The 288,358-nt window shown below is 38.4% G+C and overlaps 1 protein-coding gene across 1 annotated transcript; it reads left to right on the top strand.

The window, feature by feature from the left end:
- The first annotated feature begins 126,916 nt into the window (after positions 1-126,916).
- TUSC3 (tumor suppressor candidate 3) lies at positions 126,917-270,022 on the top strand. Its single transcript, XM_070948257.1, has 10 exons — positions 126,917-127,030; positions 171,866-172,035; positions 196,064-196,181; positions 198,563-198,703; positions 200,617-200,757; positions 206,664-206,753; positions 245,199-245,262; positions 261,244-261,318; positions 262,949-263,039; positions 269,703-270,022. The coding sequence occupies exons 1-10, from the start codon at positions 126,932-126,934 to the stop codon at positions 269,716-269,718; spliced, it is 1,005 nt and encodes a 334-aa protein (XP_070804358.1). The 5' UTR covers positions 126,917-126,931; the 3' UTR covers positions 269,719-270,022.
- The last annotated feature ends 18,336 nt before the right edge of the window (positions 270,023-288,358 follow it).

Raw genomic sequence — 288,358 nt, 5'->3', positions numbered from 1 at the left:
CCTAAACTGGGAGAGTGACTCCAACAGGAAGAATATCAGAGTCTCAGTCAGGGGTGAAATGCTCCCGGTTCAGACCAGATCGCCTGATCCGGTAGCGATCGTGGTGGGTGGTTCGGAGAACCAATAGCAAAAATCCCTGCTTCCCCCCCCCCCCCATGCCCAGCTGAGCCGCATGATCATCAGAGGCTTTTTTAACTTTTAAAAGCATTTTTTCTGCAACCTCTTCAGCTGAAGAGATTGTAGAGGAAAAAAATGCCTTTAAAAGCTTCTGATGATCCCAGCTGAGTTGCCTGATCGTCAGAAGCTTTTAAAAGCATTTTTTTCTGCAACCTCTTAAGGTTGTAGAAAAAATGCTTTTAAAAGTAAAAAAAAAAGGTGGCCATGCCCACCCAATCACATTACCCCACCGCCACCAAGCCACACCCATAGAACCTGTAGTAACAAATTTTACATTTCACCACTGGACTCAATCCAAAAAAGTGCAGTTCTGGGAACAGCCAAGATCCGGTGTAAAACCCTCAAACTCCCAGGCTTCTAGTACAGAACCAGAGATGGAGGAAAACACAGACCACCTCTAAGGAAAAGGATTTTTTTAAAAAAAAAATGTAGGTAGGAGTTTAGGCAAAATGAAAATGACCTCCATATATTATAACATCCTGGTCATTTGGGGCAAATATAAAATTACCACTAGGATGAGTAAGCCAAAGCTTTTGTATTTATATCTCTGGGGATAACAACATAGTTGGCATTGCAGAAATTGCGTGTCCAGGGTCTCACAGAATGAATTTATTCCTTAAAGAATAGTTGATATCTTATAAGGTTTATGAAATTTGGTGCATTTAAAAGAATCATTCCATGGCACCCAATCCCCAATCAAGACAATTCCTTTGTTTTATCCCAGTAAAAATAACCCCAGGAGTTAGGATAAGAGCATAACACTCTCAAAATCAATTGTTCAGAAGAAGCATTGCAAGATCATGTTGTTCCAATTTTATTTATTTCTTTATTAAGGCCCACTAACCACAGTTGAACTGTGATGAATTTTGATGGAAGTGAAACTTCCACTTCATGAGATAGAAATAAATGTGATACGTAATGACACTTTCAAATCAAACTTCTAAATTTTAGTCACTCAATATGCCAAAGATGACATCTTTAAAAACTATGCCAAATAAAATCGAACACAGCAGATAAGGACAATTAAAAAAATAACTGGCTAAAATCAAGTGTGGCAGTGAAACAATTAAGAGGATGGTAATTAGATGGGGGAAAATCTTTGTGGTTTCCTCCTTCCCTTGGTGTCCTAACACATGTATAGTTTGCTTGCTGGTTAAACCAGGAGTCGTTACAAATAATCTGAAAAATAATTGAATTGGGAAAGACTTTTAGGGATAAATCCTGTGATCCTAGCTTTCATCTGAAGATGGTTTTTGGTGCTTGGCCTCCCGTGTTGTGTAGGCTTTTCAGATGAGATGTTTTCAAAAAAAGGATTAGTACCTTGTTGAAGGAAATCAAAATTCAACATTAATTGTGATGATGCAGTTTGTCTTCTGACAGTTCCAGTAGCAGAAGCACCTAGAAGACCATCAAAGGAAAACAAAAATAACCATATTTTTTGGAGTATAAGACACACCTTAGTTTTTGGGGAAGAAAATATGGGGGGAAAAATCTGCCTACCAGTATTCATCTGGCTAGTCCTTAGCATGGTCAGCTTCAGCACATTAGTTCACTCACTGGTCTTGAGGTTGGGGCTGGTTGGGGCTATGCTTCTAAAGCACAGCTGATTGTCAGAGAGAGCAGCAATTAGAAAAGCAGGGGAAGATTGCTTTGCTCATGTTAGGGCTGAAAAACAGCTTCAAAAGCACAGCTGATCCTCGGAGGAAGCTCCAGTGACTAAAGCAGGCAAAGAGCAGAAGGGGTAAAAGAAGCAGCAGCTGTTCTGGGTAGCCATTTTGGGCACCGTGCAGATGCACCCAAATTTTCAGCCTCTTTTAGGAGGGAAAAAAGTGTGCCTTATACTCCAAAAAATATGGTAAGTGAAGCAACACAATAGTTTTCTTCCACTCTATAAAAGGATTATGCTGCTTCACAAAATAACTTTGAATTGGTCCTTCACTCATAGAATCTTCAAATCAAAAGAGCCCTTTGAAGCTGGGCACAGTGATGATTTTTAAGAAACCAGAGGTGGGATAGCGACATGCAATGTTAGGGTCACTGCATGTTTATTGTTACTAAAATGCTATGCTCATCACCGTGTGGACTTTGATTTAAACAGGTAACTTTTCTACAGCATCTCCACCAAGAGTTTGTGTGTAAGCATCACTAGAAAGTGAGTTTGTGGGCAGAAAGTTTTCTAAAAAGAAGTTCCCTAATAGAGCTCTTCCTGAAGAAAAATAACATTGATTCTGTTAACCCTGAGAATGATTTTATTTGAAATATGTTGAGATTTGTATGTATAAGAATGTTTTTTTTTTTCGTAAGAATGGGCCTTTTAGCTAAGCTTGGCTGAAGGCATTTATCAATTTCTATTTTCTTGCACTTCTCTACCATTCTCTTTTATTTGGTCTCCCATGGCTAATTTTTCATTCATTTAAGACAGAGAAAAATATTACAAGCTGAACTAAGTTAAATAATACAAGATGGAGAAGAGTGGGGAAAATTCAGGTTTTTCTTTTAAATGGCTTTGAGTGGTTGCTAATTCAATAAACCAAGATGGGTTTTCCTCCCTTTTCCCGCTTCCTTTTCCACTGTGCTATCTCTTACCATTCTGGGTAAGTCATTTTTTCCCCATTTGACTTTCTTGATCATTTTATAAATTACTATAAACAATTGTCATGTTCAGCACTTTTTGACTTTTGTTCCCCTTAACAATATGAAATACACTCTCATCTACAAATGGATTAATTATTTCAAACATTCTCTGTTTTTCACTCTAAATCCCTGTAGAGTAGTTTCCAAAGTGACACAGACACTCTTCCTCAGATCTTTTGAGATCTTTTGATATCTAAGTGGCATAATACAAAAGGAAAAGAAACAAGAAAGGAAACCTCAGCTTCAGCCTTTAAAGTTATGGCTCTTACGTAACAAGAAACAGAATACAGTACAAGACTATTTTATTTATTTATTTTATTTTATTTATTTATTTTGTCAAACATGTATAACAGGTATAAGTATAAACATGGACATGGACATGAACATAGGAAATGAGTACAAATAAATGGGGACAATAGGACAGGGACGGTAGGCATGCTGGTACGCTAATGCACACCCCCTTTACTGACCTCTTAGGAATGGGGTAAGGTCCATGGTAGACAATTTAAGGTTGAAGCTGTGGGGGTTTGAGGATGTAACAACGGAGTCAGGTAGAGCATTCCAGGCGTTGACCACTCTGTTGCTGAAATTGTATTTTCTGCAATCGAGTTTGGAACAGTTTACCTTGAGTTTGTATTTATTGTTTGCCCTAGTATTGTTGAGGCTTAAGCTGAAATAGTCGTTGACAGGTAGGACGTAATAGCAGACAATTTTGTGTACTATGCTTAGATCAGACCATAGGTGGCATAGTTCCAGGTTGTCCAGGCCCAAAATTTTGAGCCTGGTGGCATAAGGGATTCTATTGTGAGCAGAGGAGTGGAATACTCTTCTCGTGAAATACTTCTGGGCCCGCTCAATCGTATTAATGTCCAATATACAGTGTGGATTCCAGGCAGAAGAGCTGTATTCGAGAACTGGTCTGGCAAAAGTTTTGTTTGCCCTAGTTAGCGGTACAATGTTAACAGAGAAGAAGCTTCACAAAATTAAGTTAACAACTCTTAATGCCTTTTTGGCAATGCTGTTACAGTGAGCTCTGGGGCTTAGATCATTTGAGATGAGTACTCCTAGGTCCTTGACAGAGTGGGGGTCATCTATGAGGTCCTATCTACCCAGCTTGTATTTGGTGTTCTGATTTTTATTGCCAATGTGTAATACTACAAATGCCGGGGGGGGGATGGAAGTCCAGAAACAACAATCATTTAAAACAAGACACCAAAGAAGGGATTTATCACCAGCACTAATCTTGGGGCTGATGAGAGTTAAATTTTAAAAGGTCATTTAAATAGGGTCAGGAAGGATGAGGCCTGTTTGAATCGCAGAAGGTAGAGGATGGAATGGTGTTCCAGAAGTACCATGACAGGGAAGGTTAGATAAAAATTAGCAACATCATTACTGAAAGCAAACTTTCAGGAAATAGAAGGTTAAATTAGTATTCATTCCAAGAGGCCTGTCAATGAAACTTTGCCTGAGGTCAAATTCAGTGCATATTATCAGGGGCATGGAAAAGAAAGCCAAAAGATTTATAAGAAATATGTCAACATTTTTCAAGTACTCAGTGATAGCAGTGGGTGTGAAAGGCACTGGGGCAATAATCACAATTTCCTTGAAGGAAGAATAGCAGTTTTGTGGTTGAATACTTATTAAAGCCAGTTAGAAGCACCTGAAAAAAAAATCTCCTCAGCCATTTCAGAAATAACTCAAGCAGGATTAAAATCTTTAGGAGGAAATGTCATTTTTTAAAATTTCCCAGTATGCAGGAAAAACAAGCAAGGTCACACCATGAGTCAGAACTGAAGATGTAGTTTACAACTGCCATCCAATAATGGGAGATATTTTTTCCACTTGCTTATAAAGAAGGAATGGGAATGCATTCAATTACACAATGCAAAGCAGAATTCATTTTATGTTTTCTAAGTAGTAGTTCCCAAAGCAATTATGAAGAAACTTAACACAACATATTTATATATAATCCATTGCATATCATTTTGCCTTTAAAACTTTTGAAGAGTAAGGCAGAAAAAGAAAAGAAAGACTACCTCTATCACCAATCCATCTAAGAAAAATGTATCATATTCAAAAATAGGAAGCACTACATACCCCTCTGTGCTAAACACGGATTGTAAATCTAAGATACGAATAAACATTTGTATGTTAGATCGGAAAGCAATATATTTTACTTAGCAGCAGCAATAGCACTTAGACTTATACCATTTCACAGTGCTTTACAGTCCTCTCTTGTATATCATGTGTGAATGTATGCATGTATGTATGTTAAGGTGGGCTTCACTTTAGTCAAGGTAATGGGATTGTACCTCTAAAATTCTGTCCACATTTCGTATAGGAAGATAAGTTGTATTTCTAATAAACCTCTATAAAATTAAAATGTCTTCTTATTTGCCGTTAGACGATTGTTTTCATTCTGGATGGACTATAACAAGAATACTGTTCATCCTGTTCCATGTTTTGCCATAAAGAAATCATAGAACCAGCTGACAAAGATGCTCATTTTGTATCCTGAAACTTACTGAAAATGGTTGTATTCACTAGAGATTATTGATGCCCTCAAAATACATAAAGAGACAAAGGTGCTGTCATTTTTCCATCTGTTATAACAGATGCCTGCATAATGGAGCCCTATTAATAGAGAAGAAAGAAGATTTGCATTAGGCTACAATTTATTGGAAGTTTCGACAGGTGAACACATGCAACAGGTGACAAGTGTTTCAAGTGTGAGCTGTATTTAAATGTTCTTTAAATGGCTCTCTGATAGGCTATTGGGTCAGACTCCTAATTTTATTGTCTCATTCGGCCATCATGAAACTTCTCCCCCCTCCCCAAGTAAATTGAGTCAGTCAGACTGACATTGGCAAAAATCCAATGATTTACTTGCTAATCTGAGTTTTGCCAAATTGGGTCAAAGGCATTTCTGCTCTTTTTGCAGGCCCACTCAAACCCCAGGAAAAGAAAGCAGGGTGCACTGGGGATGCTGTTGAAGCAGCAGGAAAAGCATTTGCTCTCTTTGCTTTTCTTAAACAATAGAGGTACAATCAAAGACATTTGGTTATATGCTGTTTGCTACCAATTGGAATAATGCTATTCTATGGGATGCAACAAGTAATGCTACTTCAGGCATTTTTTGGGGGATTTCTCCTGGGCATTTGCACAGGTGTGCCTGCAAGGCACCGTTCTTCATCTTGTGAACAGCATCTATAAGGCAAAGTCCCTGTATCATGTACCTTAGAGTTCCCCCGCAGTGCACAAAAATATTTTTCTTCCTGGCTTTATTAGGAACATTTTAGGGACAAAAAAAAGGGGTCCCTTACATTTTTAGAAATAGATTGTTCCAGGCAGCAGCATCTTACGTGGCTGGAGTTCAAGACCTCCTTATCCATCCCATATGCAGAGAACAAAGAAGCTAGAAGAATGCATTTATATGCTGTCACATTAACGAATCACCTATTCATTGGAACATCTTGCAGTGTAAATATCAAAAAGGACTTTCAAGATTCTTCTGGTGTGGAGTATTTTCTTTGATGAAGCAGGTGTCATTAATCTCAAATGTTGCAGCAAGTGGTAATCGCCTCCTGCCGCCCCGTGTGCCTGCTGGCTGTGTGGGTGGATGCCTGCTGTCTTGTTTATCTATTTGGAAGATAGTCCCACAGAACAGTGCTTTTAAAATAATACCTCTCTTCTAGCTAGTTGTTTACTTGGAGGTGAATCTTCTTATTGTTGCAAATTGCTTCTGGCATCTGCTCTGAATCAAACTGCCTGTCTTTCCAGTCCCCCCCACCTTTCTTTTTTATAAACAGCCCTATATCCAGGCCTGTCAGGATCAAACCACTTTATTTCCAATGATCAAGAAGTGACCCATCCCAGTACTATTTATACCAGGGGTCCAAACTAGGCAGCTTTAAGACTTGTGGACTTCAACTCCCAAAATTCTGGGAGTTGAAGTCCATAAGTCGTAAAGCTGCCAAGTTTGAAGACCTCTGATTTATACTGACAGAACTTGAAGACTACTTTGTTCTTCTGATGCAAAGGCCTTCCGTTAGCTTTAATTCCAGAGCAGCTGATGTGGTGTTCCTCATAAGCTCTGGCTGTAACCAGCATCATGTCACATCATTTCAATCTCCACCAATGAAACATTAGGCCCAATTTTGCTTCATGGATGTGACATATTTGCTTAAATGAGAGAAATGAGGGCTGTACATTGCAGAGTCCAAACTGCTGAACATTTTAAAGACTTTTGGGGGTTGGAAGCAGTTTAACATAATTTAACTTTAAGGTAATTTAGAAAGAAAATCATAAGCCTAATTCTATGGGGTTTTGACAAACAATGCAAAGACTTGCTTTCTGGAGAAGACTAATTTTGGGGAAAGGTAGAAGGAGGGAGAAGAAGAGGATGATCAACAGCAAAGTGAATGGACTTTACAGTGGCAATGAATGTATTGTTGGAAGACCTGAAGAATCAGGTTAGGGATAGATTATCATGGAGAAAATCTATCTATATAGCCAACAATGACTTAATGGCATGTAATCAATCAAGCCTCTATAGCAGGAGTGTCAAACTCACATCATCATGGTGATGTTACGTGACATATCGTGACTCCCCCCCCTTTGCTAAACCAGCCGTGGCCATGACCAGCATGTGATGTATCTGGCTCAAGGGCCTGCTCTATAGAGAGGAGGAAAGGGGAAGGTTGAGGAGTGAAATGGATACATTTCTTCAAGATGTTGATTATTGAAATTAACAACTCCTGCCCCTCCCCCCAAAAAAGAAAATGGGATCCTGTACTCTCTGTAGGAATTCTAGGTGCTCAAAAAGCTATAAAGTGGATATTGGGGCTGTTCTATGTGCACATGGTTGAAGGTTCTTCTAGAAGCTGTCTGCAAGATAATACAAGAGCATCTTTTACTTTGGCAATATTATTTTACCTGCCTGTAGATTGATTGATTGATTGATTGATTTGTTTGTTTGTTTGTTTGTCAAACATATACAAGATAGCAGGTATGAATATGAACATGGACATGAATGAAGGAAATGAATATAAATAAATGGGGACAGTAGGACAGGAACGGTAGGCACGCTGGTGCGCTTATGCATGCCCCCTTTACTGACCTCTTAGAAATGGTTTAATGGATCCCTGCACAAATGGATAGCCGTGTTCCTGTCAAATAGGGAACAAGTAGTCAAAATAGGAAGGGCCCTATCAAATCTGGCACCAGTTAACAGTGGTGTCCCCCAAGGCAGCGTTCTAGGACACACACTCTTTCTGCTTTACATCAATGACCTATGCGATCATATTAAAAGCAGCTGTGTCCTCTTCGCTGATGATGTAAAATTATTTAACACTATTGACAATGCTGCTGTGCTACAAAGCGACCTTGACCATGTCAGAATGGTCCCACATTTGGCAACTCCAAATCTCAACTAATAAATGTTCTGTCCTACAAATTGGCAATAAAAATCAGAACACCAATACAATTTGGGCGGAAATGACCTTGTAGACGACCCTCACTCTGTCAAGGACCTAAGAGAACTCATCTCAAATGATCTAGGCCCTAGAGCTCACTGTAACAGCATTGCCAAAAGGCATTAAGAATTGTTAACCAAATTTTGCGAAGCTTCTTATCCGGTAACATTGTATTGCTAACTAAGGCATACAAAAGCTTTGCCAGACCAATTCTCAAATACAGTTCATCTGCCTGGAATCCAACTGTATACCAGACATTAATATGATTAAGCAGGTCGAGAGGTATTTTACGAGAAGAGTACTCCACTCCTCTGCTCACAATAGAATCCCTTATGCCACCAGGCTTGAAATTTTGGGCTTGGACAATCTGGAACTACGCCGCTTATGGTCTGATCTAAGCATAGTACACAAAATTGTCTGCTACAACATCTTACCTTTCAACAACTTCTTCAGCTTCAACCTCAATAATACATGGGCAAACAATCAATACAAACTTAAGGTAAACCATTCCAAACTCGATTGCAGAAAATACAACTTCACCAACAGGGTGGTCAACGCCTGGAATGCTCTACCTGACTCCGTTGTTACATCCTCAAACCCTCACAGCTTCAACCTTAAATTGTCTACCATGGACCTCACCCCATTCCTAAGAGATCTGTAAGGGGCCGTGCATAAGCACACCAGCATGCCTACCATCCCTGTTCTACTGTCCCCATTTATTTGTACTCATTTCCTATGTTCATGTCCATGTTTATACTTATACCTGTTATCTTATACATGTTTGACTAAATAAATAAAAATAAATAAATAAAATAGTCTTGTACTGTATACCAGTGGTCCCCAACCTTTTTATCGCCGCGGCCCGCTGAGCGCGCGCAGGGGTGGGGCCGCGGCCCGCTGAGCGCGTGCAGGGGTGGGGCCGCGGCCCGCTGAGCGCGCGCAGGGGTGGGGCCGCGGCCCGCTGAGCGCGCGCAGGGGTGGGGCCACGGCCCAGGAGCCTTTGCGCAGGCCCATTGCGCACGGCCCAGGAGCCTGAGCCTTTGCGCAGGCCCATTGCGCACGGCCCAGGAGCCTTTGTGCTGAAGCGTTCCTGTCCCCCGGCCGCTGCGCGGCCCCGGTGCCAGGTACTTCACGGCCCGGCACCGGTCCGCGGACCGGGGGTTGGGGACCACTGCTGTATACTGTTTCTTGTTAGGTAAGAGCCATAACTTTAAAGGCTGGAGTTGGGATTTCCTTTCTTGTATTATGCCATTTAAATATCAAAAGATCTCAAAAGACCTGAGGAAGAGTGTCTTCCTCAGTAAATGCTATTAAATGTATTGTCACAAGATGTAAGTTCCAAATAAAGCTCCTTTTTGCAATTAACTGATGGTGATTTTGTCAATGCCAATGGTGTTCATGTGGTTTTCCAGATGTTTTAGGATTGCAGTCAAAGCACCTAACATGATTGGTACTATTTTTGCTTTCTTTTGCCATCATCTTGAAGAGAAGGACCCAGGGTAGCAGTGTTCCAATATTTGAGGGGCTGCCACAGAGAAGAAGGGGTCAAGCTATTTTCCAAGGCATCTGCAGGTCAGGCAAGGAATAATGGATGGAAACTGATCAAGGAGAGATTCAAGCTAGAAATAAGAAGAAATTTTCTGACAGTGAGAACAATCGACCAGTGGAACAGCTTGCCTTCGGAAGTTGTGGGAGCTTCATCACTGGAGGCTTTTGAGAAGAGAGTGGACTGCCATTTGTCAGAAATGGTGAGGGTCTCCTAGGCAGGAGGTTGGACTAAATGACCTAAGGTCCCTTCCATCTCTGTTAATCTGTATCATTCTAGAGATGTGATAGCTCAGTGGTTTAACACTGGACATGTCTCTGCTCCAGCAGTTCAATTCCTAGCACCAGGATGAATTCCCATCACTCATCTCAGCCTCATTCTGTCTAACAGTTCAAAAGCATATTCTCTGCAGGTAGATAAATAGGAACCACTTCAGTGGGAAGTGAGGGGGCCTTGGATACTGCTGCAGGAAGAGCAGCTCATCTGGTTGAAAATTTATAAAAGTTTAATTGGCCATTCCCCTTTTCTGTAGACTGACCCATGCTATTATAAAATCCATTCTAGGAGATGAGAAATTCCCATTGATAAGCATCATCCATAAAATCCATAAAAAATTGCCATCCCCAAATTGTATTCTTTGTCTCCAATGATAGTTCAATCATTATTATATATCACTTTGTGCTAATGAAATGACTCTTTAAATATGAACAATTGAGATTTCCCCTGTTTAAACTCTATAGATTCCTTTCTCTGTAGGAACACTATCACTTCCATATTTTTTAAAAACAAGATTAAGAACTACCAATTTAATAAATTATTAAATAAATGTAATTAAATTAATAAATCTAATAATTAATAAATTATTTAATATTAAATAAATGTTATATTTAATTTTTAATTTTAATTTTTAATATTTTATTTAATTTTCAACACTAGTCATAAGAAGAAGCAAAAGATCAACCTCAAAGTATTATTTCAACATTAACCAGAAGAGAGAGCAAAAAAAGCCACAGAAACACAGAAGGAAGGGACGCAGAGACTACAATATTGAAAATATTGCTTTAAAAAAATTACAAAAATATTTAAAACCAATTTTTTTTTAAACAGTGAAAAATCCTTAAATATTCTTAAACAAAAATTTTAAATTTAATATTTTTAAAAGAAAGAAGGGACCTAAAGGCTACACAATTTAAAAAAAAAACTGCTAAAAATAAGATACTGTCTTGGAACTAAAACATAGATAAGAAAAAAGGACTAACACTGTTGCTATTTGAAAAATATTGTCCTGTATATATTCATGCCAATTTATACTGTACCAAACATAAACTAAATGAAATTAGAACAAAAATATAGAACCATATGAGGCAAATATTGCTACTCTGAGACTCAGCCAATAATATGAGAAACTCCATCTAAAGAAGACTGTATCCAAACTGAACATAATAAGGAACAAACAACTACTAGAAAAAACTATCTTTTAGAGATGGATCTATGGCAGCACGTCATTCATTAAAAAAATGGAGAACAATGTTTCTGCTATCCAGTCCAGCCCAGCCCAGCCCCACTGGAACTGATCAATGAATTTCATATCCTTCCCCTGGAAGATAACATGAAGATATCTAGAAGAGGACATCATTAAGTTTTCCAATGACAGGAAGAAAAGTAGCTCAGACTTCCTTAAGGAAAAAAAGATGTGTTGTTGATAGGATACTCACTTCTAAGAGGAACAAAATAAGCAATTTGTAGACCAGATAAATTAATCAAGGAAAGTATGTTGTTACCCAGAAGCAAAGATCAAAGATATGACTGAGAGATGTACCAAAATATTCAAGCCCACTGATTATTATCACTTTCTTCTCCTTCACGTGGGAATGAATGATCCAAAAAAGAGCTTGAAAGCAATCAAAAGACTATGCTACTCATGAAAGCAAAGAGTTAAGAGTACAGATGATGTTCACATCTATACTTTGAATGAAAGGTCAACAACCAATGAGAGAATAGAAGATTTTAGAGGTAAACCACTGTTTGGTGCAGATGAGAGTACTTTGGATTCCTAGATCATAGTCTACAATACTCACATGAAGGGCTTCTGGCAGAAATAGGCTATAGTTCACAAGAATGAGACCAATCTTTAGGGCCTAGCCTCAAGCAAAAACTCCAAGGCAACCAATCAGATTATGAAAAAGGGAGCGGTGAAAGGAAGGGGTACATAGATATAAAACAGCAGATGTAAAAAACAATGCAATATCAGCCATAACAGGCTCGTATACCTATACCCAAAGTAAGAGGAACAAATAGGATGAACTTGAACTTCCCTACTACATGAGGGAAGGTACAATATTGTTGCCATTACTAAAACTTGATGGGATGGAATGCATGATTGGAACATACTGCTGGAAGGATATAAATTGTTCAAAAGAAACAGATTCAACAAAAGACGAGGGGGAATTGCACTATATATAAGGAATCATTACAACTCTACAAATATACATGATACTAAGAATGAAATATTATTGAATCCATTTGGGTGAATATTAGAGGAGAAAGAAATAATATTGCTATAGGTTACTCAACTAAATGAAGAAAATATATGAATCTTTTGCTAATCAGCTAAATAGGGTTTGAAGAAAAAACACTACTGTAATAATGGGGGTCTTTAACTACCCTGACATCAACTGGGAGATAAAATCTGAAGCAAGTGGGAGATCAAACAGATTCCTGACCTGCCTAGCTGACAACATTGTTACCCAAAAGGTGGAGGAAGGAATTAGAGAGTCAGCTGTACTGAATTTAATTCTTACTAATAGGGATGATATGATTGAAGAGATGGAAGTGGAAACTTTGGAGGAAAGTGATCATGTCACACTAGAATTTAACATAATGCAGGTACAGGTAACTGAAAAAAGGCAAAGTAATGTTTTGGACTTTAAGAATCTTGGCTAAAACAAGCTAAGAAAGAATTTCTATTCTCTGGATAGAAATCCTAGAGGGATTCAGTTCAGGATGCTTGGGAAACTCTGAAAAACAAGATAATAAAAGCCCAAACAAAAACAATATTACAGAGAAAGAAAAACAAGACACCCTAGATGAAACCAGTGTGGTTGCATAAAGAACTCATTGAGAATCTGAGGGATAAAAAAGTCAAATATAAAAAAAGGAAAGCAGGGCAAATAACTAGAATACCAGCAAATCTGCAAGGACAGGACCAGGAAATCTATGGCTCAGAACGAACTTGCAACAAATGCCAAAAATACCCCCCCCCAAAAAAAAAGGTTTCTTTCATTATGTAAGGAATAAGGTCAAGGAAATGACCACTAATGGTCCACTAATGGGAAAAGATGGTAAGAAAGTGACAGGCAACAGGAGAAAATAGAACTGCTTAACTCCTTCTTTGCATCTGTCTTTATGCAAAAGGAAAACATAGCCCGCCATGGGACACAAGGCAGGAATGGAGGTCAATATATGCAAGCAATTGCTAAGAGAACACCCAACAACTCCAGATGAGTTCAGATCACCAGGACCAGATGGTCTGTATCCCAGGATTCTGAAAGAGCTGCCAGTTGTGATTTTGAAACCACTGAACAAAATCTTCCAGAGCTTCTGGAGCATGGAGGAATTGCCAGAGGATTGGAAAAGAGCTGGTATGGTTCCAGTCTTCAAAAGGGGAGTGGGGTGGTGAGGTGGATCCATGAAACTACAGATCAATAAGTTCTGGAAAAGATAATCAAATAGCAGAATTGTAATCACCAAGAAAGGCAATTGCAATCAGCAAGAAAGGAAATTACTAGAAGCCAGTATGGATTTGTTAAAAACAGATCATACCAGACAAATCTTATTGCCTTCTTTGATAAAGTGATTAAATTAGTGGATCAGAGAAATGCTGTGGATATAGTATACGTGGACTTCAGTAAGATATTTGATAAAGTAGATTACAGCCTAGATCTTGTATGATAGAACAATGTGGGATAGACAGTACCACCACCAGATGGATTCTCATGTGGCTCTTCAACTGCAGTCTGCAAGTAATCCTCAATGGAATTACATATATATGAACAGAGTGGGGTACCTCAAGGTTCTGTAATGTACTGAGGCCAGTACTCTTCAACTTCTTCATAAATTATCTAGATGAGGAAATAGAAGGGGAGCTCATCAAATTTGCAGATAACACCAAGCTGGGAGACTTGCTAACACTTTGGAAGATAGACTCTAGATTTAGAAGAATGTTAACAGACTTGATTATTGGGATCTGTAAGAGGGATCTAGGTTTCCTAATGGACAACCACTTAAATATGAACCTCAGTGTGCTGCAGCTGCTAAAAAAGTCAATGCAGTCCTAGGCTGCATCAACAAAAGATAGCATCAAAATATGAAAAGTTATAATAATATCACTTTACTGCATTAGTGAGGCCACACTTGGAATACTATGTCTAGTGGGGTCACCAAGATGCTGTGATCCTAGAACAGGGCTGTCAAACTCAAGGCCCACAGACCAGATCCGGCCTGTGGGGTGCTTAGATCAGGCCCATGGGGCTTCCCTGGAAACAGCGAAGGACCGGCCCACAGTGCCTCTGCCAGCAAAAATGGAGCTCGGGAGAGCTGCACTGTGACAGCCTCCTGCAACCCTCTGCCAGCGAAAACGGAGCTCGGGAGGGCACTCCCAAGCTCTGTTTTTGCTGGCAGAGTGCTTGGGCCACCACAGATGCCCCCAACACAGGGGTGAAATGCTCCCGGTTCGGACCAGATCACCTGATCCGGTAGCGATGGCAGCGGGTGGTTCGGAGAACCGGTAGCAAAAATCCCTGTGCCCCCCCCCCCCACCATGCCCAGCTGAGCCGCACGATCATTAGAGGCTTTTTTAAAAAAACTTTTAAAAGCATTTTTTCTACAACTTCTTCCGCCGAAAAAATGCTTTTAAAAGTAAAAAAAAAGCCTCTGATGATCGCAAGGCTCAGCTTTGATCCTCAGAGGCTTTTCAAAGCATTTTTTTCTGCAACCTCTTCCAGGGAAGAAGTGGTTAAAAAAATGCCTTGAAAAGGCTCTGACGATCAGCCAACTCAGCTGGGATCATCAGAGAGACTTTTAAAACATTTTTTTCTGCAGCCTCTTCAGCGGAAGAGGTGGTTTAAAAAATGCTTTGAAAAGGCTCTGATGATCCCAGCTGTGTTGCCTTATCGGCAGAGGCTTTTCAAAACATTTTTTTGTATTTGCAGAAAAAATGCTTTGAAAAGTTTAAAAAAAAAGTTGGTCACGCCCACCCAATCACATTACCCCACCACCAAGCCACACCCACATAATCGGTAGTAACAAATTTTACGTTTCACCTCTGCCCCAACATGAGTGATACTGAGATGGCCACACCCATCCAGGCCACACACACACACACACCCCAAAGTCAAACACAACCCTGATGTAGCCCTCAATGAAATTGAGTTTGATACCCCTGCCCTAGAAAGAGTGAAGAGAACAGCAACAAAGATGATAAGAGAGCTGGAGGCTAAATGGTTAAGGGAACTAGAATGGTTAAGCAAACTAGATATGTCTAGCCTGACAAAGATTAGGATTAGGGGTGACATGATAGCTGTCTTCTGGTATTTAAGGGCTCTTAGAGAGCAGCTGAGGCCAGGCAAGAAGCAATGGGTATGAAGCTTGTCAAAGAGAGATCCAGCTTGGTACTAAGGAGAAATTTCCTGACAGTGAGAAGAATTAATCAATGGAATAGTTTACTTCCCAGAGTTCTAGGTGCTCCATCGCTGGACATTTACAAGACAAACTGGACAACCATTTGTTTGGGATGATATAAAGTTTCCTGATTTGGGTAGTAGGTTGGACTAGAAGGCCCCCAAGGTCCCTTCCAGCCCTATGATTCTATTTTATATTTTTTTACTTACTTGTTTCACTCATAAGCTTTAAATTCCTAAATACGGTAACATTTCCTTTGATGTTTATAGATTCTAATGTGATTGCGTCTTTTAATTCATAGGTCCAAGGGACCTGACTTTTAGTATACCCTACCTCTCTCTCTTTCTTCCAGTCTCTAATAAAAATGTAATATTTAAATTACATGTAATTAGTACAATTATGCCCATTAATCAAAAGTAATATTTTATGATTGTATACAAAAGGAGTTTTGACAAATTAATATTAATATCTTGATACACTGGGTGTGAAGTAAGGAACAGTTTTTAAAAAGACTTTTAACATAATTACACCTTGATCTTTTTTTCTTGCATATCAAGAGGGACAAGAATTTTTGCCTACTCAGTTCCTGTACTTGACTTCATTCTTTTGTTCATCAGTTAAAAACCATGATATTGTGAATTCCACACGGAAGCTAACACTGAGCAAGAAATAGGAGGAGATAGGACCTCATAAATTTTCATGTAGATTTCAGTTAAATTTAGATGAGCTGGACCTTGATCTTCTGCCCCAAAGTTGTGCCTATTTCAAAAGTGATTAAACTATCAGAACTATCCTTTCAGTCACTATTCTTCACCATTCCAAACTTATTGGACTTCTATAGCTTTGTAGTGCAAATTAAAGATTGCCTCTTCCTTGGAGCATCTCATCCTGTGTAGCATTCCCCAAAGCAACTATTAAAAGGTCCATAACGCCGGTGTTAATGAAAGAAACAAGAAAGGAAATCAATATCATTACAGCATTCCATACAGCATACCAAACAGCAATCTGATAGAAGAAAATGGTCTATTTTCCAAGATGCCCAAACAACAAATTTATTTGGTTGGGTCAAATATGTTTATTTATGGGGTTTGGTTTTCTTAATTTTATTCATAGACTTATGTTGACCAGTGTCTCAAGAGTGTACTTTTAATTAAGTTGGCAGGGGATGGGGATGAGGTGGAGGAAAAGAACTTGCCTTGGATTTGGCATCAGAAATCCATAGAGTGATATTATGGTCAATGACAATTGCCACATGTTTCCAGAATTGTCCTATAGAATATAGCTATGAAATACAGTTGCTTTTCTGACAGAGCTAACAAAAAATATTATTGGCTAAAAGCAAACTAAGTATTTGACTGATAAAATACTAGGATTTAAAATAGTCATATAGATTATATGGAAGAAGAAATAACTCAAGTGCACCTTGTTTATTTTCTTGAAAGGATTTACATGCTGCCCTGAAAACACTCACAGTTGATGACAACATAGCAGTCATTCATTTAATTTTTCCCACCTCCAATATGCCATGAAATAATTTTGATTTGCATACATATCAGTGCCAATGACTATTTTTCACTATCTAGGCAAGTTATTGCTTCAGAGTGGTGTGTTATTTTACTATATCTTGAATAATTCACTTCCCCTAAAAATGTTTAATAAAGTCAGTTTTGGAGGAAAGATGTTCGGGCAGTTTTTTTGGCAACGTTTTTGGAAATAGTTTGCTATTGCCTCCTTCCTAGGGCTGAGAGAGGGTGCAGAGCGTGAAGTCTCCCAGCTAGCTGCATGACTAAGGTAGGACTAGAAGTAATAAATTAATTTTTTTAAATAGTTTCCCACCCCATGGATAATCTATGTCTTCCTCAATCTTTGGTCCTCTTCAGTCTGGGGTCCTCTACCTCACAGTATCTTAGTTATTCCTAGCACTGTTCTCTACTGGACGGAGAGCTCTGATATTCTCCCTGGCTCTGTTGGAGCCACTCTTCCAGTTTAGGAGTCACAGCTCTGAGAACTCATACCAGCACTGGGACCATTTTGACCTTTACTCTCCATATCCTTTCTTGTTCTTCCTGCAGGCCCTGGTACATCTCCAACTATTCATAATCCTTCTTCCTGACATTGCTGTCACTTGAAACCACTACATCTATCACCACGGCTATCTTCTTGTCCATGTCTACTACCACAATGTCTGCTTGATTTCCCAATATCTGTATGACCTTCTGGCTATGGAACTCCCAGAGGATCTTACCTCTGTTATTCTCCATGACCTTCTATGAAATTTCCCTTTTGGACTTGGGAGGGTCTAGCCCATACACTGTACAGATGATGGCAATGGCTAGAGTGGAGAGTTGAAGAAACAGACAGAGGGGCCAATTCTGGCAGCACAAGACCAAGCCTTAACAACAAATAAAACCAGAATTGAGAAGTTAGCAATAGATAGCTGCCTCTGCAAAGAAGCAGAAGAAACAGTGAACCACCTACTTACAGTAGTTGCTGCAAGAAGATAACACAGACTGACTACAAACAATGCCATGATAGAGTAGCAACAATGGTACAATAGTACACTTGTAGGGCCATAACATAGACAAATAATAAAATGAAGATTATTAAAGTGGTCTGGGACTTTAGAATTTAAACAGACTAGTACCTGCCACGTAACATTTCAGACTTAAGATAAGAAAGACAAACAAATATGGATAGTGAACATGACAATACTTGGAAACACCAAGTGAAAAGAATGATTAAAAAAAAATCACAAAATACAAAGCCCTGCAAATAGAAGAAGGACAATTGTGGCCAAAGAAAGCAAAACTAATCGGGTAGCAATAGGGTCCTTGGGTGCAACTTGAAAATGTGTAGAGCATGACTTGAACACCATTGCCATTGCCAAAATCACCATCCATTGCAAAAGCATATGCTCTGCAACAATACTTTTAATATTATTAAACAATAACATCTGCCTAAACCATGTTCTTAGGAAGAACTTAGAAGATGGACAAAAATTCCAAATCCAGTTCTGGTTGACAGTACAACCAACCATATAATAGTATCAGTTGATATAAGCTTTCCTTTTCTAATTCTTGGCCTCATTTAAATCCATTGCTTGTGGTGAAAGAAAAGGTAATTCTGGTGGGATGATTTCCTGCTCAGAAAGATCCTTCAGAAATCACAACATACAGTGTTAGGGAGCTAATATAGTATCTAATGCCTTTACAAATCACATAGAAAATGTAAAGATTTTTTGAACTTGGAGCTTTCCTGTATTATTTGATTGTCCTACATTCAATTCTTCCAGTTTGCTCTTCCCTCTCTGATTTGCCTAATCCTGATTCATTCTTTGATCCTGTTTTTTGGCTCCTGTTTTGACCTTTTTTTTTTTTTTAGTACTGTAGCTCTAGGAATGGGTTTTTCCCATAGGCTCTACAAGAAATAGCTTCTCTCCTGGAAGAAAGTAATTTCATTGAACATAGTAAAGAGTTCATCTAAATTCTGAAGTGCTCCTTGATATATGACTTCCAAACCATCTGAAATGTTAAGGATAAACTTATTTTAAAATGGGTTGAGGAAATGAACTCAGAGTGGATGTTTAAGAATAGAGAATATATGAAAATTTATCAAATTTTGTTGATACCAAGTGAGCAGGATATCATGCAACAACTGGACTTTGTCTATTTAGACACATACATATTTAGAAAACATTGCTAAATAGTCCAATCTTAAATCACCCTTCAAATATGAATTTTAATATTCAGATATGAATTCAAATATGAACTCTGTTAAACATAATTAAAATATGTATAGCCAATACAGTATAATATATATCGCAAATATCAATCCAAGGGATTTATCTTAGTTAGGAGCATTATATTGCAGTCCCAAGATGCAACTCAATTTTGAAGGCTTGGAATTTTATGAAGTAAAATTGCAATGTATTTAAGCAATTGTGATTAATAAAACACCAACTTACTGTATTAACCAGACATACTGTAAGTCACATGTAGGTTTGCAGTATTATAATGTAAATCAGAAATATTTTGTAGGAAGAGATCTGCATTAGTCTGTGGTGGTAAAACATCAGCAATCTGTTGGCATCAAATGTTATGCCTATTTATAACATCTGTTAGTTGGAAAAGGTTCTATCAGATTCCTGATTTTGTGGAATAGTTTATAATCAAATCTCCCCCTTGGAAATTAACATCTTTCAAAGACGGATTATAATACAAAACATACTTTGAATACTGGCACAATGTAGACTATTCATTTGAAGTATCCTTTTGAGCTGAGTCATCCAATCATTTAATTGATTTGATGTGTCAGACTGAATGGTAAATTGAATGGGATACATGATGGACATTTGTGCATGTAGACTCACACACTTCGATCAAACTGATACTTCTAACTAAATCAGGATGATGATTCAAACTGATGTTTTGAGTCAGATTAACTCTGACAATCACAATTTCAAATCAGGTCCTGGCTGATTCATATAACTATCACAAAATTGTCTAGGGTTCTGTAAGGGAAAACATTTCTGTATCTGAGTTGCCTGTTCATTTTAATTAGTCTTTGCTGGCTGTAGGTGAAGAAGATTAAGACAAGAACTGAAGCAAATTTGTGGAAGTGGTTTTCAGAATCTAACTCACTCAGCTTTGCAAGTGGTCCATTCCCTGTTTGTCAAAGGTAAAGGCGGTAAGGAACATTGACTTTTTAAGGAAGGAAGTATTCAGTGGTCATTATACTTGTGCAAACTCAGAATAACTTCAATTGCCACAAAATCAATAACAATCTTAACCACTGCAAACAGAAATCTCATAAAAAGGTGTTGTTGTTTCCTCAAATAATTGCCAGTGAAAGAACAATTTCATAAACTGAAAATAGAAAATGCTTTCTAAAAGAAGGTTCAAATGGCCATGAGTGTAGCTACCAAGGACCTCTGGAAAATTAATTTGAGCAGTGACTTGAGAAAAGTAGACTTGCCTAGGGGTTGGGGGTCAAAATAGGCAAGATGGTGGTTGCAGTATAATGATCAAAGTCAGGGGTGAAATGTTCCCGGTTTGGACTGGATCGCCTGATCCGGTAGCGATGGAGGAGGGTGGTTCGGAGAACTGGTAGCAAAAATCCCTGCCCCCACCCCCATGCCCAGCTGAGCTGCACAAACATCAGAGGCTTTTTTTTTTTTTACTTTTAAAAGCATTTTTTCTACAACCTCTCCGGCCGAAAAAATGCTTTAAAAAAAAAAGCCTCTGGTGATCGCGCGGCTCAGCTGGGATCATCAAAGATCCCAGCTGAGTTGCCTGATTGTCAGAGGCATTTAAAAGAAAAAAAGCCTCTGCCGATCAGGCAACTCAGCTGGGATCGTCAGAGCCTTTTGGGATTCGCCAAAGAGGTTGTAGAAAAAAAATGCTTTTAAAAGTTAAAAAAAAAAAATTGGCCACGCCCACCCAGTCACATTACCCCCCCCACCAAGCCACGCCCACAGAATTGGTAGTAACAAATTTTAGAGTTCACTACTGATCAAAGTCCTGTTCCTTTTTACATGCATTGACATTGCAAACATATACAAAGAAACAGGGTTTCGATTCAATACCACACCACCACTGTGACAAAACTCTCCTTCCCTGCAGAAACTGGTGGGTGGATTCATTTCCATTATCCGTGAATTTTTTAATCTTTTTTTCTGATACATAACTAGGAATTCTCTATGAACAGAGAGAGAGAGAGACATATTCATAGACCTGTACACATATACAAATATGTTATTAATACATACTTTCATTCAGTAATCAGTAAAGCTGAACTAGACAACTGCACTTGGTAGAACTTTTATTTTTGAGTGTACACATGAACATACATTTCCTATGGGATTTCTATGGAGAACATTTTTAAATTCTGGGTCATATTCCTTAAATAAAGTAATATACAGTCACAAATTTAACATGCAGCAAAACACTGATTTAATTCTTAACCAACCAGGGATTGTGACACCCAGATACTCCAATGTTTCCCCTCTTAATAGTCAATCAGCATTCCATTCAGCCATGTTTAATTTTAATACTTTTTACTTCTTAATTCTTTCTTCAAAAGTTATTCCTGCACATTTATACAAGTCTGAATGAGAGGCAGGTAATAGACTATCATTTGTAACAGCCTACTTCTGAAAAACATATGTGAACATTTCTCTTGTGAATGAAATAAACTAGAATGTTTCTTATTTTAAATTTTCTCTGTTCAGTTTCATTAGTTCATGGATACAGGGGAAATTGGTGGCAATTAGGAAAATCAACAAGAAGGGTTATTGCCAAAACAGGACTTTCATTCTTCTTTTGGTAGTTTTGTAAACATATTACATTATCAACCCTGGATCAGAACTCAGGCCATTCTTAACAATGTATAAAGGAAGGCCATTCTCCAGATGTGCACATTCATAAGGTTCCATATCTTTTATCTGGAAAGTCATGTGCAGTTTGGTGTAATGGTTAAAGTACCAGGCTAGAAACTGAGACTGTGAATTCTAGTGCCAATGTAGTCCCAAAGCCAGCTGTGTGACCTTGGGTCAGCAATTCTCATCCAGCCTTAGGAGGGAGGCAGTGGCAAACTCATTCTTAATACATCGTCAAGAAAACTGCAGGAACTAGTCTAGGGAGTTGCCGGCAGTAAAAACAACAATTGATTTTGTTCTGTCCTTGCTACACATTACACTGTGTGCAGCTTGACATGCAGCTAAAGCCACCTATCCTCAAATAAAACAGACCTTGTGTGTAGATCTGGATGTTTTTATTAAAGAAACAGGATTGGTGAAACTGGGAAAAATAGAAATGCATACAATAAGAACCCAAATACAAAATAAGTAGTGTTGAATTGCTGGTGAGCATAACAATTAACAAATATAAATATCTGTAAACCTAAATCTCATTAACTCTGCTATATGTATGGGATATGGATTTTTGTCCTTAGGTGAATGTGTGCCACCAATTAGGTTGGATTCTTCCTGATGCTTCTCTTTCCTCTGAATGTTAAAGGAAATGGAATATGGCTTCCCAGGATGCACTTGTTTTTGGAGTGAGGGTTAATGGGTCAATGCCCCTTAAAAGGCTGGGTCAGCTACCAAACAATACAGATTGTTATTTGGCCTTGGCCAGTAGATGGGGCCAGAGAAAAACAACAGTATATACACCAATTATATGCTGGGGGCATGACAAATTTGAAAGCACTGTATACACACAAGCACATTTAACAATCATAATGGTGGAGAAAAAGTTTGATTGTTTAGGAATTCTGGGAACAGTTGAGCTGTTCTAACTTTTGACCAGTTAGAACAGGTCCAAAACTATGGCCCATTTTTGACCTGTTTTAGTCCACAGGTAAAAACCGAACCATAGTTGCCCATCCCTGTCCTAACTGGAGGTTTTCAAATTGAGTTTTTCAGAGACTGAGAAGAATTATAGGACTAGATGACATAAAGGTTTCTTCCAATGCATATATTCTATGATACTATGAGCTGAGTTCAATTTTTCATGCAGCCTTTATAAGAAAACAAAAGGTGTATTTTCCACACAGCAAAAAAAAAAAAAAGGGGGGGGGGTGAGGGCAATTAATTCCATTCTTCTTTGAAGCAGAGGAAAGACTGAATATGAAAACAGTAAAAAATTTGTTTTGTGATATCCTGTTTCTCAATGGAAATAGACCGCAGAGGACAATATAAATTTCCATGTAGATTCAGCTCGTATTGCTTAAAACCAAGTAAAAATGTTCTTTTTAAGATTTTCCACTAAATTGTGGAAAGTTACAGAAAGTTGAAAGTCAGGGAGACTATGAGTGTTTGAAGAAATGAATTATACAATGAAATGCTATCTACCTTATACTAAATAAGTTCCAAAACCACCACTGTCCTGATATTAGAGTTTTTTGACATTTCCTTCTCCCTTTGAAAAAATGTCTTATATCACATTCTCTTTTATCAAAGATCATGATAATGGACAGAAAAAATATGAAAATTATACAATAAGTTAAAATATTGTGGACAGCATAATTGTGTGTGTACATTTTTCTGTTTGTACACATTTAAAATGCGGTGGTTTGGCGAGTAATTCCTAAATTGTAATTTAATTATTAGTTAATCATTTTATTTTTCAAAATAAAATTTCAGATGTTGATGTTTACTTCTAAACTGTTGTCATTCCTGTGGTTATAGAACTGAACCTTTCTGAAAAGTACATTATTTCTGTTTAATATACAACAATTTGGCATGACAAGATATTAGATATAAATACAGATTAACAGAGGAAACCTATTTGTGTATCAATGCCATCATTTTAAAACTGATGTAACAGTCATAGCTTTTGAAAAGCAAAGAGAATAAAAGGATAATTTCAATCAAAAGAAGATTTTTTCCCTTGATAAAATAAAATAAAAATTATTTCCCCAACTTGAAAGTTGAATCTGTTTCTGATAAAATCAATGTAAACAATTTATAATCATTCTGATGGAGTTGTAAATAATGTACAGAGGCCCAAATAATTTTGGTCACTCAGTGGGCTTCTGTATTAATTGTTAACAAGAAACAAATCTCTTGTGTTTGATGAAACTGCGAAATAATGTCTCTTTATATGAAAATACTTCCAGGTTCTGTCTCATCTTAAAAAATTTCTGGAAATCATTTATTTATTTGAAATATTAGTGATATACTCTGCTTTTTAGCCACAAAGTTCAATTATAACAAGACACTCACTCACTCACTCACACACACACACATCTCTTTATATCTCTCAAGTATATAGTTCCAAAACACATAATAGTAAAAGGAAGTTACTGGAAGGGGAAAAGAAATAATAATGAACTATTGGGTATTTTGGGAGATGCTTCTGAGTAGGTGCGTCAAGGGTATGATTCATTCTAAGGTGGCTTCCTATGCCAATTTTCCTCTACAATCGCCTTACTATTTTTGAAAAGAATATGATTGTCTAAGTGGGTGAGCAGATAATTATTTCCTGGTTTGGCAAATATCCAAATGTGCATTGTGATTGTTAAGAGAAAGAAGACACTCCTCAGCATTTTAATCCTATCCATAAACCTTTTTTTAAAAAAAAACCCTGCAAGACAATTCAGAAGTGCGGCTTCCCTGAAAAAGATTGCAGCAGGCAAGCAAGAAGTCCCTGTCTTAGCCAGGCTGATGCAGAGAAAGCAGCTCCATTTTGCTGTACATCAAAGAGACAGGAAGATCCACCATCTTGATTCTTGTCTGATGTACTGTATATAATAAGCCTCCTTTCCTCAAGCATTGTTTCTCAATATTACTGCCTGGGGAATTCTGGGAGTTGAAGTCCATACCTTTTTAAATTGCTGAGACTGAGAAACATTTTTCTATGTAATGAAAACAGTTGGAGAATCCACTCCATGTATGAAGAAAACCTTTTACACATTTCTCACTTTTCCCAAGTAGATATGCTCTTTCTGTTGCTGGAGTGCCAGCATGGAATGGGCAGCAGCAGCAACCATGTGGTGAGGAACAAGATGAAAGATATGGGATCAAATGTTAACTCCTTTGTACCACAGACACATACAAAAGGGGCAAACCTTGATTATGATGTCACCATTGTCAACTTGTCTATTTTTACTCTTTCCCTGCAGTTGTCATTGGTGAATGGGATCTTGGAATGAACAGACCTTATTCTGATGCATTGGGGTTCAATATTCCTGCCCAAATAATTTTGTACATTGTGGAATAAATAAATGTGCATTGTGGAAGGACTCACCAAATCCTTAATAACTGAAAAAGCCCTAAACCTGTGTCTTTAATTATGTTGAACAGTCTTTTCAACTTGATATTCCGGCTCGGAATTCTTGGAAATATAACTCAAAACATATGGAAGGAATAAAGTTGAGAAAGAGAAATTACATCAGTCTGCGGAGAATTTGATTGGGAAGTTCAGACTGTGCAAGTTCGCATTAATGTGAGAGCCAAAAGACTGCCTGTCCATCACCATATACAGTGTTACTAAATCAATGTTACTCTGCTTTCTTTCAGTTTAGGAGCAAGGATAACACGCCTATGGCTATATCCTCCCTTCCAGAGGTATTTCTTTTCTTCATTTGCTACCTGGACAAAAGCCAGGAGCAACTTGTATTTTCTAAGCTGTCTGTATACTAGGATTCAGACTGGAGAGAAAGCCCTTGAGAAAGCTAGGTTTCTGAAGATATACTGAAATATCAATTTGTGAGACTTTTCTTATTTAACTCCAGCTATAACTTTCAGTGATGCCTGGGTCATTTTTGTAGATGTGCCCACACAAATAAACACCCCTGACTAAAACAGGTTGCCCCAGATCCCCAGTCGGTTTGAGATCTAAAAGAACTGGGTTTTGTGTCCCTCTTATTCCACATGGCACCTACATTAATTGTTCTCTCTTTCTTTATCTCTGATTTCCCATTTCTTTTTTTTAATCTCCTGGCTCTGCTATTGATGGCTTTTCTACATCTTCCCATGCAGCCATTGTGGCAGTACTGAGTTGACAGAAGGCATTTGTCTGAGCTCAGAACATCTGCAATGATGCTAATTCCAGATGTCCCAGTTTGCCATTAACCCACTTTATCTTAAGTATCAGGCAGAATGGGGCCAGATAATACATCAATTAAAGGTACTTGCTGATATCACTATAAAAATCATAACTAAAATAATAAATTCACAAATTAAAAATACTTGAGACAAAAATGAAGTTCACAGTTAAGATGACCCCATGTTTACTAAAGATAGTTGAGAAAATATCCACTTGTACAATTACTAGGCCTACAGGAAGAAGATTGTCCTAAGTGACTTGTGAAGCAACAACCCGAGGCTGTCATTGAAGATTTTTCATTTCTGATGTAGAAAAAGTCTTTATACATTGAAATAGGAAAGACCTATTATACTTTTGAGTTGTTTTTAGCTGTGTGAGCTAAATTAATACAAAGCAAGGCAGTTCTGGATGGATTTCATAAGAGAAACATACAGTGAAAATCTTTTCCTTCTTATTTTTCATGACATGAATTCTAATTTTCCTCCCATAATATGTGAGCTTGAGATCTTTGTATGAGTGATAGCAGCCCATAAAAACAGGCAGAGAATATAACTTGTTTTGGAAGTTTATTTCATTTTATTTTAGAGGTTTATAACTTATCCAGAAAAGAGAAGCATATTGATTAAATGATAATACTACATTTTAAAACATTTCTATATATCTTTTATGTTCCTTTCTAGAGACTATATATTTTTAAAAAATGATTTTCATAGTGGATAGAGGCTTATTGTAAAAATGTCAATCAATTAGTTTTTTCTTACCTTAACATTTTAAAATGGAATATTTATGGACTGTATCATATCTACAGTAAGTACATACTGGAGACAGGAATTATTAACACATACATTAATAAGCTTTTTGTCCAAGATGATTTTTCTTCTTGGGATGCAAATTTCACACGAGATATTTCCATTTCTGTATCTGAAGTCTCTAAACCAAGGTTTCAAATCTAATCACCATGAGTAGGTGCAAAAGTTCATCCCACTTGCAGAAGATGCACAAGATCTTTTTCAGGAATTGGACCACATCCCAGAATGGAGGTTGGCAAAGAGGGCTTGCAGTGAAAGAGGGCTTGCTGAGTGAAAGACAGCAATGTGGTATTCTGGCCAGCAATGCTGTGGGAGAGCTGAAACAACAGTGTTAAGTGTGGGTCCAGAGGTAGCAGATCTTAGCTAGTTTAAAATGCTGAAAATAACAGAGCTAAAATAGAATTAGAAGAATCGCAAAAGCAATTTTCCTTGGTTTAATTTCTGTAAGGCTTTGTTGTCTAAATTATTTTGAGTGCCTCTGATTTGATGGCCATTTTTTTCATCACTAAATAAATCACTTTCACCCTTTCCCATCATGGATTTTTAAAAATAAATTTTATTTAAAGTTTTACAAAGAATATAAAAACTAAAACATGAACTAACAAAAAGAAAAAGCACAAAAGAAAAATATTGCAAAAGTTCAAAAGAAGAAAAAAAAAGAAAGAAGAACCTTTTAATTTCATTGCAGCAAATCTGAGTACAATTACAAAATTATATCTTACTCTATGATTACAAAAAAAGCCCACTCTTTTCTATTATACATTTTAAATCAAAAGTAGCAAATCATAAGTGAATTTTGACATTTATGCAAAAAGTCTATAAGGGGTTTTCAATCAGCCATAAATGTTGATATTGTTTTCTCACTAAGGAAAGAAGTACCACCATTTGCAACATGCTGAGATTTTGAAGCAAAAGATCAAGGCCGAAACTTAAGGAAGAAGACAAATTTAGAAGGAATTGCCTTAAGCTTTACTGTCCCATCTTTGTTTTGATTTTTTCCAATCCAAATTATATTTTGTACTATCTTGTCCAAATCTGAACCAACTCTAGTCAAAATTATATATAGCCATACTTAAATTTCTGTAAATTTATCAATGCAACTAAGGCCAATAGAGTTCAAGAGCAATGATTGTTTTATTAATTTAGGAGAAAAAAAGATATCCATAATTGGATACTGTGTTTAAAGTGGCAACTTTCTTAATTATTCGCTATTTATTCATTTATTCATTCATTCATTTATTTATTTATTTATTTATTTATTTATTTTTATTTTTATTTTATGAGAAGAGTCCTCCATTCCTCTACCCACAATAAAATATCTTATGCCACCAGATTCCAAATTTTGGGCTTAGATAACTTAGAACTGCGTCGACTTCAGTCTGACCTAAGCGTAGTAAAGTAAATAAAATTATCTGCCACAATGTCCTACCTGTCAATGACTACTTCAGCTTCAATCACAACAATACATGAGCAAAGAATAGATACAAACTCAAGGTAAACCATTCCAAACTCGATTGCAGAAAATATGATTTCAGTAAGAGAGTGGTCAATGCCTGGAATGCACTACCTGACTCTGTAGTTTCTTCCCCAAACCCCCAAAACTTTAACCTTAAACTGTCTACTGTTGACTTCACCCCATTCCTAAGAGGTCTGTAAGGAGTGTGAGTAAGTGCAACAGCATGCCTACCTATCCTAATATTCCTTTTTAATTACTCTTTTCATGTATTCAAATTATGTTTATACTTTTACCTGTTATCTTATATATGCTTGACAAATAAAACTTATGACTTATAAATACCTGAATATAGTAGAATACTAATGAAGTGATAATATGGTAGATAGATATTCTACAAATCAAAGCTTTCCATGTGTACTGGTCTTCATGTCCCAGAATTCTCTTCCAGTATCTCAACAGGAGATTCATTTAATCTTTAATTTGAACAGGTCCTAAAGGTACAATGCAGAATTCCATGATTAAGTTTCCTCATTCTATTTGCTGGGGGTGAGTGAAGATAAAATTTCACAGCAGCCATGAACATAGTGAATATGTTTAAGACTGTAGTATGGAGGAAGGGCATGTTAGAACTGAAATTTCTGTACTGATAAACAATTGCTTGTCCTGCTAGATGCAAATATTAAGTACTTTAAAAAGAGTAAACTGCATATTTACTGGAGCAAAATTTTCATGTTATACCCCATGTATATTCAGACAAAAAGTATATTTGATAAATTTCTGAACTGAACTGAACAAAAGTATATTTGATAAATTTCTGGAACTGCTATATATTTGAAGGAAGAGCCTGGCAGTACAGTGAAGGATTGCCTACTTCACTGTTTCATTGTCTAATTAAATTCTGACAGCATGAGCAGATCTTAGTTCAAACATCTCCAAATCCTTGACCAAATTAGATGACCAAGATTTTACACACTCTCTTTTACCCACTTTCTTTTACACACTTTCTATCCAGAAATCAATAGTTCTGCTGCCTTAGGAATGGTAATATCTCATAGATAGATAGATAGATAGATAGATAGATAGATAGATAGATAGATAGATAATAAAGCCAACTGTACAATGCTATATATTTCATGTGGAATACTCTGCTCTTGAAATACACTATCAAATAGGTGACGATGACAATGCTGCATTCTGTTGGAAATGCTCAGTGGTGGGTTTCAAAACTTTTTACTACCGGTTCTGTGGGTGTGGCTTGGTGGGCGTGGCATGGTGAGTGTGGCAGGGGAAGGATACTATAAAATCTCCATTCCCAGCCCACTCCAGGGAAAGGATACTGTAAAATCTCCATTCCATCCCCAATCCAGGGGAAGGTTACTGCAAAATCCCCATTTTCTCCCGATCAGCTGGAACTTGGGAGGCAGAGAATAGATGGGGGCGGGGCCAGTCAGAATTTTTACTACCGGTTCTTCAAACTACTCAAAATTTCCACTACTGGTTCTCCAGAACTGGTCAGAACCTGCTGAAACCCACCTCTGCTCATATTTTCTTTCTACCTAAACTATTAAAATTATTAAATATGTACTAGTATAATTGAAGTAAACATTATTCATAATGTATACCATATCCAGTTAATCCCCAAGCAAGTTAACAGTTTGCATACAAATTTAAGTCATCACCAATACAGTCGGGATGTCTTGCGGCAGCTTTACCTATTTCGAGTGACATTTACATCCCTTAGTACAGGGCAGATGTGTCAGTTTTATATATGAAATGTTATATCTGTAAAAATATATCCCACCTCCCCTATTCCTTCACATTCAAATCTATTGAAGGACTGAACAAAAGGCTACATTAGCATTTAGCTCCAGAGAAAGCAACTCCTCCCAAAAATGTAAGGTTGGAAGAGAAAAAAAGGAGGGACACCTTCAATAACATAACATTATAAAATAGAAAGGAATCATTCTGATTGGGGAATCAGTGCTGCGTGGTGGATTATTTCACTGAACATTTCCCTTTCCATGTTCTGCACTACCACTATAAGAATTGACAATATAGTAATTGCCATCTGATTCAGGAATGCATACATAAGCCTTCTTCTGCAAGCAGACTTTTGATTGCCCAGCATTCTACTATTAGTTTCACTTTCTAGGCACAGTAAGGTCATGGATTGTTGTTATCGTTCAGAATTGTTTTTCTACAGATTCACCTTGACAATGAACAGGGTTATTATTTATCAAAAGAGGGAACAACTCTTTCCCAGATGGTGACCACTCTATTTTTGAATGCCATGTCAAGGACTGCACTGAAGAAAGTGAGTTCAGGCAAGTTAAAGAAGTGAGAAGAGTCAGGGTAACAGTGAAAATGGAATTCAAATGAGTTTGCTTCAAGGGGATTACTATTTCCTGAATTAAATGCAATTAATATGTCAATTTACCATATAAACTGCATTTTTCATTTTCTATTAAAAATTAATAGAACATTTAGAGCTATACTGTGGCTTCTGTACACTACATATAATATATTGTTTGGGATATTAGATGGTGAGTTCCTGATTTATTAATTCATGACGATGTGCTTTGCCATGTTGACCTAGATCTGATAATTACTATACTATAGGGTCAATTGTCCACCAGGGATAGTTACTTCATATAGTCTATTTCTGAGACCTGTGTTTACATATTTACGTATTTATATATAATCTGGACATTGAGATGAGCAATGGGCTGAAATAAAATATTTAGATAGGTTACCACCACCACACCAAAGGATATATGCAAATTATGGAAAAATATACATAAAGTAAGCAAAGTTTGTATAAGTCTTCATTCTTGATGTCTTAATATTTATTATGTTGTCCTGACAACAGTATTGAATTTGTTTGTCATTCTTTTATTCTAGGACTTTTAAAAATTTCCCAGCTATCCATTTAGTAATCATGTTAATTCTGCTTAGAGTTTTTTTCAGGTCAGCCAAGGCAGCCAGCTGCTACTACTTACTTTGGCAAATTTGGTGGAATAGATTCTCAAAGAGCAAGGATAGTTCAATAAAAAGAAACCCAAAGTAATGCATGAATGCAAGGAATTGTAACTTGATGGAGTTCAAATTGAGGTAATAGATCAAGAAAGAGGTCATGTTGGGAGATTGAAGAAAACAGACTATGTTGTTTCTGGTGGGGTAAAACACAAAGTAAATTTTATAGATTTTTAGCCACATTTAAACTATAATCCTATAATGTTTTTGCAAGTCTGTAATAAAGCCTCAACTGCTGAGTGTCTTTCAAATATGTGAATCAAGTTCCAGAATTTTCAACAGTCATTAGGCTGACAGAGAAACTTTTAGTGTTAGAGTCTTCACTTCTGGAGAACACCTAGGTTGAAAGGCTGGTGAAAATACATTTGTAATATCACATAGACTTCTAGATATTGCATCTGGAAGGATGGTGTAGAATTAGAAAAAGAAAGAGGCTATCAAAATGACCGAGAAACCATTTCAAAATGAAGGAAAGTGCTTGAAGCTTTTTAGCTTAGGAAAAGCAAGCACACAGGTAGGAACCTAATATTTATAAAATTATGCAAGGTGTTAAGAAAATGGATGGGTAAATGGTTGATTGTACGAGTACCATCAAGTCAGTTTTAAGTAATAGCAATAGTATAAATGCGCCTTCTTCAGGATGATTCATCTCCAACCTGGTTATTCAGGTCTTCCAATGGTGCACCCATCACACCGTAATTGAATTCATCCAACTTGCTGCTTGTTGTCCTCTTCTTGTCTTTTTTCTGCCTTTCCCAGCATTATAAACTTTTCAAGAAAATCTTCACATAATATGTCCCAAATACTCTACGTTAATTTGAACCTTATCATTTATGCCTTAAATAAGAGCTATGGGTTGATTTGTTCAATGATGCATTTGCTTGTTTCCTTGATTATCTATCATATTCTTAGGAGTCTTTTCTAATTCCAAACTTCAAAATGATCAATGCTCTTTCTATGCTGCTGCTTCAAAGTTCAATTTTTGCTTTCACATGGTATCATAACACAAACTTTTTTCTGCATGATTCTGATTTTTGAAGATAAAAACACATCACAACATCTGAATATCTTTTCCAAAGCTTTTATTCCTACTTAACCAATTGCTAGTTTGTGACATATTTCCTGATTGCTGGGGTTTTTTTTACTATTGATGGCTGACAAAGCAGAAACTACCCACCATTCTATGGCTGATTGCTCTACCTGTTGTCATTGGCGTGGTCTTCTTTATATTTTTTGTCAATCTATTTTTGACTATGATCTTCTGCTTCAGCTTCTAGATTATTTACATTCAGTACAGTACAGAGTTTTAATGTCTTTTCCTCAGTTTTAATCCCTGTCTTCTCCCAATGCAGCTTCCTTCAATATACTATATATTCAATGTATAGGTTGAATAATTAAGGAAAGGGTGTATGCTATGTTCCGTATCTCTTGTTGCTTCCTTTTCTATGTTCAAATTTTGCCTGAAGATAAGGAGATGCTCTGATGTTCCCAAAAGAGAATTGATAGGGAACATTTTTTTATCTTCTCTAGCAGCAAGAACCATCAAATGAATCTGAAATCTATTAAATACAAGATGGATCAAAGAGAAGACTTAATAAATGTCAACATGGACAAAATCTCACTGCCCTAAGATAAATAATGGTCAAAGAACTGAACAGATCTGAAAGAGATTTGACATATGCCTAAAAGATGTGCTACTCAAAGCCTTGTATATTATCTCTAGAGTAGAAGATCTCTACATGCCAGCTGGTAGGAGAGTAGGAAAGTGTCCCTGCACTAATGTCCTATTTAGAACTGGAATATATTTTGGAAATAAAATTCATTGGAATGAATATAGCGGAAACAAATTTCTGGAATTGCTTCTGGTAGCACTTTTTTGATCAATCATGGAACATTATTTTTAGATAAGTTAAAGAAAAACCATCATTAATTTAAATGTAACAATGTGTAAGTTAGATAAAAAGTCCATTGCCTACTTCTTTTGTAATTTATCTGAATTTCTAAAATGATATACAGGAAGGATAGGGTTTTGTTTTTTGTTTATAAATAACATTCAATGGTGATTTCACCCTCCTGGGTATCTTTCCAGACTTCATTGCTTAAATAGTGTCAAATGTTTCCTGCCTAGTCAAAATGAAGATTTGGAAGATTGCTGCCATTTAAAAATCAAAAACATCCATCTTCTCAAAATATATTTTTACATTTATTCCGCATAAATCTATATATATAAAAGCGAAAACCACTCACACATTAATCACAAAATCTCCAGAACTGTAAAGCCTACAAATTTGAAATTTGCGATGTATGTTCCTCTTGGCTTGTAGGTGCTCACTTAGAAAGGATTTTTTAAAATGACCATCAAAGCATTAGTATTTCCTATATTATTATTAACACACTCTGATGCTAAGGAGTTCTACTCCCACTCCCCACCTCAAAAGAAATCTGTTCCAAATGCAAAACACAAGCAGAGGAGAGGAGTTTCACTTTCAGTTTTACTTTCACAGCAGCAAGCAGCTTTACTACAGAACAGTTGAGCTAAGCCATGCCCAGCCTCCTTCCTGTCTTGCTCACACAGCAAATACTGTTTGAGTTTCCAAACACCCCTCAACTCTCTTACACACTGACAGGATGCTAACCAAATGAATACCGATGGATGCTGCGGGCTGGGACATTCTGCTCTCACTCACCTTCTGTTCCAACTGCCAGTTGCATTATATTAACACACTCTAATGCTATGGAGTTACACATTCTACATTAAGTTTCGGGCTGTAAGTGTCAATTTATCAAGCCCGAGCACATAGTTTTGTAGCAAAGCACAGGCGTCCAGCTAGTATGAATAATATTCTGCAGGCATATAATTAATAGATATGTTATAAAATTAGGTATTGATTCATTAAATATGCAAGCAAGACATAGAAAGAACCTAGCTAACTTTTGAAACGAAATAAGCAAGCTCTATGTAAGGCATCACCTGCAAAACCTGCAGCCTGGATGGTACAGGTTAATTTAAAGAAGTTGCTGGAAAGGGGCTGTGGTTATTTGCTATAAGTGCCTTATTCTTCACCACAATAGGGAAAAAACCCATGCTGATAGTCTGCAAGGGATTCTCTATGTTGCCTTTATTGATTTAAAGGCAGTCTTTGATTTGATCCCCAGACAGACTTTGGGAGAAATTGGCTACTTCTTTTCTTGACTGACATCTTTTGCTGCTGATTATGAAACTGCACAGAAACAATGTAATGCAGTTTTGTTATTGTCCTTCCAAGAAACATTTACTTTATAATTCATACTTATAAAGAGGTGAAAGAGGTTGGATTTTTGTGCCTTTTAATTTTCATATTAATTTGCTGGCTCCAACTCTGACAAACATCTGAGTTTCACCTCTCTGTGTTACACTATTGAGCTGTTTCCATTCTTTTATACTCTGACAATGCAGCAATCATCTCCCTAAAGTAAGAGGGCTTGAGATCCACCTTGCTTTTACCAATTATCGTATTTAGAAGCAGTTTGTCCTTCATTTTAACGAAGCTAAGGTCGTTTACTGCCTCCCCACCCCCCACCCCAAAAAAATCATTCCTGGAAAATGTTCAGCTTTTGCATTAATCAAATTAAGGTATTCAAAGATTTATGGAGGTGTTCATAGTGATGTCGGGAAAATGAAATGAGCAAGATGACATTGCAATGCCAGCTCTACCCTTTAGATAAGCACACACAAAATGCATATACAAAAGGGACAGGCATTGTATCATGATGCCATGGTGCTCACTTCTTCATAGCATTCCCTCTTTCGACACCACACTCCATGAATATTTGGGCAAATCCATCCAAGCTTTAGCAACATGGAATCCTAAACAAAGGGATGTCTCTGCTGAGGACCATCAATTTTCCAATGCACTTGTCTCTTTGACAACCATGATAATAGCAGTGACCTTGTTTTTTTGCCACAGTAAAAATAAAAATCAAAGCTAAATTAATTAGCCATCTGCTATATGGCACACAGGTTTGTCAATACTGTGACTTAAGCTGTATAGTTGCAGTCTAATGTAAAGTTTTAAGAGCACTGCTGTTAGTTTCTTAGTGGTTCTCTCCTGAAATTATAATCTAGTTTAATTTCTGTAGAAATTTATATTAAGATTTCTGGTTAGAAAAACTGAATTAAATCCCTTTGGTTGTTGTTGTTCTTATTGTTGTTTTTGTTGTTTGGCAGCATCTGACTACCTTGATCCTGTAAGACAATATACAGTACTTCCATGGAAGATAGGTATTATCACAGGTCAATTATTCCTTGAATTGATAGGAAAGGGAAAAAGTAAATGATAATTTGTTTCAGAATAAGCAAACTTTGATATTGTATGACATGGGTCTTTGGAGAGACCATTTTCCGGCCTAACCAATAGCACATATATATCTTACATTACAACTTTTATCCTTGCCCACTACAAAGTTTTCCCATCAATGTTGTGAAAAGAAATATTTTACCACTCCCCAGTAGAGGAAATAGAAATAGTTTATAATAATAGCTTCACTGCTATCATTTCTATATAATGTGATAAACTGACCAAATAATGCCTTTCTTATTCATTTTCATGCCAGCTCAGAGTCACAACATTTCTTGCAATTGTCATCACTTTCAGATTCTTAGGCAGTTAGCAATCTTAGAAACTTTGATATTTTCCATGTATGGAAAATCTGCCTATATTGTACAGATTATCTACAGTAATTTTGGGTTTGATGTGGTCTTGACAAAAATTAAATATTTTAATCATTTGAAGTAAATACAGAATAGCCTTTTCAAGCAGCAGATTAAATGCTATCCAATATGCTACAGAGTACATTTTTTAAAAAAATCCCCATCTCTCTAAGATTTTGACCCTATAATGCTATTGATCTTGAAACGGTGGATCATATTTTATTGTATTAAGAATTTTATAAATCTTTAGCCTGATGCTGCTTGGCCTAGTTTAAAATCAAAACCAAGAAGAAATACTTATGTTAAAAATTTGCTTGCAGATCAAAATCCTAAAATTACAGAAGCAACAGATAGATTTTTAACTACCCAAAAACAAGGTCTTTAGTAACACATCAATAAGTTGGGGTTTAAACGGCTTTATGTAACACTTATCAAAAATTTACTTGTTAAATTGTTTTATCTAATGCTATTTTATGTAATATTTATCAAATATTTACTTGTTAAATTGTTTTATCTAATGCTTTTTTTTTGTAATATTTATCAAATATTTTATTTGTTAAATTGTTTTATCTAATGCCAAATTTTAGATATTTGTAAGTGACTAAGATGCTGAGCTTGTCGATCAAAAGGTCGGCAGTTCAACGGTTCGAATCCCTAGTGCCGCGTAACAGGGTGAGCTCTCGTTACTTGTCCCAGCTTCTGCCAACCTAGCAATTCGAAAGCACATAAAAAATACAAGTAGAAAAATAGGGACTACCTTTGGTGGGAAGGTAACAGTGTTCCAGGCACCTCTGGTGTTTAGTCATGCCGGCCACATGACCATGGAGATGTTTTTGGACAGTGCTGTCTCTTCAGCTTTGAAACTGAGATGAGCACTGCCCCCTAGAATCGGAAATGACTAGCACATATGTGTGAGGGAAACCTTTACCTTTACCTTTATTTAAGCCTTTTCACTATAAATAAATAAATACATGTATTACCTGATGCTTAATCGCCATATTTATGGACTAATGCTATAATGCTAAAGAATATTGTCCAGTTCATTTGGAGAAAATTATATCCCAAACTGAATTATCTGACTTAAAGCTAATATGTAAGCATTAAGAAATATGCAGGGATCTCATCTGCTAATAAATTGCCAACTTACTGTATGTGAAAAGGTTTGCTAACTTGCAGGCCTATTCCATTACTTATTATTTAGCTTTCATATTCAGTTCATTTCATGCTACTATTTATGTCCAACACAACTCTTTTACTTCTCTTTGGTAATAAATTATATTCAGTTGAAAGGGTGTTACTTCTAAGCAACAGAGCCTATAGCATTGCAATCTGAGTTTTACTACAGTATTAGCTAAACTGATATTTATTACAGATAGTAAGTTTATAATAAACTATATAAAGACTTCTCAAACTATCTCCAAAACATAAAACATTGATTTGCCAAATAAGATGGAACTGTATAAAGTTCATTCTTCTTTTTGCAGCAGTGTCCAGCACTAATCATCTAAAACCTTTCAGTAAATGATTTAAGATTTATTTGTTCTTAATATCTGGCACAATGAGATAACCTGCTTCTGAACACGAAGTCAAACACTCTTCATAGCTGTTTTCCCATGCATGAAAAATCTAAAGTTCCTTATGCTTCAATAGGTTCTAAATTTTCAGAATATAATTTAGCATCACATCCACATCTTTAACCCTTATTTCTTTTCCTAACCTCTTGTTAATAACCTTTGGTTATTAATTCTGTTAATGAATTGCTTTGATTCCTTTAGCCTATCTTGACTAACAGGAAGAAAAAAACCTGATGCACAATTGATTTGTCATGTTCCCAGTATCGGGGGTATCAAGAGGATACCCCCGACGAGGATAGCCAGAATGTTCAAGAACAAATTGGAAAAGGGCTGGAAGTGCCATCAGATCCCAGGATCCTATTACCATATGTGGTGGACATGTGTAGAAGCAAGAAGATTTTGGACTAAGATACACACATGGTTGGAAAAAATGACAAACAGACATATTGAGTTTAAACCAGAGATATTTTTATTAGGGATCTTACCAGAGACATTTAACAAAGAACTACAATATTTGATAGTGAACATATTAACAGCAGCTAGAATTGTATTTGCAAAAAACTGAAAAGGAGAGAAGATGATTACTGATGAAGAAATTATTAGGAAAATGTTGGACTGTGCTGAAATGAGTAGATTGACATTTGAAATAAGAAAACAGGACGATAAACAATATTATTTGATATGGGAACTATTTTATCAATGGATAGATAATAAAGCATGGAGATGAAATATTATATATGAGTTGAAATTTGGATAAAATGGTTAAGCACTTGTTTTTTTTTTTCTGACAGAGATAAGAATATCTGTCATATAATGAGAGTTTGAAAATTTTGAGAGCGCAAAATGATTTTCACCGATCAAAATACTGTCTGTAAGCGTTTGGAAAGTTGATGTTTTTATGTTTAAAAAATAAAAAACTTTTTGAAAAAAAAAAGAGGAACATATTAACATTTCCCTACATCATTCATAAAACCAAATTCTATCAAATATAAACAAGACCCATTAATGGGACATTAATGTTAATGTCCCTTCTGATACATTGCACTTCTAAAATACAAAGGATGAATCTCCATTGACTGTGCACTATCAAGATCAAAGAGAACTTTACAAGAAATTATCAACAAGGACATAAAGAACAGGAAAAGACATAGAGTAAAATCAAAAATTTTACAAGATTCAAAGAACGAGTTGGTCTTATTCTTTCAAATTTTAAATGGTATCCTAAAACAAACTGTTGTCATAGACAACAAAATGTACAAAATTTTTCATACAGTAGAATGTCATTATCGGACGGAGTTGACCTACCTAATGAATTGCAGATATAATTATGTTAGAGAGACACAAAGAAGGATAAAGATGTAAAAGGACTCATTTTTAGACAAAGTTTGATAAGAGCATGGTATTCTCTTGTAAAAAGGGTGTAAAAAGCCCAGCAATTTTACCTCTAGTTTCTCCCTCAAATACTTTTCACATCAAAAGCAATTACTGCAAGAAAAGTGTAATAATGTATGTAGAAATGATTCATTCAGGCTCTATGAATAGATTAAAAACACAGCAAGAACTACTCATTGAAGGCCAGAAGATATCATGGTTGATGTACTTAGAAACTGCTGGAAGTATAAAACTGAATTTCAAGAAAGAAGGATGGATTAAGAATAAAGACAAAATTTGAAATGCTCTTACAAAACCAACATCTATTAGGATTCATATAAAATCTTTTACTTAGATATGATGAAGAGCTAGTACAAAGAAAAAACGCTACGATAAAATGGATGCAAAATATTAAAGAAGCAGATACAGCACATCAATGGGAATAATTATGGATTAATTTATATTTTTTTCACCAAGTTATAACTTAAAAGAAAATTGATGCAAAATATCCTATAGGTGATATACAACTCCATCAATAATATCTAAAATGGACAAATAATTAAGTAATAAATGATGGAAATGCCATGAAACAGTGAACACATTTTATTGCATGTGATGGATATGAAATTTAAATTTGAAATGAAACCACAACTCTTTTTACTAGATATAATTTTAGAAAAAATAATAAGAAACATTATAATTTAGTGAGAAATATGCTTACAGCAGTAAGAATAAATTTTGCTCAATCGTGGAAGTAAAATATAATCCCTGACTGAGGATTTAAACTTGAAGACAAGAGAAAAAATAAGTATATATACATATGCAAATAATTTTTAATCCTGGTGACTGCCAAGATTAGTAGTCCTCTTGTATAAACAGAATACAAGTTTAATCAAATTTAAGCAAGAATACATACAATCTATCATGTAGAATGATAAATATAATCACTAGCAATATGGCTTTTAAGGAGACTTACATGTCGACAACATGGTAAATAATCAAATGTACAAAAAGGGGGAAGTTAGGAAATTAATTTATTTTTTTAATTTGCTAATTTTAATTATTGTTAAATAGATTTTGCCAATCATATTTTTTCCTTTTATTAATATGCCAAAGTATGTGTGTATATGTGTTGTGTGTATCTATGTGTGTGTATTTATGCATCATCATCATCATAATTTTAGGCATTGTCTATCCACTGCAGGATGAAGGCCTCTTCCGCATGTTTCTAATACATAGGATCCTTCTTTTGCCAATTATAAAAATGTGTGTGTGTGTGTTTGTGTGTGTGTGTGTGTGTGTGTGTTTATAACGTGTGTATTTATAATATACATAAATAATGAAGACTTCAGTTCCTAAACAAGAAGCTGACAATTTTATTGTACAAATACTTTTAATGTAATCTGCAGCAGTTTCTCTTTTTTTCTAATGTTATATTCAATTTTGTATGTATATTCAATTTTATGCCTGTATTATCAATATTCTAAACTGCAATTAATACTGATAGAATATCTCTTCTCATTTCTTTTTTCCAAAACTCTAAATTAACTAAACAATAGAATGTCAACAAGGCCACACTTAGTTCTAAATGTAAAAATTTAAGGAACCTTATGCTTATTAACATTATCATTTTAAAATGAAAGTTAATATTAAAACTTTATTTGTAAAGGTTGTTACTTAAATTACCAGTTAATAATTTCTAGAGAGCATCTTATAAATTCTATTGTACTCAAATAATACAACATATACTTGTATTCCATAAAAGTTCAATAAAACAGTATTTTCAAAATTGCACATATTTAATTATTATTAAAGCCAATGGGATTTTTTAAATAGTGCTATAAGTCTTTGTAAATTTCAGCAATAAACAAAACAAAATGCAATAAATAATCTTATATTAGTTTATAGAATGTAATAATTCCTAAATCTGTCAGATCTAGTGCCTCATTTAATATTATTGATCCATTATTTTTGTACAGAAAAACGATACTAACTTACATGATATTACATAAACTTTGGAAGATGTTGACTGTTTAAAAACCTTTTAGGTTTTAGCTCTGCTACCATAAAATTAATATTATAAAGCCAAGCACAGAATTGGGGAAACAAAACTAATTTACCATATCTGTATTATATATGTAGGCACCAAAGAACGATCTAATTAAGCATTGTAGGAAATAGAAAATTATGCAAATTAATTCTATCTAATAGACTGTTCATTCATCAATTTCTCTTTTATCTTTATTCCCTTCCAGCATCCCATCAAATCTTTTGCTTGTCTCTTACTGGCCAATTTGAGATGATTTATTCTTTTCTCATGAAGGACACTGTGACTGTGCCTCTGAGATTCTTATCTAAGTAGAAAAACTGTGAATCAACAGACATTTTAAAAACATCTGGTGAAGTTTGTAATTGCTTTGGATCACGAAGAGTTTTAAAATTACAAGCACTTCAAGATTAGGCTGTGTTTTTGGATCTCTGAATTTTCAGAAAAATCAGCAGTTAATATACTTCTTTGAAGTTCTTCAGAGGCAAAAAATGCTGACTCAGCTGGCCTGGCTGCAGGTCCATTTTGATATAATTCACTCAAAGGAGAAGAATAAAGAATGGGAGGTGAATTTCTTTGCTGACAGGGCTTGGGACACAAAGAGCTGCAAGTTAAAAAGAAATTATAAATAAAGTTTTATGCTTTCCAATTGTTTCATGAAACTTAAGTCTACGTTATCAGAAAGACTCCAAAAGTGAGGTGATGGAGTAGATTAGTCAAACATTATGAGAGAACTGGCATTTTTATTTTTCCTAAAGCTTATTCAGTTCAAGTTATAATATAAATCTAAGATTACAGAGACATTAAAGATCACTTAATAATGTTTTTAAGCATAGAAATCAGAGAGGCCTTCCTTCTCCCTTAAAGGGACATATAAACCATTGTTTAATATAAACCTAATTCTTATACTATGTGTTAAATGGAAAACTAAGACCAGAACTACAAATAAAAGCTGACCCCAATGCTATTTCAGATTTCAAAATAGAAATCAGTACAGCACAAACATGATCTTGATTTTATCCTAAAGATGGTAAAAATATTTATCTTAGCTTAACCAAACACTCTGTCTGAACTGTAGCATTAGCATGAAGAAAATCTATCAATATGATTGCTAAGAGTTGACAAGGACTTGATGATACATAATCAATCAATCAACCCAGTTGCAAGGTGTTTTTTCTGATATAAATATCAATTAACCACACAATATTCACTGTAACATGATCTAGGATTGCCATTCACCCTAGAAATCTAATCCTTGTGCTAGTTCTTTTATTGAATAGCCCGGAGGCCTTTTCAAAAAAAAAGAAAAAGATAAAGATAAAACAAACAGTTACAGAAATAACAGTCTAAAATATATGATATATGACATTTAAAATTTAACAATATCGAAGAAATCTAATCCTAATTCCAGAACCTAACTCTAATTTCACATTCACATCAATAGTATTTTCCCCCACCATTTCCTGACCAAAACACCATTCACATTATAAAAAATTATAGGAAACTAATATTCTACAGAATTTTAGCTACAGATCATCCCAAAGATGTTTTTTCAGGAGGCAACCGGACTTTCTTATTTTTTCTTTTGAAGACATTTTGCTTCTCATCCAAGAAGCTCTTCAGTTCTGACAGGATAGTGGGGAATGGAAAGATTTGGGATGAACACCCAATTTGGGATGAACACCTTTGAATGGATAGGAATGGATTTCCAGAGGAAAAATTGCAGACTACAGGAACCAGGAGCACTACTCAATGACCTTCTAAAAGGATGCAAATGACCAGCTGTCTGCAAGGAATAAAAATCCTTCCATTCTCCTACTATCCTGTCAGAGCTGAAGAAGCTTTTTGGATGAGCAGTGAAATGTCTTCAAAAGAAAAAAACAAGGAAGTCCAGTTGCTTCCTGAAAAAGCACTTTTGGAACAACCATGACCTGGATGACTGAGAATCTCTAGATTTTTAGTACAGATGTCAAAAATGTCAAGTTCTAATTAATTTTATGCACATACCAGAAGCACTTTTTTCCTAGCTCTATTACCTATTTACATAAATCTGGCCATTGCAACAATTAGAGACCACCACTATCATAAAAAAAAAAACCTTAGGCTGTCAATCACATCACACGGTCTCAAGAAAACCTAACTATAGCCTTAATGTCGCTCAATTGCAAATAGAAATATTATTATAAATATTAGCTGAATTTCTTTCCTATCAGTATGCCTGAAACATACAATTCTCACCTTTGCATCAACTGAAGATGGTTGCTAAAAATTAAAAAGAAAATTCAGGCTGCCCCTCATATTTAATTTAAGAATGGATCTAAGGAATCCTAATCTGAACCCTAATTCAACCAGATGGCCATAATTCAACCATTTTGGGCCATAACCCAAAATGTTATTCCAGTAACTGGCCTTTGAGACAACTAGTTGCTGATATTGTCATGCAGGAAAGGAAAATCCAAAGTGGCAAAGACCAAATTATAGTAGAACATGGAATGTTCCATAGAAATACTAGAATAGGAAAGCTGAACATAATTAAAGATAAAATTAATTGACTGCATGTTGACATTTTAGGCATCAGCAAATTAAAATGGATTGGAACTGGACATTCAGTCCAATTATACTTTTCATCTGATCATACTATTTACTATTCAGGACATGAAAAACAAAGAGGAAACAGTGCTGATTTAATGGATAGGGAAGATACAGCAATAATTGTCAATCAATTTAAAATAAATTTTATTTATGGTCCAAAATCAAACAAGGACTGTATTTGGCTACAAAGCAATCAATGATTGAATAATATCAGATTTTTAAGAATCCTTTAATATAGCAATTATCCAAGTTTATGCTCTAATCACTGATACAGAAAAGAGGATTAAGTATTATGGTCAAATTCAATTTGAAATCAAAGGAATATGCAAGCAAGTTGTATGTCTCTTAGTTGAACACCAAAATACCAAACCTGAAAATATTGAAGAAAATGTAAGTGGATGTCAGGGGATAGGAATTAAAATAAAACAGGATGAGTTATCAGTTTTTGCCAATCCAATCATCCTTTCATTGCTAGCGCAGTGTTGAAACATCCAAAATAAGACCCATATGCATGAAGTCATCAGAGGGAGTATATAGCAATCAAATTGATTATATTATTGATAGAAAGAAGTGGAAGAGCTCAATTATAACAGCAAAGACACAGCCAGGAGCTAACTGTGAAATAAATCATGAACTGCTTATCTGCAAAGTTCAATTTAAGCTAAAACAATGAAATCCTATCAGTTTCCATGATATGATCTTGTCCATATATCCACCATTTTCAAGGAAAACATCATTTTGATATTATGAACTTAATTGATAGAAAGTCAGGAGAACCTGGAATGAAATCCAATAAATTGTTAAGAATGCCTCCTTCCTTGATAATATTTTTTTCATTGTTATTTTCTCTCTAAAAGGTAATAATGGCCTTTTGTAACTGGAGTTTGTCAGTCTGATCTCAAGGAAAGTTTTAGAGGCTGCAAATTGGGGGCTACAGAATCTCCCAATTCTGGCAGACAGGGTAAAGTTCGAGGTGTCCAAAAGATTTTTTTTCTTAAAACTTTTTTTTGGGTGGGCGGAAATTCTAGTTCTTTTGCCAATATTCTAGAAGTGAGATAAAACTACAAATCTGAAGTGAATGAACAAGAGAAAGGAAATTACGTTATTATGTGCAGGGATAGAAACATATACAGTACATATGACTTTTTTTTTTCTGAATGTGTTTTTTTCAACAAGCTCACTTTCCAACCAGATGCACTGCATTCAACAAGGCCAACATGCAGAACCTTAATCTGGAAAACATGGTACTTCCTTGTCCTAAAAACTCCAAGGTAAACTTGATCTATTACAAATTCAGATTCAAATCTTTATTGTCAGTGCACAACATGTGCAATGAGATTGGTTGAGATCCCTCAGTGCACCCCCACAAGACAATACAACTCACAGTGAAGACAGAAAATCCCTAACCCAATAAATCATGTTAGCACCCGGTCCTATTTCACCAGTGTGAACGTGTTACACATTGCGCTGGCCCTGCAGTCCATCATACTATATAGTTATTTCTCATTCAGGAGTCTGACAGCCCACGGATAAAAACTGTTCTTCAGCCTGTTTGTACGGCTGGCTATACTTCTATAGCTCCTTCCTGATGGTAGGAGGGTAAAGAAGTGATGACCAGGATGAGAGTCATCCCTGAGAATTTTCCTCACTCCTTTAAGGCAGCGAGCCCTAGTGATCTCATCTAGTGATATCAGGGGACAGCCCACAATGTTTTGTGCTGTGCTCACCACCCTCTGTAATGTTTTTCTATCTGCGGCTGTCAGACTGGCATGCCATACCGTGATGCAATAAGTGAGGACACTTTCTATTGTGGACGAGTAAAAGGAGGTCATCAGTTGTTGTTCCACCCTATTTTTATGCAAGACCCTAAGAAAATGGAGTCTCTGTTGGGCCTTCCTGGCCATCTGGATCGTGTTGTTTTTCCAGGTGAGGTCTTTGCTGAGATAGACTCCCAGGAATTTAAACGAGAAAACTCTCTCTACACAGCCCCCCTCAATATAAAAAACTGATCAGACAGAAGAAACATGCAGCCTGGTGGAATTTTATTTTCATTTCATTTAACTGTCTCTGGGTTGATGGCTGCTGTGATGTCATTTGGCCAATAGCAACAACAGAGTTCCAAGATAATTTGAGAGAAAGTGTCATGAGTGTAGTTCCTTGATTTAAATTTTTTTGCTAACTTTCCCTCCCCCACTTCAAGAAAGTCATTACAAAATTGTCAGGCTCCCCTACAAGATCAACAAGTGATTACTGTCAATGAACATACTGATGGAATCATCCTTCTTTAGGAATTTTACAATACATTTTCTCTCCCAGTCCTGAGTTCTTAAACTAAGAGTTTATTGGAGTCACAGGGAAAGTAATCTGCCACCTTGTCATATGCAACCACTGAATTTATCAACATGCAACAAATATACTGAAATGCAATTTTCTTCCCAGTCATTATTTATATTCCTTTCTTGACTTCCAGGTCATTGCTCTTCCTATTTCTTGTCAAACGGTAATCACTTGCCGTGTCCTGTAGAAACTAAGGTAAGGAAGATATATTATTTTTAAAAGGTAACATCTCATCTTTTCTCTCTTTGTAATGAACTCCAAACTGAGCCTGCTAAAATCATCCATTGTAAAAATGTTATGCACTCTGTATCTGGTTGCCAGTTATGATAAATACCTATCAATGGCTTCAGTGCAACATAAATTTATTTAAGGGCCACCTCTTAATGAAAGGTTTTTTTAAAAAAAAAATATAAGTTTTCCTGCCAAATATGATAAATTGCCTCTGTCTGAAAAGCAAAAAAACATTGTGCTCTAATAAATGTATGTAAGTATTGGAGGATGACTGAAACTCTGTTTCATATCAGGGTCATACAATAGTTATATATATTTTGATCAGATGTGGTTCATTGATGTATCTATTTTTGTCTATAGCTCAAAGGTGTTCTTATTTTTTTTATCTTTGTAATTTATACAAAGTAATTCTATAACCATCCTGAATATAGCTTTCCTCTAACAGCTTTCCCATAAATATACACCATTCATCAATGTATACTGTCATGATACAATTTTTGCAAATCATTACTATTTTTTGCAAACTGCTCCATAAAAATAATAGATGTCAGGAGCATGTATTATCTGCTGCCAGTTGCATTTCAGTGACATTTTACAGGTACTTTTGATCCTGGATATGTCCTTTTTGGAGTGAGGGAACCCCCTCTAACATGCTGCTGAAATCCATTTCACAATAGTTATGAATCCCTAGTTTTTTGCCACTTTCAGGATGGAAACAACACATTTATATAAGCTCCAGAATAGAATAGTGCATCCTTATAGGTACCAACAGAAAATGTGTGCTTCAGGGCATATACGGTACATAAGAGATCAAAAGTATCCTGTTCTAAAGGTGTTTTCTGTTTCAAACACATTTTATTTTTCTCTTCATCCTGCTTAAGACTGAATGCAGGACTATTATCCTTCTCTAATATTATCCTTCTCCAATGTCATACAGAAGAAACATGTATGTTTGGGTATTTTAGCCTGAGTTTAAAGTTTAAAATTCCCTTTGCATGCCTGGAATTTTGAAGTGGTGAGTTATTCTCAGCATTAACTCGTTGTTGAGTTAATGTTCCATTTTACCATTGAGAAAATGCAGATAATTGTTCAGCAATAAATATGTAAACAAGATGCTGTGAAATTTAGAATCACAGACTAACAGAGTTGGAAAGGACCTTGGGGTCTTCTAGTCCAACACCTGCTCAAATAGGAGACCCTATACCATTTTGGACAATTGGCTGTCCAATCTCTTCTTAAAAACCTCCAGTGATGGAGCACCCAGAACTTCTGAAGGCAAGCAGTTCCACTGATTAATTGTTTTAATTGTCAGGAAATTTGTCCTTAGTTGTAGGTTGGTTCTCTCCTTTATTAGTTTCCATCCGTTGCTTTTTGTCCTGTTTTTTGGTGCTTGGGAAAATACCTCCTCCCCTCTTCTTTGTAACAGCCTCAAAGATATTGGAAGACTCCTATCATGTCACCCCTAGTTTTTTTCTTCATTAGACTAGCCATATTCCTGCAACTGTTTTAGCCCCCAGTCCCCTAATCATCTTTGTTGCTTTTGTCTGCACTCTTTCTACAGCACCAACATCTTTTTTATATCCTGGTAACCAAAACTGGACACAGTATTCTAAATGTGGTCCTACCAGTATGCTCCACAGAGAGGGTCTCCTCAGGGTGCCGTCAGTGAGACAGTGTCGACTGGCGACCCCCAGGGAAAGAGCCTTCTCTGTGAGGGCACCTGCCCTCTGGAATGAGCTGCCCCCGGAGATTCGTCGGATTTCCGACCTCCGTACCTTCTGCCGCGCCCTTAAAATGCTATTATTCCATCAAGCAAGGCTGGCCTAAAATATTATTTTAATGGGTTACTGTATTTTAGACAATCAGCCAAACTATTTAATAATTTTAAATTGTTTTTAACTTTTGTTTTGTTGGTTTTATCTTGGCTGTACACCGCCCTGAGTCCCTTTGGAAGAAGGCGGTATAAAAATTTAATAAAACTAAACTAAGCTAAACTAAACTACCAAAGTAGTATAAAATGGTACTAGCACTTCACGTTACCTTGATTATCTTGATTAAATACATTACCCTTCTCTTCATCTAAGAAATTTACAGGTTTTAAAACACATTAAGTTAGACCAGTGTTTCTCAACCTTGGCTACTTTAAGATGGGTGGCCAACTGCCAGAATACCCCAGCCAGCCATGCTGGCTGGAGAACTCTGGGAGTTGAAATCCACCCATCTTAAAGTTGCCTAGATTGAGAAATACTGCATTAGATTCAGGCTTTATTGGCAACATTCTCCCTGCTGCTCATATTTATGAATACGTATGCTTATTTTAATTATTCCAATATAGATTAGCAATTTTACAGCCACATTTTAATTCATGCAGTTCTCAAAGATGATTCCAGGGTCAATTCATAGGAGAGGAAAAAAAATGGGGAAAAATGAATGTTTCTCAAAACTATCCAATCAATATGCCTATGGACTTGACAGACTGTTATGCAAAGGAAGTTATGCCTTTACCTCTTGCCTAAGGGTGAGAATTTTGTTGCATTTAAAGATGCTGCTCCTGTGAAGGCTTTTCATTGCATTCAAAGATGCTGCTCCTGTGAGGGCTTTGAAATGCTTGGCTGCATTTACAATTATACAGGATGAGCATAGTGGAAAAGGGCTCAACAGATCCTGGTCTCCAGATCACATCATTAGAGAAAAGCAGCTGCCAAATAGTCCTGGTTCATTCAAAACTGCAGTATTATTTCCTTAGCTACATGTGGAATAGAAAACACGTCCCTTTTTTCTTCTTCTAAACCATTTTACCAACAATCTCCTCAAGGAAGAATAAAAAATATTTGGCAAGTTTGGAAACTTCCAGAAAACCGTAATGACATTTCTCATCTCCTGCTTCATATCTCTACAGTTTCATAGTATAAATTGAAGAGAACCTTCTTTGTATACTCCTGTTATCTTTAACAATTGCACCTTATCTTTAGTCTGATTTTAGAACTATTCTTATTCCTTATCAGAATGCCGGAAGAGAGCTTCAGCTTACAACATTTACCCATTCAGTTGAGATGGCATCTCTATAACATACAAAATAATACCGTATTTTCCGGCATATAAGATGACTTTTTAACACAGGAAAATCATCTCAAAAGTCGGGGGTTGTTTTATACGCCGGGTACCCGGATCTGAGTTGCTGGCGCTGACCGATGATGCTACGGGAGCACCGACAACATTGACAGAAAGCTGTGCCGATCTCGTCAAGGATGCATGCCGCTCAATGCTGGACCCAGCTGGTTGCTGCATGGAGCTTCCCCCACCGTCCCAGGCATTCAGGTGGGTATTACCCACGCTCCGACTTCCCCAGACCCCCAGTGATGGCGAGCCCCAGCTGAGACTGGGGGAAGCTCTGCGCAGCAACCAGCTGGGTCCAGCATTGAGCAGCATGCAGCCTTGACGAGATCAGCACAGCTTCCCGAATCTGAGTTGCTGGCACTGACTGATGACGCTACGGGAGCGCCAACAACATTGACAGAAAGCTGTGCCGATCTCGTCAAGACTGAATGCTGCTGAATGCTGGACCCAGCTGGTTGCTGAGCTGAGCTTCCCCTGCCATCCAGGCATCCAGGTGGATATTACCAATGCTCTGACTTCCCCAGACAGGTGGGGCTCACCATCACTGGGGGTCAGCTGGGGAAGTCGGAGCATCGGTAATATCCACCTGGATGCCTGGGACGGCGGGGGAAGCTCCACGTAGCAACCAGCTGGGTCCAGCATTCAGCAGCATGCAGCCTTGACTAGATCGGCACAGCTTCCCGAATCTGAGTTGCTGGTGCTGACTGATGATGCTACGGGAGCGCCAACAACATTGACGGAAAGCTGTGCCGATCTCGTCAAGGCTGCATGCCGCTGAATGCTGGACCCAGCTGGTTGCTGCCCGGAGCTTCCCCCAGTCCCAGCTAGGGCTCGTCATCACTGGGGGTCAGCTGGGGAAGTCGGAGCGTGGGTAATAATAATAGTAATAATAATAATAATAATAATAATAATAATAATAATAATAATAATAATAACAACAATTTTATTTCTATACCGCCCTTCTCCTGAAGGACTCAGGGCAGTGTACAGCCTATTTAAAAATACAAGACAAAACAACGATTTAAAATTTAAAATGATTAAATAAATTTGGCTCAATTTAAAACCCCAGAAATTTAAAATATCTCAATTTAAAATTATTATGTTGATAGCCCGGCCTGGCGGAACAACAGGGTCTTCAGTGCACAGAGAAACACCAGGAGGTCGGAGATCTTACGTATTTCCAGGGGCAGTTCATTCCACAGGGCTGGGGCTCCCACAGAAAAGGCCCTCCCCCTGGGTGTCGCCAGCCGACATAACTTGGCCGATGGCACCCTGAGGAGACCCTCTCTGTGGGAGCGGACTGGCTGGTGGGAGGCTATTGGTGGCAGAAGACGGTCTCGAAGGTACCCAGGTCCTATGCCATGGAGCGCTTTAAAGGTGGTAACCAACATCTTGAATCGCACCCGGAAGACCACTGGGAGCCAGTGCAGCTCGCGCAGGAGGGGTGTCACATGGGCACAATGAGTTGCGCCCATAACCACCTGCGCGGCTGCATTCTGGACCAGTTGGAGCCTCCGAGTGCTCTTCAAGGGGAGCCCCATGTAGAGAGCATTACAATAGTCCAACCGGGAGGTAACAAGGGCATGAGTGACCGTGTGCAGGGTGTCTCGGTCCAGAAAGGGCTGCAACTGGCGAATCAGGTGAACCTGATAAAAGGCCCCCCTGGTCACGGCCGTCATACCCACCTGGATGCCTGGGACGGTGGGGGAAGCTCCACGCAGCAACCAGCTGGCTCCAGCATTGAGCGGCATGCAGTCTTGACGAGATCGGCACAGCTTCCTGTCAATGTTGTCGGCGCTCCCGTAGCATCATCGGTCAGTGCCAGCAACTCAGATTCATGAAGCTGTGCCGATCTCGTCAAGGCTGCATGGGTGACAGGACATGGGTGACAGGAAAAAAACCTGGTACAAAATAGCCCTCTTGCCACTACACGTAGCGTAGCCCATTACATTGACAGGCAGATGTACAGCCTGGCTCATAGGTATCTCTACAGTACAGCAACAGTACATACAGTACAGCAACAGTACATACAGTACAGCAACAGTACATACAGTACAGTATACAAATAGCTAACAGTCAAGACCCCATCATGGCTCCACCAGCAAGAAGAAAGAAATATGAAGCCAGTTTTAAACTTAAAGTTGTAAACTTTGCCATGGAACATAATAACTGTGCTGGTGCAAGACAATATGGAGTAACAGAAAAGATGGTTCGGGACTGGAAAGCAAATGTAAAAGCATTAAAGAGTATGCCAAGGGGTAAGTGTGCATTAAGAAGAGGCACCCCACATTGGCCAGAACTCGAAAAACATGTAGCAGACATGGTGAATGAGCATCGCCAAACGGTTATGTAGTGACACGAAATAAAATACGTTTGTTTGCACTTCAGTGGGCCAAATCTAACCCAGATCACAGCAACAGATTTAAGACCACTGTATCCTGGTGTACTAGATTCTTGGAAAGGCATAATTTGGTACTGAGACAAAAATTGCACAAAAATTACCTGCAGATCGTGATGCCAAAGTAAATAGTTTCCATCGATACATAATACAACAGCGCAATAAACATGGCTATGCATCAAGTAGCATCGGAAATATGGATGAAACTCCAATGAATTTTGATATGATTGGAAATAAAACTGTCCATCCAAAAGGTGAAAAAACAATTTTAATTAAAACAACAGGACATGAGAAGTCCAGTTTTACAGTGGTACTAGCATGCACAGCTGATGGCTCCAAACTGAGACCAATGATTATTTTTAAAAGAAAAACAATGCCTAAACTCAAGTTCCCTGTTGGTTGTTTTGTACATGTGAATGAAAAAGGCTGGATGGATGAAGAAGGGGTAAAGCTATGGCTTGATAATGTATGGAGCAGGCGACCAGGTGGACTTATTCAAAAACGTAGTCTACTGGTGTGGGATATGTTCAGGGCTCATTTAACTCCCAGCACCAAGCAAAGGCTTGCAAGAATAAACACAGATGTGGCAGTTATTCCTGCAGGATTGACATCATTGGTACAGCCACTGGATGTGTGCCTAAACAAGCCATTTAAAGATCGCATTCGAGAACAGTGGATGGTTAGCGGTGAAAAGTCATTCACAAAAGGAGGAAACATGCGTGCTCCACAGTTGGATGTTTTGTGCAAGTTTGTCATAAAAGCCTGGAATGATATTGATGCAGAAACAGTAATCAAGTCTTTCAAGAAGTGTGGCATATCAAATTCATTAGATGGTATGGAGGACGATACTTGTGGCAAGATGAAGAGGAAGCCGAAGTTGAGACCACACCATCTGATACGGAATTAGATCCATACGATGACTGCCTTATAAATGTATCACAAGATGTCATTGATGTACTTATGATATCAGATGACGAACAGGAGGATTTTGAAGGCTTTTAAAGGGAAACTGTCACGCCAGCAAAACTTGTAAAAATAGCTTGCAGTTATGATGGGTGTTGCTGACTCGCCAGGGACTTGCCTGGCACTGGCTCTCTATTGTTTGTTATCTTCCTCCTATCATCATCAGTTCCAGTTTGGTTGACAGCTTAGAAAACAAACAGCATGGCAGCTCCCATGGGTTTATTGTCTTATCCTTCCTTTCAGCTTTAGAGTGAATTAGGAAAAGTTTAATCCAATTGCACTGTTTTATGTTTACATGTTTGATGACAAACAGCCTTATGTTTATAAGTGACAGTTTTCCTGCTAAGTACCTGCATGTCATAAGCATTTGAATTAAAATTACCATATTGAAATCAAATCTGATGTTTTTTCATTTTTATTTGGTGTGCGTTGGAAGAGGGGTAGTCTTATACGGCGAGTATAGCCCAAACCCTATATTTTAACAGGAAAAGTAGGGGGTCATCTTATACGCCCAGTCATCTTATACGCCAGAAAATACGGTATGCATTTTTAATCCTGAATGTGAAACCTTACAATGTTTAGTGTAAGGCTCTGTTAAGGCACAGAGTTGATCTAGAACTTGTAGTGGGGAGGATCTTGACCCCAGCTCTGACCCCAGGTTGTGGGTTAACACTTGGTTACTGGTAAGTGTTGTTAAGTTCTTTGTTGAGACAACATTTTCTAGAGTTAATTTGGTCTGAAAGAATACCAACCTGCATGGCTAATTAGAAGCTGCACAACAACACATTTTATGTTTGAATTAATATCTACATCTTGACCAAAAATATTTGCCTGATCCAATCTTGTCTTCCTTGACCAGAATTTATGCCCTTAACTTGACTTCATTGTATCCAATGAATATTCCAAAATGAAACATCAATAGAATAGGCCAACATATGGAATTATATTTGAAAGAGTTGTGAGAAGATGGCATGCAAAAGGTATGTTTTTCTATAGGGCTCTAGACTGAAGACCTTTTATTTTGTTTAATTTTTCTGTAATTAAGATATACTAATTGTCAACACAAGACTCCATAGAAAAAATAAATATTGAATTTGCAGCTCACCAGAAAATGAACGAATAAACTGAAGAAAAAGATAATTCCAATAAATAATAGAAAGTGTATCTTTAATTTCTGACCAAACCACATGGGAGCTGCTTCTGAATTTTCCATATTCTTATATTCTAAGTGATCTTACTTTATCTGGGATAGAGATTAATACTAAACCAGCATGCAAGTATTAAATCTTTTCTAGACAAATATAGTCAATTGGATTTGGAAAATTCATGAGCTAAATGTTCAGGATTTGGTGAGAATATATATATTTGGGCCAAGAAGGAAAAATTGAATTTATTGCCATGGGAGAAAAAAATAAAACTCCAATGCAATCTCAGCTAGACAGAAGAAAATATCAAAAAGGAAAATTAACCAAAATATAGATAAGGAATGTTCTCAGGCTTCCAAGGTTCCCCTTCACTTCTCATATATATTCTTTATTTACTTTGCTCAAAAGGCTTCTCCCCCCCACTTTCAATAATATCAAGTACACCATCTGTTTTTATATTTCCTCCTTAGATTTTTACCCTCGAGCTTCAGAATGGATGTATAAAGGATTTGGTCTGTTCTGGATGTACATGCATTTAAGTAACTTTGTCTTCATCTTAGATTATAATAACTTTTGTTTTCCTCAGAAATAGCTGGGACAAAACCTTAGATTGGGCTTTCATTCCTCTTCTCCCAACACTCCAAATTTCTCTCCTTTAAAATGTTATGGTTTCGTACAAATAAAATAGAAAAGGCTCTAGGCTGATTCAGTAGCATTGATGATTGGTAGGTTAAACCAATAAGGATTCCAGTAAAAGTTGGGACCTGAAATCTTTCTTGGATAAAAAGAAAAAAAAAAAGGTTTTCTTAACTCTTTTTTCTGATAAGTTATTGGCTCTTGGCTCAGTTCAACCCCTGAAATATTTTTTGATACTTAACGTTTTGTTTCAAAAGCTTCAATTTTACTGCTTTTGCTGTTGCTAAAATATATCTGGACAGATATAAGGTTATTATTTTAAGTTGCTTCCCTTGAAATATGTATAGTTCTTTTATTTTGGTGAGGTCTGTGGCAGAGGTGGGTTCTACTTACCTTTACTACCAGTTCGCAATGGGGCCGCGCGTGTGCTCTTCTGATGGCGCTCATTCTGATGATATCAGGGTCGGTGGGTGGAGCCTCCCTCTGGTTTTACTACCGGTTCTATAGAATCGATCTGAACCGGGGGCAACCCACCACTGGTCTGTGGTTTGTTTATTGTAATATCTTCTATATCTGATTACATAGAATAATAACTGCAAATCTACATGCAATGTAAATTCAGAATAATATAGGTTTTGCAGACTTTGGGGCAGATGGGCAATTGTGCCAGGGTCTATATGCCAGGGTCCCCAAACGATTCAAACTGCACATGCGTGTGTCAGCCTGCCACTTGCACAAGGGCTGTATGCATGTGTGTGTGCATGCTGGCCTCCCACTTGCACAGTCCAGTTTCCCTCTCCCCACTCCACACCATGGCTGCCAAGCTGCAAAAGTTGGGGACTGCTATTGTATGCCATCAGAATCTCCACTTCCATATTTGCTTAGTCCAGCCTGAAGAATTCTTCGTATTCCTCCCTCCCTCTCTCCCTCCCTCCCTCTCTCTCTCTCTCTTTCTCTCCTTATAATGGCATTAAGTCATCAGGCTACAAAGTAAGACACTGTGAATTCTACTTCTTATTTATTTTATTTATTATTAAATGTATATGCCACTTTAGGCACACACCATTCACTTTCTTTCAGCCCTAGGAAGGAGACAACAGCAAACCATTTCTGAAAAACCTTGTCAAGAAAATGACAGGGACTTGTCCAAGTAGTCTCTGAGATTCTGATACAATTCATTGGGGGGAAAGATGAAGAATCTAGTTGCTTTTCAGTAACAAATAAAGTTGAGCTTCATTTGAAATAAAATGCTGGCACCTGGTTTTTGATAGTTGCTGTCCTTTTCTGAAAAGTAGCAGAATCAGAGTATACTGAGCAAAAGCTGTTTATTTTCTTTAAAGAGGAACATAAGTAGGAAGGTAATGAGCAAAAACCTTTTTAGCAGCTGGTACTGACATAACCTGAAGCAAGAAATAACTCTTAACATCCAAAGCTCAAACATTGCAAGGTAAATGTTCTAAGTTGTGCTTCCCTTATGAGTATGAAATTTTTAACCACCTGAACTTTATGGCCTTTTGTCAATAAAAGAAATCTATTGGTGTAAATTTGATTGCTTTTATAGGATAGAACGAGGCCTGCTGTGACCTCTTGATACCTTGATACCTCTTGATACATTGGATACCTTGCAAACTTGTATTATTTTGTGCATGCATGGTCCAATTCAATGCAATTTAGCCTCAATTAACTGCTCCCAGTTGATATGTGTGCCTGGGTTCTCACTTTGTTTTTAGTTAGTTAGTTAGTTAGTTAGTTAGTTAGTTCTCAAAATACTCACATATGCAAAAAAGAAAGAGAGAGAGAGTGTGTCACTAAAAACCCTTTGAAAAAAAGAGAAATTTCGTATGAGATGCCCACTTTCAGAACCAGTTTAATCTCAAGCAAAGTGATAAGATCCTAAGAATGTTATGAAAACATCATATTTTGCCCCAGAGGGAAGGATTTAGAGATGCAAATAATTGACTTAACTTTAAACTTGCACCTGTATTTTTATACTGATCTGAACAAATTTGCCTGGAACACAACAGCTCTTTATGTAGGAGAAAGCAATTTTAATATGACACAGAGTCTTCCATGAGTCAAAAGGCAGCCAGAATGGGAATAAAAATTAACTATTAAACAAAAAAAAAAAAATGCTGTTGAGGCCAGTGAGCCAATTTGGCCTAGTAGTTAAAGCACTGGGCTAGAAACCAGGAGACTTGATGAGTTCTTGTCCCACTTTAGGTCTGAAGCCATCTGGATGTCCTTGAGGCAGTCATTCTCTCTCATCTCAACTCAGTCCTAGAGTGGTTGTTGGTGGGTGGTGGATAGGAGGAAGAAGGAGGAGGAGGTCTATTAACCACCTTGGGTTATTTATAAAAACAATAAAGGTGATAAATGAATGAATGAATAAATAAATAAATAATCCTCTAAAGAAACAGCGCCATCTTGAAGTTTTCTATCTGAAAGAAAAACCCATAATTGCAATCCTCATAGTCAATGTTTAGATTCACTGAATCTCACCTAGACCTTATCTTGGCCAATTAGGACTCAGCAGAACATTATTAGGAATTTGGAAATGGAATTTATTTTCCTGCCCTGTTTCTTGCTTATCACTTTTACTCAGATAACAAAAAATTGATTAAAAGCAGATTGAACTTGCTTTTAAGGTCCAATTAAGAATTAAATCAAAACAAAGAAGGGACCACATTATAAAGAGTTCATTTTTTTCCACTATGAATTATATCAAATGGTTAGTATATTTCTGTTATATAAGCAGAAGAAAATTACAAATGTGTTTCAAATGTTATGTTATGTTATTGTCTGTTTTGGAAGACAATTTTCTTTTTGCTTCTAAACTGCCACATATTTTAGCTGGGGAGTTGGGAGGGGGTTGTTGTTGGAGCGGTAGAAAGTGAGTCATAACAACATTCCGTACTCAAGGACTTTTGCCTGACTTTTGCCTGTGTCTGATGGAGACTGCCTGAAGATTGTATCTGGTGGAGTGTGAAGAATTGATTGGACAATGTGATGAACTTGTGGGTGTGGGGCAGGGCTGTGAACTCTTAGCTGGGTGGGGGAAACCTCGAAGCTTTCAGATTCGGGTTTTCCCAGATGTGCCAACATGACATCTCTAATAAATTGGAACTTTGAGGAACCTCAGGCCTCAGAGCTTTATTTTGTTGGGGGTGTTCCTTGGAACCCTGACACAGACTTTACAGTCTACATGGAAAGTAGTGAAGATTACTGGAAGGGTACACATAGAAGCAATAGGACATCCCTGGCTTTCCCTTCCTTCTCTGTTTCTTTGACTTGCTGAGATTTAGTATTCAGACTAATAAGGAACAAAAATGGGTCATTTGATGGATCCCTTGCAAAAAAGAGAATGATATGAAAAATAAACAGTTGTTCACTCTGCACTGTAAGGATGTTTAGTGAGCCCTAAGTGGAACTTTTTATAAAGTACAATTCAATACATATCTGCTCAGATGTAAATTCCGGTGAATTTGGTTGGCTTGATGGGTATAAAATTGCATCTTCCATCTGTATGCAATTTATAATTTATTACAATTGTCTTCCAGTTTAACTGTTTTGTTTAAAAGAAGTTTCTAATTTTTCTCATGTGAATGTTTTTCCTGTATATGTATTGTTAACAGGACAGGATAATACAGATGAAAATTCCAAATGATGTTTAAAGACTTCCAGTCTAACAAATTCATCAGAAAACTTTGCTTTTGTGCTTTCTTCCTCCAGTGGGAACTAGATCAGACCAGATCTCTGCTGCCATTCTATCCGTATAAATTTGGGTCTCCTGTGGCAAAATCAAGGGTACCAAATGGAGAGAATATATAGATTGTGGACTCATTAGTTTGGTTTGGGTAGTCTCAATATACACAATTCTCTTCTTTCAGTTTGATGGCTTTAAATAACATTACTTTAGACTCAGCTCATATAGAATAGGTGGGCGGAAACCCTGAACAAGTCAGTTGTGGTCCAGAGACTTGCACATTCTTCTCTGGCAATGATACATACATACAAGAATAAAATGATACATTAAGGCTAAACTAAATATGATGTTAAACATCCATTTGCCACTAAATAACAGTTAAAAGTGCATATTTAGCTTTCAGACTTTCGGCATTCTGTGCTCTATGAGAGCTTCCTGGTTTCCTTGCTCTCCATCATCAACATGCAAAGAGAAGAGGAGAAATGCAGAAAGCTGCCTCTCTAAATCTGCTCACATGACCTCAGCAGAAAAGTTATCACCATATTCTGTTTCAATTGAAGTAGGCAGATTCTTGTGCAGAGACTGGATACAAACTTTTAATATCAAGTGACTAAAGATGTGGAAGCTGCCATATATACCTCTATCTTTCTCAGCCATCTTAAAGTAACACATTATCCCGATGCTGAATATTTTCGCTATTCAAGCCTGACTTTTATGGAGCTCAAACATCTTTCTTATCTCATCTCAAAAAGTCTCTCATTTCTCATTCTGCATTGTACTTAAGGTTTCTTTTTTTTCTAGTAGTCCTAGACAAACTGGGTTAGATTGCCACTGTTGTATTTTATGTTAAAGTTCTGAAAACCAGTCTAAATGAAATGGGATACGTACAATGTTAAATAATGGCAATTACAGGAAAGCCACACAATTGCTTACTGTTCAAATTATTTAACTATTTACTTTCTTACCATGATTACCAGTGGTGGGATTCAAAATTTTTTACTACCAGTTCTATGGGCGGGGCTTGGTGGGTGTGGCATGGCTTAGTGGGCATGGCTTGGTGGGTGTGGCAGGGGAAGGATACTGTAAAATCTCCATTCCCTCCCCACTCCAGGGAAAGGTTACTGCAAAATCCACATTTCCTCCCAATCAGCTGGGACTCGGGAGGCAGAAAATAGATGGGGCAGGGACAGTCAGAGGTGGTATTTACTGGTTCTGTGAACTACTCAAGATTTTCACTACTGGTTCTCCAGAACTGGTCAGGACCTGCTGAATAACACCTTTGATGATTACCACAGAAATAGAATATATCAGGAGTGGACAGTCTAAGGTTCTGAATCTATACGTGATTCTGAAAATGAGAAATGCACATAAACTTTAATGCATATATCTTCAAACAAATCTTTTCCTAAACTTGTGTTCATAATAAGACCCTCCTTATTTTGTATTGTCACACCAACCTATTCTAAGACATCCAGCCTTGGACATGAAAATTTTCCTTATCCCACATTCAAATACATGTAGCCCTTGTTTAGTGATTGTCTTGTACAGTGGCCATCTGCTGTGATGTGACAATGATAATTTGCAATCAAGCTTCACATTTACAATCTTTGCAAGTTTGTAAAGCAAAAGAACAAGGAAAGAAAATCATAAGCCTAGTGACCCCTTCACTGAACAATCAAATTGCCAGTCCCAATTTTGGTCGACAAACAATACCTGTATAAAGCTCTAAAGGATTCTTTTCAGTAGCAATATGGTACAATTTTCAAGGGTCAAATGAATGCCTGTTGTAATCACATACTGACACACTGAAGTCCAAGTGTCTTTCATCAATTCTGGCTTGATTCCCTATTCTTCATTTTCATTGTACCACTTTTTTATCTTCTGCCACATAAAAATGGTGTTTTGAACCATTCTCTTGTTTTTCACTTGGCGTTATAACTGCTGATATTGCTGGGTTTTTGGATTCTGTCCCCATAAATACTGAAGAAACAGAAACCTGTACATTTATGTCCATGGCTATATTTCGACTTTCAGGCTACTGAACAGTCAGAGCTAAATGATGTTCACAATGTTAGTCCAAGACAATGGCATACATCATGGTTCCTTGGACTTTGTAGCCTTGGATAAGGGAAAAAAAAATACAGTTGTTTCATTTAATGCCCTTTTGTGGGTGCTCCAATCCCATGATTGTGTCACTGAAAATCAGCAGTAAAATCTCAAATGTCCAGCAATGCATCTTTATTTTATTTTTTTTAAATGCAGGAGACTCCTGGGAAGCACACAACTCACTACTCTATCCCACCTGAAATTTTGCCAGCTAAATCCAATTTTTTGTTGCTGAAGAGCATCATTCACAGCAGCAGAAAGCGTTGCTTAAGAAAGAATAGAGGTGATTTCTCTCCCATTTCCATTCCTTCCCTTAGTGACATTCCAACATATTTACATGGCCTCAAAAGTTGGAACTACCCCTGGCCTGCACATTATCATGATGGGTCTTTGCAGCACTCTCAAGTTAGTGTAGCTTTATATTCTCGTTGTGTTTTATAAGTGTTAGTATTACTTATATCATTTTATAGTTTGTTGTCTTTTTCATTGTAAAATTTAATTGTAATTTTAAATGAATCTTTTGTGTTTTAATATGTGTACTCTATAATTTTATCTTAATAATTCTATATTTACCTTATTTTAGTATATCAATATGACTTTTTTATTTTTATTTCTATTTTAATGTAATGGTTATGTTATTAGTTATATGCGGGTTTATGACCAAAATAAAACTGACTGATTGAAAGTTGGAGTATTGGGCATGATCTGGCATACATTGCTTTTTCCTGAATAAAAGAAGTATCTACAATCAGCTAATTGTGCATTCAGTTTTCTACTCAAAAGCACAGTCATTTCACTAGGTATTAAAATTTCACTATGAATCATTGAACTTTGATAGTACAATAACTGTGAAACAGCATGTATGACTCCTTTTTCCTTGTTTTAATGTGGATCTCATGATAATTTTCTCAAACTCATTGTTTTTCCAGGACAATTAACTGTAAGAGCCTTCATGTAAAAGCTGCATGTGGCTTCTCCAGAAAACCCTAGCAGATGCTTTGTATAACCCAATTAAATTCATGTGCATTACATGAAGTTATTAATTATACAATCTGGTGGCATAATATGACACAATCTCTCACATCAGCTGACAGGGAATTCAATAAACTGGGCAAGGGAAACTTGCAATTGTTTCAGTACATACTACTTGTCTTCAGATACAAGGAATAATCTAAACTAAACCATTTTCCATGAAGCTGCGTTAAATATCCCTTCTCTCTTGAGGGTGGAGACAGCAGCCAGACGTGGGTTGTGCTCATTGGACAGAGGTTGGACTGAGCCTGTAAAATCTTCTTAAATTCTGCCCCCTGTTGCTAGGGCTCCCAGCTTTTTGCTCAGTCATCAGACTGGACAGTTGTGTGGAAAGTGTGCTCTATCTGCTTATTGCATTAGAGTTAATTTTCTCTATCTGATTATTCAGTTTTTTTGACTTTGGATTCTCTATTGACTATTCTCTAGCCTACTGTGACTACCGACACCAGCAAGTTCAGCTGGGGGGGCTCACTGTGGGACTCAATTCGTGCAGGGGACTTGGTTCACCATGGAAGCGGCCCACAGCATAACATAAATTGGCTGGAGCTGCGGGCGATTTACCTGGCTCTCCAGGCCTTTCAACTTCTGGTGACTGGCGAGCACATGTTGGTACTGACCGACAACACCTCGGCCAAGGCACACGTCAATTGCCAGGGCGGTACCAGGTCACTCTCGCTGATGCGGGAAGCAAAGAGACTAGGTCTTTGGGCAGAGATGCATCTGGCCTCCTTAAAGGCGGACCATATCTCGGGCATCTCGAACGTGACAGCAGACTGGCTGAGCCGCCAACGAATAGACCACGGAGAATGGAGCCTCCATCCGTTCCTATTCCAGAGGATAACGGCACACTTCGGGACTCCGCGAGTAGACCTGTTCGCTTCCCATCAGAACAACAAGTTACCTCGTTTCTTCTCCTGTTTCCCTGCCCTTCTGGCAGAAGCTGTGGATGCCCTACGCTCCCCTTGACCACAAGGCCTGCTGTACGCATTTCCACCGATTTCCCTCATTCCGAGGGTAATTCGGAAACTATTGTTGGAACGTGCAGAGGTCATTCTGGTGGCGCCTCATTGGCCGAGGAGGTCATGGTTTGCGGACCTCATGCATCTGTCAGTGTCTCCTCCTTGGAGGATTCCATGTCCCCCAGATTGCCTCAGCCAAGGGGCGATTGTACACCCGGAGCCTCAGTGACTTCAGCTGACCGCTTGGCGGTTGAGTGGGAAGCATTACAGCGGGACCACATGCCGTCCAAAGTGATTCGTACCATCCAGGCTTCCCAGCGGTCGTCAACAGAACGACTTTATTCAGCTACCTGGCGGACCTTTTCCTCTTGGTGTGAAACCCAAGGGTTGTCTCCCCTGGTTTCTACAGTCTGGTCTGGACAAAGGGCTGTCTCCGAACACCCTCCAGAGACAGGTGGCAGCAATTTCTTCCATCCTGACGTATAATTCGATTCATTCGTTGTCTCAACAACCTCTGATTCGGCGCTTTCTCCGAGGAGCGACTAATATCTGTCCACCTGTACTGCATCGTTTTCCCTCTTGGGATCTTTCCCTGGTACTGGATTCTCTTACGGGGTCACCTTACGAGCCTCTGAATTTGGTCAGCTTGCGCCTGTTGTCTGGCAAGGTGGCCTTTTTGGTTGCAATTACGTCGGCGCGTCGAATTTCGGAACTAGCAGCATTATCCATTAGGGATAATTTGTGTGTGTTTCATGGAGATCGGGTGGTCCTCAGATTGGACCCTACATTTGTAACTAAGATTAACTCTCCCTTTCATCATTTACAGGAACTGGTTCTACCAGATTTCTATCCCTGTCCTTCCGGTCCAGTAGAGAGCCAATTGCACATGTTGGATGTCCGCCGGGCGCTTAACCTCTACCTCTAGAGGACTGCTGATATTCGGCGGACAGAATCACTGTTTGTTTCATTTCTACCGTCTTCCTTAGGACAAAGAGTGACTTCTTCCACGGTGGGGCATTGGATCCGAACGACGATTACAACAGCATATGAGCTTCAGTCATTGCCTCCTCCTTCTTCTGTCACAGCCCACTCTACCAGAAGTGCTGCGACCACGGCGGCTTGGGCTTCGAAGGCTTCCTTGGTTGAGATCTGTAGGGCAGCAACTTGGACATCTCCTTCCCCCTTTATTAGACACTATAAACTTGATTAATTCGCCTCTGCAGAGGCTGACTTTGGGAGGAGAGTGTTGCGGGGTGTTGAGGCCCGGGGGCTTTCTTCTGCCCAGACTGTTCCCGCCCGTGAAATGGGACAGTGATCTTTGGTATGTCCCACGTCTGGCTGCTGTCTCCACCCTCAAGGGAGAAGGGGTGTTGGTCCTACCTGATACACCCCTTCTCGTTGAGTGGAGACAGCAGCCAGCCCCACCCTTGTCCTTCAGTCTGGTCATTAAGGTTATGGTCTTATTTCGATTGTTGTTTTCTGTTTATTTCCACACACCAAGTCTGTTTTTTTCTCCTTCAACAAAAGCTGGGAGCCCTAGCAACAGGGGGCGGAATTTAAGAAGATTTTACAGGCTCAGTCCAACCTCTGTCCAATGAGCACAACCCACATCTAGCTGCTGTCTCCACTCAATGAGAAGGGGCGTATCAGGTAGGACCAACGCCCCATCTCATTTTTCTTGTCATTCTCCCAAAGTGTTTTACACTTTAACTTCACTGTAGTGTTTAGGAGTCTCTTGTTTTCTCCCAGTTTTGATTACTATGTAACTTCTGCATGAAATTCTAAATATTATTTGCTCTAGAATGTGGATCAGAAGATTTTTTTTTTTTGTAATTTTCATTTATATTATTTTGTCATGACTTGCTTTTAGATTTCTTTTTGACTAGGCATTGTAGAAATAGGATGCTGAGAAAGCCTTTGTGGTCTTGTCCAGCAAGATTTTTATTATGGACTTTTGCTTTTACAAATGTTCACAACTGAATTAAATATAAATCCATACTCAGAGAATGACATTTGCTATAAGTATATTCAGACATCTTTATATACAGTATGTTGGCTATGGATGCAAACATTGTAATTCTGTACTATAGCACTGCACTGCCAACCATAGAAACAACTACTTTTCTAACTATTCCCTTTTTATTTGAATCAGAGAATTTATGAAGAATCCCTCGAACTCACCTTGAGTAAAAAGAAATAGAAATAGAGCCTTGGTAGTACAGGGGTTTAAGGCACCCTGTTATTAAGCTGGTTATTAAGACCAGCTGCCTGCAATTACTGCAGGGTTCGAATCTCGCCAAGGCTCAAGGTTGACTCAGCCTTCCATCCTTTCTAAGGTAGGTGAAATGAGGACCCAGTTTGTGGGGGCAATAAGCTGACTTTGTATAAATAAACAAAAGGATGAAGGCTATTGCTGAGCACATTGTAAGCCGCCCTGAGTCTTCGGAGAAGGGCGGCATATAAATCAAATAAAAAAAAAAACAGTGGTTTTCATTCAACGTTATTCCTTCTCCTTCTCCTTCTCCTTCTCCTTCTCCTTCTCCTTCTCCTTCTCCTTCTCCTTCTCCTTTGTCTTTGCCTTCTCCGGAGGTCTTACTTCTTCCATTCTTTGTACTAAGGAGCCACCAACAATGAAATAGACTATTGAAATAGTCTTTTTTTTTTTTAATGTACTTGCAAGCAAAGTCATCAACTGATGCCCACCTAAATTGTGAATTGTGCTTTCAAAAGTTAAGTGGGAGAACAGCAGCCCTGAAAATAAACTATCTCACAAATTGTTATTGCTTATAGCCTGTGCTATATAATCACAGGATGAGTATAGATCGGAAGAAAAAAATCGTAAAATATGTCTTAATTTTTATGTTATCCATACAAAGTAATATACTAGGAAGACCAGGAAATTGACTTAAACAGTTTTAATTGGAAGAAAAGATTCAAATTAAAATACAGCTGATGACAGTAGCAATGAAAACAAAGAAAAGAAAAACTTATGATACACATGCTTCTGAATTAGCACATTTTCTCTTGGCTTTTCTTTTTCTTTCTTTCTTAAACAGTTTCCCTTCCACAGATTTCAATCAAAAGGAAATGATGGCCATCGTCATCATGTTCTTACCCTTTCCATTCCTCTTTTACTTAAAAAAAATACTTTAATACAACAAATTAAGAAAAATATGATACATGTGATAACCATGTGTTACAACATTATTTTTTAAATAAGAAAAATGGGAGTGGAAATTCTGAAATTTATATTATAAACAGAAAAACACCAAACTTCGACCAAATTGCTCCTGGCCTCTTTGTCAAAGAAAATGAAAAATAAATAAAAATAAATAAAAACGTACTTAAAATATTGACAAACATAGATCAGTAACTGACTGAAGTAAAATATACATTTAAGTTACATTATGGAGTATATCTGTTTGCACTAACAAAAATATATAGCTAATGTACGGCATGTATTGCTAATATAGTCAAGAGCCAGTAGCATAGTCTGAATCATATTAATAATCCTATGAATTTCAGTCCAACTATAAATAGTAGGACATTACCCAAATCAAGAGAGTTATATGTCTAATTTGGGAAGGAAGCACAGCTGAACACTTTTCTGAATCTTCAGACAGTTGATATGTTTTCCTCTGTCCTCAGGATGGTAAAATATAGCAACCTCCAGATGCAGTAAAAAAAAAGATAGTAACAATATAGAGATCTATATGAAATATAAATTTTAGCACAGTCTTTTCTTAGAAAGAAGAAATAGGTTCTTAAAATAATCTTAAGGAACCTCCACAAAGTCAATATCTTCTAGATATGTCCCAGAGTAAGAAATCCTAAGGTACTTTCCCCAATAATCCCTTTGACCTGATTCCAAACCATAGTAAGATAGCTCTTCTTCCTGATTGTGTAACATGTCATATTTCTGCAAGAAATAAAATTAGTGCTTGAATGCTTCACTGTCACTGATAAGACCCAAGAGGAAGTCTTACTTAAAATGATGAAAAAGATCCAGTTGTGATTAATCAATTCACAGGATAATAGAATGAGAAGGGGGAGCTGAAATATGCATATATTTTTCCAGGATCTTCTGAGTCTTTGTGAAGCAACAATTGCTAACTCTGCTGTTATGAGAGCTGTCTAGGTTAATATTTCTAAAAGACATCCATAATCTTAAAAGGTCATTGCTTTGTTTACAAGTCTTTGGCTTTTATGAGGAAGTGATGATTAGACTGAATTGCAAAAGAGACCCCTGAGAGATAACTTCTGAGTTGCAAGGATCTAGTGGGGAAATGAAGCTGCCTATTCAGATTCTTTTCCAAGGTCAAGATTATCAGACACCATGATACATCTATTTACACACATAACAAAATGATTTGGCTTTAAAAAAATAGTATCCTTTTTCCAGTATATTAAAACTGGAATTGCAAACAGTATGCAAAGAAACTTTAGAAGGCCTCTCCTTCTCCTTTCCCTATTATGAGTTTATTATTTTTACTAATATAACTTTCACTTCTCCAACACTGAAAAATTAAATTTAGAAAATGTTTATTATTGTGCCAAAATGAATTATCTCTCCAAGTAAATGTTACAGTTTAAACATCATTGTTTTAGGTCTACCCGGCACACTTAGAATTCTCATCTCTGCTCTGGTCTGAGTAAATTGGAAGTTAACAGGCATGAAATCATTGGGGCCCATTTTAAAGCACTTTTTTGGACCTCAAGTGCTGTGAGGTTTGGGTGTATATTTGAAACAGGGGTCCTATACTCCTTCTAACATCAGAGTTGTCCTCTTCCCCGGATGTAAACTAATGCCCAAACTGACAGCCTTTGGACCATCTGCTTTTTCTAGGAGTCAGAGAGTTCATTAAAGAGCATGCCTAATTCTAGCTCCTATTTTCAAATGAAATGGTATGGGAATTGAAGAAAATGAATATTCTGCTTACTCTGTGAATAGCCCAGCAGGCACTTGGGGGCTATATTTTAGTTCAATTTCCTATCAAATAGAGAATTCAATGGATCAGTTGTCATTAAAAGCAAGCTGAGCAAGCTGCTGCCTTATTATCTTCTTTTTGCTCAGCTAAAACCACAATACAACTTTTGCTGACATGTCTTTTTCATTTACTTATAACTATGTTATTTACAATTAGCTTTCCTTGATCATTACTCCTTATAATATGTCTATATATGTGTATCAGGAATTCTGACCTTTCATATTTCTCTCATCTATCTATCTATCTATCTATCTATCTATCTATCTATCTATCTATCTAATCATATATCCATCCATCCATCATCACAGCATTACTTTTTCCAAGGTTCTTTTGAGACCTTAAATTGTATTTTGGATCTTATTGTGATATATTTTCTTCCTTCATGGATTAATAATGTCTAGAAATGTATTGGTCAGTTGAAAAGTTGACCGTAACCATTTCCTAATACACATTGGCTAGGGCTATAGAAAAAATCTTCACATTTAACACCTGAGGAAGTAATTATATTGTTTATTGTATTAAAATATCTAAAAAATATATTTTTAAAAATAATCCTGTTGACTGTAATGAAGTTTTGTCTTTGGTAAGAATTGCCAATGAGATACTATAATCTCAAAGATTATATAAAATAGCAAAGTCTTCTTTGGAAATATATTTTTAATCATCATTGGCTTCTGACTTCTCTCCCATAGCTGCCATAACTTTTTTACAGGACAATAAAACAATATCTTATAAAATTAACTGTATTATAATTATACATAATTAAATGTAATTGTATAATTAATTCTTATTAATCAATTGTTAGTGCCATTAGTGCCTATTTTTTTCTTGTATACTCATGCTCAATGTTAGCCCTTTTACATAAGTGACAAGTACAAAATGTGATGAAACAAAAATAGCTTCTGATGTGTGTTCTTATTGTTGTCATGATATCCATCCAGGCCTTATGTTTGCAAGGAAATATGTCACACATGGTTTGCATTGTGCTATTGCAATTCATCTTTTATTGTCTGCCTACTTTGTAGATGTGTATGTGTTGCTACCATTTAGATGTATGTTTTTTGTTTTTTAGATGTATAGATAATGATTGAAAAAAGCATTAAAAGGCAAAAAAGAGAAGGAACATATTTGAAGAACTTTATGTAAGATTTTTTTTTTCTTCCATTCAGTTGGGTCTGATTCTTGGAAACTGCCTGGACAAGTTCCTGCAGTTTCCTTGGCAAGATTTTTCAGAAATGATTTCCCATTGCCTCTTTCCTAGGGTTGAGAAAAAGTGACTAGCCCAAGTCACCCAGCTGACTTCAGGCCTAAAGCAAGACTAGAACTTACAGTCACCTGCTTTCTAATCTGATGCCTGAACCACTGTACCATAATGGCCCTCAATATGTAAAATAACTATTTAAAAATCCAATACATTTAGCAAAGAAAACTGCAGATATCATTACAAAAGTTCTCAGTAATGACACTTTTATTCCAGAATGTTCTCCTTAAATTTGTTGGCAACCTAAAGTAAACTTTTTATGTTAAAATATACTATAAAATTACTGACTTTATGAATTTGTTATTTTCTATATCATATTTAAATGTCTGTAAAGTAATATCTAAAATAGTGGATATAGCAAAATGCAAACATATTAAAAAGGAGGTTCTTTTTAAAAATGTATTATGTGTATCAACTCCATTCTTTTATCTATTTCTCTCTTTGTTATAGTATTTGGAGCTCTCCTCTTCTTCTTCTTTTTATTAGTAATAACAGTCTGCAGTTCATGTTCCTAGTCTGGGACATGTAAAGGTCAATGTGAGAAAGAAGAGAAATATTAAAAAGTTAGTGCTGAATTGAGGAGTACTGGATGTTGCGGGTACTTGCAGAAAAGAACAAAATGAGTAGCTAGGAAAATGAGTATTAATTAGAATACTGTGTGATCTTATTCATATCTGCTATGAATCAAATAATGAAACTGACTTGCAACTCTGAATATTTCAGCTTTTGTTGGGAATTAATGATATGGCTAAGAAATATAAATGACCCAATGTAACTTGATATCTTCAGTATTCAATTGTGTTCTTCAGTGAGTTGAAAACATGATAAATTGCCAAATTTTAAGAAAATTCCCAAGTTTGCTGAGAGGAAATTATTCAACTTTACAGGTCTGCTAGTCCTTGGAAAAGTTACTTTAACTGAACATCTCAGCTCCATTATGAATTCATATGATTGCCCTAAGTAGGGCAGCCTTTCAGGTTCATTTTTCCCCTAGTGGGAATGAGAATGATAATTACAAATATGTATTGCTTCAGTCTGGGCCCTGAAAAAAAAAATTGTATGCATCCCAATGATTTCTGAAATGTCAATGGACAGTTTAGATTCATACTGGGTTTACTGTTGAGGAAATCTGATTCAGCTATCCCCAGAATCCACCTGCTATAATTTATGAATTCTCCCCAACTTACAACTATTTGTTTACCACCCATTCAAGGTTAAAGTGACACTGTAAAAATGAGTTATGACCGGTCCTCATGCTTATGATTATTATAGCATTCCCATAGTCATGTAATCAAAATTAGTTCAGATGAAAACTGACATGTATTTATTTATTTATTTATTTATTTATTTATTTATTTATTTATTTATTTATTTATTTATTTTATTTTATTTTATTTTATTTTGTCGCATTTCTATGCTGCCCAACTCCCAAGGGACTCTGGGCAGCTTACAACAGAGAATAAAACAATGCAACAATATCCCATACAAAAGTTAAAAGAAGACATTAAAACATTAAAACATTAAAACATTAAAACGTTAAAACACATACACTCCAATTTGTGGCCGGGTCTCGCAAGATCACTATAACGAGATCAACGGCCCCAGGCCTGCCGGAAGAGCCAGGTCTTCACCGCTTTCTGGATAGCCAATAGGGTGGGGGCGGTCCGGACTTCAGGAGGTAATTGGTTCCAAAGAGCCGGGCAGCCACAGAGAAGGCCCTCCCACATGGGCCCGCCAGCCGACATTGTTTAGCTGACGGGACCCAGAGGAGACCGACTCTGTGGGATCTTACTTGTCACTGGGAGCTATGTGGTAGAAGGCGGTCTCGAAGATAGCCTGGTCCTGAGCCATGTAGGGCTTTAAAGGTAATAACCAACACCTTGAATTGCACCCGGAGATCAATAGGGAGCCAGTGCAGCTCGCAGAGAATTGGTGTAATGTGGGTGTATCTAGGCGCACTATAACTTGTGCAGCTGCATTCTGGACCAACTGTAGTCTCCGAACACTTTTCAAGGGTAGCCCCATGTAGAGTGTGTTGCAATAGTCCAACCGTGAGGTAACAAGAGCATGAATGACTGTGAAGAGAGCCTCCTGATCCAAGTAGGGTCGCAATTGGTGCACCAGACGAACCTATGCAAAGGTCCCCAAGCTACAACTGTCAGATGTGGTTCCAATCTCAGCTGTGAGTCTAGAAGGACATTCAAATTATGAGCCCATTCTGAGGGGGGCACTTTCTCTCCCCCCAGAACCAAGGATGGACAATCGACATAGTCTTTAGGGGGCAATACCCAGAGCCATTTGGTCTTGTCTGGGTTAAGTCTGAGCCTGTTGACTCCCATCCAGATCCTCACAGCCTCCAGGCACCGGCACATCACATCTATCGCCTCACTGAACTGATGAGGGGGGAGATATACAGATGGGTATCATCAGCATATTGCTGATATCCCACCCTGTGTCATCGGATGATTTCACCCAGTGGTTTCATGTAGATGTTAAATAGGAGGGGAGAAAGGACCAGGCCCTGAGGCACCCTGCAGACAAGGGGCCTAGGGGCGACCTCTGTCATCCTACCAGCACCAACTGTGATCGACCAGAGATAGGAAGTGAACCACCGCAACACGGTGCCTCCCACTCCCAGCTCTCTTAGTCGCCCCAGAAGGATACCCTGGTCGATGGTATCGAAAGCCGCTGAGAGGTCAAGTAGCACCAAGATAGAGGAATGACCCCTGTCTCGGGCTCGCCAGAAATCATCCATCAGCCTAACCAAGGCAGTTTCCGTGCTGTAGCCAGGTCTGAATCCAGACTGAAAAGGGTCCATTTACAATGGTTGCAGCATCCCAAGGTCACATGATTACCATTTTCAACCTTCTCAGCCAGCTTCCAACAAGCAAAGTCAATGGGAAAACCAGGATTAGCTTAATAACTGCATGAGTCACTTAGCAACTCAATGATGTGTTAACCATGGCAAAATAAATGTCATAAAATAGGGCATGATTCACTTAACAACTGCCTTGCTTAGCAATGGAAATTCTGATCCCAGTTGTGATTGTAGGTTAAGCTAAGTTACCTATATATGAATCCGAACCATAATGTTAATACATATTTGTCCTGTTTAACAAAATCTTTGTATGTACTTTAATATATTTGAAAAAAATTGCTGCCCTCTCAAGAAGGAAACTCAAAAGTGCTAATAGCCCACAAAAACTTGTAGAACAAAGAATAAGATGAATTATAAATGCAACAATTTTCCATTCAAAACAGTAAGTTAATCAACAGTAGAGAATTCATTAATAGCATATTAACAATGAGCAAACTTAATTATGTTAAGTCTATGAACAACAATGACTAAGTGCAAATCACCACCAGTTCTTTTATTCCAGTATTTCACTTAGGCACAGACAACATGGTTTTTAAATCAATCATTTCAAAGACTGCTATTTCTTCCTTACTTTTCTTCTTTATTTAATCAAGATGTAAAGAAAAAGTCAACGAGTATGAAGCCTATGTACTAGTAGGCATTTTATGTTCGAGTTTTACAACATATTGTTCTACCTTCTTTTGACAGTAGGTTGTGGTTCAGACATTAAATCTGTTATTGTTGCTCAACGCTATTATTCCTTGCACAGAATCTTATTTTTAAATATTCATTCGTACTCACAATTCAAGAAGTTATTGCACTTAAGGGGAGATCTGAAATGGTAACATGATCTCCTATTTTCTCTGCTGTTGCAGTGTTATTCTGTGGCTGGTATCTCATTTATGTACTTGCACCATTAACCATAAATTATAAAGCCCATATGCCCTTTCAAAGTTCATCATTTTTTTCATACAGAGTTGAAATGCTCCCCAGAGATCATGCAAGCCAATTCAGTCTGGTCTAATATCAGCAATTACAACTCTATATCTGTAGAAGATGCAGATTCTCAGGGTGGAGTCAAAAGAGGAATCACTCTGGAGTCATTATGTTCCCACAAGTGATTCAAGTTGAGCCCCCCCTTTCCCCCCATGTCTGTTAGTTTTTATCTAGCACCAATTTAGTGCTGATCACTAGTTGACTAGATCTTTGTGTTTAGGCACGAGCAATAAATCTTAACTAGAACTTAATATGTGGTCCTGATTCTTCATACCTGACAATATCTGAGTCTAGAGCAGTGTTTCTCAAACGTGCTGAATGGGAAATTCTGAGAGTAAAAGTCCACACACCTTAAAGGTGACAAGCTTGATAAACACTGGACTATAGTGTTTCAAAATGAGCAATTATAAATTCTTTATTACCATTTGCTTCTAAGGAAAATATCAACATTCCAGTTTTCTAATGTGAAAATATAGATGCTGGAATACAGACTCTGAATTTCAAAATAAGGATTGGTACTTTTTTTCCCCCATTTCTACTCTGCAAAATGCCAAAGTGCTGCATGAATGTTTTTCTTCAGGAAAATGCCAGAATTATTAGGACATAGAGCCCTAACCACTTGCTGTTTGACAGGGCAAATTAATTTTTCTCACACTGTCCTACATAAATATCTTGTCCTTGCATGGAAGGTTACTTATTTTATTGTGCCCTTCACTGACACCGTATTTTTCCCTTGAGAAATTTAGCACACAGTTGCCCTAACCAAGCTGGCAGTATGGATCCTTGCAAAAAAAAAAAAAAAATCTACAGCAATAAATACTTCATGAAAAAGAAAACCAGAGAATTTTACTCAAGAAACAGCTCCTGAAGACATCTTTGAAGAACAGGAATGCCCAGTTCAATCTGAACAATACTCCTCCTTGTTCTTTAGTATAGAACTTCATTAATGTTGGTGTAAAATAGACAGCTATTTCATTGTATAAAATGAAATAGCTGTCTATATTCAAAAGTTGGGTTTTTGTAGGAGTCTGTATAATTATGAGGATCTATACAAAGGCAGCATTGCTTAGGTTAATGTTTTCTAGCCTTGGTTAAATTTCAGTTGTGTGTTTTTAAATTCCAGCATTGTCCCACTTGCATGGCCATTACTGACAATGCTAAAAATTGAAGTTAAGATATCTGGAAGTTACTGGTAGTTTGCATGTGAGGCACTGATTTACACAGAATAATAGAAGAGTTGGGAGGAACCTTGGAAGTCTTCTATCCTACTCGCTGCTCATCATTTCAGACAAATGGTTGTCCAACCTTTTCTTGAAGATCTCCAGTGATAGAGCACCTACAACTTCTGAAGGCAAGAGTTCCAATGATTAATTGTTCTAGTTATCAGGAAATTTCTCCTTATTTCCACAGTTCTCCCCTTGATTAGTTCCCATCCATTTATTAGAAATAATAATTTATTTATTACAATAATGTATAATTATTAATAATTTATAAATTAAGTTATTACAAATTACCATCATTGGGAAGTGGTATTGGGATTTTTATTTTTTATTTTTTGCTTTTTTCTCTTATTCATAGAATTGGCAAGGAAAGCTACACAAAATAGCATCAACCCATTACTGCACAAAACATATGTGCCATATTTAATTAATTGAAAAGAAAGCTGAAGATTGAAACTATGATGAAAGGATGTGCAAACTGGGAGCTAAAGATTTTGATACATTGTGCTTTATAAGAAAGGTAGCATATACGTGCTAAGTTCAACACTGCAAATAATATGAATAAGGTAAATTAGGAAAGCATTGGGAAGGGAACAGTTCTTCATTCTTAATATTGTACAACTGGATATGGGATTCAGAAATGATATGATCATGTTTTTTTTTACCTAAACATGTCAAACCAACTAAAATCCACAAAGAATGTATGGATGTCTATATTTTAACATGATTGGTTGTAAGGCACAATATTATTTAAAAGGAATGAGGAATATATTGTAATAACACACATTTTTTATTTATTTATTTATTTATTTTCAATTTATATACCGCCCTTCTCCCTGAGGACTCAGGGCGGTGCACAGCCAGAATTAAAAACATGAAATACAAATATTAAAAACAATTAAAATCTATATAAATTTGGCCCAAAATTTAAAAAACCACAAACCAATTAAACATTTAAAAATTTAAAAAATTTCTTCCTAAGCAAGCCCGGCTTGCTGGAAAAAGTGGGTTTTAAGGGCACGGCGGAAGGCACTGAGGTCTTGGATTCTCTTATCTCTGGGGGCAGCTGATTTCAGAGGGTAGGTGCCCCCACAGAGAAGGCTCTCCCCCTGTGGGTCACCAGCCTACATTGTGTGGCTGATGGCACCCTGAGGAGGCCCTCTCTGTGGGAGCGCACGGGTCGCTGGGAGGTCGTCGATAGCAGCAGGCGGTCTCGAAGATAGCTAGGCCCTATGCCATGGAGCGCTTTAAAGGTGATAACCAACACCTTGAAGCGCACTGGAAGACCACCGGGAGCCAGTGCAGCTCGCGCAGGAGCGGTGTTACATGGGAGCGCCATGCTGCTCCCATCACTACCCGCGCTGCTGCGTTCTGGACCAGCTGGAGCCTCCGGGTGCCCCTCAAGGGGAGCCCCATGTAGAGAGCATTGCAGTAGTCAAGGCGAGAGGTGACGAGGGCGTGAGTGACTGTGCACAGGGAATCCCGATCAAGAAAGGGCCACAACTGGCGAATCAGGCGAACCTGATAAAAGGTCCCCCTGGTTACAGCCATCAGATGTTCCTCCAAGGACAGCTGCATATCCAGGAGGACTCCCAGATTGCGAGCCCTTTCTGTGGGAGCCAAGGACTCGCCCCCAATAGTCAGTGATGGAGTCAACTGACTATATCGGGATGCCGGGAGCCACAGCCACTCAGTCTTGGAAGGGTTGAGCTTGAGCCTGTTCCTCCCTATCCAGATCCGCACAGCCTCCAGGCACTGAGACATCACTTCAAGGGCATCGTTGGGGTGGCCTGGGGTGGAGATGTACAGCTGGGTGTCATCAGCGTACTGATGGTATCTCACCCCGAAGCCACGGATGATCTCGCCCAGCGGCTTCACATAAATGTTGAACAGAAGGGGCGAGAGGACCGATCCCTGTGGCACTCCTCAGATGAGAGGCCTCTAGGTCGACCTCTGCCTCCCTTCCAATACAAACTGCGACCGGTCGGAGAGAAAGGAGGAGAACCACCGCAATACGGTGCCTCCCACCCCCAACTCTTCCAACCGGTGCAGCATGATACCATGGTCGATGGTATCAAAAGCCGCTGAGAGGTCTAACAGGACCAGAACAGAGGAGCAACCCCTGTCCCGAGCCCTCCAGAGATCATCAACCAATGCAACCAATGCCGTTTCCGTGCTGTGCCCAGACCTGAAACCCGACTGGAATGGATCTAGATAAGATGTTTTGTCCAGGAATTGTGGGAACTGTCGTGTTTCCACACTCTCAACAACCTTCGCCATAAAGCGAAGGTTGGAGACAGGATGATATTTGGCCAATATTGCCGGATCCAGGGACGGCTTCTTGAGGAGAGGCCTCACCACTGTCTCTTTCAAGGCTGCGGGGAAGTAACCCTCACTCAACGAAGCATTGATAACACCCTGGAGCCAGCCTCGTGTAACCTCCCGGGAAGCCAGTACCAACCAGGAGGGACACGGGTCCAGTAAACATGTGGCCGTACTAAGTCTCCCCAAAATCCTGTCCACATCATCGGGAGTCACAGCATCAAACTCTTCCCAGATAACATTCTCAAGACTATTCCTCGTCACCCTGCCCTGATCTACCCAGTCAGAGTCCAAATCCCCCCGGATCTGAGCGATTTTGTCATACAGGTATTGTCCGAAATCCTCCGCCCTGCCTTCCAGGGTATCCTCCCGCACTCCTGGATGGAGCAGGGAGCGGGTCACCCTAAACAGGGCGGCCGGACAATTCCCTGATGATGCAATAGAGGCGGAAAAGTAATTTATTTATTTATTTATTTATTTATTTATTTATTTATTTATTTATTTATTTATTTATTTATTTATTTATTTTATTTTATTAAATTTGTATACCGCCCTACTCCCGAAGGACTCAGGGCGGTGAACAGCCATAAAATAAAACATATAAATACAAAATTTAAAATAGAGATAAAACAAATTAAATAAATTTGGTTGAACCATTTTAAAACCCCAATTTAAAACCAAATTTAAAATTCCCATTTAAAAAGAGGAAAAGTTTAGGTCAGGCCAGCTTGATGGAATAGGAACGTCTTAAGCGCGCAGCAGAAGGTACGCAGATCCGGAATCCTCCGTATCTCGGGGGGGAGCTCGTTCCAGATTGTAGGTGCCCCCACAGAGAAGGCTCTCCCCCTGGGGGCTGCCAGTCGACATTGTTTGGCCGACGGCACCCAGAGGAGCCCCTCTCTATGGGAGCGTACTGGTCGGTGGGAGGCTATTGGTGGTAGCAGGCGGTCCCGCAAATAGCCAGGTCCTAAGCCATGGAGCGCTCTGAAGGTGATAACCAAAACCTTGAAGCGCACTCGGAAGACCACCGGGAGCCAGTGCAGCTTGCGCAGGAGAGGCGTTACATGGGAGCGCCACATCGCTCCCATCACCACCCGCGCGGCCGCACTCTGCGCCAGTTGGAGCCTCTGAGTGCTCCTCAAGGGGAGCCCCATGTAGAGAGCGTTACAATAGTCCAGACGGGAGGTGACGAGGGCATGAGTGACCGTGCATAACGAGTCCCGATCCAGAAAGGGATGCAACTGGCGAATCAGGCAGACCTGATGAAAAATCCTCCCGGTCACGGCCGTCAAGTGCTCTTCTAAAGACAGCCATGAATCCAGGAGGACACCCAAGTTGCGAGCCCTTTCCGTGGGGGCCAATGCTTCGCCCCCAATAGTCAGCGATGGCACCAGCTGACTATATCGGGACGTCGGAAACCACAGCCACTCGGTCTTGGATGGGTTGAGCCTGAGCCTGTTTCTCCCCATCCAGATCCGTACGGCCTCCAGGCACTGGGACATCACTTCAAGGGCATCGTTGGGGTGGTCTGGGGTGGAGATGTACAGCTGGGTGTCGTCAGCGTACTGATGGTACTCCACCCCGAAGCCACGGATGATCTCGCCCAGCGGCTTCACATAAATGTTGAACAAAAGGGGCGAGAGGACCGATCCTTGTGGCACCCCACATATAAGGGGCCTTGGGGTTGACCTCTGCCCCCCTGTCAACACAGACTGCGACCGGTCGGAGAGAAAGGAGGAGAACCACCGTAATACGGTGCCTCCCACCCCCAACTCTTCCAACCGGTGCAGCATGATACCATGGTCGATGGTATCAAAAGCCGCTGAGAGATCTAATAGGACCAGGACAGAGGAACAACCTCTGTCCCGAGCCCTCCAGAGATCATCCACCAACGCGACCAATGCCGTTTCCGTGCTGTACCCAGGCCTGAAACCCGACTGAAACGGATCTAGATACGTCGTTTCATCAAGGTACTGGGGAAACTGTCGTGCCACCACACTCTCAACAACCTTTGCCACAAAGCGAAGGTTGGAGACTGGACGATAATTAGCCAATATTGCTGGGTCCATGGAAGGCTTCTTGAGGAGAGGTCTCACCACCGCCTCTTTCAAGGCGGCGGGAAAGACACCCTCGCCCAATGAAGCATTTATAATCCCCTGGAGCCAGCCTCGCGTCACCTCCCGGGAAGCCAGTACTAACCAGGAGGGGCACGGGTCCAACAAACATGTGGTCGCATTCAGTCTACCCAGAATCCTGTCCACATCCTCAGGGGTCACAGAATCAAACTCATCCCAGATAACATTCTCAGGACCTGCCTCCGTCATCCCCGCTGGATCTACTCAGTTGGAGTCCAGATCTTCCCGAATCTGAGTGATTTTGTCATACAGATACTGAACAAAATCCTCGGCTCTTCCCTCCAAGGGGTCCTCCCTCACTTCCTGGTGGAGCAGGGAGCGGGTCACCCTAAACAGGGTGGCCAGGCGGTTATCTGATGACGCAATAAGATAAGTGCATTTCGCTGCTTCTATCGCCACTAGGTAATTCTTAATATGAGATCTTACCAGTGTCCAGTCAGATTCAGTATGACTGGCCCTCCAACTACTCTCTAGGTGTCTTTTCCGGTGCTTCATCTCCTCAGCTCCTCAGTAAACCAAGGAGCCGGGTGAGATCGGCGCCGGGTCAGAGGCCACAAAGGCACAACTCGATCCAGAGCTCCAGCGGCCGCCCTATCCCAGGCGGCCACTAGGTCTCCAGTCGAGGCGTGAGCCAGGACCTCAGGGATTGGCCCAAGCTCCATCTGGAACCTATGAACTCCCAAGCCACCTCAGACGTCTCACCCACGGACAGCAGGTTGAAATCCCCCATGACCATAAGTCTGGGGGTATCAACCGCCACCGCGGCGATAACGTTGAGTAGCTCGGGCAGGGAGCCAGGTACGTGATCAGCAAACCCATCTGAACCCCATGACCCCATTTCACAAGGAGGGTCTCACAACCGGCCGTCTGAGGAACAGTGGCCTCCCTCGGCCTAAAACCTTCTCTAATAATAACCACTACTCCCCCTCCCCTCCCCTGTGACCTTGGCTGATGGAATGCATGGAAGCCTGGTGGGCACATTTCTACCAGAGGGACCCCTCCCTCCAGGCCCAACCAGGTCTCCGTAATACCCGCCCAATCCCAGGCGGCTACCAGGTCCTCAGCCGAGTCATGTGCTAGATCCTCAGGAAATGGCCCAAGCTCCATCTGGAACCTATCAGGATCCATCAGGCGCCTGGGGCGGACCCATCCAGAGCTCCAGCAAATGCCCTATCCCAGGCGGCCACTAGGTCTCCAGTCGAGGCGTGAGCCAGGACCTCAGGGATTGGCCCAAGCTCCATCTGGAACCTATCAGGTTCCATCAGGTGCCTGGGGTGGTACCATCTTATCGGTTCCGCCTCCCTGCGGCGGGGTGTAGCGGTTCGAAGGTCCAGGCGAAGGAGCGAGTGATCTGACCATGACAAGGGTTCCATGTCTATATCCCCTATAATAAGATCACTCAACCACTGGCCAGAGAAAAAAAGTCAAGTCCAGAGTGTGTCCCCCCCTGTGGGTGGGGCCATGAACTAGCTGGGTCAGGTCCATGGCCGTCATGGAAGCCATGAACTCCCGAGCCATCTCAGACTTTTCACCGATGGACGGCAAGTTGAAATCACCCATGACCATAAGCCTGGGTGTATCAACTGCCACCATGGCTATCACGTCGAGAAGCTTGGGCAGGGCCATTGCCGTGCGGCAGGGAGCCAGGTACGCAAGCAACAAGCCCATCTGAACCCCATGACCCCATCTCACAAAGAGGGATTCACATCCGGCAATCTGTGGCACAGTGGTCTCCTTCGGACCAAGACCTTCGTTAATAATAACTGCCACCCCCCCGCCCCTCCCCTGAGCTCAATCACATACATGATTGAATACTGATTTTCAATATGCTTTGCTTCAGTAAATATACTTGACTTTGCATTTAGCAATAAATAGAATGATCATTGAACTGAACTGAATGGGAAACATATTCTGTCCACTTTATTATATTGCAAGAAAGCTGATCACTGTATTTCTACTTTGGTCAAATAGTGTTTATTTTTATGTAACTACAGGCTTCTTCTCTTTTATTTTTTTTACTTTTGAGATATTTAGGAATTAAGTAAATGAAAAAGCATGACTATTATTTCCAATTGGCCTCTCCAAGTTGAATTAAAGAGCTACATAGAACTTTCAGATCTTTGAATGAACTTGTGAAGACCACAAATAGTACCAATTAACCCCAAATGCTTGTTCATTTTGTTCCTAAAGCCCTACCATATGTTTTTTTATTACACAGAAATAGTACACAAAGAGACAAAGGATATATCTATCTGGTCGATCCGTAATAATATTGATCTGCATTTTCAACGTAGTAGTGATCTATAGGTGAGAGGTTTTGACATCTTAGCATACTAAGAAATTCTATAAAGTAATCATTTTTCAAATTTATGCCTTGCTGGCACAGCAGACTAAAGTGCTGTTAAGTAACACCAGCTGCCTGCAATTACTGCAAGTTCAAATCTCACCAGGCTCAAGGTTGACTCAGCCTTCCATCCTTTAGAGGTAGGTAAAATGAGGACCCGGATTGTGGGGGCAATAAGCTGACTTTGAATAAAAAAGAATACCGCTTGGGGATTGGAGGCAAAAGCCCTACTAAGCAGGTATATACAAAAGTATGAACGCTATTGCTTAATGCATTGTAAGCCGCCCTGAGTGTCCGGAGAAGGGCGGCATATAAATCAAACCAATAAATAAATAAATAAATAAATAAATAAATAAATAAATAAATAAATAAATTTCTGAATACAAGAATATGACCAAAATAATCACAAAGTATATGCATCATTGATGACTGTACACTTTTGTATATATACAGTATTCTGATAAATTCAGGTGTGCTTCTTCAGAAACATGAAATGGTGTCTAGTAGGGATCCTCCATATTTTTCATATGATTTGGAAGATATATTTAGTACCTGTCTGTCAAGCCAAATCTTTATTATAGTAATCGACCAACATAGCATCTGTTTTTTGACCCATTAAAGCAGCCACATCTTTTATCATATATATCCAATTTCTCTAGAGATTCTTCCAAAGAAAGTTTTGTAACTAATAGTAATTATAGAAATGATATGGTTCCACAGAGCACTTTGAGATGAATTTTGTAACAAGTCACGTAATCCCATTGAAGTAGTGAGGCACTGTGTATACAAGACTTAGTGTGCTTTTCTGAAGACATTCCCAGGTTTTTGTGCATATTGGCCCATGGATGTTACTCTGGCAATGCTTGCAAATTACAAAAGTTGTAAATGCACACGTCTTTGGGGTTGTCCTAAGAAAATCCCTCAAGCACTAAGAGCTTGTGAAAGATGTGGTCATGTATCTTTGACAAAGAATAGTTTGCTTGCACAAATGCACTTAGCAAACATATCACGGCATACTTCATATAGCCCTACAATACAATTCTAGCATTATATTCAATGTGCTGTTGACCAGTATGATAATAAATTGCATTGGTCAGCCTTCCTTTCTTTTTGGATATGAAAACCATGAATTTGCTTTCTACTCAAAACCAGGAATGTTCCAAGTGGACTTGTTTCTTGATCCAAAGGATAAATGTACACAATAATTGTAAGCAAGCATAAAAGAGCAAAACATTCTGTCTTTTCAAGTTTCTTTTCTCACGGTGAGAATTTTTACATTACTTGTATCTAGTTGAATCATTACTTTGTTATGTGCTATTGAAAATTATGTCATAATCCATTCTAGGAAGCCACAGCTATGGCTGGATAAGCATGTCTTAATTAAATCTTCTTCCATTTGCTCCTTGGCCAGTGAGAAATAAATGGATCTTCAATTAACCTACTCTTTTTTTTCAGAATTTGAACACACACACACACACACACATGTATATATGTGTGTGTGTGTGTGTGTGTGTGTGTGTGTATCTATATATATCTATATATCTATATCTATATATCTATATATCTATATATCTATATATCTATATATCTATATATCTATATATCTATATCTATATCTATATCTATATCTATATCTATATCTATATCTATATCTATATCTATATCTATATCTATCTATCTATCTATCTATCTATCTATCTATCTATCTATCTATATGTTTTATTTTCTTTTCGTAGGTCTTTATGTGTATTTCTCTTTAGCCAGGTTCTTCCTATGTAAACCAAGATTTTTCTGCAGCCCTAGTTCAGTGAAATCCCAATCCATAGTTTCTAGGCTTTTTTTTTCTTTTTTTCCAGCAGCCAGCAAGCTCCCTGCTGCCTTAGTCTCCTTAGTCTCCCAATGGGCAGCAGGGAGCTTGCTGGCTGCTGGAAAAACAGCTGTGATTGCTACTAGAAGCACGAAGCCGAAGACACCAGCCTGAAGATGACGAATGAGACTTTGTCGAAACGTCACCAAGACACTTCCAATTTTACGCAGGAGAAAACCCGAATAACCAAAGACCTACACACACACACACACACACACACACACACACGTATGCAAGTCTTGACATATTCGGGTCTTTTCCCGTGTAAGATTGAGAGTATCTTGGCGACGTTTCAACGAGGTCCCACTTGTCATCTTCAGGCTGGTGTCTTCGGCTTCATGCTTGTGCGAGCAAAGCGTGATCGGAGATGCCGTCTCTATGAAGATGACAAGTGGGACGTCGTTGAAACATCGCCAAGATAGTCTCAATCTTACATGGGAAAAGACCCGAATATGCCACACACATACATATACATACATGCATACACACACACACAAACACACACACATACATATACAGACAGACAGACAGACACACACACACAAAAACATATATACCAGATTTTTCAGGCTATAAGACGCACTGGTGTATAAGACGCACCAAGATTTCAAAGAGGTAAGCAAGAAAAAAAAAGTTTTTGCCCTCCCCGGCCCTCAGAAGCACTCTGCAGGCTTCCCAAACTCTCTGTGCATCCCATTTCTTTCAAAAACGGGGCATGCGGAGGGTTTGGGGGGCCTGCATACTGCTCCTGGGGGCTGGGGAGGACAAAAATGTGACACATGGGAGGTTTTGGAGGCCAAAAATGGGTCTGTTTTTTGCAAAAATGGGGACTTTTTGCCCTCCTCAGCCTCCAGGAGCACTCTGAGGCCTCCCAAACCCTCTGCGCACCCCGTTTTTGTGAAAAATGGGCCATTTTCACCCATTTTTTGCCAAAACGGGCGTTTTGTCTTCCCCAGCCCACAGGAGCACTGCAGGCTTCCCAAAGCCTCTGTGCATCCTGTTTTTGTGAAAAACAGTTCCATTTTTCACAAAAATGGGACACGCTGGGCGGGGCTTCAGGAGGCCAACAATGGCTGTATTCGGTGTATAAGATGCACCAACATTTCCACCCTTTTTAGGGGGGGGGGAAAGTGTGTCTTATACTCTGAAAAGTACAACATATATAGAGAGAGAGGGGGAGAGGAGGGAGGGAGGGAGGGGGGAGAGAGAGAGAGAGAGAGAGAGAGAGAGAGAGAGAGAGAGAATGAGAGAGAGAGAGAGAGAGAGAGCATAAGCTGGGCTATTTTTAACAAAATAAAGTAAGTCATAGAATATCAGCATATATATGTGTGTGTGTGTAGGGGCTCCCATGATGTCTGTTATAGATGTCTGTTAAATATTTATTTGAACCATCATATTTCTATTTGCTATGTTGTCTCATATAATTAATCTTCTTAAAGCAATATCATTGGGTTCCACTCTACAGCCATTTGTATAACTATGTTTGGTGACAACACAGAAGTGGTCTATCCTTGATTTCTCCTAATAGCTTGAATAAGACACTTTCACAATCTATTTTGTTATTAAGGGCCATAAAATATTGACTAGTACCTACAAAGACATATAACTGCTAATACAGAAGTGCTGTATGTTTCAATAATTAGGTACTTTATAAGCCTTTCTCCATGTTTTAGTTAAAGATAAGAAGGCAATTTTTTCTTTTGCTTAGAATATTGCAAAGAGAGGAATCAAAAGAGAAAATGCAATGGCAAAATTGTATAAAATATTAAAGAGCATGTGTCAAAACGCTTGAAATAGTAACTCTGTAATTTAGATCTTCATCTGATTGGCAGAAATGTGTACTAATTAACTGTGAAATTGAGTGGCAGAGGATCCAAAATGAAATACTTCAAACACAATGGGCTCCTTGACTTCAGAAGAGGTGAACATTGAAAGGACACAAAGTTGCTACTTCAATTCATTATTGAAAGTACACCAAAATGGTAGAAGATTATAAACTGCTATAATGAAAAGTTAGTTATCTATATTTTAATATTTAATAGGATAAAGACACTATTAAAAGTTGTTTCACAAAATTAAATACTGTAGATGATATAAAGACATATGGTTACCACAGTTTAACTGATAATAAGAGCAGAACACAATTCATTTTGCAGTTATCATTTAGATAAAAATCATCAATGGCTAAAAATTAGATTTAGATAAATTCACTTTTATATGAATATTGATATGAGGGTACTGTATGTTTATTAGCTCTGCCTCCTGCTTAGACAACGCTATCTCTACCAAGCTTATAAAACTCTACCCTAGCCTATTGAGGACCTCTAACAATACACTTGTAGTGAGTAAGTACCATGAGAATTCTGTAATACAGAAATCTTCCTATAAACAAGTGGAAAGAAAAGATCATGGTTAAATGCTACAGTAAATACTTTGCATTTAATTATTGAAGTTCCCAATTCATTGTTCTCATCTTTGAGTAGGTGTGAGCTGAGAAAGAGGAATATGAATCCTCTATTGCTTGTCAATGCAACAACATAAGATGACCAATGAACCAGCAAAATGCATAGTCTCATTAATTTCTCAAATAATTTATGTGCTATTGAAAATGAAAAGATTCTAAATCAACATGACCTTCAATAGTACTCTCTAACCTGTTTCCCATAAAACATGTAAGTAATGCAACATCCAGAATCCTAGGAATACTAATTTGGACAAAAGTATTCCATTGTGACTAACACTAACAATATGAAACTTTACATCTTGCTTAATTATTATCCTATTTTTGTTTGCTTCCAATTCCTTTCTTAATGATTTCTTTGTATCAATTTTTTTAGATTATAAAATCTAAAAATTCCCCTTGGCAGAATTCCATCTCATAGTTGTTCTTTCATTCACAGTTGATGTGTCTGCTTTGATTTATGGTAGACTGCAGGATACAAAGATGTGGTGAAGCCTTATCTCTTTCATATTGTATGCTTTTGATCAAATTAATTTGGTTTCCAACTTTTAGTTTGACCAAACCAAGTTGATTTTTTTCATCTCCAAGGCAAGAGCATGCCCCTGAGACTTTTGAACACAAGGCACAGTTGAGCACATTTTTTGCTTCAAGTTATCCATTTCAGAGCATACACAATGCTAAAGCTTTTATGGAAAGTCCAAAAGGAATAGCTGAGACATCCACTTGATTTGTCCTCTGCCTTGTCCTATGATATTGTGTAATGTACCTGATTGTACTGAAGTAATACTTCTACATTTGTAATGCGCTGTAAAAATTAAAACACTCAGTCCTATCTTTAAGATTAGTGACAGGAACTGATGTCATCTTAAGGTTCTCCTTGGGAAGATTTGATTAACTGGGGAGCTGATTCTTGTTGTTTATGAAGGAATGTCTGAAGAGAAAATATTTTCCCCCAATAGTTTATCATTCATGCTGTATATTCTATCAGTTACTTTATGTTTCTTGGAATTCTGCTAGATTTCCATGAACTATCAATATTTTGTTAAAAACAGCCCAGCTTCACACAAGTTTCATCTTTCCCATCTTTGCTTTTTCACATTATTGAAACATTCATCCACTCCACATTTTTATACATATGTACAGTATATAAACATATTTAGAAAAATATATTTGAACCTGATGTTGATAGTAGCCTCTATTGTATAACCTCTATCATCCTTCAATAGACTTCAATATTTCAAAATCTTGTCAAGGGTTTCTGAATGATTTTATGTATGTGTGAGTTTTTATCACTTTTCCACAGCACTCTATTTCTGTTACCTGTTCCTTCTATTAGAAAGGGGGAAAAATTACATTTTTATTTAAAGTATGCATTTCTCTGAGCATTGAATGGAAGATGTTTCTGATAAGATTTAAAAGCATAATTCACACAACTCAAGATTCCTTATATAAGCTGGGTGTCAGGGTTCCAAGTAACATCCCCAACCAAAAAAGACTTCAAGGCAGGCGGTACCTCAAAGTTCCATTTTATTAGAGATGTCATATTGGCACATCTGGGAAAATTTGAATCTGAAAGCTCCTGGATTTTCCCCACCCAAAGGAAAGTCCAAGTCCCTTCCCCTGCACCCACATGTCCATCATATAGTCCAATCAATCCACCATCCCAACTGGAGATGCCTCCCAGTCATTCCACTCCAGGTGCAGGCTGAATGTCCTTGACTCTCAGAGAAAAGAATGTTGTTATGGCTAAATACTTCTAGCAACTCCATGCAAATCCCCCTCCCAGTTTCCCACAGGACTAAGTGTAGCAGCCCTGAAGACCCAAAAGAAAAGATGGCCTCCAGGGCTGACACTAGGCTTTTTGGTTGTTCAGCAGAATGCAAAATGAATCTCATGTCTTAGTAAACTCAGACAAACTGAGTTCTATATGTCTAATATGGGTCTCCTTCATAATCTCCTTCATAATGAGGCATATGGGGACATATATGTCTCTAATAGACATACAATTTCATAGTCAAATGTGAGAGTCAGTGGTTTAAAATATTAGGCAGTCCATATGCATCCAGTCTTTAAGGTTTGCATATACACCTATGAAGTTGTTCGTGAAAATATTTTCTGAACAAATTGGCAGTGTGGAATACTAATATTTTGAGATGATGCGCAAATTTTAGAAAAGCAAGGACCCCTAAACAGGAGGAAGAGGAGGAATGTCAAACCTACCAGAGTGATTAAAACTATGCATCATTGCTTTACCAAAAATTTAGGTTGGTACTATGATAACATACGTGGAAAAAGTAGAATTTTGATAAATAAATGAGCATCAGCACAATGGTTAAAGGATATACATAGTTTTAAAATTGAATAATATTGTTATTTTATTACATTTAGTTTACCTGCTCAAACATTAAAAGACCTTTGACCTCAAAAATAATCTGCATTTCCTAGTCTGTTCATGTTCTGTTCATATATTTTGGATCCATCTGTGTATAGCATACATATAGGATTGTCTACAGTTTGAGATTCTATTTTTAAAGATAAATCTGAATGCTTTAGACTGAATGTTCAGATCATATTCTCTGGAAAAAGAGACCTCTTGGCAAACGGCATTATGTGAATTTATATCAGGGGTGTGTCAAACTGGTGGCCCCTGGGCCGGATGCGTCCCGTGCAGGCCACACCCACCCCAGCTCTGCAAAGGGGAAAAACATTGCAGAACATCACGTGATGGCAATGTGATGCAGCAAGTTTGACACCCGTGATTTATATGGTGCCTATAATTATGCTTATTATGTTAGAATCATAGAAGTAAGACCCACTGCATTAATGGATGTAGCTGAACTTCACTAAAGGATGTAGTCCCCATTTTTGTATTGATTACTGTGTGTAAATAAATATTCTAATACTAAATTAGATAGTCTTCTGCAGGGTAGCAAAGTTCTTCTGTAGAGGTTGAGAAGAACCTTATAAAAAGTGTGATCCAGTAAAGTCTGCTACAGCTTCAGAATCTGTCAAAGCCTACATACATTGTTACATGTCATTAAGGACATGTATTAGTGTTAAGTCCTTTATAATATTTTTGAGTCTTAATGTGACTCAAATTGAATTCTTATCCTAAGACTCAAAGTTCTTTTTAAAAAGACATTTATAATCCTTCATAAGATTATTCACAAATAAACCTACTGCATTCTGTAGTATTTGTACTTAAGATAGCACCCATTACAATTACATTTAATTATTGTAGCAATGAATAGTTTTTGTTTCGGTACATTAATGTCCCTTCACTAGAAGCATATTCAAATAGATTCTATTATTTACAGCTAAAGCTATTATTATTATGGGTTGCCCACAGATCTTAGCTCTATTGGTGGAAATTGTTAAAACAGAAAGAAGGCTCAGAAGGTGTTATTCCCTTCTATGTATTGAGTGTATGCATGAAAAAAGCATATTTTCACATTTTCCTTTAAACTTTCTCCTTCACTGAAGTTAGTAATCATCTCTCTTAAGAGGGAGTTATTTTAATGCATTCTTCATGTAGCAGCTAAGAATGTGAAGTTGGCTTGCATTTTTTAAAATACATTCAGACTGGAGGCAAAACCATTCTTAATCTAATCTGTATGACATGGTCAAAGAAGACTATACAAATAGAACAGTGCGGGTTTCAATTTTTTTTACTACCGGTTCTGTGGGTGTGGCTTGGGTAGGCGTGGCATAGCTTGGTAGGCATGGCATGGCTTGGTGGGTGAGGCAGGGGAAGGATACTGTAAAATTTCCATTCCCACCCCACTCCAGTGGAAGGATACTGTAAATCTCCATTCCCTTCCCACTCCAGGGGAAGGTTACTGCAAACTCCCCATTTCCTCCCGATCAGCTGGGAGTCAAGAAGCAGAGAATAGATGGGGAGGGGCCAGTCAGAGATGGTATTTACCGGTTCTCCGAACTACTCAAAATTTCTGCTACTGGTTCTCTAGAACTGGTCAGAACCTGCTGAAGCCCACCTTTGAAATGGAATACAATGGCTTATATAGTCTGAGAGTTTGCTTCTTCTTGTAGATGACAAACGTCATAATTCTTTCCCTCTCTTTTGTTCAAATCAATCGGCTAAAAAATGTATCTCCAAATCCTTTATCAGGCCTAAGGAATAGTTGTTGAGCCTGGTGGTCCTCAAAGCCTTATTCATTTATTTACTTAATTAATATTCTACCTTTCTATTGCGCCCTTAGTCATAATTCCCAGAGACTTCCAGAAATTGTTTCTAAATTGCAATATTTAATGTGACAGAAGGAGAAAATGATTAAATGCATGACTGTAATCATATCAAGGATTATGCATTTTAATTAAAATCAAATTTAGCTTATGACTTAACCCCACCTGGGACATTGCAGCCCCAGCCATCAATGAAAGGCTATAGATGACCCTGAGTTTGGAGAATGTTGTACACATTCTTGACATTTTGGGGATAACTGTCTATACTGAATGCTGTGCCATAAATTTGCTATATGGAGATTGAATGCAGGCTAAAAATTGCCAGTTTACCTAGGTCATTAGGGAACTAAAGTACAAGGGCATAAGAGTGCAGGCACAAAAGTATGCCTACAAAAGACCATAATCTGAGACACCCTGAATCTGATGGGCAAGTCTATATAAAGGGATCACTTACGCCTCCAAGATTTTAACTGAGCTCCCAAACCAATTAGGAGATCATAGACTACAGAATTAACACATCTATGTTCTTATTGGTATAGTTACTATATTGCAATTTTTGAAAATACCTGAAAAACATTCCAATAAAGCTTAATCATTCAGTCTGGGTAGCTTCAAAGCATAGTCATATTTTTGATATGCAACATTTCACCTTCTAAATTGACCTAAGAACTAAATTGAGCCTAATGTCATCTTGGAAACATGCAGACTGACACTGAATTCAAAATCATACCTTAATTTCAAATTGAAGTACCATTTAACATAGAGTGTATCTGTACACTAGAATCATTTTTGCTCCCCATCAATAGCACTTCTATTTTGTTTTGGTGAGGCTTCAGTTTGTCATTCAGCACACATTACATTTTCCAGGCACTATCTACAGAGTGATGATCTTACTGTTACATTATCTGTTATGTCCCGTTTCCTATTTTAGACATGGACAAACTGATATATTCTTATAGTCTATTCTTGGTTTTAACCCACAGAAACTATAACACTGAAAGCCAGAATTCTATAAAATCTCAGGCTACATTACCTGGTCAGTATCTTTCTTTATTGAAGACTTTAAAGACTCCTTTAAAAAAAGCAAGGGTCTAGAAAAAGTCTAGAATGGAGAAATAAAATAATGAATATACAAATTCTTTGTACTTTGAGAATCATATCATTTCTTAGATGTCCTACTGTTCTTTTCCCATCTTTCCTCTCTAATATTCCTTAAGGCAAACCATTGTGAGTTTTGCCACTGTTGTTCTATCAGATTCTGTCGATGGGTTGGCAGAGATCCCATTGGAACAAGTTCATCATACATTTTGACATAGGCATAGCATCATTGGTTGTCCCAGAATATGTAACATTGTTTTGATCAAATTTCAAAGGTATCTACTTTAATATGGGTGGTGCAGTGGCTCAGCATTTAAGACTCTGGGTTGACAGGATGAGCTCCCATCCTTGCTCTAGCTCCTGCCAACATAGCAGTTCAAAAGCATGCAAATATGAGTAGTTAAATACATACCACTTCAGTGGGAAGGTTACAGTGCTCCATCTGTCATGCTGGCCACATGATTACAGAAATGTCTGCGGACATCGCTGGCTCAATAACCTTGAAACGGAGATGAGCCTGGAGAAGGCAACGACTAGTAGAGTAAAACCCACAGGGACTCCTTTACCCTTTTTACCTACTTTAATATTTAAAATACTATAAAGGCAGTATATGCATTCATTATGCATTCATTATGTCTGTCAATGTGTATATTATTGAGAACTTTAAAATAGTTTTTCAAAAAAATTTCTCAAAATAATTCTTTGCATTGAATAGTATAACATAGAATTGCCATGTCACTCATTTTTAAACCAAAAAAGAATTTTTACATGCTTTATTTAGCAATGCTTTATATCTATCTTAAACACTGCTTCATTTACTACCAGGGTTTTCATCACTATTCATCAATTTTATTGTGTATAGTTTTATATATACAACACTATATAAATCCACTAATTATTTAAGCCCTGAATTCCATAACCATGAGAGATATTTTAAAGCTCTATCACCTTCATAATATATTTTGGGTGAATATGTCAGTTTAACCTAGGGTACAAAAAAAGAAATACAGAGAGTGAAAGAAAATGAAACTGAGATTAGGAGAGAAAGTAAGCAACATTAAGGCAGTTCAACAGAAGGCTGGTTTAACAAGAACAACTACACTGATACATATTTATATCTTCCTTTTTAAAACAAATAGGAAAATAGCAAATTTATTTAGGGCTAAATAGTACCTGGCAGGGTCAGTCATACATGAAGAATGAGATAGATAAGAAAGTTGTTGCCAAACAAATGCAAAACTTTCAGCAACTTTTGAAATTTAAATGTAATTTGGGACTACAATTCCCAGCATTCCTAGCAGTGGTTGGTTGCTACCAGTTCACCCCGGTTTGGGCAAACTGGTAGTAGCAGTGGCGGGAGGTCCGCCCACCCGCCTGGATGTCATCAAATACGCTCTGCCCCTTAGTTTTTCCAAAGCATTCTTTCTCTGTGAAAAAGGCTTACACTTCAAGAGCTGCAGTGGTGCAGAGTGCAGTATTGCAGGCTACTTCTGCTGATCACCGGCTGCCAGCAGTTTGGCAGTTCGAATCTCACCAGGCTCAAGGTTGACTCAGCCTTCCATCTTTCCGAGGTGGGTAAAATGAGGACCCATATTGTTGGGGGCAACATGCTGACTCTGTAAACTGCTTAGAGAGGGCTATAAAGCACTGTGAAGCAGTATATAAATCTAAGTGCTACCACTATTGCTATTCTTTCCCTCCTCAGAAACCCATTTTAGGTACCCTTGCCAGGTGTCCACTATTTGAGCGGACAGTCCGCTTTTTTCACATTATGTTCACTATTTTTTTCACAAAATAGTGGACATTTTTTTTATTCAAAAGCTTTATGATGAAATGGTACGTAATCTAAAGCTGTACAGTCTAAGAGAATAAGGATAGGAGAATCGCGTTTTGTCTTTTTTTTCATAAGTTAGAATGAGACAAAGATCGAATATCCATTGAACTCGATTCTCCGAAAAAATTAATGATGAGATTAAAATAAAAATATATTATAAAATTATGTACAGTTCACATTTTTAAAATGTATTGTAGCTTGTGTCGACTGACCTAAAATGGCGTCGAGTGATGAGAGTGACAGCGGTGAGATTTCAAATTCTTTAAAACAAAAGAGAGGAGTGTGCAAATACACCAAAGACTGGGAAGCTACTTTTGCATGGATTACCAACAACGAAACCGACAGAACAAATACGACGGCCTACTGTAAATTGTGTCAGAAATCGTTCACAATTGAATATAATGGTATAAAAGCTGTCACACAGCATGCAAGCACAAAAAATCATTTAGATAAGGAGAAAATAGCTTCCAGCAACAAGCGAATCAATTCGTTTTTCATTGTTAAAGACTCCTCTTTCAGTGAGAAAGTGACTGTAGCTGAAATGGCTGAAACTTACCATGGGATCAAACACCATATTTCTTTCCTGGCTCAAGATTGCGGTATTAAGTTAATGAAGCAAATTTCTGATGATTCAGAAATTGTAAAAAAGATGTCTTGTGGAAGAACCAAATCATCAGCTATTGTCAATGAGGTTTTATATCCTTTTTCTATTGAGTTGGTTCTCAATGATCTTAAAACTAGAATTCCATTTTCTCTCTCCACCGACGCATCAAACAAGGGAAATCACAAAATGTATCGCGTTGTTGCACAATACTTTACTTGTGAAGAAGGACTGTGTGTGAAAATTTTAGACTTTTATGAGGATTCTTTCGAAGATTCTACATCAATAAAAAATCAGCTGTGTCGAGTTCTTAGTGATAACGAATTGGAAATAAATAATGTTTCAGCTTACTCAGCAGATAATGCATCGGTCAATTATGGAATGAACAAATCTGTTTACCAAAAATTATTGCTGGAAAATGACAATATTGTAGCTGCTCATTGCAATAATCACATTTTACACAACAGCGCAAAAAATGCATTAAAGCAGTTATCTTTTGATATCAAAAATGTAGTGCTGAAGGTTTTTGCCGAATTTTCGAATTCTGCGAAGAAACGAGAAGAGTTGAAATCATTTTTTGAGTTTTGCGAGTCAGAATTCCATGAAGTTTTGCGCCATGTTCCAACACGTTGGTTAAGTTTGTTTAAAGCGGTCGAAAGACTTCTTTTAAACTGGATACCTCTAAAATCGTATTTTATTTCTCTTGGATCTGATGAGTGCCATAAGGTTATCTGGAACCTTATTTCGGATCAGGAAAATGAACTTGCAAAGGACGATGAACCAACAATTTGAGAATTGTATTTACATTTCACGCACTTCTTCATGTCAATAATGCAAGACACCCTACTGAATCTGGAAAGCAAGAAAATTCTTGCATGTGATCTTCACATTATCATGAGTAAGCTGCGTGATTCTTTGCAAAAAAAATATGATGAGCAGTTTTTTGGAATGAAAGTTTTATTTGCCTTACGTAAAAAACATTTGCCTGAGAATGCCGTGCAAAAGTTCAAGAAAGAAGTCATCAACGTGTATCAAAGAGCCATTGCGTACCTAGAAAAGTGGTATAATTTCACCAATTCAGTATATGAGATGCTAAGTTGTTTTACTCTAATTGATCGCAATAATCCTCCAACTTTAGAAGAAATGACAAATATCTGGTTATTATCACCATGGCGAGAAGAACTTCCACCCAACACTCTCTTTGATGAAATTTCTGCCTTAGAAGAAGTTTATGTTCATCTGCAGGGCGATTCATCCCTTGATAAGTGGACGTACTTTTTCAAGAAAGAGCCAGCTCCGAGTTTACTGAAACTGTTCCAGTATTGTGCATCAATTCTGGTATCAAATGCAAACGTTGAACGAATTTTCAGCGTCATGGGAAATTTGTGGACTGACGAACGTAACCGACTGCTTGTACCATCAGTTCCAAGTGAACTTTGTATATTTTTTAATATTTCTCAACGTTGTACTGAAATTAAAGAATTATTCCTTAAACACAAAGAATTGATCAAAGCTGCGCAGTCAAATAAAAAATACACACCACAGCAAAGTAAAATGTAATTTAATATTTTACATATTATTATAATATATTTGATGTTTTGAATTTTAAGTAAAGTTTTGAAGTGATTATTTTAATACATGTTAAAATGTTTGTAAGAAAATATATAATTTAGTTATAAATTTTATTTTTATTTTTTACTACTTAACCCCCCCACCACCACTTGTCTGCTATTTTTTGGAAGCAGACCTGGCAATCCTAATTTTAGGTGTACCTTTCAGGCATCAAGTATGAAACTATTCACGCTTCCCTCCCCAAATGAAAGTTATGCCTAGAAGACTGGCATTTTTCTTTGGCCACATTCTCATTTAATTCTGTCCACTGGAAGACAAACATAATTCAAAATGAACTAGGAAAGGGTTAGAGAACAGATCAGAGAGAATTTTATTTGTTCATTGCTATAAAATTTCTATTATCTTTTTAAAGTTATACTTCAATAATTATCTTTCAGGTAAATCTCATATAGTAAATGAAATGTGGAATTTGAGCATTTACCTTTCCAGCCAGAGGTGGTATTTGCCAGTTCTCCGAAGTACTCAAAATTTCTGCTACTGGTTCTCCAGAACCTGTCAAAACCTGCTGAGTAGCACCCCTGGTGGAGATATAAATAAACAGGAAGCAAACCCAACTCCATTCTAGATGTTGTTTAGTCTGGTAATACAATGTATGCAACCATACAACCAAGCTCAAAGAGCACCAAGGACTCCACAAAGTTAAATTAAGATGATTCTAGAACTAAAATGACTGGGCATACCAAGGACAACCCAACAAATTAATGGGATTAAAGTTAGCTCCAATTTTCAAACCTTTGAAATGTTTTCTGTTCCTCTCCCATTTCTACTCCCATTTCACCATGCAGTGAAGTTTTACATGATCCAACCCTAAATAATGATATCAGCACTAATGAAAAAAAAAAAAAGTAAATTTTGGAGGGGATATTTGGATTCTTCTAAATAAATCCTCATTTTCTTTAATGGTAGAATTTCTTTCAACTTTGAGATGTCCACAGTTGTGTTTTTTTTTATTTTATCCTTTCCATTTTTTTTTAATTTTTAATCCTAATTTGATTTCATCAGTTTTCTGGGAAGGTTTTAGATATCCATATAATGTGGTACAATCTTTAGAGGTGGGTAGGTGAGAGAAAGAATTTTTAGTTTTTCCTATATTTTGTTGATAAAGTGTCCAGGCAGTAGAGGAGCTTTTGCAGAAAGAACAACAATATCTTTTGAAGCACCTTTTTCCACATTTATTTATTTTTCTAGTACTCGCAGCATCCATTTGTAGAATAGCAATTTTTCTAATAGGAAAATAATTGAATATTATATTGTTCTATGACTCACACAATGATAGAACTATAATTCAATAAACCTTGGTCAAAAACTAACAGTAAACATTTACATTTACATTTACATTTACATTTACAATATTGATACTTGGACATATAGTCAAGATCCAGGTCTAGAGTACAAGGAAAAGTGTTGACATAGAAGGCAGCAAGTATTGCTAAATCTCAGATAGAAATTGAGTTGTCCAAATGTCAATGCTTAATTTCAAAGAACAAAACAGTTTCTTGCAGTTTGTCAAAAACATTGTTTTAGCATTTGAATAAATCCAGGTATCATTTCAACCCACAAATTTCTGATTTCAATGCAAGCAGAGCTGAGTTGCTTAGATTTGGAATTAAATTATTTTCATTTATTTTTGCCACAAAACCAGTATTACCAAGACTATGCACATTCAATCTTTAAAAAAAATGTTTTAAAAAGTTAATGTTAAAATAGAAGTTAAGAAATAAAATATCCATTACCTAGTGGGAACATCAAACACTGAGCAGTCAACTTTAGAATATAGCAAACTCTAGGACAACATTTGGCAACCAAATATACTGTACATATATGAAAGAGAACTTTGAAAGAGCCAGCATGTGGTCTTCCCTCCCTGTTATTTTTGCCCCGATGGCTTTAAAGGAGCACTATTCTATGTCTATGCATCAGTGACAAAAGGAAAATGTTTGTGGCAACCGAGTGTGAATGTGTGTTGGAAAAAGATTCTTGTGTGAGAGACAGCAGACAAGAGGTATTTGCAGTTGAGAAAGTGAAGGAGCCATCAGGACAAGGTGCAGTTTACCAATGCCAGATGGTGAAGTAGGAGTGGGCACAAAACCAATAACAGAAGTGCTAAAGGGGAAAATGGAATACACAAATGTCTCTGCTCCAAGAAAGATACTAACTGCCTACAGCCAGCTGGCCAGTGGTAAAGCACCTTTCTGCCCCAATACAGCTAAAAGACTGTGCACAGCCAAATCTTTAGCAGCAGTTTGAAGCTGCAAGTAACATTACTGTCAACTAGCTGCAAGTTACCTAAATGGTGGCTAAAATTATTACAACTGAAGCAAGAAGAATTGTTTATAGGACTCTTTAAATTAGATACATATGTAGGCATAGACACATAAGTAGAATAGGTTTAATGTGATAAATTCATAAATGTGTTAAACTTTTAGTGAAGTCAGACTCTTTTTGTAACACAAAGAGAACAGGAATATGTTTATCGGTGGTCTAGAGAACCCTCACATCAGGGTGAAATTCTTCAGGTTCTGACAGGTTCTGGAGAACCGGTAGCGGAAATTTTGAATAGTTCAGAGAACCGGCAAATACCACCTCTGGCTGGCCCCAGAGTGGGGTGGAAATGGAGATTTTGCAGTATCCTTTCCCTGCCACGCCCACCAAGCCACACCACGTCCACCAAGCCACACCCATAGAACCAGTAGTAAAAAAATTTGAATTTCACCACTGTCCCCCATCCTTTTCATCCTTTTGATGTATGTTAATAGATAAAATATGAAGTCATTGGTGAGTCCAAGGTTTCAGCTAGAACTGAGACAAATACTGAATAAAAGCTACTAAACTGTCAGGAAAATAGCCCACTAGGAGGAGACTTACTTTCACAGATGCCTTTCCAAAGGTCTAAAATTATTCATTTTTATGCTTTTTTGAAGGCCTAAATGCTCTTGTAAACTCGCTAGATGTGTCCTTGTTTCAAAATCCAGAATTTGCAGGGGGGAGGGGCAGAAATAAATCTTAACAAGCTGCAGATTTTGACCCTGAATCCTCGGGTTTTCTCTTGCCTTGATGTTTTTCTTTATCACCTCCTGATTGGAATAGGGGTCATTTGAAAAGGACAGGACATACTTACTTAAAATCATGACTTTAGAGCAGTGGTGAAATCCAAATTTTTTTATTATCGGCTCTGTGGACATGGCTTCGTGGGTGTGGTGTGGCTTGGTGAGCATGTCAGGGGAAGGATACTGCAAAATCCCCATTTCCTCCCCACTCCTGGGGGAAGGATATCGCAAAATCTCCATTCCCACCCCACTCTGGGGCCAGTCAGAGATGGTATTTGCCAGTTCTCCGAACTACTCGAAATTTCCACTACCAGTTCTCCAAACTGTTCTAAGTTTCTGCTACCAGTTCTCTAGAACCTGTCAGAACCTGCTGAATTTCACCCTGCTTTAGAATATAGGTATTGAATCTAGATCAGTGATTCCTTGACTCAATTACCCATTTTCCTAGTCTCAAACAATGTCGTGACCCCCACACAAAAAAAGAGACTGTTGTTTTATGCAAGTATCTTGGCAGTGACAGTCCCAAACTGAATCCCTGCCTTATAAACAAGCAATTACAAATTATTCCATTAACTCCAGCAAATGCCCACATTGAAGTTTAAGAATTACTGATACAGACTGCAAAATCAGGTGACCAGTAGATCCCACTTTGTTTTTTTATGTCCTTTTGGGACCTTCTAGTAGCTGTTGAAACCCACATTTAGCATCTTCAGAAGATGAATTTTATAGATCATAATAGCACAATAGATTTAGAGCTGGTAGCCAGATAGATTCTACAGGCAGTACAAAGTGGAGTAAAATTTTGACATAATTTATGGGTTACCCTTATGCCTTCTTCAGAAGCAATGTGTTACTCTCATTAATTTCTGGGCTTATTTTAATTACAGGGCAAAAGCTGAAACCCCATGAAAAAACTGTTGACAGCATCTGGAAGTTTTAAGGTGAAGATTAGCAATGTCATAATATGTTGTTGTTGTTGTTAGTTGCGAAGTCGTGTCTGACCCATGGACAACTTTCCTCCAGGCCTTCCTGTCCTCTACCATCCTCTGGAATCATAATATAGGCAGGCTATAAGGTTTTTTTTTTTTTATGATGGGTGAGAGTATTATCCTTGTTGCCCTTGTGCCCTTGTTGTGCCCTTGTGTATCAATGACTAAAGTGGTATTAGTGGAAGGGACTTGTTGTTGGATCAGGCGCAGGAACAGAAGACGTGACCAGCTCGATACATTTAATAACTTTACTAGTTACAAAAGTAGCAAGACAAGACTGCTGGTGCGCTGCCGGAGCTCTCCTTATATTCGCTCCCGGCAGACGCACCGCCCCTTGACAGGGATTCAAATCTCCCGCCTGATGGCTAGCAGCCAATCAGGGCGGATGTCCTTATAAGGACATAACACTCCTCCCCCCTTAGTCCGAACTGTCAATCTCGTCCACAAAAGTCACGTAATCGCGCAGGTACGTAGGACGCCTCGGCACCCTAGCTGACCTGCGCAGTCTCACTTCTTCTCCGTCTCTGGCCTGGATGGACGGGGCTCCTTCATCTCCTGGTTCCCTCTCCGGAACCGGGCTCGGTTCGGCTGTCGAGTGAGCGGGATCACCCCCAGCGCCTCCGGCCGGACCGCAGACCTTGGATGGCTGGTTCTGTTGGTCTTCCTCCTGGCCTGTGGATCTATCGCCTCGTCTCGGTTGCTCGGTTCCGACCCGGGAAGAGCGTCTGAGTCTCGGTAAGTCTGTCGCTTGCTCCTCCCTGGTCTCCCGGGCGCTGTGGTTCGGTCGCGGTCCGGCCTGCTGCCAGTTGGGTGGTGGTTCCGCTCGGTGCCCTCGGGTCCGGTCCGCCGGCTGTGGGTGGTGCTGGTTGTCGTTGTGCTGTCCGACCTCGCAGGGGTGACGTTGGTCCCCTCGGTTGGGCTGGTGTTGGTCTACCCCGTCTGGTTGGTGGTGGTCGACCTGGTCGGGACGTTGTTGCGGGACTACCTCTGCGGAGCGGCGGAGGTCTCCCCTGCCGGGGTGGTGTAGGTCTCCCTGGCCGGGTTGTTGTTGGCTTTCCCTTCCCCCCTAGTCCCTGGTCTACCGTCGGGTGGTGCCTGGGGTCATCCGGGTCGGGTTGTTGTTTCCTGGCTGTCTTCTGCGATGGGCGGGGGTCCCTCTCGCCGGGGAGTCGTGTGCCACCCTCACCCATGGGTAGTGGGTTGCCCGTCTTGGCTGGGTCCCGGTCTACTCGCCTGGAACTGCGGTCTCCTTGGCTGGGCTGGCATCGGCTGCCGTCACTGGTGGGGTGCGCTGCTCCTTCTCTGGGCAGGTCCCGGTCTACTTGCGGGCTGGGTTGGTAGTCCCTGGCCCTGTTGTGCCGGGTGCCCACCTGGCTGGGTTGGTGTTGCCATCCCCTGTGCGGTTGGCCCCGGTCTACCTCGCTGGACTGCCGACGTGACAGTACCTGGTAGTGTGCCGGGCCGACCTTGTCGGGATGGCGTTGCTCTGCCTCGCAGGGGTGTGGTAGGCCTACCTCGTCTGGGTGTGGTAGGTTTACCTCGCCGGGGTGTTGGAGGCCTACCTCGTCTGGGTGTTGTAGGCCTCCCTCGTCAGGCTGGTTTTCGTGTGCTCCCCCCCACCTTTTCCGGAGTTGGTCGATGTGACGTCTACAGACCTGTCCATCTTCCAACTCGACGGTGTAGGATTTGGGGCCGGTTGTGCTGGCAATCTTCCCCTTCAGCCACTTAGGAGAGCCGTTGAAATTCAGCGCGAAAACTGAATCTCCGTTGCTGAAGGCGCGAAGCGGGCGGCTGGCGGTTGCGGTCACTTCCGGGCTGTATTGGGGGTGCAGCCGGTCCAAGGGTGACCTCAACCTTCTGCCCATCAGCATTTCGGCCGGGCTCTTGTGGGTGGTGGCATGTGGCGTGATGTGCTGGGTGAGGAGGAAGCTGTCTATGCGTTCTTGCCAGTCTCCTGGGCCCATCTTGGTGAGGGCTTCTTTGGTCAGTCTGACCATGCGTTCAGCTTGTCCGTTTCCGGCCGGCCTGTAAGGGGCGGACAGGGCGTGGCGGATGCCCAGTCCTGCCAGGAAGGACTCCATGGCCAGGGATGTGAGCTGGGGGCCATTGTCCGAGACCAGCACGTCCGGTAGTCCATGTGTGGCGAACAGACGGCGCAAGGCTTGGATCGTCGCTTCTGTTGTGGTAGATGCCATGGGTACCACCTCGAGCCACTTGGAGAAGGCATCTACCACGATGAGGAGGTGTCGCCCCTGCCTCGGACCCGCGAAGTCGATGTGGATCCTCGACCAGGGGTTGCTGGGGGTCTCCCACTTTGCGACTTCGGATTGCGGCGGTGCTGGGCGAACTTCTTGGCACGGGTCACATCTGGAGACCCATTGCTCAATGTCTTTGTCCATGGAGGGCCACCAGACGTAACTCCGTGCCAGGGCCTTCATGCGGACGATGCCCGGATGCCCTTTGTGCAGAGTCTCTAACGTCCGCCGTTGCAGAGTGCTTGGGATCAGCACCCTGTCTCCCCATAGCAGACAGCCCTTTATGGTGGACAGCTCCTTCTGTTTCCTGGCAAACGGGCTGAACTTTTCCTCTGGCTTTTCCGATGGCCACCCTCTGAGGATCCAGGACTTCACTTGGCGGAGTGTGGGGTCCTTTTGGGTGTGAACGGCCACATCTGCGGATGACACCGGACAGCTGGCGTCGTCATCAATATGGAATAGGTGGAGCGTGGGGGCTGGGTCTTCGACTGGATTTTTCGACGGGCATCTGCTGAGCGCATCGGCGTTTCCTATGGCTGTGCCTGGCTGGTGCACGAGCCGGTAGGAGTAGCCGGCTAGGAAGATGGCCCATCTCGTCATCCGTGGAGACATGAAGGTCGGGGTGGGTTGGTCGCCTGCAAGGAGTCCCAGGAGTGGCTTGTGGTCGGTGACTATGGTGAAGCGTCTTCCGTAGAGGTATTCGTGGAAGCACTTCACTCCAGCCACGATGGCCAGGGCTTCTTTGTCCAGCTGACTGTAGTTCCGTTCTGCGCCGGACATGGTCTTTGAGAAGTAGGCAATAGGGGCTTCCGTGCCGTTGGGCAGTTCGTGGCTGAGGACTGCCCCCACCCCATACGGCGACGCATCATAGGTCAGCTTGATGGGCAGCGTCTCACTGTATTGAATGAGGACGCTTTTGGACGTCAATAGTCCCTTGATGGCCCGGAACGCTGCTTCCTCTTCCTGGCCCCACTTCCAGGAAGCCGATTTCCCCAGCAGGCGGTGGAGTGGCTCAGCAACTGTGGCTTTCTGTTTTAAGAAAATGGCGTAGAAGTTGAGCAACCCAAGGAAAGCCTGAAGCTCCGTTTTGTTTTTTGGGCTTGGAGCTTCATGGATTGCTTCCACTTTTGATTTGGTGGGGTGGATGCCACTGCTATCAATGAGATAGCCCAGGAACTCGACTTCCTGTACTCCTATGATGCACTTGTCCCGTCTGACCCTCAAGCCCTTGGCCTTGAATCGCTGCAGGACAAGCCTGAGCCTTTCAAGGAGTTGAGCTCTTGAGTCACCGGAGATGAGCACATCGTCGAAGTAAGGCACCACCCCTGGAACGCCTTGGAGAAGGCGTTCCATCATAGATTGGAAGATGCCGGGGGCAGCGCTGACTCCAAATTGGAGGCGGTTACATTTGAATGCCCCCCTGTGCGTGACAATTGTTTGTGCCTCCGCCGTTTTTTCATCCACTGGCAGTTGCTGGTAAGCCTGGGCCAGGTCCAGTTTCGCGAAAATTGAGCCAGACCCCAGGGAATGCAGCAGGTGTTGCACCACTGGGACTGGGTATGTGCTTTGTGCCAACGCCTTGTTGATGGTACAATGGTAGTCGGCGCAGATGTGCACAGACCCATCATGCTTCAGTGGGGTCACAATGGGGGTCTCCCATGAGGCATGATCGATCGGTTCCAGGACGCCCTGGGCGATCAGCTTATCCAGCTGTTCGTCTACTTTAGGCCGCAGGGCAAACGGAACTCGGCAGGGCTTAAGCCTAATTGGGGTGATTCCCTTATCCAGATTAAAAGAGATTGGCCTCCCCACAAATCTCCCCAGCTTACCATCGAAGACTTCCTTGAACTCTTCGATGATGGTGTCGAGTTTGTCCCTGTGGATTTCGTGGATGCCCTCGATGGAAAGCCCCAGCGGCTTAAACCACTCCACACCTAACAGGTTCGGTCGGCTGTGCTCCACGATGGTGATGGGCAGCTCTCCGTTGAACTCATTGTACTTGATGTGGATGGTGGCTCTGCCCAGGATTCCAATGGGGTTTCCGTTGAAGTCCACAAGCCTCAACTTTGGGGTTTTCAGCTGGGCCTTTTTGTAGGATGGCTTCAGCTGCTTTAGGTGCTGCCAGTCCATGATGGAGTAGGTGGATCCAGAGTCTACCTCCATCTTGCACGGTGACCCCTCTGCCAGCAGCGTTACGTGGAATTTGGTGGTCCCCTCGTCGCTTGTGTGAGCGATGGTGGTCTGGTGCACCGTTCTATTTCGGGGATAGTCCTCCTCCCCGCGCCGGGACTGGTTTGAGGACCGTTTGGATGTCCTCTGGTTGTCTTTGCGATTCTCCCGGAATCGTGGTCTGGGCGGTTCCGGGGCTGGATCGGTGGCTCTGCAGGCCTCTGCGATGTGCCCCCTCTTCAGGCATCGGCGGCAGGTCGCGTCCCTCCATCTGCAGGTCGCCCTGGGGTGGTCGCCTCTGCAGCTGCTGCATCGTTCTCCCCGGTCGCCATGCTGTGGGTTTTCCCGCCTGGGGGGGCGGGAGACCTTGTGGACGGCCATTTCCTCATCTGACTCGGATTGAGTGGTTGCCTCGTCTGATGAGGTCAGGCCCGACTTGTGGATCTTATGGATCCCTCTTGCCTTTATCATCGCGGCGGCTGCTTGCTCGGATGTTTCGGCTGCTGTCGCCTCGTCGAGGACGTCTTTGAGCGGGATCCTCTTTCGGCTGAGGAATTTCTTCTGCAGCCCCACATCTCTCATTCCAAAAACAACGCGATCTCGGATGGCATTATACACGTTGTCGAACTCGCAGTTGGCAGCGATTTGGCGAAGCGCTGCCACGAATTCCTTGATGGATTCACCTTCCCGCTGGTTTCTTTGCTGGAAGGTGAACCTGTTTGCGATGGGGGTGCCTGTAGGTGCATAGTGCTCCTGTAGGACTTCCTGCAGGTCATTCCAGGACATCTCCTCAATGTCCCTGGGTGCCACGAGGTCAATCGCCATCTCTAGGACGTCCGATCCGCAATGAGCCAGGAAGAGGGCTCTTTTCCGCTCATCGTCGAGGTTCTGGTAGCCATTACCTCGCAGGAACTGTCGGAATCGGACCATGTATGACCTCCACTTCTCCCGGGATGGGTCGAACGGGTTCAGCGTGGTCATCGGGGCTTGCGGGGTAGCCATTCTGGAAGTCGCTGTGGTGTAGTGACTTCAGCTCGGTGGGCGATCGTGCCGTGAGTCTTTCTCAGGTTCTCTTCTCTTAGTCCTTCGTCGCCAGTGTTGGATCAGGCGCAGGAACAGAAGACGTGACCAGCTCGATACATTTAATAACTTTACTAGTTACAAAAGTAGCAAGACAAGACTGCTGGCGCGCTGCCGGAGCTCTCCTTATATTCGCTCCCGGCAGACGCACCGCCCCTTGACAGGGATTCAAATCTCCCGCCCGATGGCTAGCAGCCAATCAGGGCGGATGTCCTTATAAGGACATAACACTTGTCTTGATGTTCCCCTTTACTTTTATATAAAAAAGGCTTTTTATAACCAGCAAAATGTGATTATTTTTCAAAGGACAGACTAATACAAATTTAAAAAAGAGGAGACAAGAAAATGAGACAATACTCTCTCAGTGATTTTTGCCATAAATATGCTTCTTTTGTTCTTCATTGGCCAATTATGTGTTCTTTCCATATTAACTGAAAAATGAAAGTAGCTCAAAAAGGATTATTTAATTACAGAGAGCCTTATTACTTCTTTATTAAACTCAGCCTGTCAGAGTGCTGCAATGTGTATGGCTACAAAGAGCTTCAAGTTTACATTCTCAATTCATCTCTTCTCAATTTTTCCACAAGGTCTCCCCCTCACGTTGTTACCCTCCAGATATGTTGGAACTACAATTCTAGCACTTTCCAGTGGATGTTTAGAGGCCACCAATTTGGAGGAAAACTAATTCAAAATAAAGAAATTAAATTTGAGCTTTGACCTTTAAAACTTCCTTTAACAAGCAAAGAAAGGTCTGAAATGTTTAGCCCTGCCAGAAATGGAACAGAGAGGGAATTTGATTTAGTGGGAAATTACAAGTTCTAGGCCCACTTTAGGCTCAAAGCCAGCTAGATGACCATAGCCCTAAAAAAAAGAAGCAATGGCAAATTGCAGGTAGTTCTCGATTTATGGTCTTACCAACCATTTGAAGTCACAATAGAAACTCCCCCTCCAAAAAAAGTTACTTATGACATGGTTTTGAAATTCTGAAATCACACCCCTCCCCAAGATTGAACACATTTTGAGCAATCAACAACTTACCCACATTTATGTGTGTTTGCAATGCCCTGACTATCTTGTGACTGCAATTTACAACTTCCTGGAAACTGACAAGAAAAACAACCCATTCTGGTTTCTGGCAAAAAAAAACAACCCATAGTGAACAATGTGTTTGCTTCATAACTGCAGTGTTTTCTTTTTTTTTTTTTATTGCAAAAGTTTTACAATTACATTTTCACCCCTTTTTTCACCCCCCCACCACCCTCCCCAAACTTCCCATCCTCCCTAACCCTCCCTAACCCTCCCCCCCCAGACTTCCCTATTACATACTCATAACTAATAACACTAATAAATAAACCTGAACCCATCCCTCCCCCTATATAATTTTTCCTCTTTGTCTCTTTACGTTAAAATATTTCTAATACATTATTTTCAAATAAAAGCTATTTGATACTTTCTAGTTTGGTATTTGTTCTGAACATATTCTATCCACCTTTTCCATTCCCATTCATAAGTCTCTTGTGAACAATCTTTTAAATACGCTGAAATCTTCGCCATCTCTGCAAAACTGGCCATCTTCAAAGTCCATTCCTCGATAGTAGGCAAAGCTTCATTCTTCCAGTATTTACCTATCAACAATCTTGCTGCTGTTATCATATACAATATTAGTTTTATTTCACCCCGTGTAAAACCCTTAACTATACCCAATAAAAACAATTGTGGAGAAAATTGAATTTTTTTCTTCAAAACATTCTGCATGACCCACCAAATTTTTATCCAAAAAGCCTTAACTTTCCTACAGGTCCACCATACATGATAATACGTAGCATCCAAACATTCGCATCTCCAACATTTTGGCTGAACATTAGGGTACATACATGACAACTTTTTAGGATCTAAATGCCATCTATAAAACATTTTATAAAAATTTTCTCTCAGGTTTTGCGACTGTGTAAATTTAACATTCTGAACCCAAATTTTTTCCCAAGTTTCCAGCATCACTGGTTCTTCAAAATTCTGTGCCCACTTAATCATACAATCTTTAACTAATTCCATTTCTGAATCTCTTTCTAACAAAACATTATAAAGCCTTTTAATATGCATTGGACCTTTCTCTCTTATATGTCTAACCAATTCTTCCTCATGCAACATAATACCAGTTTTTTGGTCCTCTTTCCATCTCATTTGTAATTGATTATATTGTAACCAGGTTAAATTAATCCCTTCGTCCAACAGTGTCTGCAATGTCTTCAGCTGCCATCTGCCCGCATCTGTAAAAAGAACCTCTTTATATAAAAACCCCCCGAGTGACATTATATTTGTATTCCACAAGGTATGACCAAGATCCAGCCATAGCGGTATTTTATAATCCCATTTGAGTCGGTGCTTCTTCCAAACTTTCATCAAGGAGTCTCTAAGTATATGACTTTTAAATACTTTATCCGCTTTATTTTCATAGAATAAGTAAGCATGCCATCCAAATTCAAGATCAAAACTTTCTGCATTCAATATTCCAGCCTTTTTATTTCCAAACCAGTCACTTGTTAAAGTTAAAGCTGCTGCATCATAATATAACTGTAGGTTTGGGAGTTTAAGGCCTCCTCTTTCTGGAACATCTTGCATAATTTTCAATTTCACTCTCGGCTTTCTCTCGTTCCAGACAAACTTATTCACACCAGACTGCCAGACTTTCAGTTGTTTGTCACTTTTAAGCACCGGAATCATTTGGAACAAAAACAGAAATCTTGGCAAAATATTCATCTTAACTGCTGCTATTCTTCCAAGTAAAGACAGTTGCAGCTTTTTCCAAGTCTCCATATCTTTCTGAACCTCTCGCCACAACACCTCATAATTATTTTGAAACAATTTCATATTTGATTCTGCAACCTGAATTCCAAGATATTTTACCTTAGGTACAATTTCAAAACCTGCCCTCCTTTCAAGCTCGTGTTTACGATCTTGTGTCATATTCTTAACTATCATTTTAGTCTTTTTTGAGTTCAGTTTAAAACCTGAAACTCTACCATAGTCTTGTATAATGTCGTTCATCAGGATTATTGATTCCATTGGTTGTGATAGGGTAACAACCAGATCATCTGCAAATGCCTTTATTCTATAATCCTCTTGCCTTATCACTATACCTTTCAAAATTTTTGAGTCCCGTATTGTATTTAGCAAGACTTCCAATGTTAATATAAATAAAAGTGGGGACAACGGACATCCCTGTCTTGTTCCTTTTTCAATTTTAAACTCTGTCGTCAAACTTCCATTAATAATAATCTGTGCTTTTTGCTCTTGATAAATTGCTGAGATCGACTGTATAAATTGGTCCCCAAAGCCCATCTTTTTTAAAGTCTTTAGTAGAAAGTTCCAATCCACTCTATCAAAGGCTTTCTCCGCATCCAAAAAAACCAGCACTGCAGAAATCTGTTTATTCTTATCAAGATATTCCAATAAGTCTATTACTTGCCTTACATTATCCTTCATATATCTGCCCTCAATAAATCCCGCTTGGTCCTCATGAATTACTTTTTGGATTACTGGCATCAACCTGTTGGCTAATACCTTCGCATAAATTTTATAGTCTGTGTTCAAAAGAGATATTGGTCTGTAGTTCTCTGGTTTTTTAGGACCAACTTGTTCCTTTGGTATCAGAGATATATAAGCAGTTGTCCAAGATGGGGGTATTTTACCCCCTTGTTGAATATTGCAAAATAAGTCTCTAAGTTGTTCCACCATTTCAGCTTGTAAAGTTTTGTAATACACTGCAGTCAAACCATCCGTGCCAGGAGCTTTGGCTGTTTTTAACTGCTTAATTGCTGCTATTATCTCCTCCTCTGTTATAGGATAATTCATTCTTTCCTTTTGTTGATCAGTAATTTTTGTAACTCTCTTATCCTTTAAATATTTTTCTATAAGTCCATTCTGCACCTCTTCTTTGGCATATAATTTAGTATAATAATCCACAAAAGCTTCTTTAATTAATTTTTGTTGAAAAATTTCTTTCCCTCCAATGTTAATACTATCAATAGTCCATATACTTTGTTTTTTCCTCAGTGTGTAAGCCAACCATCTGCCCGGTTTATTGGCATTGCAAAATGTATTATGCTTCGCGTATTGTAAACTTGTTGCAACTTGTTCCGCCATAAGCATTTGAAATTGGTCTTTCAAAAGTTTTATAGCACTTCGTATTCTTTCATCTGTTGGGTTTTTAATAAGTAATTGTTCCTTATTCTTTATTTCCATTTCCAACTCAGATCTTTTCTTTTGTCGGAACAGTCTATGTTTAGAATTCATGTAGATAAGTACCCCTCTCATATAAGCTTTACTAGCGTCCCAAACAATTTCAATTGGGGTACCTTTATTCAAATTTATCTCAAAAAATTCTTTCAAATGCTTTTTAAGTTCTATTGTATTTTTTTCATATCTAAACAAATTCTCATTTAATCTCCAAGAACGTCTCTCAACCTTATCCATCTCAATTTCTATCCATACAGGGCTATGGTCAGTCAAAGTTCTTGGAAAAATCTTTGTTCTTTTTGTCTTAATAAGTAGATCATTTGACAACAGGATAAAATCAATCCTAGAAAAGGATCTATGTCTATCGGAAAAGAAAGTGTAATCCAATTCATTTGGATTATGTATTCTCCAAACATCTTTTAGTTCCATATCTTCTTTCAAATCAAAAAAAGTCTGCGGTAGTCTAATTCTAGACTTTGCCAAGCTCTTTTTGTCTAATTTAGAATCAATTACTCCATTCCAATCTCCCATAAATAAAATAGATCTATAGTCCCATTGCACTATTTTAGTATGTAACATCTTGTAAAAACAATCCTGTTGTTGGTTGGGAGCATAAATTCCAATCAAAAGAATTTGACCATTTGCTGTAAGCAATTCAATTGCTACAAACCTACCATCTTGATCTACTTCTATAACTTTTGCTGTTAATTTTTTATTTACATAAATAACCACACCATTCTTTTTCTGCGAAGTTGAAGATATATAATGTACTCCTAATTTTGAATTTATCAGATATTTCTGATCTTGAGTTGTAATATGCGTTTCTTGTAAACATATTATATCATTATTAAATTGTTTCAAATATGTAAATAGTTTCTTCCTTTTCTGTGCTGAATTCAACCCATTGACATTCCAAGATAAACACTTAAGGGTCATCGGCCTGTTTCTGGAGCGCAGAGCAAAATATTTGAAGTTCATCCAAGAGCTTCGATCTTGCTCCTCCCATAGCTCCACTCTCTTGTGGGGTACTCTTTGCTGCCTTCTTGTCTTGTCTTTCCTGTTGTTGTTGTTGCTTTTGTTTAAGTAATTTGGATTGAGCTCTAGTTATACGTTGATCTTTAACTTCAGTCAACTGAATCAAATCCAAAATTGGAGAAGAATCCAGCAAGGGCTCACTCAGAAAACCTCCTTCTGCACCTTGCACATTTTCTAATTCCTGCTTAGGCTGTTCTTCCAATTGCCTCTCTTCACTCTCCTTAATCTCCAAAACTGTAGATGTACGTGGAGATGGTGTTCTTTCCTTAAGAATAGTACTATAAAAATGTTGTGCCTTCTCCACAGTATTCAATCGATATCCTTCTCCCTTATATCTAAAAATTATCCCAGCTGGCGCGTCCCACCGGAAGGGTATCTGTAAGTCTTTCAATTCCTTAACAAGAAAACCAAATTCTTTTCTAGCTTTCAGCATTTTAGGAGGTAATTCTTTAAAAATTACAAGTCGTGAGCCCCCCACTTGTACAGAGGTGTGAAAAGATTTTTGGAGGATTTCATTTCTAATTTCTCTCTCAGTAAAATATATGACCACATCTCTAGGCAGTTGTCTTTGTCTGGCCACCCAAGAGTTCACTCTGTAAATTTTATCTATTTTGTGAAATACCAGATCAGGGTTAACTTGTAAGATCTTAGCCAAGGCTTCAGAGCAAACTTGTCTCAAGTCCTGTCTCTCCTCCTCTCGAATTCCCCGAAGCCGTATGGCAAATTCCATCGCCCGGAATTGTATCATGACAATCTCATCTTCAATTCTCTGCATTTTATTATCAGCTTCTTCAATTTTATAGTCATTATCTTTCATCCTAACATTAACTTCTAATTTGAGTTCTTCAACTTTAAAATCAACTTTCCCAATAAAATTTGCCAGGCCAGACGCCACTTCTGATATTTTTTTGGTCACCATATTTTGATTCTGCTTCACCATATCTTTAACTTCATTAATTTCCTGCAGAAATTCCTCATGTGATTTTTGAAGTTTATGATCTATTTCCTGTTGAGATTCTTGAAATTTTTCATCCAAAGTTTTAGAAATAAAGTCTTTTAAATCTCCCACATCAATTTCTTTTTTCTGAGTTTGTAACTGTTGAGCAGGGGGAAGTTGCGTTTGATGTTTATGTGTGGGGGATCCCCCCCCTGATGCCTTCCCTTCCTGCTTCTTTGAAGCCATTGTGCCACGTAAGCTAATTTTTCTAAAGAGGGAAGTTCTTTTTCCTTTCCCTCTTCCACAAAAGCTTCTAAAAAAGTCCCCCAGATTTAATCAAGTGAAGCTGAAGTAAAACAAAGTCAAATTTTAGAAAAAAATTTTTTTTCTTTAGATAGAGCAACTTTGTAGCAGCTTTATAACTTTGTAACAAAGCAGGAAGGCTTCACAAATCCACTTTCATTAGCTCGTTAACTCAAATGCTGGGCGCCATTTTTTTTCAAATCACTTTCACTCACTCACTTTCTCTTTTAAATTAGAAAGTCAACAAAGCACTGATACTTGCAGTTTTCAAGTTTCTGGATTCAAGTTGATATTTCCGTTGTTTGTTAAAATTAGTTCCTTTCGCTTTAAGAGTTTGCTGCTGCCGGCTTGTTCTGCTAATTAGCAGAAACGTCCCACGCCGCCCGGAGTTTCAGCAGGTTGGAAGGGAGCCACGCCTGTTTCCTCCCCAGAAACAGTTCCCTGGGGGGTTACAGGGGCTCAACCTGTACCCTGCTATCTCTTCTCCTTCAATCTTCAAGATTTTGGAGTTTTCGAGCCGCTCCTCGATCGCGGGGCGGCTCTACAGGCGGCGGGGCTGGCGGTCTTTAAAGAAACACCGCCGTCGCCGAGGCTCGCAAACCGGAAGTCGCCATAACTGCAGTGTTTTCTTAATGACCCCAGCAAAGAAGATCATAAAATAAAGTCCGTTCCAGTCTACCATTATATTCTATTTTCCTTATTTACCACTATAGCCTCTAGCCCTGGGATTCCTTGGTGATCTTCCACATAAGGAGTAACAACTTCCTGCTTAGCTGCAGAGTCCAGCTTACAGATCCCTATTTGAAAACATGCTATATCCATGAATAAACTAATAGTATGATAGCACTACACCTTTATTATAGTTCTAAATGCTGCAGAATCTTTCTGGCTCACACAAAAGCAGGGGGTGGGGGGAAGATCCATACTGAATGCTTTAATGAATAGCACAGAAATTCTGTATTTCTTCTGAATCATCTTCCAAGGATATCCATACTAGTGCTCAACTGTTCAGTGAATGATTTTTGATTAGTACACATGCATCCCCTGAGGGAAAAACTAATTCACTAATCTCTGGCTTTATGTTAAATAGTACAGTAATGCTTTATCACTACATTGTTCTCATGTTCCTTAGATTGCTTGATGCTTTTAATGATGCCTTCAACTAATTATTTTTATTTATTTATTTATTTATTTATTTATTTATTTATTTATTTATTTATTTATTTATATTTATGTGGCCACCCACTCACTGTCAGTGACTCTGGGTGGCTTACAAACAATAAAAACCCAATATAAAACAATCCCCACATACCCCTTGTGACAACCCACAACCAAACGAGCCACTTGATAGGTTCCATACCACTTCGGGCTCCCTAGGCCCATTAGCAGGTCTTCAGGGCCTTATGAAAGAGTGGGGACCAGCCTAATCTCTTCAGGGATGATATTCCAAAGGCGGGAACCACCAAAGAGAAGGCCTTTTTTTCTGGGTTTCACCAGTTATACCTCCTTAGAATCAGCAACATTTCTTGCCTCCCTGCTCTAATGAGTCAAGTAGATGTAACTGGGAAGAGATGGTCCCACAGATAACCCATCCCAAGCCATGAAGGATTTTAAAGATGACAACCAACACCTTGAATTGTACCTGGAAGCAAATCAACAGTTAATGCTCTCCCACAGGAGAGATGAAACATGTGCACACCTGGGTCTGCACAAAACCATGCAGGCTACTGCATTTCGAACTAATTTGAACTTCTGGATGCTTTTCAAGGGCAGTTCCATGAAGAGCACATTAGGGCATGAGTGACTGTGAGCAGGGGTTGTTGATCTGGGAAAGCGTGTAACTGGCCCTTCTGGCCATGACTGCGACCTGCACCTCAAGAAGGAGTCGTGGGCCAGAGGACCCCCAGATTATGCACTGGGTCTGTTTAGGGCAATGCCATCCTTTCCAAGGTGGCAATTCTCCATGGACTAAAGAACCCCAAGTATAATTAAGTGAGAGCTGCCTTAAAATATTTCCTGTCTTAAAATATTTCCTTAAAATAGGTGGCAAACACAGAATTTTTGTATTCACATAACAAATATTGCCAGCTTAACAAGACGCTTTACTATGTATTTGCCCTCCAAAAGCTGCCCTTGTCAAAATAAAAGAGGGTTTACTATTCATGACTAAAACTGGCCAAAGAAAGGGCTGATTGTGAATTAGAGCTAGTGGTTAGCAAAATCTAATGAAGAGACTTGGATATGTCTTTCATTCCAATGTCTGAATCAGTTATGACTCAAATATTTCTGTGCCATCAAACTGATCCAATGCCGCAATAACCATAGCTGATGGGTGGCCATACAAAGAGATGGCTAATTTAAGATTAGAATTGATATTCCTTTCAGAAAGGAACATGGCATTTTAATCTATCAGATTGAATGAAGGGACTCCTTTGTCCATTAATAGTTTCACTGAAACAAATTGCTTCATAATGTTTCAGCACATTTTATTTATTTTTTATTCAATCTCTATAGCTATACACTTTAAATGAGACTTTGGATGGTGAACAATGTACTGTAATACAGAATTAAATAAATATGGCAGTTGAGAACAAATGTTATCATGACTGTCAATATAGCTAGGAAACAGGGCCCTTCACAAACTCAGAGCCCCATGTCTGGGCACAAAGCAAAGTGTCCTATGCCTTAGAAAAGGTCCACAGTTGTCCTCAACTCTAAAGGGACAATGTTGCAGAAGGCAGAGGTTATGGCAGAGAAGGTAGGCCTCCTAGTCTCACCAGCCAACATTCCTTGCAGGCCCAGCCTCCAAGATCAAATTGGACAGGTAGAAACCACTGGGAAAAGACCCTCAGGTGACCCAGTCCTAAACCATTTGTTGTTTTATGGGTTTCGAAGAACTGAATCCAATTTATCCATTTCCCTTCCAGATGTTCTATTTTTCTCATACAATCAGTCTGGGTTTGTTTGCTGCCCATCTCACCTAGAGGCAATTCTGGGCAATTACAAACTTTAAAAGCAATAAAACATTGAACAATTCACCATCAGCCAATTGCAAAAGGCAGTTTTACTTGGAACAGTTTACATCCTGCAACAATATCTGTACCACCATCAAACATCCACATCTGCCTATCACAGGTCCTTGGGCAAGACTCTATAGGTTCCATAATAATAATTTACAATTAAAAACATGGGGTGCAAGGAAGCAGAATACACAAGGGGTGTGTCTTGTCTTAATCCATTTCCTTATTGTTATGCAGTTTTCATGGTATGAACACATCAATACACATATGTTTGGTGTTTGTGTGTATAAATTGTATGTGTGTATGTGTTTATGTGCATGTGCACAAACGTTTGTGTGTGTATACATACATACATATACTTTGTGCTACTTATTTGTGAAAGCACTAATGGGCAGGTATGAAAAAGTCATGATCCACTGACCGATAACTAAAACAGTGGAACCTTTTGCTTCTTTGATATAATAATCAACCCACCAACCTAGACAATCTTAGCTGATCTTGAAAAGTTAAGCAGGATGAGATTTGGTTAACACTGGACAGAATACAATCAGAATTGTAGCTAGAGGGGAAAGTCATGAAACATTCCAGGATACAGCATTACAAACCACTTAAATATTGTTGTTAAGACAACCGCATGGATATGTCCAAGAATTCACCCAAATTCAAGCCCAACTTGGGGGCAAGCCCAACTTGCCAATTTGGTAATCGTAGGTGTTCAGTGACATGGACTTATCCTTATCCTTATTAGGTTATCTGAGGACACAAAATAAAAAGTCTTGTGGCTGCATACTATTTGTGACTGAACATTTTGTATCCTTGACTACACAAAACAGAAGCTAAACAACAAAATGTAAGACTTTCATTATCTAATGAATTGCAATTGTTTAGTTCTATCTGGACAATCTTGTCAGTTGTTTAATAGCTCACCCACGTGTCAACCTGAACTAGATAAAGAAGGAATGAATTTGATTTTAAGAACTGCTTAGGCTTCCAACTGATACCGCTAGAAAATTAGCTCTTATCTGGAGTTAGGCAGTGAAATAATAAGATGTGATAACTGACTGTCTAGATATAAAATCAGCTTCATGTCTGCACATCCTGCTCAAGTCAAGGGAAAAAAAAACCCAGTGCCATTTGGTTCATCAGGATTTATGGCACATGAGTTTCTTGCTTGATGGAAATTCTGTTTGTCTCTATACACAAAGGAGACAGATGTGCCACATTAATAAGTGATCTGTGGTGCTGTTAACATCAGTTTGCCTAGAAACAGTTAGCCGCTGCATACTAATCCCACTAAAAGAAAAGATACATATGTTTGGATAGCCTTCTGAAACAGCTGCATTGCCACCTGTCTCAGTTTGATGAGGACGTTTTCTACACTTTATGGCTGTCACCTCAAATCTTGCATCAGATAGCTGTAGGGTTGAAACAATGGCATTTCTCATTTTTATTATCAGCAGTGCCCATGGAATGAAACCACAAAGACATTGCCCTAAAATTGTTTTTCTTATGTTTGTGTTATTTCATCTCTATGAACATCATAATTTTTGTTTTTACACTTAATGTTTTGCAATATTCTGGCCGGACAGAAGTATTTCTGTAAACTTATAAAGAGATTTTTGATTCCATATGAGCCATAAACCACTTGTGAAAGGCCTAGTTCCTTTGTTTGCTCTTACACATTTTTCTATTTATCTGAAGTCTTACAACTGCATGTGACTCTTGGCTCCTCTTTGCAACTCTTCAGTCTCCTTCCAACCATGTCACTCAAGTTTAGTAACACAAGAGCTGAAAACCAATGGTATTTGGGACAAGAAACATACTCACAGTTATATTATAAAACACTAAATATGTTTCCCATTACGTAAAAATATTCCAAAGGGAGGAAAAATCTGACAAAAACAAAAACAAAAACTGGTCTTTCCTACATATGAGATGTGGTCCTGCCTATTTTGTTTTACTATTTTGTTTCACTATACCCAAGTTAAATGTAGATTTTGGGCACCAAATGGCTGGCTACATTTGGTTTTAAGATCACCTGTCACTCTAAACCAAGGTCTTCAAACTTGGCTGCTTTAAAACTTGTGGACTTCAACTCCCAGAATTCTCCAGCCAGATATTCTGGGAGTTGAAGTCCACAAGTCTTAAAGCGGCCAAGTTTGAAGTCCTCTGCTCTAAACCCTAAAATCCTCATCAGCTTTGATCATTTCATTAGCCAGCAAAGCTGGCTGGGGAACTCTGGGAGTTGAACTCCACAAATCTTAAAGTTGCCTAGGTTGGGGAAAGAGCCAAGAGCTAGAGCATTTGATTCATAATGATTCAACACATTATGCATTTCTAGAAAATAGATTAACAATTCATGATGTGAGAAGTATATTGTGTAGTAACCTGCCAATGAGTCCTAATACAAACTAAAAGTTTTGAATTTCTAATGTTGGGAATGGCATACAGTGTTTGAGCTTGTGCATTTCTCCTGAGCCCCTGAACTGACTCTCTCAACCAGGAGACCTTCAGATCTGTTAAGACTTCAAATTTCATTCCAACCTAGCTCAAGAAAACCATTTGAAGCAGTTTCACTTACATGGGAACAAGATGCTATAATTTTACCATCCTGCTGAAAGATCAACAAAAGAAAAAAATAAGATACAAAATAATCCTACAAAAATGTTTCAACCAACACTATCAAAATTCTTTGGGGATGCATGAGAAGTAAAAGTAAAGTTCTTTATGTGTCTAAAGTACCCCACTGAATCATGTGAAATCTATTTCCAAGTCCATCCTATTAGAAGTAGCTGGTGATTTTACTAAATCTTGTTTTTAACAGAAGTAATTTTATATTTTTGATCCAAATGTTGGTGACCACTCTATCCTAAGGTCATTTATCTAAGGTATCTATTATTGTTGACTGTGTGAATATGGCTGGTAGTACCAGAAGACTATCTTCACATTAACCTACAGCAGCTCTATTGTCAGCCATGCTGATCAGGAATTATTTGGAACAGCAGTCAAGCACATCTAGAGGGTGCAAAGTTGAAGAATACTGATACGGCATTTGCATAATCTCTTTCAATTATAACACATGTGATATAAACTTTTAAGGTGATCTTTCTATCTGATGCAGGAACAAAGATAACCTTGCCTTCATGCTTCAATGCACTGTCTGTAGCTCTGTCTGAAAATGGAGAACTGCACAAACAATACTACTGATCTTATGTCAGTGAATGGAATGAAATACAGATAATTAGTCTAACCTTTCCAACTATTTTGAATGTAGCCATCATCAAAGGAAAAATAAGGCAAGAAGTAGTGAAGGGAAAAGGCAGAAAGGAGATCTAGCAGCAGCAAAAGACTAAACTCAGCAATGATTGGGTCTTGAATTAGTTCTATTGTTGCATTACTCCACTGGATGGACAATTGGATTACTTCTTCTTACCACCAGTCTATCAAACACTACCATCATAGAAACATGCTGGCTCAAGTAAGAATGGGTTGACTACAGAGGTAAAAGATAGGGATCTGCTGTGACATGATCAGCATCACTGAACAAACTCAGCTAGGATTGGTCTTTTTTAGTAAAAAACAAACATATTGTGTTCAAAGGTGAATTGTGTATCTGACCCTGAATCTACTCTAAATTCATATCTGGGGATTGCTTAACCCATCCCCTGTGGCCTGTGCCAAAGAATACCACAGTCTGAGCCACTTGCTGATCAGTGCATAAGTACAATTAAGTGCAACTTTTTCATTCCTTTAGAGTTTAGTGTTTCTCAACCTTGGCAACTTTAAGATGTATGGACTTCATCTTCCAGACTTCCACAGCTAGCATGGGGACACTTGTGAAATCCACACATGTTAAAGTTGCCAAAGTTGAAAAACATTGCTTTTCACTGAGAATTCAGTATAATTAGGGGTGGGGTGGGACACAAGCATATTGGCAAGGGCACTTATGGATTGTGAATTAAGAGCTGTAACTGATTGTTACAGAGGGAGAATTTTCAATTTTCCCTGACAGTCTGTACCTGAATAGTTCTTCCACAGTTTTCTCAAAAATGCCTTTATTCTGCTAATGACATTGTAGTTCCTACTGCATCTTGGCTTCAGCTCAGATTTTCAGAAGGACAGATTATCTATCTGTCTGTCTGTCTGTCTATCTATCTATCTATCTATCTATCTATCTATCTATCTATCTATCTACCTACCTACCTACCTACCTACCTACCTACCTACCTACCTACCTACCTTAGCCTAGACTAGACTAGCCTAGCCTAGCCTAGCCTTCCTTCCTTCCTTCCTTCCTTCCTTCCTTCCTTCCTTCCTTTCTTCCATCCATCCATCTATCCACTATCTATTGTACCTATAATCTCAATATTTTTTATGTTTCTTTAGACATGTGGAAGTGTCTAAGCAGCACATAGCAGCATTTCTTAGCTGTATTTATAAACTTAATGTTATTGCTATTATGTTTTTTTGCATTTGTCCAAGCACTTTAAATTTTAGTTATTCTTTTAGTATGTAGATTAGACTATTGGTACAGTGGGAGGATTGTATTGAATGTAAATGTTGTTGATCAGTGACCAAAATAAATGATGATGCTCTAGTTAACAAGTGCAAAATATTAACATTGCAATGATTATAAAAAACAAACTCATCCAGTAGAACATCCTAGTAATTCATTCATCATAGAAGATCATATTATAGCCAAAAAACATAACACCATATATCATTATAATTTACCTTCATATATTCTGGGTAGCACTAATTACTCATGTCTTCTATCTTCTATATATTGAAAAAGCCATATTTTTCAGATTTTTTTTAATATTAGAAATGAAGGTGTAGACATTATTCCTGACATGAAAGCAAATATTCTGATAAGAATTGATATCTTGTTCTCTAACTCAGTTTTTTTATAAATCCTCTAAATTTGTATACAAACTCTAAACTAGACTCTAATTTTAATTTTTGAGAAAGGTTCCATCAGAAACCATCATTCATAGTTTAATGTAAAGCCTACCTACATACATAACTGAGATACCTATGTGTAAGCAACTCTGTATATTCCCTTTCTTTTGTTTAATTATTTTTTGTTAATTAATCCTTCTCTCTCTCTCTCTCTCTCTCTCTCTCTCTCTCTCTCTCTCACTGAATGTCAAAATATAGTAGTATAGTTGAAAAATTATTTTTTAACCATGAACCTTACATCCTTACAATAGAGTATGACAGTCTCCCCATGGAGGTTGGTCTTGCATTTTTTCCCCTTAAACCAGGGTTTCAAAAGCTGATTTGAAAATTTTCTTTGTACTGGATTGTGCAATAATTGGTCCTCCAATAATTGGTGTGTCCTCCAATAATTGGTTGGTAAATGTTTAAAACATCGTTATTTAGCATAGCTTTCTCTGTTGTGCTTGGTAGATTTCATAATCTCACTTTTTACTCACTGTTGGACTGGTCCAAAACCTCATTATTTCTGTTTACCTGTTGGCATTTCCAGTAAAATTTCCAGAAATGCAACAAAGTTTTGTTGATAGCTATTATTTAAATACCTGAGTCTTATCTGGTTATGAATATTGAAGTTTTCCTTCCTTCCTTCTTTCCTTCTCACTCACTGACTTCCTCCCTCCCTTCCATGAGAAATCACATGACTGCAACTATGCTTGCCATCTTCAGCTTTCCTTTGCTTCACAGATCTGCAACGGTTGTAAATACTGGTACTGGTTGCTTATTTTTTCATCACTGTATGAGATGGTTGTCCTAGCTATTTTTGATATTGGAGAAATACATTCTTTTAACCTAAAGATTTTTCCCCCTGGTTATTATGTTGCATCTTATTCCAGTAATTTTCAGCTTTATTTTTCTTTCAATATAATAAACTGGCAAGCTCTGCTGAAAGTTAATCTGTTGCTTTGGTTATTTGTAATATGATTCTTGATTTTCCTTTCACTTTCCTTTCACTTCGCTTTCTAGTGCAAGTGCATATATTTTGTTTTTATTTTGTTCACTCCAAGAGCCCACCTACAGTTCTTATCTGATCTTTAAAAACTGCCTTCATTTAATATAATTTTATGGCTACAGCTTTCAAAATGCCTATTGAAGAAATAAGGGACAGCCCTTAGGCAAATCATCAACATGGAGCTGATTCAGTGCTTCTCTTAATTTGTAAATAGTAGCAGTATGTCTGAGTTGTTTAAATGGCATTTATGCCCCATTTCATGGACTGATGCATGATTTCCATGTGCAATTAATGCTAGTCTTAGAAGATGACACACTGCACAGCAGTCTGAACCAGGAACTTTTACACTCCCTCCAAGCTGAATAGGGACTGATATTGTCAATTTTCCTACTAAATTAAATAGAAATGAAAATAGACAGTATTGGCCACACAGTTCAGTGATGTCAGCTTTACAAGTGAAGGTATGCTGTTAGAACAATTTATTTCGCTGCTGTGAGTGAACAGCAGCAGATGGAGTGAGGTGCGCAAGTGTTACAGATTTGTGAAATTTGCCAGACAAGACTTTGTGGCGGCAGGAATCACAGCACTCAATGGCTTTCACTAAAAGAAGTTATATATTTCTGAAAGCTGCATTAAAAAGGGGAGAATCATTTTTTTAAAAATCCACATTTCAAATTGCTTCCTAACCTGTTTCACTTCTTGGAAGCTTGAGTTAACATTCCATTAAAACACTTGGAAACTCAGAAGATGTCTGATTTTTATTTTTTATTTTTTGACAATTCTAGTGGATTCCTTATTATTTTCTGAAAACAATGCAAAAGAAACTCAGAAGAATAGTATTAACGGGCAAATGAAAGAGTCTATTACATGTTGAGTTCTTTCCCATTGTCATGTTAACCTGCACTGTTTTTGGCCACAAGTGAGCAATATTGATCCAAAATTAGATGCCCTAAAATCCAAGTGCTAATGTTTTTTCAGTAATGAGGCCAGTAAATGGCATTGTCTTTCAATGTTTCATGTTGAACTATTTAAGAAAAATGATTTGATTACCTTCCCACTAAGCATCACATAGTGTGAAAACAACCATATATTGCTCTCCTGAATCTGTACTGGGGAGGGGTTGTCTCAGGAATGAAATCTAGCAGGTTCCAACAGGTTCTGGAGAACCGGTAGCGGAAATTTTGAGTAGTTCAGAAAACCAGCAAATACCACCTCTGGCTGGCCCGGGGGGTTGTGGGATTGAAGATTTTGAAATATCCTTCCTCCAGGAGTGGAGAAGGAATGGGGATTTTGCAGTATCCTTCCCCTGGAGTGGGGTGGGAATGGAGATTTTGCAGTATCCTTTCCCTGGAGTGGGGTGGGAATGGAGATTTTGCAGTATCCTTCCCCTGCCATGCTCACCAAGCCACGCCCACCGAGCCATGCCACACTCACCAAGCCATGTCCACAGAACCAGTAGTTAAAAAATTTGGATTTCACCACTGGGTTGTCTGGAATGGAGAAATTAGGTATATGACAGATTGCACTAGTGTCAGAACCCTAGATCTGTTTTTTTTTTTAAATACAAAATGAGCAGTAACTTATATCTAAAATACCAATAGATTGCTCACAAACATCTTATGGCTGCAGGATCAAACAAGAGGGAATCCTCCAGTTTCATCCTACATTTCTTCAGCTTGTGTTTGACTTATCGGTTGAGCAGTTTTTAAACCAGAGATATAGCACTATTCCTAAAGGCTGCTCGACCCACATTTAGGAATAGGCTAACTGAGAAGTCACAGGTATAGTGGAGAAACTGCAAGAAACATTAAGCAGCTGACAGAATTTCTTTGCTTGAACATGTACAGTATAGAATAAGAACCAAAAAATACCATATTGTAATATACGGGTCTGATACTCTTTCAAAAGACTTCTGACCCATGCATAAAAACAGGTCACGCGCCCTTTCAAAGAGTGTTAACTTCATCTGTATAAAGGACATGTGTAATGACTGACCGGCAGTTCCAAAGCACAGGTCAAATATTGAATTGGCAGTAACCTTTATGAAAACAATGTGTCCCATTTCTTCAGAAATATGAATCAAAGTGGCTGTGGAATGCAATGTCCAATAACCAGAGGGGAGAAATGACCGCCCATAATATCGAAAGTCATCAACAGAAGTTGGGCAGATCCCAGACCTTGATTGTTGGCATGAAATGTCATAGGTTGTGGCCGCAGTCAAAATGGTGTTGGGACATAAGAGAAAACACTATTTTAAAACTCAATCGCCTCTGAGAGCTTGCACTACACTTTGTTAGCAGGATACTCTCATGCTATGGTTTGAGAGATAGGAAGATGAATCTATAATTCAATACAATAAACTGGTCAATACATCACACTATGTAATAACACAGATGGGTTAGTAATGATAAGAACTGTGGATAGCTGGGCTCAATTCCCATGACCCACATAGGCAATGTGATATCTTTTTGTGATACCATCAATTGCTTGAAATATCAGATGTTGCTGCTCATCTAAAGAACACTGAATAAACATTCTAAAATACTCTCCGTTTTGTATATAAAGCCAGAAGTCCAATCAATATTGTGTTTAGATTGGAACAATCAACAGAGAAATTCTAGGCCTCAGAGATATATGTACTCAGATGAAAGTTTTGTTTCCAGCTTTATTGACAAGGAATTCAGTAGAATCACTATGTTTCTGATAGCTGCCAAACTGAGTCTTTTTGGTTCAGTGCCTTGATGACAGTTTGTTGCCAAGTAAGACGAGCTTTCAGGATTGGTAGAAAACAAGGATGGTGAAATCTGATTTTGCTTTCCATTACTTTGTCAAACATTTGCTCATTTAGGTATGATTTACTGTGATTAATATTCCTATTACAAAACTGGTGCTTAAGTACAAACCCAGATGTAATTTTTCTTCCAACCTATTTCTTCATTTCATTTATTTGTCATTCCAGAAGATCTGATATTATGAATCATTCAGAATGAAAAATTATGTCACTTGTAACTTAATGTTGTTCTCTTACTATGTTCTAAATATGGATCTGTGGTGCAGGGTTATGAAACTCAGAAGTGCCTCAATAGTTAGCAATCTAAAAGATGATTTAAAGAATGGATTATGGTTAAATAGATGTTGAGCAACTGCTACTGCACTTATAATTTCTGAAATAACAGATTGCATTAAAAGTGGGGGGGGGGTTTGAAACAATAATGGTTTTTAAACTTTTTACCTCTTATTAATTTAAACTGAAACCTACCATGGGAGATTTATCGGGTAGCATAATCCAGGCCCTAGCAAGGCTGCTGATATTGGAAGACTTTGCAGAAACTTATTAAGTCCTTAAGCAGTATTTGCAGATTCGGTTATAGCTGATGAAATCTAATTTTTAGCTACTTAGAAGAGCAATAATCTGAAGTCTGTAGACTTAAGCATTAAGTCTTGGAGCATTCCAGTCCCAGCAAAGCCAGTGTGAATATTTTAATCGTGAAGAAAATGCTTTGAACAGCATTGTTCTGTGGGATACAAGTGATGGTATTCCATAAACTTTGTTAAAAGCATATATCATCCTCAGACTATAGGGCCGTTTTTGCTGGCGGTCCAAATTCAATGAAATAAACTCTTCAAAGCTTCAGGACCTCTTGACGAAGAGGGACATATAAGATATAGATTGACAGTTAAGGATTTATTCTCTTCCTCTTTTTGCTTATCGCTTTGCCTCCTATTTTGCTCTAAGAGATTGCTTATTTGAGTCACTTCCTTCTGCCTTTCTTCTCAGGCACATACTGTAGGACTTTTCTGGATTGTGAGGCCCTGTGCTCAGTCACTCATGCCCTGGTCATCTTCTGCTTGGATTACTGTCCTGTGCTCTACATGGGCTACCCTTGAAGAATATTTTAAAGCTTCAATTGGTTCAGAATGCAGCAGCATGGACAGTTTTGGAGGCACCTAGGTGGCATATATAACACCACTGTTATGTGAGCTGCACTGGCTGCCGATTTGCTTCTGGGTTTAATTCAAGATGTTGGTTACTAGGTAACTTTAAAGTCCTTTATGGCTTGGATCCAGGATATCTGTGGAATCATCTTTCTCCAATGGGATTGCCCCTTCCCTCAATTGCATTGTCAGAAGGGGCCTACTACAGATCCTATCAACCAAGGAATTTTGGCTGGTGGGATCCAGGAGAAGAACTTTTTCTGCCATGGCTCCTGCCCTTGGAACATCTTGCCACAGGAGGCAAGATCTACTTCTTGTCTTTTAGCCATCAGGAAAAACTTTAAACCGGGCTACCACAGGGTCCTGAAGACAAAGCTTTGGCTGGAGATGGTTGGTGTAGTAACAGAGAAGGGCACCCTGGTGCAGTAGTAGAGATGGTACCACCATCTTTTCCCTCCAAATCCTTGTTTTTAAGCTTATTTTAATTTTTGTAATTTTTATCAGTTTTATATTTATAATTGTAAAGTATTTATGGGTTTTATCTTGTAATCTACTCAGAGTTGCTTTGAACTGTGATATGGATGGTAAATAAATTTGATAAATAAAATAAATAAAGCACTTTTTGATTCCCGACTTGCACTTGTGTCAGAAGAACCAGGGCACTTCCGGGTTGAAAGGATTACTTCCTGACAGGACATAACTATCAGTGCAAGGCTTTGCCTACACATGTAATAAATTTCCTTTTTTGTTCTATAACCTGCTTTACTATTCATTTCTGAGATTAGATTCTCAGAAAGAGAATATGCACAGAGAGAATACATCGGCTTCCAACAGATATTCAGCAGTGTTTTCTCAATGTTTGGATTATTCTAAGTGCTGTGATTGGACTGTTATTATGTAGACTGTGATTTGCTTCCCTTCCCCGTTCCCCAGCTATTTCTAGCCCCAGCCAGCTAGTACAGCAGGAGTGACTGGTTCCATTTTGTTGCACTGCCTGAGGCTGTTTGGGCCTCATTTAAACATTTCCTATTTAAGTACATATTTTGTGGAAGGTCGTCCTATTGCAAGACTTGCTTGGGTTGAGATATGGCTCTATATGCTCTTATAGATGATTCTGGATAGAATCATTTTCAAACATGCTTGTTCTCAATTGCTTAGTACCATGATGGCGAACCTATGGCATGGGTACCACAGGTGGCACATAGACCCATATCAGTGGGCACGTGAGCATTGTGTAGCTCAGCTCCAGCAGATTTTTGGGCCTTCCGGTTCCACTGGAAGTTGGGAAATGGGCTGCTTCCCGCTTCCGGAGGGCCTCCGGAATTGGTGGGGAAGGCCGTTTTCGCCCTCTAGAAGGCCTCTGAAGCTTGGAGAGAGTGAAAAATGGGCCCACTGAGCCCACTGGGCCATCGCATGTTAAAAGCGGGAGGGAGATGTGCGCACATGTGTGGGGCGCATTGAATTACGGGTGTGGGCACGCATGTGGGTGAACTCCTCGCGCTCCCCCCGCTTTTGGCATTTGACGGCAAAAAGGTTAGCCATTACTGGCCTAGTAGATCAAGGACAATTTCTTAGAGCAGCTCTTTGTTTCCCATGTTGCTCCCAGTTGCAACTTCAGAAATTTCAGAACTGAAATTTGTTGATCGACAATGGCCAGGAGTGTCAAACTTGGGGCCCGTGCCCTGGATCTGTCACACACTGGCCACGCCCATCCCGGTTTAGCAAAGGGGAAAAAAGGGGAAGGGGAAAAAAGTTGTAATACATCACATGACAACATGTCACCATGAGTGTGACACCCCTGGGGTAGGCTAATGTTCAGCCTAGATTATAACCACTTTATTATACTTTGCTTCTTGTCCTTCCTATCCATATGGGGAAGAGAGGCCTCACTGATTGGTTCCTGGCTGGATCAGTCTACTGGTGGTTCCTTCTCTTTTTTGGAACTGTTCTCTTTTCATTAGTCCTTCTGTTTCCTTTGTCTCCCAGGTGTTTGCACGCATGGATGTTTTCAACACCAGTTCCTACATTATTTTCTTTGACATTAACACCTACCATTTCTTTTTTCTATTATGGTACCATCATTGCTCTCATGCCAAGTTCTGTTGTTTCTTCCATTCCTGTAAGACCACAAAAACTTTGAGCAGGGACAAACTAACAATTCAGTCCCATAAAACAAGTAGGAAGAGGAAGGAAATCCTTGTAGAACTGTTGGCAGGAGGTGGGAAAGCAAGAACAACATGTTTCATCCAACCTGGACAGAAAATGAAAGGGTGCCTACCTGATGATATGAACAAAGAATTCAACACAAGCTTCTGGAGCTGAAGATAGCTCACTCACTTAATGGGGCCCTTGGTGGATCAACTGCAAGATTTTTTTTTTAAAAAAAGCAACTCCTGATCAGTAATAATATCCCAGCAGATGAAATGTAGGCATAGAACACCACCAGCTACTGGAGGGAAGATGCTGTGCCAAAACTGAAGATACTACTAGAATAGATGAAAGTACCGGAAACCATCTGCTCTGAAAGGCTTATGAGAGCTTGGGTCATAAAACAGTTTTGAATTGAAGATGAATTAAAGATTGTGTATAGAATGTATTTGCAATGGGCTGGAAATAGGAGGAATTGCTGTCCTTTGTTCCTGCCCTCAGGAAGTGGGGAATGGGCCACCTTGGTAATGTGCTGAGCAGAAAGAGCAGTTCTCCCATAAGTCTTAATAAAATCCTTTGCTACAACAAAGTTAAACTTGATGGTTATCTTGCATGCATTTTGTTTCTGTATTGTGTTTCTTTTTGGAGTCATGCAGTCATTTGTCAAATTAGAAAGTGTGCATGTCTTTATTAAATTTCTATCTTACTGATGAACTGACTGTGGGCAACGTATAATAAAGAGTTAAAAGTGCTAAAAATTAAAATTAGAAAAATTGAATAGAGAAGTTAAAAGTATTTAATTGCATCCGCTTTACAGCAGTGTTTGATCTTTTTTTCTGATGCAAGTTTTGTCATGGATATGTTCTACAAAACTTTCTTGACAATATTGTTGATGATACAATCAGAGAGTGGATCAGTCCAGCTTCTTTTAGCTATTGTACTCTATTTGAGGCTCATCCCTCCATTGTAATCACTGGGCTTTTTCCTCCAAAGCTATTTTGACTTGAACTGCAGAAAAAACTGGATACCTGGTTTTCAAACATGCATCTGTCATTGTAGTATCTGGACAATGCACTATGCTGGCATTATGTAAATGGATCTTGTAAGATTAACCTGGGCGATTTCATATTTGTGTTCGATCTATGTGGGTTCCCTGGTGACTACATATGGAACTTTGCAATATTTCTTGTCTGTACTAACCAGTCTCGTATTTTATCTCTATCATAATATTCAGCAGTCAGAGAAGAAGTCAACAGTGTGGAATCCCTCTCCAGATTTTAAAACATGGAAACACAAGTTTTCCTAATCCTTGTTCAAGTCAATTTATCGCCCTCTTATTATTATCCCTTTTACTTATTTTAGCCTAAACCTATGAGCTATAGTCTAATTTATTTAGGTCGTATCCTCAGCAAATTCTGTTCAGGCCAATCCATTTTCTTCCCGGGGAAACAAAACAGCTGCACCAAATTCCGAACTGAGAAACGCTTCCAATTCCGGACTTAAAACCACGGTTGCTATTCCCGCATCCTCTCGTAATACAGATAAGTAAATAAGAAGCTCTTCTCTCTTGAAGGGAGAAAGAAAGGCGTGCTTTAGGGAGAACGAGAGGAGACTACATTTCCCAGAACGCTTTGCCCAGGAGCTTGCTTTTGGATTGGCCACTGCGGGCAATTCGGGCCGGGAAAGTGGCGTGGATAACGGCCGCTAGCAGGTAGACGGGAGATATTGAAGGGCGCTGTTGGGAAGCCATGGCATCGCTACGGCTCTTAAGGCTGCACCTGTCTGCGGGGAGCTGCCTCCTCTTCCTCCTTTGTTTCCAGTTCGGGGGAAGCCAAAAGAAGAAGGAGGTAGACCCCCTTCACCTGCCCCATCTTTCCTTCTTCCCCGGGAGCACCGATAAGAATGGGCAATTCTGCCCCCCCCCGCCCTTCCCTCCACGCTGCTGGCGCTCCCTTGTTTTATTTTAGTGCATCGCTGCTTTCCTTCTCGTTCCCACTTATGCCGTTCTGATTGCTCGCTTTCCTTCCTCTCTCCGTGCGCGTTCGGTATTTTGACGAGCGTCCTTCTGTTCAGAATTGGTTCGCAGCCATTTCACACGCAGCCCCGATTTTTCCTTTCGGCAACCTCGGAGATGGCCATCTCACGGGCTGCCTTCCGAGTAAATTGTCCCTGGGGACCGTGCATCGGTAGCCATTCTTCTAACTGTAGGTGCAGAAGTGCAGCGTGGTAGAAACAATGGGTCCCTTCAGGCCTGGCCTTCAAGATGTAAATCAGGTGGAGACACAGCCTAGCTGTGAACTAATCCATCCATCCATAAACTGGAGCTCAGGGACTCAGCACGGTTCTGTTTTTATTTTCCAAAACATTACAATAAATCAATAAACAAAGCTTATCTTCTTTGATCGCACACTCTGTTCTGTCATAACTTCCAAAGTAAATAAGATAAATTATTCTGGGGGCCTGGATTCCTCAGGGGAGGACTCTGTTCCCTTGAGCAAGTATTTGGGAATAAGATAAATGAATTTGATATCAAAGATGGTAACTTTTATACAGGAGAAAAGGGGATCCTTTTTCTGGGGAAAAACTCCCTCCCCCCCCTCATATTTTTTTCTTATTGCATTTTGCTGATATTTTGAAACTTTCTGTAATATTTAAATCTATCTGAAGCTGATTTTCTAAAAAATAGAATTTGCTATTGGTTGTTGTGCTTTTACAAGTCTTGATTAAAATTAAGGTATTCCTCTAGCAAAGAGGAAAGGACTAGCTGAAAGGGCAAGGAAATGGAAATGAGACAACCTGAGTGGAGGCAGGACCACATTGATAAAAGGAATATATAATACATCACTAGGATGCCTTAGGCTTTTTTCATTGTGGGTAGAATAAATTACATTTTAGTCATTGTTTTAATATTGGTTATGAATTCTAACCAATTTTCATGTAATGTTTTCATTGTAAGATGTAAATGTAAAGTTCTGAAACTCTGAAAAATAAGTTCATAGGTGTGGGAAAATGGGGAACATCAAACTGGAGATTAAAAAAAAAACTATGAAAGGCAAACTAGAAGCAAAGGAAGGAACACAAAAGTGAAATTTAAGACAGAGAACATTAAAGAGCATATGAAGAGAAGAAGAAACCAGTAGGTATATTCTTTTTTTCCCTGCAAGTACAAGGTCAGTTTTTTTTGGATCAAACAAGTGTTGATCCATTGATTAAGGCAGGAATTGATTGATCAGCTTGTCGCCCACACCTGATATACTTTGGGGTTGAACTAATTATCCTTCCATAAATTAGATCACTATGGACTCAACATGCTATTCTATTTTCTAAATCATTTGAAGATTAAAACATATATAAAAGGTTAACCTCTTTGATCACACTCTGTTCCATCAAAACTTCTGAAGTAAAGAAAATAAATTATTCAATGTCCTGAATTTTTCAGTGTGCGTATGGTGTGTGTGTGTGTGTGTGTGTGTGTGTGTGTGAGAGAGAGAGAGAGAGAGAGAGTCTGTATGTAATAAAGAACTTTTTGAGATATTAGAACTATATATTCATTTGGTTATTTTTAAACAAACTTTATAAACCATGAAATTTGTTCTTGTGTTTGGAAAATACAACCTTCTTCTTTGTTTTAATTCTTAGCTTCCTGCTTTTATTTTTGTTACTAATATATGCTATTTCAGAGATGTGCCATATGTTGGGGAAAACGAAGCAGTCCTAATATTATGAGGTGGATTATTTGGTAGATTCTTTTCTGTGTGGTAAGGAGGAATAGAAAAAATAAAACGTTTATGAAATTGAAGTCAGTAGACCTGAAAAATGTAATAAGATGCATAAATCCTATTTAATACTTTCACTGAACTTAGGTGATATCATTTTAAATAACCAGCAGTCTAGTTACCTGTGACAATGTAGGTATTCTGACACCTACTTCTAGTTTGGTTACAAAGAATAGGAGAAACAGCAATGAAACTCTTTCTTCTGTTGTTAGGCATTTTCTAAATAGCAAAATATTTGTATATTGAAGCTGTGATAGCTCCAGTATTATCTCTTGAAGAGTTACAATACCTTAGAGACGGTAAGTCCACAACATATACATCTTTCTAGACTCTGGCTGACCAGGTGGAAGCCATGACAATATGGGTTTTTGTTTAGCTCCAGTTAATGTTCTAGCTGTTTTTGCATTACCGATTTTTAGGAATGAATTATGCTATGAATCACTGCATATGTTTTGATTTGGGTAGGTACAAATCTAGGAAATGAATAATAACAAAGTTATGTTATTATATCAATGCTGATAAACCAAATTGTGTTTGAAGGAAACAAATCGGTAGTAAGAGAAGGTAGCAGACAGATCATATGAACACATTTCATTTTAGTGGACAGAAAAGAATTTTTTCTGTCCTCCTTTACAATCCAGATACTAAACACTGAATCCACTTCTGAGCTCCCTAAGTCCAATGGTGGTATCTTAAAACCCCTGATTTCCTGCCTTAATTACAGATTTCAAGTGCGAGATTGTGACTATAGAGCATATGAGGTGAAAAAAATAGCATCTCATTTTTTGTTACTGGACCTAGAAATGTATTTGAAAATCTACCATTGCTCCCTCTTTGGCCATTAGTTACGGAGACTTGATTGGCCTTCAAAAGCTTTGGAACTTTTCCTGGTTTTGCAGGTGGTTGGGCCAGTTTAATTCCTTAGGGATCATGGGGCAAACTGCATCTGCTTCTGGATTCTGTCATGCCAAATTCTATATTTTGATGTGTTGATCTAACCTCCTTTAGTGTCAGGGTCAGTGCTTGTTTGCAAATTGCAATTGCAATTTCTCATTGCAAGAGGGGACATTGCATTACAAGAAAACAAGCCCGAATATCTTTTCTGAAAACTTTGTGTTTGTTTCTTTCATGTCAAGGCATAGGGTAGTTCTGACATTCCATTCTTTGGACTGAAATGCATTAAATGGAAGATGAAATAGCAAAGACTGATGAGCTCCAGGTGAGATAATAATAGCTGCCATTCTTTGTCATGAACTTTGACACAACTGTTCTTAATGGAACATTTGTAATAATAATCTGATTGTTGGAATGTTTTGGCATAATTCTTTTTATAGGTGACAGCAGAATTGGAGTGATGGAGATAATATTTGGTTCTTTGTGACAATTGTTATTAAACAGTTTTCTTGAAAAAGCCTATACAGTCAACAGAATATGGTCAAAGAGATACTATGAAAAGTTAGGTGTGGCTGATAAACTGAAATGTCTCATTATCATTTATCAAGCATGTACATTTTGCTTTGAATAATATCTGTGAGTTCCAGATATTAGTAAGAAAGAAGTTGTGGATCCTACAACTGCACAATAAAGGTTAGTATGTCTTAAACATCAGTGGTATAAGATACATTCCTATAAATCCTTTTTGAGTATTATATTTTATTTAATCATATTTTAGATCAATATTGTGCATTTCTTCCAAGTGCTAAAAGTAGCATATATAAATAACATTGCCTCCTGCCTTTATTATTATAAAGATAATCTATTCAGTAGATTTTGCTGAGTTTGCATAGTTTGGGGTATACGTGAACTTGGCTTTCCCTGGTCTTACCAGTTAAAACTCCACTATCTTTAAATCAGCATTTCTCAATCTTCGGAACTTTTAAGATGTGTGAACTTTTAACTCCCAGACTTCTCCAATCAGTTTGTTTAAAATTGCCACTGGCAACCGAATGAAGTAAGCCAACAATTCCCAGACTATTTATTGGAATATATTTTAAGTCTGAAATGTACCTACAAACTGCAAGCCGCCATATTGGATGCATTTATTGCTCTGTAATCCTGGGAGAAGAGAAACTTTGTGCATTCATGCCAGATTGATAATATACTGAAAGAGGAAGAAAGAAAACATCGGTTGCACCAACTCCAGCAATTTGATATATTTCAGGGGAATGTCTAAAGCATTGCCACTATATAGGAAGGGATAAATAGAGGGAAGGGATAAAATTTCAAGAGGATTAGTGTGCATTCCATAATGAGACACATAGTTTTTATTTCTGAAGGAGGGATCGGAAATTTTCTTTTTAAAAAATTCTGCAGAAAGTACTAATCTAGAAAAAAAGCTCTGCATTTCAGATACCAGCAAACCCAGTTTTAAAATTTTGCAGTGAGAAACTATCTTCCTCCATCTTGTCTGCATCAGTTCTGCTGATATTTGTTTGGTTCTCCCTCCCCATTTGTTTATTTATATTACGGAATAAGGAAAATACTGCTATCCCCTATCTAGTTCATGGAACCCATTTCATGCTGTGCAAAGTATGGTAACTCTAAAACTCTTGGTCATCGGTTTTATTTTAAAATGATAAGAGTGAAGCAATCTATTAAATACATCAAAAACAATGTTACCCTCGATGTAGTATATGTGAATACGAAAACTATGCTTGCTTATATTTTATGCTTTTTAAAATGAAAGTCATGTATAAAGCCATGAAAGACCTTTTTAAATAGTAATTTTATTAAAAATTAAAACTCAAATGATAAACTAATACAAACTAAACAAAAATAAAAAATAAAAAGTGCAGAAAAGAAAATAGAAAAGAAATGAAAGAAAAAGAAAACTATATACATAAGTATATGTGGGTATATATATAATATATATTTCCCACATATACTTATATTATCATAAGAATAAACAATTTTAATAACTTATCATCTCTTAAAATACAACGATCTTTTCTTCCCATATTCCATCTCCCATCTATAACCAAATCTTTAAAAACTTTATCATTTCAGACCTGATTAGTAAAAGTTTATTTAGTTTACCAGCTTAACAACATACCTGTTTTAACCTTGATTCAGTGAACCAACTCCGTATTCTTTCCTTCTATTTTTATCAGTCTTGATATTTAGTACCTTCAAATAATATCCCAAAACTTGATTTCTTCTCATTTTTTCTTTGTCCCTTCTCACAAAATTCTTCAAAGTTTTAAGAAGCTTTTTTGGAAAGGAAGATTATCCAGGTTGATTTGTTGATTTGTTATTTGTAATTCCCTTTTAATTATTAAGACATCATTCAGTTTATGGCGGGTTTAAAACTTTGGGAGATGAGGAAGTGGCCTCTTGCTCAAATCATGATTGACACCTACAAAAGGGTTTTCGGTTCACATATCTTCTCTCCTAATCACTTTCAGAAATCGCTTGTTATTTGTGTTTCAGCTAGTAGGAACCTTTGGATCAACAAATTTTATAGCATTGGGTGGGTTTCCTCAATCTTTAGTGAAATAGATTTTAAATCTAATTTTTCTGGAATAAACTACAAAAGGGTAATTAAAACCCTTTAATTACAATCAAATTTTACAATCAAATTTTACAAATTTTACATCAAATTAAAATCAAATTTTAATTTGATTTTAAAAAGTTACATATAGACTAAGTTTCCAGATGTATTTGAAATAAGATTTTGGAATTAATTATAAGAATCTTTCCATGGGAAAATACTTTTGTTTTGAATTCTGTAACAAAAGCCTGAAAGAATGGGATTTGTAGGTTGTACACTTCAGGGAACTAGAAGTAACTAAAAATTATTGTTAAATAACATGAACGCTTACATTTGACATACAAATAGAATGGAGCAAAATATTTTAACATTCAGTATATTGAAGGATATTTTTGAACAATGTTCCCAGACATTAATTTAAAATGTCTGTACTTTCTCTGTACTTTCTCTGTAAAGAGACTGTGTTTAAAAGATGAGGAACAAGTTTTAGTGGACTTGAGACTGATCTGAAAATGGATTTAAAATTAATTTATAAGATTTAACGAGTAATGTGGAAGAGACAGAACATATAAAAGACATTGAACCTACAGAAGACTGAGATTAATGGTTTAGTGTAGTAAAACAAGGGAAAGGATTTTTTTACTTCTTAACCACACATTTAAACCCTTGTTTGTGCTACTTTTTATCTTAGTAGCTAAAGAAATTGGTAAATATAATCTGGCTGATATTTGTTCACCTTTCTTTTTGTTGCTAACTTATTTCGTATACAATATTGCATTTAAATATACCCAGGGCTCACATGAAAGAGAAAGGCATTTTAATGAACATTATTAAAAATGTTAAATAAAACCCATGTGGGGTGTCTGTACATGTTTTTATATTATTATAGCACATAATATATGGGGGGAGGCATGACTCAGTGGTTAAAGATGCTAAACGTAGCTGGAAAGCTGACAGCTAGGGTTCAAGATCCGAGTGCTGCATGACAGGGTGAGCTCCCATTACATGCTCCTGCCTATTTAGCAGTTAAAAAGCATGCAAATGCAAGTAGGTAAATAATTACCACTTTGATGGGAAGGTAACAGTGTTCCGTGCATCTTTGTCATTTAGTCATGCTGGCCACATGACCACAGAAGGGTCTTTGGACAACGCCGGCTCCCTCAACTAAGAAAGTCAGACACGAAAAAAGGGTGGATAGAGCATTTAAGAGTCATATACTGAGAAATGCTTTATTGCGTGTCTGGAAGAAATATCAATATAAGTTAAATGAAAAAATACCTATATGGACAGCACCCAGGCACGCAATAGAGCAGTGGTCCCCAACCCCCGGTCCGCGGACCGGTGCCGGGCCGTGGAGTACCTGGCACCGGGCCGCGTAGCGGCCAGGGGACAGGAACGCTGCAGCGCAAAGGCTCCTGGGCCGTGCGCAATGGGATTGCGCAAAGGCTCCTGGGCCGTGCGCAATGGGCCTGCGCAAAGGCTCCTGGGCCGTGCGCAATGGGCCTGCGCAAAGGCTCCTGGGCCGTGCGCAATGGGCCTGCGCAAAGGCTCCTGGGCCGTGCGCAATGGGCCTGCGCAAAGGCTCCTGGGCCGTGCGCAATGGGCCTGCGCAAAGGCTCCTGGGCCGTGCGCAATGGGCCTGCGCAAAGGCTCCTGGGCCGTGCGCAATGGGCCTGCGCAAAGGCTCCTGGGCCGTGCGCAATGGGCCTGCGCAAAGGCTCCTGGGCCGTGGCCCCACCCCTGCGCGCGCTCAGCGGGCCGCGGCGATAAAAAGGTTGGGGACCACTGCAATAGAGAATACGAGTATAGAAAGTAGACAGGATGTAATTACGTATAAAGATATTCTTATTATGGAGGGAGGTATATTAAAATTAAAATCTGTGAATGTGTTGAAAGAGGAGAAAATAATTCAAACATAGTTTCAATATGTACAATTACAAGCCAGATGGAGAAAAGACCAGAAAACTGGTGTTATACAAAGTGATGAAAATTTAATTAAACAAATTAGAGACCAAAGCCCAATGCATATAAAAAAATTGTATAATATATTGATAGAGATGGACTCGGAAACAGAGCTAGTTAAGGACTGTATGATAAAATGGGCGCAGAATTTTGAACAGCCAATAATGATGGAAACGTGGGAGAAAATATGGGTAATAAATGTGAAATTTACTAAAGCGCAAAATTTAAGGGAGAACTTTTATAAAATGTTTTATAGATGGCATCTAGATCCAAAAAAGTTATCTCGTATGTATCCGAATGTACAACCAAAATGTTGGAGATGTAATTGTGTGGATGCTACTTATTTTCACATTTGGTGGACATGTAAAAAGGTTAAAGCGTTTTGGATTAAAATCTGGTGGATTTTACAAAATATTCTTAAAAAGAGGTTGAAATTTACACCACAGCTGTTTCTTTTGGGTATAGTTACGGATTGTACAGTTATAGAGACCAAATTGATTTTGAATTTAATAACTGCAGCAAGACTGTTGGTGGCACAATATTGGAAGAAGCAAGATTTACCTACAATCCAAGAGTGGACAATGAAAGTTATAAATCTAGCGGAAATATGTAAACTTTTTGTAAATCTTTTCAATAAAAAAAAATAATAATAATAAAAAAGAAAGTCAGACACGACTGGACAGGGAAACTATTGCCTTTATATAATATATTCTTTTATTCTGGATTCTTAAAGATGAAGGTAATGTATATGACACTCCCTTTTCCATGTGTACAATAACAACCATGTGTTGATTTTACTAAAATAATTCTGCAACCTTCCATGGCTGGGGGTGAGTTTAAAACTGAGTAGCAGTTGTCTTAGTCTAGCAATTCTACTTGTATATCCTTGCATACAACTATATTTCTAGCAGTTTCAGAAATGATTTCTTTTAGAAGAGGATGAATGTATCTCCTTTTGCTTTTTCCATTGGTATTCTGGCAATCAAGGATATAAAGCATCATATACATATAATCTAATTTTCTGCCAATATGATGCTCTGTACCCTTGACTGCGATGCCAAGTGAAATTTTTTACCATGTGAAAATTCTTTGGAAAAAAATAATCCTACTGTCCTTTTAGGTATAAAGCAGTGGTGAAATCCTACGGATTCATACCAGTTTGGGCGAACTGGTAGTGATAAAAAAAATAAAAAAAGTGGTAAAAAAAATAACTTTATATTATAAAGTACTATCTAGTATGCATAGTAGCAGCAGAGGTCAATGTAAATATTTAGCAGATGACATATACATTTTGAGGATTCCATTAACAACCCAGATCCCATGTTTGGGGAAAATAGTGGTGATGTTCAAACTTTATGCAATGCCAGCATAGTATTTGGGAGCCAAGAGGGTAGATTCCTCTGGGGAAGGTGCTATTATAGAAAAGGCCCACTTCCTAATCCTCCCAGATGACATTTCTGCTAGGACATTCTGCTGGATCTGAAGAGAGGAAGTCCCATTAATAATAGAGTCCCTTGTTCACAGTTTTAATATAAATACTGTGCCTAAATAAAAGAATAAAATCTTTATAAATACTATAGGATAAAAGTATGTATCAACTTAACTCTGCAGCAATTTTATTATATTTATTATGTTCTTAGTACCAGATCTCACTTAATATGAAGTCTAAATTTAAACTGTATAGCCACCCCTTTCTCTCAAAATGTTATTTGGCTACTATCCAGCATAAAATTAAGCATATTTAAGATGATGGAAGTATGCTTAACTTTGTATTGTAGCTATGTTTCTATAGTTACATATTATTTTTCAATAGGCCTCTGATCAATATAAAATTGCAATGCAGTTGGAATCAGTATGAATTGCTTTGTGTCAAACATGCTGAAAACTTCTGAAACCAATGAAATTTGGCTTAATTGTCTATAAATGTTCAAGCAATAATTAAGTTCCAATTTTCAGGAAAACTATTTACTTTTTCTTTTCATTATAGAAGGATGGTAATTCTATGCTAGCCAAATATCAGGATAAGTCTCATAACATTTTTTCAAAGTAATACATAAAATATAATATTTGTGAACTGCAATTCATTTTATTATATGCATGGAATAGCTAAACATATATAAGATTTTTAATTGGCATGCTTGGGGAGAGGGGGTAATTGGGGAAATACACTATCAATATCAGTAGACAATTGCAGTATGTTAAAATTCCATTGTGTTTGTTAAGGCTTTCTGAGATAGTTTGAAACTCTTTGATATGTGATTTCCAATTTGACTCTACTATGCTGGTGTAGTTAGATTATTCTGAAATAGTTACCATTTAAATAGATCTGTATTTAAATGCCCTAAAGTACTCTGCTATTACTGTTTGAAGTCCTGAGACACAAATTTGTGTCTATTTCTATTCCTCTGGTTTCTTTATCTAATATAAAATCCAGAGCAGTATTGCTGGCAAATGATGCCATATATCACATTAGATTGAGGAAGAGCATGTGAAGGCATCACTAACTTTGGGTATAAGGTTGTTTGGGCCAATGATTGTGATATTGGTATAAATGTTGGGGCAAATCTGGATTTATTGCAAGATATGGGTTCCCATGTTGGCATAATTGTTCTGTTGTTTCATGTTTTTGTGACAATCTGCTTTGGGTTGAGTGGTTGTTTTATGTAAGTATGGGACTATAGCCAATACCTGAGAAAGTGTGATGTCATTGTCCAGTATGGCTTTTTAATGGTGTATTTTGATGCCTTGAGCTATAAACTGACAATCAAGTGGTGTTTTGTTATTCTGTTTTTGTGCTCTGTCTTTGTGTCCTAGAAATTTATCTGGCTCTGTTGATTTGTGTGTTGATCTTGTTGAGTGGATCATTCAGTCTCTTGAATGTCAGATTTAATTCTGTTAGGTAAACATCTCTGCAAACTGGGTGAGAACAACTTGGTTGTATTGTGGAGCCTGGCAATAAATGTTAAATTCGGTGATGTGTTCTGGATGGAAATTGGAAGCATGGAGGTATGCATGAAAATCTGTTATTTTGCTCCATAACATGGTGTTTATACGTTTATTGTGTAATTTTACTGTAACATCAAACTTGTTCTGTATACAGGTTGAAGCTGAGGTTGATGGTGGAATGGAAGTTATTGGTTAACTAGTTTGGTTATCTTTTCTTGGGGCCTTGGACAGTACCTTGTTTTATCCTGCTGAGATTGTTGAAAAGGGAATTTTTTATTTAATTAATCATTGTGGTTTCAGCGTTTTGGTGAAAGCATTCAAAATAAAAATCTAATTCCACTTGGGGACATTTATTTATTTGGTATTCAGTGTGAACTGCAGCGACATATTCTCCCAGTATGTATTGTGTTGATAATGGCTATGTATTTCTTTCTTGTCTTGAAAGTATTCCTTAAATCTGAAGTATTTCAAGGTTAGCTTAGAGTTGCATATTTTATATGGGCTTAGTGGGGCAAAAGGATAAACCTTATGTAAGAATTGACTCTTCTTCACAGTCAGCATCGTGGATCACAGCTGCAGTGTGCAAGTATCTGGTTGAAGTATCGCTGGCTAGCAAATATATATTGGGTTCACACCTAGTGGTAAGCTGTAAAGTGGTTTGCTTGATTTTAAGTTTGCTATTTTGTTTTTTAACATCATAAATATTATGTAAACTTATCTAATTATGGTTTATATAAAAGGTTTCAATAAGGAAAAAAAGGTTAAGCAAGCCTGAAAATTACAAAACCAAGAACAGGTGCAAACAAGTGAATTCATTCTAAAGAAAAGAACAGGTAATCCAGGAAAGAAATGAAGAAGAAAAGAAATATTAGAATGTGAAAATGAAATATTTTTTTAAAAAAAAACATAGTTATTTTTGAATCAACAACTGTTACAGCAGCTTTCTATTTTTTTCCAGTAAACCTTATCCCTAGTTCTTGGATCTGTTTTTGAAATTGCCCCAATTGTTAATTTCTGCCGGTGTAATAAAATCTAGATGTTTATTCTACAAATTTCAGTTAAGCAAGCTATGGCTTAATGCAATGAGTGAATTTTGGATGTGGACCTGAGACTTAGAATTGCTTTTTTTTTTTTAAAAGAAAGGATGGTTGCTATCATTGATAGATGGATAGTCTTATTAGGCAATTCTATAAAGGATATTTTAGATGCCTTGTGGCGATTAACTCCCATAATCATCTCTCTTCATAATTTGTTGGTTAGTTTGGCGGTCAATTGCCCCTTTATGGTTTTAGCTTTATTACTGTTTTGTCTCCCATAGGCTACCTAGGAGCTATGCTTTGTTTTTCTTTCTGTTTTAAGTTCAGCCATAAATAAAACCTTTCTTTTTGCTTTTTTCTCCTGCTTCTCCCAAGATAGCTGATGTATCATTTCCACTTATGTTCATGTGTCTTGGGGCAAATAACATCTGCAGCACCTTTGCTTCCATTGGCAAGTATTCCTGATCTCTAAAAAGAAAGTGATGTGGTAATTTTGTTGATGGATCACTGGGGAAATCGATGTAAGAGCAAAGAAGAGATGATATAGCAGACAGTTGATGGAACATGCAAGTTTTAATAAAGAAGAACAGTACTAATAACAGATGTAATGTAGTGACAAAAACTGTGATGTTTAAATCTGGATATTCATCCTACCTCAGTCTTGAATTTCCTATCTTGATCAAAATATTGCTTCAGTTTCTAAAGAATAAAAAAGTAAGGGTTATGTTAGAAATTGTGGTTATGATTTTTAAGGTAATGTTTGGAAGATGTTGAATGATTCAGGAGCAACATACTGTAGATACTGCCTATTGTTCTCATTACTATCAATAACTTACTATTTTTGGATGTGGGCTAATTAGATGATGAACTCCAAATGGAAGATTGAACCTGGATCTCTATATTAGAGCCATTTGGAGGAAAATAAGACTAGGTATTGTTTGTTGTGGCTGTTTGGAGAAAGCTGCTATGTATAGTCCTTGGGGGAAAGAAGATATGAGCAAAATGGAGCAAATCTATATATAAAAGTGAAATACCACTATGCATCATCACAAAATCTCCAGAACCGTAAAGCCGTAAACTTGAAATTTGCCAAATATGTTCCTCTTGGCTTCTAGATGCTCTAAGAAAGGATTTTTCGAAATGACCATCAGGGCATTAGTATTTCCTATAGTATTATTAACATGCTCCGATGCTAAGGAGTTCTACTCCCCCTCCCCACCTGAAAAGAAATCTGTTCCAAATGCAAACCACATGCAGAGGAGAGGAGTTTCAGTTTCATTTTCACAGCAGCAAGCAGGGGATAGGATAGGGGAGGCTTCTATGAGGCAAGCCTGAGGGAGAGAAGGGGGATAGGATAAGATAGGCTTCTGCGGGGCAAGGCTGAAGGAGAGAAGGGGATAGGATAGGGGAGGCTTCTCTGGAGCAAAGCTGAGGGAGAGAAGGGGATAGGATAGGGGAGGCTTCTGCAGGGCAAGGCTGAGGGAGAGAAGGGGATACGATAGGGGAGACTTCTCTGGAGCAAGGCTGAGGGAGAGAAGGGGATAGTATAGGATAGGTTTCTGTGGGCAAGGCTGAGGGAGAGAAGGGGAATAGGATAAGCTTCTGTGGGGCAAGGCTGAGGGAGAGAAGGGGAGAGGAGAGATCGATCATAACTACTCATTAATTTTCAAGCTGTAAGTGTCGATTTATCAAGCCCGATCACATAGTTTCATAGCGGAGCACGGGTATTCAGCTAGTACAGAAATAAAAATCAGCAGGAAGTCTCACCATAGGATCAGAAAGAATAAAAATGTAAGAATCACATCAATCAATCTAATCTTCCTACAGGACACTAAACAGAGAATTGTCTGTACAGCTTTCCAAAAACCCAATAAGAAAGTGCAAGGTGAGGAAAAAGGAATATGGGGTAAATGAAATGAATACTAGAGAAAAGATGAAATTGTGTTATTAATGAAGTAATTTTAAACTATATGGATGTGTGATTAATGTAACAATTGGAATACTTTTAATTAATGAAGGGGATTGTAATAACTGGAATATTCTTAATTACATATTTGGAATTTAACTAAAGAAAAGAAAGCTATTGGATTATGAATTAATTAGATATATTTAATTGGTTTTTATAAATATGTTGACAAGAGAATTTAAGGAAATAATTGGGAATTGGATTATGTTGTATGAATTTAAATTTAGGGGTATTGGATTAAATTGATAATTGATTTTTTATTGAATATTCTTAATTAATGAAATTATGATAAATGGATTATTTTTAAAATAATAGATAAGAATATAAATAATTGATGAAGTAATAGAATGGTAATAATGAATTATTTAAGTCAATATGAAGATATGGCAAAATGTAGGGATGTTTAAGAATTGAAATAAGACTCAGAAACAAGAAGTTTAATATATGACATTGTAGTAGTTGGAATATCTGGGTTAAGATATATACTTAATTGGTTTCTACTAATATGTTGAATTGTATTATTTGGAATAGTTGATAAAAGTATCATTTGTGATTAGAATAAGAGAATTTAAGGAAATAATTGTGTATTGTACTTTGTTGTGTGAATTTAAATTTAGGGGTTCAAATTTTAGGAAGGGAAAAGAAAAATTGAATTATATCAAGATGAGAAGTAAGATGAAGGGTAATATTGGTTTCTTAAAATTAGAGAGAATAATTGCTATGATAAAAATTGAACATATAAAATTGTGTTAAAGATGAACAAAAATCTGTACAAATTTAAGACCGGGCCAATATTCTGCTCAGAAAAGATGTATGTTTGTGTGTTTAAAAAATAAAAAAAATCTTTACCAAAAAAAAAAAGAAAGCGCAAGGTGCAAGGTATTCTAAAGTGTGTGGTCATCACATAGAATAATTTTTTTCTCTTGGTCTGTTGATCTCCTTCAGAAATGGATTCCTAAATATTCTCTCCTGGAAGCATGCATGGAATGAATGGAGTCACTTTGGATGATTCCGTTCCCATTAAATTGAATGTCTATGGAGAATCTCAATTATCCAAAAAGGTGCTTTTCCAAAAGGCAAGTGGATTTTTTTTCTTTTTTCCTTGAAAATATTTCTCTTCTCATCCAAGAATAGCAATAGTAATAGCACTTAGACTTATATACTGCTTCCCAGTGCTTTACAGCCCTCTCTAAGTGCTTTACAGAGTCAGCATATTGCCCCCAGCAATCTGGTTCCTCATTTTACCGACCTTGGAAGGATAGAAGTCTGAGTCAATCTTGAGCCTGGTGAGACTTGAACTGCAAAATTGCAGGCAGCTGTTAGTCAGCAGAAGTAGTCTGCAGTACTGCATTTTAACCACTGTACCACTTCGGCCAAGAAATTTAGAACTGAAGAAGCATCCTGAACCAGAAGCAAAATGTTTTCAAGGAAAAAAATCAAGTAGGAGCCTTGATAGCTCAACAGACAAAAGCACTGTAATTTAACACCAGCTGTCTGCAATTAAAGTAAGATCGAATCTCGCCAGGCTCAAGGTTGACTCAGCCTTCCATCCTTTCTAAGGTAGGTAAATTGAGGACCCAGTTTATGGGGGCAATAAGCTGACTTTGTATAAATATACAAAAGTATGAAGGCTATTGCTTAACGCATTGTAAGCCGCCCTGAGTCTCCGGAGAAGGGTGGCATATAAATCAAATTAAAAAAAAAAAAAAGTAAGTCCACCTGCCTTTTGAAAAAGCACCTTGGTGCACATTGAATTGAACATTTTTCAAAATATATATTTATGTTCTTTCAGGGAAAACAAGGGCTAAAATCAGGTGAAATGCTCCCGGTTTGGACCGGTAGCGATGGAGGCGGGTGGTTCGGAGAACTGGTAGCAAAAATCCCTCCCCACCCCGATGCCCAGCTGAGCCGCGCAATCATCAGAGACTTTTTATTTTATTTTTAAAAGCATTTTTTTCTACAACCTCTTAGGCCGAAAAAATGCTTTTAAAAGTAAAAAAAAAGCCTCTGCCGATCATGCAAGTCAGCTGGGATTCTCAGAGGCTTAAAAAAAAAAAAAAGAAAAGCCTCTGCCGATCAGGCAAGTTAGCTGGGATCGTCAGTGGCTTTTAAAAGCATTTTTTAACATCCTCTTAGGCTGAAGAGGATGTAGAAAAAATGGTTTTAAAAGTAAAAAAAAAAAAGTTGGCCACGCCCACTCAGTCATATTACCCCACCACCACCAAGCCACGCCCACAGAACCTGTAGTAACAAATTTTATATTTCACCACTAGCTAAAATACAATAATTTATGTAAACTTTTGCCAACTAGAGGATAGTTTCTGTTTTGGGTGGTTCTAAAATGCCTGTTTTAGAACTATGTCTTGGAAAATTTCAGGAACAAACTTTTTTGTATCATTTGCAATAAATTAAATGCAGCGCCTAGAGCAATTCAAGATCCCTTCTGTAATTAGATTGTCTTAAACTTTTGTTCCCATCCCAGATGTCTTTTGTTGGCAGCCCAGCTTCCAACAGTTCAGCAAGTTAATTGATCTTTTCTACTGAACTGTGCTGCAAGTACTTATCCAACACTTCCTGAATAACCCCATGGAAAATCCAGATTGTTTTATCTACTATTATGGTTGCAATAAGCAAGTATTGTTAAATTGAACTGGATTTTTCTGTCATAAGAAAGCTATGTGTGTGTTGCTTGTAAGCCAACTTTAAAAATGGTTTGTTGTTTTCAACTTACTAATGCAAAGCATCCTAGTGCCTATCAGAGTTGTTGTATTGCTACCATCAGTTCCAGCCAAACAGAAGGTAATGGGAATTGTAGTGCATCAAATCAGAAAGGTGCCAGAAGGCCGATGCAGTTTGAAACGGGAGTTTTTTATAGTATGGCGCTATCTAAATGGAAGGCAGCTACAGATTCCAGTTCTTATGTATATCAGCCTCAAGCTCTTTGTCTCCAAAGCATTTCAGCCTGGATTAGAGTTTTTCTTCATCTTTGGCATTACAATAGTTTCTACAGCTTCCACTTGAGCAGCACCTAGATAGCCTTGAAGGAGAAATTCAAGGGCGGCTACATAAAATCTGAGGAGAGAGTAAGAAGAAAACTCGGAAACTTATCCTGCCTTGATTTTCTGTGATATAAGGTGGGGGGAATTTCTGTTGTGCTTTTAGGATTATGCTGTTATACCTTTTAGCAATAAAATATCTTGAATATTTGTCTTGAGTTATTGGGCTGCCTGACACCTTCTGAAAAAATTTCATACTGTCTTCTTTCTTTTTGATTTTTACTATTTCACAGGTGAAATTTCATAACAAAACAAAACAATTATGAAAAGTTTGATAGATCTTTTTAAAAATCAGGTGGAATTAACAAAGCTGCCATAAACAGCTATGAGCTTCTGTCCTTCCTGTAATGATATTTTCTAATCTGTATTTCATCATTATTAGTCTCATTTAGGCTAGGAGAAGAGAAATCCTAGGAAGATTTCCCTTGCTAAAAAAAAGTTTGACATGCAAACTAGTTTTAAAAAATGGAATTGTGAGTCCAACCTTCAATGGGTCTCATTCTTTAGAAGCAGTCAAGCAGCCCTGGAGCCCAAGACATATGGCCAAGGAGAGCAACAAGTTATGATTGGAGAAGAGGGGGCATTCCCACCAGAATGCACAGGAGCTTATTGGAGCACAGAAAACAGAATATAAATGCACTGTTTCTTTAAAAAAAATTACAATTGTAAACCAAGGTAGGAATCAAATATAGAGAAACCCGAGATTATGGAGAAGAAAAGATAGTGAATAATTACATACAGTAAAGGTCAAGTAAGGGGGGAAAATAATGGCTGATAGGACTATAAGGGAGCTGTGACATCACCTGCCTTTATCGTAAGGTTATAGTAACAGAATTTTGGTGGTCTGAAAGCATGTCTCACCTCCCTTCCTTTATGTCCAAGAGCCCATCCTTTCTGAGATGCTTTCCCCAGCCCATTCTCTGTAAGATGAGATTCCTTTTGCCTTTCTGTGGTCTAGCCTGTGACTCTTCCTCCTGTCCCCAAGTTTATTTCACAGCCCATTTTACAATTTGATTTAGGGACATACCTGCACTTTCTTTTTGATTCAAACATTTACTGACGTTCCCAAAATGGATTTTTTTTTTATTTAACTCAGGGTCCATGAACATCTTTCTGGATTTCCTATGCTCTCATTGATTCTTTGCTCCATTTTTCCATTTATGAAATGCCTTGTCCTCATTTCCTAAATATTATGTCTGCTTCTTGTATCAATTTCTTATTTGTGATTAGCTGTCAGCTGTTTCTTTTACTGTTTGGTACCAACCTAGATGCAAATTATGAAAAGGCATGAAAATAGGTCAAATGGGGGGGGGGATCCTTATTCTGCTGAAGCAAAACAACACTTTGTGTTTTTGACATAGTTCTTATGGTTAAGTGGAGCTTCAAAGCATAAGGCACCCTAATTTTTATACTGAAAAATTGAAAGAGTTTATAGTGGGATTTTATTGTGAAATTGCCCTTCTAGTAGAAATAGGAATGGGATTGAAATAAGTAAAACTGTAAGCAGTGACACTTAGAAAGTGTACATGCATTTTGGACCAACTGCTGTTTGGAAATATGAAAAGGCTGAAAAAATAAATACAGATAGGAAAAACTCCCCTTATCCTCTTTAGGTGGCTAGCTTTCTAGCTTAATGTATTCGCTCACCACTGCCTGACTGGTTTAAATGTTACAAATCCTGGGGACTTGTTTTGAAGTTACCCAGCATTCAATTTCATTTCATATACAGTGCATGTGGTTGTCATAAACAGTAGCATTTCAACTAGACAACTCGTTGGGTTGTTTACTTGAACTACTAGAATATCCAATGAATTTTATCCAGTCCTATTGATAAGATCCTCAACATTCCTCCTAAAATCCATTACTCAACTCTGGGATTCTGTTTTCTTATCTTTGAAAGAAGGGCAGAATAGAGGCATCATAAAATACAGGTAGTCCTTGGCTTACAACTACAATTGAACCCAAATTTTTCTTGCTAGTGAAACATTTGTTAAGTGAGTTTGCTCCATTTTACCACCTTTCTTGCTACAGTAGTTAAGTGAACCACTGTAGTTGTTAAATTAATCAAACTGTTGTTAAGTGAATCTGGTTTCCCCATTGATTTTGCTTTTAAAGAAGGTCATAAAAGGGGATCACATGATCCCCGGGACACTACAACCATCATAAATATGAGTCAGTTGCCAAGCATCTGAATTTTGATCACACGACCATGGAGGATGCAGCAATGGTCATAATCATGAAAACTTTTCAATGCCATTGTAACTTTGAATGGCCACTAAACGAGCTGTTCTAAATCAAGGACTACCAGTAATGGAAGAGCTGAATTCTGAATTACCTGAAAAATATTTAAATATTTCATGTGCCTCCCACCCACAGACTGGGTGTCTGTGTTGCAAAGACTTTCCAATCAAAACTTGAAGAATACATGATCAAACTATTCCATTTTAGGCCAGAAATATTGAAAGACTGATCTTCCACAAACATATAACATTGTTCAGTTGTGACTGACAGGTAATATTCCAAACAAAGGACTTAAGCTTTAACGGCTTCTCTTATTGCAGACTTCTCGTGGTGCTCCATAACAGTCTAAGTTTGGCACCCTGAAGCATTTTCCTCTATGGGGTGCGTTATTCAAAATTCATTTCAGTGAGCCATCCAATTTTTTAGTTTTCAAACTTGCCTAGGATTATTTGCAAGGAAGAAAGGAGGATCAATTAAGTGTCTAAGAGAAAAATGTGACCACCCACTGTTTAATGTAATTGGAGTGTTTCTTCCTCCCTTTGGCCACCTATAAAGAGGTTCATGAGCACACATCTAAACAATGGGTGGGAACAGCATTGCTTTGTACTGTTGTTACAAAAGCCTTAAGAAAAACCCTGCTGAAACAGATAAACAACTGTCCCATCCAGCACTCACGGTCATGCAGTGACCAGCTGGTGCATTTAGAAAGGCTATAAACATGGGCAGAAGGTTGACAGCCTTCCTTCATTATTGTTCTCTATCAGCAAATATTTTAGGCATGGCACCGTATTTTGGAGGAGGAAATAGCCATCAACCCTAATAGCCATTGTTTTCTCCCTTTCAATAGCTATCTAATTTAGTGACTCTCCCCATATTCAGGTCTTGATAAAGTGTTTTCAGCGGTGCCTGTGATATAGTAAAACATACTGGACTGAATGAAAATGTGACTTTGTCATAGTGGAATGTGCTTCCAGTTGTGAAGTAGGTTGTTCAGTTTCTATCCTTTTCTCATTTACTGGAACCTTGTTTTGCCTTACCATGTTTTGATCAAAACATAATTTCCAGTGCTTAGAAGCAGCTTTTCTTTATATGCAGTGCTTCCAAGCACAGAAAAGCAAATGTTTTCATCAGCACATTTGGATTTTGAAAGTGAATTATGGGCACAATCACAAAATGGCTGGTTTGGGCAAATACATACCTGTCATCCGGTCTGTGGACTGCGAGTTTGACACCTGATATAGAGGCTTCTGGAGACTTTGGACAATCCTAAAGAATGTAAGCTTATAACTTTTGGTTCAGTTGGATTTTATTTCATGTTCAAAACGTAGAGTTTGACTTTCTCTCATATCAAATCTGCATGGAGAGCTAAAACATTTGGCTAAAAGGAACTTAATACAGGGTTCTTTCATGCAGAGCACATGCTTGCTCTGCTGATGGAGAATAAATTATAACTTTGTTAGCTGAAACAGCATTTTTTAGCAATTAAAGTGCTATATGATGTTTTTTTCATCCCTTTGAAATTAAATGAGCAACTTTCATATGCAAAATTGTCTTGGGAAACTATTATTTTCCAAAACTGTATGATGCTAAACCCCTTCTGTGATATGCACTGATTTATTTTGTAACTACTGTACATAAATTCTGAAACTATGGAGTGTTGACAACGAATGGTTTACAACTAAAATGAGGATTTCTAAGCAACTTAGAGAAATATAGAAAAAAAAATTCCAAGCAACAGATCCATAATTGTCTTTAAAATGTTTGGCATTTTTCTTCCAGAAACTTCATTAATTTATTCAACGTTTCCCAGTTTATCTGAAATAAATAGCAATTGCATTGAAGTGAACTGTAACGTATGTAAAATACCATTTTGTGTCTGTAGGGAACGTGTTTTCTGTTGCAATTTAATCCTACATTAATTTATCCTCTATGTGCAATCTCATAAGTAACCTGAAGGTCATGAAAAATCTTACGACTTTTTAATATTTTTTTTCTGTTGGAAAAGGTTCTACCAGATTCCTTCTGATTTTTTTTTGTATTCATAGACTAACAGAGTTCTCCCTGTACAGTGTTTACAATTCTTGTAGGTATATCAAAAAATTAAGGTTTACATTTTTAATTTCTTTTCCACTTTCACTTTACCCAGATTAGACAGTTTAGAAATTGTCAGTATTCTTGTTAGAATATAAAACAGTTCCTTTTCAAAAAGGGCTTTTTTTTGTTTTTTGTTATAATCCTGTTAAATTTTGTGTCTGAGCAAGCCTAATTCTGTAGGAAATACCCATTTAGTTTGTTTCCAAATTGTGCGTTATGGTATAGTAGGTTTAGTTAGCAATCTCTGACTTCTATAGCATACAGCACAAGGCCTTTAGTAAAACCCAAAGGATTGTGGAAGTGAAGTAGAACATCAAAAACTTTTGGAGAACAGTTTGTTCAAATCCTTCTTTGTGGGAGCTCAGGATTTTCAATGCATTATGCTCTTCTTATCACAGATTTTGCAAAAAGAAAAATGCACTGTCTGCATTCTATTTTACAGATGATGTTGTCATGGACAAGATGGATAACTAGGACATAGGATTGTGTTTATTTTAAACTTTTTTTTTCTAAATAGTGGTTTTTGAATGAAGAGATAGCAAAAGGATAAAGAACTTAGTCCACAGTCTGCCGTTCATGTTTTCAGATAATTGTTCATCAAAATATACTCTTCTGAAATGAAGAACTCTGTAGGAAGATCTCTGCAAACATATAAACCTTTCCTCTCCACTTTATTATGTTGGCTGCCTGACCAGTAGCAATTATAAGTTTGCATCCCAAAAGTAGTAATTGGGTATTTAAAGTCTGCTGGTCATTACAGTTAAATGTAACCATATTAGAACCAGCTGTTGAAAATAAAACCAAACTTCTTAATTTATAAAGAAATTGTACTAATAAGAATGTAGCAGCAAACAGATGTTATGTTAAAAGATTAATTCTTTATTCTAAAGCATAACTGATTTTTTTTTAATTGTGAATGGAAAGAGAGCTGAATCCTTCATTATAATTATTGCAACACAGTCTCTGTGGTATTACAGAAAATGGATACACAGAAACAAAAAATATTGTCAGCAATTCTTGAAAATGCAGAGAAAAGTTAAAATGTTCCTTGATGCATCCTAGTCTTTATTTAATTGGATGGACTTTCAAATATAGATTTTGCATCTCACCAAGATGCAATTTGTCAGAGACTTGAGCCATGCTCTTTATTTTGAAGTTGACTTTCTCCTCATGAGTAGTTTTCATGACCCAGCTACAGAAAATCAGCAAGATAGCAATAACACTTAGACTTATATACGGCTCCGTAGTACTTTACATTACTCCCTGAGCAGTTTACAAATGTCAGCATATTGCCCCCAACAATCTGGGACCTCATTTTACTGACCTTGGAAGGATAGAAAGCTGAGTCAACCTTGAGCCAGTCAGGGTCGAACTCCTGGCTAGGGGCAGAGTTAGCCTGCAATACTGCATTGTAACCTCTGCTCTACCACGGCTCATAACAAGATGTTTCAAGTGCTCAGAAAATGTTCCACTTACACCTAGTGCTACTCTATAGTTGATGTTCAGCAGTTGTCCATTTCAGGATAGTAGATTGCTTGGGGATGTCTGAGATTTCTGAAAGACAAGTGACATTAAAACAGTAATAACAGGAAAGCTCTATGCTTTAAAAAAAAGAAAAACAATGGACTGCTATAAAGCAAGTCATTTACATATGTTAAGTATTTCAGAAAATTGTCTTCATCTTTGGCTTATGAGAGATCTGTAATGAGACCAGAATAGTATCAGAATACTAGTAAATGATATAAGCAGCTAGCAACTTAATTAATCATTAATCAACATTTGCTCCAGTCAACTGATTGAAGGAAAAAGAGATCATGTTTTCTGTTGCATTGTTGGACTACCACCCATGAATACAGGCAGCCCCCAGGTTAAGAATATCCAACTTAAAGGCAACCCCTAGATATGAACAGGGCTACCTGTTATAAAATGACAGATTGCTAACCCATTACAGTACTCTTTCCTCAAGTTAACAAAGCACTGAAACTGTGTTGCTTTCATGAGTGTCACAACATAGTGTGTGTATTTTTAATACATAGGTAGCCTATTTTCAGCAGTTTGTGAAAGCATTGCGTTGCTTCAGCAGTTTGTCAGCTTGAGGAAGCAGTTTGTCGGCCTTTTTAGTCAGATCACTTTCCCTTCAGGAAACACTAACCCTTCAGGACGATGAGAGATTGAATTCAAGTACGTTTTCCTTGAATTGGGTTGTCCTTGCTGGACATTTGTCGCCTCTTAATTCAGTTTTGAGGAATAAAACTTAACGTTGTAACAAGTTTGTTTTTGTTGTTTCTCATCCTTGATATGCAAAAGTAGAGGTCCAGTAACCTTATTGAGACTTAAATACAAATTTGGGTTAAAGACAGAGTTAAGGAACAGAACTCATTCTTAAATGGGGGACTGCCTGTACTCTTGTTTCCGTATGTGGGAAAGAATATATTAATGGTAGATTTCATTATAGAGTATGTATGAGCTTTAGAATAATCCGTTTATATGTAGGTGTTTAATGAAAGAAGATAGATTCATGCAGAAGCCAATATCTCTTGTCAAATTGTGTTAACATCACATTGAACCCAATGGTTTGGAACTTTAGCAGTTAAGTTCTGAATGCATTTTACATTAATGATCATGCCTTTTATGCATTTATATGATGAAGTGTGTCTGTTTCTTATGTTGTCATTTTTGCATGCATACCTCATAGGCAATTTACAAATGAAAAGTACTGCTTTTATACTTAGAACTGATTTGCTGTTGGATTCCTATATGTAACTCTGACTTTTATAGAGCAAGGAGAGAAAAATAAGTAATTTTAGCAGATATTTTAAATCAATAGGTTACACATTCATGTTATGTTAATTTTTTGCCATTGCAAAAATTCTCTCATCTAGAGCTGAGAGAAAGTGACTGGCCAAAGTTCACCCAGCACCTTCATATCGGAATAGAACTCACATTCTAATTGTTCAGATAGGCCTCAACTTACAGTCATTCGGCTGTTCTGTTTCGGAGGTGCTGAAAAAAATAAGGACCAGTCCTTGTAGTTATAACCATCACAGCACCTGACAGTCACATGATCAAAATTCAGTGCTTGGCAACTGACATGTATTACAAAATTGCAGCATTCCAGGGTCACATGATCACTATATGTGAGCTTCCCAGCTGGCTTTCATTGAGCAAAATCAGTGGGGGGAAGCCAGATTTATTTTAACAACCATGTGATTCGCTTAACAACCATGGCAAAAGGATGACTCCCTTAGCAACAGCCATGCTTAACTTTTTTGCTTAGCAATGAAAATTCTGGTCACAATTGTAGTAAGTCGAGGACTACCTGTATATGTATTAAATTATAAATGTTAAATGATAGATATGTTTATAATTTCATAAGAATAGGAAAGTATATAAAAGTTACTTGTTTGCTTTCTATAAAAAAATATGGACAAGACAATAATTGAAAACACATCATGATTCAGTATACATATGGAAAAGTATAGTACAGAGGTGGTATTCAGCAGGTTCTGATGAGTTCTGGAGAATCGGTAGCGGAAATTTTGAGTAGTTCAGAGAGCCAGTAAATACCACCTAGATGGCCCCGCCCCCATCTATTCTCGGCTTCCCGAGTCCCAGCTGATTGGGAGGAAATGGAGATTTTGCAGTAACCTTCCCCTGGAGTGGGGAGGGAATGGAGATTTTACAGTATCCTTCCCCTGCTATGCCCACCAAGCCACGCCCACCAAGCCACGCCCACCAAACCAGTAGTAAAAATTTTTGAATCCCTCCATTGTAAGTACCCGGTTAAATAGAATTCTTTCAAAACATCACAGAATTAAAAAAAAAATGACTAATTTTTAACTTAATAAATGTGAAGGCTGTGTTTAGAAAAATGATTAAAGCTTGTTTTACAATAGTTGTACAAATATTCCAATTTTTCAAAAGTTCCAAACTAGAATTTTCCAGTATGCAACTAAAGGTTTTAAAGGTATAAACGTCATGCAGTTCTCTGTGGAAAGGATGCATATTGGCATAGGGATTGTTTGGAGCTGTGGCATGTGCCTCACTTGTCTAAGCTAGAGGAGTGTTTGTACAATCATTTGTAGAGAATGATTGTACATAGAGAAATCATTTAGCCAGCCCTTAGCTTCTTTCTTAAAATTCTGGGTTTTTGGAGGGTTTTTTTGTATTTGATTCTCTCACTTAAAATCAAGCACAACAAAAATCTGTTTCCTTCTCAGGATATTTCATAAGCAAAGTATGAAAGAGCTGGTATTCCTGTATTTAGAGAGCATAGCGGTGGCAGTGTGCTTGCTCTCTCTCTCTCTCTCTCTCTCTCTCTCTCTCTCTCTCTCTCTCTCTCTCTCTCTCTCCCTCCCTCTCCCTCTCCCTCTCCCTCTCCCTCTCCCTCTCCCCCCCCCCTCTCTCTCTCTCCCTCCCTCCCTCCCCCCTCTCTCTCTCCCCCTTTCCTCTCCCCCTGTGTGTGTGTGTTTGTAACAGAGAAAGATACATATCTTCCTTGTAAACTGTACCTTATCAAAGCCATTCATCCATCAGTTCACTTTTATGCAATATTTTTTCACCTATACTATGCTGTTTTCTAGTAATGCCCTATAATTTATAGTAGTTTAATTTTCTCATCTTCATATATAATCTTTTCTCATATATAATCTTTGCTGCTTTGCTCTGTACTCTCTTCTTGAGTACAGAGCAGCACACCTTGTCTTTACTATATTAGTGTTACACTTAGCTGAACATCTTGTTACCTCCATTTTACTTTGCTTCTTAATATTGACTAGCATGTCTCTTAATAAGGTATTAATTAAGGTATTAAAGGTATTAAAATAAGGTATTAATCCAGGCTACCACCCTGGACGACATCTTCGAATCTTCGAAGTTGCATAACATTCTCAGAGACTCTTTCCATCCTGCTTACAATCTTTTGGGACTGTTGCCTTCTGGCAGAAGATACAGAACAATTAAAACTTGGATCACACGTTTTCTGAATAGTTTTTATCCCAGAGCTATAATTACACTCAACAATGAACTAAAGGGCCACCATCAATGAGCTGTTGGACAGTATTAGTTGGTCTGTTGTATGGATGTTTTGGTGGTTTAGGGGTGGGGAATTGTGGTGGGTGGGAGTGTGTTTGGGGATTATTATGTGTGTTGGACCTGGTCTTTGGGTGTTAAGTGAATTTCGTTGTATGGGTATACTGTGTATACACGTACAATGACAATAAAGTTATTTATTTATTAATGCACACAAAAATGAATTAATGAATTCAGGTTCTTTATAGAACAAGCTGCTAAGATAGGGTGGCCAATAAAAAGTACATGTTGACCTTCCTTGAGCTAGCTGTGGTTAATTATCAAAGCAATTTCAAGAATAGGTTTTTGAGAACAGTTGATTAAAAAACAATAAAGTAAAGAATATGCTGCCCTTCATTTCTTGGGATAGAAAAGTGTGCATATTGGTTCAATAAATGTTATTATAAATAAATCCTTTCCTTCTAGTAGTAATTTTGTGTAGAGACTCATAGTAGGCCCACTGATAAACAAGAAAATGATTAAACATTTTGAACTTGGGAAACATATACATAAAGCTACAGCAATGAAAGGAGAAAATTCTTCAAACAGCCCAAAGAGAAATATATGTGCCCAATAAATACAGAAATAGAACATTGGGGGGGGGGAGCCAAAATTGGTGAGAATGCCTAGTTTATTTAAGGAAAAAGAAATGTCAGACAACTTATAGGCATTACTAATGTACAGTTTGCTTAATATATATTTATTTACCAAGTTGTTTGTAGAAAAATGTGAATCACTGTCTGCTTCTTATCTTTGAGCTTACTATTGAATAGTTTATAATTAGTTCACAAGTCTTTTTCAAACCCATTGAACTTCCTTTTGTTTCAAAAATCAGGTGGTTTAAAGGACTTATCTCTTTTTCTATAATTTTATTAAAAGTTTTAATTACAATAGTGAAAGATGATATAAAAAAGAAGTAACAAATAGAATGAATAACAGGTACAAGAAAACATAAGAAAAAATAGAGGAAGAAACCAAGAAGGCAATTTCATTAGTACAAGTTATACTATCACTATCATTTCACTTCATCTTAATTAACAGATATAAAGCTCTTTGTCCTATAATGCTTAAGTACAGGCAAATCCAATAAGTAACATTGTCTCCAACTGTGCAATTAGTAAGGTGTCCAAACAGCCCTAAAATAACATTAATTAAAAATGTTAAAGTCATCATGCTATATCTTATAACTGTAAACAAATCCATATTTAAAAGTCATAAAGTGGTCCCAATATCATAGTATAAACAAAAGATGAATTTAAGATGACAAAAAGGGACAATGTTTCCTTTAAAGAGAATAAGTTCATAAACATCGCTTGCTTTATGGAAAAGACAATCAGATGCAAAGCCTATTTAAATGCTGTCAGATTAGGAGACATAAAGTGACTGTAGAGAAAAAGGCTTAAATACTATGCCAGCGGTAAGCAAATCCAAATCACAACGACTTTCTAATCTAGATGTCAGCAGGTCCAAAAAGAACCATAAAAAATAACAGGTTCCATTTCAACCATGATCAAGTAAAACATCTTTATGTTCCTTCCTTTTGAGTTTGAGTTTATTAGATTTCTATACCGCCCTTCTCCCGGAGGACTCAGGGCGGTGTACAGCCATATTAAAACACGTAGATATACAAAATTTAAAACAAATTAAAGTAGAATATATAAAAAATTTGGCCCACAAAATTAAAATACACATACACCCATTATAAAATTCGTATTAGGCCAGCCTGGCCTAATACGTTATGATTTTTGCATAAAAACAATGTTTTTCCTTAATCCATTCAAATGATTGTTGATCCTTGTTTCAAATTTTTTCAAAACTTTTTAAAAAATCTTTTTTAAGTCCAGTAAGGAAAAAAATATTTCAATTACTGTCTGAGACTGACATTTTGTTCTTAAGTTTTAAGACTCACCCAGTTTTTTGTATGTCTAATGGCAAATTCTTATTCACATTCTCAGAATTTATTACAAATCCTTTTATATAACAGCTTTCTGTGGGAACAGACTGTTCTTAAGAACAGACAACACAGCTGATATCTGTTGTTCAAACTCTTACTACAATTCTTCAAAAAGCTTCGGAACAGCAATATAAGTTGCTTATGATATTTCTCTGGTTATATATCCAGTATCAAAAATAAATTTCTTTCCACAAAACTATATTTATACCTGAAAATTAATTTCAAAACCTTATTCAAAATCAAATATTCCAATATTTTCAGAGCCCATAAATTGTTTAAAACTTTCTATAGCCAGAACCTTGTCTTGCTTTTTCATTCTTATTTTAAATTCTTAAAGATTTTAAAGAAACAATTTCATTTTCTTATATTAAGCTTTGAAGGCATTCACCTGCTGTTTCAGTCTTGTCATTTCAAAGGTGTCTTAACCGCTTTAAAGAAATTATTAGGTGATATCAGAAAAGTGCCTATTAATTCAGCAAAGGAACTCTGTAGTGATTCTCAGTCATCCAGGTCATGATTGTCCCAAAGGTGCTTTTTCAGGAGGCAACTGGACTTTCTTGTTTTTTTCTTTGAAGACATTTCACTTCTCATTTAAGAAGCTTCTTCAGCTCTGACTGGATGCTGGAGAATGGAAGGATTTATATTCCTTGCAGACAGCTGGTCATTTGCATCCTTTTTAAGGGTTATTGAAGCACTTGGAATTTTATCTGTGTTCTCAGGGTCCCTGAGTAGTGTTAATGGTTCTTGTAGTCTGCAATTTTTTCTGGAAATCCGTTCATACTCCCACACCATTTGAAGGGTGTTCATCCCAAATTGCATAGCTAAAAGTCTGTACTGTAAACATCTAATCCTTCCATTCCCACCATCTAGTCATAGCTGAAGAAGCTTTTTAGATGAGAAGCGAAACATCTTTAAAGAAAAGGTTGACTCAGCCTTCCATCCTTTCTAAGGTAGGTGAAATGAGGACCCAGTTTGTGGGGGCAATAAGCTGACTTTGTATAAGTATACAAAAGGATGAAGGCTATTGCTGAGCACATTGTAAGCCGCCCTGAGTCTTCGGAGAAGGGCGGCATATAAATCAAATTAAAAAAAAAAAAAAGTGTCCATTGGAAAGCTCCAATTTTGGCTTGAACAACTATAGCAGATTTTTCTTGCTCCCAGATCTCCCACTATTGAGAGACTGCTGCCTTGGAGTCTCCTTGTGAAGATCAACAATATGGAGTGCAGTTTGGTTGATACACATTCTTTCTGGGTTCAGAAAGAGTTAAAGGAGCCAATCTGTTCATCAGTTCCATGCTCTTAGCTACAATCATTAGCTTCCCTTAATGCAGAGCTGTTTTCAGTCTTCCATTCTTCCCAGAAGTCCTGGTAAGGCTTATCTCACTGATCTCATGGAATAGCAATAGCTTAGTTGCTTGTTTGTTTATTTGTATTTTGTATATACCTTTTCAGAGCAGGGGAGGGGCTTCCAAGCCTAGGAAGATCTGCACTGAAATGTAGATTACAATTGCTGCAAACATCTGACTGTATTCCAATAAGATTTCCTTACTTCAAAAATCTAGAAGTGAGATTTGCTTTGCCCTATGTACAGTCATGAATTCTGTGGGTTTGGTGATTGGATGGTTTTTGAAGACTACTCATTATTAGTTGGGCATAGTATTAATTCTGTTCTGATGTGTCTGCCTTGTCAATCTGTTGTGAATGGTTTGGATTTTGTACCTGATTAGGAGGTAACTTGTATCTACTGTTATTATTCTGATGATGGTTCCTTCATTTGAGTTCAAGGCTTTCAAGAATTTTCTGGCTCCTCTGCTGTTTGCTTAGTGAATTATTTCTGTGTGTACCCAGTCAAATGTATGGTTCATTTTGAAGGCACAGATAAGTACTTCTGGTCTAACAACTTTGTTGTAGTTATGTGTTCTTTTCTTCTTTGCGATAATCAGCACCCGGTTTGTGCTAATATTGTTGGTTGAAATATTTGCAGTTGAATCTGTGTATGGTGTTGGTTCCTTATTGGGTGGGCAATGTTTTGGTTTACACAAAATACTTTGTAGTATTTATGTGCTGTCTTCCTGAATCTGCTCCCTCTCCCTCAGGATATGTATTTTTCTCAATTTCAACAGTATTTACTAAGAGACAAAAAGACACTTTTAAAGAAATATAGACCCAGTGACCATTTGGATATCTGTAGATCTAGTGTTGTTTATGTGAGCATATCGCACAGTATCTGAAATCAGGTTGAAATTGGATTCTGACTTGCAACCATTTCTCATTTATGTGACTGTCAAGAGCTGTTGAAATCTCTCTGTGTGCCCTATTGAGTGAGTCACAGAACAGAAAATGGTACTGTTGTTCTAATAGACCCTTGGATCTTTCTGGAAGGTGATAGTGTAAAAGCATTTGGTTCTTCTGGGGTATGCCTTTTTCTTGGTTCTTTCTGGCATGTCCTCTAGCTCAAGATTGTTCTTTAATCCTTACAGTGTTTTGCCCTAATCCTTCTGATTATCAGTTTCTTGTTTATACCCCAGTTTAATTGCTTAATTCTCACTGCTTCCTTGGTGGTTTTTTGAGTGGTTAAAGCACTGTTGGGTAATCTTCAAGCCACAAGAGACCTTCAAAACTCCAAAAAAATGCATTTACCCTGATTTGATGATGGAATTCAGACTGTTCCTTTGGTTGCGGACATTTAAGAATGCATGGGGTGGTATTGGTTTGTCTCCAAGAAGCTTCCTACTCTCATTTCCATGTCTGTCCCCCTTGAAAGATACTGCACCACTGATGCTATCTTGTGGTCTTCTAGAAGGTGATAAGGCTGTTTCATACCTGAGTTCCACATTTTAGTGATTCATGGATTTAAATATTTTAATATATTAAATATGCAATTTTTCATCAGACAAGATTTGTTAGTCTGAATGAGAAAGTGGCTTGGACCAGTAAGACATTAATGAGGGGAAATGACTTGGCTCCATATGGGAAAATTCTTGGGTAAAAAATTCAATATATTTGGTTAAAAAGAATGTATTCTATACAAATTAATTACTTTTGAGAACTAAAGAACTGTTACCAATTAAAATGGATGTTTCTTGGGTAATTGAGTAAAATTAACTGATGTGTTATATATAATTTCATATTTTGAAACAAAATATACATCCTAAGTAAGATAATTTTATCCTGGTCATTTGTGCTTTGAGAATTCTGGGTTCATTGTTCATTAATCCATTTGTTTCTTTTTTGGGGATATCCATGGTATTTATTTCAAATAATTTTATTAAGAATTATAAATGAAGAGAATAAAAGTCAATACAAAGTACAAAAAATACAAACAAACAAACAAGGAAGGATTTTTTAAAAAAGAAGGAGAAAGGGAAGGAGAAAAAAGAAGTAACTTACTGCTTCAACCCAGAAGGGTAAAAACAATTTTGGTAGCTTATGACCTTCATCTCTAAACAAAACATAATCTCTCTTCTTTCCATAGCTCATTTCTTAGAGATAAGGAAAACAAGGTCCAAGTGCTTCATCAATCAATCATTGTGAACAAAAGTCCAGAAAGGCAACCAGATATAACTATCTCTAGCGTGCTAGAGAATCCAAGAGCATGGGTAGTTTCCCTCAGGTAGCCTGATACTGAGTATATATCACTTTAAGAAAGATTGTTGACTCCACCCCCAGGACCTGGCTGAGGCTCAGTTCCTTTCACTCAGTCAGGCCTGAACGAGTGTTTTTTGGAATTCTCCTCAACTGTGGACTTTGGCTACCTTTCTGCCTAATTTTAGCTACAAAGCTCATTTCATCCATCTAGAAGTTTACTTCTCCGGCACAGTGAGTCTGTCATCATCTCCTGTGATAGCGGGGTGGTGTCGACCTTGGGGCTCCAGGCCTCCCGCCTCCGCTTCTTTGAAAAATCGCCACAGAGCTCTGCCTTACCATCGGCATCTCTGTGTGCATCTTTATTTATGCCGCCAGCGAGTGTGTCGGTTTTCCGGCTTGCTGGCAATACCGCCGCCGCCATCTGCTTATCCGGGACGTCGGGAGGCTTCGGAGTCCCTGCCCGGTTGCTCCGCGGCATATTCTGTGTTTTTTCCCTTTCCACCTCAGGCGTTTGGAGCACTTTTGAGTGCTCGCGCACAGAGGCTTGTGTTTTGGATAGCGGCGGCGCTTTAGCGGAAGGCACTCATGCCTTCATCCTGTTGCTGCTCGGCTTGCACAGTCAGCGTGAGGATAGACCTTCAAGGATACAGCCGCAGAGACGCTTTCGGGCGGCCATTTTCCCCCGTGGCTGCCATTTTGTCTCCAGACTCCATTGACTCCCAGCAGCTCTGTCATGGATCTTTATCGAGCAGCCTGAGACTTCTCTAGAAACGAGCCTCCTACGCACGTCTGAGCCGGCTGACTCTTGTGCCTTCACTTGGGGGTTTTTACCACCATGTTTCGGAACTCATTCCAGCGCTTACTGCCGAGCGGCCATTTCTCAGAGCCCTCATTAGTCATTATCTGAGGCCTTCTGAGGCAATTTTTGGTCTCTGCTCTTGAGCCGAGCCATCTATTGGGGGGACCCTTACCAGAGGTTGTTGGCACACCCTCGCCTCCCCTAAACCCCCCTCCACAAAAAAAACCTATATATATATCTTTATATATATCTCCTTTGTTAAGAGGGCTGAATTCTGATTTACCATGGGCGATTCAGAACTTTCGTCAGACCTTGAACAAGCCCATAGCCCTCCCAAGGCCCAATCTTCTGAGCTCTCCTCAAGGAAGGAGCCAAAGAAGCAGTCCAATCAATCATCGGGCTCTGCTAAGTCCTCCACATCTAAGTCCCACAAGTCATCTTCTGCGGAGGATAAGGCCGCTAAGCGGAGACATGATGCCCTAGAGCGTCGCTTTGACCAGGCCCAGCGCAAGGCCCAGCCGCCAACTCCACCAGTCGGCCCTCCCGTGGTGGCACCCACATCACCACATCTGTCGGGCCCACAACCTTCTCCGGCCAATTTTCAAGGGGATTCGACCGGGATCATCCTGGTACTCCAGATGGACGTTTTTGGTCAGCAGACCGACTTGGCCGCCCTGCTTTCAACCACAGTGGCCGTTTCTCTGTCCCAGCCTCCCCCGCCTCGTCGTGCACCAGAGGCCACCTATACTCCCACGGCGGCGGGGCTCCACCCGCCAGAGGGTCCCTAGTCCATTTATTACGATCTTCAGGCTATGATCTCGGCTACCCTCTCCAGGATGATGGCGGCTGGCTTTCCTCAAGGGGTTCCGTCTCAAGGACTTCAAACCCAAGGGCCCTCTCAGGCCTGCCATTCTGAAGCTTCCAGACCTGTCGTCCATCGTGCCGAGGTCGAACTCAGTGATTATTCTTTGCAGGAGTCGGTTCACAGCGATGACTCTCAATTTGACTACGACGACAACAGGGATATGGAGTTTTCGGATGACGAAGACACGTTGCCTGAGAAACCAGCCTTTACGGGTCTGTTCCGGCCCTCTCTGTTTAAGGCCTTACTCCACAAGGCCATTGCTACCACACAGTTGGCCTCTTCTCAGGCTTTTCCTGAAGGTGACCCCAATCCCCATGACGCACTCTTTACTGTGCAAAAGCTGGACCAGGAGTTCATCCCCTGCCCGCAGCTTTTCTCTGAAATAGTCCAGCGGCCCTGGTTCCAGCCTGGAGCTCTTGCGGCACCGAATGGCATTGACAAGAAGCTGTTCTGCTCGGCGCCAAATCTTCAGGATCTGCTTGCGCTTCCGTCAGTAGATGCTCCTATTGCTGCCTTGACTTCCTCCGCGGTCCTGTTCAACGACATTGTGGATGGTTTGCGATCCGAGGATAGGAGGGCTGAGCTCATATTCCGCAAGGCCCACCAGACAGCGGCCTGGGCCATACATGCTGCTATGTCTGCCTCGTTTTTCAACTGGGCTTCACTGATCTGGCTTCGCCAGCTTCAGGAGCGGCTTCCACCTGACAATCGGTGCCTCCACCAGGACGTTAACAAGTTGGTGGCTGCCACAGAATATTCCGCCGATGCGGCCCTGGTGGCGGCCAAATTCGCCTTACGATCACTGGCTTCCACCATCACATCACAGCGCCTCTTGTGGCTTTGGCATTAGAGGGCTGACGTAAAGTCTAAATGGAGGCTTGCCTCTGCCCCATGTAAAGGCTCCCAGCTTTTCGGGGGGGTGCTGGACCCTATCCTCATAGAGGATAAGGACAAACGAAAGATCATGCCATCCTCTTATCATAGAGCAGATCGCCGCTATTTTCCGTACAGCCAATGACAGTCCTTTCGGGTACCAGCAGCTCCACCACTTACTGGCCTTCATCTTTCTCCTATGACCGTCCCTCTGACCGGACTGCCTTTCGAGACTGCGCTAGACGTCAGCAGCCCGCCAAGCACCCCTTTCGTGGCATGGGTTCATGACCCTTCAGGTGAGGGAAATGACTGCACCAAGTCCTACCCCATCAGGGGCTGTCTCGGTTACTTCTTTCACCAGTGGTCGCTCTCGATGGACAAATGGGTCCTCCAAACTATCCGCCTCGGTCTGACCCTGGAATTCTCTTCCTGCCCTCCCAATCGATTCATCCAATGTCCGGTCTCCACCAACCCTGAAAAGAGGCACCTGATATCCATGGAAATACAACATTTTCTGGACATTTGCGCTATAGAGCCGGTTCCCACAGAACATCGTGGAACCTGTTTCTACTCAATATTTTTCCTCGTTCCAAAGAATTCCGGGGGCTGGAGGGGGATATTGGATCTAAAAGAGTTGAATAAATTGATCGCTTACCACCGATTCAAGATGCAGTCCCTTCACTCCATCTTGGGCTGCATCAGGCGATGGGACATGATGACTTCCATCGACCTCAAGGAGGCCTACCTACCGGTCAGACCATCCCACCGGCGTTTCCTCCTTCCTCTTATGCCAACCAGGACTTCCAGTACAAGGCCATGCCGTTCGGACTCTCGGTCCCCGAACCTTTACGAAGATCCTCGCAGCGGTCGCCGCTTCTCTCCGACTCATTCCCATCAGAGTCCTCTGCTACTTGGACGACATCCTTGTCCTCTCCGCCTCCCACCAGAGTGCCCTCAAGGACCTGGAGGTTGTACGAGACACCTTGCAATGGCACGGGTTTTCTCTGAATCTGGAGAAAAGCCACCTGCAACCCACCACTCGTATCCTGCATCTTGGTATGATCATCGACTCAGCTATGGGTCACGTTTTTCTGGTCCCGGATCGTCGTCTGAGCATTGCAACTTCGATTTCGCAGGTTCGATCATCCCAGACAGTCCCCGTCTTGCAGCTGTCCCAACTGCTCAGGAAACTTATCTCATGTATCAACATCATTCTATGGGCTTGCCTCCATTCCTGTCCCCTTCAATGGTACCTCCTACCGTATTAGAAGTCTCTGGGCAGCAACTCCAGGCTGCGAGTCAGGCTTCCATGTTCAATCAAACGGTCCCTCTGTTGGTGGATCTCCCCCGCAATAACGAGGGGTGCATGTTTCAGGAGCCGCACAGAATGAATGTGACAACGGATGCGAGCCTGCTGGGTTGGGGCGCCCATCTTTCTTCCAAGATGGCCCAAGGCCGTTGGTCGCCAAGGGACCTCCAACACAATATAAATTGGCTGGAGCTGAGGGCGGTTCACCTGGCCCTTCGACACTTTCAGCCTGAGATAGAGGGGCAACATGTGCTGATCTTAACGAACAACACCACAGCCAAAGCGCATGTCAATCGGGAGGGCGGCACTCGCTCCAAGCCTCTGTTGGACGAAGCCATATCTCTTCTTTCCTGGGCGGAGGAGCACATACTTTCCATCTCGGCTCAACACATCTCTGGGGCGGACAACACCCAGGCGGACTGGCTCAGCCGTTCCCAGATCAATCATGCAGAGTGGCGCTTGGACCCTGCACTCTTCCGGGAACTGTCGACCAGGTTCGGGGTTCCCCTTCTGGACTTGTTTGCGAGCCCCTGCAACGCACAACTTCCTCGATTTTTCTCCCAGTCCCCCAATCCACGTCCTAGGGAACGGATGCTCTCTGCTGTCCCTGGCCTCCCGGACTGTTGTACGCCTTCCCGCCCCTTCCACTCATCCCAAGAGTGGTGTGCAAGATCCTGTCAGAGGGTGCGGAGGTTCTCGTCGCCTTGCATTGGCCGCATTAGCCATGGTATGCGGATCTGCTGGACCTGTCGGTCTCCCGTCCCTGGAGGATCCCCCAGGACCGGATCTCTCTCAGCCAGGGGGCCATCCAACACCCGGAGCCGGAATGGCTCCAGTTGGCCGTCTGGCATTTGAGAGGGTCCTCCTGAGGAGGGACAACCTGTCGGGGCGGGTTATTTCCACCATGCAAGCCTCTCACTGAGCTTCTACAACTCGGATCTACGAGGCTACCTGGTGGGCCTTTCGACGCTAGTGCTCCATGAATAACATTGATCCAGCCAGGACCTCCGTGCCTACTCTTCTCGAATTTCTTCAGGACGGTTTTGACAAGGGCCTTGCACCGAATACTCTCCGCCGCCAGGTGGCTGCCTTGAACTTTGTTTTACTGGGCACATCAGATCATCCTCTATCGCTGGACCTGAGGATTCGAACCTTCCTTCGAGGGTCTACTAATCTCCGCCCCCCCGGTGGTCCACCGATATCCAACATGGGATCTTGCCCTGGTTCTCCAGGCGCTGATGTCTCCACCCTTTGAGCCTTTGTCTTCCATCACTCTCCATTTTCTGACTCTGAAAGTCGCTTTTCTTGTGGCGATTATCTCTGCCAGGAGGGTCTCTGAGCTAGCGGCTCTGTCCGTCCGTCCCAACCTCTGCATCTTCCACACGAACAGAGTGGTGCTTCATATGGATCCTTCCTTCTTACCAAAAATTAATTCGCTCTATCATCGATCTCAAGAACTGGTCCTGCCGGATTTTTGCTTGCAACCCCGCCATCACAGGGAGGCTCAGTGGCATACCCTCGACATCCAGTGTGCGCTCCGATATTACATCAAGCAAACTGCACCGTTTCGGAAATCGGAAGTGCTCTTCATCTCCTTCTTGCCCGCATCAATGGGGTACAAAGTTTCTTCGGCCACAATTGGTTGCTGGCTCAAGGCATGTATCGCCACGGCCTACACCCTTAGGAACAGGACACTGCCTGGATGTATTCTGCTGCACTCAACGAGGAGCGCCTCGACGACGGCAGCTTGGGCCACACAGGCATCTATCCTGGACATTTGTCGGGCAGCGACCTGGACATACTTACACCTTTCATACGCCACTATAAGGTTGACTCTTCGCCTCAGCTGAGGCATCCTTTGGACGGCCTGTTCTACAATCTGTCATCTCCACTCCAGCCACCCGGGATCATTCAGTCTCCCCCCCCCATATAGCACTTGCTTGGGTACGTCCCACACTCTTGGATTCTCCAAGCAGCGTGCTAGAGAATGGACGTTGCTTACCTGAACGTCCTTTCTGGGCGCGCTGCTGGAGAATCCAACCCACCCTGGCCGGCTTCTGCTTCAAGGTTCCGGATGGCTCTTGGACTTTAGTATGTGCCTTTCTTCATGAAAGAAACTGAGCCTCAGCCAGGTCCTGGGGGCGGAGTCAACAATCTTTCTTAAAGTGATATACACTCAGTATCAGGCTACCTGAGGGAAACTACCCACGCTCTTGGATTCTCCAGCAGCGCGTCCAGAAAGGACATTCAGGTAAGCAACGTCCATTTTCTTCTTTTAACTCTGGTCAAACAAGCCAATCTTATAAAATCTTCCCTGATTTTTTTTAAAAAATAAGCTACAACTCCTCCCCTCTGCCCCCCAAAATATCCCAGGGGTAGTTTGCTGCTCATGTGTGTTTCAAAGTGGAAATCCTTCAGAACTTTAATAGATTGCTTTTCTATCAATAAGTAAAATTTATGCTTTTGTTTGTCACTTCTAAAAAAGTTTTGCAAGTCTTCGCAGAGGACTTTTGTCTATCCGGAAGAAATAATTACCCAGATTAGTTTCCTGGTTTAATATCTGTTCATATCCTTTAGAGAATAAGTCATCCATCAGATTCAGTTGTACTACTTTTAAATCCTCCTTTAAATTAATTTCATAGATTTTCATTGCAGCTGTTTTATAAATTCACAGAATATGCACTGTCAGTTTTATCAAGCTTTTGATACATTCTGTCCAAAAATGTGGTTGAAAAATATTCAAAAATTTGCACTAAGGATTTCTGCTCCATTTTCTTTATTTTCTGGCTCTAATAGCCAGCCTTCAAGGTCTCCTTATCAGAACAAACCAAAAGAAAAGAAAACAAAAAGCAATCTCCTTTTTCCCATGAGAAAATATCTTCTAAATAATTCAAAACTATAATTCCAAATCCCTCTGGTCCCTTAATCCGTTATTAACTTTCCAAAATCCATATACTAAACACCCGTTAGCTGCATTGTTTAAAAAAAATCATGTACTTTTGAAACCTTTAAAATAAAATTTACACTGTTGTCTTTTAAGGAGGCAGAAACTCACCCAACGAATACAATAAAACCTTGCCAGTCCAAAGGGTCTTAATTTATCCAATATGCAACAAATAAAATGAAATAAAAATAATAATAAAAAAATGATTAAGATATAAAGTTTGGTCAGGCTTTATGTCCGTCAAGGCTGCTATGAGAGTGTGATGTAGTCTTGATTCTCACCACTTCATGCATAAGTCAGCATGAAATGGCAGTTTCTGCAGTCTACTCATGAGGAGCAGCTGTCCTGGGTCATATGGATGATCTCAACCTCTTCTTTCTCCTGTTCCAGAGAGATTATGACAGCAATTCTGTTCATAAAAGCTGCTGTGCTAGCCAGTGAAAGCCAGCAAAATGACAGCTCACCATGGCACATTCAGGAAGTGTCACTATCTATGGTATTCTCTGCAATCTTCTCCAACAGCACAGTTCAAAAGCATCAATTCTTTTTCTATCCTGTTTCTTCAAAATCCAAGTTTCAATTCCATAGAATGTCACAGGGAATACCTTTTCCTGTTCTATTATTATCTTTGTAGGTATAGTTATATCAAAATTTTTGAATTTATTTTCAAAGATCTTCATTACTGCTCTACTATTATTATAGTTCTTGACTGCTTGTTCCTGTATTATTAATAACTTATCCTAAAAAAGAAGAAGCTCTCTCCCAGTTTAATATCTTCCTTGTCAATTCTAATGGCTTTATACCTGTTTAGTCTTCTTTATATTTTATATTTTAGCCCCATTTTCACTGTGTTCCTTGACTTTTGTTCCAAGAGCTTGCAGATCCTTTGCATTTTGGGCTATCGGGGTGTGTCATCAGCATAGCACAAGCTATTGATATTTCTTCTTCCAGTTGCAAATATTGCTCATCTTCTTTCAAATCAGTTTTCCTTAGTATATTCCTCAGCATTGAGAGAAGCATGAATTTATTTATTCTTTAGATTTATATCCCCCCTTTATGGCTTTATTAGTAACTCAAAAGTGGCAAACATACCTAATACAGGAAATGTAGGAATACCTTTCCTAAGTTTTCTCCATAACAAATCTGTGACGTGAGTTGGGCTGAGAGTGAATGCATGACAAAAAAAATGTGTTACAAAACTCCGTATTTCTGCCACACTGCCTTCAACTTTACAAAGATGTTAGCAGTAAAACTGCCATTTAAATTGACATAATTTATATTAATCAGAAACCCATGTTGGTGTTACAAATATTGTGGTACTTGGGAGTAATATGATGTTTATGAAGTGTGAGAGTTCTAAACCTTGTATTATTTTTATACTCATTAACACATAATTGTTAGTATAAAGTTTAATGCATATATGCAAATAATGATATTTTGATTAACCTGGCCTAAGAGATTTCTTTACTATGATATCGTATAAAAATGTTCGACCCTCAGCATTTTATTTATTTATTTATCTATCTATCTATCTATCTATCTATCTATCTATCTATCTATCTATCTATCTATCATATTTGTATACCGCCCTACTCCCGAAGGACTCAGGGCGGTGAACAGCCAAAATAAAATACAGAGACATACAAAAGTTAAAAAACTATTAAAAACAGATTAAATAATTTAGGCTCAAAAAACAAATTAAAAACATCCAATTTATCTAAAAAACATTTAAAACCCAATTTAAAAGCCAATTTAAAAGGGAGAGTTAGGCCAGACCAGCCTGTTGGAATAAAATAAAATAATTATAAAATTATAAAATAATTTTATTGATTTTCAAGACCATATGTCAATGTATTTCTGACAAACTAATATTTTGAATCGAACTCAATTGAATTGAATATCTTATTTGTCCAAGTGTGATTAGACACACAAGGAATTTGGCTCCAGTGCAGAAGCTGTCAGTGCACATGGAGAAGCAACATAACAATAACAGTAATAGTAAACATAACAATAATACCAATAAGAGGGGGGAGTAAAGAAGATAATAAGAAGGATAAATAATAATATTATAGCCATACTACATGGGTAAATAAACAGACGTTAGATAGCACTGTGAGAATTAGATGTTCAGCAGAGTGATGACATGAGGGGGAAAATGTCCTTGGGTTTAGTTGCTTTGATATGCCCTATAGTGCCATTTCAAGGGAAGAGGTGAAACAGTTTATGCCCATATCTTCTCATCCCTCCTTCTGACCCGCACAATATATAGGTCTTCTATGGAAGGCAGGCTGTTTGTGATTGTTTTTTCTGCAGTCTTAACTGTCTGTTAAGTCTGTACCTGTCCTGTTTGGTTGCTGTACCAAACCAGACAGTTATAGAAGTACAAATGACAGACTCAATAATTCTTCTGTAAAATTGTATCAATAACTCCTGGGGCAGTCTTACCTTCCTGAACAACATTCTTTATTGTGCCTTTTTAATAATGGCTGTAATGTTAACTGTTTTAAATGTACTTTTTTCACCCTGTTCTGTAATTCGGCTTTGATCAGTTGCCAGTATATAGCTGGCATACTTTAAAGAAACAGTACATTGTTCCGATTGTATACATTGTCTTGAGTTATTAATCACAAAGACAGTAGGTGGCTAGCCACTTAAGATGATTTTCAGTTGGCAGTGTTGGCAAACAGCTCTTCCAGCCTGCCATTTATTGTATTCAGCTTTCTTGTGTACCTTAAATTGTGTTCTTTGGATAGATTTGTTGGTAGTATGAATATATATTTATTGAATGGCATCATATTTACATGTACATCAACTGATTTCATTTTTTGTGAGTTTGCATCAATAGAGTTTCTCATTAATATCATTCAGCATTATTTTTATTCACTATTATTCCGTGAATAGAACTAAGAGCTGCTGAGAGGTCCAGCAGAACCAACAGGGATTTTGTACATTTTGTTATGTACTTCCAAGCATAAATTATTTGCCAAGTTGATCGTGTGTACCCGTATTATTATTTTCTTATTTATTTAAATTTAGTGGCTGCTGCAGCCACCAAAAAAGCCAATGTAATCCTAGGCTGCATTAAAACAGGGATAGAATCAAGATCAGATGAAGTGTTAGTAATGTGACTTGGTAGGACCACACTTGGCATACTGCATCCAGTTTTGGTCATGTCAATATAAAAAAAGATGTTGAAACTCTGGAAAGAGTGCAAAGAAGAGCAACAAAGGATTTGTAGGATTTGGATATGTCTAATCTAGTGAAAAGAAGGACTAGGGGTGAAATGATATCAGTGTTCCAATATTTGAGGGGCTGCCTGAAAGAAGAAGGGGGGGACAACTTATTTTCCAAAGGACTAGAAGAGAAGGCAAGACAAAAAGCAATAGATGGGAAACTAATCAAGGAGAGAAGCAACCTAGAACTAAGGAGAAATTTCCTGTAGAACAATTAATCAGTGGAACAGCTTGCCTTCAGAAGTTGTGGGTGCTCAATCAAGGAGACTTTTAAGAAGAGACTGGACAGCCACTTCTCTGGAATGATATAAGGTCTCCGTCTTGAGCAGGGGGTTGGACTAGAAGACCGCCAAGGTCCCTTCCAATTCTGTTATTTTGTTCTATTCTGGACTGGAATATTGGAAATGACCTTGACAGAAATATGCAACTGTTACCAAGGCAAAGAGGAATGAGACATAGTTTACGTTCTGGGAAACTAGATAATATTTGAAGTGGCCAGGCAAATATCTCGCAGATTCACTAAGTTATAAGAAAGAGAAGAGAGATAGCACAAACTGTCCCTTAGGGTCCATTATTAAAGCCTATCTCAATAAACTATATGTTTTCTTGTGGAGTTTATTCTAGTCTATTTGCAGGGCTGGCAGTAACCTGCATCCAGGCTTCAAACATTATCAAATAGTAGAGTGATGTTGTCAATATAGGGGGATGATATTTTTGTCTTCCTGGATTTAAAGAAAAGTGTTGAAGCCATCATTTTGTTTTGAAGCTATTTTAAAGCTATGTTAGAACTTTCAATCCAGTAAAACTTTCTGTGCTTCAAAATATTAGAAACACACCACCATCCAAATAATCATTGCCATCTGAGGATGACATTGAGATGTCACAATGTGTTCAAACATTTTGATAAAATAATAAAATATTGAAGGTTTTTGAAAATTGTTTATATGATGGAATTCAGGTTTTCTACTAGCAGCCCTTCAGTAATATTTTCTGTCTTGGATGCTTTTATCAAGCCACATTTTTTCAAGGTCTACATCCAAATGTCTAAAACTTAAAAAGCATCCAATATAACTGGACAAGCAGAGGCTACAGTTATATTTGTGAGATTTATGTAAATCTTAGTATCCTGTGTCAACAGAGATACCAGAGATTTTATTCAGAACAGAATGCGTTATCCATTCAGCCTTGATAACATGACAAGCTATTCTGAATCATCTGTTTCATATTGGTAGGAACTCAGCAACTCTCTAATCCTGTGATAATCCTCTCACCTTAATCCTAAATTTGCCATCTATAAGTGTGTTGGCAACTCAGAAGCTGCCATTTTAGCCAACCAATGGGTGTTTGCTGTATACTCTGAAAAAGTGTAACAGGAAACTGTTGTATTATTTTCTATAAATCATAAACAAGATAGTGGCTTTTATCCCATGAAGATTTATGAATTATTTTTGGGCAACAACCATACATTACATGACAGAACTATGTAAATCTAAACTACATGATATAGCTGAGTAGCAGCAGGATGGGAAAGATAGTATATATATATTTGAGACTAGTTTCAACATTTGTTCTCCGAATGCATTAGTGAAAAGAACTTTCTTTTTTCAATAGATGTACACTAATACAGGCCAGAGAGGAAATTAACGTAACCTTCTGCCTGTTTGTCATATGTAGTGGCTGTTGCAGTAAAGCCCTTCAAAACGTCCTAATTACACCAAAAGACTAGCAGCCCAGGAAGAAAAAAGGAGATTTATAACCTACAGTGTAATGACTTCAAAACTATTAGGACAAAGATGTAGAAGGCTGGCAGAATTTATCCATAAACACCAACCAGCAGTCAGAAGACATGATGAAACTCTTTAATTTCACAAAATATGGTCGGACTTAACCATAGTTTCAATTGGGAAACCAACCATCTTAGATCAAGCCAAGTCCAAAAATGCTAAGGAATTTCTAGGGACCTGGCACTCTGACAAATTAGCCTTCAGTAGACACATAGACATAAACCATATCTATATATTATGCAAAAGAGACAATCAACAAGCCAAAGAGGGAACAAAAAGATCAAAATACCTCCCCACAAGTAATGAGCACCCAGATGAGCATACATTATCTCCAAGATTAACGTCAGACCAATAATCAAGTAAACAACACCCCAACCAAAGAACCTCTAAGACCATCCCCACCAACATTGACAGGACAAGCTATTAGAATATAAGCTGAGAGCAAACTCCACTCCTTTATTGCACTGATGTTACCTAGCTTGGGTAATGAAAAATTTGCAAGAAAACAACTAAACTCAGAGATCACCAAGGACCCCTTCAAGTTCATCATTCCCTGTTGAGAGGACCAACATGTGTAATTTCAAAATACTCACTTATTTTTTTTCCATTCACTCACTCATTCTGCAAATTTATATGGTGCTCATCTTAATCAAATAGGGAGGCTATTATGTTAGATGGCTGGAAGACAGTTTTGAAAGATCATTATTCATAATTGTAGATCTGCAGAGTGACATCCAGAGATTTAATACTGCACTTAATTTAATTGGGGGAAAATAGTTTTGTGATTTCACTCTTTGTCCAGGTAGGTGGCATGAAGGCCAATAAAAAATTCCAAATGCTAAGGAGTAAAAAGCTGGACAAATAAGGCAAATGTTGAAGTATCTGGTCTGGTCCCAGCTGGTTAACTGGACAAAAGATGAATTATTTCAGATTGATCAGATTTATAGAACCATATCTTCACATCACCTATTAATATATAGACTTTTATATTGTCATATGTAAGTTCTTTATTATGGATTGACAGCTACTATTAATACATGTTGTATCAGCAACTAACCAGTGAAATATGCGTTTCTGTAGCTGTTGGGGCAGGAAGAGGAATACTGGCACTTTGTTATGGCACTTAACTCTATTATTCTTTTGTATTTCCATAGTACAAAATTGGCACTATATATGCGTAGTTAAATAATAGATTTTTCAAGAAGTTTTGATGTGAATGGAAGATACTGTTCCAAGTTTTATTAATCTTTTTTTCAGTTCTGGGTGCAGAGTGAACTCCCAAGTTCCTTCTAAATAAGCTCAAATGGCTGAAATCTTCAGAAATTTCACTGTTTAAATGTGGTATTTTAATTAATCCATGGGCTATTGTAATTTTATAATTACATTTTATTTTGATATTATAAATCTAATTTATAAATTAGATTTTATTTTGGAAAAAAAGCATCTGAAGTTGCTTACATTACTCAGTCTTGTTCTGTTCTTTCAAACATCATTATTTCAGACAAATTCAGGAACTTATACTACTAGAAGTTCTCCTTAAACCAACTTTTCTACAGGGAAATGGCAGTATAAAATTATTCTAGCAGAAGCATCTATTAAGTTTGTGACTTCAGAAGTACAGCATATATATTTATGACAGCAACCTGGCATATAAAACTTTTTTAATGCAGCCTTTATCTTTGTGTTTGATTTCAGAATCTTTTAGCAGAGAAGGTAGAACAGCTTATTGAATGGAGTTCAAGGCGCTCAGTCATCCGTATGAATGGAGACAAATTCAGAAGGTTTGTGAAGGCGCCACCTCGCAACTATTCAGTGATTGTGATGTTTACAGCTTTGCAGCCACAGAGACAATGTTCAGTTTGCAGGTAAGTCCTCTCCTCTCCTTTCCTTTCCTTTCCTTTCCTTTCCTCTCCTCTCCTCTCCTCTCCTCTCCTCTCCTCGCCTCGCCTCGCCTCGCCTCGCCTCGCCTCGCCTCGCCTCGCCTCGCTTCTTGTCTCCTCTCCTCGCTTCGCCTCTCCTCTCCTCGCCTCCCCTGCACTCCCCTCCCCTCCATTAAAAGTTTCTTAGCTACTTAATACATCTAGCACTTCCCCCTAACAGCTTGGATAGCGTGTCACACAACAATCCAAGAAGTCACTTGTTTTGTCAGATGGGCAGCCATACAGGCTTGAAAAATAAATAGATAAAGTCTGATAAGGGAATTTATTGTAGAAAAGCTAAGAAGCCATTATGAAAAAAAAATTATAAAAGTTTATAAAAGTTATAATAGTGTTCAAATGTCTTGCTCCTATCTTACCAGTTCCATGCAAAGAATAAAAAGAGATTCTTTGTTTAGAGGAGATACAGTACAGTTTTCATCTGCTTCTTATTCTGCTAATGGCCTGATCTACTATCAGGTTTGGACTATGTACACAATCCATATAGCGTCTGATCCTAATAATGCTGAATTGCCTCCAGTATGTCTCTGCAGGAAATGAGTTAAACATGAATCAGTTATTTTCTATTTGTAAAGTAAATTTATTATTTGTATTTACTTCCTTTGTTTATGTTTATGTTCATACCTATACTTGTCATCTTGTACATGTTTGACAAACAAATAAATAATTATCAAATCCAGCAATTTTTACTTGTGAACACTTTCAGTAGCATATTTTTTAAAAGCATAATTGACATTTCATGGGTTTCTGCTTGGAACTTTGTTCCTGTTTCTATTTACTCCAGATACTTTTGTAACATTTTGGAGCCTATTTTGCATGACTAGCAGTCATAGCTGTGGAGAGTATGTATGAAAGAATGGCTGGCTGGAGGGGGTGGGAAAGAGGAACAGTATGCTTAAAATTGTATTAAAATATGCTACCTAAAAAGGAAGCAGTGATTTACTTCATTGGCAGTTGTGTAGATGGAATCTTACTATTCTGTAAAGAACTTGGTGCAGTTTGTTTATTTAATTTTTATGTCACTAAATCTTACAACTTAATTGTGATTTATAACAGTAGACCAATACATAGCAAATTCTAGAATAGATAAAAATACAGCAGTCAGTAAAAATTTCATAAAAACAATATCCATTATATAGTTTAATTTCTATAATATTTTCTATATTGCTTAACACATTGTAAGCCGCCCTGAGTCTCCAGAAAAGGGCGGCATATAAATCAATTTTTTTAAAAAAATTACTTAAACTCTTGTTGATACCTTGTAACATTCAATTGGATGAAATATTACATCATAGAATAACAATTTTGGAGCAACATAATCCAAAATACTTACAGAATGCATGGATCCTTGATTACCATGGGATTGAAATTTGGCAAATTTGGTAACACTACCATGTCTTCTGATTACACTTCCTGGAAACATGTAGGTTGTAGGGCACAAGGAAAGTTGGGAAGGGTATATCCCCACTTCTTCCTCATCTCCCTTTGGCCCCTGCACCCAGTCAGCTGTCCTTGAAGTGACTGACCATTGGCTGCTTTAGACTGAGGCAAAATTTGAAACATGATAGTGACCAGTGAGGGAAGAATAAAAGAGAGACCTTGCTGCCAAGGTAGGGCTGGCTGGTAGTGGTCTTACCACCTGGAGGGATGGGGCCTTTGGAAACACACTGGAATGGAGAGCGGTGAGGTGGTGGTGGTACAGTTTACCTAGTAGTCCATAGCTTCCTTTGTCCTGCCTCCTCCAGCAAAGTGGCATGCAGTTCTGTGGGTTAGCTGAGGAAGAGGAGGAGGAAAAGGCTTCAGTACAGCTTTTCTGAGGATCATGAAGGAATGGAAAATGGTGCAGTCTTATATGTGGAAAGAGGGAGGACAAAGGAGTAACTGGGATGCCTGCTGGCAAAGTATGGCTGGCTGGGGGAGGAGGCTGCTACTACTGATGCTTCATTGGGTCTCTTCTGAAGGTTATGAGACAAGAGGAAATGAGTGCCCCAGATGGGATGATTCTATCGGAAAGAGTGGTCCTGGAAGGGAAACATAATTATGATATATCACCAAATTGATTTGTGTATTTTAGTATTTTAATTATTTTAATTACCTAGTTAAGTTTCTGAATCTCATAGTTTGGATTAGATTTGCTGGGCTGGAAAGGTGAAAAACATTGTTAGGAAAAAATTGTCTTAGTCTGTGCAACTGCAGAAGCACTCGACGCATTCCTGTGTTCTCTGCAGCATGCTGAAGAGAGCAGACATGTTCATGAGTTGTTGGTGTTGCACACTATAGGAGTTGCTAAAGGTACTCATAAGTAGACACTTGCAGTTTTAGCAGCACCTACGCCTGCCTTAAGACATGCTTGGGGAGAAAATGGTTGCCAGAATTAGTTATACGCTGAGCTCTGTTTGGCTTTTTATATGTCCATATAGTTCCTCATTGTGTTCACCTTCAGTTTCCTTTTTCCAGGAAATACACTCTGAACAGGTTCCTGTAGTGCCTTTTTTGAGTGACAGGTTGGCATGACAGAATTGGTTTGGCAAACAGTAAAGGGGCTTAGTGTTTGTTGCCAAGAAACTGCTTTATCCTCAGGAGGGTGAAGATCAGGAATGATCAGAGCAGCTTTAAATGCTTACTGCCCTGATTATTACATGAAAGAGCTAGTAACACATTTCATTATGCTGATCTTGGTGTAAATCTTTTTGTTCATGGGATTTTATACTCATAAATATTGTCATTTCATAAAAGGATCCCATTTACTGACGGGGCAGGGAAGAAGAGGGCTTAAGATTCATCTTTTACATGCTATAGGCTGTGAACATATCCCATTAATTTCAGTAGAATCTATCTATAAATAAATATTAGGACTGCAAGCTCATCATTTCATAAGAATGCAGCTGGACATCTAAAAAAAGAAACAATTAATTCATTGCTTCTAGTTCAAAACATTTTAAATAATTTAGATTTAACATCACAGCTTTGCTACAGGAAAAAAAAAATGAAGTTGACATTTATTTACCTGAAAATAAGAGAAAGTTAATATTTCTTGAACAATTAAGCAATTAAAAGTTGGGAATTTCAAACATGTATATATAGAAGATAAATTCTGGTCATGTATGAAGTTTGCTGAAAAACTTAAAAGTATTCCCTATATACTGTTTTACAGTAAGGAAATGAACATGCTGTCAGCACTAGAGTAAATGCAGGTTGAAGTGACATCGAAACCTGACACATGCATTAAGAACACATAGACATTTTAATGATTCTTTTTTACATTTTGTGTTAGAATTACTTTGAAGTGGTTAGATATACTCAGAGATTTAAGATCTGTGAGCCTCCTTTTGTAGAATATGGTTGTATATTCATGCTTTGAATTTGAAGTATTAAAAATGTGAAGAATATTTTCAGTTTTTAAAATGATGTTCCTGTTTTAGCATTAATTGCTGGTATAAAAAAGGAAATATTTTCAAATATTTCTGTTATCTATTTTCCAGAGAATCTCTGCTAGAGAATATACTGATACCCTTTGGAATGAAAAGCATAATAGGATATGTTTGTTTTAGGAAAGGAGAATTATGCTGAGAAATCAGAGGGAACATTGGTTTTGAATATTTTCTTTCCATCTTCTATAATCATGCCATTATGTATAGGCTGCAGACTCCAATGAACTGAGAACCTTCACTTGAGTGTTTTTTTTCCTTAAGAATTTGCAAATGTTATGGTTTGGAAGACAAATATTGTGTGTTGCCAATCTCTGCAAACAGAATGATAGTGGATAGAAGGCCAAGGCACCAGTGCTTGTTAATAATCTTTGCTTCTCCTGGGGCCAGCACAAGAAAAATAAATTATGCAAAGTAAATAGCCTTGCTTAATTGCTGTAATTAGTCAGGTTCAATGATTCTCATTTCATATTGGTTTTTTTAAAAATGTGGACTTGAGCCATAGCTGACCTTGAGAGACTGGGGTATCATTTAAACATGCTCATCACAGCCACCATCCTCCATATCCAAGTTATCGAAAAAAAAGTAAGGAGGGTAATCTTTTGGTCACCTAAAGTAATGCCACTGACCACTAATAAAATAAGTCAGTGCATCACTTAGGTCTGCCTCTTATCATTGTCTCACTTGAACATTCGGGAGCTAATGATGCCTCTGGAAATTAAGGATTTTCTCCTCCTATTCTGGAAAGCTAAGTGAAACTATCAATTTTGCTCAGCAAATGTAGTGGAAAAGCAATCTCCTCTATCAAAAAGTGGCTATTCAAGCTGTACCTAAAACTAGTGAAAGTTGGATTGTATCTGTATCAAGTAAATGAGTAAAATTAGAAACTGACACTGTGAAATATCTGAAAGTATATTACTAGTTTAACTATAATAGAGTCTAATGTCAACTCTCCCAGCAGTTCATAGCGTGCTTTCTGCCTTTTCATTGTCCTCTAATCTTTCCTCTTTTTTCTTTTATTTCAGTTTATATTGCTTTTCAGAGAAATTATTTCTTATAAAAGTTCACATCAATAATCATAAAAGGCTTACGATTAGAGTTCACAAACTAAAAGAGACAATACACAAAAAGTGGAGGAAAAAATAAACCAGCAAGATTCAAGGTTATTACATTGATATCCAGATCTTTATAGCCAGGTTGACCACCAATGATGTTGGTGGTCATCATTTAAGAGAATATAATTGTTCTTAATCCCACAGGTAATAAATGAAACTGAAATTTGCTGCTCATTGTCTGTCCAGTCTTGGAACAATTGCCAGTAAGAAGAGAAATATTTTATCTGTCAGGAAGAAACAAAACCCACTTTCTAGTAGCTGTCCCTTCACACGTGTGTGTGTGTGTGTGTGTGTGTGTGTGTGTGTGTGTGTGTTTTTCAGGGTTTACAAGATCAGGCCTTCTGAGGCTTATATTTTACTGGTTTTGTCTACATGAGGGTGGGAGTCCTCTTGCCCTTCTAATGTTACTGACCTACAATTCCCATCCTACCATTATCCATTCTGGGAATTATAGTTCTGCAATATCTTGAGACCATAGATTCAGCAAAAAGTCTGGAATTTCCCCATCTCTTCTCCTGAGCTGGGTAAAACGGAGAGAAGGCATTCTACTTTTGTGTTCACTGGAAATTTCTTGTGGGACTGTTTATTTCTCATTACTTTAGCAAAGATGCAAAATCTTAGGGATAAGCTCTTGAACATGTTTATGATCCCCTGAACATAGGCCAGCATCAGATTTACCACACACAGCTACTGATTTAGGTAATTGCTTGTAAAAGTTAAGGTGGATGATAAGTAATGAGCTTTTAGTATACATGCATAGATAATATCCTTCCTGCAAGCCAAGATTGTTGCAGCTTCAGTAAGACTTGATGACATTGCACACTACAATGTGTAAGGATATTGGTAATACCCTTTGGAAGTCTCTGGGACCATTCAAATCTACCAAGCAGAATGTGAGACCCTTCAGACTATACATTTATAGTCATAATTCAACATGCAAGCAAAGCCTATCCATTTTTCAGGCCATGTTGGCGATGTTACTATTAGCCATTTGTCTATGAGTATACGTAGTCCTCGGTTTACGACTACAATTGAGTCCAAAATTTCCTTTGCTAAGCAAGATAATTGCTAAGTAAATTTTGCCCCATTTTACAACCTTCCTTGCAACAGTTGTTAAGTGTATCACTGTACTTGTTATGTTAGTAACACATTTGTTAAGTGAATCAGCTTTCTCCATTGGCTTTGCTTATCAGAAGGTTGCAAAATATAATCACATGATCCTGGGACATGGCAGCCGTCATAAATACATGCCAGTTTCCAAGCACCCAAATTTTAATCATGTGACCATGGGGATTCTGCAATGGTCATATGTGTGAAAAACATAAGCCACTTTTTTCAGTGCCTGTGTAACTTTAAAAGGTCACTAAATGAATGGTGGTCACGTTATACAGGACTACCTGTATAATGTTACGTTATACAGGACTACCTGTATAACGTGCCTATCTGCAGTAGCAAGGTATGCATGTAAAAAACTTTCTTATGAACTGAAATGCTGCATTGGTTCCCTTAAGGAGTGGGATTTGGTGCTTAAGGTATTGGACTGGCATCAGAGAACCAGGTTTAAGCAATTATTTTCTCTCTTAGACAAAGATATCTTAGAGGTTATAGTTAGGAGAAAAAAAGGGGGAAAGGAGCTCCTGAAGGAAAGTAGTATACAAATCTAACAAATAAATGTTAGCAAACAAATGTGGAAGCATTTGCATGTCTGGAAAGCCTCCCATCAGCAGACAACTGTGCTGAATATACGTAGATCAGCTGTTCAGTTATATCCTCAGTTCTACTTAGGGGAATTCAATGCAAAAAAATCTGCAGCGTTTTGGCTTTTGTTTTCCCATGATGTTTACAATATTGAAGAGCTGAATTGATTTATTTCTGGTATAGCTGCATTGCAGTAGAAATCAGTCTGAGCCTCATGTTTGTATAGGTATACATCCATATACACAGACACTGTGGGTCCATTTCTTTTTTGATGGAGATCTTATTTTACCCTTGCTCCTGGCTGTTGACTTTCAGGTCCTATAAGTGGGTTGTTTACTTGATAGCTTTGCAGCTCTTCCTCCATTTCCGAGATGATATGTGCTTGACTACTGTTCTCTTCTCCTGTGCGCTGCTTGGAGAGTCCAAGCTCTGGGATTTCCTCAGGCTGGTTGGCCAGTGACTGGGTTGAACTTGCATAGCCACGCCTCTTCCTCCCATGATCCTTCAGTGTTTCAACTCAGTCAGCCTAGAGTGACTTATCCTTGTTCTCTCCAGTACTTAAATTTTACAAAAATTATTTTAATAGCCACAATTATTACCCTCTTCCTCTCTAATTGACTTGAACTTCATAAATAATAATAATAAAAAAAAAACTATTCCAAATGCCGCGCGACGGCCAGAGGCTGCTACGTGGAGCAGGATAGCTCCGGAGCTCTTAATTGCTGCAATTGCGAGTGCATCAGCTCTGCTTTAACTAAATCAGCCCTTTGAGCAGGAAAGCAGCTTTGGAGGATCTTTTTGGCTTTTAAAGGAAAAGCGTGAGTTGGGCGAGCGGCTCTAGCGCTCACAAATCACATTGCTGATTTGGCGCTTGCAATTGGTGGTTTGGCTTGGGGACTGTAGTGTCGGTTCCGTGCCATTTTGTTTGCTGCTGACTCATTGTACTTGCGCAGGGGGCTATTGGAGCTGCCTCAAGCCTAAAATTACAGCAGTTGTAATTGCGCTTGCAAACTGTAGTGTCGGTTTGCACTTTTATTACTAGAATTGGAGACAGAGAAGTAATACTGAACCAGTTGCTATTCAAGTGCTCTTGTAATTAAAATCTGCTTATTCATTCAAGATGGCGGATCGCAGTTCAACTCACACTAAAGATACTGCAGCCTCATCTTCTACTTCCAGGAAAATGATGTCTTCTGATCAAAGTAAGGCAATCAATGCACCTGTTGGGCATTCCACTAGATCCAAGGCTTCTACTTCCACAGCTGCTGATAAAGATGCAGAACGTAGGCAAAAAGCCCTAGAAAGGCAATTTGCTAAAGCCAAAAAGCAGGCAGAAGCCTTTACAAGCTCAAGGCCCCTCCCAAGCCAGCCTGAGGCCAATATTTCTCTAGATCAGGGCAGCTCTTCTTCTGCACAGCCTGAGGATAAATTAAACTGGTCTCCAGACCCAATTCAGGATTTCCCAGAAGAAATTATTGATTGTGTTGAGGATGCCATTCCCTTATCTAGTCAAGACACATCAGACCAGGTGGCCATTTCAGCCCCCAGAAAGGCAGCTCCCTCAGCCACATTCACTCCTACAGCGGCGGGGCTCCGGCCTGAGGAGAGCCAGAACCCTGTCCTTTCTCAGGAACTCTGCCACAACCTGGCCCAGACCATTGTACAGGGCATTGATTCAGCCCTTCTAAGGAGGGGCATACCTGCTCCCACTTCCAGCGGGACTACACCCAATGTGCCTCAGGGTCAGCCTGACAGATCTTATTCTCATGCTCCTCATTCACCCCATGAGTATCAGGGCAGCGAGATTTCCTACACTGGCGAGGAGGAAGACCTTGCAGAGCTTGAGCTATATGAGGATGAAGGTAGATCACCTGACAAACCGGCATTCACTGGTCTTTTTAATCCCAGCATGTTTAAGACCTTACTATATAAGGCCAAAACTACTGCAAACTTAGGGGTGGCATCTGGGGCATTGGAGCGCTCTACTGAGCAGCACCCGTCTTTTCACTGAACCAGTAACTACTCAAGAGGTTGTTCCTTCCCCCAAATTGTTTGTAGACATTATTCGAAAGCAATGGAACCAACCTGGGTCCTTGTCCAATCCCAGTGGATTGGACAAGAAGATGTATACTGTAGAGCAAGAAGTGGAGGATATGCTTAAAGTACCGGCTATAGATGCTCCCTTTGCCAATCTGGCCTCCTCAAATATTCTTCCATCAGACTCAGCTGAGGGGTTAAAAACCGAGGATAGGAAAGCAGAGATGTCACTTTGTAAAACACATCAAGCAGCTGCCTGGGCAATTAGATCAGCCACAGCAGCACCCTTTTTTAATATAACATCTCTTCTGTGGCTACGCCAGATGTAAGCACGTGCACCACCAGGGGATGTCAGATTACATCAGGACATCAACAAATTGATAGCGGCTGCAGGATATTCTGCAGACACTACCCTTAACGCTGCCAAATTTGCTTCCAGGGCGTTGGCATCTAATGTTACATCCAGACGCCTGCTATGGCTTCGCCATTGGCAAGCCGATATGAAATCCAAATGGAAGCTGGCATCAGCTACCTTCCAAGGAGGCAACCTTTTCGGCCAGGTGCTAGACCCCATTTTAGTGGAGACTAAGGACAAACGGAAGGTGCTTCCGTTTTCACATAGAAGGGCTGACAGGAGATACTTAGCCTTTTATTGCAGGCAGTCCTTTCGTGGGCCTGAGGGCGGTTACTCCGCCCCCTTCTCCCCCTCCTCCTTCTCCTACCAGAGGACCTACCTTCCCCCCACCAATCGTTCCCAGGATAGAGCTTTGTTCAGGGACAGGCCCTGACAGTCTCAATCACAGAGACCCTTTCGAGGAGCTAGCGGTAGACCCTACCGCAGATCCAAGTGACTCTCAGTCAGGGGTTCCCATTGGAGGCCGTCTCTCGTTGTTTGCCGCCAATGGGAACTAACCACAGCCGATGCCTGGGCTCTGCAAACAGTCAGGCTCGGTCTCACCAGCGCTGTGGAGTCGGAGTTGGAGTTGAGGAGTCGGAGTCAGGAAATTTTGGGTACCTGGAGTTGGAGGTACAAAAAAACTGAGGAGTCGGAGTCGGAACATTTATCTCCCGACTCCATAGCCCTGACAGTGCTGTGGAGTCGGAGTTGGAAGAAATTTTGGGTACATGGAGTCGGAGTCGGAAGTACAAAAAACTGAGGAGTCGGAGTCGGAGTAGGAACATTTATCTCCCGACTCCATAGCCCTGGGTCTCACCCTAGAATTCTCTTCCATCCCACCAAGGAGATTCATCTCCTGCACTCTACCCAGAGGTACCCACCAAGAGGTCTCTGATGGAGGCCGAGATCCACCACCTGCTCTCCATACAGGCCATAGAACCGGTACCTGTACAACAGCGGGGTCTCGGCTTCTATTCGATTCTCTTTCTGGTCCAGAAAAAATCCGGGGGCAACGGGGGAATCTTAGATCTCAAAAGACTCAATATGCACATAAAATACAAGCGCTTCAAGATGCAATCCCTAACCACCGTACTAAATTGCATCAGACAAGGGGATCTGCTCACATCCATAGATCTCAAAGAAGCCTACTTGCATATACAAATTCGGATCTCACACAGGAAATATCTCAGATTCTGCTACGCAGGACAACACTTTCAATACAGAGCCCTCCCCTTCAGTCTCTCCTCTGCCCCCAGAACCTTTACCAAGCTCCTGGATGTTGTGGTGACCCATCTTCGGACCTGCCCCATCAGGCTCCAATGTTACCTAGACGATATTTTGATCCAGTCGTCATCCCTCAGACAGGCAAGGCAGGATCTCTCAGAGACGATACACACACTTCAGATCCATGGGTTTTCAATAAATCTGGAAAAGAGCCAGTTGACTCCCTCTCACAGTATTCTACACTTAGGGGCACGCATAGACTCACTCAGCTGTCAGGTATTCCTGTCACCAGAATGTCAGGCCAGCTTACGAGCCATGATACAGCAGGTCAGGTCATCCCGATCAGTGTCTCTAGCAATATTGTCCCAGCTGTTAGGAAAGATGATTTCCTGTCTTGCCATAGTCCCTTGGGCAAGGCTACATTCTTGGACCCTGCAATGGTTCCTATTACTGAGCCAACGAGCAGGCAACAGCCATTCCACGACCAGGGTACGAGTGCCACGCAACGTCCTACGATCATTGGACTGGTGGATGTCTCCTTCCCTAGAGAAAGGCTGTCTCTTCAAGGATCTTCCTCGATTAACACTGACCTCAGATGCCAGCCTATTCGGTTGGGGAGCTCACTTGGACTCCCAGATGGTCCAGGGCAGATGGTCTCCACAAGATCTGTTACACGACATCAACTGGCTGGAGTTGAGAGCTGCCCATCTAGCTCTGTGCCACTTCCACCAATCGCTGAGGAACCATCATGTGTTGCTGTTGACCGACAACATCACCGCCAAGGCACACGTGAACAGACAAGGTTCTGATGTCCGAAGCGGCGAGTCTGGGCCTCTGGGCGGAATCTCATCTCCTTTCCCTTCAGGCGGAGCATATTTCAGGAGCGAACAATGAACAAGTGGACTGGTTGAGCAGATCAACCATTGACCAATCAGAATGGCGTCTCCACCCAGACCTTTTCCACCAACTGACAACCAGATTCGGCCCACCATGCGTGGACCTGTTCGCCACTCCCAGGAACAATCAATTACCACGATTCTTTTCCCGTTTTCCGACACCAGGGGCCGAAGCAACCGATGCCCTCAGAGTGCCCTAGCTCAAGGGCTCCTGTATGCTTTTCCTCCGACCCCACTCCTTCCGAGGGTCATCTGGAAACTTCTGGATGAGTAGGCGGAGATTCTCCTGGTGGCACCACACTGGCCCAGGAGGCCGTGGTTTGCAGACCTAGTGGCACTGTCGGTATCCTTGGCGGATTCCACCAGACAGGATTTCCCTCAGCCACGGGGCCATACTTCATCCCGAGCCACAATGGCTTCAACTAGCCGTCTGGCACTTGAGAGGGAAATCCTGAAAGGTTCCAGATTCTCAAGTGAAGTCATTTCCATCATCCAGGCTTCTCGCCACCCATCTACTACCAGGGTCTACGAAGCCACGTGGTCAGCATTTTCTCGCTGGTGCCGCAGTTCGCACATAACGCCTACCCTAGCCTCTATTCCGGATATTCTGAGCTTCCTCCATTCAGGCTTTAAGCAGGGGCTTTCTACCAGCACACTCTGCAGGCAGGTGGCTGCTTTGGTGACCATAGTGCATTCTGAGGGCTCCACCACCCTATCTCAACATCCAAAGGTGAGGAGTTTCCTGAAAGGTACCTCCAATTTACGACTTCCTACCGTACATAGGTATCCCTCCTGGGATCTGCATCTTGTTCTACAAGCGCTCACAACCCCTCCATTCAAGCCGTTGGGGTCCGTCAGTCTCAAGATTTTTACCTTCAAAGTCTCATTTCTAATAGCAATTACATCAGCAAGAAGGATCTCCGAGATGGCTGCTCTATTGGTGCGCAAGGACTTATGTATTTTCTACCCCAACAGAGTAATTCTCCGACTGGACCCGACCTTCGTGCCCAGAATCAATTCATGGTTTCACAGGGCACAGGAGGTCGTTCTACCAAACTTTTGCACCGATCCTACACATCCCAGGGAACGATGTTGGCGCACTCTAGATGACATTTCGCAAGTACATTGACAGAACCGCATCTTTCAGAAAAACTGAATCTCTTTTTGTATCATTTCAGCCCAGTTCCTTGGGAAAGAAAGTAACTCCATCCACAATTGCAAGGTGTCTCAAGGCTTGCATCGCAATGGCCTACGAGCACCAGGATAGACCACTTCCAAGGCACATTAAAGCGCATTCCACTCGCAGCGCCGCTACCACGGCAGCTTGGGCCACGCAGGCTTCCATTCTAGAAATTTGCAGGGCGGCTACTTGGGTCTCCCCTACCACTTTCATCAGGAACTACAAACTGGACACGTTTGCCTCCGCCGAAGCTTCCTTCGGGAGAAGAGTCCTTCAGCAGGTTCTACCCGACGAAAGGCCCCTGGACCGCTCGGACTCCCACCCTAGGGATATTTAGCTTGGGTATATCCCAGAGCTTGGACTCTCCAAGCAGCGCACAGGAGAAGGAACATTGGAACTTACCTGAATGTTCGTTCTCTGTGCGCTGCAGGAGAGTCCAACCCCTCCCTAGTAGTCTCCTTTAGTGGTCCAACCCCCAACCTTGGGGTCCTTATCCATCATTGGAGCTATGTCATTTCCAGACCTCTTCGTCGAAACACTGAAAGATCATGGGAGGAAGAGGCGTGGCTATGCAAATTCAACCCAGTCACTGGCCAACCAGCCTGAGGAAATCCCAGAGCTTGCACTCTCCTGCAGTGCACAGAGAACGAACATTCAGGTAAGTTCCAATGTTCCTTTTGTCTTGCCCTTTTGTATTGAGTAGATGTGATGCAATTGTTATCACTGTTGAATCTACAATGGCTTGGATACCACTGTTTTTGTTACTTGTCCTAAGTCTTTCAGTTGTAAACTCATCATGGATCCTTTTCAAACTGTTTCTGTGAGTTTAGGATACAAAAGGGCAAGATAGAAGTGCCCTTACACTGGAAGATTTATATGTGGATGTATCTCCTGAGCAGAGAATGAAAAATTGTTAAGGCTTTGTGGATCATTATCTAATAGTCTTGGTGCTACATTTATAATCTGTAATAAAGATTATGTTAATATTGATTCTTACTTAGTTACAGTGTAGCCATTGCCCAAAGGAAATATAGTATTGGATGAATATCTAAAAATGTAATGAAATAAAAATGTAAAAAGAATAAAAAATATTGCCTTCTACAGTTAAAATACCTTTTCATGATAGATACTAATATCCCATTTTTCTAGTTTAGAGCATCTAAGAGTAAGTGCAAAAAAAAAAAAAAAATCAAGCCATCAACTTCTCCCATCTGTTTGATGCTTTCATTAGTCCCTGCTAATTTCATTCATCTCCAAGTGTTCTCCAAGTGTGTCCATTAGCACAGAAGAAAGTGGGTGAAGAACCAAATAATTGAGTATTTTATGAGGGCCATGGACACATGACTTAAAGCCATTAGGAGACTTTATTTAAGAATTAGTTGTTTTGCATTTTATAAATGTGTAAGTTCTGTTGCTTTGGTATCAATATCATAATTCTGTAAATGTTGCCTTAGAAGAAATTACATTGGAACTATTATTACCACCTTAACATGCACCTTTTTTCTCTTAGAATGGAATAAATCGGTTAGGGGTGGGCGTGTACAGTATTTCTTGGAGTATAAGATGCATTTCCCCCCCAAAAAAAGTGGGTGGAAATGTCTGTGCGGCTTATACAGCAAATATTGCGGTGAGTGGGAGGGGGTTGGTGCGGCGCTGATCAGCTGTTCTAGAATAGGTGGCAATGGCGAACGGGCTGCGGCGGTGGCAAACAGGTGGTGAAGGGGCAACGGCCACAGCAAACAGGTGATAATAGCGAACAGGCCGCGGCAGCAGAGAATGAGTCACAGTGAGTGGGCCAGATGAATACCGGATGGATGCTGGGAGGCAGAGGCAGATTTTTTTTTCTTGTTTTCCTCCCCAGAAGCTAGATGCGTCTTATAGTCCGGAGTATCTTATAGTCCCAAAAATACAGTATATATAGCTTCTATATCTCTGCATTCCTTCATATGCTTATGCGTGTTCATAGGCTTATAAATGTGCTGTTCTCCGGAGGTGTATATACATAAGATTTAGGGAGTCAATTCATCCTATAACCCCTCCTGCCACTGTAGTGATTGTTGCTATTTTTGATAATTTGATTTGTCCATTGATCAAACTTCAGTTCTAACGAATCTGATCTTCTCCAAGTTGATATTTTCCAATTATGTTGAAATTGCAATTCTCAAAATCTGTGCTAGGTGGAAATTGTAATACAAATCTATCTTGGATGTTTCCGTTTAGGGATAGATCTACTAGGAATGAGTGCAAAATTCCATTTTGTTTACATGTGCCTATGGCACTGAGCTTCACACAAAATATTATTTAAAATGTGACTTAAAGACTTCTTTTGGTCTGTCTTTATCTTCCATGCTGGCTTAATATCCTTAATATGCTAGAAGGGTTCCCTTTGGGCCCACTTGTTTTCTTGTACTTGAACAGAAGGTGTAGGCAGGTGGGAGCAATGCTCTGAAAACTTCTCCCCAGCAGTTTAGTAAACTTGCTGCTGCTCTGTTGAAAGTATATGATACATTCCAACATTTAAATACAGTAAGCTCACCTAGAGAAAAGTCCTTTTACAGGAAGACTGTTGTCAGATTATTTTGCAGTTTTGTCAGGCTGAAGCTATTTCAGCTAGCTCAGTTTTGAAAAGAACGTCAGGTGTATTAAATGTAATAAAAAGATGGGGGCAACATTTTTTCATGCTGCTGTATTTGAACCTAACTGAACGTATGAGCAGTTTATCATCTTTAGTAATAATTTTTACTATATATTGATGGAGATTTCAAGCTTTTACAGAGGCAGAAAAAGACATTAGGATCTATTCAGCAAACAGCCCACTGAGCATGCTGACTGGCTGCAGGTTGCTGAGGGGAAGGGATGGTGAAGAGAACCAGAATGGAATAGTGTATTCTGGCTGGGGAATTCTAGGTATTGAACTCCAGGCCAGGGGTGAAATTCAGCAGGTTCTAACAGGTTTTGGAGAACCAGTAGCGGAAATTTTGAGTAGTAATTTTGAGAACCGGCAAATACCACCTCTGGCTGGCCTGAGTGGGGTGGGAATGGAGATTTTGCAATATCCTTCCCCCATGAGTGGGGAGGGAAAGGGGATTTTGCAGTATCCTTTCCCTGGAGTGGGGTGGGAATGGAGATTTTGCAGTATCCTTCTGCCACGTCCACCAAGCCACACCATGCCCACCAAGCCACGGCCACAGAACCGGTAGTAAAAAAAATTGAATTCCACCACTCTCCAGGCATATTAAAGTTGCCAAGGTTGAGAAACACCGGTCAGTTGGAGCTCTTAGCAGAACAACTTGCACTCCTGTATTTCTTTTTTTGCAATGGTTCTGATTAAAAGTTATAAAACAAGGGATTTTTTAAAAAAAAATCCTTCCTGTGTGTTACCTTGACTCTCAACTCCTAAAGATGGCATAAGAAAGTTCATGAAATTTCCTCCTCTCTCTCTCTACTCCATAGGTATGGGATTGAGATCAGCCATTTCTTTTAGAGAAGAAGATATAGTTTTTCTTTTCTTTTTTAGCCATGAAAGTTTATTTTTGGAGCACCTGCTAAATTTCAACTGAGGATACAAATATATATGACAGAGGCCTTATAGGGCAAAGTAAAACCTCACCCATTTCTCTGAACAAATTGTTTCTCAGATCTCTACTGTATAATATGTAAGCTAATGTAATGTAATGAGCTTGAAATCTAGGTCGAAATCTTTTGCCAAAGGTACTAAACATTTATCAATTAGTGAACAACTCATTCATAGAATGAGCTTTAATATAAAGATAGATATATTATTCGTCTCTTTGTGGTTTTGCAGTAATGTAACGAAGCATGTTTAATGTAAATGATTGAGTCGGAGAGAATCGATTTTATTGTCTTGTTTTTGTATTCAAATTTCAGAATTTTTCTTTTATACTTAGTTTAATACAACTAAGCATTGCAGTTATGACTTAAAGCTTGACATGTCTCATTCAGTGCTATTTGACTGCCCTCTACAGGTTGTTAATGAAGATGCTACTGTATAATACTGTTCATTAATTAATGACAGTTCAACACCACAGCTAGATGCTTTGCTTTCCAATTTTGTCACTTAAATAGGATTTTGAAAGACAAGAATAACTCTGTGCTCATCCACTAATATCAAAAAGATATGGGGAGTTTTCTCTCTTTGTTTCTACTACTAATGAACTCTTGGAAGTGAGCCCTTATTTTTCTTCTTACAACCATGATGTAGAAATACTGGTTTTCTTTTCACGGAGAGATCAGTGCACTGAGCTAATGGAGAAATGCACCTTTTTCCCCAAGTGGCATTTTGTTTGCTTAGCAGTGACTGCACTCATCTTTCTTGAATGCCGGTTATTCTTCTGTGCCAAAATCTATAGTTACGCTGCAGTACACAGAAGACAGATCTCCCCAAGCAAAACTTGCAGCAAGAAAATATTTGGCATGCCCTGGAAACTGCATTAACCATTTTAGAAGTTTTCTTCACCACCACAATCTAAAAAATGTGGATTTCAAAAAAAGATAATGTAGCTTTTCCAATTTGATGCCTTTGAGATGTGGAGCTTAGTTATATGTGGGTGGATGGATGGGCTGCAGTAATGATGATGATGATGATATAATAATAATAAATAGCAATTTAATAAATGTACATGATGGATGATTTAATTTTAATTTAATTTAATTTAATATTTGAATTTATATACCGCCCTTCTCCCGAAGGACTCAGGGCGGTGAACAGCCAGAAGTAAAAAACATCAAATACAAAATTTAAAAACAATTTAAAAATAAATTAAACATTTTGGCCTGACAATTAAAATCCCCCATTAAAAATCCAAATTAAAATACACAATTGGAGAGGTTAGGCCAGCCCGACTTGATGAAATAAAAAGGTTTTGAGGGCCCGGCGGAAAGTACGTACAAATTTTAACAATTTACAATTGTTAAAACATTTTAAAAACAGAGAAGAATAAAATTATGAAAACAGCACAAAGCAAAGGAATAATGATGGCAAAGAAAATTAGTAGAGGGAAACAGACGACGGAAAGGGCATCAATTATCATCTTTAAAAGGTGAAAGTCAGATTTTAAGACCCTTTGAATTAGCAGTAGGATACATTTGAATTTGCGAGGAATCTCATTCCAGAAGACGGGTGTTGCTACAGAGATGGTGCTCTTCCCGGGTCCTGATAAATGGCATTTTTAATTGAAAGAACCTGGAGTGTGCCAACCTTGACAGATGAATCTGCTGAAGCAGATATTAAGGGTAACTAACAGGTGGTTCCTCAAGTAAAAAAAACCCAACCTGTGCTGTGTAAGGCTTTATAGGTCGTGACGAAGTTCCTTGATTGCCAATGAGTCAAGTTATTTGAACTGTATTAATCATCTGATGAATCTGATTATTTAACAAGCCCTTAAATATTCTTTTGGTAGGTTGGTTGGTTGGTTTTGCTTTTGTCAGTAATTATCATGAGATAGGTAAGATTTGAAGTTTATTTATTTTAATAAATTTATATGCCGCTCATCTTGTGATTCAAAGTGGCTCTGGGTAGCATATAAGTTTATGAGATGAGGTTGAAGATTCAGCAATTGTATGAGAAATTATTTGACTGAATATAATGTATTCATTGTTTTTGTATCACCTACCTACTAAGAAAATAATCAAGGTGGCTATGGCAGATTCTAAATAAAAACAATGTTAAAGCCTTAGGAGCAATATGAAATGTCCATCAATTTGAGCTTATGTCCTAATAATTTTATGAATCCATCTAGGTAGTTTTGCTGTTAATAGTATTGATGTATTTATTGCAATCTGTAGTGCCAATTCTGCATGGAGACCTGGCAATTTACTCAGTTTACATAGTTTAGTTACATACATATATACATACATACATATTTGCACACGCACGCACACACACATACACACACACAATCCAAATGATATTAAATTCCTTTTGTAGGATAATGATCTGGCAATCTTACAGTTAAATAAACTCTTATGTTTTAACCACCTTCCTAAAAGTTGTCATATGTTATTCCATGTGTTTTTCCCCCAATTGTCCTGTCTAGCATTTGGCCCTGGTATTTCCTTATGATCTCTTTTCCCCTGCTAATCAACCTTGATTAGGTTTTTGCAATCATCCAGCTTTACTGCTCTCACTAAGTTGTGCAGAGTAGTAAAGTCCAGATTTAACACTTTTAGGCTGCAACAAAACATTAAAAGAGTGAAAGGTGAAGTCAAATAGTTTTCTATGAATCTAGATGGTAGAAGCTAGGCGTTTCTCTGAAGCAATTGAATTCTGCAATTTGAATAGGACCACGAATACATTTTTCATAAATAAATTCAGAAGTTTATATCACCTTTGAAAATATTCAGTTCAGATGAATCTTAAGGAAAATTATATAATAATCAACATTGTATTCCTGTAATGACCAGCCAGATCAAAGGACAACTCCTTTTGGATTGGACTTTTTGTCCATAAACATGGTAGGCTTTTTTAAATAAAATCATTTAAGTTTATATGATTATAAATAACATCATTGGAAGTTTTGTTCTGGATTTAGAAGATTAATAAAAGCACAAGTAATTGAAAGAAGAGAAAATATTATCCACTGGGTACAACTTTCAAGAAGTAAGCCTGAATTTTCTATCTTAACAGACAATTAAAATTAGAGTGGGCGATTTTCAAGAAGATTTAATCATTATTTATTTTAATCCATTGGTAAGGACTCCCATCTCGCAAATGCAACTGTGCATGGTTAAGAGAATTAAAATATCAAAACAAAAACAATTAAAAATGTAGTTAATAATAACAAAAGCAAAATGGTATAATATAGCAACTGAGGGACACCAGTCAATCACCTAACCTCACAATCCCTTTGCCTAGGAAAACACTCAGGACGGCTTTCTAGAAATCCAGCAGCAGCAGCAGCATCTATCTAACAGAGTGACATGGTGCTCCAAAGGGCAGATGCTGCATCTTACGCAAAATTGATCTGGAAGTAAATCCTGCTGCTCAGTATGTATTGCTCAGTTGGTCTGATCTGCACAACCCAGCAAAGTTTGCAGCCTTTTTCTCTTAGATATTTCAGATGGTTCTCACTTTCAATGTCTCTTTAAGTTTGCAGGAGAGTATCTCTCATTATTTAACTCAGGGGTGTCAAACTCGTGGCGTCACAGTGTCATCACGTGATGTATTGCAACTTTATCCCCCTTTGCTAAACCGGGCATGGGCATGGCCAATGCGTGATGCATCTGGCTCATGGGCTGGGAGTTTGACAGCCCTGATTTAAACTAGTCAAATGATGGATACCAGGATGAGCCCTTTCACACATGAATTGTACATTTTGAATCATATGTACAAAATGTACATTTTTAGAATTAAATAATTTCACAGCCTTGGCTTGGCTGAGGTTCATAATTCGTCAAAGTCCTTCTGCCCCAAAATCTACTCTGCCTGGATTTTGGTTTGGTTTGTTTATCATTTCAGCAGGTATCATTTTGGGAAAGGATGTGGGAAATACTATTGTTTCATATTTTGGAACTGTTTATCTTTGCTGTGATCCAGGTATACCTTCAGCTGCCCAGATCAAAATTATTCAAAAAACAGTACAGAAGCAGTTATTCGTGTTTGGTTTTTTTGTTTTTTTTTTTTTTTTTTGGTAGAAATGCAAATATTCAAGTTCTGGGCCAGTTGTTCAGATGTGTACAGCAAAAATTGACTCAGTGCTGAGCTAACTTGTGCAGTGATCTGTCTCTATAGAAGCAGCTGATTCTTAATCAGCTCTCATCTCCTGGGAGCAATGTGTTATATTTGCCCTAGATGAATGATAATTTTGCAAAGTCAGTTTATCTAAGTATGCTGCAGAGTTCACCTACCTCAACACTCGAGTTTTTTTGCAGGAACTCGGTGTGCCTTGGATGCCCCGTGCTCTCTACTCTTAGAGGCTCTGAATGAATCTTATTTCTGTATCTAACTTTGTTTAACTAACAGTGCGTAAAAAAATAATAAAAGCCCAAACTCACAGCTTTAGAACCCTAGAGGAAGGTTCTTTTCTCTCTTTCTAATGTCCTTTTCTTAGAAAAGAGGAATTCATGATAATGTTTTGGAACCCTAGAAATGATTCCCATGTGTAAGAGGGATTACCACATTTAATTTTTTTATTTTTTTTAAATTTATTTTGTCAAACATGTACAAAGTAACAGGTAAAAGTATAAACATGGACATGAACATGGGAAATGAGGACAAATAAATGGGGACAGTAGGACAGGGACGGTAGGTATGCTAGTGCGCTTATGCACGCCCCTTTACTGACCTCTTAGGAATGGGGTGAAGTCCATGGTAGACAGTTTAAGGTTGAAGCTGTGGGGGTTTGAGGATGTAACAACAGGTAGAGCATTCCAGGCGTTGACCATTCTATTGCTGAAGTCGTATTTTCTGCCATCGAGTTTGGAGTGGTTTACCTTGAGTTTATATTTATTGTTTGCCTGAGTATTAATTGAAATTGCACATCATTGCTTTGTATTTCCAAACAAGTAAAACACACAGTGAAATTAATCAATATTAAGGAATGTAGTGGCTTCTTAATGATTACCTTATTTTAGGGGTATGATAAAGAGATATCAGTTCTGCATCTGCATATAGTTCGTTTAGTGACCGTTCAAAGTTATAACGGCACTGAAGACATGACTTATGACCATTTTTCACACTTATGACCACTGCAGCAGCCCCATGATCACGTGAATAAAATTCAGATGCATGGCAACTGAATTGACTCATGTTTATGATGGTTTCCCGGGGTCACCTTTGACGACAAGCAAAGTCAATGGGAAACCAGATTCACTTAACCATATTGCTAATTTAACAACTGCAGTGATTCACTTAACACATTTGTGTTGGAAAGTCATAAAATGGGGCAAAACTCACTTAACAAATTTCTCACTTAATATAAATTTTGGGCTCAATTGTGGTTGTAAATTGAGGACTACCTGTACAAAGAGTTTTCAGGAAGTGTTTGTAGATTTGGTTCAACATGCATATGATTTTTGTCATCTTTACTAACACGGAGTTACCAATGAAGAATTGGGGTGCAGTGGGGACACTGCATATTCTGACCTAAGCAGTTTTATACTATTCCTGTATAATTGGCCACACAGAATGGTATTACTTAATTCCATGTTCTTACTATTCTCTTCATGGACACCAGCCTTTCTGAAAATACGTTTGCAACGTGGTTATGCAAAACTCTGTGATCTTTCGGTATTCTAAAAGGAAAGAAAGGCTGAGAGAGTTAATATTTGTTGTTGTCATTGTTGTTGCTTGAGTGGCAGTTGTGCCAATATTTAAACTGGATGAATATAAGTATATAACCATGCTTTCTATGTGCATTTCTCTCAATACACGGATAATAGTATTTGACACCAATACAGTAAGAAAAATGAAAGAAAGCTAATTGGATCCATTAATGCTTCTCTTTTAAGCGAACATGATTAAAAATACACAGATCCCCCAACACAATTTAATTTTAGAAAAACTGTTAGTTAAAAAAAAAAAATAATGTTGTTAATGATATGGAGTAAGATTTCCCAGTTCTCTCCTTTGTACTTATTTCATCAGCAGCTGACATGGATCAGTTGTTCTTGTTGTTGTTTTTTGTTGTTGTTGTTTTTTTTGTAAAAACACCCCCTAAAATTTAGAGCAGTGTTCTAAAAAAAAAAAAAGGATGAAGGCTTTCTTTTCAGGGTAGACCAGAGCTCTTCAAACTTGGCAGCTTTAAGACTTGTGAACTTCCACAACTCCCAGAATTCTATGCTAGCTATGCTGGCTGGAGAATTCTGGGAGTTGAAGTCCACAAGTCTTAAAGCTGCCAACCCTGAAGACCTCTGGTTTAGACTGTCTTTCCACCTCCCCCCCCCTCCTTCCTCCAAACATAAAATTTCAATCAAGGCACGCCTTTACGGTATTCCTCAGCTTACAACCTTTTGCTTGATTATTGAATTAACCTTGGAATTAGCCTCAGGAAAAGTTCAATGAAATCTAAATTCAAAGTTACAACTGTTACATCATCTCCACAGTTGCATGATTATAATTTGAGCAGTCAACTCACATTTATGACTGCTTGCACCCTCCCATGGTCTTTATGATCACAATTTGTAATATTTTTGCCAGTTTACAGCAAAATCCTGCCATTGGGGAAGCTAGACCACATGATTTGACTTACAACTTGCAGGGCTCATTTTGCAACTGTAGTGATTTGACTTACGGCCATGGTAAAAATGGTTGTAAAATGGGATCCAGTCATGTGATGACTCATGACCACAACAAATTACAATACAAATTCCTATCCCAATTGTGGTCATAAGTTGGGAATTACCTGTTTTCAATTTATGGACACGCATACAGTTATGAACAATATGAGAAATACAGCTCTCAGTGTCTTTTTGGACAGGGGAAGAAGATTCCATAATGCAGGAAGTGTAGAACCCATTCAAGGAAGCTTCTTAGGTGATAAAACCTATAAAATATATGCATGATATAGGATTGCAACTTTAGAGGACAATCTAGAGATAGTTTTCTTATTTTATAGGAGGAAACTGCCGAGACTGATAAAGGGATAGTCCATGTTAATCAAAGGCTTTGAGTCATTGAGTTATGAGTGATCCACTTCTTTCTCTTGTCTTATTTTTTTCATTCCTTTTCAACATCATTGACATATTTGCAGAAGGGAAGAGAAAAGAGATATAAGGGAAAATGGACACTATAATTTTGCATAGGTGTATTATTTCCATGTAGACACACAATTACTGCCTTTTCTCCTTTTATTTCAACATTTTCATCCATATGTTTATATTTTATATTATATACTGTATTTTTGCTGCTACTGTTATTACTGTATGCATAAAAATATGAAACCACAGCTGTTAGTAGCTGTAGTTCGCTTTCATATGCATTGAACTCTTCCCAAAAACCTAGGATGTCATAATGTATTATCATATTATATATGCAGGTCCAGGCAGTGTTTTCTTTTGTAATTGATTGATGGAAATTTTGTCAATATACAGATTTTCTAACTGTTTTGTTGATAACCACTGGGACCACCAATACCAGTTTATGCCATAAACTATCAACTTTGATTTTCAGATTTTGATACTTTGTAATGGTCTCAATTCTTACTATTGTGGTTAGTTGCACACTCAATCAGATATTTAGCCAGGATTTAACACCTTTGTGTACTATCGAGTTCTTGCCAAGACCTAGGAGAACAATATGTTGTTTGATGAGGTTAGATGAACCATCATAAGTTATAAGATGTTCCAAGTAAGCTGCCTTTTTGGTTTGGCTAAGTTAGTTTAGCAGGGTTTTGCAGGAAATTACTGTATATTATTTATTTATTAGTTGTTGTTTTTTTTTTAATTTGATTTATATGCCGCCCTTCTCCGAAGACTCAGGGCGGCTTACAATGTGCTCAGCAATAGCCTTCATCCTTTTGTATATTTATACAAAGTCAGCTTATTGCCCCCACAAACTGGGTCCTCATTTCACCTACCTTAGAAAGGATGGAAGGCTGAGTCAACCTTGAGCCTTGGCGAGATTCGAACCCTGCAGTAATTGCAGGCAGCTGGTCTTAAGCAGCTTAATAACAGGGTGCCTCAAACCCTTGTACTACCAAGGCTCTTGGTAGTAGTTGATTTATATGCCACCCTTCTCCAGAGACTTAGGGCGGCTTACAATGCTTTTAAGCAATAGTCTTCATACTTTTGTATATACCTGCTTAGTAGGGCTTTTTGGCCCCCCCTAAGCGGTGTTCTATTTTATACAAAGTCACCTTATTGCCCCCACAAACCGAGTCCTCATTTTACCTACCTCGGAAGGATGGAAGGCTGAGTCAACCTTGAGCCTTGAGTATATCAATAACTTTTTGCAGGGAAACAGATAACTGAAGCTGTTATACTTGCTAAGAACTTGAACATGTATGTTTATGTTTTACTTTCAGGCAAGCTAATGAAGAATATCAAGTATTGGCTAACTCATGGCGCTACTCTTCAGCCTTCTCGAACAAGCTCTTCTTCACTCTAGTTGATTATGATGAAGGTGCAGATGTTTTCCAGCAGGTGAGGGTGTGCCTTAGAGATTACTAAAACTACATTTAAAAGAAATCCTTTCTTTGAGAACACTTCATATTTCTTGTTCTATGTATATTGGTGTAGTATTGATACCTACCTTGTAACTTGTGTTTGGAAGCTAACTTGCATTAGGCCACATCTTTGTTGTAGCTGGATGGGAGATATATTAAGCCTATAGCTAACGTAAGACCCTAAAAATAAGCAGTGGCAAACTACTTCTATATATTTGCCAAACTGCATGAATATGTTTATAATGTCATTAGAATCCAAACTCAGCTTGAATGAGTTTATAAATACCCCTTATTTTCTAACATTTGACAAATATTTTGCTTATTTATATATATTTAAAACCCTAAACTGAAACATAGTCCTCTTTTGATTGAGATTATTGGGATGCAACCCCCCACTGTAAAATGTTAATTGGTGTCAGAGAAAAGCATCACATATCATTTGTTTCCCCTGCCTACAAAAATGCTAATGTACTCAATCCTTTCTGACCCAGCTCCAATACTTATCTAACCCAGATTCCCCAGAGCAAGTCAATGTGAATCTTTGACTAGTGTCTCCTTCTCTGTCCAAGGTTGAATTTAATTTGAATTGAACATTCATACCTGTCCACCAAGTCATAATATGGAATTCTTATTTTCCCCAAAGGCAAGATGCAAAAAAAAAAAAAAAAAAAGAGTAGGCTTTATCTGACTGCAGAGGCTGCATTTTAAAGTTCCTAGAATGGATGGGCCAACAATTATTCCTCTTGCCCTTTCGGAGGTGGGAGGATTTCTGGAATGGGAATATTAAAGAGATACCCATAACTCTTAAAATCCCTGCCCTCCCTGCTGTTCTTTCCCATCCAATGAATCTTAGCCGGACTTTTTATAGTTTGCCCTCAAATGTTACTCATACTATCTTTCTTGCTTATGAAGAAAAGGCAAAAAGGAACATGTAGTCTGCCATTAAGTTATTTCCCAGCCATCTTAGCTATGATGTGAATTATCAGAAATATTTGATTATTGTTTTGTTCCAGTTCAACCCAAAGAATAAAAAAGACTTTTAGGAAATATATTTAGCTTTCTGGAGAATGTGATGTTGTTATGTTGCTGTTAAAGGAAAATGTATTTTATGGAAAAAAGAAAAATGCAGGAAATATGCAATCTATTTCATCCTGTATCGGCGAAAGCTGCAATCCCTTCGCACAGCTTTGCATAATTGAGTTTGTGCAAGTACTTATTTGAAGAAATTTAAAAAGATGAAAACTTTCAATTGTCTTAAATTCACAAAACTATTTCTTGTTTCAGTCAGTAAATCCACACATCATTATCTGAGATATCACATTTGATAAAAAAAAAAAGTGTTTCATAGTATCTCATATTGCTATTTTATAACACATTGAGCTGTCAACAGCTATTCAACAAAGGAACAGAATATGTTGTACTAGTAACAAATACAATTATTTAGTATCTCACTTGATTGTAATAGATAATTTGAATTTGCAATATTTAAATAATATATTTATCTAGCTCAATTCAGTTGTGTAGCTCAATTCAGTCACCATCCTGCTGACTGAAAGTAGCCAAGCATACATATACATATATATATTTTCCAAACTTGTAATTGTTACAGGGTCCTAGCTCTATCAAATTGCAATATGACTTTATCCATATTTATCTTGGCCTGTTCTTATGCAAGTAAATATAATACTTTACTTCAGTAATGGAAAACAATCACATTGAATTAATGTTGCTCTGGGGCAGATGCCGGGGTTACGGAGGAGGGGGGAAATGACCTCTTTTTCACTTACAGAGCTGCTTCTCTCACTCAAAATTCCCTGTCAGGTTTTACCCAGTTATTTAGCCCTTTTGGATATTCAAAATTTCTGAAATTTCAAGGTATCAGCAATTTTTACAGGGACCCTATAAGATATTTGATATTATTATCGTAGTAATGTAACTGAAAGGTTGTAGGAAGGTTAGTAGCTTTTGCAACACTACCTACCATGTTTTCCCCAAAATAAGACCCTATCTTATATTTTTTTTGAACCCTGAAATAAGTGCTTGGCCTTATTTTCAGGGAGGTCTTATTATTTTGGGGTGCATGAAGCAAGATGGGGCTCCTCCTGCTGTCTTACCTGATTTCCAGCTCTGCGTTTAAATATTTTTGGAGAGGGCTTATTTTCGGGGGGAGACTTATTTTAGTGCATTCGCTCAAAAGCCCGATTGGGCTTATTATCAGGGGATGTCTTATTTTCGGGAAAACAGGGTAGTAAGAATTTCTATATCATATTACGATGTATGATAATCGCTTTCAAACAGACTGATAAAGAATTGGTATGTTTATTTAGTATTTGATGGCATCTTTGTTGTCTGTTTCAGCTCAATATGAACTCTGCTCCAACCTTCATGCATTTCCCCCCAAAAGGTAAGCCCAAGAGAGCAGACACATTTGACCTACAGAGAATTGGATTTGCTGCAGAACAGTTAGCTAAATGGATTGCTGACAGAATGGATGTTCACGTAAGTCATTTAACAAAAGAAAAAGACTGACCCACTTTAATCTTCTAGGTTCTGCAACAAATTGACCTAGGAATTGGGATTCGCCCTTCAATGATTTTTCATCCCCCCACAATATTCTCCTACAAAAAGGGATTAAAATAATAACAGTACCAACAGTGCCCTTTCCTCATTCTATAGCAATGTAAAACATGAAAAAAATAATGATGTATTTCAAACTTGCTTTGCATAGCTAAAATATTAATCTCCTTGTCTCCTAACAGAACATGAGGAATGATAGTATACCAATTAGGTGATTAATGTAAACATCCACTTGAAATATTACTTATTGCAAGTAATAATTCCAGAAGTCTGACTTTTTAATGCTATAAGAGAGCAGTTACATAAATACATTGAAAAACATTATTTAACTGTATACAGATATAGTAGCAAGAGTGCTGCACAAAATTATTGTAATCACTTTTCCACTCATTTGAAGCTTGCCAGTTACGTTGATTTGTCTCTCATAATTTCCAGAGAATGGCAGATTTGGAATTCCTGTACTGTTAATAATATTAATAATCAAATGAAGATAGATTTGTTTCACATCTTTTGGTGTGGAGATGGGGGTGGAAGCAGATCCTAAGTTCACTTATCAAATGATTCCTAATTGTATTTCTGAGCAAGATGGGATAAAACAAGAGAACTCTTCTCACCAAGTTGCAGAATAGGTCTTGTTTTGTTTTGCATTTGTTTCTGTTTTACAGAGAGGTTAAACAAAATCCTTTCCAATTTAAGTTTATTCAGCTTGTTCTCTTTCCATAGCTGCTTTGTTATCAATTTGATAATTGCCTCACACATAGAACCCACAATAGATGTTTCACCCATTATCTTGTGCATATTCTCTCAAATATAGTTTTGTTCTTGATTGCTGTTATGATGGACACAACCATGTGTTTCAATATCTGTTTTACTTGAGATCAGACTTTGAACCATCTGGTTGGAACTGCTGGGACTTAAATTCAGTGACATTGACAGGGTACATAGATTTTCCAAACATGTTAGAAGACACACTGGTCAGAGAACTAGACAAAAACTTCTTCTATCAAGAGATATAGGAGTTATTGTTGCCATCTAAATACAGTGACGATGCCACCAATGATTACTTTATATTGGGTAGTAGTCAATATATCCCTGGTGCATTGTATATTGAACTTATTTTCTCTAGCCAGTTACAATAATAACACCTATGAAGACTGCATGCTATTATGTTAGTATTTTACTATATACCTGAATAGGCCAGGCCTCCTCCTCTATAGCTAAGGCAATATGAATGGGATAAGTTTTACTATTCTGCATAGTGAAAGTGGGTGACATATAAATTTAATAAATATATTTAAATTAGTTCATTGCAGACTGACTCGTTGTATGCAAGATCCACCTACCTACCTACCTACCTTCCTTCCTTCCTTCCTTCCTTCCTTCCTTCCTTCCTTCCTTCCTTCCTTCCTTCCTTCCTTCCTTCCTTCCTTCCTTCCTTCCCTCCTTCCCTGTCAGATTACAGAACTCCAGAGTTTGGGAGATTTTCTGCAACTTTATAAAATTCTTCTTTAAAGGAAAAGAATAAGATTGATTTTATTTAATTAACAAAGTGCAAATTATGTATTTATATTGTTTTATTTCCTGGAGCATAACGGTTTCTATTTGGATTTAAGTGGGTGTACATGTTCATAGAAACACCTTCTCTTCATATTGGCTTTATGTTTTGAACACATATTTTCTTCATAACAGCAAATAAAGTTGTACTAGATGGCTTGATTGATTTTCATGCAGATGAGTTTCATCTTGAGCTGCCAATTTTGTTTAAAGGTTGCGTTTTCTTTTAGTATCAGAAAGTAGAATTATACTAATCAAATCCCCTTCCTCCCATTTTACAGATCAGAGTGTTCAGGCCACCAAATTACTCAGGTACTATTGCCTTGGCCCTCCTGGTGTCGCTGGTTGGCGGTTTGCTCTACTTGCGGCGAAACAACCTGGAATTCATCTACAACAAGACCGGTTGGGCAATGGTTGCATTGGTATGCCAACTTAAAAATAAAAAAGTTTTGAATTTAAATAATTCATTTCTCTATATCCCAGAGTTTCAAGTCTCCTTTGAACTATTAATAAAAAAGTGCTGCATCAATGAATAGCTTAGAGAAAGGTAGCATTGATTATAAAATCATAACAGGAACAGCTGTGCATAATCTCAAGGGCAGTAAACAGTATTGGTTGAGTAAGGGCATGCAGTACTGGTATTTTAACTAAATTTTAATTGGTTCCAGCATTGGTAAGTGTTTATTAAAGTGACAGTAGTTCTAAAGGTTAAAATGTCAAAAAAGAAAAAGAAAATCAGAAGTATCTAGAAGTATCACCATTTGAAAATCATATTCATTTCTTTTTCATTCTCATATTACCATTTGGTTGGTTCCCTGCACGTTTACGAAATATCTCCAGTCTTTTGCTTCAATGCAGTATACCCATGCCTACAAAAACTCCTTTTTTTAAGTTACAGCTTTTAGGTAGTGCAAAATAGGTTACTCACTAAAACTAGTGAGAATCTAAAATGTCCTTCTGAGCTTCTTAGTGAAATTCTGCTTAAGGATTATAATTACTGTTTTAAAGCCTGGCAGACCTGAGGTGCAAAATATAAATTTGCCCTGCTGTAGACCTATTCAAGAAGATCAGCTATGGGTCAGATCCCACCTGGGTAATTATTAGGGCTGTGCAGAGCATTCAAAAGCATTGCGAAGTGTGTTTGTGCAAACAAAAGATCCTCCTTTGACGTGTTAAAGCAGTAGCATCCTTTGCCAATCTTAGCAGTTGCTTAGAGAGTTGTCTCCAGCTGTCTTTGTGTGCACGCAGAGATGATTCTCTTGACTGGTGTCCCAGTGGAAGGGCAGTACATACAGATCGTTTTTGAAGAAGCTTTACCAGCTTCTCAACAGCTATATTAACACTTCAAGGAAAGACACTTTGTCCATATTGCCATCTTTTAAACATCTTACACAGTTCTCTGTCATATCTCAGGCCAGAGCTGATTGCAAAGTGATGAGCAAATTTCCACATTTCCTTGATTTCAGCCACTCTAATGTTGAAGCTGTTGCTTTTGCTGGTCAACAAGCAAGACTAGCATCAGCAATTGATCCCAGAGCTGTTTTTATATGATATTCAAGGAATGGCCACTTGATTTGTTATTGTGCTTTTTATTATAGAATAATATTGTAATACTACAATTATTATTTACAGCAAAGAGAGATTAAAATAGATCAATTTCTGATAATATTATATATACACAAAAATGTGAAATCAAAGCTGAACATTCTTTAGCTGGTGTTGATTTTTTATACTAATTGAGTTCTTCCCCAAAATTTAGGATGTCATAATGTATCATTATGTAAGATATCATAATATACAGTGTGATATATGTGTGGATCCAAGCCTTTTGCAATTGACAAATGAAAATTTTGTCCGTGTGCAGATTTTCTATTTTTTTTTGGCATGGTGTACCAATAACCACTGGGACCATCATGGAGAGTTTATACCATAATCATTCAATTTCAATTTTCCCATTTTCATACTTTGTTTTAAAATTACCATAAATATATATAAGTATAAATTATATTTTTTCTAATTTTTATTTATTATATAATACTTATTAATTATTATTACCAAAAAAGACAGATTAAAACCCTATTGGCCTTTCAGAAGGATTAGGGTTCTCTCTCTCCCTCCCTCTTCCTCTCTCTCCATATCCATCGATCTATCGATCTATCCATCCATCCATCCATCCATCCATCCATCTATCATCTATGTTTATATAGATAAACAGAACAAATAGAACCCCAGTAAGATGGTATGTGGATATATAGGAGTGTATTTGCGTGGATGCCATTGGTTTTTACAGAGTTTGTAGATTTTTTATGTTAATTTTGGAGGGGTAGATTGTTGTTTTTATTGTTTTCTGTGCTGCCAAGCTATATGACTCTAATGAGTCTATACAGGTGAGAGCATGGGTCTGACCCACTGATCAGGTATATAGTCAGTATTGTTAGCAATCTATTTCTGTCTGGTTTAGAATTAGCTGGAGTGACTTCATACATCATAATTTGTTCTTGGAGAAAGCGTGGGATTCAGACTCCTTTTTTCATATGGGAAAAGTTAGCATATTTCTTTATAAAATAAATTGGATAATAATGCTTCAATAATTTGAATATAGAATGTTCAAGGGGTAAAAAAAAAACTGAACAACTGCATTACAGTATTATCATGACTTAAATTAAAACTTTATTGATATAGAAAGGCTGATATGTTCCACAAATAGGAAGAAGTTATTTGCATAACATAGTATAGAAAGTTCCCTTTTAGCATGTGTTTCATAAAGGATTTGCAATTTTGTAGACCATAGAGTATGGTCTACAAAAGTATGTGAATTTGAGATACCTTAAATATGCAATAACAGGAACGAGGAAATGGAACTGAATATTATAAAATGTGAAACAATAAGAAAATGAAAATAAAATGAGCTATATTTCCTCGCCTTCCGAAAAGAAAAGCAGCCCAAGGGAAACTACAATGAAGACCAGTGTTCTCTATAAACCCAATTTCCCAAGCATTGTGTAATCATCCAGTTCTAGATGTACAGGACTTGTATAATGATGTGAGCTTATGTTGCCTCCAGGTTGCATGTGAGTTAGATGGTTCATTAACATCTGCTAGCATTCATGCTAGTTTGTTCCTTATTAATAGATAATGCATTAAAATAGCAAGAAGGCCCAGATGCTGACATTTTTCAAATGGGCTATCACACAATAGGCTCATCGTTGCTGAAGCTGCTCTTCGTTCAGCTTTGTGAATAGTTGAATGAAGATATTTTTTGCAGCTTCCAAAAGCTTTAAATTCAGGCTAGAAAAGCGGATCGGACTGGAATTATTCTGTATATATACAGTTTATTATTTATTTATTTATTAATTAAATTTCTATACCGCCCTTCTCCAAATAGGACTCAGGGCGGTGCACAGCCAAGGTAAAAACAGAGCATACAAAATTTAAAAACAGTATTAAAATAATTAAATATTTTGGCCGTAAATTAAAACAACCCAATTTAAAATCAATTTAAAATTTAACTCAAGCCAGCCCAGCTAGTTGAAATAAATAGGTTTTCAGGGCCCGACGAAAAATCCGGAGGTCTGTTATTGTACGTAACTCTGGGGGGAGGTTGTTCCAGAGGGTGGGTGCCGCCACAGAGAAGGCTCTCCCCCTGGGGGTCGCCAGCCGACATTGTCTGGCCGACGGCACCCTGAGGAGGCCCACTCTGTGCGAGCGTACTGGCCGGTGGGAGGCTATTGGTGGCAGAAGGCGGTCTCGTAAGTACCCCGGCCCTAAGCCATGGAGCGCTTTAAAGGTGGTCACCAACACCTTGAAGCGGACCCGGAAGACCACCGGGAGCCAGTGCAGCTCGCGCAGGAGAGGTGTCACATGGGAGCGCCTCGTCACCCCCATAATCCCCCGCGCGGCTGCGTTCTGAACCAGCTGGAGCCTCCGGGTGCACCCCAGGGGGAGCCCCATGTAGAGAGCGTTGCAGTAGTCCAGGCGGGAAATGACTAGTGCCTGAGTGACTGTGCGTAGAGAGTCCCGATCTAGAAAGGGATGCAACTGGCGTATCAGGCAAACCTGATAAAAAGCCCCCCTGGCCACGGCCATCAAATGATCTTCTAAAGACAGCCGTGCGTCCAGGAGGACGCCCAAGTTACGAGCCCTCTCCGTGGGGGCGAGTGATTCGCCCCCAATAGCCAGCGATGGCGTCAGCTGGCTATATCGGGATGCTGGAAGCCACAGCCACTCGGTCTTGGAGGGGTTGAGTCGGAGCCTGTTTCTCCCCATCCAGGCCCGCACGGCCTCCAGGCACTGGGATATCACTTCAAGGGCATCGTTGGGGTGGCCTGGGGTGGAGTGTTTTAAGTTTGCTAAAGTGGAGCTCAAATACACTTTTAAATTTGGGATTGATAAAATTTAAGAAAGGTAAGTCCATTCCCATTCTGTAGCACTTGGCTTTAGGGGGAATTTGGGGATACATTTGTTTCTGCCAGGGGTGGGTTCTAAAAATTTTTATTACCAGTTCTGTGGGCATGGCTTATTTTGTGGGCGTGGTTTGATGGCCAGGTGACAAACAATTTTTTAGGATTTAGCAGAGGTACTGGTCTACCAGGCTTTTAATTGCTTGCAGAGCCGTACCCATTTGTTTTTGAAGCATACTGGTCTATCCATTTGTTTTTGGAGCGCACTGGTCTACCACCAGACTGCCTTTTACTGCTGATCAGCTGTAGGGTGGCCCTTTGAAGAACCGCAGCAAGAGTTTAAACAGTTTTTTGCCGCTCTGCCACCACCGAGAGCATTGGAAACTGCTTTCAGGCAGTTTGGCCTCAATTGCCAATCTACCACCACCAAGCGGTTTACAAGGAGCGGATCGGTTCTAGCCAATCAGTTGGGAGGCTTCTTGGCTTCTCAATTTAAAGCTACGGTGTCTTGTTGTTGTTTTTTCTCTTGTCAAGTGAGCCCTGATTTTTTCCTTCTAGCCAATCAGCTGGGACTCGGGAGGCAGCAAATAGATTGAGGGCGGGGCCAGGCAGAGGTGGTATTTACCGGTTCTCCAAACTACTCAAAATTTCCACTATGGGTTCACAAGAACCGGTAGCAACCCACCACTGGTTTCTGCTTCCTAGATTTATTTTATTTATTTATTTAAGAAAATTTATATGGTCTCCCAACTCACTCTCAGTGACTCAGTGACTTTATCTCCGCAAAGATAAAAATAATAATTAAAAGCAATAAGTCCCATCCTCCAGAATATTTATTTTTATTCTGCCTTTACTATTTTTATTAATAGCTTAAGGTAGTGAACATACAGTATCTAATATTCCTTTCTCCTCTTATTTTCCCCACAAAACCCTGTGAGCTGAGTTGGCCTGAGAGTCACCCACCCAGCTTACATGTATAGAAAATAGATTGATTTGTAGATTTCTGCATCGAACAAAGATCCATTTATTCAAACAAGCTTTTGATTGAATTTGCCCTGTTGCATTTTCTGCCATTTGCTTAACTTTTGAAAAAAAGCCTTAAAATTGGGCTTTGGCTTACAATTGCAGTGATTTACAGCCATAATTCTGGGCTGTATTACGTCAGACACAAGCAAGCAGATCACACGTGTAGGGTTCAATGTAACTATTGTATTCTGCCTATAATATAAGAATCTCCCCTGACTGCTTGCCTTCTCTTGGGAACAACCAGATAAGGTCCCATAATTTAGGAGGAGGTTCATCCCTAGATCTCTTGCAGCTGCACAACTCCCTAATTCCCCACTTGATCCCTCCTCCTTGCCTAGGTGACAGTTTCCCAACATTACTGTCCTAAGTTGAGGACTATCTGTATTTTCCGGTCCTCCCATTTCTATGCAATGGGTGATATGAAAGGTGTATCTCCTAATCATGGCTGGCATTGTCCTCCATTATATCTTGGGCTTCTGGAAAAAAGTAACATACACCTGCCATATAGTATGAGTCTAAAGAGAGGATTAGTCTTTACTTAAAAATGAACTAGTTTTCCACCCCAAATAATTGATCAGTGTAATTTTTCATATTGGATAAAAAAAATTAAATTAAACCATTAAGGAGGCCAGTCGGGAATAAACCTGTATTGTTCTCATGATGGGATTAAATCATATTTTGCTTATCTATTAAGACTTCTTTTATTGATAGTGAAGCTAAATCACCAGGCAGATTGTAAAAACCATTTCCACAAAGCTAGATTACATCAGTATGTAATGTATTCTTCCCCTCTTTTCCTACTCCTCTGTAAATAACGAAGATATAGCAATATTATTATTTTTTAAAAGAAATATTTCATGGTCACGAAGTAAATTAATATTTTATTTCTGCTTGTTTCTCAGTGTGTTGTTTTTGCAATGACTTCTGGCCAAATGTGGAATCATATCCGAGGACCTCCATATGCTCATAAAAATCCTCAAAATGGGCAAGTGGTAAGTTCTTGTATCAGTGCGCAAAATTAACAGTGTCATTCTCAAAGCTTCTAGATGAATTGGTAGAGAGTGAAAGTAAATATGAAAATTTGTGGTGGCTGTTTACCTTTGGGGAAATTTCCCCCCCAAACTATTTAACTGATCATGGGCATTTGATTGCACATATGCTTAATGGAATGTTGTTGTGGAGACTGGCAATGAATTTAAGGAAACTGTTAGTCTGTTACAAATAGTTGATATGTTCTTCAGTTAAATGTGTACTAATTAACTTTAAGCAGTGGTGGAATTCAATTTTTTTTACTACCAATTCTGTGGGTGTGGCTTGGTGGACGTGGCAGGGGAAGGATACTGCAAAATCTCCATTCCCACCCCACTCGGGCCAGCCAGAGGTGGTATTTACCAGTTCTCCAAACTACTCAAAATTTCCACCAGCCGTTCTCCAGAACCTGCTGAATTTCACCCCTGTCTTTAAGTCTTTGTAGAAGAGGATGGGTGAACTGCACCCGCAGATTTCTTCATTGTCTATGTTTTTCATGAAACTTTAAATGTTATTTTATAGTTCCTGTTTCCCTGTTTGTTTGAGACTGCAGTTTTATCCAATAGAGCCCATTGTAGATTGCTAAATCTTAGCACATAATACAGATCAGTTAGTTGCATTCTGATTAGCTAGCTTACTTCACATTAAATGTATAAACAATACGCTTAGTTATAATAAATAAAAGTTGCATATTGTTTTTATAGTTTTAAAAGATGCCTTTTATGTAACAAAGCTTTCTAAGTCTGTGCTAGTCCTTTTATATTGTATGTTTGAGCATTTTTGTGGACACTGAATTCATACCAAAATATATATGATATTTGGCAGCATGACAACCTGATAGTACAGTACTTTTTAAAAATACATTGATAAGTCTTCTAGTATGTTGAATGTATCTTAGAGGTCAGAGCTGTTACATCAGATAAAGTTATTAATATTTAGTATGTAGGCCTCCTGTTTCTCACATTGGCAATAATGTGCAGTGAACTATTTTTCACAAAGTATATGCTGTATCAAAGAAGGGCAAGTCCCAATCAAATTAGGGCAAGTAATGGGTGGATTTCTAGATAGGAGGGATGTACTATATTGGAATATATAATTGATTCCACACTTGTAGCATACTTGAATTAACAATCCAATTATTTACAATGCTTAAATATGTCCTTTGAATATGAACCAAAAAGGTAACATAATTTTGGCATATTAATATTTTTTCATCTTTTTGCTCTTTGAATACTTAGATTTTTTAATATTTAATTTGAGTATATAATAATTTTTGGTATAATGCTCTTCAACTTTCCTGCTTGGATAAAAAGGCAGCACACATACTGGTGTTTGATAACAAATAGTCAAAGAAATTAACATAAGAATGCCAATAATCACAGCTTTGACATTAAGGCATCCATGTGGTCAGTTTTCATTCCATCATAGAAGGACTGAATTGGGTCCTATTATTGGATATAGTTTGAAGAAAGATGAAGAAAATTGGGTTATTGTAAGATTTTGTTTTCTGTAAATAACAGAAAACAAAAGAATTATAATTTTTGCAAGAAAAGTTTTTTTATTGGAAGCCTACCTGAAATTATTTTTTTCTTCCTCCTCTCCCCATTTTATATTGAAATGAACTTCCTACAGTTTTCAAATTTTCTCATTATCGGTTAATGGAAAATAATTTGCCTAGCCTTTCAAGAGGAAATTCATTTTTGTTTTCTTTGATGTTTCACATCATAATTAAAGTAAGAAGAAAGTGGCAACTTGAATTTAATGACTGATCGATTTGGTGACAGAAGGATAGGAGCTGATTGATGACATAATATGACATATTTGGTCTGATAGATGTGCTACGCTGAACTTTGACCAAATAAGTATGAAATAAATAAATCATTAAAACTGTTTAAAATAGCTCAGGCTTTTAATTATTCCATTTCTTTATTTAATTTATGATGTGTTTTATATACAGTGATAGAAAGGTAAGAGATTACAGGAGCAGACACTGATTTTAACAATTAAATTATAATGTTTGTGAGAAAGGTTAACAATTTGTCCATTTTTACTAATTTACTTGGATGAATTTCTGTATGTTCAGGAGGACTATAAAGATACATTATTTCTTCTTCAAGTATATTATCAATCTTTGTATAGTATCTGACTTTATCCCCTTGAATTGTTTTCTGATAGATATAAAAAAATACCTTACAGCAGGACAATTGAATACAGCATATTTATACTTATTCCAGTCATAAGTAATGTCAAAATTCTCTTTTTAAAGTCTTATTTAGAGAATTTACCATTTCCCCTTATATTAAGAATTGTCAGCAGAAAATTTTGATGGACAAATAACTGTCCTCAGCTTTAGACTGAGTAAATTAAAACAAAAGCTGTTCCCTTTTTACCAAATGGTTAGTTTATTGTAACTGTTCAGTTTATCCAGAATTACATGAAAAGGTTTGAAGTATTTTACAGTTCCATAGAGCAACATATTTTTCTCAGTTCTTCTACAAATAAATTGAACTCCTTAAAATAATTTTAAATAATGTATTTCCTTTTTCAGACTGAAAAATCTAATGCTTTGCATTGCCTTGCCTTCAACTAACAGAGCAAGTGTTGAAAGCATATGGATTGCTGTTCAGGCTCAATGAATTTGAAATGTTTGGCAATTCAGATGAACTGTAAATCACACAGGAAAAGATCCATAAAGTTGGCTTTCAAGGCTCAGAATGATTTCCTTATTTTCACTTGTCTTCTAAAGGTGCTCTGGAGGGCAATAGAGATGGAGTCAAGCAGCAGCTTAGCACCATGAATAATGCAGAGTATAATGTATGCAGTGGAGAAAAAGAGCAGCTTATTTATTTATATGTACTTGTGGTACTTTCCATCTTTTTCTCTAAAAGCTTATAGCAATATACATAGCATTTCCATCTCCAAGTTTGTTTGTCCACAGTTGGGACCTCTTCTATACCATGGCCTGATAATGTTACCTAGCCTGGAAACATATTGTCTGCAGGAAAACCGCCAAGCTCAGATATCAACAAGAACCCAACCGTATAATTCCAAACTCTATATATTCCCTACTGTTTGCCAAAACTGAGTGGATAGGGTTGTCCAGAAGATGACTCATTGCCCTATAGAAATTTGCATTTTTTCCAGAAATAGGTGTAAATTAATCTGAGACCAATTTAGCCCAACTAACTAGCCAAGTCTAAGATATCTCCAGCAGTAGCAAATAAGTTACATCTTTAACTATATTCTGGCATGGCTAGTACTATATAGTATCAGTGAATCCAAGCTATCCCTAATTGCTATATCGTAATTCTAGGGGGGGGGGCGGCAAGATAATATATTCAGTGAGTAGAGTATGAGTAGATCAATGCAGTTTGTGAGCCAGATCTAAGGCAGCAGAAGTGATAACATATTAAGGCCTATTGTTGAGGCAACATAGATCATCAATCAAAAGCCTTCTTGAAGCACAGTCTTTTGGGGAAGTTATACAGAGAGGTAGTAAAATTGGTTCTAATTGTTTTAAATCCTAAGAATAGAGAGGGCACATACCAGAGAATGTCTGTATTTTCCTATTTGGCCAAAGACCATTCATTTTTGAACAGATAGTAAAGAATGAACAATTCTGTCTCTCTCTCAGTCTTGCCAACTAAAGCATTAAAACCAAGCAGAGGACACAAGAACTAGGTTAAATACCTACAGTATTGTACCACTTCTAGAATTTAGATAAAGTGGAAAATACAGAGATAGACAAATGCTAGAAACAATCAATTAGAGATATGCATTAGAGCTCACAAGAAGCCCAAAAGACATCTATCTTTTCTAACCTCAAGAACAGAGCAAAACATTCTAGGATAAAGATGAACAACTGTATTTTCAAGAAGAATGGAAATTGGATAGATATCCAAACCTTAAGAATGGAGGCATCAAAGATCTACCTGTACACTTTCTACCTGTACACTTTCTACCTTTAGTTCTACCTGTACACTTTCTAGCCTCGGTAGATTTGTTAAAGACCAACTTGCACATTCCAATCATAGCTTCTCGTGAAAGGTTCCTAGTTTTAATTAAGAAATTTCACATCAACATCAGCACCAAGTATTTACAGAAATGATAGGCCATCTGAAAAAAAAAAAAAGATGTTTATGCCTACCTACTCATCAGAGTGATCTGAAAACAGCAGCGAAGAAAGCCTAACACATGCTGTTTCCAGGTACAAAACTTTGTGATGAATCTAGCAAAGAACCTGCCAATGCCATCCAAGCAGGTTCTATATCTGGGAGTCAGTATTAACACAAAGGAAAGGAAGCTTATCCTGTCCTTGGAATACTCTCATAGCTTTTAAATAAAAAAAACTATTAGCATCTAGAAGGTTGTCCCTTAGGATGCTTGCAAAACCATAGAATATGGGGATTGCAGCATGGACTCCAGTCCAAACTATTCTGTTGCTTGATTCTTCCTTTTCAGGGAATAGTGCCCAATAGGGTAATCCAATTCATGTACTAATAGTTGGTCCGATGAGGAATATCACCACAGAAGGACCATAAAATCACAAATACAAACTTAACAAAATGAGTCAGTATGCAGAATATGGTATCATGAGGCCACACTTCTGTTCAACCAAACTGAGGACTCAGAAGTGATATCAGAAGGCTATCAGATCAGGTGCTACTATCTATCAGTGTAAACAGGTAACATTATAACAAATACTCATTTAAATCAAGTTATTTCCAGATCAAAGAGTCTTCAAGGAAATTCTTTTTCCTTTTCCTTCCTTTTAATTGGTTTAGTTATAATTTTAATGTGTGTGTATAGATATAAATAGAGATAAATATATAGATATGGGTTCATAGCTGGCTGGGTGAGTGTCAGTGGGCCTAACATCTGTATTTTTTTTTTCATGAGATGTCAATAAGATGTAGTCAACTTATTTGTGTCAAGGTTTTGTCAGGTTTCCTTCCTTCAATGGTGATTAGAATTCTTGGTACTCCAGAATATATTTCTATGAATGTGATGATTTTCTCAGAATCAACTTCAATGTTGTAGATCAGGGGTGTCAAACTGGCAGCCCACAAGCCGGATGTGTCACATGCAGGCCATGCCTACCCCAGCTCCGCTAAGGGAAAAACGTCAAGTGACAGCAACATGACACCACGAGTTTGACACCTGTGTTCTAGATGGAGATGAAAATTGATAGATGCGCCCCCAAGAAAATGCAGTGGTCAAAGAAGAAACTGCATTAGCTAAAGAGTGACTAATAAAGATTCTTCAGGTACACTTAACATCATCTCAGATAAAGAGATGTTTCAGGATGTCTTCAACTATTACAAAGGTTGGACATTCCATTATTTATGTTGGATGAAAAAAAAATTCGTCAAATAATGTTGTGTGGCAAAGGTCACAAGCTTTAATGAAATGACATCTCATTAGAACAAACTGAGGATGGCTTTCTAGGAGGAAAAATATGGGAGGTTTTTTTGTCCGTTTATAAAAAGTACCTCACACTTTTGAAAACTTCAGAGTCCATTAATTTTTATTTCTGGCCTTTCCATTTCGTTGTTGAATTTTTCATTTAAATAACTTAAACTTCAGGACAATCCTATCTGTACTTACTCTGAAATAACATTTAGTGTATTCAATGTGCCTTACTTGTGAATAAATAGGTCTGGCTTTGTAGCATTACTATTTGAATTTAATATATTTGGGGGAATTTTTGAGAAGGATGCCAAAAGTACTTTGATAACAGTCTAGATTGTTTTAAAAATGGAAGAAGAATTGGTCCAGGAAAAGAAATACAGGAATATCTTCTCTGTGATTTCTCACATTTTTTAAAAAAAGAACTCTCATCATTTATAATTTACTGAGTACTGGTTTATAGCTCTGCTTGAGAATTTAACTAACAGTACTGAATTCAGTTATATTGTGGTCATTAATCTGATAAATTGGGAAACTAGTTTAACTGAAAATTGTTAAATTAGTTGCACTATTACAAATAATGAGTTACTTTGGTAAGAGAGTTTACTGTGCAGTTGTTACATTATAAATATGTATTTTATAAATGAGCATTGTTAAATTAATTTACCCTTTAATTTCACTTTGTTAAAATATTGTAGTAAAATTTGTAGATTGATAGAGAGAGGGGACTTTTACTGAAAAAAAAAGAAACATTTGCACTTGCATTCAGTGGAAAATGTCTTCTAATTTTTAGGGGAAAATGTGATCTATTAAGGTTGATTTGGTTGACATTAATGTTGCTTGTATGATTTTTTTTTTTCAAATTATAATTATTGGGAATTTGGTTAGGGGAGGCAAAGAATTTTTCTTAGAAGAAAACGTGCAACTCTGTTTGAATGCTCATCAATATAAATTCTAAAGTATCATACATTATATTTTAATTTCCAAAGAATGTAAGCCTCTTGATCATTTTGCATTATAATAGATCTTCTAATGAAAATTATGGGTGTAACAGAATCTTCTTCCTTCTTCATTTTCTCTCTTGCCCACACGTATCTGTTGGGCTTTAACAACCTCCAAAGTAACAAAATACGATTTTTAGGACATCTTTGGCACCCAAAAATGAAAGTCAGTCAAATAACAGCTTCTCCTTAATAATTATATAAAGGTTATTGACCTTGCTCTATTTTTATTCTTTCATCAAATATATGTTTGATTTTTTTTTCTGGGCATTACATAAGTACACAATTATTAGCCCCATAGTAGTTGGTACCATGACTCTCCAGTACTTGAAAGCTGAAGATGAAAAGATGCTTTGAAATGTATGAATGTATCCCCTGTCCTTAACTCCTTGAAACTGTTTTATGTTCTTCCCTTAAAAATATGGTCTCTCCGATATTTTATTTTTTACTTTATGTTTTAAATAGATGAGAACTAGCAACAGATTTTCTTTTTAAAAAAGAGTGTAACAAAAGCACTCAACATCTAGACTATTTTCAATACTCATAGAATAACGGGAGATTGGTCAGGATTCAGCATTGCTCTCCTCCCAAAAATCCTTCTGAAGACAACTCTTTGCATCTTACAGGCCACCTTTAAAGCTATGCTTGGCTCAGGCAGGGGAAGTGAAAGACTCCTACAGCCTGTTCAAGTGTTGTTGTTTTTTAAATCCATACTGCTTCTCAAGTGAGCACTTTGGTTAAATCTCACCCTCTGCCAATATCACTTATTTGACATCAGCCTCCTTTAGATGTTCTCATGCTGAGCACACATGTCTGCAGAAGAAAAAGACATTCACATAGCGAGCTGCACTGGCTTCGAGGGTTCTAGCTCACATGAAAGAAAGCACAGCTCTTCTTTGCAAACATTCACAGCCAACATTTGAGAGTCTGCAAGAGACCTGCATTATGTCAGAGTTCTATCTTATAGTGGCTGCAATCTCTATTTGCATCTCTTAAAATGAAAGAACAAATCCATAACATTTGGACAGGGTGATCAGTAAATCAGCTTCTGGAGGTTTGAAGGGTTGATAGATAGGAATTCAAGAAGTTATCCATGTTTATAAGAAACCTTTTGAAGCATGGTATTTATACCGTCTTTGTTCTTTTTTGCTTTGCTTTGCTTTATTGCTTTAAATATTCTTAACAATTTGTAAACTGTTGAGAGCTGCTGGGTGTTGGGCAGCATATAAATTTCATTTTTTTTAATTTGATTTATATGCTGCCCTTCTCCGGAGACTCAGGGTGGCTTATTGCGTTAAGCAATAGCCTTCATACGTTTGTATATTTTATACAAAGTCATCTTATTGCCCCCACAATCTGGGTCCTCATTTTACCTACCTTAGAAAGGATAGAAGGCTGAGTCAACCTTGAGCCTGGTGAGATTTGAACTTGCAGTAATTGCAGGCAGCTGATGTTAATAACAGCACTGTTACTAACAGTGCTTTAGTCTGCTGTGCCACCAGACTCTTGTGCTTAATGCTGATGATAGGAGTAGGACTGGAAACACTGAAAGATAGCCAGGTACCATCTTAAATAAAGCGGCCGAAGTGTTTCCTTTACAGTAATGTTATTTGCAGAAGACTTTGAAACAGTCTTAATCCTACAAGATTTCTGGCTTAGCTTTTAATCTTCTGGACTGCCAAGTAGTAGAATTTTTAGGACACCCAGAAAAAAGCATATATATATATGTTTTCTGAGGTTTTTGCGGGTGTTTGTATGTAGGTCTTTGGTTATTCAGGTTTTCTCCCGCGTAAAATTGGAGGTTTCTTGGCAATGTTTCGACGAAGTCTCATTCGTCATCTTCAGGCTGGTGTTCTCGGCTTCGTGCTTCTAGGAGCAATGTGTGTGATCGCAGCTGTTTCTTCCTTTTAACTGCCAGTGGGGGTGTGAACTGATTGGGTGGGAGCTTGGCTGTGTTCTGATTGAGCGGAGGTGTGTTCTGATTGGTTGGGGGTTTGACTGTGCTCTGATTGGATGGGGGGTTGGCTGTGCTCTGATTGGATGGGTATGTGTTCTGTTTAGGTGGGGGCTTGGTTGTGCTCGGGTTAGTCTGAGTAGGAGGGGGATTTGAGCTGGTGAGCTGTGTTGCTGTTGTTTGGCTTTGTGTTTGTGGCCGTGCCACCTCTTCATGGTGGGTGTCAGTCTGCTTCATGTATGGATTGGAGGGGTTTAAAGTGGCTAATGATGCAGCTGTGGTCTGGCTTCTGGTCCGGGGTCGTGCCTCATCATCAGTGTGGGTTTGAGTCTGCTTTCTGCGTGGATGTGTGGTGGTTACATTTTATGTGGGAGAAAACCCGAATAACCAAAGATATATATATATATATATATATATATATATGTTTTCTGAGGTTTTTGCGGGTGTTTGTATGTAGGTCTTTGGTTATTCCGGTTTTCTCCCGCGTAAAATTGGAGGTGTCTTGGCAACGTTTTGACGAAGTCTCATTCGTCATCTTCAGGCTGGTGTTCTCGGCTTCGTGCTTCTAGGAACAATGAATGTATATATATATATATACACATATTTGTTTTCTCAGGTTTTCGCGGGTGTTTGTATGTAGGTCTTTGGTTATTCGGATCTTCTCCCACGTAGAATTGGAAGTGTCTTGGCGACGTTTCGACGAAGTCTCATTCGTCATCTTCAGGCTGGTGTTCTCGGCTTCGTGCTTCCAGGAGCAATGTGAGATCTCAGCTGTCTCTTCCTTTTAACTGCTAGTGTGGGTGTGAGCTGATTGGGTGGGGACTTGGCTGTGTTCTGATTGGGTGGAGGTGTGTTCTGATTGGTTAGGGGCTTGGCTGTGCTCTGATTGGATGGGGGGTTGGTTGTGCTCTGATTGGATGGGGGTGTGTTCTGTTTGGGTGGGGGCTTGGTTGTGCTCAGCTTAGTCTGAGTTGCAGGGGGATTTGAGCTGGTGAGCTGCATTGTTGTTGTTTGGCTTCGTGTTTGTGGCCGTGCGAGCTCTTCATGGTGGGTGTCAGTCTGCTTCATGTATGGATTGGAGGGGTTTAAAGTGGCTAATGATGCAGCTGCGGTCTGGCTTCTGGTCCTTGGTCGTGGATCATTATCAGTGTGGGTTTGAGTCTGCTTTCTGCGTGGATGTGTGGTGGTGACATCCTGTGTGGCTCTCGTGAGTGTGGGTCTGGTGTCATTTGTCGTGTTAGGGACTCATTTGTCAATAAGGGCGGGTCTCCAAATGGCTGGTAGGCGGGAGGTATCGTCTCGTTTGTTCATGCTGTGTGGGCGTTTTTCTATCTCGATGGCTTCTCTGATTATTCTGTTGTTAAAGTGTTCAGTTTTGGCGATAGTTCTGGTCTTTTTAAAGTCAATATCATGTCCTGTGGCTTTAAGGTGTTGGACCAGGGAAGAAGTTGGTTCCTCTTTTCTGACTGAGTTCTTGTGTTCTTCTGTGCGTGCACTTATTTGTCTGTTGGTTTGTCCGATGTATGTAGTGGGGCAGGCGGTGCATGGGATTTCATATACTCCTTGATTTTCTAACTCAATTTTGTCTTTGGGGTTCCTTAGGATGGTGGATATTTTTCGGTTTGTGCAGAATGCTGTCTTGATGTTATGTTTGTGGAGGATTTTGCTTATTCTGTCTGTGGTGCCTTTTATGTATGGGAAGAGGGCTTTGCCGTTTTCTTGTTCTCTGTCTTGGATTTTAGAGAAATCCAAATCCAATCCAAAGAAATAAGATCACCAACCTAATCCAAAAAGAAACCCCCACTAGGTTTTTCCTACGTAACCATAATATAGCCAAAAAACAACAACGCAGCTCACCAGCTCAAATCCCCCTGCAACTCAGACTAAGCTGAGCACAACCAAGCCCCCACCCAAACAGAACACACTCCCAGCCAATCAGAGCACAACCAACCCCCCATCCAATCAGAGCACAGCCAAGCCCCTAACCAATCAGAACACACCTCCACCCAATCAGAACACAGCCAAGTCCCCACCCAATCAGCTCACACCCCCACTAGCAGTTAAAAGGAAGAGACAGCTGAGATCTCACATTGCTCCTGGAAGCACGAAGCCGAGAACACCAGCCTGAAGATGACGAATGAGACTTTGTCGAAACGTCGCCAAGACACTTCCAATTCTACGTGGGAGAAGACCCGAATAGCCAGGTTTTTCCTACGTAACCATAATATATATATATATATATATATATATATATATATATATATATATATATATATATATATATATATATATATTATAGAAGGGCAATGAAATGTTCCCTTAACCCACCTACCGCCTAATTTTCACTTATAATATACATACATACATACATACATACATACATACATACATACATAATGTAATTTTTTTAACAGTTGAGGTATATATATAAAAATATAATATTTTTATTCAGCTTGCTAAACTTTTTGTAAAAAGAAGAGAAATCTCCAACTGTTGTTTTTCATTTTTAATCAGAAATAGAACTTTTGTAAATGTAAACATCTCTCTTCATTGATGAATATTCCTGATACAACTGAATTGTCATTATTACTATGATGCAAAAAAATCCTCTGAAGTCAGCAGAAAGTTATCTGTTTTTGACAGCATATGGTGGTTGGTTTTGGTTATGATTTTTTTTTTTTAGTTTGGCATGATACCCCCAAATGAATTTTGATAGGCTAATTCTTATTTTACCTGTAGTGATGTTTCTTAATGCAAATTCAGGTAATAGTAACTACAAGGGAAATACTACCATTGATTAGATTTGTTTGATGTTGATGAAAACTTCTTCACTAGACTAGAGAAGAAAGGATTTTTTTCTTTCCTCAAATCTGTCTTGGGGAGAAATCTTTTAGAATTTCATAGGGTTTGTGGTAGGAAGGTTTTTAGGAAGCAAAGGGCACTGCTGAAAATCTTTCTGTGGTGCTGTCAGAAGTCTCATCTGAATCGAGGAGGAGGTTTGGGTTTTTTTTTTGTTTGTTTTGTTACTGTTGTTTGTTTTTTCATAAGCAGGCAGGCACCACTGGGCATATACTTTTAGAGCTATTGTAGAAAATTATGCCTTAATTTTCTACCAACATCTATGCTGTCTAAATACACTTCAGCCTAAATAATGGCTTTGAATTTCATCATGGTACAATGTTTCAAAGCAGGGGTGAAATCTAAAATTTTTCCCTACCAGTTCTGTGGGTGTGGCTTGGTGGGGGGGTGTCCTGTGACTGAGTGGGCGTGGTCAATTCGATGTCACTCACAGCCACGCCCACTCAGTCACAAGACCCCCTCCCACCAAGCCATGCTCACAGAACCTGGTAGGAAAACTTTTAAAATTTCTATTCTGCCAGTGTGTCCTTACTTTCTCCCGCGGCTCTGCCCACCCGCCCCATTCCCCAGAGTTGTGGAATGCACCATTCCCCGACTCCTACTGCTCACCTTTCTCCCACGGCTGGCTGTCAGGGAAGGCAAACGCCCAAAAGGTACCGGAGTCGTTCACTCTCTTTCTTGAATGAGCCACTCTGATCCACGCACCGGCTGAGCAAGTGCACACCCAACTTGCCACTGAATTAAATAAATGGTATGCGCTTGCGCAGCCGGCACATGGACCAGAGTGGCTCATTCAAGAAAGAGAATGAGCAACTCCGGTACCTTTCGGGTGCTTGCCTTCCCTGACAGCCAGCCGCGGGAGAAAAGTGAGCAGTAGGAGTCGGGGAATGGTGCATTCCCTGACTGCGGGGAATGGGGCGGGTGGGCGGAGCCTCCAGGTGCCATTGCTACCGGTTCTCCAAACCACTGGCCATCATCGCTACCTATTCGTCCGAGCCGGTCTGAACCGGGAGCATTTCACCCCTGTTTCAAAGCCTCAGTAGTGTCAGCCAGTTAAAAAATAGCTATAGAGCAGGGGCGTCAAACTCGTGGCGTCACTGTCATCACGTGATGTATCGTGACTTCTTTCCCCTTCGCTAAACTGGGGTGAGCATGGCCAACAGTGACACATCTAGTTCAAGTTTGACACCTCTGCTATAGAGTAATTGAGGGACAGTAAAACTTTAAATACTTTCCATATGAGTTTCAAAATTTTAAAACTAATTACAGATGAATTGCCTCCAGGAAATTTAAATTTGTTATTCTAAATATGGCCATAGTCTTATATAAGAATTTTCATATTATTTTGTATGCTGAACACCCCAAAGTTCTTCATTATGTGTTATATATCAAGACAGAACTGAATTCAGTCATGTTGCATGTTATGGCCAAAACCTAAAGCAACCAAATCACTTTGAAGATACAATATAATTTTATTTGCATGCAATCAATAAATCAGCCATATTGCACTGCCAGCAACTCCCTGATCAAAAGCAGAATCAGAGTTTATATAGCTTTGGCATATTATTGCAAAGTCACAGAAAAAGGCGAACACAGTAGAAATTACAGTGTGACATTGGAATATTTTAGATAAACCCATCTATGTGATCTTATTAGTTATTCCTTCTTACTAGATGAGCATACTAGCCATATTATATTTGAGATATGGTCAATGAATAAAAACAATTTGGTTTTCTGGGCCACACATGCCTGACTGATGCTTCTCCCTGTCACTACTCATGGTCAATTCAGCTTGCTATAAATCATGGGTGTCTAATCTTTAGCCTTGCCTGGGCCACACTGAGTGAAGAATTGTCTAGGGCCACATATAAAGTGTATAATATAATTAATGTATATAAATAACAAGCTTTCTTTTTTAAAAAAATTATTGCAATCTTATGGGGCCTCATTACTAACTGTCCAAGGCTGCATGTGGCACTCAGGCCACGGATTGAACATGTGTGCTGTAAATGTTTTCTGATAATGATGCTTTAAGCATTTCATTTTATAGATGTGGCAGTGAGTGCAGCTTACATGTATATAGGGGGTATATTTTACCATCACAACTGTCATAATAAAAATTTGAATGTTAAGCTATTTCTATCAAATGGCTTCAATACAACTGTAAAAGCAATTTTCAGTTTCTTCTTTGACCTTTTAATCGGGCTACAATTCTGGACACATTTATGTAAGTACCAATCTTATTAAACTTAGTAAAGCTTAGAAAGCATTGTTAATCCTACCCATCCCATGCTGTTTTTCAATATTTTAAATGAATTAGTGTAATAATATTTAAAAGGAGTTGGCAGAGGGTTCATTTTAAAAATTGAAATCTTTCCAAGTGTTTAGTAACTCTTGCCAGCTTTCCAAGTTATTGGATAGAGGTGGGAAATTAAGAGTAAACATTTTTTTTTCATTTATGAAACAGGATTAATGTCCAAATGTTGCAGTGATCATAAGTGTGAAAAACGGCCATAAGACGCTTTTTTCAGTGCCATTGTAAATTTGGACAGTCACTAAATGAACTGTTATAAGTTCAGGATTATCTGTAATAAATTGTGATTCTGAGAATGTTAGCAGTTCTGAAATATTGCATTTGCTCTCAAAATTATTGAAAAACTTGTATTTTTTCAGGATATTAACTTTTCAGTATTAGACTACTTTCCATAACGTGAAAGAATTGCATGTAAATATCACATGTGATAACTATTCAGCTACTGCCTGGACCCAGCTTAAGTCTTTCTCGCAGACATCTGCTTGGCCACTATGAATGTTGATTGAACGGACTCATGATCTGATTTGGTATACTTCAGTATAGCTCATTTTATATTCTTTTGGTCCACTCATTAATGCCTTATTTAATGCCTCAGCTAACATGATCTAGCGGGCACATGTGGAATTTTGAGGCTATATCTTGAACATTATTGCAAAATCACAGTCACAGTAGAAGGATTTAGTCCCAAACTCCGAATGCATATTATCCTAAGTCCATATGTTATGTTCCTTCCAACCCACAACTTACCTCTATCTATTTCTAGGCACAGGGACACCTTTCCAAGCTACCCTCTGAGCTTTACCCCACCATCTTTATTTTCTAACAGTGTATGTGAATATAGATAGTGACTGTGCAGCTTCTGATTTAATTATTTTTTAAAATATATAAAACAATTGAAAAAAAATAATATAGTTAGAAAACCCAACAGGCATTAAGGAAGATGCCTACTGATAAAATTCGTATTCATGGATACCACATTATTGATCCCTTCTTGAATGATTTATTATTAAAAAAAATGCCTTTTCATGTATTCGCCTACTTTTCTGTCCATTGTTCCCTGCCTTTTCTATGAAGTAGGATGGAAAGTGGTGTCACAGTTGGGATGCTTTTTTGAGAGAGATCTGTCTGAATTTATCTGAATACATTTCCATTATTTTCCAGCTTCCGTGTACATGAAAATTCTGGTCTTGCTATGAGGAGCCTTGATATGTAAATTAAGATGTGCAGATTAATTTGCAAATAAGATTTCTATGTATGAGTGGAATGACATAAAGAAAAGGTATTTTCTTTCGTGAAATTCAAGACTGAAATGGGGCAAACTACTCCTTGACTAGTCACTTTCAGTCATTGATGGTTGTGGCAAATTTCTGGTAATTTTAGATTTGGAATCTATTTTTCACTATGGTACAATTAACAGGAATGAGGTATGGGGCACTTAGAGTCCTGCATGGATTTTGAACTTCATCTTCTCCTCAGCGTAAGGAACGTCTGTCAGACTGGTTATGGACTCCACTATGCAGCCTATGACCGAGTCTGCGGATTTAAATAACTCCGCCCTCTCCTGGATGATCCCCAGTGTTTCGACTCGGTCCTATGCTGGACAGTGGTGTCTTTCTGGATCCAGTCTATTTACAGCATATTTTCTGCTATTTTTACCTCTTTTTATTTTCCTTCCTCTCAAATTCGGCTGTTATTCGATTTGGACGCTTTAAGAATTTTTTTTTTCCTTTCAATTGCATCGGCGGCGCGAAGGGTCCTTACTCGATACCGGCCGCAGCCGCTTTTGCGGCAAGGGGGCTGCTTGCCGATAGCCCCCTGAGGGGTCGGAGCTCAAATTTCCCCCTCAGTCTCCCCTTACCATCGGGAGACAAATAGCTGCTTCTTAACGGCATTCGCCTAGCAGCTCAATCGGCGCCGTTTTTTTCTGGCGGGCTTTTCAAACGGCGCCATTATTTTCCTGCCGCCCTGACTGCCTTGAGCAAGCGGCTTGCCTCCTTCGCACGGACGGCTTTCCAGGCACCTACCAGCAGTGGACCTGCCTTCCCCTCACTCATCGCCGGAGCTTCATCGTCTTAGAGGTTTGAGATCTCCAATCGCTCAGGGGCCCCCGGCGGTGCGCGCCGACCCGTTTCAAGATGGCAGATGCCTCTAATCACCTTCGTTCTCGCTCCGCGGCTACCAGGTCCCGACATCAACATGTTAGCGATCCGGGGGAGGGTCCCAGCAATCAAAGCCGCCCGAGCAAAGCCCCATCTAAAACAACATCATCCTCCTCTGGCCTAACCAAGCCCACCAGGGAGGAACTTAGGAGGCACAGGGCATTGGAAAAAGCGGCTCTCAAGGCTCAACAGCAGCCTGCCGCCATTTTGTCCCACACGTCGGCCATTTTACCTCCTGGGCCCTCTCCTCCTGCGCCTCAATCTACCATGGCCCGTTCCGATCGGGACCTTTCTCCTGATCGCCCTTCATCTCGGGGTCCCACATCATCGGAGGCAGAACAGGTTTTCCAGACTCTCCCGGATCCCTCTGATACTCTGGCGCAGAGGAGAGACACTACACCTGAGCCCTCTTGCCAGCCTTCCGGACAAGGGTCTTCTCAGGCCAGCGCAGCGAGCGTTTCCCATCCGGATCCCCATGCTGCCTTGGAGGGCATCATAGTCAGAGCCATTCAACAGGGGCTCTCTCAAGGACTGCAACAAGGCCTCCTTCAGGCTCCCCCGCCCATTCCTGGAGCTCAACCTCGCCGGGTCCACTCTGGAGACCGCCAGGAACACCTGTCTTCTCCTGAGCAATCTGACCATGGTTTCCTCTCCGAGGAAGAGGAACCTCGGGACCAGTCTCTTTCTGACGACGAGGGCCTCGCTCCTGACCAGCCCACTTTTGTTGGCCTCTTTAGGCCCCAGTTATTCCGTTCCTTATTGTTTAAAGCTCTAGCAGTCACTAGACTGGGGTCTCCCAATGTCTCGGGGTCAACATCACAGGTGTCCTCTGATCCAGCCTCATCCTTATTTGCTGAACCAACAGTTGAACCAGAACTCATTCCGGCCCCCAAGCTTTTTACGGATATCGTCCAACGACAATGGACCTTACCTGGTTCAGCCCCAGCACCCAATGGTTTGGATAAGCGATTGTACCAAACCGCTCCTGCTCTTTCGGACCTTCTACAGGTTCCTCCCGTGGACGCCCCCGTCGCAGCCTTGGCTGCTCCTTCCAGGCTTCCAAGTTCTCCGGAAGAATCTCTGCGACCCGAAGACAAACGGGCGGAGAAGACTCTCATCAAAGCTCATCAATCCGCAGCATGGGCAGTTAAAACTGCAACGGCCGCTTCTTTTTTTAATCGAGCCTCTCTGCTTTGGCTAAAACAATTACAAGACAGGTTACCACCTTCTGACTCTCGTACCCACCAAGATTTAAACAAGATAGTCGCCGCCTTAGAGTACTCGGCAGACGCCACATTAAATTCTGCACGATTTTCAGCCAAATCCATCGGCTCCACAGTAACGTCACGTCGACTTTTATGGCTCCGCCATTGGCAAGCGGACGCCAAGAGCAAGTGGCAACTAGCTTCTTCTCCCTATTCATCTTCTTCTCTCTTCGGTCCTCCCCTGGAACCACTTTTGGTGGAAACCAGAGACCACCGCAAGATTCTCCCGTCTGTCTCTCGTCGTTCCAACTCTCGGTTTTCTCCTTACCACCGGTCTCAGTCATTTCGACCTCAAGACTCCGGCTTCTCCCAGCCTCGCTTTCAACGTTCCTTTCAATCCCAGCCTCCCCAGGACTCACAGGTTAGACAGGGCGCTAGGCCCTTCCAGAAACGTTCCTTTCGAGGAGGCAGGGGCAGATCGTTTAGACGGTCCAAGTGAGGTTCACCTGGAAGCTCCCATTGGCGGTCGCTTAACCTTATTTGCCGCTCAGTGGGCTTCCACGACTTCGGACTCTTGGGTTTTACGTACGGTTCAGTTTGGTCTTTCTCTTGAATTCTCCTCCCCTCCCCCCTCGGTTTTTATCTCTTGCCCAGTCTCTAGGGACAGGGTCCGGAGATCCCTGGTTTCTCAGGCTATTTCCCACTTAGTTGCCATCAAGGCCATACAACCAATACCTCCCGACCAGCATGGCCTTGGGTTTTATTCCCGATTGTTTATAGTTAGCAAATCCTCTGGGGGGTGGAGGGCTATCTTAGACTTAAAAGCTCTTAACCGTTACATTGTGTATCACAAATTTAAGATGCACACTCTCCATACTATCCTGGAAACCATTCGCCCCGGGGACTTCTTGTCTTCCATAGACCTAACGGAGGCTTACCTCCATGTCCCCATTCACCCGGATTTCCGTAAATATCTCCGCTTTCACTACCGGGGGTGACACTTCCAATATTCTGCACTCCCTTTTGGACTTTCTTCAGCCCCCCGTGTCTTTACTAAGATCATGGCAGCTCTCGTGGCGCACATTCGCTCCCTCCCCATACGAATCCAATTTTACCTCGATGATATTCTTCTGCAATCTTCTTCATTCGAGGAGGCCCAATCCGATTTGGCCACTTCCATCCAAATTCTCCAATCACACGGGTTCTCCATTAACTGGACCAAAAGCCATCTGGTCCCTGCCACTTCTATCCAACATTTAGGGGCTGTCATAGATACAGTGAGGTCTACAGTGTCCCTCTCCTTGGACCGCCAGGACAGCTTGCGCTCGCTTGCCCGCCGCTGTATGGCGGATCGATCAGCCTCTCTCCTTAGTCTCTCTTGCCTTCTGGGCAAGATGATCTCTACATATGATATAGTGCCGTGGGCCCGTCTCCACAGTAGGGAATTACAATGGTTCCTGCTCCCCCATCAACGGAAGCGATCAAGTACGTCCCTCATCAGAGTACCTATAGCCCCATCCGTCATATCCTCCCTCAGGTGGTGGACGTCCTCGGCCTTGTCAGGAGCTTGCTGCTTCAGGGAAACACCGCGAGTAATAGTCACCACGGACGCGAGCCTCCAGGGCTGGGGAGCTCACCTGACACATCATATGGCACAAGGTCAGTGGTCATCTTCAGAGCAACTTCTTCCCATTAACCTCCTGGAACTAAGAGCCATCCGTCTAGCCTTGCTTCATTTCCGAGACCTTATCGTGTCTCGTGACGTCCTTGTCCTTACGGACAACGTTACGGCGAAGGCCCACGTTAATAGACTGGGAGGCACCCATTCCCGAGCGCTAATGGACGAGACCCTGCTACTTGGTCTCTGGGCTGAATCTCACCTTCATTCCCTTCGTGCAGATCATATCTCCGGGATGGAGAATTTGCAAGCGGATGCTCTAAGCAGACGTCGGCTGGACAACGCGGAATGGAGCCTCCCCCCTTCTCTCTTCAAGGAGATCACGACACGCTTCGGGTTCCCAGAAGTGGACCTTTTCGCATCGCAGGCCAATCACCAGGTCCCGAGGTACTTTTCTCGGTTCTGGGATCCCGGGGCGGAAGCCACGGACGCTCTTCGCAGCCCTTAGCCTCCCGGTCTCTTATATGCCTTCCCCCCCTTTCCGTTACTTTCCAGGGTGCTCAGGAAGATCCTTCAGGAGCAAGCGGAAGTCATTCTTCTCGCGCCCCGCTGGCCCCAGAGACACTGGTACTCGGACTTGATCTCCCTATCTGTCGCTTGGCCGTGGTCTATTCCGGCCGGCCAGATTGCCCTCGTCCAGGGTTCCCTTCGCCATCTGGATCCGGCATGGTTCCACCTAACCGCGTGGAGGCTGAGCGGTTCCTCCTGCGAGAGGCCAAGGTCCCCTCTTCCGTGATAGACATCATCTTGGCTTCCCGCCGGCCTTCTACTGTCAGGATCTACAACTCCACCTGGGCCTCCTTCTCCTCTTGGTGCCAGCGCGCTCGCATTAATCCCCTTTCTGCTTCAATCCTGGACATTTTACTTTTTCTCCGGGAGGGATTTGCTGCCGGACTATCTCCAAACACCCTCCGGTGGCAAGCTGCCGCCATCTCTACGGTTCTGACTTGCGGCTCCGCATCCTCGATTTCCCGACATCCTGTCGTCCAACAATTCCTGCGAGGAGCTGCAAATTTAAGACCTCCTCCCGTTCATCGCTTCCCTACTTGGGATTTGAACAAGGTCCTCTCAGCTCTTACGGCCGCCCCTTCGAGCCTCTTCGAGACGTCTCGCTCCGTTTCTTGTCATTCAAGGTCTCTTTTTTGGTCGCTATCATCTCGGCCCGACGCATTTCGGAGCTTGCAGCTCTGTCATCTCGAAGGGACCTCTGCGTTTTTCACCAGGACAGGGTAGTCCTCCGACTGGACCCTTCCTTCATACCCAAAATTAATTCCCCCTTTCATCGCTCACAGGAGGTGGTCCTACCCAACTTCTGCCCGTCCCCTCAGCATCCCTTGGAACGCTCATGGCACACGCTTGACGTGCGTCGTGCTCCCAAAATATACCTGAGGCGCACTTCCTCCTTTCGGAAGACTGAGGCATTATTTGTCTCTTACCAACCCGCTTCTATCGGGGCCAAGGCATCGGCTCCTATGTTGGGTCGTTGGATCCGCGCTACAATATCGACGGCCTACCAAGGACAATCCTTGCCTGTACCTCACCACATCACGGCCCACTCCACCAGGAGCGCGGCGACCTCTGCAGCATGGGCGACCCAGGCTTCGTGGGAAGAAATCTGCAGAGCTGCCGCCTGGTCGAGCATCTCTCCCTTTATTCGCCACTACCGGGTGGACTCGTTTGCTTCTGCGGATGCGGCCTTTGGGCGCAGAGTTCTCCAGACGGTCCACTCGACTTGAGATAACAGGGCCCTTGATCTTCCCTCCCAGCGGACATTCAGCTTTGGTATGTCCCCAGTCTGACAGACGTTCCTTACGCTGAGGAGAATGGACGTTGGACTTACCTGATACGTCCGTTCTCTCTTAGTAAGGAATGTCTGTCAGCCCCACCCTTCTGCCGTGCCCTGTTCCCGGGGGTGGGTGGTGTTCTCTTACCTCTCTTTTGTATTTTCCAGAAAGACACCCCAGTCTGCGTCTACACCCTCGCCGAAACACTGGGGATCATCCAGGAGAGGGCGGAGTTATTTAAATCCGCAGACTCGGTCATAGGCTGCATAGTGGAGTCCATAACCAGTCTGACAGACGTTCCTTACTAAGAGAGAACGGACGTATCAGGTAAGTCCAACGTCCATTCTAAATAATATAACAGTGATACCACGGAAGTATAGTCTTAGATCAGTGTTTCTTAATCTCAGCATTTTTGAGATTCTCTATGCTAGCTCGGAATTCTGGGATTTGTAGTCTACATATCTTAAAGTTACAGAGGTTGAGAAACACGGGTCCAAAAGAACAGAAAGAACAAAGATTTACTGTCCCTGAATAGGAAACTTAGTGAAGTTAGTGTTGTTTTCTTATTTTTTTGTTTGATCATTTGAAGAGCTGCTTTAATCTATGGCCGTGATGGCAAACCTATGGCACAGGTGGCATGCAGAGTCCTCTCTGCGGGCACGCCAGCCGTCACCACAGCCCAGCTCCACCATGCGTGCGCAAATGTCTCCCGCCGGCCAGCTGGTCTTCGAGTCTCTGCCGCACAATCACGGGGTGGGGCCTTCTCCAAACTCTGTAGGTTCCACCTCCGCAGGTGCCTCTCCATGGCAGGAATGGAAGAGAAAACTAGCATGCGATGGTGGGGGGAGAGAAACTGCAAAGATCGAGGAAGGCAAGGAAGGCAGAATGGAGGAGAAAGCTAGGATGTGTTGGGGGAAGAAACTGCAAAGATTGGGGAAGGTATGGAAGGCAGGAATGAGGAGAAAGCTAAGACACGCTGGGGGGGGAGAAACTGCAAAGATCGGGGAAGGCATGGGAGGCAAGAATGCAGGAGAAAGCTAGGATATGCTGGGGGAGAAACTGCAAAGATTGAGGAAGGCAGGAATGAGGAGAAAGCTAAGACACGCTGGGGGGGAGAAACTGAAAAAATCGGGGAAGGCACAGAAGGCAGGAATGGAGGAGAAATCTAGGACACACTGGGGGGGAGAAACTGCAAAGATCAAGAAGGCACGGAAAGCAGGAATGCAGGAGAAAGCTAGAACATGCTGGGGGAGAAACTCTGGAGATCGCGAGCCCCTCCCATACTCCGTTTTGGGCCTGAAAAGCCTCCTACACCAACCTGGAAGCCAAAACGGGACGGGGGTGCATACACGGGGGTGCATGCACAGGGAACATATGTGCATGAATGGGGGCAGAGCACATGCACGGGGGGACCTCGCATTGCATTTTGGGGATTGGGGCACACGCGGATGCATTTACAAAAAGGTTAACCATCACTGATCTATGGCATTATTCACACTTCTTTTAATTAAAATTTAATTAAAATAGCTAAAGTTCATACACGTGTTCTTTAAAAAAACTTAATATATTTTTAGATGCATAATATACTACTAAACAAAGTTTGCTGATACTCAGATATTCCCTTTGTACAACATGCTAAAATATATTTTTATGTTATGGTATTTTCTGTTCAGTGCTTTTGTTATTATTGGTTTGGGTTTGTCAAAAGATGGGAATGCATTCACATGAATAGACATTGCATTTTAATTTAATAAAAAAAGGAAGTTTCACTGTGAGAACATTTATTTATTTATTTATTATATTTCTATACCGCCTTTCTCCCGTAGGACTCAAGGCGGTGTACAGTCAAGAAAAATATAGACACACAAACATCATAAAATTGCTAATTAAAATTATTACTTAGTTTGGTCAGTTAAATAAAACCCAGAATTAGATAACATTTAAAAAATTCATTCACATGTTCATATGTTTAGCCCCGCCTGTTGGAACATCAGGGTCTTGAGGGCACGGCGGAAAGCACGGAGATCAGGGATATTCCGTATCTCCGGGAGCAGTTCCTTCCAAAGGGTTGGAGCCCTCGCAGAGAAGGCCCTCCCCCTGGGAGTCGCCAGTCGGCATAATTTGACTGACGGTACCCTGAGTAGTCCCTCCTTGTGAGAACGAACTGGTCGGTGGGAGGCTATTGGTGGCAAAAGACGGTCTCGTAGGTACCCAGGTCCTAAGCCATGGAGCGCTTTAAAGGTGATAACTAACACCTTGAATCGCACCTGGAAGACCACCGGGAGCCAGTGCAGCTTGCGTAGGAGAGGTGTTACATGGGCGTAACGAGCTGCACCCATAATCACCCGCGCGGCTACGTTCTGGACCAGTTGAAGCCTCCAGGTGCTTTTCAAGGGGAGCCCCGTGTAGAGAGCATTACAGTAGTCCATACGGGAGGTAACTAGGGCATGAGTGACCGTGCGCAAGGCGTCCTGATCCAGAAAGGGATGCAACTGGCGGATCAGGTGAACCTGATAAAAGGCACCCCTGGCCATGGCCGTCAAATGATCTTCTAAAGATAGCCGTGAATCCAGGAGGACACCTAAGTTGCGGGCCCTCTCTATGGGGAGCAAGATCTCATCTCCTATTGTCAGTTATGGTACCAGCTGACTATACCGGGACGCCAGAAGCCACAGCCACTCGGTCTTGGAAGGGTTGAGTCTGAGCTTGTTTCTCCCCATCCAGATCCACACGGCCTCCAGGCAACGGGACATCACAGCAAGGGCATCATTGGGGTGGTCTGGGATGGAGATGTATAGCTGTGTGTCATCAGCATACTGATGAACACACCCCGAAACCACGGATGATCTCGCCTAGCGGTTTTACATAAATGTTGAACAGAAGGGGTGAGAGGATTGACCCTTGCGGCACCCCACAAATAAGGTGCCTCGAGGTCGACCTCTGCCCCCCTGCCAACACAAACTGCGAACGGTCAGAGAGGAAGGAGGAGAACCACCGAAGAACGGTGCCCCCTATTTCTAACCCCTCCAGCCGGTGCAGTAAGATACCATGGTCGATGGTATCAAAAGCCGCTGAGAGATCTAATAGGACCAGGATAGAGGACCAACCTCTGTCCCGAGCCCTCCAGAGATCATCCACCAACGCGACCAATGCTGTTTCCGTGCTGTATCGTGACCTGAAGCCCGACTGGAACGGATCCAGATAGACAACTTTATCCAGGTATCGGGGTAGTTGTCGCGCCACCACACTCTCAACAACCTTCGCAACAAAGCGAAGATTGGAGACTGGACGATAATTTGATAATATAGCCGGGTCCAGGGAAGGCTTATTTGAATCCAATAAGGCACATGATACTCAAACTACCAGTTTTAAACAAGGCAGTGAAAAGAATAACCTTCAAACTTCCTTTTCTTATCAGTCATAGAAACATTGAAATCATAATACGTGTTTATTCATGAAGGTTCATGAACTGTGAATAGAGGAAGCTCCCTTTGAAGTTAAATTTGCTGAAATTAGAAAAGATAACAGCATTATCAGTGTGTTTTATAGTGTAACCAATTTCTTATTTCATTTGCTGGGATGAAATTACTGCAGTTCAAATATTAGTTGAGTGATAAATATTTTGGACTTGTGAAATAAATTTAGAATTAGACTTAGAGAGGCACTAACAAAAATGTCAGGCTATTTTAGGGAAAATGTTCTTTGTTATAAGAGCATATAGTGCAAGGTCTTCAGCTGTAAAATTGATAAACTGATAAGACATTTGTCCAGAAAAAAAAGTTTGGTCTTTTTAGTAGAACATTGGAAAGTTTTCAACATAACAAAATTAAAGCAAATTTTTATGCCTGTAGCCTTACTATTCTAATAAATAGTATTGTGGAAAAGTTAAAAGTATTAAGCTTCCAGAAGAATTCCTAAACTTGCTAAGGAATATGCAATATCTTTCAACAAATCGTAAACAATTAGTATCAAAAAACGTTACTAAAGATGATGCAGTAACGTTTGTTTCTTTGGGACTTGAGCAAATGCGTAAGAGATAAAGATTCAAACTTCAAGATTCATAGGAAATGTGAGTATCCAACAGAAAATACAGTTTAGGTAAGGAGAGTCCTCCTCACATTGTCCTGATATGAGAGCCATGAGAACAAAATGTTTTAAAGAACTTCACTTTACTTAACTCACTACAACTGACTAGAAATTTACTCTTACGATTTTAAAGATTAGGTTTTTACCTCAGACTAGCATTAAAGACACCTTTTAGAATCTGCATCGTTCTTGTATGTTTACTTGGCCTGACAAATGGTAACTGCCTAAAAATAGGAAATGGAGAATAAGAATAAAAGATGAAGCAGTGTAATGGAAGATGTAACTATGAAGCTGTTAAAGAAAGAGAATTATCTGAAAAATAATAGAGGTGAACAGTGAAATGCCTAGTGTTTGCTAGCCCTATCCAATTATTTAGAAATATTAAGACAAAAGAGAAATGGTAAATAATCTCTTTAAAATGGATTAAATGAAGGAGTGGAATGGATATTAAAATGATAAACATTAAATTCAGTGTAAGCATGCATAACATCTCATTTGGGGCAAAAGAAAAGAAAGATAAATTTGGATAAGATGGAACTTCATTTCTGTGATGGAACAACTTTCTCATGGGCCTTAATCCCTTTGTACTGCCTTTCAGAAAGGTCCTGCCAACTCTTTTGTACATTAGTGCTACTATCTTGTTTTATTAGTGCTCCTGGGTTTATAATAATGTAATCTTTTTGATATTATTTTCATAATTTCAATTATTTAGTTATCCTGATGTTCAATTGAATGTTTAAGATTTAATCCATAATCTAGATTAATTTTCCAGATGCCTGGATGATATAGAAATTATATCTGTTCTTTATTGAGTGAGGGTATGGAAAAACTTTTACAAAATGATTGATTAACTATTATTGTTTTAAATACCGTGATGCTTATTCATAGGCTGATGTGATTTTCAATAGTATTCCAAGTACATATAATATATCTGCATTCTCATTGTGAGTCATGTTTGGAAATTCATTATTGGTATTTTGAGGTGGGAAAGGGAATGAAAATTGAAGAAAAATTGTAATATGAAATTAAGGATTTCCTTCTTATTAAACATAGTGTATACATGTACTATGCTATGGTGTCTTATCAGTCTATCTAGTTATACACAGACACGCATCACATATACAAGACACACCAAACCAACCTTTCCAGTTTTATTGCAAATTTGAATGTAACTGCTGTTGTGCTTTTTGGATATACTGTGTAACTATTCTAAATGATAATAAACGTTTGGCATCAATATTTAGATTCTGTGGAGATTTAAATTCTAAAAATAGAATATTGTTGCAACAAAATGACATACAATGAGCAGAGCATAAATTTGAATAGAAGAGCCTAGTTGTAGTATCAGAATATCAACCTCATTCTTTATTATTTAAATTTCAGTATGTTCAGTGTTTATGTAGTTGTGTGCCTAAAGTAAATGGTACACTAAAATGTTTTCCTGTGAAGCTTTTGTCCTCGTAAACCTTATTCACACTAGTAATTCCATTAACTCCATTAAATATGTCTGCATACAGGCACAGCAGTAGTACAACTCTGATTATGTTTAACAGTATTTTTGGATGGCTCTTTTGAAATGCTTTATAATCAGACTTGAAAGTTCATATAGAAATAATCTGTGTCACAAGCATTCTGCAAACTCAAATTGGAGAGAATATTTTAATAGCAATAGCTGGGACACTGCTGAGAACTAGGCAGAAATTAAATACTGCTTCTGTGTTAGAAATGAATAAAGGTTATTGGTTGTCGAAAAGTGCAAGTATTTCTTCAGTGGATAAATTCTAACAATTTGCCCACTTGTTGGAAAGTTTATTTATTTATTCTATTTGTGTGTTTATATACAGTCCAAGACCAAGTCATAGAATTTAAAAAATACTTCATACCATTAATTCATACTATACATAACAATATATACAGTACATATATAAAACAAACACTTATCAAATTAACAGTTCATTAAAAGCACTAAATGGTTTCTATGAGTCTGCCATCATAGACTCATCAAAATGACTTTTGATCATTTAGAAGGTTATCTCAATATCCTCATCATGAGTGGAATTTATCAGATTCAGCTTTGTTGTAAAATTGCTGAATACAATAACTTTTTGGCAAAAGATATCGATGCATTCACAACTCCTGTCCAAGGTACTTGTTTGATCCATTTTTTCATTGTCCCATGTCAAGTAAGAACTGCATATATGAATAGCATTTGACTAGTAATTTCCAGATGAGGTATAGAAATGGTCAGGTCATGAAATTTAAAAAACATCCTGAGAACAGGGAAAGTACCTTATACATGGTGGGAGTATACTTCTTAAAACAGAAAAGAGGATAATGATTTAGTTTTGTTTCCTCCACTTAATTTGTGTATATTTATCCCAAGAGCTATGTGTATCTTGGGGTTTGTGTGTTTGTATGTGTGTTTATTCCAGAAACACCCTTTGCGAATCTCATTAAATGGGTTTGACTCTATCATATGAGTGCCAAACTAGAAGAGAATATCTAAATGAAAAAAGCAAGAGTTCTCCCTCTTTTCCTAAATACTTTATAGAGGAAACTAAGTGTTTCATTTAATAAATATTTCCAAATCTCTATGAGAAGATACAAGGTTTACAGATCTAAGTTGCAATATAAAATGAATGCTTAAAAAAGTATTTCGGCAGTCTAATGTAAGACAAGATTCCCCCAGTACACACATATTATTTATTTATTTATATATAGCTTTTACGTATTGCCATATTCCAAATAGGACTCCTGCTGTTTACCCACAAACAATAAAACAGCATGAACTAATTGATAAAAACAGTTAAATGACAAATGAAATAAAACCCACTGGCACCCAATCCCAGTGGCAGCAATTAGATATTAAATGCTCTATGGAGCAATACTGTTTTTACTATCTTCCTAAATTATTTCAAGGTGGACATCAACCAATCCCCTAGCAGGAGGGTTTGACAAGGGCAGACACTGCATTGGAGAAATACTTCTTCCAAACATTATCAACTAATCAAGCTGGAGGATGGAGTTGGAATGGGGGCAGCTGGCTTAAATGTCCCTTTTTTATAATCTGTTGGCTTTACTGGTTCAGACCTGCCCAACATCAACAGATCATTCTGTTTCTGTATCCAAGCAAATACATTAATAAGTGCACACATCTATAACACATCTATACAGTCACAAAGATAAAGAAGATAGAATGTACTCCTTTGGAATAAATTCAGAACCGTGATTCAGAAAGTCAGATTATTGTCATTGGAAAATTAAATGCATGTTTCAATATATAACATCCACATCCAATGAATTTCTTCTCAACCCATCTGGCAATGGAATAAACAGTGATTTCATATCCTTCTAGTTTTTAAAGAATCTTCTTTTTAAAAAAGAAATAACCACATGACACTTTCCTCATAGTGTGCAAGTCATTCAAAAGAACATCCATTACTATTTACCTGGCAGATGAGCACTAGTAAATGGCTGCATCTTCATATGGACCTCTTATTCAATCTTAATTTCTGGACTGCTTCCTAGTAAGATTTATGGTACATAAAAGAAACTGGATTAATTTGTGATAATCATAAACTTCTTTACCACGCACAATCCTGGCAACTGAAAGACTGTCAGATTGGATGTAGTTATGTTTTCAGTGGCAAAAAAAAGTCTATTTGAGATTTGCAACGATTTTGGCTGCTGCAATAAAAGAATGTTCATTGGTGCTTGTTCAAACTTTTGCACTCTTAGCAGCTGTTTCATTTCTCCATGCCAAAAATGGCCACTTGAAAAGATGTGAATCACTTCTATGTCTTTTCTTAAAAGAGAAAAATACTGTTTGAAAATTGGTCAGAAATGCTCTCTTCTGATGCTTGATTATTAATTTAAATAGATTTTAATTAATGGTGGGTTTTGAACATGTCCTTTTTAAAAACAAAAATCACCTGTACTTACACTGAAACACAGATCCATATTGCTTCATTCTGATAAAAGCGTTTACTTACTGTGGCATTTAAAACATGCAATCATGCTTAAATTTTAATGTGGACTATTTCAGAAGTTAATTGAGTTGCCTTGAGTAAAATCTAACTCAAATAGGTCTCCTTTCCAATTACCATTTTCTATTTTATTTATGGAAGTTAACAGGGAAGAAAAGAAAGAATGAAATCAACATTTAATCTTAAGTGTTTCACTGAACCATGACAGATATCACTCTGAAGATCACCAACAAATGAATTATTTAGACAAATTTAAAATTACAATCCATTATGAGTTTCATTGATTATTTCAGAGAATATATGCAAAATATATGTCTTCTTTACTTCAGTAGTGCTCACTATTTTTGCAGTTACTAAATACTTAATTTTGCTTTCTAGAAGTAAATACAAAAGATTTTGCTAATTATGATATCTTGTAAAATTATTGCACTCATTACATTCAGTAGGATCAAGAGCCAAGACTGAAGTTAATTATAAGCTGAAGAGAGGTATGGTTCACAAGCTTAGAGCTTTCTATATTCATAGATTTTAATAAGCCTTTCCTATTCTGCAACATGGAAAGTGATTGGAACAATTGGTTTTTTTTCCTGAAAATTATAAACATTCCTCTCCAAAGTATGTTATGTTTGTTTGATCTTGATCTTGATCAAATTTTGATCAACTGTCCAAATTTACTGTAAAGAAGAATCAGATGCAAATTGAAAGGCTGGTAGCAATTTCAGGCAACTGCCCAAGCCTATTGTCGTCTGTAATTATTAAAACAATCTTTGGAGGATATCTAACCATATGCTGTAAATAATGTCTTTATACAGCTATCAAGTATGCCTACTTTTAAGGTCTTCAAAATTTGGGTTCAGTAGGGCTTATCTTTCAGTGGATTCAAATATCAAAATTTAAATGCAGAAGTACAAAGAAAAAAGAAAACAATAAGGGTGTTTTTTTCAAGAGGCAACTGTACTTACTTTATTTTTCCTTGAAGATGTTTCACTTCTCATCCAAGAAGCTTCTTCAGTTGTCTACCATTTGTGCTGCTTCATTTTTATTACTTTGTCTATTTTGTGGTCCCTCCAGTTCTTGCTTCATCTGGCTCAGAGGTGAAATCCAATTTTTTTTACTACCAGTTCTGTGGGCATAGCAGGGAAGGATACTGAAAAATCTCCCTTCCCACCCCACTACAGGGGAAGGATACTGCAAAATCTCCATTTCCAACCCACTCTGGGGCCAGCCAGAGGTGGTATTTGCCGATTCTCTGAACTGCTCAAAATTTCTGCTACTGGTTCTCCAGAACCTGCTGGATTTCATCCCTGATCTGGTTCCTCTGGTAAGAACTGTTCAGTATGGTTGAACTTCTGACATAAGCTCTCATTTTCTCAGAGCGCATAAGTAAAGATAGAAACTCCTGGGGGATCGTTATTATGGTTTATCGTACAGTCATCTAGATGTTTAGACTTTTGGCATTTTTGTCTACCTATCCTTTCCAAAGACCTGGTATACATAGGTAAATAAGAATGTGTGATGGTGTTACAGGTATTGTCACAGGATGTAACCTGTTCCAAGAAAAGACACCTTTTGCAGTTGATTGATGGTGAGTTTTCAGTGCCGATGGTATTCAAGTGGTGCTCAAGTTGTTTTGGGAATGAATGTAAGGCACCTATTAGTATTGGTATTACCTTTGCTTGTTTTTGCTACAGTTGTTCTGTTTCTATTTTCAGGTCTTTGTATTTTTTTATATTCTATTATAAAAAAAAGTATTGTATAAATACTTTCCCTTCTATTGTGCTGTCTCCAGATTCTGCCACATCCATTACTCAGACTTTTTTGTGTTTCTTATCAACAGTTGTTAAGTCTGGAATGTTATGTGACAGAGGTCTTCTGTTTAAATTCTAAAATCCCAGAGCAAATTAGCTTCTTCATTTTTTATGTTTATATTTTTATTCATCTATCAAGTCCTTCCCAAGGACAGGGGATAGGCAGATGTTATTGTTTAATGTTGTTAAAGATATGCAGGATATTCTTTAGGGCAGAACTGTAATATCTGAATTTTCTTGTAAATCACCAGGATCAGAGTATCCCTCCCAACAGCTAAATTTCCCCTGGTGCTTTGCTTTTCTCCCCTAAAAGAGCCATAGGAACTAGTGACTAATTGCTAGGAAGACAGGCCCAGAATTGAATTGAAAACCAGCATTCTGTGGTTAATCTAGTAGGAACAGCTTTTGATTTCCATGCACCATTGTCCTCTCATGAGGATTTTTTATAGGAACAAATAATTTCTCTTAATTTAAAACACACCTTTATTTTATTTTTCTGTTTTTGCTATCACCCCAAAGCAACTCAGATAGACTTTTGGTGACTTCCACATGTCTACTCAGAATAGCTTTTAAAAAAGTACTGATGCTGTGATGTGTCCTAATTTGGTTCTGCTTTTGCTTGGAGAGAGAGGGGAAATAGATGTTTATATTTACAATTTTAAAAGCTATCATTTCTGTTTAGCCCCCATCTCGGTAAGTTGGTTATTTATATGTAACTTTTACCCATAAGATAACCCTTAGGTGCCACAGTAAAGGCTATATGGATATAAACTAATCAGCTTTCCATAGGGACCTTAATTTCATTTAAGCTTCATTAAATTCTATCCCTTAGGTGACTTTCAAAGTATCTTAAAATTTGATAGGATTGTAATGAGCCTGGTATTTATAGGGAGGTGGGGATTCTCCATAGAGAAAGGCAATGTGTATGCCGACATCCAGTGTGGAGGAGGTAATGTTTAAACGAAATTGCCAGAACTGCTACTAGATAAGGAAACTGCTATAAATTATGACTTTTGGGGCTGTACAATATGATTTGCTATCACCAGCAATTTCTAGGCTACTAAATCATCCTTGTAAATAATAATTGAAGAGCTGGTTTCCCAAACTTTTATCAATTTATCTGTGCTACTTCCCCATCTATTTTCTTCCTGCTCTCTACTGTTAGGCAATGCGAGGAACCTGCTGATGGTCAACTGGAATAACTGCATTTTCCATAAAGGAGGAACCTCATGTCAGTGAAAGGCCTTTTTTAGGGGAGAGAAGGGTATAACTGAATAACATTGCACATTTGCCATTTTTCTGTGCACAAATTTAGAGAGAAAGGGTTGATGATGGAAAATGACTTCCAATACATTGTCTGTAGTACTACCTGAAATCAGAATGTAGTCAAGGGAAAATGAACTTTGTGTATCAACATCTGGGGCCTTTTAGTTATCTTGTTACTGATTCATCACATACCACCCAGACCCAAGGTTGGATAAATGGAGTAAAAAAAGGTCTCACGGTCTTTTATTTAATTTATAAATTATAAAGAAAGAAAAAGAAACAGAAATAATGTGTCTGGTCTTCCTTGTTCTTCAAAACAATCCACTAAATAATAAGAGCTTTTTCACCTATGGTCACAGTATCCTGTCTCTTAACCCATTCCAGATGCACTTCTCTGCCTTCTAACTTGCTGGCTGCAAGTGTTCAGATTACTTTCTGGCAGCAGGGCTGTTTGGAAGAGTACAATCTGGCTCATGAATTTTGATCTGGCTTCAAATATTATGATCTTACGACAGATTGATACAAGGAATGAATAGTAATATGAAATCTTACCATAAAGACTGATATAATGAATTAGTGATGAGAAAACATTTTTCAAACCAGAACCAAGTTATAATATGTGGAAGATATGAATTTCCCAGGGCAGAGTGGACCAAAAACTACCACTGAGTACCAAGATCCAAGAAGCATAGTAAGGGGTTATGTTAAGGGGAAATCCACAAAAGCGTAATGCTATATTTAACTTTAAATAAGAAAAGAGTACAGTTTCATATAGTGAAGGCAGTCAAGTGCTTAAAAGGGTTTTGGTCTATCATAAATGGCACATCTGTCATATGCAGAGTGACATATGAGTATCTTGGTGTCTTCTACTGAGTACAAGCTAAGGACCTTGAGAAAAAGAAAAGGAAAGCCAAGTCCTAGTACTCTCATATTCAAAGAAATGCTCCATCAATTAGTTTCATCTGATTGGACAGAGGTGTCATTTGTGATGACATAGAACCAGCATTTTATCCTCTATTTTTTTTCTTCACATACACACACACACAGGTGATTGATTTGTATTAAGAGATATAAAGAATGCTTATCACTTTTAAGGTGGTGCAGAATTAGATAGGATGGTTAATATAATAGAAAAGAGGTATCAATTTCAAAACAGTTTGATAATTATAGGAGTGGGCTGAAAGTAATAGAGCAAAGGTAAGTGCAGAGCTCTTCATTTAGACCACTGAAGTCCAAACTACAGGTATAGATTGGAGGATATCCAGTGGTGGGATTCAATTTTTTTAACAACCGGTTCTATGGGCGTGGCTTATTTGGGTGGGCATGGCTTGGAGGTCATGTGACCGGGTGGACGTGGCTAGCTGATCATGTGACCGGGTGGACGTGGCTATGTGTATAGGGACTACTCAGAGGGCTGAAAAAAGTGATTTCTGACAGGTCCTCGGACTTCTGACTGGTCCTCGCACTTATGACTGGTCATCATTTCTGCCCGTTGCAGCATTCTTAACAAACCGCGTCATTCATTTCACAACTGCTTCTCTTCACCATGGTGACAAGATAGGGTGAAAAACATAAAATGTGAGGACAGTCGTAAGTGCGAGGACTGATCAAAAGTGCGAGGACCAGTCAAAAATAACTTTTTCAGCCCTCTGAGTAGTCCATATGCACAAAAGGACTACCCAGAGGGCTGAAAAAAGTGATTTCTGACAGGTCCTCGGACTTTTGACTGGTCCTCGCACTTATGACTGGTCATCATTTCTGCCCGTTGCAGCATTCTTAACAAACCGTGTCACTCATTTCACAACTGCGGTGCTTCATGTGACTGGGTGGGCGTGGCCAGGTGGTCATGTGGCATTGCTTCTTTGCCCTAATGACAGTTTGCTGCAATGGTCATAAGTGTGAAAAACAGTCATAAGTCACTTTTTCCAGTGCCATTGTAACTTGTAAGTCAAGGATTACCTGTACAAAAATACAAAAAGCTTCTTTGCTTGCAAAAAGCTGCCCTAAATACCAATCATTAGATTAGTAATACCTGCAAATTGGAGTTACAAATCAGGGAGGGTGCCAGAGCACCTTGAGGAATTAAAATAGTTAAAATGCAGTGATAACTATCAGCAGCCAACTCTTGCTCATAAAGTGAAACCCTTTAGCAGAGAGGTCATTTAAGCTCTCCAGAATGAAGCAAAGGAGCAAAAAGAGTATCTTTTGCTTGTTAAACCAATTACCAGAACAAATAGACACAGAACTAGTCAGATTTCCAAAGCTGCTTCTTTTCAGGAACAGAGATTAACATTTTTCCTTCCAAACAAAGCTGAATAGGGAAAATTATCCCATCACTAAACACAGGATTAAACATTACCAAGCACAGAATTAAACTTCACCAAAATCAGTTTTAGACCAAAAGTCAGAAAGGGTATGTAAACTCACGTTTGAATGTCAATCTTTCTAGCTAGCCAATAAGTCTTGCTGAATGTCACTCATCTTGGTTCTCATCTTGTCATTAAAAGCTTCTGCTTTGTTATTCAATTATTTCTTCAAAGTGCTGATCATTGCACCCTGACTGGAAGAACTTCAACAGGGGAGTATTTCCTCCCGACAGCAGTGTAAAAAGCTTAAAACAACCCTTCCCCTTAAAGAAAGTCAAGCAAAAAAAAAAACTCTCCGGAACCGGAAGTGACAGTAAGTCTAGGCATACTGCCGGAGAGGCAGTTTCTGTAAGCAGGACAGTAAAGATTAGGCTAGGAAACAACACCAAATGTTGTAATTCCTTACAGGATTAACCCTGTAAAGTGGGGAAAAAACAAAAGGAGATTTCGTTTAACAACCTGTTCTCCGAACTGCTTAACTACTTAACAACCAGTTCTACTGAACCGGTGCAAACTGGTAGAATCCCACCACGGGGGATATCTGGCTTGGAAATATTATTTGTGAAAAATGTTTTTTGATTCAAAATGAATGTGAGCCAGTGGTATGATATATCTGCAAAAAAGGGCAAGTGATGAAGTATAATTTTTAAAATATGGGAAGTGATCATTTTCTTTGATCAGGCAGTACCTTAAGTGCTGTGTTTGCTCTGGGCATCATACCCTAAGAAAGATTGAGGAAATATGAGCTATATTCAGGAAAAAAAAAAGCCACTAGAATACTCTGGGGATTAGAAAGTAAATCCTAAGAAAAAAAATCTGAAGGAGCTGAAATATTTAGCCATAAAAAAACAAGCAAGGTAGGCCATGATCCTACTCTTCAAATATATGAAAGTTTCTCAATAGAAAATCAAGATTTGTTCTTTCTCATTCCAGAGAATGCAATATAAAGTGAACAATTAGAACTGCAGAAAGGCAGAATCTGATACTTTATTCATTCATTCATTTATTTTTATCTCTTTTTTATAAATGATTCAAGACAGTGAACATCCCTAATACTCCTTTCTCCTCCTATTTTCCCCAAAACAGGGGACCCCTGAGGTGGGTTGGCCTGAGAAGTTGTTGACTAGCAGTTGCATTTGCCCGGCATGTATTCCGAGTACTATCTGCATTTTAGACTGCAGATTATTCTTCTTGTTGTTTATGGTTGACTCCTGACAACTACCTGGATTAATCCCAGCAGTTTTGTTGGCAGCATTTCAGAAGCGGTTTGCTACTGCATTCTTCTTAGGGCTGAGAAAGACTGACTGGCCCAAAGACATCCAGCTGAAATTCATGCCCAAGGCAGAACTAGAAATCATTCTCATGATTGGTACGTTGAATATTAGGAGGAGGGAAAATTCTTCTAATAGTAAGAGCAGTTCAAATATTGAACCAAAGAGTCGGTAGGTGCTCCTTCACTGAATGTGTTCCAGTATATGCCCAGGATAACTTGATTCAGATACTTGCCTCAATTGGAGCCTTGCATTTTGATACACTAAATTTTGTAAGACTACAATATTATTCTTTTTATTAATATGTTATTTGCCTCCCAAGCAAAAAATTAACAAATTATCTTCTAAAGATTATTTTCTGTGTGAAAGAGCAATGGGGAAGGGGTTAATTCTGGAGTGTGAAAATTTAAATGACAAAGTGCATTATATCAGCCTGAATTATAATATAGAAGTTGGAATTGGTGATTGGGTATAGAATTATAGAATAGAATACTCAACAGCAATAACTCTGAGAGAGATCTAGGATTCCTAGTAGACAACCACTTAAGTATGAGCCAACAGTGTGCTGCAGCTACAAAAAAGCCAATGCAGTCCTAGACTGCATCAATAGAAGCACAGTATCAAGATCACATGAAGCATTAGTACTGCTTTATATTGCTTAGGTAAAACTTGGAATATTCTATCCAATTTTAGTTGCCACGATATTGAAAAGATGTTGATATTCTAGAAAGGGTACAAAGAACAGTAATAAGGATGATTAGGGGCAGGGGTGAAATGCTCCCGGTTCGGACCGGCTCGGGCGAGTAGGTAGCGATGGGCAATTTGGAGAACCGGTAGCAAAAATCCCTGCCCCCGCCCCCCATGCCCAGCTGAGCCATGCGATCATCAGAGCCTTTTTTTCCTTTTAAATGGCTCTGACCAGCCAAGCTCTGACGATCCCAGTTGCCTGCTAATCAGGCAACTCAGCTTGGATTGCCAGAGCCATGTAAAAGAAATTTTTTTTTCCTTTTAAATGGCTCGTAGCAAAAATCCCTCCCCCTCCCCCCCTCAGCTTGCTTACTTTAGCTGCTGGTCGCAACGCCTTGCTGTAATCCCATTGTAAATCGATTGCATCAGCAAGCAACTGAATCTCCCTGCCTGCAATCAAGCAGGCAGGGAGTTGTGGACTTCAACTCCCAGAATTCCTCAGCCAGCAAAGCAAAGCTGGCTGAGGAATTCTGGGCGTTGAAGTCTACAAGTCTTAAAGTTGCCAAGGTTGGAGACCCCTGTTCTATTGGGTAAGTTTTTTTCCCCTTTGGGAGCTTTAAAAAAATAGTCAATTGGGGGTTTTTTTAGTTGTTCTTTTTTTAGACCTAGCCATTTAAAGTTTAGGAATTTTTAAATTTAGCTGCTTTTATATAAAAATTAAAATAAAATAAAATAATATTTGTGCAGCTTTCTGAGATTTAGTGTGTTTCTGTAGTGTTTCACTCTAACTACACAAACACACAAAATTTCACGAAGCTGTATGTGGAATTTGGTGTGTGTAAAGTGTGAAAGTTGGTTTTTTGGGCTTTTTGTGGCTGTGTAGGTTCCTGCTTATTGCAGGGGCCATTTTGGGTCTAGCACAGCTACTTTTACATTGTGGGTGAGCCAGTTGTGTTGTGTTGTGTGTATATAAAGTGTGAAAGTTGGTTTTTTGGGCTTTTTTTGGCTGTGTGAGGTTCCTGCTTGTTGCAGGGGCCATTTTGGGTCTAGCACAGTTGCTTTTATATTGTGAGTGAGCCAGTTGTGTTGTGTTGTGTTGTGTTGTGTTGTGTTGTGTTGTGTTGTGTTGTGTTGTGTTTGTAGGTTAAAAAAGGGCAAAGAAGTGACATTGACTTGGCCACGCCCACCTGACCAACAAGCCACGCCCTGCCAGTCACCTTACCACCAAGCCACTCCCACTAATTAAGCCATGCCCACAGAACCGGTAGCAAAAAAAATTTAGATTTCACCCCTGATTAGGGAGCTAGATGCTAGAACATATGACGAATGGTACAGGAACTGGGTATGTCTAGTCTAACAAATAGAAGGGGCTAGGGACAACATTTTAGAAGTTTTCCAATATTTGAGGGGCTGTCACAGAGAAGAGGGTGTCAATGTATTCTCCAAAGCACCTGAAGGCAAGACAAGAAGTAACAGATGGAAACTTATCAAGGAGACATCAAATCTGGAACTAAGGAGAACTTTCTTGTCGGTGAGAACAATTAATCAGTGAAATGGCTGGCCTCCAGAAATTATGGGTGTTCCATCACTTGAGGTTTTTAAAAAGAGAATGGACAGCATTTAGGAGCTACAATATGGTGGTGTAATGGTTAAAATGCAGTATTGCAGGCTACGTCTGCTGATTGCCAGCAGTTCGGCAGTTTGAGTCTTACTGACTCAAGGTTGACTCAGCCTTCCATCCTTCCAAGGTTGGTAAAATGAGGACCCAGATTGTTGGGAGCAATATGCTGACTCTGTAAACTGTTTAGTGAGAGCTGTAAAGCACTGTGAGCACTGCGTATAAGTCTAAGTGCTATTGCTATTGCTATTGCTATCTGGAATGGTATAGGGTCTCCTACTTGAACAGTGGTTGCACTGTAGAAGACCTTGAGCGTCCCTTCCAACTCTGTTATTCTGTTGATCATGTTCACTGTAATGTGAAAGTTTTAGAAAACAAATTGTGTGGGCAGGGAACTCTGTCCACCTGCTTTCTTCTTCAGCACAGATAGAAATGTAAAGGCACATGTGGACACCAAGTAAGAAAAGCTAAGCATTTTGGCCTGTTGAATGCTACCTGTTATTTAAAAGCTATTTAATGCATGCATTTTATTCTATTTAGTACTATCATTGTAATTAAATTATGGGCAAAACATAGATAGGCTGTCAAGGCTTTTAATAAAGCAATTAGTTTCCTGCATCAGAGCAAATTTTCATCCTGAACAGTGTTCTCTTACCAACAGTAGCTTCTGAGAATGCACCATTAGACTTGCAAATATGGGGAAAGGCTTGCTTTTTCCTTGCATTTTGGGTTCTTGGGTTTTAAGCAGAAAGGTTCAGGACACAATTTTGCAGCTGGGTGTTTATCATCTTTATGTACTACTGTGTTCTTTTGTAATATGTTTTGCTAGGCTATACAAATACACTCTTTAAATAACTAAACAAATATGCAAATGAATGCATATGTACATATGCTCCAACTGTTCTATTAGAATGACTGATCTATTATTCATTCTTTCTTCCTTCAATTTTTTTTCAGAGTTATATACATGGAAGCAGTCAGGCACAGTTCGTTGCAGAGTCCCATATTATTCTCCTTCTGAGTATCCTTCAGATGTTGATGACAGAAGCATGGCAAGACTCAGTCAGAATCCACAGTTAAATGGAATTGCGCTGACAGTATCTGTCATTGAAGTATTTAACAGGTATTGAATTCCCTACCTATTGAATGTATGTTTAGCTTGGTATCCTTTATTTTTGCTGCTTTATTCCTAGAGAAGGTCAAGCTTGTTTTAGTTTACTGTTACTACATAACTTTTCCTTTTTCTCAGTTCTAATGCTGTGCAGGGGACTTTACTCTTTACAACTCTGAGGATTAGTTTATAATGGAGGAGGTCTTCAACTAAGTGATATGAACTTGATCAGCTGGTAAAAGCTGTCTGTACCAACTAAAAACAGATTCACACCCTGTACATAATGTGGAAATGTGGAATATACATCGTACTTTGTCTTCTCCTGGTTTGTGATCTTGTTCATATTCAACATTGATAATATAAACTTTGGAAATTAAAAATTATTATAACTTTCTATATTTGTCTTTCTAGATATATCCACATGTATGTTGGGTTTTTATTTTTATTTTTTACATTAATGAATTAATGTTTTTTCGCCCTGAGAAGGTCGATTTAAATATAACCGATAATGAAGAGCAGGGGCCATTATTGAAATGAATCTGACCATCCTAAACAGTTTTCTGCAAGAATGCCCAGGTTTTTTTGAACCAAAGGCCACAATTGACCTTCAGGTGGCATGCTGGGGATTACATTGCAGACAAGGGTGGAACTGGAAAAAAATACAAGTATTTAATTTAATTGTAAAAATGTAATTAAATATATTAAATTATTAAGTGAATTGATTGATCCCTGTTTTGTCCCTTTTAAACATTAAATTTAGTCCACAACTTTTGAAAAATCTGGCAGGCCATAGTTTTTTCATTCATAGTTTTTTTAGGCCACAATTTATTATTAATGTTATGATTGTATGCTGAGGATTGTATTCCAGGCAAAGGACAATCAGAAAAATGATATCAAATTTAGTTTCATATAGCAAGAAGTTACTGAGGCTCTTTTCTTTCTGAATTTGGCACTTCATTCCCATAGCTGCCTAGATTATACTTATTCAGTCATAAATATCATCAAGTATACTTATTCAAAGTAATTTTTCTAATCAAATTCTTGATAGAACAAATAACATTGCAAAGCACCTTAATCCATCTTTCAGAAACAATCCTTGAAGGTCTTTCCAATAGTCAATAGGGCTGTTTTATTAAAATTTGGGATTCATTGGGGTTTCCCAGACAGTGTCAGTTTACATACAGAGTCTGGACAAAATGATTTCTATTAGGCCTTTTAAACTAGCAATAATATTAACTATTATTAATGTTAATAATATTAACATTAAGGCTTTCTGATATTTTTTTTTAAAAAATCATACCAAGCAATATAACCAAACAATCCTATTTATCTTTCCTACAGAGTTTACAAAAAATTGTTCAAAATAACAAATTTAAGAATAAGAAAGCTCACTGATGAACATACTAAAGACTGGTTATTTTTAAAACATAGGCTTGCATTTAATTTGATTAAATACATATGCACTAAAAGTGCTTACATTTTGCTGAATTTTGCTGTAAGTTGAATAGCAACACTGTTACTCTTGTCACTAATGCAGTGCATATTGCATACATTGCTTATTGACTATTCCAAATATGCATTTGCTAAATCTTAAAACAGCATTCAGGAAGTCGGTTAATTGCATTTGGATGCATTGTCCAAAGAAAGAGTTTCTACTGGTGTCTCTACAATGTCAGTGCTTGAAGAACAGAAGTGTTTCTGTTTCTGTTAAGTTTATTATCGAAAGAAAAGCTTTGCTAGACCAAGTTAAATTCATATCTAATCTAGTCTCCAGATTATAAATCTGGTCAACCAGATTCTTCTGCGAATTTTATTAATATGGTAAGAAAATTATTTGTTCTCTAAGCAATCAGAGACATACTGAACCTTTAGTAATTATCATTGCATAAAAGATAGTAGATAAATAATTGCTTTAAATATTTTTTCCATTTGGAAAGGTTGGTTCTTTGGAATAAGTAATTTCTGTAGCTGTAGAAAGATAATTGGTTTACAACTTTATAAAAACCAGAGCCAAAACATTTGGCTTGACAGCTTATAGTCTTTACACAATCCTATTTATAGTCAGACAGACAATAAGTATCCTTCTCCTCCCTATGTAAGGCAACTAAGAAAATCATTTTCATAAAAGCTGAATTTTTTAATTAACAGCCTTGGTAACTTTGGAGCAAAACAATGAAGTACCATTAATAGAAGAATCAGAGGCTTGCTCATTTATCTATTATCTAGCAGAGAGCGGCCAGGCAGTAGATAAACACAACCTCAGTCTTCTTCAGGTACCAGCAAACAACTTTCAGTTCTACCCATAGACAGATTTTTATTAATGAATTGATTTAAGCTTAAAGCTCAATTTAACCTTTGTTTTATTACAGCTTGAAATAAATGTTAATCATGTTTACATGAAAAAGGAATATATATTTGGATATGTTTATGAATCTGCATATACTGTATATACATACACATACAATATACAAATGCGCACACACACACACACACACACACGTTTTTTGAGGAAATGGATAGGTTTCCATAATGAGAAGGAAGTTGTTAGAAGAAAATAACTTTTTATCTGTGCAACATCATACCCTTCCTGACTGGAATTAAATATGAGAAAAGCTGACTTTGAAGTGAGTTTTTAAGGAGAATATTGCCTGGTATAAATACTGTCTGCTTCTGACACTTGCTTATGTTATGTTCCTGTTATGATCCAGCAGATTGGATACCCATACAACTATATCCAAAAGTAGCTGGCCACTCAACCACTATAGCACTACCAACAGAAGCTAAGAAAAATATAACACTATTCTATGTCAAAAAAAAAAATCTTAGAGATGACTAACAGACTATTGTAATCACAGGGCATCACCGTAGCACACAACCCAACTAAACTGCTCCAAATGAAATGTCTGTAAGGACACAACCAAGCTCAAAAAACCCCAATAACTGCACAATTCAACCCTGAGTTGCATGTATTTCCCTTCTATTAGAGTCTTTTAGATTGTAAGCCTGAAAAGATAAATGATAATAGAAATGATGATGTAATACATTCTAGAAATGTATTGCATTTGAAAAGCAAAATAAAAATAAATGGGACCATATTATTATGTCCTTCAGCATGGCTTTGCTGCCAAACAGTTGGAAATGTTATGTTATTTCAGTTGCAGGGTATAATGATGAAATGCATCAGCCCAATTCTGAAAAGATCTGAGCTCTTTTGGAGCAGTTGAAATCCTCAGGAAAAAAAGCAAGGGAGCTATTGTTCCTCATACATAAATGCTGGGCAAGGATTTTTCAGTGGCAGCCACTAATAGGTGTGCATGTTTAAGCCAACTGTGTAACACCTTGTAAAGGTAGCAGGTGAATCATTTAACTTCACTTGCTTCTGAATTCCTTTTGTTTTCTTAGCAACATGCCCTAGGCAATTCTGGGTATTGCTGGTATTCAAAAAGATAGTCTCGAAGCATCTTGTTGTAAACATATAGGAATTCTTTCTTTTCCGTCCCTTTTCTGTCCCTCCTGCTATTTCCAACCAACATCTTTTTGCAGTAGTAAGTGTCTTGCATGTCTTGTTGATTTCAATGGAAATCCAAGGCAATTTTATCAAATATTTATTTAGGAGTTTATAAAGCTGGCATAGGGTTCTGGAAACCAGTTTTCAGTTGCACATTGGCCTTTTGAAAGGCTTTCCAAAATGTAAATTCTATTCCCACCAGTGATAATCTTCCACCCATTTTCTCTGTATGTAGAGCATCTAAGGACATACATTTTCAAAGCAGAGGCAAGAAACACTCACCGGATGCACTTTGGGACTTGTCTTTAGGTTTGGATTACTTTAAATCTGTCACATTTAACAACAGCGTCTTGCCGTTTTTCCTCAACATCTGTTCTCATTTATCTTCAACAAGTAAAGCTTTGTTTTTCCTTCCTAGAAGCAACAATCGCTTGTTATCAGGTGCAATGGAGAATGAAGCTTTATGTACTGTAAACATATTTGTCACCAGCTCAGTTGAATGATCATTGCCTGAAGGTGCTGTATATAATTTCCCACAAATAATAGTTTGTAGATTTAGGCAGACTTATATCAATATTTTGGGTGCCCTGCATGAGGTTTGCTGTTTCTTTTTAAGAAAGCCATTAATAAATCATCCCTGAAGTGAGATGCTTTTGAGAAAACTTTCATGACTAAATACAACAAAAGTGACTGACTGAATAGAAAATCAGCATTAAATAGCCTTACATAAACTAAACAGGGTTTTCTTTTCTTATGAAAGAATTTTATTTCTTTGGTATTCACATGCTCTTGAAACTTCTAGGAGAGGTGGATGAGTGGGTGAATTTATACAATCCATGAGCAGGAATTCTGTGGCTGGTTATTCTTCCAAAGATTTATTGGTGGTGTGCTTGCAGGATTTAGATTGTCATCAGTTAGCACTGTCTTGGTGTATTTCATATCTTCAGTATTAGTTTTACAGGACAGAGATTTTTTTGCTTTAAATCTCTGTGGGAAATGAGGCAGAATCTACTTTAACTCTTTGGGGCACTGCATTTAGTTACAGAAGTCAACATCTCCTGACCATAAAGAATATTTTGGATTTTAAGAGAGGAAATAGCATGAGAGATTTTTCAGAATTTAAACAAGAAAATCTCATGTTGGAATTTATTACCTGGAGAAATAATACTTTAGATAGAAAACTAAGAGATCGTAATTGGATTTCACTAACAAAAAATGTCCAGTAAAGCCCAATTTTAGTTTTTGTTTTTTTTAATAGAATACAGAATTCCCATAGCAGTATTCCATCATGGAGCTTGTAATGACCTTGAAACAGTGGTGGGTTCCTCCCGGTTCGGTCCGGTTCAACCGAGCCGGTAGCGGTGACAATATGATGTCACCAAACCGGTTCTCCCCCCCCCCTGCCCTCCCACCCAACCCCACCCCCCCACATTATTCTTACCTTTTATTTGGTCCCACCCCCAATCTATTGCTGCCTCCTGAGTCCCAGCTGATGACTAGAGGGTAAAAAACTGTTTAAACTCTTGCCGCGGGGCTTCAAAGGGCCGTCCTACAGCTGATCAGTGTTTAAAGCAAACAAATGAGTCGGGTCGTAAGTGCGAGGACCTTCCAGAAATGACTCTGACCAGCTAGCCACGCCCACCTAGTCACATGACCTCCAAGCCACACCCACAAAATAAGCCACGCCCACAGAACCGGTAGTAAAAAAAATTTAGAACCCACCCCTGCCTTGAAAGATATGCTGTTTAGTTCAAATGCCAAATTTTTGGTTTTACTGTGGCAGATTATAAGTATTTATAATATAATATAAAAGTATTTATAATTTCCCTAAAAGTAGGGAAATCCAGTTTTCAAACAATAATATTAAGCTAAATTCCAAAATATAATTCAGGTTGACAGCATCATTTCTTGGCCTTAATTTGTCAGCCTTCTAATACTTGCATTAAAAAATATTTTTTTATCTTGGTTATCTATTATTTCCTATTTATATGTGTTTCAACTGTTGTTACCTGCCCATAGCTTCTATGGTTAGGTGGCCATATAAATCTGAATAAGTAAATAGTTAGTTACCATATGACAATAAGTAAATACTGTATTTTTCGGAGTATAAGATGCACCTTTCCCCCTCTAAAAGGGGGTGAAAATTTAGGTGTGTCTTATACACCAAATGTAGCCCCGCCCACCCACTGGCCCCCACCCTTTGGCCTCTGCCTCGCAGCAGTTACCTCCTTGCAAGCAAACAGCAAGAAAAAAACAGTTCGTTTCAACTTCAGCATAGCCTAATTAGCACAAGTTGATTGGATCGGCCTCCCGACTCTCAGCTGATTTGCTCTCAGCTGTTTTGCGCGGGCCTCTGCTGCTTACTGCAAAGAGGTAAATTGCTGGAGCAGATTTTTTTTTTCCTTGTGCTAACCAAGCTATGATGAAAATGAAAGTAAAGCAGGCTGTTTGCTGTTTGCTGCAACAAGGCAAAATTGCGCAGAGGCAGAGGGAGATTTCTTTTTTTTCCTTTTCCTCACCAAAAAAGGTAGGTGCATCTTATACTCCGAAAAATATGGTAAATTTGAATGCATTTCTCCATACCCCATAGTATATGCTCAAATAGCATTAAAAGTAAGATACATTTTTATTTTATTACAAACATGTTTCATTTTGATACATATTTCAGCCTAAGCCATTCACAACACTCACTTTGTTTTTTTAGAATCAGAATACTTTTCCTTTAGATTTTCTCAACATATTTACCACCATATAAAAGTTTTCAGTCCTTTCTTCTTTTCGACTCTTTCCAACCCCATCCCTAAAAAAAAATTCCAGATATTATGAATTGTTTGTGATTTAAAGTGTAATTTGGATAAAAATTTAAAATCAGCTTAGGATCTACAATTATACAACAACCTGAGTGTTGATTTGTCTTTTTTTAATGAAATGTTTACACAAAACAGAAAAGCAACTTTCACAAGTCCACCACATATGCACTTATTTCTTTATTACTTTCCCCAGCAGATGGGACATACTCTAGAAGCTATCATTTTAAATTTCCTTAACATGAAATACTATCTATCAACTATTTCAATTTTGGCCAGAATTAAGTGTAGTGCTTTGCTGTGTCAAATGGATAAACATAATGTCATAGATGAAATGTTTATTTTTAAAACCCATATTTCTTTCTAATCCATTCAAAAAAAGCATTTTCATTTCTAATCGAATGTTGTAAGTTTTTTTTTTTCATCATTAGGTGATGAATTTAAGTAGGGAAGACATCCTTGACAGAAATGTGCCCTGTGGGTAAAAGGAATGAAACTTTATTTTTTAAGCCAGAGCAACAACAACACTGAAGCAGCTCATTGATTCATTGGAGTATAAGAACAGGAATGAAATACAGCACTTTCAAACTTACAACTTTATGTTATTATAGCCAATCTCAGTAAAAACTACCTTTAGATTTCCTGTAGAGTTGATTTTATATCTAGTGGGGTGACCCTAATTTCATATTTAGTCATGGCTCTAATTGCCATATTCTAATTGCTGACCCTGACGTAAAGTGCAAATTGTGAGATGTGGAGACTCAAATTTTCTAAAATTATTTCTAATTGTTCTCCATTTAGGAATATCCTCATCATATATAAATATTAATGTCTTTCACTTCCCAACGATGATACTATTCAGTTTTATCTCCATCGTAAAAGGAATCACCCCTGATTCTGTCCCTCTCTTAATGAAGCCTTGGACTGTTTTAGCTTTTTTGGTGGCTGTAGCACACTGCTGGCTGATATTTAAGTAGTCGTCCACTAGAACTTCTAGATCCCTCTCATAGTTACTACAGTTGAACCAGGTGCCATCTATTCTATATCTGTGTATTTCCTTTTTCTTGCCCATGTATAAAACCTTACTTTTCTCACTATTTAATTTCATTTTGTCAGATGGCCCTATGCTCAAGTCTGTCAAGAACTTTCTGCATCTTGAGCCTCTCTTCCGGAAGGTTGATTGTTCCCACCAGTTTGGTATCATCTGGACATTTGATAAGTTCCCCTTCTATCCTTTCATCTAAATAGTATATGACGATATTAAATTCTAGGTACCCCAGTGCATACTTCTCTCCATATAGATGCAGTTCCCTTGCTTATTAATTTAATTAATTAATTATGTTTGCAGATTCATTGTTTGGTTATTACTAATTAATTTTTATAAGAATTTATATAAATATCTCGGTCAATGCAAAATATATTAAGTGAATGATCAGGAATTCAAATCTGAAAACACTTTCAAATATCCAGGGATTGAGATTCCTAAAAGCTTGGACCAATTATTTTATTTGAATATTAAATAAATAAATAATTATTAAGACAGATAAATAAAAAGAGTGGTCAAAATTAAAATACCAAAGCTTGGTAAAATAGTGGCAGTAAAAATGTCTATTTCCTCAATTCTTTTAGCTTTTCTAAATTGTGTGTTTGTCTGTGTGTCTCAATAAACAGCCAAAAATGAATAAGTATACCTTGAATATTTCTACTTATGTTAGCCTATATCTGATCTTAAAGAAAACTCTCAAACTTCCCTCCCTAAATCTAAAAATAATCAGAAAATCCTATTTTCCAAGCAAATAGCGTGTCAGTTATCATCCAAGGGAGAAAATCAGGCAAGATACCTATAAATTGGTCATCTAGACTTTTGCAAGAAAAATACTGTATTCCTATAGCATTCCCACTGCGAACATAGTACAGTTCCTTGGAGAGTAGCTGAGCAGTCCACAAAACACAATGATGTTTTATGTACTTCCTTGCCTGTCGTAGTGTGGCTGTTGATTTGATTAAATCAGTTAGGCAGCCAAGAGGCTCTCTGAAGTTTTCTTTTATTCCACTGAATTGTACAATTGATCTTCTGCCCTAGCCCTCTCAGAGGCCATCCTCAAAGCCATTCCATCCTTCATTATCTTTGCATAAGTAAAAACACTTGAAAGTATTTATATTCATTTCGAGTCATTTCGAGTTTATGTATGACAAAAGGAAGCAAAGTCATATTCTTTGCTTGAAGAAAGAAAACAAGGGCAAAGTATTATGGCAGAGAAAGAGAGAGATGATTAAATAAGCATGAGTGAACACAGAGAAAGGTATAACTGCTGAAGCTTGAGCCAATGGCTCCCCAAAATGAAAGTTCCTGGTTTCATATACAACTAAAAGCACATTCAATTGAATGTTCTTCCAGTCACATTTTTAAAAAAGTAAAAGGGTTTCTCTTGGCACTTGTGTCCAGTTCTAGGGGTCAAGTCCCTTTCCTAAACAAGGGAGTCAGCATTGTATAAAGATGTTGTTACCATCCCACCAAGGTGGTGCCTATTTATCTATTCGCATGCTTTTGAACTCCTTGCAGTCTTTAAACCAACCATGCAAAGATCTTCAAATGAAAATTATGCATGTATGTCATTCACACAATACTCTATATTCTATAAGAGACTACTTGTATAGGGCTACTGTACGTCGTCAAGTAAATGTTTGGAAACAGCCTTTCAATCATAAGGGACAGCAGGCAAATTTGGGCAGTCATCTGACAAAGCAGTCAATAAAGCAAAGTGGCAGGCCAGTTAATAAACTCATAAGAATAAAATGTTATTTTATATAAATCCATAGGTTTTGATTACTGTGTTTTTGTTTGGACTTCTGCAGACTGTCAGCCACAGTTTATTTCTTTTTCCAGAGGACAAATCGATGTTTTATCATCTCTGATCAACAAACCTAGACAGTTGAGTGGGTGATATTTGTGTTTGTTTGTGTTTAAAGTGTAATTGTGTATCTGTGTTTCAATTTTTATTATGGTTTCTCATTTTCAAGCTTTTCAAAACCTATTTTCTCCAACCAGTTTGATTGGCACCTTTCTAAGCAGTCCAGGTGTTATCTAGCTGAAAAGGAAAGATCTGAAAATCAGTGGTCTGTCAGCTGTAGTTCCATATTATGCTTGTTGTGACTGGGATGGATTGAAATGGGTTTTAAAATCTTTACCTTCACGGATATGATGGTTTTAGCGAGAGTGTTCATTCTCTGCAGCAGAGATCATTTGAAGTAGTCCAGCGCTATAAGAACTTTCTTTGAGGAGTTCCTCTAAAAACAATATGAGTATTCTTTTCGGGTAAGAACTATGGTGGTTGAAATTCACACTGGAATTATGCACTCCAATTACTTTTAAAGGCAGCCTGAAATTTAAAGCCATCACTGAAATTATGTACTCAAGGCTGCAATCCATACTGCTTTAATTCCTCTAAATAATGTATTCTGTTTTTGCACAAAATGTATCTTTGACCTTCAATAGTTTTTCAAAATCATTCAGAACTTTTAAATAGTAAAATGTTTCTTTTCTGTTTGATGATGAAAATATAATTTTAATAAATATATGATTGGCTAAAATATCATGTCAAAGAGACAATAAAGAAAGTGTAACAGATTCTATAGAATAAGTTTGGGACTTTCAAATGTAATGTATATATGTGAACCCTAACTATATAGTAATAGCAATAGCACTTAGAGATATATACTGCTCCACAGTACTTTACAGCACACTCTCAGCAGTTTACAAATGCCACTGTATTGCCCCCAACAATCTGGGTCCTCATTTTACTGACCTCGGAAGAATGGAAGGCAGAGTCAACCATGAGCCAGTCAGGAGCAAACTGACTTAGCCTGAAATACTGCATTCTAACCATTGCGCCACCATGGCTCATATATATGTTGGAGTGAAGAATGAGGAAGAACCATAAATAATTTGTGGGATGCAGATGATACAACACAAATAAGGAAGACTTGGAAAAAATGATTTGGAAAATCAAGAACAAAAGTGAAAAAGTAGGATTGAGTCTTAACATGAGGAAAACAAAGATAATGACAGCAGCTGCAGATGGACATGAAATGCTTAAAATCAACGATGAAATTGAATTAGTTAAAGAATTTATCTTCATTGCATCAAAAATGAATCATGATGGCAGTTCCACTCCTGAAATCAAACGCAGGATAACCTTAAGCCACACTACAATGGTTAACATTGTATTCTTATTTCAGAATAAGATCTGGAAAAGCAAAGATATTGATATAAATATAGTAAGAAGGTTAGTTAGAGCATTAGTCTTCCCTATAATGATGTATGAATGTGAGAATTGGACATTAAGAATGGCTGATCGAAGAAGAATTGATGTCTTTGAATTGTGTTGTTGACATAAATAATTGTGTATATCCTGGACAGCCAGAATAACTAATAGAGAGATGCTAAATCATATGAAACCAAACATATCACTAGAAACTACAATCATAATGTTATGTCTGATTTACTTTAGCCAATGTCATGTGTGCGAATCCATTGGAGAAGTCAGTGATGCTAGGAGGTTAGCGGAACAAGAAGAAGGGGCAAGCAAAGAACATGCTGGCTTGATAACATAAGATGTGATACAAAGATGAACACCCAATAACTGAAAGTAGCTATGCTTGACAGGGTAGCATTCAAAGCACTTACCTATAAAGTCTCCAAGAGTCAGACATGACTGAATGGTTAAAACAATAATTTTATATAATATATACTGCTTTCCTATTATATGGCAAACAATGGAAACTTCTTGCAAGATTTGCATTTACTGCCAGAGAGAGGAACATAAGAAAAGAGTATCTCATTTTTAGATGAAGACAAATTGCAAAAGTTAAAAATTACCATTTATTTGTCAGATTAGGATTCTATACAAAAAAGATTCTATATTGGTAGCAAATTCAGTCTTGCAATTGGTAATGCCAGCCGCTCAACTAATATAACCAGTTGGCAAATGTGCTGGAAGCTGTAGTTTAATAGTATTGAAAGTATGTTTCCTGCTTCTGGCTCAGTCCAATACCCCACTAATGCAGCAAATTCACTGTTATTTCAGATAGTCATCCATTCTCTGTTTCAAATCTCTTAGTAGACAGTCATTTATCATACCTCCAGGAAATTCTTCCTTATGCCTGGTGAAGTTTTTTTTTTTTTTTCTTGGATTTAAAACTTACTGAAGAAAAACAAGGGCAACATTGCTAGCCTATCAACTATTTGAAGATGGCATGTTATTATTTTATCTCTTTGTCCTCATCTGAATATATCTTTTCTTCATGGGCGCGTGTATTTATAGAATAAAGCTTTGAGGCATATTCTTTTAAATATATGATTTTTTCCCCCTCATTTATTTATTTAAACATTGTGTGGTGCCGAAGAAACATGTACAGAGTAGTAGATAATTCCTCAGGCAACTCCTAAAGAGTATGTAACCCAAAGGTCATTGATGTCACAGTAATTGAAGAACTTGAGTCAAATATAGTGGCTTAATATATTTGGTGGTAAATAACCAGTCCATCTACACAAGGAGACTAGTGTGATGGCTAGTTTCAAAATCAGGTCGTGCTCTGTCATTCAGATCTTCTACAATTGCTGCAGTGTTCATCCTTTAAATCCAATTACATACTTCATAAAGGGCACTTTGGAATTTTCAGAATTATTTCTGAAGTAAAACAAACAGCATTCGGAAACAAGTCCTAAGGCACAGCAATCTATGTTCAGCACATAGCAGGAAGGTAATCAAAAGTGCCATGATTGGAAATTAAAGTGTTCCAGTTAATATTGAAACATACTTATTTTTTAGTCTCGGCTAAGTAATGAGATGTCTGTTGTGTGGTGCTATTTGCTGGTCTTTATAGAGAATGAAGATTGCTTGTTAGCCTGCATCAGATGAGAAAATTCAAATATTTTTTAGGCTTGGATGGGCAACCTGTGACCCTCCAGTATTAATGATTTGTAACTTTAACCATTCCTTATTCCTGGAAGGAGTTGTGCAGCAACATCTGAAGGGCCATGACAGTTCTCAATATTGTTTCAAAATTTGTTTGAATGTTGTCCAATAAGAAAATTGCTTGAATTGCAATTAGAATTATTTAGGAATTTAATCCATTTGTCTGTATTTTAATAAACATCAGTTGGGATGAAAAGCACTTGTAATGCTCTATCTGAAAAAATCAGATTCTACATACTTCAACCGAATCTCAAATCATCTTTTTACATAAGGAGTGGTGGGTCTTTTCTACTGTTAACATATAATATAATACATAAATAAAATCCTTTACAGCTTTGTTTTGGAACCAGTGGTTTTATAGTTTGCGCTGTAAAATGCTATTTACTCTCAGATGGTTTGCTCGGAATGTATGAAAAATAATGGGCAAGGGGTGTTTTGTGTTAATTTTGGCAAGAACTATATGGTGCTAAGCATGTGAGTGGAAGGACTAAGACAAGGGCAGCTATCCCATTGGGAACTGATTGAAATCTTGCTGTTACTCCTTGCTGCTTGAGTGTCCTTGAATAACAATAGAACTTTGAAGTAGTTCATCCTGGAAATTGCTACAGGTTCTGAAATGTTGACATTCTATCCTGATGTTCATCCCAAAGGATGCTGTCCGTTGTCAGCTAGTGGCAAACAATGTTGAAAGGAAAGATCCATTGGGAAACTTCAATTGTAAGGAATTGACAGCATTCCTGGCCTCATTGTCCCATTTGCAGTCATTGACCTCTTCCATGATGCAAGGATTTAATAAACATGGGTAATTATCTTCCTATGAATACATAAATCTAATGTTGAATTGGTTCAATCTGGACTCATCAACAAAGCATAGTGTAACCAAATATTCATCTTTTAAAAATTAAAATGAGTATTTGAATGGTTAACTCATAGTAAGCCAATGTCCTTTAATTTTTTTTATGCACTGAAACTTATTTGCTCAGGATATCTTGGTTCAGATGTAGCATCTGTTTTTTCAGCAAGATTTTATTTTTTCAATTTTCCAGTTGAATTGCCTGAAGGACAAGAAGGCCAAGTGTCTGCCTGTTCACATACAATGAATAAGAAACTTGGCCAATTTTATTTTTCTGTCTTTTTAGCTATATGGGTAGAAATGCCAGAGTCTCTGACATTGATAAAATTAATTTATTTCTATCTTTTTTATTAAAGGTCTTATAGCTAATATAAGAAATGTGAACTAGAGAAAGACAGCAACTTATCAGCAGCATTCTGGAGTACGCAGCTTACGTCTACGTGTTCCAAACTTTTTATTACCAAACTTTGCTTCAGTAAGCTGGAATTTTAAACTATCTGATGGTCTCTCCAAAATGGAACTGATAGCTCACAGGAAGCTATCTATTGATCATCTTCAGTTTAGATGCTTTCAGATCATTTGTATCTCTCCAGTATGTCAAGAAACTGCATTTATTTCTTGATAAGTCACCAGATAGAAAAACATTCTTGATGGATTTTGTCCTTAAAACTTTTTATCAGGAAAACAATGCTCCCTTAAAATCTTGAAGCAATTCTACATACTACACCTCAGTGTTTTTGACTAGAATCCTCTTGCCAACCAAGTCATACCTGAAAAAAATTATACATGCCCAAATTATATGTGCACTCCACATTTCTGAAGTAAATATAAAGCTCCTTTGAACTAACCAAAATTCAACAGTGATAGAACCTATTAAAGAGATGGAAAGGAGAGAAAGACCTTGAGTCATCTCCTTATACATCCCCCTCTTGATTTTTCAGTTCATTATCATATTTGTGGAGGCACCAGCTATATTTTCTGCCTTAGGCATCTTTACTGCGATATTTTTTTTTTTTTTTTAGTTTTATTAATTGAGAAAACTGAGGGGGGAAAAGAAGCACACACATGGTACATTGTAGGTCTGTTAAAGGCTTATTAAGCATTGACATTTATTTTACTTGTATAGTCTGTAAGGAAACCATAGGAACTATGGTGTACATAACGCATATGTCCAACCAAACCTTAGAATTTACAAATTTCTTAAATAAAACCTGCTAATTCTCAAACAATTTTGACTCTGGTTTTCACAGGATGGTTACTTTTTAAAACTGTGTATTTCACCTGCCTCATAGGTGCCTAGGATGATTTAACAAAAAAAATTCTTTATAGAAGCAAACAATGTTAAAAATAGTTAATGTCCCAAAATAGGGATTGCACTGAGGTTGAAAGGTATTAAGGAAATCAGTTTCATTAGAATGGCTCCGGAATTATGACTGTTAGAAAAGTACTTTTGAAGTGGGCCAACAAAGTTTTTAAAACTAAAAATACTGCCATTACTACTAGTGGACATGTGGGATTACAGGACAAAATATTTTTCAGTGGAAGGTTGAACAGTTTTTTAGACAATGCACATTCTTGAAAGTTTTGAAATGTTTAATAGGGTGTTGCTTCCCTGTAAATTTTACATTTGTATTTATTATGAATTTTGGATTTCATGCAATTTTTTTATGGTCCAAGCCACCTGGGGAAAAAAGTGAATGTGTAACCCTCGCTAAGTCTTTATTTTCACAAAGAAGGGAAGGTGAAGTGTAATACCAGCAATAAGCACAAATGAAATTGTGATAAGCATTGACAAGTTCAGTTTATGCTATGACTAGGACAGCAAACATTTCCTCTCAATATTATCTATCTAAAATCAAACAATTTAGTAAGTTAAATTAAGCTTTTTACAAGAATCACAGTTTTGATTTACTGTTGGCAAATACTGTATATAAATGAACAATTTTAAAACCAGAAGGGTTTTGTTGACTATTGTTTATTGTTTATTTTTTACTTTGTTTTTAAAAAGCTATAGATAGCAGCTTTCACAAAGCATTAATCCCATTTAGTTGTAGACTGAGTGACTGGAACAAATGTTAATTAGAGTTGTATGAGTTGCCCTTTTGTTGATATACTTTCAAATAATTTTAGGAACAGCTTAGGATATTAACAAATTGGTTAAATTATTTCATTATATTCTTGTTTGCATTTGTAAAAGCTAGCAATTAAGAGCTAAAAGGCTAGTGACTAAAAATATTTGCTGATGCAGTAATGTTATTCCATTCTTGCAATATAGTGGGTAGATCCTATCCATTTTGATATAAGAAATTGCATTTTGTGTATTATTTACATGACTTAATAAAAAAGAAATTATTTTATACATTCTGTATCTGTCCTGGTGACATTCATTTTGTGCTACCTGAAATAGTACATGACTTTGTAAGGATCTCACTGGATTAGCTCTTTATATACTTACTAATTAAAAAAATATCATTAAGCATCATACTTGGATGCTTAAACATATTTCTATTCTATTTGATACTTTATGAAATAATCTAAATGTAGCTTTGGGAGAATAAGCATTAACGTGTATTATAGATAGGAATTAACAATGTGTTCTCTTTTCCTTAGAGCTTTGCATACACTTACTATTGATAAACACCTTTAGTTTTTTTTAAACCACTAAATTAATACCTGTTAAGATTAAAGATGAACCGTTTGTGAAATTTCAACATTTCTATAGTTTCCTTGACAACAATGATATCGATGCTGCTATCACCATGGGAATGGTTCTTTTGAATGAAGCTGCTACCTCCAAGGGAGATGTTGGGAAAAGGAGAAGTAAGTTGTTTGATGACTAAATGGATAATTTTTCTTGTCATTAAAATATAAGTGCAACTACGGCAAACTGCCATGGAAACCCACAGTTTATTAAAAGCTGTGCCCATGTTTATCACAGCATTTTCAAATGTGAATATATTGGCAGTATAAGAGCAGAGATCTACAAGTTACTTGAAATGCATTCCTCCTTCTATTGCAGAAGCTGCTTGATGCAGAATAAAGAACTTGTGTGCCATTTAGAACTAGGCATGCTTTGTTATACAGATACGCAGCCTTTATTTATTTATTTTTTAGCAGTGGCCGAGTTCCCCAAATGGTGGCTGGAAGTGGACAGTTGACATTCCACTGTAATATGCTACATTGAAAGTTAGCCTTTCAAAAGAGCTAACTATAGATCTCTGTCTGACTTTTTTTCCCATCTACCAAACTATTTTAGCTTTTATATATGAATGTAGGATCATTTCTCCACATTTAATCATCAGTCTGTCTGTCGTTCTCCTCTAATTAAAGAACCAGATACAACAAACATCTAAGGAAAAAGGCACCCTTCTTTTATGCAAAGAGGATGCTTGAAACTGAATTCACACCTGGAGTGACATTTTTTTCTTATCGTATTAAATAAAAAGGAGAACTTGAAAGAGTACTTTGAAATGTGCTGCATTCCAAGTTGATGAGTTAAACTTTCAGTCATTTTATAAACTACTTTTGTAACTAGGATGGGCCAAGGAGATAAAGAATGTTAAAAAGAATAATCAGAAAGTTGATACAGCTTTGATGCATACCAGTGAGCCAGTTGAAAAATTTAGAAGGGAGTTGGCAGAGTTTCCCTTTGAAGGAGGAAAGAAATTAGTTGTAGCAGGTATTTCTGAATTGACAGAATAGCTAAAGTCTAGTAAGAAGGTGAGTGCTAATATAACAATGACTTTAGAAATCATCAAAGCCTTAAATTCTATTAATGAAGTGGTGTTATTGCTGACTTTAAAAATAAAGTAATGAGCAAGTTACTAAGCCAGTACGATGTCTTTCAATTAACAGTTGACTGAATTGTGTTTTTAAAATGAAATGTGTAGAATAATGGTGGTGATAGGGGAGAGAGCTAGGTGGAGAATTGGACATTTGGTATGGAAAGTAGGGGATTTTAACATGTTGCCGATCCAAGCTACATCCATATCCCCCTCTTGCAAATTACATTAAACATTCTTTTAAAAAACACCTATTAGATTTTTTTTTTTACAACGAAAATGGTATGTAAAGAGAATGTAGTCTTCATACAGAAAGTCCCATAGTTGTGATTAATAAAATATACATGGGGTTGTCTAATTTACCCCTTAATATAATAAGACCTGGACAATTCTTCTGCTTCCTTTTTTAATGTATGCCATGGTCTGGATGCTGAAGATTTGCGAACAATGGACAAATAAAATGCCCTGGTTTGTTTTTATTTTCCATTCTTCCCAGTACTCTAAAATAATGAACAGTTCAGAATTATGGAATGCTTTTTTTTGGTCCTCTTTTTCTTATAAATGGTCATTTTCTCGTTTATATATTATATTTCAAAATATGCCTGTATGTCATTTTAGTTAATATGGAATATAATATCTTTTTGATAACAGATTTTTTTTTCTTCCAGTAATATGCCTAGTAGGATTGGGTTTGGTAGTTTTTTTCTTCAGCTTCCTGTTGTCGATATTCCGCTCCAAATACCATGGCTATCCATACAGGTAAGCCACAAATAACTTGGCCAAGCCATTCAAGTAACCTCATTCTGCCAGCAATCTGCTTCCAACTTTTGCCCTGAGGCTCATGAATTTATGAACAAATACGTTGTACCTGTGTCTGAAAGTTTTATTTAGATGAGCATATAATAATGGATGACATTCTACATTTTAGGATAATTCTAAGCAAATTATAACACTATGAAGGACGTTCTGTGTATCAGTAGAAACAAGTAGCCTTTCTGAATGGTAATTCATTCTATAATATGAAACAGGTTGATGTTTTGGATAGCCCCTCAATCATTCCATTTCAAGAAGATTTTGAAACTGAGTACTTTATTTGTTGAGGACAAGTAAGAAAAGGATATTTTCTGGAGTAACTGTCCAACCTGAAAACTGACTCTGGAGTTGTAATATGGCAGAGACCATTTTGCTTGCCAATAGTATTTCTTGTCAACCGAAAGCACATAGGCATTGTCCAATTAATACCAATGAAGCTTATGCAATTGTAATTCAGTTTTCAAATCCCACTATCTTGGCTGATTTGGGAAATTATCACATGTTGTTTCCAAAATCATTACATTCTGAGTACTAAGAAAAGGATTTATTCCCAATTTTGTCCTCTGGGAAATGTCTTTGGATCCCAGTCATATATCCTGCAGTGTTATCAATAGGAATCAGTTCTATCCTATGACCCATGATCTAAAACATTCGTTAACATTACAGAATGCAAGGGATTCCAATGTTACCAAATCAATGGGTCTGAGAAAAGCAGTGCCAGTTTTCCTACTTTCCCATCTGCCAACTCAACCTGTGAACTTAAGACATAGGCCAAGTAGCCTTTTCCCCCTTTTTTCTGAGTATTCCTGATAACTATTTCCAGCAGGCACCAAAAGTAAACTTGGGAATAAATGGCATTTTCAAACAGTTCTTTTCCTTCAGTAACAGGTTTTACATAATATTTTATGTACATATCATCGGGTAACATCAAGTAATTACTGGAGTTTTAATGGGAAGAGAGATGCTGATGCAAATAGAGATAGAACTTCATTCAAAGTTTCAATCATGACTCCTCTGAATTCACATAGCTGAATTCAATTGTTCGTTGAAAACTTTTTGCTTCTGTTAAAAAAACAGATTTGTACAAAAATCACCCTTCCATGCAGATACCCCATTGTCCTTTCCATGCAGATACCCTCCCTGCACGGGGAGGGGCTTGTGTGCACTGTTGCAGTTGAAAGTTCTGCTGGAGGTATACCACCAGAAAGTACACCAGAAGGATCACCCAAGCCAGACAGGTCTCAACAGAGTAGCCAAACTAAGAGTATCCAGAAACTCATTAAAGATGATGAGACAACAGAAAAAAAAACCCCATACTGGATCAGTCATCACCTGGGTATACAAGGATTGCAGCAGTTGCTGTCCCTGGGCAGCTGTCAAAAAGTGAGTTACAGAGTTGGAGAAAGAATTGGCGACCTACTGCACACAAAAAACTCACCAAGAAGGTTCTGTGAAAAGGGTCTCAAACACGTCAGTGTACTCAACAATAGGACTGCAAAAATCCCAGGTTCTGAGGCAGCCAGTGACATAAGCAAATGTATGTGTTGTACAGAGATACATTGGATAACCACATGGAATGTCAGAAGAATGAGCCAGGGTAAATTAGATATTGACAAATGAGAAGGATCAGGTTGGAAATTGATCTCCTTGGTGTCTTTGAAGTACACTGGGCAGACAATGGCTTTTTCCCATCTGAGAACTTCACTGTCTATTATTCAGACATGATACCAGGAAAAGAAATGGAATGATGTTTTATTGAAAGCAAGAAACTTGCTAGAGCAGTGGAAAGCTTCTCAACTGTCAGTGATAGAATTATGACCATCAGAATTTGTGCCGAGCCCCTTAACATCACAGTTATCCAAGTCTACACTCCAACAATCGTTGCACAAAGCTTGAAACAAAGGACTTTTATCCTATGGTCCAAGAAACTATGAAAAAAGTGTCTTAAAAAGACATTGTTTACATTTGGGTCAACTTCAATGCAAAGTTTTTTTGTTTGTTTTTTTTAATTTGATTTATATGCCGCCCTTCTCCGAAGACTCAGGGCGGCTTACAATGTGCTCAGCAATAGCCTTCATCCTTTTGTATATTTATACAAAGTCAGCTTATTGCCCCCACAACTGGGTCCTCAATTTACCTACCTTAGAAAGGATGGAAGGCTGAGTCAACCTTGAGCCTTGGTGAGATTCGAACCCTGCAGTAATTGCAGGCAGCTGGTCTTAAGCAGCTTAATAACAGGGTGCCTTAAACCCTTGTACTACCAAGGCTCTTGGCAAACAAGAGCAGAGACAAGGATCACTGGTCATTTTGGACTAGGTAAAAGAAACAATGCAGGTGATCATTTGGTACAATTTTGCCAAGAAAACTGAATACAAGGTTGAAACAGCACAAGAGCCACTTAAGCATTTGGACCTAACCAAATGGACTTCACCATAATCAGATTGACTATATTCTATACAGTCATCGACGGACCAGTTGAGTCCTTGCTGTTAAGATATATTCAAGTGCTGATTGTGATTCAGATCATGAATTGTTGTTGCAAAGATTAAAGTCAGATTATGCACCATCAAAAAGGCAGTGCCTCTAAAAAAATTCGATGTCATCAAAACCTCTACTACACATAAAATTGAGGTGAAAAATAGGTTTGAACTACTGGACACTGCTGAGAAGATTACATGAAGGGTCACATCAGGAATGCATTTATGCAAGTCAGAAAGATCCAACCATCATTTATTGGTCATAAATGCAATGTTGAATATTGAAGAAGAAAGAGAAGTAGGAATAGAACTGGCAATCCATGAGGAAGAAGTCATATGGGTAATGAACCAACTGCCAAACAAGAAGACTGAAAAATGTTGAAGCTGTCCCTGCAGGATTACTGAGACCTGTATCTCCTATAGTCATTAGAGGCCTGTGCCAGAAAATTTGGGAAACCAACAAGTGGCCAAGTAAACATTCAGGGTTAATTCCACTGCTGAAAAAGTTTTAATTATTGTTCTAAATATTTTAATTAATTTTTTAATTAAAAGTTCTAAATATTGCTCCAATTATTGCACAATTGCTTCACATCAGCAAGATTCTTAAAATTGCTTTAAATTGTACAACATCTAGCATCAACTATTGAAATGGAATTACCATATGTCCAAGTGGCTTTCAAAGGGGTCATGACACTTGCGACCATATTGCAAATCTGTGCTGGATCATGGAAAAATCTCTTGAACATTAAAAGATTATTTAGATGTGGTTCATCAACTACAAGAAAGCCTTTGATTGTGTTAATCTTGAAAAGCTATCATGAATCCTACAAGACCTGGGGATACCAGCACATCTGGTCAAGTTAGTATGCTGAAATGATCATGAGGAAGCTAGATCTTGGTGGAAAAAACATTTTTTGCATGCTGATGATACAACTCCTCTCTCAGAAACCAAAGAAGGCCTGGAACATCTTATCAAGAAGAAAGTAAGAATTTTGATTTCTTTCTAAACATCAAAAATTTACAAGTTCAAAAAAGACTAAACTCATGACTACTGCAAGGAAAAGAAATAACATAGAAATTGATGGCGAAGAGATAAAATGTGTTGAAAAAAATCATATACTGTATGCATATGAATATTATTCATATACATATATGAATAAACACAAAATAACCAATGTGTTATTAGAGAGACCACAAATAGTTATGGCCTACACATATATGTAAAATTTGATGGAAACTATAAGCAGTCCTAACTTTTTGATAAATGTTATTTAACAGATAACAGAGTTGGAAGGGATCTTTGAGGTCTTCTACTCCAAGCCCTGTTTAAGCCCCTGTATGATTCCAGACAAATGGCTGCCCAGTCTCTTCTTAAAAACCTCCAATGATGGAGCACCCATAACCTCTGGAGGCAAACCATTCCACTGGTTGATTGTTCTCATTGAGAGGAAGTTTCTTCTTAATTCTAAGTTGGATCTCTCTTTGATAAGCTTCCATCTGTAACTGCCCTTCCCTCAGATGCTCTGGAGAATAGTGGACCCCTCTTCTCTGTGACAGCCTCTCAAATGTTGGAAAACTATCACGTTACCCCTAGTCGTTCTCTTTGTTAAACTAGATATACCCAGCTCCCATATTGTTCATCATGCATTTTAGCCTCTTTACATCTTTTATATCTAAATCATCTTTATTGCTCTTCTCTGACTTTGCTAGAGTCTCAATTTTTTTTTTATTTTTTTTTTTGTGTCCAAAACCAAGTGCAGTATTCCAAGTGTGGTCTTATTAGTGCAGTATAAAGTGGTACAAACAGTTCATGTGATCGTAATACTATCCTTCTGTTGATGCAGCTTCGGATTGCATAGGCTTTTTTGGCAACTACTACTTGACTCAGTCATCTAAACTCTGTTACTGATTTCACAGGTGAATCCGATCTTAACCCTTACCAGTTTCATAATTTTAGTTAAAAACTACTTGGTTTGATTTTATCTCCTCATAAACAAGGTGCACTCTCCTATTTCCTGGTTGAAGCAAACTTTCTCCCTTCTACACACACACTTCACTGCAGCTTACTAATGGGCGCTGCTCATGTGAAAAGTTTTCTTTTTTCAAAAGAATGATGATGTGCCATCATTGTAGCTTTAGTTGGAATTGAAGACCGTAAGAAGAATGGCATTTTGACAGCCCATCAGCTTTCTCCTTGGCCCAGACAGTTCTCATTTTGGGAGAAAACAGCTGAGAAGACATAGCAATTAAAGTTAAACATAATCATCTCTCTGTTTCTTTTGATGAAAGCATGTGGTGGATTAGCTGGGTCTCTCCTCTACATCCTTCTAAATCTGAGATACAAGAACATTCAAAGGATGTTTCAATGTAATTCACATTGGTAACAAAAAAAAAAAATAGTCTTAATCACATACTGAATATGCCAACCAGGTTTGTGCTGACAATGTCTAACTAAAAAAAGGTATCTTGGGGTTATTTGATAAAAAGGACAAATCCATTCTTGGTCTGCAAATAAAAAGGGCAGCTGATTATAAATTAAATAAATTTCAAATTTGCTTATTGGGAATTCTTTGGAGAGGAAAAATGGAAATAAATGAAATGCCTTAGTATAAATCTATAATAAAGCAACATTCAGGACATCATGGACATTTTTTAATCACTGCATCTGAAAAAATAATATTGTAGCATTGACCTTATCCCTACAATATCTCTTTGAAAAGTGTGAGAAAGAGAGGAAGAAAATGGAGTAACTGTCCTTTGAGGAAAAGTTATTGTGTTTGAGTCTCTAGCATACAGGGAAAGAAGAAAGAAATGTTCTGATAGCAGATATAAAAGTACAGTTTATGTGGTGTTGCGAAATTGAATTCTGCACATGGCTGGCAATGGCTACCATTTATGATTATTTTGTTAGCCCCATTAAAATGTCCAAATGAAGTATAGTATATGCTTTTTAATAAAAAACATGAATGGGAGAATGGTGCTATATTTGTAACCAATAGATTTTTCATAGCAGCTGCAACAAAATAATGTAAATAGACCTAGCATCACAAGAATCTTCAGAGACAGTGAACAAACTTCTATGTTACTGCAATCCTTTCCATTAACCAGTTATAAAATTACTTTGTTTTCAAGTTAACATACATGCACAAAATAATTATAATTATATATAATTATCAGGCTTTTGAGTGCATGGCAATAAGGCCAAGCGCTTATTTCAGGGTTCAAAAAAAATATAAGACAGTGTCTTATTTTTGGGGAAACACGGTAGTAACTTGTGAATAATTGTGGCCATAATAGCAACTACTATGAAAGTAGAAGCTACTCCAAGGAAGCCATTTTGTGAGACCATCTATACCTACTGTCACAAAATGTTTAATCACTTTTTGTTAGATAAGACCTCACTGACGATAAGCTTGTTCCAGACTGAATTCTACTGAATTCATTTGGCCATCATTCCAAATTGTTATGTTGAAATAATTAAAAGTGTTAATTATTTGAAGTGGAGATAGGCAACTATATTAACTGGCACTGCTTTTGTTAAAAAAAATAAACCTGTGAAAGCCTAACATTTTTATTAGGCTTTCAGACATTTTTAAAATTTATAATACATTAGCATATCTTTGAGGAAAGACTTGTTTTAAAAATAAATGTTGTCAAAAATTATAATTTTTGCTGCTATATTTTATTAGTTTTATCTAAGAGTATTAAAGGAAACTGGGTACCCATGAACAGCTTACATCCACAGATTACATACTTGTAATTTTACCACTATTTAAATGCAGTTCTGGTTTTAAAACCTGATATTTGTTTAAGGCATCCCTAATATCAGGGGATGCAATGCAAATTACAATACAATGCAATGGAAATTGCAGTGCAAATACAAGGGGATGCAATGCAAAATTTGTGAAATATTATCTACTTTTTTTCATTTCAGCTCTTCAGACAATTTAAAACATCTTAAATATTTTCCTTTTGTACAGATTCATTATAACATTGGCTTATGATTCTAATGTGCTAATGTGCTTTTCCAAGCCTCCAAAGTTATAAATCTTAATTTTTACTAACAAGGGTAATATGAGAGCTACATGTGCCCATTATTTGTTGCATTTACTCATTTTCTCTTTCTTTTCAGCTTCTTAATTAAGTGAATTCAAGTGAGATTTGCATAAGGCTAATGTTTACTGCGAAGACAAGCATCTACTGATAGTACTTGTATACAAACATTTCATGTTTTTCAAGAGTCTTTCCATTTCAAGCATCTGTTTTCTGTGATTACTTGCAACACTTGTGTGAAGAAGACAATTTTGTTTTTGTATCTTATTACTAAATGCTTCATTAAATTTATAATGCAGAATAAACATTGGATATCTAAATAGGAAATGTGATAAACCAGAATGAAAATGTACAGCACTTGTGTTCTTCATTTTCAATAAAGTTAATTTTGCCAGAAAAGACTTGGTTTTTGTTGCTCTGATGTGGTTGGACAGACCAGGTGGAAGTTTGAAAGTAGTTATGTGTTTTAATTGTTTAATAACAAAAAACCAGATTTGTCTAATAAAAAATACATAAATGAAATACAATAACATTGATGTTTATGTTTTTTAATTTCCAATTTCCTTTATAAAATTAGTATCCTGTTTCCTCAAAAATAAGACCTATCCTGAAAATAAGACCTAGCTTGATTTTTACATGTGCACCCAATATAAGGCCTGCTCCCAAAATAAGCCCTAGTTAAGACACCCCCTTCACTCCATTGCATCTGGTTGCATGAGGTGGGGGGAGGCACACAGTTAAAAATCAAACGGGCAGGGATGGGGGGGTGGAGCTGCTCCACGTGTCCTGCACCCTGCAACTTTAGGACAGTTGCAGCCAGACCTCCCATGCCCTGACGCTTGCCTCGCCTTGCCTGCCCACTTCTGCTGCTGCTGCTTGTGCACGTCTCCCCCGGCCTCTGTTTCAGGAAAGGCCTCTGCAGCTGAGAAATGAGCTCGGGATTTATAACAAAAGGCCTCTGATGGTGAAATAGAGGCCCGGGAAGCACTGCGTGCATCAATCCGGAGCTCGTTTCTCGGCTGCAGAAGCTTTTCCTGAAGGGCTCTGATGTCGAAATGGAGTCTGGGGGGCACCACATGCAAGCAGCGGCAGGGCAGCAGAAGAACTTGGCCGGCAGCGGCCACACAGGCTCCTGAGGTTGTCAGTGCCACCACGAGGTGAGACAGTGGAATAGACATCCCCTGAAAATAAGACCTGATGCCTCTTTTGGAGGCAAAAAATATAAAACTGGGTCTTATTTTCGGGGAAACAGTAATTTTAGAAATACTATTTTAAGATCAAACTAGTTAATGTTTTTTAAAGCTATTTTGTAACGTGACTATACAGCCAAGGAATATGTTGGTTAAGTCTCCAGACTTTCAATTGACAACTAAATGGGTATGTTGCCCCTTTACTCTAGAAACCTCTGGGTCGTTGTTTTACAAGGGATAAATCAAGTGGCACCTCCCTTCCTTTGGTAGCCTGGACTAACCACACTGGTAAATTAAGCATTCTAAATTATTAGTATTAGTATTGAATCACAGCCTAAGAAAGGTTTACAGTTTGCAATGGATTATAATTTTGGAACATCTGGATATTCCTTTATCAAGAAAAAAAAGGAGCAACCTTGCAGGCTTCAGTAAGTGGTTAGAAAAACAATTGAGGCATCTTTGCCCTAAAGAATCTTAAGATAAATTAGGAGCTTAAGCATCATGTTAACATTCATTTTAGTATTCACCTATTAAAGAAATGGCAGCAAGTTTACTCAGTGACTTGATGGAGTTGACATTTCAGATTCAGTAACTTGATAAAGCTGACATTTCATACACAGAAGTTAAATGGTGATAGTGAAATCTATGAAGTCTGCCCATGTAAGCCATTTTGCACAAGAACAAGAATAATTGGGTGAACTACTGCAGCTTGTTTCATTAGTTCATCTTCCTACTGAATATCGGAGATGGAAATTATAGTGCTGAAAAGAAGACAGATCTCATACCAAAGTGAAAAATTGTAATTTTAGTGGTAAACTATACTAATCAAATACTTTACATTTATTGGATTAATCCATTTTTTTAAAAGATGTTCAACCGTAAAAATGTCATAGTTTATTAAGAAGTTACCAACACATTGCCTAAAATAGTTATCACAACTTTAGAAGATTTCTCTGGAAGTGTGTGGGTGTGTTTCTAGCACTGTTAGAAATTAAATACAGGTAGTCCTCACTTAACCGGCTTATTAGCAAGTGTTTACACAAAAAGGTACTTACAACCCCAGAGTTGGAACACAAACATATCACGGATGCATGATTACATTTTGGACGCTTACTTGCATTGATGTCCATTTGCAGCAGTGGTGGGTTGCCCCTGGTTCAGACCAGTTCGCAAGAACCGGTAGTAAAACTGGCGGGATGCTCCATCCATTGACCCGGACGTCATTATAGGTGATTGCGCAGAAGCGGGCATGATACAAACCGGTAGTAAAGGTAAGTAGAACCCACCCCTGATTTGCAGCATCCTGCCATCACATGACCATAATTTTCAGTGAGGGGTTTTTTTTAGTTTCCAGCAAAAAATAGCTATATAAAATATTCACTTAATGGCTGCCACCCAAAAAAAAGGTAATTAAATTGTGGGGAGTCATGTGATAACTCATTTAATCACTGCCATGCTTATGACCAATTCCATACTCAATTACAGGCATAAATTGAGGACTACCTGTACATATCTTTATTTCAACTCTAATCAATGGTTACTTATTAATCCAATATATAATCTATAAAAATTAAACAATTCTTTCTGTTTTTCAATAATTTTCTGCCTTTCCAGCACATTGCAAGATTATCAACTGACAGCATTCTGGTATTTATTTAGATTAGCTTGAAACTAAAAGAACACATTTTTTGTTGGCTTTAACACCCTTTCATATTTTGCCAGAACAATGCAAACAGAATTCATAATACATGTTACGGTTTTATGGAAAGCTATAAAACATGTTCATTCAGCATATTCTAGAGAAGAAAAAGATTCCAGATAAAAGTTTGTAAAAGAAAATATCGCATTACATGCAATAGCTAAGATGTATCCCAGCCAGAAATACTCTATCTAATTTATTTCAGGCTCTTAAAAAATACTGGAGTGGTATTAGAGTAAGTATCTGTCTACCAAAGACTCAGCTTTTTCCTGATAACATCGGAAAGTGTCAGGATCCAATAGATTCCAATTAAGGATTTCTGTTGTCTCCTTATATTTGTGTCCTTTGTGAGGGTTGGCGGAAGCAGAATACCTTTCACAGTATAAAGACAGCATATAAAACCTGTTTCACAGGAATGAAAGGTCCATAGATCTTTCTACACACCAGTCTCATCCATTGGGTTTCAATTGAGACTCACATTTTCACCACTGGTTTCTCTTCCTGTTGACAAGTTTCAGGTTTATGCATATTTAGTAGCAAGAATCAAGCCCAATATCATATATTGCTCAGATATTATTTCCTTTGAAGTGATGTCTGCATTGGAATGTGGAAAAATTGTAATCAAATCAAACAAGTTACGTTCAATTTTAATATAGAGGTTTAAGTTTTTAAAAAGTACTGATCAAATTTAATCACTTTGTTAAAAAATATCTGTGATGGATTGTGCACTTGGAAAATTGCTGGATAAAAGTTTTGGCCACAGAGCTTTCCCAAAGATAGACTCAGATTAAGATACAGCATAGTCCTGAGATGGATAGGGAAGGGGGAAAATATTTTAAGAATAGCCACAACATAGAATCTTTCCGCATATATCTAGTAGGTTAAAAGAAGTATAGTTTAAGTTCAGCGGGATTCTATTATTAGGTGTAAGCATATAAAGAATTGGACTCACAATTGGATATCATTGTGTTGTATTGAAGCTTGAGCATTATGATATCACTATAATACATCTTGGGCTGAACTTGATTGTTTAGTTGACATCTTCTGCAATATTGACAATTATTTGCTTTTATGGATATGTAATCTGATCTGATTGCCAGCCAAATCCTTCATGAAATATCCATTTAGCTGGAGAGAAAGAACTCATCCAATGGTTAAAAAAATGTACCAGATCAAGCTTTCAGAAGAAATCCCCGATTCCTAAGAAGATATTCCAAGAAAACACTATTTCCAACTATTGCTATAAAAGTGCTGTTCAAAATGTGTAGAGCATGGACATCAATGAATGCTTTCTATAATTTGATGGAAAAGAAAAACTATAGATTATCTCTCTCTCTGGACACTATGCATTCAGTGTTGCAATAGACTGAGTCTTTCAGATTAAGGTTTATCTGGACCCAGTAATACAAACAAAACTTGACACTCTAAAGATTAAGTTTAAGAAAGCTAAATATGTAATAAAAGATGAAAACAGCTGGAGATGCCAGTGTTTTTGTTGCAGAAAATTGATAGTACTCACATCAAATGACTTTGTAATCTTTGCTTTGTACTCTTCAAGATCTAAGCTTTACCAATCCTTATAACTACTATGTTGGCCTTGCAGACTCTCGCTAGAACAAATGTTCAAGATGAACTTAATCATAAGCAAATGGATTTGTTAATAACAGCAATTCTGTCAAAATTATTTGCCTTTCAATTTGGGTGACATTTCTACCAAAGATTAATTTATTTTCAAACCAAAATTCAGAGACCCATAAATGAGGGAGTTTTCTTAGAGTTAATAGGCTTGAAGCTCAAAATTTAATATGTTCTGTTCCTAAGTAGGTAAAAAAGGAAAAAGGGCAGGAGTAGAGACAAGGACAATATGCAAAAAGTCCCTTATATTCATATGTTGAGATAAGCATTTTGGGAATACTACTCCCAACACATCTGGAAAGAGCCAGATGAATGAAGCAAGATACACTAATAATGCCAAGAACTGTCAGCAAAATCTGCTTAGTTACTGCAGCTGAACTGCCATGGCAAAGCAAAATGTAAGTAATTTTTAAGAAAAAGAAATCTGATTCATGAGTTTTAATAGTAACCATTGAGAAAATGGCCAAATGGGAGTAAGTAAGAAAATATTTTCCTGTACTCTTATTCATGATAAGTAGAGTTCACTCACTAGTGTTATAAGACCTGAAGATTCTGGCTGAATCAAAAGCACATCTTTGGATCCAGAAGGTCACAGAGTCAATCTACCTACCTAACCGGCAAGCTATATGTGAGGTAAGAGTGAGCTGAATTGAATGAGCTGCTGTTCTGACACAATAGGAATGTCCTCTTTCACATTCAAGAAATCCTGAATTCTGGTCCTATCATTTAAAACATAGTTTCTGTCAGCTTTGGAAGCCATATTAGGCCGGAAACTCCAATGCTGCCACCTTCTCATGTGTGGGAAAGTAGGAGAGGGGGTTAGTAGACATAATAGCATTCTTGTCGGTCAAGGTCAAGGCGATCCAGCATCTGAAGAAGGAGTGGTCAGGGGCTGGATCGGGATGGAACAGATGTTGATTGGCACATGTGACTGACCGGGTGGCAAAGGGGATGGTTTTGGGAGCTTTGATTTACTGAAGGAAAATCCAGGCTTTTCAGATTCAGGTTTCCCCAGATGTGCCAGTTTGCCTATTCTAGTAAAGAGGACTTTGGAAAATGCTTGCTTCCGCATCTTTACTTGGAGTTGGGGTTTTTCTGGAACGCTGAGAGTTTTCTTCTTTTGAGAAAGTGATATGATCTTGTTTTCTTTGTATTTATTTATTAAATTTCTATGCCGCCCGTCTCACTGATACAGCTACTCTGTGTAGAATAGAAACATTTCCATAAATGTTTTCAAGAAGGAAGAGCAAGAAAGGCTTTAACCTTGTAAAACGTTGCTAGCTTGGAAGCCTGTCCCTTACTTCAAAGATGTCTTGGTTCCTCCCAGTGGCTTAGCATGAACTCTCTTTCTGCAATAGCTTTAGGCCACTTTCTTTCACTTAAAAAAAATAACAGAGCCACTTGCTAGAGGAGAAAGGCATCAGATACATCTGAACAGTTCTCCTATGTACATGAATGGGTAGGGGATAATTTTGAAGCAAAAAATACAATCTTTTTCAGATGCTATCCACATTTCACAAATAATACAGCTTCTCCTGCCACTCATTAAAATAATTTGCAAACTTCACTCATTATTTTAAAGTCAGGACTGAGGGAGGTCCAAAGAAGTCAAGATGGAGCAACAACCTCAACCTTAGTTCTAATGTAAAGTTTAATTTATGTGTATCCTTTTCCCTTTTCTTTTTCCCCTCCCCCCTTGTTTTACCAAATTAATACAGAATACAACCAGGGAGGAAAAAAGTAGCTTCAGCTCTGAGCTCAAAAACCTGCCACTTTCTAATGTGTGTTGTAATGCTTTCATTGCATTGTTGTGGCTACCGTCTTGACTTTTTTGACCACCTCCCTTTGGACAATCCTGGCTAAAGTGCTGGATTGGAAAGTAGAAGACTGATTCTGTATTAGGAATGGAAGCTGACTAGACAAATTTGGATCAATGACTCTGTTCTCAATCCACCTCATAGGGCAATTGCAGTGGGAAAAAATAAGAAAAAAAGTAATATGTATACTATCTTGAGTTCCACAAAATAAAGATGAGATGTAAATCTAACAAGAAAAGAAATAAATGTTTAGTTAAATGGGCCTTCTCTAGAACTTTGTCTCAATCATGGACATTTGACCTAGTAAATAGTTCATGAGACAGGCGAAATAGCCTAAGTAGAGGAAGTTAACTCAGTTTGATATCCACACAACATGCTTATCTTCCTCATGACCCAATTAGGTGTATTGCCTGATTTGCACATGTGTTCTGTGATACATTGCCATGGTTTAATTAAATCACTGCTTGTAGCATCATGCAGCACCATGAAGCATTGACTATAGTTGAATTATCCAAAAGACTATACTGAACTCATGGTTTAGTTTGATATGATGCTCAGATACTGCACAGATGTAGGTTCATAGAGATAGATATCTTCACTGCTTTTGATTAAATTTGAAATTATGTGTACAATGTGAGTCCTACTTTTCAGTAAGCATCCAAAGGGTTATTTTATGAATATATTAATCTGTAAGGCACTCTAAGAATTTATTTTTTCAACATTCTTAGTGTAAGATAAATGAATCAACAACATTATTTTCCCAGGTATCATTTGTACTGCCTGTGCTTATTCTCTCTGATGATTAGATTGTCAAAAAAAGATAGAGTAGAAGTACATACACCATTATCAGAGAAAGAAAGAAAAAAAAACCAACCCCCCCCCAAGCTTGGTAGTGATGTATTTGGAGTTCTGTCCAGCAAGGAAGTTTTTTTAAAAAAACAATGAAAGTAGTAATTTACACATTTGCAGTTTATTTTTTAAAAGTTCTTGCACAGGAACCTTCTTGCTCTCCTAGTCTTTTTGAAGAAACTGACTTTACATGGGAGAGGCATATTAATTATCTGATGAAGAAACATTCCTTTCAATATATGAATACAATTTTTCTCTGCTTATTGTTAAAAAGATGCACTGTTAAATTCTGCTCAAGGTAATGTTACTACATAATAGTGTTGTACAGATAGCCCTGCTGCAGTGTGACATTTGCATTTGAAGTCTCTTGAATGGGCTTGATACATTGGTATTTTTCCTATTTTAAATTAACAACCAGGTTTCCAATGTAATAGCAATAGCAGACTTGAAAATGTAAAAGTCCACTCTCTCAGAATCTCTGATTCAGCTACAGTCTGTCTCAAAAATGTCTGTCCCATGCATATTTACAATCTACATCAATTGTTATCATTTATTTCCTTCATTTCTTTCTTCTAGAATATAGCTAATATAAAACACTAGCTGAATACCTACACTTACAGCTTGAAAATTAATGAGTAGTTATAATCGGCCTCTCCTCTTCCCTTCTCTCCCTCCTGCTTGCCCCACAGAATCCTCCCCTATCCTATCCCCTTCTTTCCAGAGTTATTTTCAAGTTGGATGGGGGAGTAGAATGTCTAACTAATTAGCATCAGAGCATGTTAATAATAATATAAGAAATACTAATGATCTGATGGTCATTTCGAAAAATCCTTTCTTAGTGAGCACCGTGGCAAATTTCAAGTTTGTAAGCTTTACGGTTCTGGAGATTTCGTGATTACGGCGTGAGTGGTTTTCACTTTTATAGTATATAGAGTAGATTCTATAAAACATTTAGCCAAACTTGACTGAGATACATTGCCTTCAAAAACTAAACTGGGTCACCAGGAAATTCTAGGGCTATAAGCTGAATAGAGAAGTGAAAAGAAGAAGGCAGAAACCACTTAACCATTTCCATATTATTGCCAAAAAGAATATATAGATTGTCATGTCCCTATAGTGACAGCCTTTTGAGGCAGACTAGACTGGAAACCAGGGTTATGATGCTACTTTTATTACAAGTTTACAGAATACTTTTATTATAAGTTTTCAGAATCTTGCAAATCTGAGTGTGCTTCCACTCTCTCCCTTTATCTTCAAAAGAACAATGGAAGTTTAAACCTGAGATTATATCTCAGTTTTGGGCTCAGATTTCCTTTTCTAGCCATTGTCTTTGTTGCCTCAAAAATACTTTTACAAAAGGCCACTGAACTTTGTTTTTTTCCTTGAGGAAAAGACATTTCACTTCTCATCCAAGAAGCTTGTTCAGTTCTGTCTGAATGGTGTATGTGGGGGACATGGAAGGATTTATATTCCTCATCCCTCTCCCCCCATACAGTCAGAAGATTCTTGGGTGAGAAGCAAAACATCTACCTGAAGGAGAAAAAAAAAATCTAATGCCTTTTTGAGAAAGCACCTTTGAGACAACCATGACCTGGTTGACTGAGAATCTCCATAGACATAGTCTTCATTGCAGCTCTCCTCCAGCTTCTCAATGTCATTCTTAGATAAAGAGTTGAACTCATCTTTGGGGGGGTCTTTATATATTTGTATAATTCTAGTGTTTATATACAAATAGAGATTTGGGAGGGAAAAGAGATACGGATTGCAAATTCCTATCTATCCTATATTGCCTGCTGTTAATTCTCCCTTGTTTTTTTGTTTTTTTTTTAATGAAAAGAAGAGTAATTGTCTCTAGGGGAAAAATGATATCTCAGAAGTATCTTTCCCACAATTTATTTTCTTCTTATTACAGTAGGACTGTGTAATAATATTTCATTGCCTCTTCTGATTTAATTCTTGCTTAAATCATTCAATAACAAAAATAGTTAGATGCTATGAACATTTTGTTCCGTATGTTATTCTCACTACAGATTGGGCAGTAATTTTCTGACAAGAAAAATTGCAGAGTATAGGCAAAAAAGGAAGCTTACACAGTTTGTGCTAATTTTTTTTTACTCATTTCAATGCTGCACAACTGATTTTAAGTTGTTGGTGACATAGTCAGCTAGATATATACACTGGGTTTGTTATTTTTGTCATTATAATTTTTTTTTATCCTGACTTTTTATATATAACTCAAACATACCTAATACTTAAATTTCTCTATCTATTGTTCTGTTGAAAAAAAATGTTGATTCTTTATTGGATAGTCCATATTTGTGATGAGAAACTATTTTTAGTAGCTTTTTTGTTTAGCTCCAAACTTCATGTTGTTCTCCTATGTCTTTTTTGTCAGATAGTATATTATAATGCTAAGATTTTGGTTTTCAGCTCTTCCCATCTTATATCTATTGTTTGTACCAATGTACAGTATGTCATTTGTACAGTACAGGAACTCCTTCTACATAGTTTAAGTCTGCTGCACATTTGAATCTGGCTTTTTTGAAAACTCCTAATTTTTATTGTATACATGACAGGCTCAAACCTATAACTTTCAAGATTAGATGTTTGCTGAATTCTAAACAGTGTAAAATCAGAATGTTACAGGAAATAAGATCATTTTTGTTATGTATTGGAGATAATTGCTAATGAAGGTTTTATCCTGGTTAACTGTTGGAGTGGGGAAATATTCTCTCCTGATTGGTTGTTGGCTGATTAGTTCCCTATAAAAGGAACGATGTGAGCTAGGGAGTTTTAAGTTGGCTTTTAGGCAGAAATAAATAAAGAGCTGTTCGAGATAACTCGACACCTCCATTCTTTACCCAGAACTTAACAATTTTAGTACAAATAATATAGTAATAGTTTAAATCAGTCTATCAAATTCTGACCCATCTCCATATTTATGATCATGCCAGGTGTTTAGCACCTCCTTAGTTTTGCATTCTCAGGCATTTTATTCCCTTAGTGAACTACCACAATCCTTTCAAAATCTGCATTCAGCTTTCATCAGTACAATCCATAAAAGACTGAAGTCTCTTTAGATATTGCTGAGTGTTTGAGTCACAGCTTATATTTTTGTCCAGAAATTATAAAGTTAAAACTTATTTTACTTCTTACAATACAAATTCTCTAAAACATTTGGGAGATAACTCAGTGCTAATATTAATAATGTCTACTAATTTATGCAGTGTTCTTAAAAACAAGGAGAGACAAAGCAGCGATCAGCACTTGAAGACTAACAGATAAAAATGCCTTTGAAGACCGAGCATTGAAATGCTTATCCTGTGATTCCTTGGTGCCCCAATTTACATTTGCTTTTTTTCCCTACAATGATATAGGGAACAGGATTGAAGACTACCTTTTGTTTCCTTGTCAGGTTCCCTGGGATATGCAAGCCATATAAGAAATGTAATTGCATTGTCAGTATTCATTAAACTGAACTGCAGGTCTCTTTCCATCAAGAATGGAAGTACAGAGAATCCTCCTGGTTTCTCTAGGAAAAATTATTTGAGTTTTTCTAACCTACAAAACGCTATTTGGGAAAGTCCTCTAGACTTTCAGGAACATAAGTCAAGGATTACAAGCTGCACCACTGGGACAACCACAGATGGTTTATGCCATAGTTTTTCCACTTATATTTTCAGATCTTGATATAGGTAGTCCTCAGTTTACAACCACAATTGAGCTCAACATTTTTGTTACTAAGTGAGACATTTGATAAGTGAGTTTCCCCCCCCCCATTTTAATCACCTTTCTTGCCACAGTTATTAAGTGAATCACTGCAGTTCTAAGTTAGTAACACGATTGTCAAGTGAATCTAGCTTCCCCATTGACTTGACCTGCCAAAAGGTCACAAAAAGTGATCACATGATACCGAGATACTGCGATTGTCATAAATATAAACCAATTGCCAAGCATCTGAATTTGGATCATATGACCATGGGAATGCTGCAATAGTCATAAGTGTGAACAATGGTAACAAGTCACTAGGAAAAAACAAGTTTTTTCCTGTGTTGTTGCAACTTCGAACAGTCACTAAACGAAATGTTGTAAGTCAAGGACTACCTGTACTTTGCGATCTTGTCTAATTCTTTGTCTTTTACTCTACTATCTCCTAGAATTGCCATACTAGTTATCCACACTTTCCTTCTTTTCAGTAACAGCTAATTGTGGTGTGTTATGAGCCAAGACTTTATCAGTTTGTATTGGGAAGTTCCACAGTTTTTTAATCTGCCCATTTTCAATGACTGTTTCAACTACAATATATGTTCCCATCGCTTTTTTGTTACTGGCACATGATCATTTTTACAAATGTTAAAATGACAGGGAATCATTTGGTAACTGTGTTATGTCATTGTTCATATTCAGTTTGCACACTCTTCTTGCATCGGCTAAGTATATGGGCTACTGTTTTTTTTCTGCTTCTTTGCATAATCTGCGCTTTGAATCATTGGATGATCTTTCAGTTCTAGTCTTGCAAGAGGTAATTGTACTGCAAGAGCTAATTGTTTGTAATTTTAGACGGGATGAAGAGTCACTAAATTTGTTTATACTTTGTGCAATGAAGGATGGAAGTTAGTACATATTTATTTTTCTTTAATATATTCTTACTTTTGATTTTTCCTTTTTCCTTGAAGTGTTTATTCTTTTTTCTATTCCTTTTTCTTTAAGATTAGTTTGCATGAAACATTATTATAATCCAAATTCTTAATCAAAATTATATATGCTATACAGTATATATAAAGATACATAGAATGTCTATTAATTTATATATTTTAAAGTGTGTACCTAGGCAAATAAATAATGTCTGTTTTTAGGGCTGTATAGTAACAGAGATAACTTGGATCTAGGTAACTGAAGTGTGAAGAGAGCATGAGAAATGTACTGGCTTTTTTATTCCTGTCTCAAAATGTCATCTTATTCTGCTACCACTGTCTTTTTGAGCATCCATGCCATAAGTTGAATTTTCATGGTTTGCTGCATCTGTGAGAGTTAAGTCAAACACCTGTAGTTCTCAGCATATAGATGTCATTTATGTCAACAACCAACAACCACTCAGCTTCAAGACCATGAAGCAAAGAGTCCATTAAAAGTTAGGAAAATATGGTTGACATAAGAAGAAACTGCACCCTTAGACTGACAATGGACAAACATCTCTTTCATGTGGCCTCATTCTAGTTGTAATAAAGAACTTTGTCTAGTTCTGCCAAGCCAAGCTGAGCATCTGTGAGACGTCTACCAAGTCAGAGCCTAGATATGTAGGCAAACCATATAAAGTTATGGATTTGGGAGGCTGACAGTATTCTGTGAGCGCTGAATCAAATGTAACAGTAGTTAAGAGATATGATTAAAAAAAAATAATAATAGTATGGGCAAAGTAGATAGTTTTGAGTCAATTTGCTCTTTTACTCCACTTCCCACTACTTGACAAACCTTTAAATATTAAAAACATTAATTGGGCTCCTATAAAGGATCTTTGGAGGAAAGATCGCTAACTTCAGGGCAAAAGTTGAAACTAGCAAATTTTAGACTTTTCACCTCCAAGGATACTCTTCTACTGAGAAAGGCCTTGAATGGCTTCTATTGTATCCCTTTGTGTTTCATAATGAGATTACAGATTACTGTTTAAATATACTATACCGGTAGTCCTCAGTTAATGACCATTTTCTCAACAGTTGTTTGAAGTTATAACAGCACTGAACAAATGGTGGTTATGATTGTTCCTTGGCATTCCTGCTGCCCCACAACCCCACAGTCATGTTAGTATGATCTGGGCACTTGGTCACTGGCCTCCACTTATGACAGTTGCAGTGTCCTGCAGTCATGTGATTGTGATTTGAGACTATCCTTGCCAGCTTCTCACAAACAATTTCTCAATTTTTGAATAGGAAAACTGGGCAGGAAAGTTTGCAAATTGCTTTGGTAAATGTCTCCCATCCGTGCATCCTCCCCAAGTCTTGCTGCACTCATGTCATACTTCCATACCACTCACGTACCCTCTCCCATTTGACAGCAACCACCCTAAGCCAGGGATGAAATCAGTAGGTTCTGGAGAACCTGTAGCGGAAATTTTGAGTAGTTCGGAAAACTGGCAAATACCACCTCTGGCTGGCCTCAGAGTGGGGTGGAAATGGAGATTTTGCAGTATCCTTTCCCTGGAGTAGGATGGGAATGGAGATTTTGCAGTATCCTTTCCCTGCCATGCCCACCAAGCCACACCCACCAAACCAAACCACACCACGCCTGCCAAGCCACGCCCACAAAACTGGTAGTAAAAAATTTTGGATTTCACCACTGCCCTAAGCTCTGCTTTGCATGTTCCACAGCTTCCCCATGATCTATGTACACTGTCCTAGCTAATAGTAGCCACTTATCTTCCTGCCAGCTTGTTTGCAAAGCACTTAAGACTTGCAATTTCCTGCTACTTTCTCCACTGGTTGTTGGAAGCCTTCAGGAAGTTGTGAAGAGGTGCTCATTTAACAACTTGCAACTTTTGACTAATTACAGTGACAGAACTTGCTGTTACTAAGAGATGTAATCATCTGATATTATGCTTAGTGGCTGTATCACTTAGCAATAGAAATTCCAATCCCAACTGCCATTAAAACTTGAGGACTAGATGTGAAGAGTAAAGAGAATGACCTTGAAGGACAGAAGGAAGAGCCTTCACCAAAACAACACATTGTTGTGCTCCAATTGCTTCTGTCCACCTGGTACAATCTTTCAGAGTATGTTTACTACAGGTCCTCTCTATTAACTTTTGTCATTTTATGGAACTGAACAATTGTCCCTTTTCTGATGTGGCTCCTGGACCCTGGAATAGCATCCCTTAGAAATATGGTTGGCATGCTCTCTCATGAGATTTCAAAAAGTCCTCAAGACCAGTTTTATTTCAGCCCTGTGGTTAATGTGTTGTGCCTCCAGCCTTTATGATTCTTTATGATATTATGATAGTTGCTTTCATCTGTGTTGTTGTATGCTTTGTAACTGTGTTTTTGGGTTTTGTAAGATGCCCTGAGTCTATCATAGTGGTTGGCTATAACAGACTTCAATAAATAAATAATAAAAAGGAGAATGTTGCTTGAGTCCAAATTATGTGGGAGAATTACAAAAATGGCTTAGATAGACTTCCCTCCTAATTTACATGAATATAAAAAAGGAGGAGGGGAAATATCTTCAGACTTGCAGGATTATGCTATTATAGCCAATTTAAATAAAAGTAGTTTTTAGTCTTATTTCTTAATCTGCTCTTATTTGCTTATAAGAAATTTGAAAGTGAATAAAATTTTAATTAAGGGAAGGTTACTTGTCTTTTCTGACTTGTGTGCATTGAATGAACTTTTGAGGGATCCCAAGTTTTTCCATGTCAATGACCTGAGCTACCAGTTAATTATCTTTTGGACTGATGATCCTATGTTTATAAGTAAGAAATCACATCCATAAATGGATTTTTAAGACTATATGGACCCTTTTAATGCAAAGTGAGATTCAATTGCTGAATTAAGGACACAGTAATTTGAGTACTCTATTACCGGTAATAACCCTTTTTATATCAAAACAATATAAGCTTGGATGAAGCAGTTTAAGTCTAGTATACAGATAGTCATCAACTTACGATCGCAACTGAGCCCAAAAGTTCTGTTGCTAAGTGACTTTTGCCCCATTTTACAACCTTTTTGCCACAGTTATTATTTGAATTACTGCCGTTGTTAAGAGAACCATGAGTTAAATGAATATAGCTTTTCCCATTGACTTTGTTTGTTGAATGCTATCTGCAAAGGTTACAGTAGTAGTCACATTACCCAGGACAGTGCAACGGTTATAAATACATGCCAGTTATCAAGTGCCTGAATTTGATCATGTGACCATGGGGATGCTGCAACAGTTATTAAGTGTGGAAAACAGTCATAAGTTATTTTTTTACAGTGCCATTGCAACTTTGAACAGTCACTAAATGCACGGTTGTAAATCAAGGGCTATCTGTATTTATAAAGCATCTGCATATTATGTCAATGCTATATAAGTATTATAGGTATATAAGTATTATAGAATAATTATGTACATTTTAACTGATGAGTCAAAATACTGTGGATCTATAAATGAGCTCATTATGATGCTAATACCAGTAGCAATACAGTGGCTCATTGACCTCATAGGTAAACCAATTTTCCTAATGATTATTTTTGAAACCTACCAAACTTTATCTTCATCTGGTTTAATTTTCATTGTAAAATAGGGAAAAAATGGAATAGCTACTGAAAAAGCTACTTGACAGTGAAATAAGAGAGAGGGGCTCCTCCAGGTGCTGTCGGCCAAACAATGTCGGCTGTCGGCCCCTAGGGGGAGAGCCTTCTCTGTGGGGGCACCGACAATCTGGAATGAGCTCCCCCCAGAGATACGGAGGATTCCGGATCTGCGCACCTTCCGTCGCGAGTTGAAGACGCTTTTATTTCATCAAGCTGGCCTCGCCTAAATCTTCTCCCTTTTAAGTGTAAATTCCAAATTTTAATGGATTTTAAAATATGGGTATTTTTAAATTATGGGTATTAATTCAGCCAAATTTATTTAATCCATTTTATTCGATTTTAAATTTTGTATATTTATGTGTTTTATTTCATGGCTGTGCACCGCCCTGAGTCCTTCGGGAGTAGGGCGGTATAGAAATTCAATAATAAATAAATAAAAAAAAAATGACCACATTTTACATGATAATGATATATGCTTAAGTACAAGTCATTTATCATCATGTTGGTAGCCTTTAATTTTATTTTTATGTTTAACAATATCATGTATATCAGCAAATCCCATTTGCAAATGTCAACTGAACCCCAATATAAAAATTTCCAGAAATGTTTAAACAATAGAGAAAACTTTTTAAAAAATTTTCTCAGGGGGAAAAAAAAATCAGAACCTTTAGTAAGAATGAAATATATGTAGCCTTTATATTTAATGGCCCCAACTTTGTTACTCTAGAAAATATATTATGTTTCCTGTATCATCCAATTCCAATTATTCTTAAATCTGACATTTTGGACAAGTTCTTCATTCTTCTCTAATAAATGGCTTTAACCGTCCTTGTCTGTCACATTTTTAGGCTGCAGGAAAGCGGGAGCAGATCCACCATCCCCTAGATCAAAAGTTGACAAGAAGTAGCAGATCCTTCTTTTCATGTAAAAAAATGTCATTGCATCCTGAAGAAAATAGGTACTTGTTGCCATTGCATTTGAGAGTTGTTCTCGGAACATTAAGTACAAAAATGTGATCAAGTGTTTTTTGTACAGTATATGGTAGGAGGAATATTTGAATTGGACAACTGAGTGAAGGTTGAGTCAACTAATTCAATTCTTTGACTTTAATTTCAGAATAAAATATCTGAAGCTACTTGTAAGCACATTGATTAATGCCCTTAAATGATTTCTTTCTAAAAAAAATAAAAACCAGACTTGGTTCTATGATTTTAAAGTTTGCAAGCTTGAACAAATATATTTGATAAAAATTGTCTGAAAGTTTAAATAAAATTAGTTCCACTGAGTTGAAATAAATCGGGAAGTCTAAATCAGACTGGATTCATTTTAGAGATGGTTAGGAAATTTGAATTGGTTAGATGCTTATTTATACATGTCTACCAAATAACATTACATACTCAGTTTTAAATTATATTTTTTTCAAGGATATCTGGAGCCTTTACAAAACCAATTTATCTATTATTTAAAATATTGAGAATTTTTCCTAATAATATCATCTATGGAACATTGCAAAGAAAGACAATAATTACAAAACTCCCTCCAATAAAATTTATTTATTTATTTGTATCCCACCTATTATTATTACAAATAACTCAATGAGGGGAACATACCCTTCTTCCCATTTCCCACAACAACAACCCTGTGAGGTGGATTGGGGTGATAGAGAATGACTGACCCCAAATCCATTAGCTGGCTTTCATAACTAAGGTGAGACCTGGATTTGTGGTCTCCTGTTTTCTAGCCTGGTGCCTCCACCACTAAACCAAATTGGTTTAACTGTTAAACTAATCAAGCAGACATTGACAACTAAACCCAAACTATTTTAACAGCTGTTCAAACCAAGAGCTACAACTTACAAAATGACCCACCTACATTTTTAAGGAATACAAAACAGGTATTAAACTTGAAAGTTCCAACTTTATTAAGAACAAAGAGTCCTATACAAGTAGTCTTCGATTTATAGCAGTTCGTTTAATGACCTTTTAAACTTACAATGGCATTGAAAAAAGTGACTTATGACCATTTGTCACACTTACCATTGTTGTAACAGCCTCATTGGTCATGTAATCAAAATTCAGAAGCTTAATAATTGACTCATATTTATGATGGTTGCAATGTCTTGGGGTCATGTCCACCTTTTGTGACCTGACTTGTAAAGTCAATGGGGAAGCCAGATTCATTTAGCAACTATGTTATTAATTTCATAACTGCAATGATTCATTTAACAACTGTGGCAAGAAAGGTTGTAAAATGGAACAAAACTCAATTTATTTATTTTATTATTTTATTTTATTTTATTTTATTTTATTTTATTTTATTTTATTTTATTTTATTTTATTTTATTTTATTTTATTTTATTTTATTTTATTTGTATACTGCCCTTCTCCAACAGGACTCAGGGCGGTGAACAGCCACGGTAAAACACAACATATAAAATTTAAAAGCAGTTTAAAAGACATTAAATAATTTTGGCCATCAATTTAAAACAAACCAGTTAAAACCAATTACAAATTAAAACTGCAAGGATGGGGTCAAGCCAGCCTGGCTAGATGAAACAGATGTGTTTTCAGGGCCTGACGAAAAGTCCGGAGGTCTGGTATCGTGCATATCTCTGGGGGTAGGTCGTTCCAGAGGGCAGGTGCCGCCACAGAGAAGGCTCTCCCCCTGGGGGTCGCCAGCCGACATTGTCTGGCCGTCGGCACCCTGAAGAGGCCCTCTCTGTGCGAGCGAACTGGCTAGTGGGAGGCTATTGGTGGCAGAAGGCGGTCTCATACCCCGGCCCTAAGCCATGGAATTAAACACCGACTCACTTAGCAACAGAAATTTTGGGCTAAATTGTGGACCTATGGTGAGGACTACCTGTATTGATATATTGGTAAAATAAAATTCCACCTTTTTAAAGATTATCGATATTATTCAGAGGCAAATGGCAGGAAAAAGCTAATTCCCTAGTTGCAGTACTAGGTCTTTTACCATTTGGAACAATTTCGCTCTGGAGTGGGGAACACCAGCAGAGAAGGTTGTGATCTGTTGACAAGAAGAGTAGGAAGAGTAGGTATAGATAAAAGACTCAAAATACCATTTTTATATACTTCAATAGCAAAAGTTGTTCGACTGAATGCCACATTTCTGCTTCTACTAAGCCATAACTGCATTATTCATTCTCCCATGCATTTTGTGTCTACTATCTCCAAGGTCATGGTTTTAAATTTAGAACCTCAAAGACTGAATTCAGTAGCTTTGCAGTGTAGTCTACTAGC

Source organism: Pituophis catenifer, unplaced genomic scaffold (assembly GCF_029215685.1).
Source record: "Pituophis catenifer annectens isolate HBS135680 unplaced genomic scaffold, rPitCat1.0.hap2 SCAF_8, whole genome shotgun sequence".
NCBI classification, from domain to species: domain Eukaryota; kingdom Metazoa; phylum Chordata; class Lepidosauria; order Squamata; family Colubridae; genus Pituophis; species Pituophis catenifer.
Note: the sequence above shows the minus strand (reverse complement) of the source record. Positions and strands in the feature narration are given on the sequence as shown.

Excerpts from the sequence above, each read along its gene's own strand:
- TUSC3 (XM_070948257.1), top strand. The coding sequence starts at position 126,932 with ATGGCATCGCTACGGCTCTTAAGGCTGCACCTGTCTGCGGGGAGCTGC. Across the intron at positions 196,182-198,562 it reads GTGCAGATGTTTTCCAGCAG|CTCAATATGAACTCTGCTCC; the intron begins GTGAGGGTGTGC and ends TGTCTGTTTCAG. Across the intron at positions 245,263-261,243 it reads CCATATTATTCTCCTTCTGA|ATGCTGCTATCACCATGGGA; the intron begins GTATCCTTCAGA and ends ACAATGATATCG.